The sequence below is a fragment of the Trachypithecus francoisi genome, unplaced genomic scaffold (assembly GCF_009764315.1).
Source record: "Trachypithecus francoisi isolate TF-2019V2 unplaced genomic scaffold, Tfra_2.0 Lachesis_group17, whole genome shotgun sequence".
Classification (NCBI taxonomy): Eukaryota; Metazoa; Chordata; class Mammalia; order Primates; family Cercopithecidae; genus Trachypithecus; species Trachypithecus francoisi.
The window spans coordinates 99,556,198-99,776,684 of record NW_022681462.1 but is presented as its reverse complement, the minus strand read 5'-3'; the positions used below and the strand labels follow the sequence as shown (position 1 = coordinate 99,776,684).

The following is a 220,487-nucleotide window of genomic DNA, read 5'->3' as shown; positions in this document are numbered from 1 at the left end:
TTGCATACATATTGATCAGATATGGGAAAGGGAGGAAGGGCTGGCGGCAGGGGAGTTAGGCAGACAGATGTGTGCTGGAGGGAGGATCAGCACAGAGGAGCTGTAACAGTAGGTGTGTATGCACTGAGAGAAGGAAGAGGAGTCTCAGGAGAATGAAAATGATTATCCGGAGAGGCAGGAAGAGAAGTAAGGAAGAATTGTTACACAGAGCCAAGAAAATAACTTCAAGAAGAGCATTTGACTCGTCAGTATAGTCAAATGCTACAGAGATAAAGTGACATAAAGATTGAAAACCTTGAATTCAGCAACAAAGAGGCTGAAAATGACCTTTGTGAAAATGGTTCAGGAGAGTGTTGTGGACAAAGGGAACAGAGATGGTGTTGCCTATTCCTCTGAGAAGCTCCGTTGCAAAGGCTGAGGGTCGCAGAATGGGTTGCCGTTCCTTTTTAATTGGTCCTCCCCTCCCATGAAAGAGGCTTGATCCTAGGGCAATGTGAATATAGCATTCTTCTTGAGGCGACTGACACATGCATTAAAAAAGGGTGGAGTGACAATCAGGATCTCAACTCTCCGGTCTCTGGTGCTGCGCAGCTGACTTTCCCAGTAATGGCTGAAAACAGCTGGCATCTAAGCTAAAATCTCAGGCCTGTCTTTTTAGGGCAGCTCTCATGTTCACCCCTCACAAAGGGATGGCACCCAGGGAATGGTCTCCCTGTCCCGGGCCACAGGGCATCCAGCTCCGCACTGCTGACCAGGACCAGGGTCAGCTCAGGTCAGCTCAGGGTCATCAGGACCAGGGCCCCTGCTCATGGTGAGGCTCAGCCTGTGCCAAAAGATGCCACTGGGGTCACTCAGGAGGATGTACCACAAAAGAAGACTCAAGCAGAAAACAAAGCAAACTTGAACAACAGATACACAGTCAGAAAACAGAGAAGCTTTTACCAGGAAAGAGACAATGCAGTATTTAAAGACTTAAAATCTGAGCTGACATCTGGGTCCAGCAACAAACTGACTGAGCCAACACAACCCATCATGCCACAAAACACCGAGAAAAGCTATCGGAAATGTAACACAAAGTTCTGTTTTAAAATCACACAGCTAAGCCCACAAGAAAGGCAGCCAAAGGCAAAGCCTCCCCAAAGAGGCCCATGCTGACACAGCCGGTACCCCTCGGGAGGGCGAGAAGGCCAGGACAGGTGCATGCTGACATTGCTGGTACCCCTCGGGAGGGAGAGAAGGCCAGGACAGGTGCATGCTGACATTGCTGGTACCCCTCGGGAGGGAGAGAAGGCCAGGACAGGTGCATGCTGACATTGCTGGTGCCCCTTAGGAGGGAGAGAAGGCCAGGACAGGTGGGTATGCTGTCCTTATGTGCAACATCCTTCTCATGCGGAAAAAAAAAAAAATTGAACCCAATGTGGCAAAGTGGTAACATCTGTTTAATCTGAGGGTGGGCACACAAGTGTCTATTATATTGTTCTGTACTGAACTACCTGCATGAAATATTTCATGGGCGTTTTTAAAAAATTGGCTGATTTCCTATTACTCCTTTTCCCAGTTGAGTAATAGGAAATTTTAATGTTATTAAACAGATAGACATATTGTTGGTACATAATAGATCTAAACTTGCTTAACTCATTTTTTATTATATTTGTGTGTAATAATTTATAAAATTCTTGGCGTAGCTTTTCTTTCTTCCTCTAACTCCCCACCCCCTCTTTCTCAGCCCAGGAAAAGCCTTCCCCAGGAGTCCAGGAGCCAGCTCCTCTGTGGAGCTCTCCCACACTCAGCTCTGGGTCCTCACTCCTCCTCCTATTGCCAGGGCCCCTGGTGAATGCCTCCAATAAAGCACTGATGGTGGCACATGGTCACTGTTCACTACCTCCTTGAGGACAAGGGTAATGACTTATTCTCCTTACCCAGCACGTGGGTAGGAATTCTGAGTCTGTACTGCTTTTGGTCATGGCCCAATTTCAACATGGCCTTGAATCTCAAAATGGGGTAACTTAAATCTGGCATGAAATTCTAAGGTCTTCCAGAGAGAAAGCACTATGACTGCAGGTTCAGCCTAGCATCTCTACACGAGAGTAAAACAGAAGACGTTTCCCTACAATTGTTCACAACGGCATAAAGGAAGAGCCCCCAGGAACGCTCCGAAGTTCTTCTAGGTCTGTGATGGCACAGAAATTGAGTGTCTCGCAGAGTCCCCGCACTCTGCTTCCCAGCAGCCACACCCACGTCCTCCCACAGGAGTGCTGGGAACTGGCTAACTGCAGGGCCTGGGAGGTGGGCGTTCCCTTTCAGCTGAGCAAAGTCAGTATCTTCTTCGCTTCACAAGTCTGTTTTAGGAGAGAATATAGATACTATACACTAATTTAAGGTTGTTTAAATTACCTTCCAAAGTGTTTATGACATGACAATAGTTTCTTTTAAATAATCTTTAAGCAGCTAAAGAGTCAATGACTCTTTAGAATATTACTACCATATTGCTGAAGAATCCTGCAATAAAAATGACCATTAAGTCTCGTAACAGAGCCAGTATTGTTCTGTAAGTGGAATTAAAAGCCTAAGATATTAGCAAACACACACACGCGTATTTTTAAACTACTGTTTAATCAGTTGTAAAGACACACAAATTTGAAAAAAAAAACACTTATATGTAAGTTAAAAACACCTTTAAAACCCAGCAATAAGCCACCAGTACAGCTCTGACAGACTAGAAATGAGTGGTTATGAAATTAGCATATCAGTTTGACTGACACAGTGGGAGTTTTAATTTCCCATACATCAGGAACTAATTTATGAATCTGTTGAAAAATAACACTTCTTTAAAAAAATATTTCGGAGTAATAAAAACAAAGTACAGAACACCACATTCTATTCTCAACTCGGGAAGGCAAATGTAAATACTAAATTCTGGCTGCTGGAGTTGGGTCTCTCCTCATGTTTGGGCGACTGAGGGCTTAACTACTACTAGGCAGAGATCAAGACACAACGTTTAAAGGAAGGCAGGAATGAAATCACACATTTTCACTCTGTATATGGTAGAATTTCTCACTTCCCCTGAATGATTTTTACTTTAATTCCTATTGCCTTCTATCATGCCCCTTCTGGTTCAGAGGAGCAGTCACATAAAAGTGACAAGATGGACAAGACTGGTTTGGAACACATTTGTGTTCAATGTTTGATTCCTTTTTCCTTGTGATAAAGTCAGAGGCAAATGTACTTCATTGATAAATCTGTGCACACAGAACCAAAAATACTTAAAATTGGGAAAGAGGCATATTTAAAAAGTCTGTCAAACTCTGAACATATATTTTTGTCCTATAATGCAAAAGGACAGGGAGGAATATTCAAATTGATTTCCCAAGAAAATTAACCTAAAATAGTGAACATGAAACAGCTAAGACTCTAGTGAAAGGCAGTCAGTCACCTTTTCCATTTCAAACATGTGACTAAGAAACTGGTTAGTCATTTTACTTATGTTGCTCTGTACCTTTTGGTTTTTCATTGCAGCATTTCCCTTTCTTTTGAGTGTGCAATTTGATACAACATGGCTGGAGAGATGGCTATGTATCACTGAGGAAGCTTCAGACAGTGGTTCTGCATGGGTCATTACACTGTAATTTATAGAATATATAGTCTTAGTGTTGTGTTTTTTCTTTATAAAAGTTGTACTTAAAGAGTTATCAGTTTTAAAGGCAAGACAAATTAGTTGGTGTAAAAACTGTGTATTTAGGCTGTGTTTCACAAAATTTCCCAGTCAATGGCCTGTGCAGCATGCCAGTTCTTTATTGGGGTTTGCATAATGTTAAAAAACCTATTAAAATAAATATTATTTTAAAACGTACAAAAACATTATTCAGCAGCCTACCAATTAAAATGTAATTGGCTGCAACCTCTGTACAAGAAAAGCCTCAAAAAGCAGCTTAAGCATTGATTATAAGAGCTTTCCTACAAAATACTTATGTGGAAAATTTCGTTTTAAAATTTCTGTTGTAATCAGAGTCTCTATAAATAGGTTTGACATCCTAGTGTGGCAGAAAAACCCTGTAGAGACCCTCTGCGTTCTAGTCTTTCACATTCACATTTCAGGATGTACTTCTTTTCTTAAACACAAATCTTTTCCTTCAGCATTGGGAGCACGCATTGATCAAGAAGCCCCCTTTTACAAGGGCTGCAGAACAGAAATTTCAGCATCTAAGATGAGTGTATCAACGACCAGCCACTCATTAAATGCACACTGGGTTAAGTGCAGCAGTTTTATAAGGTATTGAGGGCAGTTAAGATGACATCTCACAGTGTTATTTAGGATTCTGCACCTATATTAAATCTGATGTATTACATTTCAGCCAGGAAGAACTATTAATGCCTGGATAAAACGCCACAAAATACTAGCTTATATCTAAAACTCTGGACAAATTTTTAGCTGACACAGAAATAGTAGGCACTATTCTGAAACAATCAGTCTCTCAAGTCGTTTTTCTTTCAATTATAATGTAGAACTGTTAAAACCAATTAAGTAATAATTGTGAACAGTTGATAAGGAAACAAAAAAAGTATAAATGTCCAGATTTGTTCATGAATATATAAACTAAATATTTACAAGGCATTACTTTTAAATAGGAAAGATTTTTGTCCTAAAACTGTGATCTAGTCCTCGAGTAAAAGTATACATTTATAATTATTTTAATGTCAAAAATTTTAAAGCTATTGTTTTCTGGAGTTTAAAATAAGGTGTAACTAAAGTAAATATGCTTTAAATATCCTTGAATAACTTTGAGATGTTGTATAGTGGTAAACCCTGTCCAGTAGTCAGTAATCTGTATAAAATATTTCAGAGCATATATCTTCTCCAATTTTACACAGCACAAACAGAAACCAACAAAGCAGAGAAAGCAAAAGGAAAACATGTTTTCTTCAGCAGAGACTATTTCATTATGAAACACTCATTGTAAGAGCTATTGCCAGTAGAAAAAGTATGTTGCCATGCCTTCTGATTTAAGGGATTCAGAGGTTTCACTGTTATCATGACAACCTTTTGAAATGTCAGGGCTTTGAGCTCAAGGAGTACAAGTCAGTAACCATGACGATAGTGTGGACTGTGAATTTGCCCAACTCCTTGACTCCTACAGACCTTGCTAATGGCTCCATTCATGACACCCAACTGGTCCTGAACTCTTAGGATTAACCCATTTGCTTATGGCTGAGGAACTTGGGGTTTATAGGACAGGTGGCTCCTCCAAGTCTTAAGTCTCATGAAAGGCAGAACCAGAATGAAGATCCAGGTCCCCTCCCAGGTCAGGTAGTGCTTAAATGTGAGTTACCGTCACTTTCTAGAAACCTCCTTTCTACTGCACATTTTTCTTAAAAGTGGTATGTTTGGAAATCCTGTGTGTGTCACACATGGTGGAGACCAATAAATTTATTTTTGAATCAAATGGGCAGTAGTGGCTAATAAAAGAAGGGGTCACCAGACATTTTTGAAGCCAAATAAATCTTCTCTATCCTGCTGGATATTTCAGAAGCTAAATAAATTCCACCAATTACCCTGAGTTCCAATAAAAATACTTATTTTAAAAACAGAATGAGCCACTTATAAAATGGTGACAGCTGAGGCATACCAAATTAAACGAACTCTGTTTCAAGAAAATGAAATTGAAGGATGAATAATTATTTTTGTTCATTTTTTCCCTGAGTAGTATATAATTAACCAAAAGTATAAATACGATGTTGATTGATCATCTCTGGAGTGATTTCATGATACCTGAATAGTGGAAAATATGTAACATAAATATGCATTGAATCTGATTCTATTGATTTAAAAAAAAGCAAGCACATAATACAATGAATCCCGTTTCTATTTAACAGGAGTAGACGTACCAGTTTAAAATTCTTCTACTGTAAGTACTAGAAGCAAAATATTAATATTTGTGATTATTACTTCTCCAAACTAGAGGAGAGCTATCCAAAAACCATTTCATAAAAATAACTAGTTGATTCAGGGGTATGAAAATCAATCAAACTGGACATGGAATTATTATCTTCAAAGGAACCGGAAAAAAAATCAAATATCTTGCCTTTCTAGATGACGGTGCTAAGATTATATTCACTGAGCAAGAAACAGGTAACAGTGACTAAGGTTTACAGGCTGAGAAATAAAGTAAATTCAGGTAACAGAAATGTGATTATTTGTAAGTGGCTAGATAGGCTGAACCAAAAAAAACCCCAAAAAATCACACACACACACACACACACACACACACAAACAAAACCCAACAAGTTTGTATTAAGCCTTCTTGTTTTCACTTATGACATGCCTGAATCTGTCTTTTATATTCTTAATTTGTTCACTTTCTCTTAATAGCAGTTGGATTCTCTGCAACATTAATGAAAATGATCAAACATTTTACAGGGCAGGTACTTTCCATGAACATTCTTTCTATTCTCTCACATTAAACAGCTAGCATAATTTTTTTCTTTTTTTCTTTTTTCTTTTTTTTTTTTTTTGTGCGTGTGAGATGGAGTCTTCCTCTGTCGCCCAGGCTAGAGTGCAGTGGCGCAATTTCAGCCCACTGCAACCTCCGCCGCCCAGGTTCAAGCAATTCTCCTGCCTCAGCCTCCCAAGTAGTTGGGATTACAGGTGCACACCACCACACCCGTCTAATTTTTGTATTTTTAGTAGAGATGGGGTTTCACCATGTTAATCAGGCTGGTCTCGAACTCCTGACCTCAAGTGATCTACCTGCCTAGGCCTCCCAAACTGCTGGGATTACAGGTGTGAGCCACTGCGCCCAGCCAACATAATTTCAATGCATGGGAAAACAGAGGAAATTTATTTAGTTATCGATCCTTTCCTGAGAAGGAATGGTAAGGTTAGCCTTATCAGCTAGAAAACACTTACTTTTAGAGAAATAAAAATAGATCAGGATATTTCTGAATTTCAAAAAAGACACATTCCCATTTTTGCTGAGACCTCAAAAGCTGCAAGTGCATTTACTTTTCCTTTCTTCTTTAAATGAAGTATTATATAGCATAAGCCAGATGGTTGCCTTGTCCTTAACTTCATTTGCAAATTTGTTAGTGACCCCACCCCCCAAAAAAGAGAGAGAAACTCATCACAGAAAATTTGCATTTCATTAAAAATGTAAGGCAAAAAGTAAAAGTAAGCTCCATACATAGGTCAAATAAAGGTGAAGTCAGAAGGCTTTGCCCCCTTCCCTCCCACAGGGCAGGAGGTACCATCTGGGGCTGAGGCCGCTCCACTGCCTGGCGTCAAATCCCACTCTCCTGCTTTCAGCTCCTGTGGCCACTACAGTCCTCTGTGGGATTGCAGGAGACACCTAGCAATCCAAGGCAAGATTAATCACAGTAAAAATGGCCCACAAAATAAAAGCACATTTTTCCACTTACAGAACCTAAAACTCATTTTAGTAAGAGATCACAGCAAAATTTTAATATGAGAAGAGTTTGAAAATGAATTTATATTATTCTCAAAAAATGTTACCTAGACTCAATGACTTTCAGTTTTCATTTCCCTAAAAGTTTCCCAAATATGAATTAAATTGTCAAGGATAAGAAATTGATTAGCCAGATAGTAACCTACCTAGCGATTTCTCTTTCAAAACCTTTGAGCAACCTACCGATATTATTTTCAAAGCCTCTTTCTAATTCTACATAATTTATGCCTGATAAATTTAGTTTAGAAGTCCAAAGTATCACCAAGTCATTCCACTTTTTTTTTTAAGTCTCACATGATGGTGCAGAGCCCTGGCGTGGGGGAGAAGCGGCCTTGCAGAGCTGTGGCTCCACCCTGTGCATTCCACTGGAGGCCAGGCAGTGCTGCTTCATTCCTGCCTTCCTTAGTCACCTCTCTCTTTTAAGAAAAAGAATAAGCTTAAAGTATCACATTACCAAACCTTTCATTATGTTTTAAGAAATTCTTCCTGGAAATGCTCTTTGACTGCACAAGGTAATTAAACTCTCCAGCAAAATCAGCTACCTATAATTTGGCGTCCATTAAATGTTTACAGTTTCACTATGGATTGTAGTCATTTGACATACTTTAAGAAAACCCTTCAAATACTGAGATGTTTATTGCATTTTTAAAAATCCACATTCTTAAATATCCTGTTTCAAATTCCTCCTAAAATCCTTTACAGTACACAACATCAACTACTGCAATAGCGTTCTCACAATATTACACTTGAAAATACCATTTAGGAACAATATTTTAGGAAATAAGAGGGTTTAAGGCAAGACATTCATTTGGAAAAGTTAATTTCTCTCTATCATCCAGATTGACACGATTATTTTTCCACCTCTTCAGTGCCTTGGGATACGCAACGTACATTCAGCAACAGGGCACGCGTGTGACCCTAGGACAAGTGCTGAGGCTGGGAGTACCCACTGAAATATGGAAATATTCTTACATAAGGCGTGGCCCACGGGGATACGGCATGGGAGGGCTTGTTTCACTCCATTTCCCATCTGGTGTACAGGAAATTCCTTATCTATAACTGTCCACTTCCCCCCAGTTAATCGCTTTTCCAACAAACTCAAACCCCTTGAAAAGGTGCTAAGATTGGTTTCTGTTAACATCAAAAAAAACAGCCCTCGGAGCCTTCCCGATCACTGCTTTAGTGATGAATGTCTCGAGGCTATTTCTTGATTCTGATTGCAAACATTGTTTGTTGTAGAAAAACTGTTCTGTCCCAAAGAATTTTCTCCTTCATCAAACTTTTTGGATTGTGAGAGCTGAATGTTTTCATGTGTATTCTTTCTTCTTTGAGTTTTTTTCACTGGCAACAACAATAATACTAAGATACCAAGAATGTGCAGGCAGTAATACCAGGAGCTAAAAGAAAAAGGGAAAAAGTTTATTCAAATGTGATAATAATCCTTAATAACTGCCCGCTTGTCAAAATGTCCCGTAGCCCACCTTAGGACGTATTTGTTGACTACATTACTACATTATTCTTTTATTTTTCCCCCTCAGGAGGAGAAACCTGATAGTGTAGGCCAGTGGGTATTTACAGCACTGGATAAACCCAGGCTGATTAGAAGCCTGATTTTCTAGATAGCATATTACATTCCTTTGTAAGGGTCATAAGGCCATGGTTAAACAGAATAAAAACAAAAAGGTAGATATTAATACCGGTAGCCATCTGAAAATCTCCCCAATTCACAGAATCAAAAGTTGACTCAACAAAGAAAATGTGGAGATAGTTAAGACTTTTACCAGTCTGGCCTCACCTGCTATTTACTGTCTCTAAGTGACAAATATTCTAATGAGGGGAGTGACAGAGAAGCAATATTGCTTCTTGATGGTTACTTTCATGAAGCAAAGAAAGGCCACATGATTAAAAATATTGAAAACATCATTTCTCAAATTATATAAATCGAATGTAACCTAAACTGTATCTATAGCTATAGGTCCAAGTGATTCTGAACAAAGGACCTGGGATAGAAAATCTAACCAACAGTCCAATCACATTTTTAAACACGTACTAACATTGTTAAAATGGAAACTTTAGCAGGACTTACTTAATGTCTTCCTGTATAATTATTGTCATATTTGATTCAATAATTTTTTGACTATATACTCTGTGCTAAGTCATTCTAAATGCTAGAGTAATAAAGAACTTATAAAAGAATAAAGTTTTGATCTCTAAAATATCACCATCTAATATGGGGGAGTGGAATTTGGTGGGCAGGGAGAGGAGATAAGTAGATTATAAAAATATAGAATTCGAGACAAGACAATTTCTATAACATACAGATCACCACAGTATCAATCAAACAAAAGACACAGTGAAAAGGAACAAATAAAATATAATTTATTTTCCTTAGGCTGGGTGTGGTGGCTCATGCCTGTAATCCCAGCACTTTGGGAGGCCAAGGCGGGTGGATCACGAGGCCAAGAGCTCAAGACCAGCCTGGCCAAGATGGTGAAACCCCGTCTCTACTAAAAAAAACCACAAAAATTAGCCTGGAGTAGTGGCGGGCGCCTGTACTCCCAGCTACTTGGGAGGCTGAGGCAGAGAATTGCTTGAACCTGGGAGGCAGAGGTTGCAGTGAGCCGAGACTGTACCACTGCACTCCAGCCTGGGCGACAGAGCGAGATTCCATCCCAAAAAAAAAAAAAAAAAAAAAAGATAAATAATAAATATTTGGAAATAGCTAGTTTTTTCCCTAAAGAGGTTCAGGACAATTAAGCTAAGAAGTTTTCTGTTAAATTTAGGAGAGGTTTGAGGCAGTGGTTACCTGGCTGAATCACTCATCTGAGGGTTGAGTAGTATGAGTCATTCCACAGAGAAATGCTGAGACTGCTTGGTTCAGAATTAAAAAGTAACTGATAATGCATTTATCAGCAGGAAATGTGGCTGTGGTACTATTTTTCCATTCTATCCAATAGCAAGAAACTTTCTTTTGAAAATAAAGTTATTCCCACTGACAAAGTTTTCAGAGTAACACTTACCTGTAAAACATGAATGACGGTTTTATAGAAAGAAGTACGAATGGCACAACTGTGTAACTTATTGCTACTTGAGTTACTATCCATGTTATAACATCATAAAATAATTTCAGTTGGGAAGGTTCAATGAAATAATGTCTAAAGTTATTTCTCATCTGAAATAAAGAAACAAAAATATTTGCTGTATCTTTACATTAACATTACTTATGCAATTACACTGGTGATAGCAACTGTTGGAAGGATGTGGAATGGAGTAACTGAAACTCTCCTATGTTGCTAGTGGGAACGTACACTGCTACTATGGAAAAAGTTGGTTCTAAAAAGGCTAATACACATTGTACACACTGTGTATAAAAGAGAGGAAGTCACAGGGAAAACACAAATGACTGGTGAGTCTGGGTAAAGGGCATATAGAAGTTCTTTGCAACTTTTCTGTAGATTAGATTCTGTAAAAATTTCAAAAAAAAGTTTAAGACAACACTGCCTAGAGATCCTTAAATCATATTTGGTAAAATATAGTATATAAATAAAGTTTGGTTTGCCTTCATCCTTAACTCTTATTTAACCTCTGCATTTGTGAAAGACAAACTTGGCTTTGCTAATGTGCAAGTGCATGGTGTCTTTGGGGAATGACAAGTCAATCTAATGGAAGCAGAGAATTCATGTGTGCATAGACACTGGGTACTTCTAGAGAGGCAAATGGGGGAAGGGAGGAGGGCATTGGTAGAACTTGAACACCAAGTTGGGAAGAAGCCGATCCTATTCTGTCTGCAATGGGAGGGAGTTAGGTACAGTTTTTAAGCGCAAGAATGGAATGCTGAAAGCCCGTACCTCAGGACAAATGGATTTGTCATTGGTGAACAGGATGGAATCAAGAGCAGGTGACTGCCATGGCGGTGAGCTAGGCAAGAGATAGCAGAGCCTAGCCACTAAGAATTATGGGTTTTGCTAATGTCCTTCCCATGCTTAGAATGTCATTTTCTTCCCCATTGTACTTCACTCACTATTGAAATAACTTTCATCTCTCAAAGTCCAGATCCAAACACCTTCCTAATGGGGCCATCTCTAATTAACCCAACCCAAAGAGACTTCTTCCATCTCTAAACACCTATGTGACTTAGTATTTATAACACCCATGGAATCTGTCACACATGCCTTGTGATGCACGTGTGCACACACACGTATGCATAAGGTATGTACACACACATACACCTTATCCCAAATTAGACTACAAACTACCGGAAGGTACCCTTAGTCAATACTTCTTGAAATTTCCCTCATATATCCCCAAAGTACCTCAAAATGGAATATAGTAAATATCTGCTAGTTTGTTAAATGAAACCCTCTTACCTGTAAGTGCCATTAGCAGCTTGTTCAAACGTGGTTTTTGTCATGTCACTTTCCTCTAACTGCTTTTCAAGGGCTTACACTAAATTATCCTTCTCCTCACCTCTCTCACGTCACCAACCTAATTTCTCAATTGTTTCCCAAAATATTACTCTAGGTTCTATCTAGGCAAATACTTTAGAGAACTGTGCCCACTTCCAGTGTGGCTCATCCACTGTCTTGGCCTCGCACAGTCTACTCTTCCTCTCAGAGAGGACTCAAAGGTTACAGCTTTCAGGAAACATTTCTAAAATAAACCTACCCATTCTGATCATCTTTATTTAACTCAGTTTTTATCTCTCCTTCAGAAAATTCTGTAAAGACAAAGTAACATTTTGTGAGTGCCTCCTACCTGCCAGGCACATAGAAACATGTTTTCTCCTCACAGGAACTGGGCGTGGAGCCTAGCCCATGGTGAGCGCTCAGCAAACATGCACACAGTTACAGACTTTGCTTCTAGTGGAAAGGACAATACTGACTATGGCCAAGGAAAGAGGGTCTACCTTGTAAGAGAGATGTACTCAGCCTTTTTAACAGTTCAAGTGAACCATTGAATTGTAAAATAAAATTCTTGATACTTACAGCTCGTGCTGCTAATGTCATTAACACCCCTGTTAGAAACGTTAGATAATATCCTGGGTATACCCCGTGCCAAATGGCAGAGAGAATGAACGTCTGGATAGTTGGACTGAAGGAGGTTCGTTCATAACACACCCTAGAAACCATGAAAAACATGGAGAGCCAAGCGGAGTGAGTGAGCCGAGTTTACAAAGCCTGCAATGATCATTCTTTTATTACCTGACAGGATTTAGGGTAACTAGAAAAACAAATACAACTTATCTTAGGCAATCACTTCTCTATGATCTCAGGGAGGCTATAGCTATTAAGTGTCAAACTTAGGAACATAAAGTTAATTCCCATCTTACTGGTACATATAAGTAACTCAAATGATCATTTCTAGTATTTGGGAGTCTATACAATTCACAAAAAGAACAAGGTTACTTTTATCCTACATTATTTTATTTAAAAAAAAAAATCAATAACTTTCAAATGACCTAAATACACTACTCTTTCTGGCAGATAGACTGTGCTTAGTCTACAGTTTTCCTATAACAGAGACAGAGAACGCAGTGAAAATAAAGTTTCCCTAAGGTATCAAATTTAAATTATAACAATAACAAAAAATAACACAACAGATTAGCTCAGAGGATCTGCAGCCACTGGGGAGACTGCCAGGCACTGTGAAGAGATGCTAGCGTATGCTCGCCATCTCAAGGGACAAAGATGTTTCATTTGTCATTTTAAAAAGGACACTATAAAAGAGGGCTGCTTAGCACCCTATCATTATAGGGGCTGTTTTTAATGAAGTAAGTTCAAGACAGGGCAGTGTGCTCACAGGGATGATAAGAGAACCCCTGGGAGAGTGCGCTGTTCCCCAGCTCTGTCCTTCGCACCTGTTACTCCACCCAGCCTGTCTTGCCTCTACCTTGCCCTGTTGATGAGACACTCCTGACACAAACCTCTGCTCAAGCATCCACACTTCCAGGGATTTCTTCCTGCATCCCTCTGTGCCCTCACTGTTCCTGCTTTGTCTCTCCTAATCCTCACAACAGGGAACGGCACGTGTCTGATTACACCACCATGTCTTTAACAAAATTACAAACTCTTTCACCTTCAGGAGCTGAGTCTTTTTATCTTACTCGTCTTTTTATCCCTTGCCTAACAAATAAAGATTTGTTGAATTGAAATATTTAAAACCGGGACTGTTCTGGAATACCCAGGCGTAAGTATTGTGCTTGTGCAGGCACTTGTTAATTTAAACCACATCTCTACTGAACGGGATCAGGAGCTGCAAAGGAGGATACTGGTGACCTCTGGCATTGGTAGAGGCCTTTAAAGGAGGCTGAGAGGGCAGGATAGCTGCACCTGCAGAATAGCTACATTTGTGACTCAGGCCAAAATACTTCTCATTCGATACTGACTTGCTTAGGAGGAGGCTAACAGTGTTTCCCGGCTGACACTGAGGTTACAATGTCACTCAACACTGTTAATTTAATCAAGAACCTGAATTCAATGAAGCTCAACCTCAAGAACTAGACGCCAAAGCACATCTAAAGACTGTTTTTGAAGGGACGCACCTTTTGAGCCAAAGAGCTGTCTGAATATTCCAATTATCAAGAAACATCTTGAAACTTGTTGACATCTGAAAAAAAAAGGAAACTTTTTTCTTTGTGTCACAAAATAATGAAGCTTTAAATATAAGTAATAATATATTATTATGCTAAAAAATTAAAACAAAAATTACTTAACATCAATGGTAGTATACTGATTTCTCTTTCCTTAATCTTGTTTTTCTAATATGGTAACATCATTCTATGTAAGACAAGTTTATTTACTGTTGGGAACATCTATGAGGTAGATGGATTATCACCATTTTCTCCTGTATGTTAACATTTACAAGGGATGTCATGGAATTCTTCCAGAGAGATTCCTGAGAGTGTGCACAAATGCCTGTCGATGGCCTCCCTCTCACACTGAAGACTGGGGCGCCTACCTCATTACCTCCTTCCCGCCAAGCTCCGCCATGGTTCTGGGTGAAGCAGACGTCCACCGCAATATCCTGCCCTGCCATCGTCTCTCGAGGCCCTGGCTACTCTCAATTCTGGCGCTGCCTGGCTGTGCTGTCCCTGAAAGAGTGGATCTGTACACCCAGATCTCGCAGGGTGTCCCACCTTCCCAGTTTCCTCTCTCAAGTTACTCCCACTAAAGCTATTCTTTGATCTCAGAGGGGCCTTTCGTCTCCCACCCTACTTTTATCCTGTGTAACTCTCTCATCCTCTGGTCTTCACTTCTGACCATTTTAGATTTTGTGTTCCATTATTTACTATTCTTATGTCAGAATCTTCAATGCTTTTGTTTCTTTTTCCTTTCCATTCACCTCCCTATCAAAACCCTAATTCCAGATCAACCACACTGTCGTCCACTCTCCCACTGGTAACATTTGCACGCTGAGTGCAGAGTATCACCACAGTTCAGACCTTTGTCTGAAGTTCATGGTTCATGGTTCTCCACCACGACTGAGCCCTCAACCTACAATCCTGTTTTCCTAGACAGTTCATTCTCCTCTTCCTGAAAACAGCTACTGGACTGAACCATTTGAAATTTTCTTTTCTCTTTTTTTAAAAATAAAGTCAAGAAGAGGTAAGTGTCAGCAATTTCATATGATTCAACCTAATACCCCATCTATATCTCTGGTCCTATCACCTCCTTTCTCCCTCACAACAGGTAAGTTGGCCTCCTACTTTACAGAGACGATATAAAATCATCAGACTCCAATTCTCACCATCAAACTACACACTCAGCTGCATACGTACTTATCCTGCCCTCCTTCCTGTCTTTATAACAGGAGAAGTGGTCCTTCTCCTTCAGGGCCAATCTCTCCACTTCCATCTTCTCAGGGACTTCAATGATCAATAGGTCTCTCTCCTTCAACTGTAGGAGAAGCTTCACCCTCTCCCCTCCAAATAGTCTCCGACTCAGTAAACATGTTTTAATCTCTCCATTTTAAAACAAGATTAAACAAACAGCTCTCCTTAATTCCCTGTTCCCCTCAGCTACTGCCCTATTTCTACCCTCTTCCCTTTGTGGGGAATGAACTCCTAGAGTTGTATAATCTGGCCTTTATGACAATACCTCTCCTGAAACTGTTGTTCATAAAACGATAAACAAGGATGGGCACGGTGGCTCAGGCCGGTAATCCCAGCCCTTGGGGAGGCGGAGGTGGGTGGATGGCCTGAGGTCAGGAGTTTGAGACCAGCCTGGCCAACACGGTGAAACATCCTCTCTACTACAAATACAAACACTGGCCAGGCGTGGCGGCGGCGCCTCGAATCCCAGTGACTCAGGAGGCTGAAGCAGGAGGATCGCTTGAACCCGGGAGGCAGAGGTTGCAGTGAACCGGAATCACGCCACTGCACTCCAGCCTGGGCAACAGAGTGAGACTTTGTCTCAGAAAATAGATAAATAAATAAATAATAAAGGCATTTGTGTCCTTCTCTTACTTGGTATCTCAGTGGCACTTAGCACTGATGACCATTGTTTCCTTCAGAAAAATGAACTCCTTTCTTTACTTTTTCTTATGCCATGCACTCTCAGCAGGGGTGATATCGCCCCCAGGAGACGAAAATTGGTTCTTAAGGGGCAAAAATATCTTTTTTTATGTAAAAAGAACATATATACATACAGTAGTATATCCATAGGTATACAGATATACAGTGTATCTGTGGTATTAAAATTTCAGGGGGGGAAATTATTAGAAAACTCCCCTTAAGGTGTTAATAATTAAAGGTCAGAAACACTGCTATATTCACCATTCAACTTCAACAATGATCAATTTTTCCCACTCCTTCTCCATTTTTATTGCCAACACTGTTGTTAAGAATATTTCAAAGCAAATACCAGACTTCTTATTCCACCCACAATTAGTTCAGAATGTGTGTCCAATAAATAAAGACTTTTTAAAAGACCATGATCCGACAAAATTAATAATAATTCTTCAACATCATCTAATCCCCCTTTGTATTAAAATATTCCTGATGTTTACAAAAGTCCTTTCCAGTTGGTTTGGTCAATCAGGATCCCAAAAAAGGTTCATCCAGTGCATTTGGCCAAAGCCTTTTAATCTGTAATAGCTTGGGTCATGTGTCCCATAGCACTTCCCCTTTTGATCTGATCCGGTGTTTAACTTACTCTCTATACTCCACATCCCCTCTAAATTTAGAAGGATCTAGAAATCCGATTCAGATTTGGGTATCTAAGCACACTTCAGTGATGGCCTGCATTTCTTACGGCATCCCATCTCGGGCACTTACTGCCTGACTGCCCACTTTTAGCAACATTAGGGCTCATCAGAGGATCCAGCTTGACCTCTTCACCTCAAGTTTTGGTGTTGGATTTGGAATGTTGGAATGATCCTTTTCATAGGCTGGCAAAACAATGGTTTTTTTTTTTTTTTTTTGAGACAGGGTTTTACCGTATCACCCAGGCTACAGGGCAAGTGGCACAATCACGGCTCACTGCAGCCTGCTGGGCAGTTGGGACTACAGGTGCTCATCACCATGCCAGCTAGTTTTTGTATTTTTTCTAGAGATGGGGTTTTGCCATGTTGCCCAGGCTGGTCTCAAACTCCTGAGCTCAAGCGATCTGCCTGCCTCGGCTTCCCAAAGTGCTGGGATTACAGGTGTGAGCCACGGTGCCCAGCTGGTTTTCTCCTTTTTTCTTTCTGGCTGCTCCTGAATTCCTTTGCCCAGCCTCTCAGTACTGGTGCTCTTTTAGAGACTCTCACCTCTTCTCGTTCTCATTCCAGGGCCTGAACTGCCACGTGCTGACAGTTCCCAGATTTTACTCTCAAGCTCGGGTGCCCCTGCTGAGTGTCTGACCATGATCTGCCTGGTAGACAACTCACTAAGTCTGTGATTTGAAGATGTTACCTGTCCCTTCAAACTCATGTCTATTCCCTGTTCCTCATCTAAGTGGAAGGTATCACCATAAACCTAGTTGTTTAAATCAGATTTCTGGGCCTGATTCATAACTCATTCTCTCTTGCTGATCCCAATTTATCACCAAGTTCTGCTGAGTCTCTTACACAGTTCTCCAATATGTTTATATGTTTCTAGCCCTACTGGCAGTATGTGGTTTAGGGCACCATCATCTTGGATTAAGAAAACATCCTCCTAACAGAGCTCTCTGCCTCTTGAGGGAAATACATTGTACATGCCAGATCCTTCTAAAACACCTATATGATCACCTCACTTGGCTACACATATAATCCATCCACAGTGCCCCATTACTCTTATAAGAAAGACCAAAACTCTTAATATGGCCTGTAAGAGTGTGGCTGCCTGGCCTCCATTTCCCCAACCTCATCCTTCATGGCTTCCTCAACTATGAAGCAACATGAGCCACACAGCTTCTCTCAGCCCGCAGGCTGCTCCCTCTGCTTGGAGTGTCTGCCTGTCTTTTGGGACTCAGCTTAAGCATCATTGTCTTTGGGACCTTCTTCTCCCAAACACCTAAACTAACCTGGATTCCTATTTCATGGAAACCCACATGCCTTACCCCTCTCTGATCACCATCTATTTTACCTTATTCTGTAACCTCTAGGAAACTAAAGCTCCATGAGGGCCTGAATTGTACCTATCTTATTCATTGTCTTCAGTGCCCAGGGCACATAGTTGGCGACCAATATATATTGGTTAAATGAAAGAATGAATGTTAATATTAAAAAACCTTCAACACCACTCCTAGGACATCACACCATAACTTATGAAAGCAAACTTGGTACTTAAAGTATATACTAACTAACTTCTTAATGATTGACTCACCTCTATTTGTTGAATTCTCAAATTGGAAATTAAGTCCCAGCGAGCTGCTCCATTTTTGTCATACCCTCTGAAACCAAAGCCTGCAGCATTATTAATGGCATCAGCTATAGAAAACAAAATTCAAAAAAACTATTAAGAATCTCACAACAATCTACCATATTCTCCCAGAAGGTATGTGTTATTATACCTTTTATTCTTAAACAGTAAAAGTAGATTTATTGTAATTTTTAGGTCAGAAACAACATCACATACAATGAAAATAACACATCCAGGACAATTTGGTTAGTCAGTAATACATGACACATTATGCATGAGTTGGGGGCAGGTGGAGTTTAAAAGCTCATGAGGACCAGCAGGTAAAGGTGAAGACTTGAACAGGAAACGCTCCCCGACATTAGCTGTGCCAGTGGAACACAGCAGAGTATGCTCAACCAGCTGCCAAGAAGTTGCTAAGGGAATGTTTTTGCTCTGGGAGCACCATGTTCTTTTTAATCATATATTTGAAGTTTAGTATAAACAATAACACATAAGTAAGGCACAATATTTTCCTTCCGTTTTCTTTCTTTCTTGGTTCACCAGAACCTACTCTGTGTATATGTCTCTAGAATTTTTAAAAAATAGAGAAAGGGTCTCCCTCTGTCTCTGCCCAGGCTGGAGTGGCAGGATTATAGCTCACTGCAGCCTTGAACTCTTGGGCTCAAGCAATCCTCCTGCCTCAATCCTCCTGCCTCAGCCTCCTGCCTTAATCCTCCTGCCTCAATCCTCCTGCTTCAGCCTCCTGCCTCAATTCTCCTGGCTCAGTCTCCTGCCTCAGCCTCCTGCCTCAATCCTCCTGCCTCAGCCTCCTGTCTCAATTCTCCTGCCTCAGCCTCCTGTCTCAATTCTCCTGCCTCAGCCTCCTGCCTCAATCCTCCTGCCTCAATCCTCCTGCCTCAGCCTCCTGCCTGAATCCTCCTGCCTTAGCCTCCTGCCTCAACCTCCTGCCTCGGCCTCCCGCCTCAATCCTCCTGCCTCAGCCTCCCACCTCAATCCTCCCATCTCAGTCTCCCGCCTCAGCCTCCTGCCTCAGTCCTCCTGCCTTGGCCTCTTACCTCAATCCTCCTGCCTCAGCCTCTTGCCTCAATCCTCCTGCCTCGGCCTCCTGCCTCAATCCTCTTGCCTCGGCCTCCTGCCTCAGCCTCCTGCCTCAATCCTCCTCCCTTGGCCTCCTGAGTAGCTGAGACTGCAGGTGCATATCATCATACCTGACTCTTTTTTTTTTTTTTTTTTTTTTGTAGAGATGGGGGGTCTCACTATGTTGCCAAGGCTGGTCTCAAACTCCTGGCCTCAAGGGATCTTTCCACCTTGGCCTCCCAAAGTGCTGGCATTTCAGGCATGAGCTACCGCACCCGACCCAGAATTTGTTTTCTAATCCTTTTCACCACAATGCTTGATTAGTCATTTTTGCTTTATGTACATGCTTGATTAAGCTGCAAAGAAAATTTCTGCCTCAAATGAGCCCTTTTCCAATCAACTGGGAAACTGTTTATGCTATTTATATCATGACCAAAGAATAAACAAACAGAAATCCATCAAAGCCCAGCAAAATAATATGCCTATACAGACATGTATCCTTAAACTGTTTTATTGTTTATTAGTGCATTTTAGTACATCAAACAAGATCCTTTAAAAATTACACTTTGGGGAAAAGAATAAACAAGATTTACTCCTCTATCAGGTTTAATGAGGTCAGCCACCTTTGTTCAGTTCACATAAATATGAGCCTTAAAGGTAAGCCCATTACAGAATTAAAAATAAAAATCTATTACCCACATGGGCAGCATACCCATATACATGGCTGCTGAGGAACTCCTTCCCTTCCTCATGGGTGCCTCCACTTCTGATTTGTTCATGTATTCATCCTCTCCATCTTTCTTAGCCCTGCTGTGATCTAAGAGCAATGAAACTCCTAACCAACTTCACACTTGACAACAAGATTGGCCCAGGGTATGGTCAACAGCAACAAAACGAGAAGAGAACTGGGGATATCAAACTGCAGGAGTCCACCTTCCATGTTTCCCTGCCCCCCAGTCTCCCACCACAGACCCTGCCTAATCTTTACCTCAGGTAATGTAACCCCTGAGAGAGCTTCCAAGTTGTCATTATATAGAGATATTCCAAATAACTGACCATTAACATCAATTTAAACTTTAATCTGTCCCTACATGGGCTAAATGTTTTTCAAACTTGAGTTAAAGGGGAAAAAAACTGCTCAGATCCCAAGACATCATTTTTTTGAGGTGATAAGGAGAAAAGGGCAGGGCCACATGGCTGTGGAGATGAGAAGCCTGATTCCCATTTTGAGAACCCTGAATTAAGGAATTAAATATAGCCTGCCTAGCCACTAGTATCCATGAAATTATAATTTGAAAAATGTACATGTGGATACAAAAATTGGAAAGTAACTGTCCATATGATCCAGAATACATTCATACTATTTTATAAATCATTAACAAAATACAAAAAATTAAATAATTTTGGAACTCTTGGATTTCCCAAAACACAGATTTTTGGACCTCCAGAGATCATTAAACTCCAACTTTACAACCAAATGAACAATTTAAGAAAGGTAGTGGGGGTGGAGGTGAACGTGGGCACATGCATGCTGAGCCTCAGCTGGCGTCTCCACTGACAAAGTCGAAACCTGGACCTCAGGGCTGCACCGTTACCAGGGACTCAACCATTACTTGTGTTAAGACAGTACAGACATAGTATAAGTATTTATTGAATGGAATAACTTTACTGCCTTAGAGCTAAAAATTCTTTAAATTCTTTAAATATAGTTCAATTTCAAATTGTCATTCATATATATTCTAATATGATTATTTCTTTAGGAAAGAATCAGGGAAAAGGAATTAACTCACCTTTGCTTTGGTTTGTAAATACGTAAAAATGCACAAGATTCATTTTTCAAACCAAATATTGGGGTTGGAAGATCAGAAGTACCCAAATAATCATTTTAATTGTCATAATTGCAAATAAAAAATTAATGATAATTTTTTTTTTTTCCTGAGGCAGGGTCTCACTCTTACCCAGGCTGGAGTGTAATGGTGCGATCACAGCTCACTGCAGCCTCAACTTCCCTGGCTAAAGCAATATTCCCACCTCAGACTTCTGAGTAGCTGGGACCACAGGCATGTAACACCACACCTGACTGATTTTAAAACATTTTTTTGAAGAGATGGGGTCTCACCATGTTGCTCAGGCTGGTCTCCAACTCCTGCCTCAGCCTCCCAACATGCTGGGATTACAGGTGTGAGCCACTGTGCCCGGCCTAATGATAAATCTTGTATATTTTTATGTATTTACAGAGATCTTGTGATTTTCTCAAAAGCCTTATAAATTCAATGCCCTTGTTCTATTGATAAGATTTTCAACAATTAGATGTCCAACCAAATCCAAAAACATGCAGAACTCTTATATTCTATAAATCTAGTGATTCAACCAATAGGTCACAATTCTTATAAACCCCTAAAAGTACCAGGTTTGTTTGGGAAAGTTCTCAGTCTCAATTTAAAGTCAGAGTTTAAGTAGTACAGGAATTTAATTTGGTATTATTGATGTCTAAATTTGGCTACAATAAAAATGTTCAATCCTTAAATCTTAGATTAAAATCCATAAAGTAACATTATATTTTAATTGGCCATTAACTCACCAGGTTAAAGCAACTTTTAATGATGCTACTGTGCACAGCTATATGATGAAAGACTGAAAATAATGATTCCAGCCCCAAACTGTTATTTCATTGTAATCAAATAAAACCGACAGTAAAATGCTAATCCTCAGAGACCTAATTATTGGCTGATGTGTTTCTTCATGCATTCATTCAAATATTTGTTGAGTAACAAATATAAACAAGGCAAGCAGAACACAATCTTAAGAATAAAGGAGTTTATAATCTTGTGGGTGAGATAAAAAAGGCAACACGTATATAAAAGAGGTTTCAATTTATCCAATGAAGCATTCTCTCTACTTCAGTCCCACCTTCAAAACGTGGCCAGAATCGTCTTCTCCTGCCACAGGATCAGGCTGTCAGCCTACCTGAAGCCTCTTGTGGCTCATTCAGCAGAGCACGCAAGGTCCTGTCAAAGCCCATTTCACCTGACCAGGTCCTTCCTTCCTACATGCCCCTGCTAACATCTGCCATGCAAAGTGAGGTACCTTCATGTCTCTCTGCTCATGAGTGAAAAACTAGCCATTTTCCACTTTGTGAAATCACATTTAATCTTTTTGTTTTTGTGTTTGAGACTACCTAGGGGTTATTGCTCAACTCATACTAAAACCTCACTATGTTGCTCAGGCTGGAGTACAGGGGTGCAATCATGGCTCATTACAGCCTCAAACTCCTAGGCTCAAGCGGTCCTCCCACCCCAGCCTCTCAAGTAGCTGGGAATACAGGCACACGCCACCAGGCCTAGTTGATTTTTAAAAATCTTTCTGTAGAGAGAGGAATCTCACTATGTTGCCCAGGCTGGTCTTGAACTCCTGGCCTCAAGCAATCCTCCCACCTTCAACTCCCAAAGTGCTGGGATTATAGGCGTGAGCTACCATAACTGGCCCACATTCAATTAAAGGCACGATTGCATGATATCTTTTCTCTAAAATTTGCTCTACCTGTCAAGCATAACTGATGACCCCCTATCAGTGTGCCAATATCATTTTATTCACTTTGCTGATAAACTACTGATCATATTATACTAAATGGTCTATTTAACAGGTATCAAAATGGTAAGCTGAATACAATCATACTAAATTATAACCATCTGGAGGATGAGGACTATGTCTTATACATACTTGTATCTATCCTGGCTAGCACTGAATCTAGAATACAATAGGCATTTAACAAATATCTGTTGTCTTTTCATTGATCCATTATTTTTATTTTGTATTATAATAAAATGGATTCAGTTTTTAGAATATCCTTACATACGAGTTGTGAGGGCTGTTTTTTCTACACAGATGACTTAATTTTTCCAATTGGTCTTTATGTATCCTCAAGAGGGCGCGCTGATAGCAATCGACCAACAAGGTAAGAGACGCTTCAACACAGACACAGGGAAGTCTATTTACATGTTACTTACCTAGCGTCCATGCAAAATAGTATTTGGGTCTGGCAGCCAAAAGAGAGATATATAGATAGATAATCTTTGTTGGCCACGAAGCTGTAGCTTGAAAATGCTCATCGATGTTGTACTCCACGGGTAATGTTGTACAGATGGTCAAGTGAAATAACAAGGACAGCCCACAAATTAAGAGCTTCTGAATAACTGCAGTCTGCAAAGTGCAAGGCGAGACTTCATCAACTTTATCCATGCTCCTTTTAATTCATTCTATGTATTATCGACAGATTAACCTTCCTGAACGATCATCAGTCTTACAATTCTCCTGGTCAAAATTCAAGAGCTACATGGCACTTGGCATTTAAAGTCTTCCATAGTCTCATGGTATGAACTTTTCCAACTGTATCTATGAGTACTACCTAGGGGTTATTGCTCAACTCATACTAAAACCTCCATTTTGTATTCAGAACTTTCAGGAATTAGAAAAAAATCTAAAAGCAAGCGTAAGTGTATTGGTGTGAATGGAAGTGAATACAAAAAAATTAACATTAATTACTTCTGGCAGTAAATTTTACACGGATATATATTTTTTCCCATTGCATCTTTTCTATATTTTCCAAATTCTAGGCATCTCATGGATGTTATTTTTACAATAAACAATCCATGCATCTCTGTAAATCTGAAAGTTAACACAACTTTGTTCAAGAATAATAAAAACCAAAAGAGCTATACACCTGAGAAGAATAAGAATTTGCATAAAATTGGTGAAAAGAAGAAGCTTTTCTCAGCAATGCTGCGGTAAGGTCACATTACCAACTCATGGTGTTCTGTATTTTTACAACTCGTGCTGTTTTTATATTTGTAGAAGGTCAGAATATTTCAACTTCATTTGGTATGAAAGAGATTATATAGGCTATGAAGAAAAAGAAACAAGCAAAGAGAAGGCTAGATTCAGATGAAGTATGCAACAAAATACCTGGATTTAGAAATGCTCTATACAGTAACCAAACAGTACTCAAATTAACTGAAGTAATTTATCAATGAAGCTCCACATTTTAACACTTTATATAATGGTGCCAAAAGAAAAGCTCCAAGGCAAGAGCCAAAGCATACGCCGGATGCACTGCACTTCTGAGAACAGTATTTTATTATTGGTCACTCCTGCAAGGTGGAACTCAGTGTTCAAGGACCCCTTGCAGCAGTAGTTATTCTCATTTTCCATTGTCTTTTATCCCCTTCTTTAATAAAATAAGGCTACTCTTTCTTCAATGCCTCCCAAATATCTTACCTATACATTTGAATTATGAGATTTTAAAATGGAAGAGAAAAAAATTGTAATTATAAATGAAGCAAGATGAAATAAATGGCCCCATACTTTAATTTTAAAATGAGGCATATCATTTTAGTAATGTAATAAGTACTGTGGCCAAAAGACTATATGGTTCTGAAGCAGGGCAGGGATATGGTGCTGCAATGAAAATGTAGAGAATACCAAGACAGCCTGTATCCTGAGAGGTGATATCCTCAGCCCCCTTTCCCTGCCTAGACCCAGAGTCCCAGCAGTCAAGTTTGTATGCCCCAGGCAGAAGACTGGAGAATCCTTCATTCAAACAAACAAAGAGCCCCAGAGAAATGGCTACAGACATCATGACAGAGACTGCCAAGTGTTACCCAGGAGCCCTCCTCCCCTTCCTGCACAGAAAAGGAAGTTTCTCTTGGGTGCTTAGAAGTCTAGCTAAAGATGACACATCATAGCCTTTGTTGCACCTGAGTGTGGCTTATGATTAGGTTCTGGCCAATAGGATGCGAGCAAAAGTAGTATGCACAGGGAAGATGGAGCTTGGATCTCTAACACCTTGGGGCCCCCATATTATCAATGCACTGCTTACAGGTGAGCTGTCCCACATGTAACATAAAAACAAATTTCCACCTTGTTTAATTCCTGTTATTTTGGTCCTTGTTTCAGCAGCCAAACCCATATCCTAACTGATGCAGATAGAGGAGAGGACAGTGGAGAGGCCCCCGACAGAAGAGCCAGTGGGCTCCATGAGCATCCTCCTTAGGATCCTCAGCATCTATGCACTCCACTGATGCACAAGGAGCTTCCAAATGCCCCTTGAGGGACTTACGACTAACTACCACTATTTGACTTTCTAAAGTATATGCATGTGAAATTTAAATAAAATATATTATTTAAATGGTGGGAAAAAACATTAAGAATATTTGCCATTATCAACAACCTCTGATTTAGAATGTCTATAACCCAAAAGAGGAACTCTTTATAACCCAAAAGAGTTTACTCTCTTTTTAGAGAGTAAAACCCATAAAAACTCAGTGAAGTGACAGAATATATACATTTGTATTATTCTTTGTCAAGTTTGATTTACTACTATCACATGTTTATAACATTGGATATTTTCAAGTATTTTACAAAATCATTTGATCTTCATACAGTCTCTAAAATGGGGAATACATTAAGATTCTCCTTTTGCAGACAAGGACTCATACACATTAAGTGATGTGCCGAAATGATGAGCCAAACTGGCCACTGACTGACAGTCCAACATCTTGATTCCTAGGTTTTTCTTCTCCTTCTAGCATTCCCAAATAAACTTCGAAGAAACTGTCTACAATTGTCTTTACCTTCTCTTACAGCAGGGAGACCACTAAAAGATTGAGTGGTCATCCTGGAGATACAAAACAGTCAATGAAGAGACATCAATTTCAAGTCTGGAATCCCACTCAGTTTGATATGACATTTCTCAGCACTTAACCAGTAATAGAAAATATGAAGACAAAAACATCTTTTTGGTATAAAATACAATGAGCCACATGGTAGGAAAGAGATAATATACTATCTTTTGTGAGTGCATGTACATTTCTACATTCACTCTTTGTTGCCCACACGGTGGAGGGTGGTAGATTTGCAGGAGAAAGAAGGTGATCCCTTGCTCTAAACCCTACATTCAGAGAAAACACACTAGCCCCTTTCCTTCATCTCACAGACTTCCTGATTGGCCTATTCTTTTTCATGGAAACTATACATTTTACCAGATGAAATCTAACAGAAACTTAGCCTATACAGAGCCTCACTGCCTTTCTTTACGAAGCAGCATCCCAGCAATTTCAAGTGCCCCAATGCCTTAAAGAAAGTAAAAATTATGTTTGGTTGTAAGGCAACTTAGCATAGACTTGAAATCAGATTGCACTGGTGTGAATTCCAGTTCTACTGCCAACCTGGGAAATCTTGGTCAAATCACTTAGCCTATGAGTCTCAGTTTCCTCATCTGTTAGATGGTGAGAAAAACAGCACCTACCTTGTATGAATGCTGTGAGGGCTGAAAGAGTAACTACATGTGAGGTCCACACCACAGTGCCTGGCACATGGTGAGCACTGTCAAAGCGTTAGCTACTATTAATATCTTTATAATATTACTAATCTCTTCATTGTGGGAATCAGGAGCTGTTTTGTGGAAAAAGGTGATATTTGAAGTAGGCTTTTAAAGAGAAGAAAGATTTCAACTGGCAATAATTAAGAAGAGGAGAGGAAAAGCAAAAAAGAAATGGAGGATACAGAGTGTTTACAATCTGCTGGAACACAGGGCATAGGTAAGGAAGAAAGAAGAAAAGGAAGGGAAGCAGGAAGCAGGAAGGAGGAAGGGGGGAAGGGGGGAAGGTGAAAGGGGGAAGGGGGAAGGGGGCCTGGAAAATTATTTGGCTAGCCAATTCCATGATAAGAGCTTTCTTGTAAAATCCCCTGTAACTATAAAGCATTATTCTCATTGAGGAATTCAGCACATAGTTTCTGAAGTGATCTTAATCATAATCATGTACTGATCTTAATCTTAATCATGACTGTACTTCTACCAGGTACGGTGTGAAGAGTCATTTATCTTGAAAAGTATTTTTAAAGAAACAGATGGATAAGTTCCCAATGTGAAAGTATTTGTATTTTTAAATAAGACTAACCAATACATGCTATAAAGGCTCCAGATAGGCCAGGCGCAGTGGCTCAAGCCTGTAATCCCAGCACTTTGGGAGGCCAAGACAGGCTGATCATGAGGTCAGGAGATCGAGACCATCCTGGCTAACCCGGTGAAACCCCGTCTCTACTAAAAAATACAAAAAACTAGCCGGGCGAGGTGGCGGGCGCCTGTAGTCCCAGCTACTCGGGAGGCTGAGGCAGGAGAATGGTGTAAACCTGGGAGGTGGAGCTTGCAGTGAGCTGAGATCCGGCCACTGCACTCCAGCCTGGGCGACAGAGTGAGACTCTGTCTCAAAAAATAAATAAATAAATAAATAAATAAAGGCTCCAGATAAATCTCATGACCTTACATTTGGAGATGGCTCTGTTCTTTCATACTGTGTCTCTTCTTTTCCATTTTCACCAGATTGTGTCATATGGTAAGATCTGCCTTCAATGAAAGTAATGTAGTCTTTGTAAGAGCAAAGTGGGCCTGCCAGGATCCCCATGAAGTTACAGTTGTAACTCAGATACTCCAGTAGGCTTGGCATGCGCCTGCAATGAAAAGACACGCAACCAGTGAGATGCAGCATAAGTTTCAGAACATTTGATAGAGTAACAATCCACCTCTCTGCTCTCCATTTCCAAAATAAGACAAGCTTTCATTTTCATTTGTACCCATATAATAGGAATTCTAAGGATCAGGACATAGTCATGCTCAAAAGTATGTCTGAATAGGAGTTTCTATATAGATCCTTATGAGCAAATATGAAGGTTTCGACTTAGATTTCTCGTGATGAGACAAATCAAAGACAGATGCACTATCCACACTGCTGTCTCCTCCTAGGCAATCATTTGCTCTTCTAACAAACACGTGCTGCGCACTGTGTGCCCCATCTGCTGCAGGGCCTGGGTACAGCAGTAAACAAAGAGAGGACAATCCTGCATCCACGGAGCTTGCATACCGGGTGCAGAAAACAATAATAAAATACATAAAACATATTTTCAGAGGTGCTAAGTGCTACAAGAAGAAGGAACTCTTTTATTCTATTAAGAAGTCAGAAAAGGCCTCTCTGGTAAGGTGACAGTTGAGCAGAGACCAGGAAGAAGTGAGAGGAGCTGTGTGGATGTTGGTGACAGGGGTTCCAGGCAGAGGGAATGATGCGTGAAGACCCCTGAGCTGGGCATAGCTGGCAGCAAGGCAGCCAAGGGGCTGGAGCAGAGTGGACCCAGGGGAAGAGGTGGGAGCAGGCAAGACAGCTGAGGTGGGATCAGACAGGGCCCGCCTTACAAGCCATGGCAGGAACTTCAGATTTTACTCTGACTGGAATGAAAAAACACAGTAGGTGTTTAAAAGACCTATGTCTCCATGCATCACTCCAGCCCACGTGTGGGGCTCCTGCAGTCTCCAGGCAGAAAGTGACAATGGCTGGAGGAGGGGGCAGATGCTCTGCATGCATCCTGGCAGTGGAGCCTGAAGGCTGCAGAGGGATTGGCTGTGAGGTGGAGGAGAAAAGGGAGTCAAGGACATCTCAAAACATTTTTAATTCCGCTCCTTAGAGGTCTGTCCAAATGACACATGGTACCTATGGGTAACACGGTGAAAACGGGTAGTTAACACAGGAGACTATTTATGTTCTCATATAAATGAATAAGGAGTGCATTTTTTTTTAAACAGCTCCATTAAGAAAGTCTACCGTCCACTGTCAATTATCAACCATCATAAAGAAAGCACAACTGCACCTGAGGACAGCAGGCAGGCTTCTTGAACATGTTACAGTCCCTTCTCCTCTCTGAATATGATAAGCTGTCTCCTTAAAAAATACAAACACTCTTGTGGACAAGAGAGGTTGAGAAAATACCCTCATAAACAATTTTTTAAAGAGCTAAGTCTTGTTATGTTGCCCAGGCTGGACTCAAAAGTCCTGAGCTCAAGCAATCCTTCTGCCTTGGCCTCCTGAGTAGCTGGGATGACAGACACACACCACCTTGCCTAGCTTAGCATATATTATTTTTCTTTGAGAAATTAAATAGAACAAAATAGTGATTCCTGTTCATCTGATACTATCTGGGTTACCACTCAGCCCAAACCATTTTTCTAACTTTTCCAGAATTATTTTTCCACTTTTAAAAATGTCTTGAACCTTAAGTATTTTCTTTTTAGGGCTTGAAATTGATGACAGAAAATGTTTCTGGCAGATTTTCTCTTTTAGTTCTTTCTACTTAATGATGAAACAGCATGCTTTCTCACTGTATCAAAGACCAGGGTAAGTACCCTGCAGTCACAAGGTTATAAAAGAACTCCTTGTACTCCAGCAGCAGAGCTCCATTCTCAATACCAATTATTTTAACACCAAGTCAAACTATGTATCACCATTAGCAAGGACAGGAGACAGTTCTAAACTATGAAACTTACTTAAGTAATTTTTGGCTCAACTGTCATATCAAACAACAAGTCATTTTAGGTACTGAAGTAAATAACTATATTTATAAAATGAGAACTTAAGTCTAATTGTAGTGTATAATATCAAACAAAAGATTCATTCATTCATTCCACTGATATTTGGTATCAACTATGTGCTGCCTCAAGTTTGGGCTTCTCATCTGCAGAATTATTGACACTTTGGACCCATAATTCTCTGTTGTGGGGTCCTCGTGTGCAGTGCAGGGTGTTTAGCAGTACCCCCTAGGTGCTACCCACCAGATGCCAGTAGCACCACCTCCCTCAGCAGTAACAACCAAAAATGTCTAGACATTGTCAGCTGACTCTTGGAGGCGAAATCACTCCAAATAATGATCACGGTTTGGATGATGGGGACAATAAATGAGACAAAGTTCCTGTCCTCAATGACAGGGGCGGGGGAAGGACAAATAAAACAAATATCTTGTATAACATCAGACAGTAATACCTACTATGAAGAAAACAAAGCAGAGCAAAGGGATAGAAAGTGATGGCACGAAGGGTATTTGTGACAGAGTGGTCTGCACAGTTAAGAATGGACTGAGTGAGGAAGCGGGGTCGAGCTCTGGGCTCTTGCTGGGCCTTATATGCTGTGGTCAGGGGTTTGTAATTCTATTCTAAATTACAGTGGAAGCCACTGGAGGATTTTCATCAGGGGTCAGGAATAATATAATCCAATGCACATTAAAAGCTTCTCTGGCTGCTAGCTGAAAAGTAGGCTGCACAGGGCATGGGAGAAAATAGAGAAGCCAGGAAGGAAAGTTACCACAGCAGACCAAGTAGAAAATGAGGGTTTGTACTGGGATGTGACCAGTGGAAGCGGTGAAAATCTGTCAGATTAGAGATTAATTTTAAAGGAAGGGCTAACTTGACTTGCTGGTGAAGTGGATTTGCTGTAAGAAAATGGAAGTCCCCCCAGGCCACCAGTGATAATGGTACTGCTATTAACTAACTGGGTGATAATGGTGGAGGAGCAGATGTGGGAGGAGGAAGGAAGAGGGAGACAAATCAGAAGTTCTGTTTTGAACATGTTCTGTTTGAGCTGCCTGTCACTATCCACGGAAGACCTTAAAATGGCAGTTGGATAAATGAGGCTGGAGCTGAGGGGAGTGGATTGGGCGGGAATATAAATTTAGGAGACTTCAAACATGAAGATGGCCTTTAAAGCCAATGGATGTGACCACCTGGAGAAAACGGAGAAGTCCACGGCTGAGCCCAGGCTAGTGGTAAGGCAGAAGCAGGGGCAGAGGATTCAGCAGAAGATACAGAGACAAAGAGCCAGTGAAGGTGGAGAAAAAACTGAAAGAAGGGAATGTCCTGGAAGGAAGTGAAGAAGGTATTTCAGAAGAGTGGCCAACTGGCCAGTGCTGCTGAGGTTCAGCATCATGCAAACAAGCTGACAATGAAATCGGCCAAGATTAAGGGCAATCTTGAAAGAATGATTTCAGACCAAGAATGGGCACAAAAACTTGAATGCAGGGGGCTGAGGAGAGAATGGGGGGAGACACTGAATGTCCACAAAGCCTTCAAGAAGTGCTCCTCTAAAGGAGTGCGCAGTAACGGGGTGATGGCCAGAAGGGAATGAGAGGTGTCATGAGCTTATTCTGTTCAGGTGGTGGGGAGGGCCTAACAGAGAGGGAGAAATCGCTGAGTGAACAGGCAGGAGTAACTGATGCAGCAAAATCCTTGAGAAGGAAGTGAACTCTGCAGCAGTGAGAAGATGGCCTTCGATTAGATTATGCACAGCTAGTACCTGACACCAGGAAAGAAAGTAGAGCACTGTGTTATAGATTCAGGCAGCATGGTAGATTTGGTGGTTGCAGAATCAAAGTAGGATTGCTTTTTTTTCTCTCCAAAAAATAAAATTTTGCTACCAACACAAGTATGGGGGACGGCATGTTAGAAGTCTGGCAGGAAGGAGAATATATCATTTTAGAAGAGTGTGGGCAAGTGAGTGGACCGAGGAAACGCAGAACCACTGGCAATACTAAGGATCCTAATTTTAAATGTGGGGTAACAAATTTAAAATGAGTCCAGTCAGCAAGACAGTGTTTTTCCACTCAGCTTTCTTCCACTGTTCAGGTAGGTGAGAGGTGGGGTTACCTAGGTCTGGAGATTTGCTCTCGATGTGAGAGGCACAGGGGAAATGGCAGCTGAGTGTCTGTAAATGAGTAGCTACTGGGATGGCGCAAGGGCTCCTAAAGATCAAAGAACCAAGACCAAATTAACCTCTCGTCAGGAAAGCTACTCGAGTGTCTATTTATTGATACATAAAGATTGACTATAGGGGCTATCAGAATAGAACATTTTTAAAGATGGGAAAACACAAAAAGACCCCCAAGACATGCTACCTGGGATGAAAGATGAGTACTTAGTTTAGTTCTAAATCATATCACAAACAATCTCACTCTTCTAGCAGCTATGCACTTATTCATTCTAGTTTTGGAAACAAGGTAATCCATGGGAAATTTTTCTCTAAGTATAATGAGTATTCCATCTCAAATTTTATTAGTTGAGATAGACCCTGTGAAATTAAGCCATTCCTTAGATTAGTCATCAGAGTGCCTTCAGTAAATGAAGTAGAAGCCTATCCCAGAATGAATTCCTCAAATAATAATGAGAATTATCTGACTGGTTCTTTATGATTTCAAAATATGGCATCGATATGCTATATTAATGTATTATATCTTAGCCCAATACCTGCCATCAAGTTATTGGCCTGTAAATGGTAGCTGCTATTATTACCAGTAATTACTACATGGCAGACATGAAGACAATACTATCCTCCTGTCTTCAAGGAACTCAAAGTCTCACAGGAACGAAAACTTTAGCAGCTAACCTTGTGGCCCATAGGAGGCGCACATGTACAATCACAGAGGCAGGGTGCTACAGGAGCCAGAAGGAATGCCCAGCCCTGCCCAGCAGGCTTTGGCAGGACGGAGGTGCATGGAGGGAGTGAGGCTTGATTTTCAGAAGTAAGTACCTCTAGAAGGACTAATCAGCCTCAGTCACAGAAGGAAAGTGGGTCCTAGGCAGGAGTGCAGGAAGCATGGCAGAATAGGATGCAAAGGCACGTACCTTACAGCTAAATCCCTCTGTGAGGAAGTCAGTTCTTCATCCTTCCGAAACATCCCTGAGAAACAAAAATAGGTACTCTTCTTACCAATTAAGATTTCTCCCCAAAATGGCATTTTTGCCCATGGACACTTTCATTACTTTCCTCATTTGAAATTCATGCTATTATATTCCCAATTTTGATATAATGACCGTTCTTTTCCTTCTCATGGCAACACAGGCTCGATCATGTGAAAAGTCTCTATAAAATAACACATGGTTGGGTATCTAACTCCACTCTAAGGGGAGTTATAATTAAAGAATTCCCAAATGCTGGCACTTTTTAAATTATAATGTTATTATCCTTAATCGTAAATGCTGTGACTTTTCAAAAAGGGGCATTACAATTTTTCTATTATTGGATGACTTAAATGACTACACATGAGTACTATAAACTAGAAGCTCAACATAAAGCAAGGAGCAATTTCCTTACTCCTCCATGACTCCAATATATGAAAACCAAACTCAAATACATCATCTTCTTTCATCTATTTACCTTTCTCTTCAAAGAGGAGGATATTTATTTAAGATTACACATCAACTTACTAGATCCATATGCTTTAAAAATATATACCTCAAATCCAATTTAAAGATCAAAGGGGAATGAAATTAAAAAGCAAATAGCAACATTAATATTAATAAATTAATATAAGTAAAGTAGTAACATTCCCCCAAAGAACCAAAACTAAAGCAATTAAAAAACAGTGAAATAAATAGACAAACCTAAAAACATGAAAAGACAAGTCATAGAAGAAATACATGTAGCCAACTAACATGAAATGTTAATTCCACGATTAATAACGTTATCATTATAAATCATTAAATGTACATTAAAAGAGCAAGATGCCATTTTCACCTCTTATAAGTATGCAGAAATTTTAAGGGGCTCTTACTCATATAATATAATCTAAATTATGTAAAACACATATTTTATGTATTTTATATGTATATAAAACAAAGATGAGAAGAAAATAATTACTGCTTTAAAATGCCTCAGGAACTATTCCATGCACTGAGGAAAGAGCGGAGGAAAAACAAACTCCCTGGTTTTATAGCACTTATATTCTAGTACGGAGACAGAAGATAAACAAATAAATGAGGTACCAAGAGGAACTCACATCATCTTTCTGTAAACCAGTATAGCAAACATTTTAGAAATCTTTCTACCTTTTATTCCTAAAACTCTAGCCCTAAGGAAATAACTGAAGGTGCGATTCAAAATTTATGACAAGGATCATCACAACTTTATACATAATAGTAGAAAAAAAAGTAACAGCCTATATATGCAACAATTGGGGAATGGGAATATATTACATACTCCACTTTTGACAATTATGTAAAAAGAAAACTATGCCTCATAAGATGATAAAGGAAATATTAATAAAAAAGAAGGGGCCGGGCGCACAGTGGCTCATACCTGTAACACCAGTAATTTGGGAGGCCAAGGTGGGTGTATCACCTGAGGTCAGGAGTTTGAGACCAGCCTGGCCAACATGGTAAAACCTTGTCTTTACTAAAGAAAAAAAAAAAATTAGTTGGGTGTGGCAGCAGGCGCCTATAATCCCAACTACTCAGGAGGCTGAGGCAGGAGAATCACTTGAATCTGGGAAGTGGAGGTTTCAGTGAGCCAAGACTCTGCCTCAAGAAAGAAAGAAGGAAGGAAGGAAGGAAGGAAGAAAGGAAGGAAGGAAGGAAGGAAGGAGGAAGGAAGGAAGGAAGGAAGGAAGGAAGGAAGGAAGGAAGAAAGGAAGGAAGGAAGGAAGGAAGGAAAGAAGAAAGAAAGAAAAGAAAAGAAAGAAAGAAAGAAAGAAAGAAAGAAAGAAAGAAAGAAAGAAAGAAGAAAGAAAGAAAGAAAGAAAGAAAGAAAGAAAGAAAGAAAGGGAAAGAAAAAAAGTCTGGCTCTGAGAAATGTTGGGGGAGGGACATGGAAGATTATTTTTCTTCATATTTCCAATTTGTATTTTTCAAATTTTCCTCAATGATCACATACCTACTTTTTATAAGCGGGAGGAAAAAAAAAAACACTTAAAAAAAAGATGATAGAAGATGAGAAAACGGTAAAACATTATCAGGATTTAAACCCCCAAAAAGGATAATTCCTACTTGTGACAATTCTACTTTCTTCCCCCATATCAGATATATGCTGTCCACCCTTTCCTTAAAAAAAAAAAAGCCATCTTTAGAAATGAGGATAAGTATTCAATTTTTAAAAACTTCTTATCCTTTTTTCCTCATGCTTTTTACCAGGCAAGTGACATGTTAATAGCCTTCTTTGTGATTTTAAGCTTTGCCATACATAAACTATGTTGTTATATTTAGTCAGCATTTCCAAGTGTTTGGCATAGGGTGGGCCTCTACACCAGTTCAGTCTGCCATGTTACTCAAAGAAGCAATTACTGCTTTTGAAGTGTAAACTAGCCAAGAAAAGTGGACACAGAGCTTAAAGGACAGAGCTTCATAGAAAAAACTTGTGTCAAAAGTCTACATGCACAACAAGCCCAGCCTCCCTTCTCAGTTCACAACTTGGGAACTTGCCAAAAGAATCACCAAAAACCAATTAAAGACAAGATACCATTTTTTAAAGCTAGAAGTCTAACCAAGTACAAGTGAGGTGGTCCAGCAAACAATGGGATATGAGAAGACTTCTGAACCTCGATGGGACACCACGTTGCAGGCGGAGACGGAAAGCCTGCCACTGCTGCTGTGTCTAACAGCGGATACGGGTGGTCCAGTGATTCTACTGTGCTGCTTAGTTCCCCTGAACACACCATTTTTTCACTGAATTAATGGAATGGCATATCTTCCACTGTTTAGTACTTATGTATGAATAGGTATAAGAAAATGATTGCTTATCATTTTCATGTAAATTCGGAGTCAGGAATCATGGTGATGCCAAACAACTACTGATTATCTACATGCGTGGCTAAGATAGTGGTACCTTTGGTTTCTGATGGTTCAGTGTACACACATTTTTTTTCATGCACAAAATTATTAAAAATAATGTATAAATTACCTTCAGTCTATGAGTATAAGGTATATATAAAACATCAATTAATTGTGTTTAAACTTGGGTCCCAAGATATCTCACTATATGTATGCAAATATTCCAAAATCCAAATAAATCCAAAATCAGAAACACTTCTGTTCTCAAGCATTTCATATAAGAGATATTCAACCTGTACAAACATTCCATTAGGTTGAAGTATTTCTACCGTGAAGTGACATCAACGAAGCCGCCAGCAAGACAACCAGCTACACTATCCCGACAGGCCACAGTACAAGCCAGACTTCATGAGCAAACATGCCAGCAGGAAGCCGCCAGCAAGACAACCAGCTACACTATCCCGACAGGCCACAGTACAAGCCAGACTTCACGAGCAAACATGCCAGCAGGTTATTTCAGTCATTCATCCTAAGCCCTCAGCCATCTCATATACACAATTCAAAGCCAGAAGGGTAAGCAGGCTCTATTACATGAGGGTGATGAAACGTCTTAAAACCATGCCTAGAAATACCCAAGGATAAAATAACACCTGCTTCCTGAAGATACAAATATGAATGACGCCAGTGGATTGATAGTTGAGAAACAGACACAGTTGTAGGTAATTTAAAATGGTTTCATCTAGGAGTCGTCCAGAACCAGGCTGTGCAGAAACAAATTAACATAGTTCTGAGACTGCTATCCTTAGAAAGGCCTGCTTATAAGGTGTGCCCATGGCTGGTGTGCGAGAACTTGGCTGGTCCACAGTCCCCTACACCAGTAGGAAATGTCTCCTATGCCTAGCCTATTTGTGCTAGCAATGTGGTTTATTCTGAACACCTGCTTTCCTTCTGGGAGCCTGGAATTTTGGTGTACGCTAGGGGGCCTATGTGACCAGCCCCCAATAAAAACTTTGGGTGCTGAGTGTCTAAAGAGCTTGCCTGATAGACACTTCACAGGTGTTGTCACAATTTGTTGCTGGGGGAATTAAGTACGTTCTCTGTGACTCCCTTGGGAGAGGACTTCTGGAAACTTGTGCCTGGTTTCTTCCAGACTTCATTACCAGCACCTTTGTACTTTACTGACTTTGCTTGGAATCTTTTCGCTGTAATAAATGTTAGTCATGAATTCAACTACATGCTAAGTCCTGTGAATCACCAAACTGGGAGTGGTCTTGGGGTCCCCCGATACACAGATAATAAGGCCCTTCTCTGAAAGACTAGCTGATAAAACATGGGTTAGACAGGGTTCAATCTACCCCTGGGAATAAAGGGGTAGGTGGTACGGGGTGCAGAGGACCTGCAGCAGACTGTCTCGGAGGATGTACTGAAGCAAACTGCAAGAGGAACCCAGTTTGAAAAGCTAAAGTGTGAACTCCTCTAATGCTGCTAAGACTAATCAAAATCTAAACTGTTCTAAAGACATAATTACCATTAAATCCATTTAAAAGAACAGGTCACAAAATGAGGTTTGTTGTTCTTCTGAGTTGAATATATATTGTCATCAGATACTTCTAGACCTATAGACAAAATTATATCCCTGATCCACAACTTTCCTATATTCTCTTTCCAGTGTCACAGGAGTAATCTGTTACCAGCATACTACAGAAGTTTCAGCACCTGAAGGTAACTGTAGGCTTTTACCTATAGTGTTTCCTAGTATAAGTTTTATAACTACAGTCTAGTATCGGAGTCTGGTGAGTTTCACCCACTTCATTGATCAGGATGCAAGAACTACAAGACATTGTGCATAAATTATAATCCACAAAAAAACCCTCCAAGCTGAATCATACTGTTAACTGACAAAGAAGAAAACTGAAGCAGTAAGAAGCTGAACTGGAATCTGAGCGTATGTTTGCCCATCCACCAAAACCCACACTCTAGCCACATCCTCATGTTCCCTCTTGTATGCAGAATTTTCCCTCAGTGGTGTTTCTTTCTCTGAAGGGCAGAAAGAGAGTTGCTGTTTAACCTGCAGACTTGATTAAACAAGTAGCAGAGACTTTTTTAATCTACCTCCTTCCCTCCACCACCCCCCAAAAAAAACTAAGTGCTAATTTTGCTTGTTAGTAGCCAGAGGGGAGAAGAGGAAAAATTCTCTCTCTCGCTCGCTCTTCACAGTACTGTCAAGGCTAGTCCTCTGACAATAAGAGGGAAAACCTGCCCGGGGAGTGGGCACAGGATGGGTGGAGGAGACACAGTGGGGCTCAACTCATCTCAAAAGCTCCCCAGGCTACACACAAATGACGGTTCTAACAGGGATGCGTGGCTTTTTCGTCTTTGAAGGAATCAGAATCCAAATCTCATGACTCGGAGTCCTGCTAGACCAGGACTAGATGTCCACTCATCTTCAATGAAAGATGTCTTCAACAGAAAGTATTCATGATAAAAATACATGGAAACATGTAATTATGAATGTGTGTATATAAAGGAGAAGAGGTGGGGAAAACACATACATTATAATAAAAATTTAACGGAGAGTTGAAGCAGGAAATAATAAAACTTGATCTAGACCAAACGTCTCTTTCCTTTATATGTCAAACTCTCACTACTGTGGGCCACATGACTAAATCACACTATTCTACTTTCTGTCCCTGCACTGAATTCAAAATGAAGATAAAACACTGAAGGAAAGCAAGCATTTTTCATAACCCTAAGCATAGTGAAGTATATTTCCCTATCTTACCTCCCACCATTTCCTTACTCTAATAGCAGAAAGTTATGGTAATATCTCAAGCAAAATATTATTGGAATTAAATTTTTTCAGCAATAAAAATTAATTTCAGAATTCTTACCATCATGAATTTCGCAAGCCAAACTAGTGATCTTCTGAGTAATGATCATCATTGGGCTGTGACAAGATAAAAAAAATTAGTGTTTTAAAAGAAGAAAGTTAAAACAATACTTATGACATATGAGTTAAGAGTTTGTTCTGCTTTTATCACTACAAATCCTGAAATTTTTAACATAAAAAAGACCTCCAAGGGATTTCAGCAATAACTCAGGAGTTATGTATTTGAGGACAGCATAGGAGATGGGGATCTGGGATTTCTCCAAGGCTTCAAAAAACAAAAAACAAAAGAAAAAGTTTCCACCCCTAAAAGAAATCTCTGGTGACCCGGTGATCTAACCTGGCCTCCTCATCTCACACATTAGAAAACAAGGCCTGGAGATTTTGAGAAGTGCACAGGCATGAGATGTGGGCCCAGTCTCCTGCTTTCAGCTCAGTACTTTCTTCAACATATCATGGACAGACTCTCAACTCCCTATTCTAAAAACTAGGCACCCAGGGGTTACAGACTCTACACACAGCCATCTAAGGAACCAAAATCATGATGTATTTGAAAGGAAAAAGGACTTTAAAATCATTTTAAAAATGGCATTATTCTCCCATACTTTATAGTCATTATAATTGAATGAGTAACTTGGAAAGGAAAAAAATACATCCACATAAGAAAACCACCAGGATGCATCTTATCCTTTAAAGATTACATTAGCTTACAGACAGTGTTAAAAAACAGTTAAGGCTGGGCGCGGTGGCTCATGCCTATAATCCCAGCACTTTGGGAGGCTGAGGTGGGAGAATTGCTTGAACTCAGCAGTCTGAGACCACCCTGGTCAACAGAGCAAGATCCCATCTCTATAAAAATAAATGAATAAATAAATAAATAAATAAAACCACCAGGAAGGCTTTTATCCTTTAACTATTACATTAGCTTACAGATTGTATTGTAGAACAATTGACAAGAAGTTATTTAACTTTTTGAAACAATAATATAATAAAACCAGGAAATTGTGTTTTGACCCAAGGTAGACTGTGCTCTATACACATACAGAGGAGAACATGTTTCACAGAACCTGAGGACACTGTGGCGCACACAGCATCACCCCATGCACTGCCAACGAAAGGGGCCAGGATGAGAGGGGGCTCCAGGCTCCAGGCTTAGACCCCCATGGGTCTAGTTCTGACCTCCTCTCTTCCAGCAGCCCACACCGCTCAGTGCAGAAACTCAAACTGCTGCCTCTGGCAAACAGAGTATCTTTCTCACAACACCAGCAAATGGCAGCAAGGGTTTGCTTTAAACATTCCTCCACTGGAACTTTGATTCACAGACCTGGGCCCTTGAGAAGCTACAGCTCATTCTCCTCAACTAACAGGAAGGTCTCATCAATGACAAATGTTCTTAAACTGGAAGTACTTAAGGGAGGAGATTTCTCTTAGGTTCCCTTAAAAGTCAGTTCTTATATTTACATACTCACTTCTCAGGGAATCATGCTTCAACCAACCTAAATCCCCCAGGTGGCTTGGAACACCCGATTGCTATTTCTGCTTTGCAAGACACCCAGGAGGGGGCCTTGCCCAGCCTGGAGGCCGCAAGGATGAGAAGCAGTGTGTGCCCTGGAGGTCACGTGGGCACCACAGACAGAAGTGGAGCCGGGGGAGAGATGTCCTGGGATGCACCAGGCGCTCGTGCAAACCAAGTGGTGAGCAGAGAGCAGCCTGAAAGAGAAGGGGGGCTGCCTCGAGCGGCTTGGGTGGCCGGGCGTGTGGGAGACCTTGGGTTTGCTGTTAGGAGGGACAATGAACACAGGCCCCTCTGTCTCCACTTCACGTCCATCCTCACGGACGTCCTCACAGACATCCTCACAAGGGCTTTATCATTTTCAAGCCCTTGAAAATGATAAAAATGCCCTATAATTTCCATTTCCCTGGGGGAGAGAATAATTTTTCTCACTCTGCCTAATTATTTTCATAGTTTAGCTCACTGGTGAGTTACAACATTCTCTTCAGTTTGAAATTCTAATTTCCATGTCACCTTAAAACATAGTAACAACTGATAAAACAACTATTACATTTATTTTGTCAATTCAGTGACACAGTAAGCTGTCAGGTATACATAGACAAGATGTTAACAAAAATGCAAATAAGTGCTCTGAGTGTCCTTCTTGTGCCCACTTGGGCCCCTGAACCCACATACAAAGGACACAGAAGCATCAGGTGCAAAGGACACAGAAGCTCCTGTGAAAGTAAGCTGTGTTGGGAGGACAGGTGACGTGTGGCTGGGAGGACAGGTAAGGTGTGGCTGGGAGGATGGGTGACGTGTACCTGAGAGGATGGGTGACGTGTGGCTGGGAGGACAGGTGACGTGTAGCTGTACTGCTGATTCCAAGAATCATGCCCTAACAGAGCAGGAAGGCAGGCAGGAAACAGACCTGAATACTCCAGCCTCTCTCCAAATGCTACTCCCTTCACCCAGACTACTCTTCCTGGAACCGTTTCACAAGGATAAGTTATTCCTCCCTCTTCACGAATCAGCTGAAGAATCACTTCACACACGAAGCCCACCGGACAACTTGATCTCAAGTAGCTTCCCTCTGCCCACAAAAACACACACACACATGCATGCAAACACCCTTCATTTCATCTTAGTCCTTGTTTGTTTCCTTCAAGGTGTTTTAACATTCATAGTTGTTTGTTTTCTTTATTAAATCTCAGTGGTTGTTTTAAAATCTCTCCCTTTTTTAGAAAGTCCATGAGGCAAGGAACCTAACAGTCCTGTTCACCACTGAATCTCCAGCATGTAGCATAGTGTCTGGCACAAAATATGTGCTAAATAAATTTTTTAAAAAATTTCTTCAGGGTCTTCCTCTGTCACCCAGGCTGGAGTGCAGTGGTGCAATCTCGGCTGACTGAAGCCTCGATCTTCTGGGCTCAAGCGATCCTCCCAACTCAGCCTCCCAAGCAGCTGACACTACAGGCACATGCCACCACACATGGGTAATTTTTTAATTTTTTGTAGACATGGGGTTTTGCCATGTTTCCCAGGCTGGTCTCAAACTCCTGGGCTCAAGCGATCCACCTGTCTCAGCCTCTCAAAATACTGAAATTACAGGTGTGAGCCACCATGCCTGGCCAATAAATATATTTAAAATATAAAATAAACTGAATCTAAGTGTCCAGTCAAGATCTATTACTCCTTCTGTAGGTTAACTATACTGTCTCCCATTTGTTCTTTCTTATCTGTGCTTGAAAGCATTTATTATATATTGTAATGATTCGTTTACTTTTCTATTACCACAAAAAACCCATGAGCTACTCAACAGTTAGGAACACTGCTTTAATTATTTCTGTGCCTTCAGTACCTGGCACCTAATACACTGTCAGTGTGCTGACGGGTTTATAGAAATGCCTCATCAAGTTTTGGTTTCATTTCCTGATGGTCATTAGCTCCATACATTCCCTTTATTTTAAGTAGATGGCAGTCCCAATGCCTCTGGTCCAACCCGTCAGCCGGGGTGTAGCACATGGAGACACAGAAAGACAGAAGACAAAATTATCATAGGGAACTATGCAGGAGTATGTTGTGGATGAAAATAAGAAAGGATTATAGGAAAAGTTCAGTAAGGGATAAGCAGATTAAAGAGAGCTCAGAAATGCAAACTGGAGGCCAAAACAGACAGATGAGTCCAACGCAGCAGGTACATGGCTGGGAGACAAGAAAGACTGATGGGAAAGGGCACACCTCACCCTTCCGCAGCAGGAACGACTGTGCAGGAAGCATTTACAAATGAAAACAGTGCAATGGTGCACAGGGGGTAACTGCAGTGGGCTTTCTTAACAGCATATTTTGTTCATAAATATCTGTTTCAGGACAATTAGGGTGATTTACACAACTATTTCACTTACATCTTTACTGACACTTTATTAAATATCTGTTGACTTTGTATTAATGGAGCCTCAGTATCTAACCACTTCCCGGGCCCTAGGAAAGTCTGGGATACCTCGACATGAATTGGAAAGAACCTCCTGTTTCCCTAGTATGGAAGCTGGAACCTGGAGAAGGTAGGGGAAGCAGAAGGCTTTGGAACTTCTAGAGTGAGGTCAGGGCCTCAGGATGGAGCTTCCCTTTCCTTCTATAGGACAACATCGGTATATTTAAGTGGTATTACTGAAATTTCCTTCCAGTGATCCTCTGCTAAGAATGTGGGAAAATATGAAATGTAACTGTTCATAGTAATGCTTCAACTGATGTAACAGTTTCAGCTAATATTAAAAAATTCAGCTGAGGTAAAAACTCTAGACTTCCTGAAATAAAACAAAGGATGAAAAAGTTAAAAAATATATTCACACACTTCTTTTCTCTACAAAGAACAAGAAGAGTAGGATTTGGTTCTATTACACAGTAAAACTCAAATGTAGTTAAACATTACAAGAGAATGAATGCTAAAAATGAACAATTACTTTCATGATTGTTCCATTATCTCTGGGAGACCACTAAGCTTAAGGGAAGTCTGTATATTAATGCTACAAATCAACTAAAAGCATCTACTAGGTAACAGCTTGCCACCAGGACATGTGTTACCCAGCAACAGAGGCAAACTGTTAACTGTTCACCTCAGTTATCCTAAGTGTACAAGTACCCTGGCATCCAAACAAGATCCACTGATACCAAGTAACCCCACTTACCTAACACCAAATGAATACAAAGTGAGAGATAATGGAAAAGGCCATTGGTCTTAGTCATCCATTCATTTATTGTCTTACAGCTTCATTCAGAAAAAACAAGACTTAATTAATGAGAACCTACGATTCACCAAGTACTGTTCTATGTGCCAAAGATACAGTGTGAACAAAACAGGCCAAATCCTCGCTGTTACGAAATTTATACTACACTGGAGAGAGACAGATTATAAACAAATAAACAGGTAAAGATACAGTGTGTCAGATGCTGCAAGTCCTGGGCAGTGAAATGAAGCAGAGTAAGGGGCCTAAGGAATACAGAACAAAGGTGGGAACCAGCCTCAGCCAGAAGATGACAGTGAAATAGAGGACAAGCTCTGTGGAGGCCTGGGGTAAAAATGTTCCAGGAAGAGAGAAAAGTAAGTTCGATAGCCCCAGGAAGAAGTGTGATTGGCATGTTTGAGGATCAGTACAGAGGCCAATGTGACGAGCAAGGAGGACAGGAACAGAAGCTAAAGATGGCAAGCAGGATGTCAGATCCAGCAGGCTCTGCAGAGTGAGGACAGAGGCTTGAATCTGAGTGAGACAGGAAACTACTGGAGGATTTTAGGCAAAAGAGTGACTTGGTTTTAAAAGAATATATTCTGACTCTAGGTTGAAAAAAGACTGTGGGGGCACCAGAGGCAGAGGGAGGGGTCAGAGGGAGGAGGCAGGGGAGGTGGGCAGGGGAAGACGGTGGCTCAGACTAAGGTAATAGCACAGGAGGTCTGATGTCACCTCTAGATCTATTCTGAAGGGAAACTCAACAGGATTTGATAATGCATTCAATGCAGGGTTTTCACACCTGGCACCACCAAGGTTTTTGACCAGGGTAACTAACTAGGAGGAGAAAACTGACTGAGAAGGAAAATCAGGACTGCAGCTTTAGGCACACTTGGCAGAAGAGGCCCTAGACAGCAGAGTGCATAGGCAGCTGGACATACGGGTCAGAACACTTCATCCTGACCCCACTTCACATCAGTTGTGGAAGACAAGGAAGTTATTTAACTTTTCTCAAAATGGTTATCTATAAAACACAGGATAATAATGCCACTGTCTGGATTAAATTCAATAGTATCTGAGACACAGCAGATGTTTAATAGGAGCTGGGTCCCTTCTCCCATTCACACCTTTGCATAGTAACTGCCAGAACTGCCATGAAGCCCATGGTGCTGAAGGGACATAATGATCAAAAGGGAAGTGCTGTTTCTGGAGAAGCTTTCTTTTGAGAACAGGAAATGAAAAATGAAAGGTATGTGAATAACCACATAACAAAGTAGCCACTGCCCAGTGAGCTAGTTGAAGATCTGCACAGAGACAGCTGAGGGAACGCATTTCAAACAAGGGTCATTTAGTCTGGGCCTTTAAGACTACGGAGGTTCGGACGCGTAGATATGGCTGGAAGGGTGTCCCAAGGAGAGACATTGGGATGAGTGGCAGAACTAAAACAGAAAGAACAGGTGAGAGGGCACACAGCAAGGGGGCCCTGCAGGTCCGTCACCAGCTTCTCAGCCTCAGGAAAACACTGCATTTTTTTTTTTAATACTCTAAGTTCTGGGATCCATGTGCAGATCATGCAGGTTTGTGATATACGTATACATGTGCCATGGTGGTTTGCTGCACCCATCAACCCCTCATCTACATTAGGTATTTCTCCTAATGCTATCCCTCCCCTAACCCCCACCCCACAACAGGCCCCAATATGTGATGTTCCCCTCCCTGTGTCCAAATGTTTTCGTTGTTCAACTTCCACTTATGAGTGAGAACAACACTGCATGTTTCTGATGAATCTTGTGCCACACTGCTTTGTGAACACACATACATTCAGGGAGAAAGGCTTGGTTGGGTAGGGTGGGGAACAGACAAAGCAAACCATAAATGGATCCATCTCTGTTTACTCCTGGTAACTGGAATTACATTAGTGGCAGCCAAACGGAATGTTTCCTGTAATCAAACGTAGGTCAAGGGGCTGGGAGACACTCCCACAGAATGGGCCAGGATAAAGGCCCACTGCTTGCAGGCAGTCTAATGATTCACATCAACCCTATTTGCAACACAGCTGCTGGGCGCCATGTGCAGGGAAGATAATGAAGAGCCAAGGGACGCCTTCCATGACTCATTTCAGAACACAGAAACACATCTACGATTAGACTCTGAGCATGAATAATGCTTTCTAAAAAGAACTGATGGACATGACAAGCACACCTGTGGCTATCAGATCACATGCTCTATCACTTCTTCTTATACCTGAAAAAAATGCTGCCTACAAAAGTACCCGGCTCAGCCTTCAAGAACCCAGCAAAATGCACAACGCATGCTTAATAAACCTTAGTGAAGGAGCACACACGACTGAGCAGTAATAAACATTTACCAAGCCTCTGATACAGTTCAGTTAGCTCTAAGATATATTCTTGACGTGAACGAAAAATTATTTCACATACATATTTTTTTGGTGGGTGCACTAAAAGCAACTCTTTCAGTACCACAGAAAACAACATATTCTTTTGCCAAAAAATCTATTCTTGCTTCCATCTACAATCTATTATCTATACGTGGGGCAAGGATTCGCCTTTCTCTTCTCTTTCCAAACATCCCAATACCATTTACTGAAGAGTAGAGCCTGGCTTTCCCCACGGATTTCTGATCCCACCACTGCTGTTCTGTATTTTTATTTCTTAGATCCATGAGTCTCTTTCTCAGTCCTTCACTTTGGTTTCCTTGGTTTGTCTATTCCTGTCAGTCCAGAATATTTTAATGACTCCTGCTTTACAGACAGTAGTATGTCTTTATATCAACTTTACTATACTCAAGCATTTATTCTTCTAGAGAAAATTTTCAATTTATTTATCTAATTTCCTTCAAAACTCCAATTTTACCTGCATTACACCAACAGATTAACTTGGGGGAATCAGTATTTTTTTTCTTTTTACTTTATTTTTTACTTTTTTGAGACAGCTCTGTCGCCCAGGCTGGAGTACAGTGGTTTGATCTCAGCTCACTGCATCCTCCACCTCCTGGGTTCCGGTGATTCTCATGCCTCAGCCTCCCAAGAAGCTGTGATTACAGTTGTGCACCACCACGCCTGGCTAATTTTTCTATTTTTAGTAGAGACGAGTTTTGCCATATTGGTCAGGCTGCTCTCAAATTCCTGGCCTCAAGTGATCCACTTGCCTCAGTTTCCCAAAGTGCTAAAATTACAAGCATGAGCCACCACGCCCAGCCCCATTCATATCTTTGTAATACTGAGGGTTGTTTTCATTTTTTTTTTTTTTTTTTTTGAGACAGGGTCTTGCTCTGTTACCCAGGCTGGAGTACAGTTGTGCGAACATGGCTTACTGCAGCCTCAACGTCCCAAGCTCATGCGATCCTCCCACTTCAGCCTCCTGAGTAGCTGGGACTACAGGCACACAGCACCATGCCCAGCTAATTTTTAAATTTTTTGTAGAGATGGGTTTCGCCATGTTGCCCAGACTGGTCTTGAACTCCTGAGCTCAAGTAATCCTCCCACCTTGGCCTCCCAAAGTGTTGGTATTATAGGTGTGAGCCACTGTACCCAGTCACAATACTGAGTTTTATTATTCAAACAAACGGGTTGAACTTTTTTCCAATTACTCTGTGTTCTACAGTAAAAATTTATAGTTTTCTGCATAGAAGTTCTGTGCATTTATTTTTATACATATTACTAGATATTTCATGGTTTTTCTTGCTTTTAAAAAGGATCCTTTTTCTATCACATTTTCTAACTGATTACTGCTGGCATGAAGAAAGCTATTTAGTTGTTTTATACTTCTCTTGTATCTATTTTCTGAGGCTAACGTGAGATCAAACAACTTCAGTAGCTTTTCAATCATTCTGTAAATATAAACTTGTATTATGGTATAAGTTTATCTTTACCTAATCAACATTTTAAATGTATCTTAAGCCTAACAATTTACACATACACACACACACGCAGTTTCTCCATACTCTTGTGCAAGTAAAACTGTCCCATACAAGAGAGATTTCATGTTGATTCCTCAGCAAGAGTCTGGGCTTTGCTTCTTGCGCTTTCTAGCATCAGAGCAACGGGCCAGCTCGGCACGAAGGGTGAGTCACTATCCAATTCACCTTCTTAGCCATTTGACATTCTGAATAGCTATGATATTCACTCTAATTAGGATCAAGTCAGGATCTTTTCTGCTCATGTATTATAACACATTCAAGGGTTCCCTGTGCCCAAATACTTCATCAAGGGGAGAGTCTGTCTCTAGGTGGCTTTTTTCTCTCCTGTGTCCATTAAAAAACAAAAAACAAAAAACCAAGAGCCTTCAAGTTCACTCCGCCACAATGGTCTCCTTCAGCTAATTCGACGGTCTAATCTTTATCAGTTCACTGATAATGGTCAAAAGTTTTCTCCTGTACTATGCAGCCATAAAAAAGGATGAGTTCATGTCCTTTGCAGGGACATGGATGAAGCTGGAAACCACCATTCTCAGTAAACTATCAGAAGGACAGAAAACCACACACTTTTCACTTATAGGTGGGAACTGAACAATGAGAACACTTGGACACAGGGAGGGGAACATCACACACCGGGGCCTGTCAGGAGGTGGGGGCCTGGGGGAGGGATAGCATTAGGAGACATATCTAATATAAATGACAAGTTGATGGGTGCAGCAAACCAACATGGCACATGTATACCTATGTAACAAACCTGCACGTTGTGTACATGTACTCTAGAACTTAAAGTATAATAATAATAAAAAAAGTTTTCTCCTAATGGATAAAAGGTATTCTTTAAACCTGCAGTTTTATAAACAGGTTTTCTATCTTAAAAAGGCCAAGTTGTTTTTCTTCTACATATTTAAACATTTAAAACTGCATTTAAGTATTTAAATGGCCTTATTTTATTTTATTTCTGAGACAGGGTATCACTCTGTCACCTGGGCTGGAGTGCAGTGGTGCAATCTCAGCTCACTGCAACCTCTGCCCCCAGGGCTCAAGCAACTCTCCCACTTTAGCCTCCTGAGTATCTGGGGCTACAGGTATGTGCCACCATGCCTATCTAATTTTTTGTATTTTTAGTAGATACAGGGTTTCGCCATGTTGCCCAAACTCCTGAGCTCAGGTGATCCACCTGCCTTGGCCTCCCAAAGTGCTGGGATTACAGGGGTGAGCCACCACACCCAGCCTTCAATGGCATTTTAGAGGTCAGCAAAATACTTCTAAAGTCACGTCCTACACAGCTGTTTTTTAAACATGCACTATGCTCTTAATGTCAATTGTTCTCTGATCTGTGAGGCCATGTGACTCATGCTTGCCGACAGGATGCAGGCAGAATTGTTGCGTAGGCACACCCTCGCTTTGCTCACACTAAACACCCCGCCCTCAACTTAACCTAGAGGATTCCAGAGCCCAAAGGAGGTGGAACCACAAGAAGGAAGGAGTCTGGTTCCCTAAATGACTGTGTGGAGCAGAGACTCCCTCCTCAATGAACTGTAATGTGAATGAGAAATAAACTCTTACTATGCTGAGCCACTGAAATAAAGTTACTGTTTTAAATGCAGTAAGCCTATCCCTAGATAATACAGAAATGTTAGGTAAAGGCCTTGAGACTGACAATAATTTGGAATAGCTGATGAGGGAAATAAAAAGGGTAATGACCAAGATCAAACTGAGGAGGGGCTGTGAGAGCCCAGCAAAGACTGGGCCACACAAATCCATACTAACACCAATCCACATGGTTGTATAATAAATTCAATTTGGTTATGTTAAATCACTTTTTAATCGAATGGTTAAAAGAGCAACAAAATATTTTTAATGAAATATTACACGGGATCCCAAAATACAAACTAGAGAAATACAGAGCAGATGTGGCTGAAGCAAGACTGGAAGACCTAGAACCTCATCTGCTGAGCTCCTAAGACACCTGAAGAACCTGCCTGCAGAGTCCCACGACTCTAAACATCAGTGTGAAAACTCATGATTTTATGGTATCGCTAACCTTGAGTTGCTAATGTTAATATTTTTGTTATCAACATTAAACTAAAATAATTAAAAGTATGTTTTTTGTTTCTATTTTCTACTATGAATAAATGCTTATTTCTCACTTACTATAATTCAAGTATTCAAAGCTCTTAATTTCTCTTTCAGATGGCACAGCCTTTGCCCACATGGCTCTAGTTTCTCCATTTGTGTTCTCTGTTACTTTCCCCCATTTTTCTCACTGTATTTTCAACTTTCTTCTGTACTGAAGTATTATTCCTGACTCAATATATATTTAATGCCACCATGTGCTAAGCACTAGGATGCATGACGAACAAGACCAATATGGTTGCAAATTCTCAAGAGAATTAAATTTTCTAAGTGACTGCAATTCTTTTAAACTTATATAACTATTTCCTAATTTCATTACACTATGATGACAATGTGACCTGGGCTACTTCCTCAAGGTCATGAAGGTTTTCACAGTGGTCCAGCATCTACTGATCCTGCCCATGAGGTCATGTTCTCCAGGAATACCTACTATCCATAAACCGGATTGCCAACATCTGCTCTCCTTTTCTGCCCTTCCAGGTGTATTTCCCAATTCCACTCAATAGCTTTAACTAGTTTTTTAGTGCATTTAAACTGCTTTGTTTTGACCTGGGTTTTATTTGTTTTTGATGTAATTTCCTTTCATGTGAACTTATTTTTAAGGTCTGTGTAGTAAAATACATTTCAATCTCATTAGGGAGAAAAAGGTATTTCCTCTTTCTCTTCTAAAATTCTTTTGTTTCATAGAAGTGATTTTTTTCCCTGAGCTCATACAACTTTGGTCCATTTCTATTGCTGAACAATTTTTTTGTCAGAGGTACCATGATTTTTCCAATACACGTATCCTTAAATTGGATTTACTGCTCATTACTTATGCTGTCCAGATGACTCAAGACTAGTCCAAAGCAGGCCTACTGTATCTTGTTCACTGGAGAAAGCAGTCAAGCCTGACATAAAAATATATATATATAAAGGTTTATCTTCAACTTCCCCATCTGGTACCAAAGTGTTAGCAGATGTCACTTTATAAAGATGGAAAGCAAGTTACTTTATAAGAGCTTGTGCATTTATTTCACAACAGACATATCGTTGTGGGAAGTCAGGGACCCCAAACAGAGGGATGGGCTGGAGCCATGGCAGAGGAACGTAAATTGTGAAGATTTCATGGACATATATCAGTCCCCAAAATTGATACTTTTGTAATTTCTTATGCCTGTCTTTACTGCAATCTCTGAACATAAATTGTGAAGATTTCATTTTAATATGGATGTTTATCATTTCCCTAATAATACTCTTATAATTTCTTATGCCTGTCTTACTTTAATCTCTTAATCCTGTTATCTTCATAAGCTGAGGATGTATGTCACCTCAGGACCACTACTGTACAAATTGATTGTAAAATGTGTGTTTGAACAATATGAAATCAGGGCACCTTGAAAAATATCAGAATAACAGTGATTTTAGGGAACAAGGGGAGACAACCATAAGGTCTGACTGCCTGCAGGGTTGGACAGAATAGAGCCACATTTTTTCAGACGTGCAAGTAGGAGAGATATTGCTAAATTCTTCTCCTAGCAAGGAATATTAAATATTAAGACCCTTAGGAAAAGAACTACATTCCTGGGGAGGTCTATAAATGGCCACTGTGGAGTCTCTGTCTTATGTGGTTGAGATAACGACTGAAATATGCCCTGGTCTCCTGCAGTACCCTCAGGCTTATTAGGGTGAGAAAATCCCACCCTGGTGAATTTGAGGTCAGACCGGTTCTCTGCTCTCGAACCCTGTTTTCTGTTGTTTAAGATGTTTATCAAGACAATACGTGCATAGCCGAACATAGACCCTCATCAGTAATTCTAATTTTGCCCTTGCCTTGTGATCTTGCTTTGCCCTTTGCCTTGTGATCTTTACTGGCCTCAGAAGCATGTGAACTTTGTTCTCCTTTTTTGCCCTTTGAAGCATGTGATCTTTGTGATCTACTCCCTGTTCGTACACCCCCTCCCCTTTTGAAATCCCTAATAAAAACTTGCTGGTTTTACAGCTCAGGGGGCATCATGGACCTACCAATATGTGATGTCACCCCCAGCGGCCCAGCTGTAAAATTCCTCTCTTTGTACTCTTTCTCTTTATTTCTCAGACTGGTCGACACTTAGGGAAAATAAAAAGAACCTACATTGAAACATTGGGGGGCGGTTCCCCTGATAACATATAATCAGTTTTGTTACAGGACAAAAAGACTCATCTAGCACCAGGAAGAAAATAAATCCCCTTCGAAGGAACAAATACTAGAAGTTATTTCCACTGCTCAACTGAATACTGGTGTTGAATGGAGAACACTGCAAAGAGGTGAAATGCATAGAAGTAAAATGCATCCTTGAGCGTCTTCTCTAGGAAACTCAGACTGACCTAGCCCAAGGACCTAACAACCAAAGGAAGATCCGTTAGGTAGGAAAAAGCAGAACAAGGCTCTTATTGACTTAGACAGTACTATAAAAAACTACTTACAAGAGGGAAATTCTAAATTTAGAAAGAAATTTTCAACTAAAATATTTAATAATAGCTTTTCACTTGAACTACTAAATGCAAATATATTTTGTTCTTTAACCACCTTGTTAGAATGGATAAACAGGTCACTGAATCAGTTTTCATCTTACCCTGAAAAATCAGCAGAATATTGTCCATAGTCAAAGATATAGACTCGAGTAACTTGGCACACTGTGAGGTATCCCAGAGCAAACACAAAGCAGTAACTGCAAAACAAAAATAAGCTACATTAATGAAGATAAAAGACTCATTTTGTTAAAGAGTACATTTTAAAGCAATTTATTAGCTAAATGGCATGGTTCAGAAATTAAATATTACTAGATCTACTCTACAAACAGCCTTCTTAAATAAATTAGGAACACTCTTTTCTAGCATCTGCTTCAGTTTACTTGACTATCATCTTCAATGGTAAATTCATTTTATTTATTTCCTTCTGAGAGACATATACACACCAATTTATATATCTGAAAGTCATGATCATGAGCATAAATATGTGGTTAGTATGTGTTCCATTTATTCCTCCTTTCTAGGACACAAAAGTTAGCACAAAAATATTTGGCTAAGGTATACATTAAACAAATTCTTAATAGAATTTTGAAAAAAAACTTGTCCTCGATAGTCTAAAAGCATATCTTCTTAGTGTGAGTTGGGTGGCATTTACACACATTTCATAGCCCTGAACACTTAGTGATTTCTACAACTTAAGATGCTTTGAATATAGTTACAATTAAAAACACAGCATGGGAAAAAGAATTTATATATCAACAAGAGAGAAGAGAAACCCAGAAACAGACTCCAGAATACTTAACATTGAATAGGATGAAGGCTGCAATGCAAATTATCAGGGAATGGATGAGTTGTTATTTAATTGGTTCAAAATCTGGGTGGTGAAAAGAAAGATATGCCTTCATCTCACACCAAAACAATTCTATGTGGATTAATGAATTACATGTAAAATATACAAGTACAACAAATAGGAACTGTGACTAAATATTCAAATGTTCTGAAATTGGGGAAGGACTTTCTAAACGTATATGATATTGAAGAAATCAAGGGGGGAAAACCTTTAACTAAAAAAAAAAAAAAATTGACCAAATAAAAATCTTTGTCATGTAGGCAGTTCAGGTGGTTTTATGAAAGTTCTTTCAAACTTTTGACAAATAGTTAATTATAATCTTTTGAATTATTCCTGAGCAAAGAACAGGGAAGGAGAGCTTCCTAATCCAAATGTTTAACAAGGTTAATATATTCGTGATTGTTATATCTGACAAAAATAGCATATATGGATACCCATACACAAAGCATTGAAAAATCAAATTTAAAATAATTTCTAAAAATTATGTGGCAGACTGCACTTTCCAAAGATGCCCAAAACAGTATCTCCCATTTCATATGCTCTTCTGCAGCCTGTGCTGCTCTCTGTCAAGAGGAGGAGTCTACCTCTCTGCCCACTTTGAGTGTGGGTGGCCTTCTAACTGCACAGACCAGTGGATTAGAGAAGCAACATTTTGCTAGTTCCAGGTGCCAACCATAATTAACCTGGCAGTTTCTACTTTTTGCCTTTTAGAAGTTGGTTGTTGGGAAGAAGTGTGACTATCCTGAGACCACTACATGTAGAGATTCTGGAGGATGAGAGACCCTGCACAGAAAGAGAGAGAGAGAAAGAACAAAGGTGGGATAAAGGAAGGGCTGGGGATTGGGTTGGGTCTAGGCCCTAATCAAGGACCTGATCACACACATCTAGGGGAGGAAGCAAGGAAGGAAAGAGGGGTGAAGGAGAGAGGAGCGGGGTGGAAATGGAGAGTGAGGCACCAAGGAGCACCAAGTGGTTAGACATGTGAGTCAGGAAGCTAATTCCACATGAAAAAAAGATGATGCTATCCAGTGGAATCCTTCCTGAACTGCTTACCCACAGTCATAAGCAACCTAATACAGAGTATCACTTTGTTTTAAGCCACTATGTTTTGATATAATGACATAATCAAAACAGAAACTGATAAAATGGGGTGCTACTGTAACCAAACACCTTCATGGAATATGTCAGATAAGCCGTTTCTAGGAATCCTAAGGGCATGCCTCTTAGACATTCTCTGATAGATTAAAAAAAAGTTTTTAAGAAGCTCAAGGGTGTTGTCACACAGCACCCCGACTCTGAAAGTAGAAAGGAGGCTGTCTAAAAGAGATTTGTGGGTGTAGTTTCTGTCTAATGTAGAGGATTACAATTAGATACACAGGAAGCCCACATAGTTCTCTAATGGGCTTATAAAAGATCAGGCTGAAAAGGAGAGACAGTTCAAAATGAAAAGAGATGTTTAGGTCCCCAAATTTTACCCATAGGAAGCAGTCTAGCAAAGCTATTCAAATGCAAAACCTGGCCATTTCTTATGAAAAAGGACGACTAGTCCATGGTGTGGAGTCAAGAGCTCAGAGGATGAAGCCAAAAGCCACACAGATGCACTCAAGGGACTGGGTCTGGGCCCTAATCAAGGAACTGATCATACATATCTGTCTGGATTTCACAATCACCGTGGACTAGGGCTGAGAAGCATCTTACAGTACGATAGTTTTCATTAACAATAGTGTCTCCTACAGCCGTACTATTGCTGATCATCCCTGGACACTAGGTGTGTGAGGGGCAAAAAGCTTGCCTATTAGTTCACTGGCCTTCAGATCAAAAAGAACTGTACTTGGGGACCCACCCCAAGAAGCCTCATCCAGGCTTGACTTAGATGACAAGATCAGGAACTTGAGCTTGATGTCCTAATGAGATGAGACTTTGGGGATCCTGGGAGGAAAGTGAATAACCTTTCATGTAGGATTCATGTGAACTGTGGGGGCCAGAGGACTGGCTGTCTTTCAAGACTGCTGCCATCAATAACATCCCTCCCTGTTGTACATGTCTAACTCTTTACATCAAGAGCTGAAAGAAACTTCTTGCTATAGTTTGGATGATTGCCTCCTCTAAAACTTCATGTAGAAATCTAATCTCTAATGCTGGAGGTGGGGTCTAATGGCAGGTGTTTGGGTCATGGGGGCAGATCCCTCATGAATAGATGAATGCCTTCCCTGGGGGATGAGGAGGTGAGTTCTCTCTCTATTTATTCCCTTGACAGGTGGTTTTTAAAAAGAGCCTGGCACCTCCCTGCTTTCCTCCTCTCTGGCCACGTGGTCTCTGCATACACTGGCTCCCCTTCACCTTCTGCCACACGTAGAAGCAGCCTGAGGCCCTCACCAGAGACAGATGCTCAATGTTGAACTTTCTAACCATCAGAACCATAAGCCAAATAAACCTTTTCTCTTTATAAATTACCCAGTCTCAGGTATTTCTTTATAGAAACACTAAATTAAGACACTTTCCTGTCCCACCCCCCTTGAATCTATGCTAGACTTAGTAACTTGTTTTTACCAATAGAATACAGTGCAAATCATAGACAGAATTAAAAACAAAAATCACATGATATCTCAACAGACACAGAAAAAGGATTTGACAAATATCCTGCATGCCTCTATGATTAAAATCCACAGCAAAATTGGTATACAAGGGACATACCTTAATGTAATAAAAGTCATCTATGACAAACCCACAGCCAACATAACACCGAATGGGGAAAAGTTGAAAGCATTCTTGCCGAGAACAGGAACAAGACAAGGATGCCCACTCTCAGCACTCCTCTTCAACACAGTACTGGAAGTCCTAGCTAAAGCAATAAGAAAGAAAGACAGAAAGAAAGAGAGAAAGAGAGAGGAGAAAAGAAAAGGGCATCCACATCAGTAAAAAGGAAGTCAATTTACCTTGAAAACCCTAAGGACTCCTCCAGAAAGCTCCTAGAACTTATTGATAAAAGAATTCAGCAAAGTTTTCTGGATACAAGATTAATGTACACAAATCCATAGCTCCTCTATACACCAAACAGCAACAAAGTGGATAAACAAATCAGTAATTCAACCCCTTTTACAACAGCAGCAAAAAAATAAAATACTAAGGAATACACCTAACCAAGGAGTCAAAAGACTACTACAAGGAAAACTACAAAACACTGCTGAAGGAAATCATAGATGACACAAACAAATGGAAACACATCCTATGCTCATGGATGGGTAGAATCAGTATTATGGAAATGACCATACTGCCAAAAGCAATTTACAAATTCAATGCAATCCCCATCAAAATACCACCATCATTCTTCACAGAGTTAGAAAAAGCAGTTCTAAAATTCATATGGAACCAAAAAAGAGCCCGTATAGCCAAAGCAAGACTAAGCAAAAAGGACAAATCTGGAAGCATCACACTACCTGACTTCAAACTATACTATAAGGCCATAGTCACAAAAACAGCATGGTACTGGTATAAAAATAGGCACTCAGACCAGTGGAACAGAATACAGAACCCATAAATAAACCCAAATACTTAGAGCCAACTGATCTTCAACAAAGCAAACAAAAACGTAAAATGGAGAAAGAACACCCTTTTCAACAAATGGATTTAATTGGCTAGCCACATGTAGGAGAATGAAACTGGATCCTCATCTCTCACCTCATACAAAAATCAACTCAAGATGGGTTAAAGACTTAAATCTAAGAACTGAAACTATAAAAATTCTAGAAGAAAACATTGGAAAACCCCTTCTAGACTTTGGCTTACGCAAGGATTTCATGACCAAGAACCCAAAAGCAAATGCAATAAAAACGAAGATAAATAGTTGGGACCTAATTAAACTGGAGAGCTTTTGCATAGCAAAAGGACAGTCAGCAGAGTAAACAGACAATCCACAGAGTGGGAGAAAATCTTTACAACCTATACATCTAACAAAGGACTAATATCCAGAATCTACAACAAACTCAATCAGTAAGAAAAAAACAAACAATCCCATCAAAAAGTGGGCTAAGGACATGAATAGACAGTTCTCAAAAGAAGATATACAAATGGCCAACAAACATATGAAAAAATGCTCACATCACTAATGATCAGGGAAATGCAAATCAAAACCACAATGCGATACCACCTTACTCCTGTAAGAATGGTCATAATAAAAAAACCAGTAGATAACGGTGTGGATGTAGTGATCAGGGAACACTTCTACATTGCTGGTGGGAATGTAAACTAGTACAGTCACCATGGAAAGCAGTGTGGAGATTCCTTTAAGAATTAAAAGTAGAACTACCATTTGATCCAGTAATCCCACTACTGGGTATCTACCCAGAGGAAAAAAAAAAGTCATTATTTGAAAAAGATACTTGCACATGCATGTTTATAGCGCACAATTCACGACTGCAAAATTGTGGAACCAACTCAAATGCCCATCAATCAACAAGTGAATAAAGAAACTGTGGTGTGTATGTGTATATATATATATAAAATGGAATACTACTCAGCCATAAAAAAGAACAGCATTTGCAGTGACCTGGATGAGACTGGAGACTATTACTCTAAGCGAAGTAACTCATGAATGGAAAACCAAACATCGTATGTTCTGGTATGCGGGAACTAAGCTATGAGGATGCAAAGGCATAAGAATGATACAATGGACTTAGGGGACTTGGGAGGAAGAGTGGGAGGGGGGCAAGGGATAAAAGATTACAAATATGGTACAGTGTATACTGCTTGGGTGATGGGTGCACCTTGATACAGCGTATCATGACTGTAGCCAGTACAGCTTAAACAGAAAACAAACAAAAAACCAAAAATCTCATTAACATAAGCAAAAATATTAACCAACGTTCATATTGGAACTACATTCATTTGCCAATAATGTGAGCAATTACTTTACTAAATAGGATAGTAACCAAGCATTTATTCATAGTCATTTTGGTCAAATTACAGTTGAATTGCAGCCATAAGTTAGCTGTGAGAGTTCAGAAAAAAACAAACAAAAAAATCAATGAAAGTGTTTTGTGAGAATCAACGAGCTACACAGAACTGAAAATAAAGGATATTCTATTCTCATTATTATTTGTAAATTGTGCACTAAGTCTGTTAAATTTGTAAAATTTACAATAAACTCACGTATGCATATTTATGCATTTTTTTCTAGAAAGCCAGTTAGTTGGTACTCACCAATATACCCCACTAGCCACATGTAGTTACTGAGCTCTTGAAATGTGGCTAGTATAAACTGAGATAAGCTGCAATTGTAAAATACACCTCAGATTTTGAAGACTAAGTATAAAAACAAAAATTGTTTTCATTGATTATACTTTGAAATATTATTTTGGCTATATTGGGTAAAATGAAATGTTATTACTAAAATATATTACTTAATGTGCTTTTTTTTCAGTTTTTAAACTGTTTGACTACTGGAATTTTTTTTTTATTATTATTATACTTTAAGTTCTAGGGTACATGTGCATAACATGCAGGTTTGTTACATATGTATACTTGTGCCATGTTGGTGTGCTGCACCCATCAACTCGTCAGCACCCCTCAATTCATCATTTATATCAGGTATAACTCCCAATGCAATCCCTCCCCACTCCCCCCTCCCCATGATAGGCCCCGGTGTGTGATGTTCCCCTTCCCGAGTCCAAGTGACCTCACTGTTCAGTTCCCACCTATGAGTGAGAACATGCGGTGTTTGGTTTTCTGTTCTTGTGATAGTTTGCTAAGAATGATGGTTTCCAGCTGCATCCATGTCCCTACAAAGGACGCAAACTCATCCTTTTTTATGGCTGCATAATACTCCATGGTGTATATGTGCCACATTTTCTTAATCCAGTCTGTCACAGATGGACATTTGGGTTGATTCCAAGTCTTTGCTATTGTGAATAGTGCCGCAATAAACATACGTGTGCATGTGTCTTTATAGCAGCATGATTTATAATCCTTTGGGTATATACCCAGTAGTGGGATGGCTGGGTCATATGGTACATCTAGTTCTAGATCCTTGAGGAATCGCCATACTGTTTTCCATAATGGTTGAACTAGTTTACAATCCCACCAACAGTGTAAAAGTGCTCCTATTTCTCCACATCCTCTCCAGCATCTGTTGTTTCCTGACTTTTTAATGATCGCCATTCTAACTGGTGTGAGATGGTATCTCATTGTGGTTTTGATTTGCATTTCTCTGATGGCCAGTGATGATGAGCATTTTTTCATGTGTCTGTTGGCTGTATGAATGTCTTCTTTTGAGAAATGTCTGTTCATATCCTTTGCCCACTTTTTGATGGGGTTGTTTGTTTTTTTCTTGTAAATTTGTTTGAGTTCTTTGTAGATTCTGGATATAAGAGCCCGCATTGCCAAGACAATTCTAAGTCAAAAGAACAAAGCTGGAGGCATCACGCTACCTGACTTCAAACTATACTACAAGGCTACAGTAACCAAAACAGCATGGTACTGGTACCAAAACAGAGATATAGACCAATGGAACAGAACAGAGTCCTCAGAAATAATACCACACATCTACAGCCATCTGATCTTTGACAAACCTGAGAGAAACAAGAAATGGGGAAAGGACTCCCTATTTAATAAATGGTGCTGGGAAAATTGGCTAGCCATAAGTAGAAAGCTGAAACTGGATCCTTTCCTTACTCCTTATACGAAAATTAATTCAAGATGAATTAGAGACTTAAATGTTAGACCTAATACCATAAAAACCCTAGAAGAAAACCTAGGTAGTACCATTCAGGACATAGGCATGGGCAAGGACTTCATGTCTAAAACACCAAAAGCAACGGCAGCAAAAGCCAAAATTGACAAATGGGATATGATTAAACTAAAGAGCTTCTGCACAGCAGAAGAAACTACCGTCAGAGTGAACAGGCAACCTACAGAATGGGAGAAAATTTTTGCAATCTACTCATCTACTGGAATTTTTTTAATTTTTTTTTTTTTTTTTTTTTTGAGACAGAGTCTTGCTCTGTTGCCCAGGCTGGAGTGCAGTGGCACGATCTCAGCTCACTGCAACCTCCACCTCCCAGGTTCAAGCGATTCTCCTGCCTCGGCCTCTCGAGTAGCTGGGACTATAGGCACCCGCCATCACACCCAGGTAATTTTTGTAATTTTAGTAGAGATAAGGTTTCACCATATTGGCCAGGCTGGTCTTGAACTCCTGACCTCAAGTGATCCACCTGCCTCAGCCTCCCAAAGTGCTGGAATTACAAGCATGAGCCACCATGCCCAGCCAGAAATCTTTAAATTATATCTGTGGCTTGTATATTGTATTTCTATCACACAGTGCTAGACAGTTTTCCTGAAAAAAGGAAAACAGACACAGCCGGTGGGGCTTTTCACATTTTTGCCACTCTCTCTACCTAGAATATGGATCTGACGGCTGCTGTAGCAGCCATCTTGTACCCATGAGGTAATAAGCTAAGAGGCAGAACAAGAGGGGAAACCTGGTTCTTTAATGACATTGTTGAGCTGCTATACCAGCTCTGGACAATCTAACTTGAGAAACAATTCTAGGTGGTGGGGGTTTTTCCATGTTTTGTTTTGTTTACTGTCTGTACTACTCCAAAAGCACATCAAACTTTTGTTGCTATCTTGTCTTTCGAATTAGACTGCAGGGAAGGGTGTTGGGAAAAGCCTTTGATTTTTCAAGTTCACACATCAGCAGAGAAAGCAGACATATAAGCCACTATGTGCACAAATTATTTTAAGTGCAACAGTCCATTTATGAATTTCACTGAATGTCTTCAAATAGAAGAATATACATGCAAATAAAATCCAGACCGACCTGGGCTGGATTTAAATAACAGTCCCAATCACTTTTTATTATTCCTACCTGTGTGACCTTAGAAAGTGACTATCCTTCTGCATCCTGGTTCTCTCACTTCTAAAAGGTGGATGCACTATTCCAGGGATCCTGGCTACGGTAACCCCATCACTGTCATCTCACCCTCCTTGCAACTGACTGGTTTATGGGTGGCAGAAAACTTAGGTCTGGTTGATGAAGCCTGACACAGAGCTTTTGGAAAGGCCTTTCTTACTCTTAGTGACACTTGCTGTTGGCACGTTTATATGTGCAGTGTCCATCTTTAGCTTACAAGGAACTAGCCTGAGGACAAAGTCAATATGCTGAGATGGCAAAATAAAAAACAGAACTTGGTGTTTTGATGTCCTCATCAACACTGAGCTGCTGAAATAATGAAAACGAGGTGCCTTGTCTCATGACTTCTAGCTTCGAGAGGTAACCTTTCTCTGCTGTTTACACCATTCAGATACTACTATAAGTTGGGATTTCTGCTCTTCACAGCCAAAAGAATTCAGATATGATTATTACTAATATCAAAATAAAATCAACAGCTTCTGAAGAGTTCCAGAACAGAACATTTTCTTATTAATTGAACAAGAACTGTTGAATTGCTGCCTTATTTCAAAAGGTGAAACCACATCTAAAATATCTGTTCACTTAGGTGTTAGACATAGAGTGGAAATTGCTCAGGGAAATTGCTAATTCCCATGTAGCAGCAACTATGGGAATTAACGAACTAGAAAGGCTGAAGAGAACTAAAAACGAATTCTTCTCAAAAAAGGAAAACAGGTGATGTCACCAAAAGGTTCAAAATCCTGATGGGAATGAAAACAAAAACTAACAAATGAGTGTTTTAACACGACGAAATCAAATTAAACTGTTTACTTTCCAAGGTTCTCAGGCTTAGACGGCTTTGGCTGTAGCCCAACTGCACAAAAGGCTTGCACATTTGAATACTTTTTTCTCTCTATTCTGCCTTCCCCTCTGTTTATATTTTCCAAGACTGTTACTATGTACCTCTTGTTTTATAGTGTTTTATGCATTATTTTGAAAAGTTAGAGGAATTACATTACCTGATTTCAAGACTAAGTATGAAGCTTCAGTAACCAAGACAGTACGACATTGGCCTAAAGTTAGACACATAGATCAATGAACAGAATAAAGAGTAGAGAAATAAAGCCATACATAGATGGTAAACTGCAATTCAAAAGGAAAAAGTATTTGCAACAAACAGTGCTGGGACAAATGAACATACATATAGAAAAAATAAATTCCAACCCTTGTCTCTTAACATACACAAAAATTAACTCGATATGGATCACTGATCTAGGCACAAAAACAAGAACTGTAAAACTTCTAGGAGAAACTATTCATAAACCAAGGGCAGACACAGATTTCTTAGTAAAAGATAAAAAGCTCCAAACTAAAACATCAAATTCACTTCATCAAGATTTAAAAGTTCTGCTCTTCAAAACTCACCACTAAGGAAATGAAAAGGCAAACATAGGTTGAAAACATTTTTTCATAATTTATCTATCTGACAAAGGACTTACATCCAAAACATAGAAATAATGAATTATAACAAAAATTAAACCCAACAGTCAACAGATATGAACAAAATGTCCCAAAAGAAGATATACAATTCGTCAAACAGCACAGGAAAAAATGTTTGACATCATTAATCATCAGCGAAATCTAAATTAAAATCACAGTGAAATATCACTATATCCGTTAGACTGAGCACCATGGAAAAGGCTGAGAACACCGACTGCTGGCGGGAACGGAAAGGAACTGGCGCTTGTATACACTGCCAGTGGGAGTGCAGAATGGTACAATCACTTTGGGAAGTTTGGCAATTTCTTACTGGATTAAAATATTTTCATCTGATGCCCCAGCAATTCCTTTCCTAGGTGTTTACACAAGAGATATGAAAATACGTATCAACAAAAAGACTTGAAGAATGTTTCAGAAGTTTTACTCCTAGTAGCCCATTCTTGAATTTTTAAACGACTCAAATGTCCATTAATAGGTGAAAGGATACATAAATTGAGATATATTCATACAGTGGAAGAAAAAGGAACAAACTGTGAAACACAACAACAGGACTGAGTTTTTTAAACATTAAGCTGAGTAAAAAATGCCAGACACAAAAGATTACAGAACGTATGATTCCGTTGCTATGAAATTCTAGAGCAAGCTAAATTGATCTATGGTGACAGAAAGCAGATCATCGGTTGCAGAAGACAGGATGGACTGACTGCAAAAGATCACGAAGGAACTTTCTGGGACAAGTGAAATGTGCTATATCTAGATTTAGGGTGGTAGTCACACCGGTCTATACATTTGTCCAAGCTCATGGAACAGGCAGCTTTATTTTATTTTGGATAAGTTGTACTTAAATAAAACTGATTAAGAAATTATTTGGAAACAAACAATTTTTGCACAAGCCCTTTGCAGATTCGTTCTTATCCTGGGGTCCCAGGGTTCAGTTTGCATCTTTGCTCCATTTACATTCATTTTCAAGAGGAAATGGGCACAGTGTGCAGTGCCCCTAAACAATTACAATAGTAACATCAAAGATCACTGATCTCAGATCACCATAACAGAGACAATAATGTTTGAAGTGTTGTCAGAACTATCAAATGTAACACAGAGACACTAAGTGAACACATGTTGCTGGAAACCAACATTGATGGATTTGCTGGGTGCAGGGATGTCACAAACTTTGTTTGTTTAACAAAAAGAAAAAAGGCAGTATCTATGGTGCACAATAAAATGGAATGCAATAAAACAGGTGTGCCCATATTTGTTTAACCTGAATTATAGTTCCTACCGGAAAGGCAGAAGGAATATTGAATAAGGAGCTGTTATTGCTACAGGCCTAAAAGGCTTGCAAGCCTCACTGAAATAGGCTTTTTATTAAACAGCTTTATTGAGGTATAATTTACACACCATGAAATTTACTTTTTTTAAGTGTACAATTCAACAATTTTTAGTAAATGTGTAGAGTTGTGTGACCATCACTGCAAGACCACTGCCCCAAGAGTTCCCTTGTGGTTACTTGCAGTACCCCCTAATTGTACCCTCAACCCTAGGCAACCACCGATCATTTTCTGTCTCTAGATCTGTCTTTTCTGGGAATCTCATGTAAATAAAATAATACAATATGTAGTCTTTTGTATCGGGCTTCTTCCACGTAGCATGCTCTTGAGGTTCATCCGTGTTGCAGCATATCTCGGCAGTTTGTTCTTTGTAAACTGCTGAATAGTATTCCATTGCATGAACATGCCACATTTCATTTATCCTTTCACCAGCCAGTGAATATCTGGGCTGTTTGAAGCTTTTGGCTATTATGAATAATGCTACTTGATGTGGACATATGTTTTTACCCTGGGTAGAAACCTAACAACAGAATTTTCAGGGCATATGGTAAGTTAATGTTTAACTTTCAACCAAAATGTTTTCCAAAGTGACTGTAATTTTTATGCTCCTGTAAGCAAAGTATGAAGATTCCAGTTTCTTCATATCCTCACGAATGCTGGGTATTGTCAGTCTTTTAAACTACATCCATTCTAATGGATATATAGTGGTTATTATATATCGTAGTTTTAATTTCATTACAGTTTTTTTTTTTTTTTTTTTTTGAGACGGAGTCTCGCTCTGTCGCCCAGGCTGGAGTGCAGTGGCCGGATCTTAGCTCACTGCAAGCTCTGCCTCCCGGGTTTACGCCATTCTCCTGCCTCAGCCTCCCGAGTAGCTGGGACTACAGGCGCCCGCCACCATGCCCGGCTAGTTTTTTGTATTTTTTAGTAGAGACGGGGTTTCACTGTGTTAGCCAGGATGGTCTCGATCTCCTGACCTCGTGATCCGCCCGTCTCGGCCTCCCAAAGTGCTGGGATTACAGGCTTGAGCCACCGCGCCCGGCCTCATTACAGTTTTAATTTGCAATTCACTAATGACTAGTGATCTTGAGCATCTTTTAATTTGCATATTAGCCATGAAATGTCTAACCAGCAGTTTTGTCCATCTTTAAATTGGGTGGTCTTAGTATTGATTGTACGAGTTCTGTACACCTTCTAGACCCAAGTCCTGTGTCAGACACATGTTTTGCAAGTATTTTTCTTCTGTGGCTTATCTCTTCATTTTCTTAAAGGTGTCTTTTGAATAGCAAAAGTTTTAAATTCTGAAAAACGAGTATTCAATTTTTTTATTTTATTATGATTTATTTTTAATTTTTTTTGAGACAGGTTCTCACTGTTTCCCAGGCTGGAGCACAGTGGTACAATCATAGCTCAATGTACCTTGGACTCCTGGGTTCAAGTGATCTTCCTGCCTTAGCCTTCCAAGCAGCTAAGACTACAGGTGTGCACCACCACATTGGGGTACTTTTCTACTTAAAAACAATTGGGTCTCACTATGTTGCCCAGGCTGGTCTCAAACTCCTGGCCTCAAGCAATCCTCTTCCCTCGGCTTCCCAAAGTGCTGGGATTATAGGCATGTGCTACCACACCCAGCCAATTTTATTCTTTATGGACAATTCCTTGGTTGTCATACCTAAGAAGTCTTTGCCCAACCGAAAAGTCACAGAGTTTCTCCCATATTGTCTTCTGAAGTTTTAAAGGTTTAGCTTCTACATTTAGGACTACAATGCATTTTAGGTTGATTTTTATGTATGATGTGAGGTAAGGATCAGGTTCATTTCTGTGCATATAGAAACCTGATTGTCCCAGCACTGTGTATTGAAAAAACTATACTTTTCCAACTGCCTTGGCACTTTTGTCAAAACTCAACTGACCATAAAGGTTTATTTCGGAACTCTCCATTTTGTTGCAAAGATTTATATGTCTATCCTTATGCCAATAGCACAGTGTCTTGATCACAGTAGCATTAGTTGTGAAACTCAGGAGTATAAATCCTTAAACTCTGTTGTTCCTTTTCAAAATTATCTCGGTTATTTAAGGTCCTTAGTATTTCCATATAAATTTTAGGAAAAGCTTAAAACCTGCCAGTGTTTCTGTTAGGAATTGCATTAAATCTATAGATGAATTTGTGAAGAAATTCCATCTTAACAATGTAAAGTCTTCCAACTCATAAGTATAAAATACTTCTCCATTTAATCTTCCTTCTCTCAGGAATGTTTTATAGTTTTCAAGTGCAATTGCAATTATTTTATTAAATTTATTCCTAAGTATTTTATTCTTTTTGATGTTGCTGTGAATTGAATTGTTTTTATACCTGCATTTCTGGACTCTCAATTTGTAGTATATAGAAATATAACTGATTTTGTACACTGGTCTTATAAACTGCAACCTTGCCAGCCTCATTTATTAGTCCCAAGAGTATTTTTCTCTGGCTATTCTAACACTCCTCTGGTTTCTGTTTGCATGGCTTACATCTTTTCCACTCTTTTACCTTCAACCTATTCATGTCTTTATAGTGTTTTTCTTGTAGACAACAAACATACGGTTAGATTTTGTTTTTCATCCAGTCGGACAACTTCTGACTTCTGATTGATATTTACTGTAAGTATTTATATGGTTAGATTTAACTGCTATTTGTTTTAGCTATGTCTCAGGCCTTTTTTGTTCCTCCTTTAGTGCCTTCTTTTGTATTAAACAAATATTTGGTAGTGAACTATTTTAATTCCTCTGTTGATTCTTTCAATGTATACTTTTTAGTTATTTAGCAATTGCTCTAGGAATTACCACGTGTCTCATTTCATCACAATCTATTTCAGATTAATACTGACTTAATTCTGATAAAATATGGCCAGCTTGCTCCAATACAGCTTCATTTTCTGTCATCCTTTGAGCTACTACTGTCATATATATGGCATCTACAAATTTTACAATACCAATAATATAGCATTACAGTTATTGCTTTAAACACTGTTACGTCCTTTAAAAAATCAAGAAAAGAGAGATGCATACAGACTTCCACATTTACTCACCTGTCCACCATTTCTGGAGCTTCTCATTCCTTCCTATGCACTTCCTTTCGACCTTAAGGACTTCCTTTGGAATTTCTTATAAAGCAGGTTTTTGTTTATCGCAGAATGTCTTTACTAAACCTTCATTTCTGAAGGATAATTTTGCTGGATATACAACTTGTAGTTGAAAATTTTTCCTTCAGCATTTTGAATATGTCATTCTATTTCCTTCTGGCCTCCACTGTTCTGGTAAGAATTTTAACATTGCTGTCTCTAAAATGAGTTGTTTTTCTCTCTCTGCTCTCAAGATATTCTCCTCATCTTTGTCTTTCAGCAGTATGACTTAGTGAAGATCTATTTGTGTTTATCCTACTTGATGTCTGTTGAGCTTCTTGGATCCACAGATTAATGTTTTACATCAAATTTGGGATGTCAATGGCCATCATTTCCTCAAATGCTTTTTCTGTCCCTTTCTCTCTCCCCTCTCTTTTGTAACTCAGGTTAAACATTGTTGGTGCATGGGATATTATCCCATAGGCCTCTGAAGCTCTGTTTATTTTTCTTCAATATTTTTTATACCTTTTTTCTTCAGATTGGCTAATACCTTTGACATACCCTTAAGTTCACTGATTCTTCGGCCATTGCAAATCACTATGTTGCACTTATTGTGAATTTTTCATTTCGGTTCATTACTTTTCAGCTCTAGGACTTTCATTTGTTTCCTTTTCAAAGTTTCCATTTCTTTATTTATATTCCCTATTTGTTAAATTATGATCCTCCTTATCTTAGTTCTTTAAATGTATTTATAACAGTTGTTTTGTCTGGTAAACCCAACATCTGGGTCCGTTTAGAGGTGGTTTCAATTGACTGCTTTTTTCCTCGTGTCTCATAATTTTTTAAACTGGACATTTTAGATAATACATGACAGTAACTCCGGATTTTAATCAACTTTTTCTTGAGCACTGCTGTGCTGTTTTTGTTTCTTAGCCTAAAGTTAATCCACTGAATCTTTCTCACTCACGGTGAGAGCTGATGCAGCAGCTGATGTCTCTACTCAGTTTTTTAAAGCCTCAGTGTTATTTTTTTAGTCTCACTCTAGAGGTTGCCCCCGCGTCTGCATATCTGAGTGGTCAGTCAATGATTAGTCGGAGCTTATGCTTAAACACCCGAAGCAAGTAAGAGAGCTGCTCAAAGTTCCATCTTTTTCCAGTCAGCCCCAGCTCTTACTTTCCCCCAGGTCCTCTCAGGCCTCATCTGTTGTGAGATGCAGCCACCATCAGCCAGGGGTGTGTGGAGATCTCATCAAGTCCCTCGATGGCTCTCTCACTTCCAAGACATCCCTGTTAAATGATGGACCACCCTTAGGCTAGGAGAGCTGGAGGCATTCTGTTAGCTACTGCATGGGGTTCTCTGCCTTTCACTCCAAATCAAGTCAGCTGGTTTTCACAGCCAGCCTTGCCCTTGAAACCACCTTTGCAAACATTATAGTGGTAAGGGAGGTCTGACATAACTGACTCAAGCTTGCTTCTATCAGGCTAAACTGCTTTTGGAGGGGTTATAATAAACCTTTCTTGAACTGATCCTGCCCTTGTTCAAAAGTTGAAAGGGGACTGAGATTCCAAGATGGCCGAACAGGAACAGCTCCAGGCTACAGCTCCCAGCGTGAGCAACACAGAAGACGGGTGATTTCTGCATTTCCAACTGAGGTACCAGGTTCATCTCACTGGGGCATGTTGGACAGTGGGTGCAGGGCAGTGGGTGCAGCCCACCAAGTGAGAGCCAAAGCAGGCCAAGGCATCACCTCACCTGGGAAGCACGAGTAAGGGAATTCTCTTTCCTAGCCAAGAGAAACCATGACACACAGCACCTGGAAAATCAAGTCACTCCCACCCTAATACTGTGCTTTACCAAGGCTCTTAGCAAACGGCACACCAGGAGATTATATCCCGCGCCGGGCTTGGAGGATCCCATGCCCACAGGGCCTCCTCATTGCTAGCACAGCAATCTGAGATCTAACTGCAAGACAGCAGCGAGGCTGGGGGAGGGGCATCCGTCATTGCTGAGGCTTGAGTAGGTAAACAAAGTGGCCTGGAAGCTGGAACCAGGTGGAGCCCAACGCAGCTCAAGGAAGCCTGCCTGCCTCTGTAGACTCCACCTCTGGAGACAGGGCAAAGCCAAACAAAAGGCAGCAGAAACCTCTGCAGATTTAAATGTCCCTGTCTGATAGCTTTGAAGAGAGTAGTGGTTCTCCCAGCATGGAGTTTGAGATCTGAGAACAGACAGACTGCCTCCTCAAGTGGGTCTCTGACCCCCGAGTAGCCTAACTGGGAGGCACCCCCCAGTAAGGGCAGACTGACACCTCACATGGCCAAGTACCCCTCTGAGATAAAGCTTCCAGAGGAATGATCAGGCAGCAACATTTGCTGTTCAGCAATATTCACTCTAATGCAGCCTCCACTGCCGATATCCAGGCAAACAGGGTCTGGAGTGGACCTCTAGCAAAAACTCCAACAGATCTTCAGCTGAGGGTCCTGACTGTTAGAAGGAAAACTAACAAACAGAAAGGACTTCCACACCAAAACCCCATCTGTACGTCACCATCATCAAAGACCAACGGTAGATAAAACCACAAAGAGGGGAAAAAAACAGAGCAGAAAAGCTGAAAATTCTAAAAATCAGAGCACCTCTCCCCCTTCAAAGGAATGCAGCTCCTCACCAGCAGCAGCACAAAGCTGGACGGAGATGACTTTGACGAGTTGAGAGAAGGCTTCAGACGATCAAACTTCTCCGAGCTAAAAGAGGAAGTTCGAACACATCACAAACAAGCTAAAAACCTTGAACGAAGATTAGATGAATGGCTAACTAGAACAACCAATGTAGAGAAGTCCTTAAATGACCTGATAGAGCTGAAAACCATGGCACGAGAACTACGTAACAAATGCACAAGCTTCAATAAGCGAGTCAATCAACTGGAAGAAAGGGTATCAGTGATTGAAGATCAAACTGATGAAATGAAACCAGAAGTTTGGAGAAAAAAGAGTAAAAAGAAACAAACAAAGCTCCTGAGAAATATGGGACTATATGAAAAGACCAAATCTACATCTGATTGGTATACCCAAAAGTGATGGGGAGAATGGAACCAAGTTGGAAAACACTCTGCAGGATATTATCCAGCAGAACTTCCCCAACCTAGCAAGGCAGGCCAACTTTCAAATTCAGGAAATACACAGAAGGCCACAAAGATACTCCTCATGAAGAGCAACTCCAAGACACATAATTATCAGATTCACCAAAGTTGAAATGAAGGAAAAAATGTTAAGGGCAGCCAGAAAGAAAGGTTGGGTTACCCACAAAGGGAAGCCCATCAGACTAACAGTGGATCTCTCAGCAGAAACTCTACAAGCCAGAAGAGTGTGGGGGCCAATATTCAACATTCTTAAAGAAAAGAATTTTCAACTCAGAATTTCATATCCAGTCAAACTAAGTTTCATAAGCGAAGGAGAAATAAAATCCTTTACAGACAAGCAAATGCTGAAATAAAATCCTTTACAGACAAGCAAATGCTGAGAGATTTTGTCACCACCAGGCCAGCCCCACAAGAGCTCCTAAAAGAAGCACTAAACATGGAAAGGAACAACTGGTACCAGCCACTGCAAAAACATGCCGAAATCTAAAGACCATCGATGCTGGGAAGAAACTGCATCAACTAATGAGCAAAATAACCAGCTAACATCATAATGATAGGATCAAATGCACACATAACAATATTAACTTTAAATGTAAATGGGCTAAATGCTCCAATTAAAAGACACAGACTGGCAAACTGGATAACGAGTCAAGACCCATCAGTGTGCTGTATTCAGGAGACCCATCTCATGTGCCGGGACACACACATAGGCTCAAAATAAAGAGATGGAGGAAGATCTACCAAGCAAATAGAAAACCAAAAGAGGCAGGGGTTGCAATCCTAGTCTCTGATAAAACAGACTTTATTTATTTATTTATTTATTTTGAGATGGAGTCTCACTCTGTTGCCCAGGCTGGAGTGCAGTGGTATGATCTCGGCTCACTGCAAACTCCATCTCCTAGGTTCACGACATTCTCCTGCCTCAGTCTCCCCAATAGCTGGGACTACAGGTGCCCACCACCACGCCCAGCTAATTTTTTGTATTTTTAGTAGAGATGGAGTTTCACCATGTTAGCCAGGATGGTCTCGATCTCCTGACCTCGTGATCCTCCCACCTCGGCCTCCCAAAGTAGGATTACAGGCATGAGCCACTGTGCCCGACTGATAATACAGACTTTAAACCAACAAAGATTAAAAGAGACAAAGAAGGCCATTACATAATGGTAAAGGGATCAATTCAACAGGAAGAGCTAACTATCCTAAATATATATGCACCCAATACAGGAGCACCTAGACTCATAAAGCAAGTCCTTAGAGACTTACAAAGAGACTTAGACTGCCACACAATAATAATGGGAGATGTTAACACCCCACTGTCAACATTAGACAGATCAATGAGACAGAAAGTTAACAAGGATATCCAGGAATTGAACTCAGCTCTACACCAAGCAGACCTAATAGACATCTACAGAACTCTCCACCCCAAAGCAACAGAATATACATTCCTCTCAGCACCACATCGCACTTATTCCAAAATTGACCATATAGTTGGAAGTAAAGCACTCCTCAGCAAATGTAAAAGAACAGAAATTATAACAAACTGTCTCTCAGACCACAGTGCAATCAAACTAGAACTCAGGATTAAGAAACTCACTCAAAACCACTCAACTACATGGAAACTGAACAATCTGCTCCTGAATGACTACTGGGTACATAACAAAAGGAAGGCAGAAATGAAGATGTTCTTTGAAACCAAAGAGAACAAAGATACAACATACCAGAATCTCTGGGACACATTTAAAGCAGTATGTAGAGGAAAATTTATAGCATTAAATGCCCACAAGAGAAAGCAGGAAAGATCTAAAATTGACACCCTAACATCACAATTAAAAGAACTAGAGAAGCAAGAGCAAACACATTCAAATGCTAGCAGAAGGCAAGAAATAACTAAGATCAGAGCAGAACTGAAGGAGATAGAGACACAAAAAATCCTTCAAAAAAATCAATGAATCCAGGAGCTGGGTTTTTGAAAAGATCAACAAAACTGATAGACCACTAGCAAGACTAATAAAGAAGAAAAGAGAGAAGAATCAAATAGATGCAATAAAAAATGATAAAGGGGATATCACCACCGACCCACAGAAATACAAACAACCATCAGAGAATAAACACCTCTACGCAAATAAACTAGAAAACCTAGAAGAAATGGATAAATTCCTGGACACATACACTCTCCCAAGACTAAACCAGGAAGAAGTTGAATCCATGAATAGACCAATAACAGGCTCTGAAATTGAGGCAATAATCAATAGCCTACCAACCAAAAAAAGTCCAGGACCAGATGAATTCACAGCCGAATTCTGCCAGAGGTACAAGGAGGAGCTGGTACCATTCCTTCCGAAAATATTCCAATCAATAGAAAAAGAGGGAATCCTCCCTAACTCATTTTAGGAGGCCAACATCATCCTGATACCAAAGCCTGGTAGAGACACAACAAAAAAAAGAGAATTTTAGACCAATATCCCTGATGAACATCGATGCAAAAATCCTCAATAAAATACTGGCAAACCGGATTCAGCAGCACATCAAAAAGCTTATCCACCATGATCAAGTGGGCTTCATCCCTGGGATGCAAGGCTGGTTCAACATTCGCAGATCAATAACCGTAACCCAGCATATAAACAGAACCAAAGAGAACCCCATGATTATCTCAATAGATGCAGAAAAGGCCTTTGACAAAATTCCACAGCCCTTCATGCTAAAGATGCTCAATAAATTCGGTATTGATGGAAAGTACCTCAAAATAATAAGAGCTATTTATGAGAAACCCACAGCCAATATCATACTGAATGGGCAAAAACTGGAAAAATTCCCTTTGAAAACTGGCACAAGACAGGGATGCCCTCTCTCACCACTCCTATTCAACATAGTGTTGGAAGTTCTGGCTAGGGCAATCAGGCAAGAGAAAGAAATCAAGGGTATTCAGTAGGAAAAGAAGAAGTCAAATTGTCCCTGTCTGCAGATGACATGATTGTATATTTAGAAAATCCATTGTCTCAGCCCAAAATCTCCTTAAGCTGATAAGAAACTTCAGCAAAGTCTCAGGATACAAAATTAATGTGCAAAAATCACAAGCGATCTTATACACCAGTAACAGACAAGCAGAGAGCCAAATCAGGAATGAACTTCCATTCACAATTGCTTCAAAGAGAATAAAATACCTAGGAATCCAACTTACAAGGGATGTAAAGGACTTCTTCAAGGAGAACTACAAACCACTGCTCAGTGAAATAAGAGGACACTAACAAATGGAAGAACATACCATGCTCATGGATAGGAAGAATCAATATCGTGAAAATGGCCATACTGCCCAAGGTTACTTATAGATTCAATGCCATCCCCATCAAGCTGCCAATGAGTTTCTTCACAGAATTGGAAAAAACGGCTTTAAAGTTCATATGGAACCAAAAAAGAGCCCGCATTGCCAGACAATCCTAAGTCATAAGAACAAAGCTGCAGGCATCACGCTACCTGACTTCAAACTATACTACAAGGCTACAGTAACCAAAACAGCATGGTACTGGTACCACAACAGAGATATAGACCATGGAACAGAACAGAGTCCTCAGAAATAATACCACACATCTACAGCCATCTGATCTTTGACAAACCTGAGAGAAACAAGAAGTGGGGAAAGGATTCCCTATTTAATAAATGGTGCTGGGAAAATTGGCTAGCCATAAGTAGAAAGCTGAAACTGGATCCTTTCCTTACTCCTTATACGAAAATTAATTCAAGATGGATTAGAGACTTAAATGTTAGACCTAATACCATAAAAACCCTAGAAGAAAACCTAGGTAGTACCATTCAGGACATAGGCATGGGCAAGGACTTCATGTCTAAAACACCAAAAGCAACGGCAGCAAAAGCCAAAATTGACACATGGGATCTAATTAAACTAAAGAGCTTCTGCACAGCAAAAGAAACTACCATCAGAGTGAACAGGCAACCTACAGAATGGGAGAAAATTTTTGCAATCTACTCATCTGACAAAGGGCTAATATCCAGAACCTACAAAGAACTCAAACAATTTACAAGAAAAAAAACAAACAGTTTTGGTTACTGTGGCCTTGTAGTATAGTTTGAAGTCAGGTAGCGTGATGCCTCCAGCTTTGTTCTTTTGACTTAGAATTGTCTTGGCAATGCGGGCTCTTATATCCAGAATCTACAAAGAACTCAAACAAATGTACAAGAAAAAAACAACCCCATCAAAAAGTGGGCAAAGGATATGAACAGACATTTCTCAAAAGAAGACATTCATACAGCCAACAGACACATGAAAAATGCTCATCATCATGGCCATCAGAGAAATGCAAATCAAAACCACAATGAGATACCATCTCACACCAGTTAGAATGGCGATCATTAAAAAGTCAGGAAACAACAGGTGTTGGAGAGGATGTGGAGAAATAGGAACACTTTTACACTGTTGGTGGGATTGTAAACTAGTTCAACCATTATGGAAAACAGTATGGCGATTCCTCAAGGATCTAGAACTAGATGTACCATATGACCCAGCCATCCCACTACTGGGTATATACCCAAAGGATTATAAATCATGCTGCTATAAAGACATATGCACACGTATGTTTATTGCGGCACTATTCACATAGCAAAGACTTGGAATCAACCCAAATGTCCATCTGTGACAGACTGGATTAAGAAAATGTGGCACATATACACCATGGAGTATTATGCAGCCATAAAAAAGGATGAGTTTGCGTCCTTTGTAGGGACATGGATGCAGCTGGAAACCATCATTCTTAGCAAACTATCACAAGAACAGAAAACCAAACACCGCATGTTCTCACTCATAGGTGGGAACTGAACAATGAGATCACTTGGACTCGGGAAGGGGAACATCACACATCGGGGCCTATCATGGGGAGGGAGGAGGGGGAGGGATTGCATTGGGAGTTATACCTGATATAAATGACGAATTGATGGGTGCTGACGAGTTGATGGGTGCAGCACACCAACATGGCACAAGTATACATACGTAACAAACCTGCACGTTATGCGCATGTACCCTAGAACTTAAAGTATAATTAAAAAATTAAAAAAAAAAACTCTCAATAAATTCGGTATTGATGGAAAGTATCTCAAAATAATGAGAGCTATTTATGACAAACCCATAGTCAATATCATACTGAATGGGCAAAAACTGGAAGCATTCCCTTTGAAAACTGGCACAAGACAGGGATGCCCTCTCCTACCACTCCTATTTAACACAGTGTTGGAAGTTCTGGCCAGGGCAATCAGGCAGGAGAAAGAAATAAAGGGTATTTAATTAGGAAAAGAGGAAGTCAAATTGTCCCTGTTTGCAGACGACATGATTGTGTATTTGGAAAACCCCATCATCTCAGCCCAAAATCTCCTTAAGCTGATAAGAAACTTCAGCAAAGTCTCAGGATACAAAATCAATGTGCAAAAATCACAAGCATTCTTCACCAATAACAGAGAGCCAAATCACGAGTGAACTCCCATTCACAACTGCTTCAAAGAGAATAAAATACCTAGGAATCCAACTTACAAGGGATGTGAAGGACCTCTTCAAGGAGAACTACAAACCACTGCTCAATGAAATAAAAGAGGACACAAACAAACAGAAGAACATTCCATGCTCACGGATAGAAAGAATCAGTGTCGTAAAAATGGCCATACTGCCCAAGGTAATTTACAGATTCAATGCCATCCCCATTAAGCTACCAATGACTTTCTTCACAGAATTGGAAAAAATTATTTTAGAGTTCATATGGAACCAAAAAAGAGCCCCTATTGCCAAGACAATCCTAAGCCAAAAGAACAAAGCTGGAGGCATCATGCTACCTGACTTCAAACTATACTACAAGGCTACGGTAACCAAAACAGCATGGTACTGGTACCACAACAGAGATATAGACCAATGGAACAGAACAGAGCCCTCAGAAATAATATCACACATCTACAGCCATCTGATCTTTGACAAAACTGACAAAAACAAGAAGTGGGGAAAAGATTCCCTATTTAATAAATGGTGCTGGGAAAACTGGCTAGTCATATGTGGAAAGCTGAAACTGGATCCCTTCCTTACACCTTATACAAAAATTAATTCAAGATGGATTAGAGACTTAAATGTTAGACCTAAAACCATAAAAACCCTAGAAGAAAATCTAGGCAATACTATTCAGGTCATAGGCATAGGCAAGGACTTCATGTCTAAAACACCAAAAGCAATGGCAACAAAAGCCAAAATTGACAAATGGGATCTAATTAAACTAAAGAGCTTCTGCACAGCAAAAGAAACTACCATCAGAGTGAACAGGCAACCTACAGAATGGTAGAAAATTTTTGCAATCTACTCATCTGACGAAGGGTTAATATCCAGAACCTACAAAGAACACAAACAAATTTACGAGAAAAAAACAAACAACCCCATCAGAAAGCAGGCAAAGGGTATGAACAGACACTTCTCAAAAGAAGACATTTATGCAGCCATCAGACACATGAAAAAATGCTCATCATCACTGCCCATCAGAGACATGCAAATCAAAACCACAATGAGATACCATCTTATACCAGTTAGAATGGTGATCATTAAAAAGTCAGACAACAACAGGTGCTGGAGAGGATGTGGAGAAATAGGAACACTTTTACACTGTTGGTGGGACTGTAAACTAGTTCAACTATTGTGGAAAACACTGTGGCCATTCCTCAAGGATCTAGAACTAGAAATACCATTTGACCCAGCCATCCCATTACTGGGTATATACCAAAAGGATTATAAATCATGCTGCTATAAAGACACACACACACGTATGTTTACTGCGGCACTATTCACAATGGCAAAGACTTGGAACCAACCCGTCCATCAATGACAGACTGGATTAAGAAAATGTGGCACATATACACCATGGAATACTATGCAGCCATAAAAAAAATGAGTTCATGTCCTTTGTAGGACATCATTCTCAGCAAACTATTGCAAGAACAGAAAACCAAACACCGCATTTTCTCACTCATAGGCAGGAACTGAACAATGAGAACACTTGGACACAGGAAAGGGAACATCACGCACCGGGGCCTGTCGTGGGTTTGGGAGAGTGGGGAGGATAGCATTAGGAGATATACCTAATGTAAATGACGAGTTAATCGGTGCAGCACACCAACATGGCACATGGATACATATGTAACAAACCTGCACATTGTGCACATGTACCCTAGAACTTTAAGTATAATAATAATAATAATAAAAAGAACAATAGCCATGGGTAATTTACATGTGAAGGGAGACAGAGAGTTTGAGAAAAAATATTAAAATTAGAGATTTTGCAAATAATTATGCAACATTCTGCATTGTATAATTAAAATGTTGTCTGCAGGGATGGGAGGAGTCATTAAGCATTGCATTAACTATTATTAAATAAAAAACTAGCTTCCTATAAGTAATAACCTTCTTTGATTAAAAAAGTCTAAAGCCTAATCCTTTTTGAATACAAATAAAATCACATTCTTTTGTTAAAAAAAAAAAAGTTGAAACCATATTTGTAAAGACTAACAAAAGGTCACAAGGTTAGAATTATGGTAGGGACTACATCTTTGCTAAAGAATAGGCACACCTGACCATGACCTGCCATTGCTTAGCTTGCTTTTCTCTAAATTGCTTACTGTTTCAGAGTCATGTAACCAGGGGTTGCAAGATTTATAACTTCCTCAACTACTCCTACAGAAAACATCACTATTGTCAAACTTAAAGAACTGGTCTTTGAGATATTTTTCAGAGTAGCACTTTGGCAGATCAGGAGACACCACCTGAGACCTCCTCCCAGGAACCAACTCAGCTATGCAAAAACAGTTTTAGACACCCCTATGCTTTTATCCCCAGTCAATCATTACAGTTCTCCAGGCCCCTGCCAACCAAAGCACCCTTAATTTGAATTCTCAGAGAGGCAGATTTGTGAAATACCTCCTCTGTCCCTCTGCTTGGCTGACCCTGCAATTATTAAACTCTTTCTTTGCTGCAATACCTGCTGTTCTCAGTGCATTGGTTTTTCTGGGCAGTAGTCAAGAAGAACCCATCGGGCTGATACCCTGGTAGCATTACTTTGCCAAGGAATGGGAAACAGGCTAATTGCAAGCAAGAATACCATCACTTCCCACTGTTTTTATCTAAAAGTCAGCAGTTTTTCATGAATTAATGCTTCTCAAATTGTTGCTTGCTTTTGGTCAATTTCCAGAGCCCAAAAGTGTTTCTGAAAAGTTCATCCAGTTTTACAGCCATTTCAGGGGGAAGAACATTCATTGACCCCTTCACTATTCAATAGCTGGCAGGTGCATCTATTAAAAAATAGAAGAATTTTTTAAACCACCTGCTTTATCAGCACAAGATAGGCATGCCATCTTCACACAAGATTCAGAGAGGTCCCTCCTTTTCTTCCCACTCACTTTAGAACACTTGGGGTCCTCTGTAGGGGAAATTCGCCATTCCTCTAAAATCCCATTTCACTGATTAATAGCCTCACTAGGCTTTTCCTTGAATACAGACACACCAGATTCTGGTGTCTGGTGACCAGAACACCCACTTCCTTCCTTCCTAGAGACCTGCACATAATCCTCAATAAAAACTCTGCTGTACTACGAAGTGTGGGCTTGCTTAGTGATCTGCCCTGTCTCTCCTGGCCAGGTGTCCTCTTAGTTAAAACAAAGGGATCTCAATGAGTTACAGATGTAATAAAAGTCAAGAGAGATTTTGTTTGTTCCTTTACAAAGCCCTATTCATAACAAAGAGGAAAGGACCTTCGATGTATTCACTATGCCAGACACAAATAGTGACAATGAACATGAAGTCACTCGATTCTTTCCTGTTCTCACTTTGTTTACGGATGACAAAAATAAACCATCCCCCCTGTCCAGCTATTGTTCAGACGCTTTTTTTTTTAAAACAAAATCTAACTTTTGTTCCCACACCTGGTTCAGTAAGATAATGAAGTCACTTAATTGTTCTTCACTAAGAAAATTTCAAAGCTAGCTAAAATATACAAATAAATTGGTCTTTGGCTGTTGGTATTAAGCAAGATTATTTTATCTTTCAAAATACAAGGAATAATATTGTAGTTTACATGAAGATTTAAGACCTTCAACAAATCACCTGATTAACAGTCCCCAATTCAAGCTCTCCTAGTATCTCAATAAGTACACATAAAAAAAATTTGAAGCTTTTTAATAACATCAAAAACTACCAGTGTAATGGCAGAATCATGGAGCAACTGAGAAAGACAATTATCCATGAAAACACATCCAGATTTCAGCCTATTCTAGTCACTAATAAAACCAGGACTTTGAAAAAAAATGTTTGGAAAAGATTTCATATCACCCCTCTCACACCCCAATGCCAAGATCTTGGTTTTTACATCAAGATTAGAACCTATCACTGACTGTTCCTCAGGGGCCACATTTTAATAAAGGGTGCTACTGTCCAGATCTCCCCACCTGCCCGCACACAAGATCACTCATCATTCTTCTATCGACTTCAGGAGAAAAAACCTTTAGGCGGAAAGTAGGAAAAGAAAAAAAAAGAAATTCAAATAATTCTGAAAACCACTTAAAAGCAAGGCAAACAAGACTATGCGGGTTACAGTTCTTTACATCCCATATTTTGGTTTATAACACAACTGAACCAGTAAGTGGGAACAGGATGAAGACACCACCATGGCTGAGCAACAGATGAGCTGCCATACCCTCTTAGAAATGAGGCCCTGAAGAAAAGGTACACTCTCCAGTCTGCTCTTTGATTGCAGATAGGAGAAAATGGTTAGCTGTGAGCAGAGTCTGTTATCAGTTCTGCTACAACATACATGTTAATCATCTAAAATTGTCTGGCAGGATTCTGAGGACACAATATTGAATGAGACTCACAAGTCCCCATCCTGAGTTTGAAGTCCAGTACAGGAGGCAAAGGCAAATGTGTGCTGGCTCACAAATACGTGGCCACTCCACTGAATACGATGCATGTGCGTTTTCACATTTTAACATCTCCGAAATCAAGAATCCTCTTCATAATTGATGGCGTGTAAACCTTTTTAGTGGTACATAAAATAACGGTACATCTCACATTTAATGAAATGCAGCATTTCATTTAATCTTCACTACAATCTTATGAAGTAGGTATTATTGCTCCAATTTACAAATGAGGAAACTGAGCATGGAGAGGGTAAGTAACTTGGATAATGTGACAAAGATACTGGGCAGGAGAGCAAGGATGAGAAGCAGTGTGGCTCTGAAGTCTGGATCTTAGCAGCAGATTTGTTTTGTTTTTTGTTTGTTTGTTTGTTTGTTTTGTCTGATTTGAGACAGGGTCTCAGTCTGTCGCCCAGGCTGGAGTACAGTGGTATGATCATGGCTCACTGAAGCCTTGACCTCCTGGGCTCAAGCGATTCCCCTAACTTAGCCTGCTGCATAGCTGGGACTACAGGCACACAGCACCACACACTGACCACTTGCAGTGTTAAATCACCTGAACACAAGTATGAGTAATACAGTGCAATACGTGAAGTATACAAGAAGTACAAGGTAAAGTACAACTCTAGGTAGAAAACTCAAGATAGAGTACAAGGCCGACTTATTTTATTAAGAGGGAAAAGGCCTCACCACAGAGGTCACAGGTCAACAGGGCTCTGAAAAACCAGCCAGAACTCAGTTGGGGGCAGGGGGCTCCCTGCAAATACAAAGGAACCAAGTGTCAAACAGTAGAGCATGTGTGCACTACTACAAATGGTTCATTATGGCTGGGCCCGGCTCAGTCGAGGAGCGAGTGCTGTGAACTGAGAGTGGAAAGGAAGGCAGGGGCAGTCACCATGGGCGCTGCGAAGCTGCCAAGCTAACGGAGTCTGAAGCAGAAAAGAGGCATGGTCAGACAGATACTGTAAAAATCATCTGGGCAGCAAAGCACAGCACAGACCAGAGGCCAGAGGGACTGGTTGGCAGAGTAATGTGAGATGCAGGTACCAGATGGTAAACAGCAGAAATGGGTAGAGCTGAAGACCAACAGTGGATCTGACATGGGTTGGGGGGTAACAAGAGCTAAAGGTCACCACCACCCACTTAGTGCTTACTACATGCCCTGGGCTGCTTTAAACGCTTTACAAACGTCAAGTCCTCAAAACAAGTCAATAGGAAACCAAAGCACAGATAGTTCTTAGTGATGGCTAGATATGGAGGTGAGAAGAAAGAAGGGATGATTTAGTCCAGTACCTGGGCACCTCAGAGAGAGAATGATGCCACAGAAAGCATAAGCAAGGAAGAGATCTGAGGCCAAGATGAGTGTGGCGTTAGGTATGCTGGGGTGGACGCAGAAATGAGCAGGGCGAGACTGCAGCAGGAACATTTTCTGCCCAGGTACACCTGCGGACCATCAACCCCCATCTCCTTCTTCCAATGGCCATTTCTCTGCCTTTATTTTCTTCCTTTCTGTTACTTCTTAAACATGTTACCCTATATCTTTAAGGATTATCTCCCAAGAATTATCTTCATTTTAAAACTTTTCATTATAAATTCATATTGTCTGCTAAGTGTGGGGACAGAGATAAAGTGAATGGATTTAATAAGGTAACTAAGATTTAGATTAACCTTTGAAAAGAATGGAGGCCGGGCGCGGTGGCTCAAGCTTGTAATCCCAGCACTTTGGGAGGCCGAGACGGGCGGATCACGAGGTCAGGAGATCGAGACCATCCTGGCTAACACGGTGAAACCCCGTCTCTACTAAAAATACAAAAACTAGCCGGGCGAGGTGGCGGGCGCCTGTAGTCCCAGCTACTCGGGAGGCTGAGGCAGGAGAATGGCGTAAGCCCGGGAGGTGGAGCTTGCAGTGAGCTGAGATCCGGCCACTGCACTCCAGTCCGGGTGACAGAGCGAGACTCCGCCTCAAAAAAAAAAAAAAAAGAAAAGAAAAGAATGGAATGGAAACTGAAACCCATCGATTAAAACAATTTTCAAGAGAACTGAAGACTTAAGTGACGTAAGAAATCATAACTGCAGTAGCTCCGTCAAGTTGTGTTTCTCTCAAACAACAGGCAGCCCAAGTACAATAGACAGCTGTGTCCAACTGAGGCTGGGAAAGCAGCCGGTGGTGCATGGAGTGCCAGTGAGGCAAGGGAGACGAGGGCGCAGGCAGGAGAGGTAGAGCTGGTGTTCAAGGAAGGGCAGGGCAGGAAGGCACAGCCAGGAGAACTGGGGAAGGGGAAGGAGGAGGAGCATCACCTCTAGCACACTTCCTAGGTCCTCAACTCTTGAGTCCCTCTGTCACCCACCACAGTCAGGCAGACATCCAAATGTGGGTGGTCCTGTGGGAGTAAGACTGTGTGATCAGGCTGTTCTCATGCTGCTACAAAGAAATATCTCCAAGTAATTTACAAAGAAAATAGGGTTAATTGGCTCACAGTTCTGCAGACTGTACAGGAAGCATGGTACTGACATCCGTTTGGCTTCTGGGGAGGTCTCAGGAAGCTTATAATCATGGCAGAAGGCGAAGGGGGAGCAGGCACATCACATGGCCAGAGCAGGAGTAAGAAAGCAGGGGGAGATGTCACACACCTTTAATGACCAGATCTTACAAGAACTCATTCACTATTGTGAGAACAGTACCAAACAGATGGTGCTAAACCATTCATGAGAACCTGCCCCCTGATCCAATCACCTCCCACCAGGCCCCACTTCCAACACTGGGGATTACATTTCAACATGAGATCTGGGAGGGGACACAGATCCAAACCATATCAGTAAGCAAGCCTGACTCCAGAAAAGGGGTCTCAGCCAGTTCCAGAAGTTACAGATTTCAGATAGAGCAGCACTAGACAAGAGAGTGAATAGTGAGGGTGCAGAAACATGACGGACGCTAACGAGGGGCTAAGGTGACCCCTGGCACAGAGGCTGGTAGGACGTCTGCCATCCAGATGACTGGGGAAGACTACAGAGCCAGCTATCCAAGAGGCATGAATTAATTCTAGAGCAGCTGTTCTTAAATTTCTTGGTCTCAGGACCTTTTTTACCCTTAAAAATTATTGAGGAAACCAAAGAAACATAACCTACATAAATAATAGCCACTGATATACACCATATTAGGAATTAAAACTGAGCATTTTAAAAACTCTATTAACTCAAGAATAATTATAATAAAGTTTTTATGAAAAATATATTTCCAAAACAAAAAAATTAGTGAGAAGAGTGGTACTGTCCTATATTTTTACAACTCTATTGAATGTCTGACTTAACAGTAGACCAACAGATCCTCAAATGTTTCTACTACAATATCACACATCATACAGACTCTGGAAAGCCCCCATATGCTCTTGAGAGAATGAAAGTGAAAAGAGCAAATAATGTCTAAGTGTTATTATTATGAAAATAGTTTTGACTTTACCACCTCCCTCCTAAAAAGGTCTCAGGGACTTTCAGAGATCTCCAGATCAGACTTTGCAAATGACTGATCCAGAGGATGGTAAATGACAGCAATTTAGAGAGACACAAAGAACAGAACAGCCAGATAAGCCCCCAAACTGAAACAGTGGTAAATGGAAAAGGTAGTGGGGAGGGGGGAATTTTCTACTTGATATGTCAGCAGACACAAAAATAGATCTCAAAATTGGCTGGCACCTTTTTTGTAAGCCAGGTGGGGATAAAAGAGTATAATAACATATCAGAATCACTGTCCCAGTCCCACAAAATCTGGTATAACCCTTTACTTCAAAGAGGTAAAAATTACTGCTATAGAAAGTACTATCACTAATTAAACTATGTTCTGTTAGATACATTGGGGGTAAGAAAAACCACGGATTTACCCATGGCTCTAACATTTTATTTATTTGTTCATTCATTCGAGAAAGGGTCTCATTTGTCATCCAGGCTGAAGTGCAGTGGCACGATCTCAGCTCACTGCAGCTTCGACTTCCTAGGCTCAAGCAATTCTCCCGCCTCAGCCCCCCAAGTAGCTGGGACTGCCAGCCTACGCCACTATGCCCAGCTAATCTTTTGTATTTTTTTGTAAAGGCTGGGTTTTGCCACGTGGCCCAGGCTAGTCTTGAACTCTTGAGTTCAAGCGATCTGCCTGCGTCGGCCTCTCAAAGTGTTAGGATTACAGGCGTGAGCCACCACACCTGGCTAGCTCTAACATTTTATAGGAGGCATCAAACATAAGCATGCATGTATCTTTATAACAGAATGATTTATATTCCTTTGAGTATATACCCAGTAATGGGATTGCTGGGTCAAATGGTATTTGAGATGGGGTTCCAACTGGGCTTCCTGGGTCGAGTAGGGGCTCAGAAAGCTGTGAAACTCACTCATTTCCTGCATCAGGACTTGGTCCTGGAAGAATAATATTGAAGATATATGCTTAAAAGATTCCTAACGTCAGAATTTGTGCACGTGTTTTCTTCCCCAAAAAAGCTATAAACAGCGAAAATTTTGTTGTAAGCTTCCCTGTGTCCTCTCTCCCTCTCTCCCTTCCCCTCCCCTGAAACTAAAAGGAATGTTAAAAGTTCGTTTTTCTGTGACCAGCAGACCTTATCTATGTCCCAATTCCAATTCCTTGTAAACACAATTTGTAAAATCCTGTGAGATCCTGTCTCCTTTGCCATGTCGCTGCAAGGTTATAAAGTAGATAAAACTTAAGTTACAATTCCAGTTTTCCTCAAGATCTGAGACATGTTAATTGTCTTTGTTTCTCGCTCTGGTAACATCTTCCCGCTGCACGTATTTCCCGCCTTAAAGAGTTTAAAAGGTGATCAAAAAATCTAACACTGGCTACCCGCTCGGGACCCCTTCCATGCTGTGGAAGCTTTGTACTTTGTACTGTCACTCTGCTCAATAAAGCCTACAGTTTTTTTTTTCTCTCGGTCCGATCTGTGTCTCTCTCTCACCACGGGCTGCTGCCACACCAAATCTTTGGTGTGGCTAAGGCAACAACCTTTGGCGTTACAGGAATGCTGGGTCAAACAGTATTTCTGGTTCTAGATCTTTGAGGAATCGCCACACTGTCTTCCACAATGGTTGACTAATTTACGTTCCCACCAACAGTGTAAAAGCATTATTATTTCTCCACAGCCTCGCCAGCATGTCGTTTCTTGACTTTTTAATAATCGCCATTCTGACTGGTGTGAGATGATACCTCAAATTGGTTTTGACGTGCATTTCTCTAAACAACGATGTTGAGCTTTTCTTCATATGTTTCTTGGCCGCATAAATGCCATCTTTTGAGAAGTGTCAGTACAGGAAGCATGATGCTGACATCTGCTTCGCTTCTGGGGAGGTCTCAAGAACCTCAGGAGGTTCCTGTCCTTTGGCCACTTTTTGATGGTTTTTTTTTTTTCTTATAAATTTGTTAAAGTTCCTTGTAGATTCCAGATATTACACCTTTGTCAGATGGTTAGACTGCAAAAATTTTCTCCCACTCTGTAGGTGGCCTGATCACTCTGATGATAGTTTCTTTTGCTGTGCAGAAGCTCTTTAGTTTAACTAGATCCCATTTGTCAATTTTTGCTTTTGTTGCAATTGCTTTTGATGTTTTTGTCATGAAATCTTTGCCTGTGCCTATTTCCTGAATGGTATTGCCTAGATTTTCTTCTAGGTTTCCATCATTTGGGGTTTTATATTTAAGTCTTTAAATTCATCTTCAGTTAATTGTTGTATAAGGTGTAAAGAAGGGATCCAGTTTCAATTTTTTGCACATGGCTAGCCAGTTTTTCAAGCACCATTTACTAAACAGGGAATCCTTTCCCCACTGCTTGCTTTTGTCAGTCTGTTGAAGACTAGATGGTTGTAGATGTGTGGTCTTATTTCTGAGATCTCTATTCTGTTCCATTGGTCTATGTGTCTGTTTCTGTACCTGTACCATAAATGTTCAATTTTCACCATGAGAAATAAATGCCAGGCTCAATTGTTCTAATATCCTTTCACCAAAATGCCTGGCAGTTTTTCAGGTTCTTAGCTATTGCCTCTGTTACCTTTTATCTGTCTTTTCCATAACTACTCTAAATAAGGACTGTTTAATAAGCTAGCAACAAGTAGGAGGAAGCCATGTTTTCCCTATACAATTTATCTAAAAGATTCTAAAATTATATTTTTAGTCAGCTGACATTAAAATACTATTTTGAAGTCTATATTTATTAGTATTTTAATAAATACCAACTGCAAGCACTTACAGAAGGCTGAACAATTTTAAATAGAGAGATTCTAGAGAATAAAATCACTATTATGCTCAGACATTTATTTAAAGGTTAAAATATTTTTTTAAAGACTCCCAATACTACATCCTGATGAAGAAGACAGAGAACAAGCCAGTCACAATATCTCAATAGTGCCTGCTATTCTTTCAAAAAGTAAACCAAGATTTTTACGCTAGCAGGTAAGCAAGTAAAAATATCTTTGTTTCTCCAACTTAAATAAAACATTCTTTACAAGAATCTCAGTAAATAAGCAATCTAACAACCCTCAACAAGACTAATGAATTTTACAGACTTTTAGAGCCGCCAGTTACTGGTTTTGTGACCTTGTTGAAGTGATTTAATCTTCTGGAACCTCAGTGTCCCCATCTGTACAAGCAGACAGTAACACTTCCTATACAGGATTGTTTCAACGGTCAAATGGGATACAGTATTTAGGAGGGAAAAAAAAAAAAAACACTCAGCAAAGTAGCACATAGAAATCACTCCATCATTCAGATTCCAAAGTCAAAGGCCAAAAGCTCTTTTTTATTAAACCATACTCTTTCTAACACAGTGACTACAGAACGTGCACATTCCAAGTCTATATACTTATAACAACACACCACATCATAGGTAGAGTTCATCATTTAGCAAGTCTCAACTGTCTAAGACAATTTCCTCATTTACTAACCAAAAGCTGAAAAAATACCCCTTTCACTTATGCTTCTTTTCTCACAAAACTTCAACATGAACCACAATTTTTTATATAAATGGCATGGTATTATAACAACTGAATAATTTTGTTCGTCATTCTAATGGATGGTTGCATGGGCTCTTAATTTTTCTTTTAGTGTTCTGGCAAGGATTAGGATCTTGGTATAAAAGTAAGATTAGTTTCTAGAAGTTCCCAAAGGCAAAAGATGCATCCTTGTACTTTATCATAAAGAGTAATATTCTTATTTTAAGTTACTACAACTACCCAGTTATGTTTCAGTAATATATAATTATTTTCAAGATCAGATATATCATCAAATTGGATGATATCTTGAAAATGTTTTGGGTAGAAGAAAGGGAGGAAACAGGGTCTTGCTCTGTTCCCCAGGCTGGAGTGCAGTGGCACAATCACAGCTCACTGCTGGCTTGAACTCTTGGGTTCAGCAATCCTTCTGCCCTCCTCAAGTAGCTGGGACTACAGGTATATCACCAAACCTGGCTAAGTTATACAATTTGTGTAGAGGCAGGGTTTCACTATATTGCACAGGCTGGTTTTGAACTCCTGCCCTCAAGCAATCCTCCCACCTCAGTCTCCCAAAGCATTTGGGGTTACAGGCATGAGCCATCATGAATGACATCTTTTGATTTTTAATTGATTTGGGGCATTAACTATCAAACTGACCTTTTAGACAGTCCTGACCTGGCAGAGCCCCATTTTATGAGCAATCTATGTGAACTTCTTTTTACTCTAATAGGTTTAGAATGTCCAAAGTAATGCCTTTATTTACCAAACATGTGTGTTAGTCTTACCATCCCTCTAATTAACAGAATCCCCCTACTTCATATAAAAGCCCTCGATCCAAGAAAAAAAAGTGCTTCCCTTACTTGCTCAAGAATGACTGAAACCTCAACAGGGATTCAGTTTACAATTTGAAATAAAGTTAATTCAAACATAACACCTCCAAAAGAGACACGACATTGACTTACCAGTAAACAAAGGAATCTCAATCACAGCCTTTCCTAAGTGTAGGATTTGATGGCATAATGCCATGTTCTGAAAATCTTTCAGAAATCCAACAGGACCTGGACATCCTATTACCTATTACCAAGTAACTCCCTACGGGAACTGAGAATATTTTTAAAACCTTACATCCTAACCACAATATGCCAAAAGGCAACCACATTCTTTCGGATAGAGATATATGCATATTTGCTCTGATGAACAATCACGAACACCTACAACCCCCGCTTTTGTTCGGAGACCCTGTTGGCTCCATAAACTCTCCTCAATCTATTTAGAGTATTTCTTTTTAATGACACAATCTCATAATCATAATGGTTACTGCTTAGAAATAATAATAAAAAGCCCTGGGTGGAATGGGACACAACTAATTCAAATCCCAGATCACCATTTACTAACTTCTGTTTCTTGGTGAAAGAGGCATAACACACAAACTTGTAAGTGCTGTTGCTAGGATGCAATCGCATGTGCTTATCACAGTGACTGATACATGGTAATTACTGAAACATTAACTCTTAGGAGGATAAGATAATATCAAAAAATCAGTTTTAGAATTACTCATAGTTTCCCAAATGAAATTCAATTTTTATCTTGGGTTAGCACAGCAATACCAAGAGGGCCTGTACCTTTATTCCAAACCCCTGAAAGGCTGGTGAATATGGTCCACAGAGAACATACAAGAAAACAATCTAAAGTCCACTTTCCTTGCTGCCACATTTTATTCTCTCTTGTGGGATCATGGGATTGTCCTCAGTGAAGTTAGTATTTTCCCCACAGAGTTCCTGCCAAGCCACTAACCACTGCTAATCAACTCCATGAGGACACATTTTCAAATGACTTGAGCCTTCTGCCTGCCAGACGGCACTTACAAGATCATCATCATTCATTCCCAGTAGAGTTGAGGCAGTTCCTGATGACACTTCTATCTAGGAAGCCACTGTAGGAGTGCTGTGAGTACTGTAGGATGACGGGTAACACGGACCCCAGGACAGTCTGCTCTTCAGGGTCATGGTGGATTGAGATAAGAGACCACGGCAGCCCGAGCTGCCTCTTCCTGCCCCGACTCCACCCCACTTTGCCAGTTACCATGTCCACTGACCCTGTGGAGAGCCTAAGAGGGAGAAAAGCAAGAGGGAAGAGAAGCAGAGAACACCAGGAGACTATGGCAAGTCAACCCATCAAGTGTGGCATTCAAGGCCAAGAGCATAGTGAAAAGAATTTGGAAATCTCTTACACCAGGAACCAATAACCAGCCAAAAAAATGTTAAAAAGAGTCAAAGGTAAGAACTCACAAATACTCATCTGATAGAACAGAATGCAACAGGTAACTTCACTTACTGAGTTATCATCTGTATGCTCAACAGTGGGATTTTAAAAAGAGTAAAATATCCCTGCCAAGGAGTTCACACTCTGGGCAGAAGAAAATGAACTGCAGTACACGGTGGTAAATATGACAAGTATGAATGCTTTAAAATAAGCTTTAATATCACATAATCAGGAGAGAGAAAAAAAAACAGCAAAATACTTCAGAACTAAAAATGACCTCTGAAAGGATTTGATCTAGGAGTTTGAACATCTCTTCTTGGTAGCTGAACCCATTATTCCAAGAAAAGTTTACCTACGTGCCCACAATACGAAGCATGTAGGTACCCTGCTCCTCATCAAAGTTACTGATTTAATCCAATTTAAGCCTAGAAAGGCAAAGTGACTTAGCCAAGGTTCTGAAGGTAATGGAAACTTAGCAGAGCTTGAATTCAAACCCATATATATCTGATTCCAACCAGTGCTCATAAAAATCAATCACTAAGGCCACCCAGTGGGAATCAGAGTTTAAATTCAACCTTTTTTCATGTCATTGTCTGCTGTTCAATTTTATCATCAATAAAGTAGACTTCTGAAGAAAATATATTTCCCAATATTTTAAAATAAGTATATGTTGGCATCATTCTACTTAACACCAAGTATCTGTAAATCGTTTGTAACTTTTTTATTCTACTGAATACAGTCAGTGGCTAACACATAGTTTTACTACTTTCCACCACAGCTGTTCCCTCCAGGATGCCCCCCTGCTTTGGTACACCCTTCTTTTGTAACAGTAATTGCCTGTGGTGGGTAGTTAGACTGTAAGCTTCATGAGGGGACAGACTCTGTCTTTTTATTCATCACTAGATCCCAGCATCAGCATAATAAACATTTGTTGCAGGAATGACGTTGTAATATTCCCAACTTAACTGTTCATTTCAGAGGGTAAGGAGCCCATCTCCTTTATCTTTGAGTTCCTGGAAATACTGTGGCCGACAATAAGTGTTTGTTCAAATCGGTGGGCAGCTGAACCATATGATGGGAGCTTTAAAATCACTTTCCTACAGCTTTTACAATATAATTCCACACACAGCAAAGCAACCCATTAGATCTATGCAATAATTTATTGCATATACTTATATCTTTTACATTTTTCTTCAGGTCATGTATCTTGTTGAAAATTACTTGCTTGTAATCTCAGCACTTTGGGAGGCCAAGGCAGGCAGATCACAAGGTCAGAAGTTCAAGACCAGCCTGGACAATATGGTGAAATCCCGTCTCTATTAAAAATACAAAAATTAGCTGGGCGTAGAGGCACATGCCTGTAATCCCAGCTACTCGGGCAGCTGAGGCAGGAGAACTGCTTGAACCAGGACCCGGGAGACACAGGTTGCATTGAGCCAAGATTGCCCCACTGCACTCAGCCTGAGCTAGAGAAGGGGACTTCGTCAGGAAGGAAGGAAGGGAGGGAGGGAGGGAGGGAGGGAGAGAGAAAGAGAGGAGGGAGGGAGGGAGGGAGGAAATTACTTGCCAAGTTATAAAGAAAATTTTCAGCTTAACTTCTCAAGGTTAATAGGTTTCCACTCTTGAATATCACAGAACACGGCCACATTGTGCTGCCTTCGCCAGGGAAAATACCTTTCTAATTCCAATTAGGTACGCCTGAAACACATTTCTCCTCCCCTTCGTCCATAGCCTAAGTGGAGAGGCTCCCTATGTTTGGCCCTTCCCTAATTTCCACCCCTCTGCTTCTTCCCTGGGAACAGAGAGAGTACAGTCTGGCAAGAGCTGCTGCAGGTACAAGAATCAGGGATGAGACTTGCTTCAGGGGCACAGAGAAGGAGACAGGGAGTCTACAGTGGCTTTCATGAGACCCCCATGGGGCAGGCCCTGAGGAGGATCCCAGTGTTCCAAATGAGGCAGGGCTATAGCTGGGAAGCAGGAGCTTGAGGGGGCTCCTTGGACAAGGTGTGCTGTGATGCGGAAGTCATGTCATCATGCATCTATTCACCAGTGAACACTCACTGAGAGCATACAATCTCTTAGGTACTGACTATATTCAGAAAACAAAACAGGCACAGCACAATGGCCATCACAGAATTTGCAGTCAATGAGGGCAAAACACATTCCTCACATTAACTCTCTCAAACATTTATCATCAAGAACTGAGATAGATTCTCTGAAGGAAAGGAACGTAATTCCACGAGAGGGTGTGTAACGAACTAATCATTTGTCCTAGATTGAGACATCTCAGCAAGACTCGCTAGGGATGTAATACGCTAGGATGAAGAACACTACAAACAGAAGGAACATAGGGAACCACACCTGCTAGAAAAGAGACATTTCCCAGGAAGGAAGGAAGCGCAGTCATAGAGAACAAGGCAAAGTTGTCGGTAGAGGGTGGATAAAACCAGGCTGTACCCTAAACTCACCCTTTTAGTAAGTATTGACTGAGACCATACCATGTGCCAGGCACTCTGCGAGGCCCGGGGGATGAAGCGGTGTGTGAGACAGGCAGGATGTGCTCCTGCCCCTCCGTCACTCACACTCGCCAGGGAGAGACAGATCAAGATGTAAACAAGTAAGATCACGTCAAACAGTGCTATGTGCATGTGACTGCCACCATGGTGCTGAATTTCTATGAGAGGGAAGTCCAAGTACACAGATTGTACCTACGCCAGGGCCTGGTTTAAATGGTGCTGGTTGTGGCACACATCAAGACGCATAGAGGGATTATTTTCATAGCCAGATCATACAGTTTTTTTTTTTTTTTTTTTTTTTTTGAGACGGAGTCTCGCTCTGTCACCCAGGCTGGAGTGCAGTGGCCGGATCTCAGCTCACTGCAAGCTCCGCCTCCCGGTTTACGCCATTCTCCTGCCTCAGCCTCCCGAGTAGCTGGGACTACAGGCGCCCGCCACCTCGCCCGGCTAGTTTTTTGTATTTTTTAGTAGAGACGGGGTTTCACCGTGTTAGCCAGGATGGTCTCGATCTCCTGACCTCGTGATCCGCCCGTCTCGGCCTCCCAAAGTGCTGGGATTATAGGCTTGAGCCACCGCGCCCAGCCGATCATACAGTTTTTTATAGGCAAGGCACATGTGTGTCTATTTTTGAATTGTATATACTAAATAAATGCTAGATAAAAGAGAAATGTAGCCCTCTCTGTATCTCCGTTCCCTTAGTAGATGAAACACATTTGACGCATTTATTTCTCATTTGAGAGGACAAGGGGACTCTTACACAAACCATATACTTTGGCCAAAGGGAAACGGCTGGGAAAGCATGCCTTGAGATGTCACGCTGTCACCCCACCCCCACCAAGCTCATACGCTTGGGCATACGCTCTGACTCTCTACCATACACACACACTCACACCTCACCACCCCTGTGGTCAGGTTACTTATTAAGCCGCCAGAGCTTCCATGCGGTTTATGCCGCCGTGTTTAATCCGTCATGTTTCATGCCGCCGTGTTTAATCCGTCATGTTTCATGCTGCCGTGTTTAATCCGCCATGTTTCATGCTGCCGTGTTTAATCCGCCATGTTTCATGCTGCCGTGTTTAATCCGTCATGTTTCATGCTGCCGTGTTTAATCCGTCATGTTTCATGCTGCCGTGTTTAATCCGTCATGTTTCATGCTGCCGTGTTTTATGCCGTCATGTTTCATGCTGCCGTGTTTTATGCCGTCATGTTTCATGCTGCCGTGTTTTATGCCGTCATGTTTCATGCCGCCGTGTTTTATGCCGTCATGTTTCATGCCGCCGTGTTTAATCCGTCATGTTTCATGCCGCCGTGTTTAAACCGCCATGTTTCATGCCGCCGTGTTTAATCCGCCATGTTTCATGCCGCCGTGTTTAATCCGTCATGTTTTATGCCGCCGTGTTTAATCCGTCATGTTTCATGCTGCCGTGTTTTATGCCGTCATGTTTCATGCTGCCGTGTTTTATGCCGTCATGTTTCATGCTGCCGTGTTTCATCCGTCATGTTTCATGCTGCCGTGTTTCATCCGTCATGTTTATGCTGCCGTGTTTTGCCGTCATGTTTCATGCTGCCGTGTTTTATGCCGTCATGTTTCATGCTGCCGTGTTAATCCGCCATGTTTCATGCTGCCGTGTAATCCGTCATGTTTCATGCTGCGTGTTTAATCCGTCATGTTTCATGCTGCCGTGTTTAATCCGTCATGTTCATGCTGCCGTGTTTTATGCCGTCATGTTCATGCTGCCGTGTTAATCCGTCATGTTCATGCTGCCGTGTTTTATGCCGTCATGTTTCATGCTGCCGTGTTTTATGCCGTCATGTTTCATGCTGCCGTGTTTCATCCGTCATGTTCATGCTGCCGTGTTAATCCGCCATGTTTCATGCGCCGTGTTTTATGCCGTCATGTTTCATGCTGCCGTGTTTAATCCGTCATGTTTCATGCTGCCGTGTTTAATCCACCATGTTTCATGCTGCGTGTTTAATCCGTCATGTTTCATGCTGCCGTGTTTTATGCCGTCATGTTTCATGCTGCCGTGTTTATGCCGTCATGTTTCATGCTGCCGTGTTTCATCCGTCATGTTTCATGCTGCCGTGTTTAATCCGTCATGTTTCATGCTGCCGTGTTTAATCCGTCATGTTTCATGCTGCCGTGTTTAATCCGTCATGTTTCATGCTGCCGTGTTTTATGCCGTCATGTTTCATGCTGCCGTGTTTAATCCGTCATGTTTCATGCTGCCGTGTTTAATCCGTCATGTTTCATGCTGCCGTGTTTAATCCGTCATGTTTCATGCTGCCGTGTTTAATCCATCATGTTTCATGCTGCCGTGTTTAATCCGTCATGTTTCATGCTGCCGTGTTTTATGCCGTCACGTTTCATGCTGCCGTGTTTTATGCCGTCACGTTCATGCTGCCGTGTTTTATGCCGTCACGTTTCATGCTGCCGTGTTTCATCCGTCACGTTTCATGCTGCCGTGTTTTATGCCGTCACGTTTCATGCTGCCGTGTTTTATGCCGTCACGTTTCATGCTGCCGTGTTTTATGCCGTCATGTTTCATGCTGCCGTGTTTAATCCGTCATGTTTCATGCTGCCGTGTTTTATGCCGTCACGTTTCATGCTGCCGTGTTTCATCCGTCACGTTTCATGCTGCCGTGTTTTATGCCGTCATGTTTCATGCTGCCGTGTTTAATCCGCCATGTTTCATGCTGCCGTGTTTAATCCGTCATGTTTCATGCTGCCGTGTTTTATGCCGTCACGTTTCATGCTGCCGTGTTTAATCCGTCACGTTTCATGCTGCCGTGTTTCATCCGTCATGTTTCATGCCGCCGTGTTTCATCCGTCATGTTTCATGCTGCCGTGTTTTATGCCGTCATGTTTCATGCTGCCGTGTTTTATGCCGTCATGTTTCATGCTGCCGTGTTTAATCCGTCATGTTTCATGCTGCCGTGTTTTATGCCGTCATGTTTCATGCTGCCGTGTTTTATGCCGTCATGTTTCATGCTGCGTGTTTATGCCGTCATGTTTCATGTTTTTCTGCCGTGTTAATCCGTCATGTTCATGCTGCCGTGTAATCCGTCAGTTTCATGCTGCCGTGTTTATGCCGTCATGTTTCATGCTGCCGTGTTTATCCGTCATGTTTCATGCTGCCGTGTTTTATGCCGTCATGTTTCATGCTGCGTGTTTATGCCGTCATGTTTCATGCTGCCGTGTTTTATGCCGCAACGTTTCATGCTGCCGTGTTTCATCCGTCATGTTTCATGTTGCCGTGTTTAATCTGCCATGTTTCATGCTGCCGTGTTTCATCCGTCATGTTTCATGCTGCCGTGTTTAATCCGTCATGTTTCATGCCGCCGTGTTTAATCTGTCATGTTTCATGCCGCCGTGTTTCATCGTCATGTTTCATGCTGCCGTGTTTTATGCCGTCATGTCATGCTGCCGTGTTTTATGCCGTCATGTTTCATGCTGCCGTGTTTAATCCGTCATGTTTCATGCTGCCGTGTTTAATCCGTCATGTTTCATGCTGCCGTGTTTTATGCCGCAACGTTTCATGCTGCCGTGTTTCATCCGCCATGTTTCATGCTGCCGTGTTTATCCGTCATGTTCATGCCGCCGTGTTTTATGCCGTCATGTTTCATGCCGCCGTGTTTTATGCCGTCATGTTTCATGCCGCCGTGTTTTATGCCGTCATGTTTCATGCCGCCGTGTTTTATGCCGTCATGTTTCATGCCGCCGTGTTTCATCCGTCATGTTTCATGCTGCCGTGTTTTATGCCGTCATGTTTCATGCTGCCGTGTTTCATCTGTCATGTTTCATGCTGCCGTGTTTAATCCGTCATGTTTCATGCTGCCGTGTTTTATGCCGCAACGTTTCATGCTGCCGTGTTTCATCCGTCATGTTCATGCTGCCGTGTTTTATGCGTCATGTTTCATGCTGCCGTGTTTTATGCCGTCATGTTTCATGCTGCCGTGTTTTATGCCGTCATGTTCATGCTGCCGTGTTAATCCGCCATGTTTCATGCTGCCGTGTTTAATCATCATGTTTCATGCTGCCGTGTTTTATGCCGTCATGTTTCATGCTGCCGTGTTTTATGCCGTCATGTTTCATGCTGCCGTGTTTTATGCGTCATGTTCATGCTGCCGTGTTAATCCGTCATGTTTCATGCTGCCGTGTTTATCCGTCATGTTTCATGCTGCCGTGTTTAATCCATCATGTTCATGCCGCCGTGTTTTATGCCGTCATGTTTCATGCTGCCGTGTTTCATCCGTCATGTTTCATGCTGCCGTGTTTTATGCCGTCATGTTTCATGCTGCCGTGTTTCATCCGTCATGTTTCATGCCGCCGTGTTTAATCCGTCATGTTTCATGCCGCCGTGTTTAATCCGTCATGTTTCATGCCGCCGTGTTTAATCCGTCATGTTTCATGCTGCCGTGTTTTATGCCGTCATGTTTCATGCTGCCGTGTTTTATGCCGTCATGTTTCATGCTGCCGTGTTTAATCCGTCATGTTTCATGCTGCCGTGTTTCATCCGTCATGTTTCATGCCGCCGTGTTTCATCCGTCATGTTTCATGCTGCCGTGTTTAATCCGTCATGTTTCATGCTGCCGTGTTTTATGCCGTCATGTTTCATGCTGCCGTGTTTTATGCCGTCATGTTTCATGCTGCCGTGTTTTATGCCGTCATGTTTCATGCTGCTGTGTTTAATCCGCCATGTTTCATGCTGCCGTGTTTTATGCCATGTTTCATGCCACCATGTTTCATGCTGCCACATGTCATGCCTCCACGCCTCTGCCTGTGCTGTCCACCCTGCAGTAAAGTCTGCCCTTGCTACCTCTTCAGCTACTTAAGAGTCCTCATATCTAATTCACATACCATTCCCCCCAGGAAGCTCTGCCCTGAGTTGCTTGCTCCTAGCTAGGTTAGCTATTTTTGTAAACTCTCTCCCACCAGAGCTCTTAGCACACAATATTAAAATGTGCTCACATGCCTCCTGCCATACTGAACTCCTCAGAGGAGAAGCAGAGGACAGTCCTCTCCTAGGACACAGGAGAGGGGTGTGAAGTTAGTCTTATACATAAGACAAACGAATGAATGAACCAATAAAACAGCCTGATTTCATGATTCATCACCCTTACTGGAATTTTGTCTACCACAAAACAGTGAAGGAATCTTTCTACTAAGTGGAGACTGGTATTCATATCTCAGGAATTTAATCTCAATTCTGTCCCTTTGCACTCTGGCAGAGTCACTTGTCCCCCATATCCATGTCCTGTGCCTGGGGAACACTCCACAGCTGAACTCAATGGAAGCCCAAAGCCCCGACAAGGTGGCACTCGAGTAAATGCTGCTGCTCACTCCTCCTGGCCTAGAATCAGAGGACCTGGGACCACTGGGGCCAAAGAAAACGGCAGGACAGAGTCCGATGGCATCAACTGCAGCGGGAGCATGGGGGAAAGATGTCTTGTGACAGGGATGAAGGGAGGTTCTAGGACAAGGAGATCAAGGTTGGGGCACAGCTTCCCGACTTATGCTGAAGCAAGCAAGCTTATGCTAGGCTGCAGGGTCAGAGACACAGTCAGGCCAAAGATGCTCTCAGACCCTCCACACCACACAGGTCCTAGGAAACAGGCTTCCGCGGCTGCTTTCCGGAGCACACAGTCCCTGGGGAGCAGGGAGGTCATCTGAGGCCAGGAGAGACACACAGCCAATCCCTTCCCTGGAGCAATCTTCAAACACATACACACACAGAATAAACTTTGGAAATGGTTCTGAAACATCACATGATGTCAAAATTACTAGAAAGAAACTCACTTGAACTTTCTCATCCCATATCTCAAGAAAGATTCTCCTCTGTCTGCTGATATCTGTAATTCCTTTAACAGCAATAGTTTTTCGTTTCATAAAAAGAGATAAAGGGCAAATTACCTGTGACAGATCGTGCAAATAAATTTCGGTCAAATGAAATTAGATTATTTAAAACAGCATGCTCAAAACAGAACAGATACCGGTTCATACCCACTGTTTTCCAGCCACACGTCCTCAGTTACCCAATAACTCAGTCTCTGCTTGCTTACTTATACAATGAGGTACCACCACCTCTCAAGCAGTGAAACTGCCAATGGGGCACACAATCAGCCCCCTCTTCCCTTCTATGTCTTAATGGGGGATAGAAAACAAGGTACTGGGAATATAAAGAGAAGGAACGGATGTACTAATGTATAAAAGGCAGAGAACAGGGAGAAAGCCAATGCTGCAATGATAGAACTTTTCCATTTTCTTCTTTTCTCTCTTTTTTTTTTTTTTTGAGAGGGAGTCTCGCTCTGTTGCTCAGGCTGGAGTGCAGTGGTGCAATATTGCCTCACTGCCACCTCCGCCTCCCCAGTTCAAGCGATTTTCCTGCCTCCTGAGTAGCTGGGATTACAGGCGCCTGCCACCTCGCCCAGCTAATTTTTGTATTTCTAGTAGAGGCAGGGTTTTGCCATGTTGGTCAGGCTATTCTCAAACTCCTCACCTCATGATCTACCTGCCTCGGCCTCCCAAAGTGCTGGGATTACAGGTGTAAGCTACTGTACCCAGCTGACTCTTCCATTTTCTTAGTTCTTTATGGATTTAAGGGGAAGGCACTCGTGAACAGCTTATATCATTGCTCAGCAGCTCCTGCCATGGCTTGTCAGGAACGCCCACCGGAAGGGAATGTAGAAGGCACCTGACACAATCTCCTACAGCATCCAAACCAAAATGTCCCCTCAGCATCAATTTACAGATCTCCAATGACAAATGCAATATTCCACAAACCACACTGTTAAACATTCTCACTGTACCTGAGGCCATCCTTCCTTGGGCCATGTGTGCCTTTTCCCATTTCATTTGGCAGTATTCCATCTGAGCACGCCAAAGAATGAGCACATCTACTCCCTTCCAGTATCTGAAGACAGTTACCATGCCTCCCCTTCAACTCTAGACCTCCTTCCTTCAAGGGCACCTTCGAGGGTCAGTGCTCCTTCTGATGTTTCATTCTTTTCAGCTCAGAAAAATATAGATGTATATAAACATCTATACATTTGCTTCAATGAGAAAATATACAAAATTCTTAAACCAACATTCAAGCTGTGACTTTTTAATATTGACCTTCCTTGTTACATTTTCCTTTATAACGTTTATCTTTTTAAAATAGCTTTGAGGTAGACTTACATGACATAAAACTTACCTAATTTAAGTGTACAAGTCAATGTGTTTCAGTGAATTCACACTACAGTGCAGGTTTAGAATCCTTCCATCACTGTGAAAGTTCCTTCATTCCCATCTGCAGTGAATCCTCACTCCCATGCCCTGCCCCTGGGCAGCCATTGATGCTTTCTGTCATTCTGGTTTGGCCTTGCATAGAAATTTCATACAAATGGCATCCTAGAAGCTAGTCTCTTGTGGCTGGCTTCTTTCACTCAGCATGTGGACTTGGGGTTCACTCATGTTGTGGCACGTGCACATTCCTTGTCACTGCTCAGTAGTATTCCACTGCGTGGATGTACCATGGTTCACTCACTGCTGATCAACACTTGGGTTATGTCCAATTTGGGCTATGATGAATAATACGGCCATAAGCTTTCACAGACAGGTGGCCATGAGGGTATGTTTCCATTTCTTTTGGAGTAGAATTACTAGGTTTTATGGGAAGTATATGTTTAAGGTTTTAAGGAACCGCAAACTCTTTCCCTTAGTGGCTGCCCCATTTTATATTCCCAGCAGCGATGTGTGAAGTTTCCACCCTCCCCACGGCATCACCCACACTTGGTGCTGCTGCTCTTTGTGCGTGTGAACTGGTACCTCATTGCTGTTTGCATTTGCATTTTGCTAATCACTAATGATGCTGAGTATCTTTTCATATGCTCACTTTGCATTTATGTATCTTTTTTGATGAAATGTCTATTCAAATCTTTTGCCCCTTTTCTTAACTGGGTAGCTTGTTTTCTTAATATTGAGTTGTAAGAGTTCTTTAAATATTCTGGATACAATCCTTTATCAGATATATATTTTGCAAGTATTTTATTTTAGTCTGTGGCTTTTCATTAAGTCCAAACTACTACTTTTGTTTTTATTTTGTGCTTTTAATGTCATACCTTTGCCTAATCCAATGTCAAATATATTTACTTCTATTTTTTCCTAGAGGTTGTATAGTTTTTTCTCACATGTAGGTCTCTGGTCTATTTTGAGTTAATTTGTGTGTACACGCTGAGGTAGGGCTCAAGATTTATTATTTACTTGTTTCCATGCATATAACTTTTATTTTCTAGAGATGGGGTCTCACTATGTTGCCCAGGCTGTTCTTGAACTCCTGGGCTCAAGCAGTCCTCCCACCTCAATCGGCCAAAGTGCTGGGACTGCAGGCGAGAGCCACCATGCCTGGCCTGAGTGTGTATATCTAATTTATGGCACTATTTGTAGAAAAGATAATCCCTTCCCCAGTGCCTTGACTGCACACATTTGTCAACAATCATTTGATCATATTTTGTTCAACTGATTTACATGTCTATCTCTACAGTGTCTTGATTACTGTAGCTTTGTGGTAAGTTTTGTAATGAGATAGTGTAGGCCTTTGACTTTTTTCTTTTTGGGGGGTTATCTTAAATTCTTTTTATTTCCATTTAAATTTTAGGATCAGCTTGCCAATTTCTACAAAACAGCTCACTGGAATTCTGACAGGGATTGCACTGAACCTGTTGCTCAAATGTGGAAGTGAAAGCACTGCCATCTTAACAAGAACTGACTCTCCCAGTCCATAACATGGTGTCTCTCCCCATTTATTTAGGTCTTCTTTCATTTCTCTCAGCAATGCTTTTTCCTTCCAGTGTAGTGATCTTGCACTTCTTTTGCTAATTCCTAAGCATATTGTTCTTTTTGGTGCTACTGTGAATGAATTTTTACAATTTTACTTGGACTATTCATTTCTGACATACAGAAATAACACTGATTTTTGTATATTGATCTTACATCCTGTGATTTAACTATCCCTTTTATATTGTTTTGAATAATATTTCTCACTTCAACTGCTAAATATCAGGCCTTACATTATTTTACTTCCCTTTTACACAACAGCTATACCAAGGGAAAGGCAAACAGTTCAATCAGCATTTAAAAAATCACCTGCTTCAGAACAATAATCCATGATAAGTCATTTTTATTTTTATTTTTATTTTTTTGAGATGGAGTCTCGCTCTGTCACCCAGACTGGAGTGCAGTGGTGCCATCTTGGCTCACTACAAGCTCTGCCTCCTGGGTTCATGCCATTCTCCTGCCTCAGCCTCCCGAGTAGCTGGGACTACAGGCGCCCGCCACCACACCCGGCTAATTTTTTGTATTTTTTAGTAGAGACAGAGTTTCACCGTGTTAGCCAGGATGGTCTCAATCTCCTGACTTCATGATCCACCTGCCTCGGCCTCCCAAAGTGCTGGGATTACAGACGTGAGCCACCACCCCCGACCGTAAGTCATTAATTTTTAAAAGTTCACATTTTTTGTGAACCGTAAGTCATTAATTTTTAAAAGTTCACATTCATTATTTGTGCTCTAGCGAGTTTAAAATTACCACTTAGCAAACTTAAACTTCTAGTTTTGAAGCCAGTAGCAAAGGTGTCTCTCTGCCTCCTGCTCTTTTTAAAAATCCCTGTGACAGGAGTCTGCTTAGAATACAAGTTAGCCAAATCCAATCCACCACCTGCTTTTGTAAATAAAGTTTTCCTGAAGCACAGCCACACTCCTCACTTACATGTTGTCTATGGATACCTTTGCACGACACCAGCAGAGTGGAATAGCGACAGAGGCTGTACGTCCTGCAAGCTGAAAGTTCACTAAATGGATCTTTATAAAGATAGTTTGTCAAATCTGCTCTCAGAAGTGCTGGGTGAATATGGTGAAACTTAAAATTCCTGCTATGTCAAATAAGGGGAATTAATATCATAATATATAGGGCTATAGAGTATGTTGAAACCTAATCCCCAGTATGAGGATATTTGGAGGTAAGTCCTTTTGGAGTTGATTAGGTCATGAGGATAGAAGCCTCATGTGTGGGATTAGTGCCTTCTAGAAGACATCCAGATCTCTCCTGCCCCTCCACCATGTGAGGTTAGAGAGAAGATCGTTGACTACGAACCAGGAAGCAGGTCCTTGCCAGATGCCAAATCTATCAGCACCTTGATCTTAGACAGCCCAGACTCCAGAACTGGGAAAAATAAACTTCTGTTATCAGACATGTAGCTTAAGGTGTATCATTACCGCAGTCCAAAGTAAGACATATAGGATACTCCATCCCAAACACTCTTTTCTTTGTCTCTATTACCTAAACTGTTCAATGTTTTCCTCAAAAATTTCAAGGCTTATATGAAAATACAGACTAGGAAAAAGCACTGAATTTTAGAATATATTACATTTTTTTTTTTTTTGAGACAAGGTCTCACTCTGTCACCCAGGCTGGAATGCAGTGGCACAATCTTGGCTCACTGCAACCTCTGCCTGCGGGTTCAAGTGATTCTCCTGCCTCAACCTCCCGAGTAGTTGAGATTACAGGCATGCTACCACATCTGGCTAATTTTTTGTATTTTTAGTAGAGATGGGGTTTCCCCATATTGGCCAGGCTGGTCTCAAACTCCTGGCTTCAAGTGATCCACCTGCCTCAGCCTCCCTAAGAGCTGGGATTACAGGCGTGAGTCACTGTGCCCGGCCTAGATTACATTTTAAAGGTAAAATATCTAGATATGAATCAGAATAATAAAACATACCATAGAGGCATTAAAGGGAATTACAAAAATAAAGTATGTATGTGCATGTGTATATATACATATATAATATATATTATATATGTATTTGTATTTATACATGGGTCAATCAAAGCAAATACAATAACTACATTATGAATATCTCATAAAGAGCATAAAGCAAAAAAAATCATAAAGCAGAGAGAGGTAAGAATTTAAAAACTGTTCAGTACTCAGATAAGTTCAAATCTTTCATTTTAAAGACAAACTCTGGCTAGTCAAAGAAATATATTAAAATATAATATAACAAATATATACCATGTAAAACTAGAAATAAACAGATTGTATTGCACATAAACAATCACTTTGGACAACACATAAAAATGCTCTAAGTTCCATCTAGTGTATTTGGTCTGACCCATTAAACATTTCTAATTACTGTAAAGGCCTAAGCAGAAAAAAAAAGAAAAAAAAAAAGAGCGTATTCAGACAATAAGAAAAAAAGTCAAAAAGTAAAGTCATAGAAAAATATATATGGGTATAAGCTGAAAAGAAGGGAGCTAAAAAAGAAATCAAAATACGTACTTTTCACATTAATTATCCACCTACTATTTACTGCCAACCCTAGCAATTTACTCACATGGCAAACCTTACTTACCTGCCCTAATCTTCTATACTAATAGTGTCAAATTACAACACCAAGATTCTATTCTAAATATCAGCAGCATATAAGCAAGTAGCATTATCTCCCTGAATACTTACTGTAAAAGAGGAACGTTACTAATTTTATACAACTGTATGTCCCTAAAGCAGCAGTATCCAATAATATCATTTTCTGCAATGACAGAAATGTTCTCTATCTGCACTGTCCAATGTAGCCACTAGCCATATGTAGCTAGTGAGCACTTGAAATGTGGCTGGTGTAACTAAGGAACTGAATTTTAAATTTTAATTAATTTAAACTTACACAGTCACATGTGCACTAGTAGCTGTCATACTGAACAATGCAGGTCTAAAGTATCACAAAGTTTACTTCACAGACTGCAATTGCCTTTCAGAAAAAGAAACAATTTCCCATTGCTAAACATGAATTGACTAACCTTCCAGCTGAAAAGCATATTACTTTTGCTTTAGCCAAAATGTATATAAGTCCCTTATTTTCTGTAATCTAATCTAATCTAAACCTGATTAATATCTTCTGTATCAGATATTAATTGTAGCATCACTTTGAACCCGTCAGAGGTACAAGTTTTTTTAAAAATAGGGTCATAAGCCTATAAAAATTGCTTCATCTGAAACACTATCTAAATACCCTTTCTCCTCTTAGAAAAATTAAAATAAAAACATCAGGAACTTGTAAGGGTTAGTTTACAGAGGAAAAAGAAAAGTCAGTGCAGGTGATGTCAACGGAAATGGAGAAGACAGTACACATCACAACAGAGGTAGTGACTGACAATGCCAAACACGGAAAATGCAAAATAAAATGAGACTTAGAAAAAGGCTAATAAAAGCCATAGGTTTGATTCCTTATCCAAAGTTTTTGCAGACGTATGTGATTCAGAATTCAGAAATATGGTATCTATGTCACACATCATAGCTCAGACATTGCAGAACACCCAGCAGGATCTGCTGATAGACTCTGTCCCTGGGTTTTCAATCAAGTATATTTTATCCTTCTCTATTCCCAAATTTCCACCTCTAGCCCAGCTACTCAGCTCCTACTATATGTCTCCTTAGTTACCTATCCCCTATTACACGTCTCACAGATATCTTAAAGTCAGCATCCACTTACACAGCAAAAATTCATTGAGTGTTTACTATATACCAAGCACTGTTTAGGGGCAAAATGCTTGAAATGCTCTATGCCACTCTCAACATGCTCCCCACTTTCAGGGCTCCCCACCTCAGAAGACAGTGCTGCCATCTACCCTACTGTTTAAGCCAGAAACACAGAAGTCATCCTTGACACCTTGGTTCCTACCGGTCCTTCTAAGTCTCTCTCCAGTCTCCTCACTTCACTGCATCTCTCCACAGCTATCACCTACAGACTAAGCTGTTGTTAACAGTAGGCAATTTCGCTCCTCCAAGAGACATGTGAAAACATCTGGAAACATTTATGGTTGTCACAGCTCAAGGGGTGCCACTGGCATCTAGGGGGTGAAAGCCAGGAATGCTACCTAACATCCTACAAAGAAAGCACAGGTTAGTCCTAAACGTCAATGAATCATCCATCCCAAAATGTCAACGGCGCTTTAAGTAAAAAGAAGAATGATGCATACCAATGATTTTATTTTTGTATTTATGACAATTCTTCTTTAAAAAGTTATCACAATTCAGAATTACTTTTAATGTAATGAATAAAATCCTATTCTCATGCAATTCTATTCAAATGAAATATGTATTTGCATGTGAACAAAGTGAATACTTACTTGTGCATGTTCTCCACTCCTATGATGATCATGATACAGTAGGAAATTCCACTTTGTACAAGAAAGTGTAAGGCATACCTATAAAAAGTAAGAGCACTATTAGAAGAGGGATGCCAAGTCACAAACATCAAGCTGAAGTGAATTAAGCTAAAAAATACTTATGCACAACACAGAATATTCCCAGAAAAAAAATAAGGAATGAAATCTCAGAAGCCTAAAATCCTGTGGACACCCTAAAGAGGGAGTCCCATACCACAGGCTCCAGAAGAGCTGGGGGGAATAAAACAAGGCCTAAAGCCATGCCCAGTGCCCAGCACTCCATGTCTCCTGGCTGCATGGAAGCTATGTGGGATTACATGGCTCAGGATTATAGCTTTCTTCATAACTCAAGGCACAATTATTTTAAAAAGTAATTAATATGAATTTCAGGATCATCCTGACAGAACATCAGTTGCTTTCCCAAACTAGTTTCTCCAATACCAACTTTGTACTCTGCCTCTACCTTTTTAACAGTATGACTGACAAAACAACAAAAAAGTACTAAATGTTAGAATTTACAAAAGAAAAGGGTATACTCAAATCCACTTCTTCTCAATACATGATGGCTCAAGTCAAATAAACTTCCTTATATAAATCTAATTCACTAATTTTAATTTGCTGTAACATATCTACAAACATTCTGGCTAACACGACACGGTCTTTTCTTTTCTTTTTTTGAGACAGTCTCACACTGTCACCTGGGCTGGAGTGCAATGGCGCGATCTTGGCTCACTGCAACCTCGGCCTCCTGGGTTCAAGCGATTCTCCTATCTCAGCCTCCCAAGTAGCTGAGATTACAGGCGCCCACCACCACACCCAGCTAATTTTTTGTATTTTTAGTAGAGACAGGGATTCACTATGTTGGCCAGGCAGGTCTCAAACTCCTGACCTCGTGATCCACCCAGCTCGGTCTACCAAAGTACTGGGATTACAGGCATGAACCACCGCACCCAGCCCATGACACAATATTTTCTAATATTCCAATATTCTTGAAATCCACCATTAAATGAGATAATTTACTCATTTCACAAAATTCAGGCAAAATATGATCAGCATGTCTGTGACTAAAATCCATCAAAACCATCCCTAATTTTTGCATGTCCGTGCATGCGCACACACTCTTTCTAATTTCTTTCCCCTTTGGTGGCACAAACAATTTAAAATAAAATTTTCGAATCATCAGGCACAATTTAAAGTATTTTCTGTTTTCTCTTGAATCTCTAAATCTACTTTAATTTTAAACTACTACTGAGGGTGTTAACCTATGATCAAAATAACTTTTAAACTGAATCCATATGGAATAACAGGCACCTCCAACGTGGAAAAGTTATGCAAAATTTTGCACACATTTTTCCATAGAAATATTATAAATCAGGAATAGTCTCCAAGGCAGGCCCGTAGGAGAAACTTATTTGACCTGTTGTACAGAATAGGTCAGTCTATGTGTTTGACTGACACACACACACACACACACACACACACACACGCAATGAAAAAATGTTGGCCTTTTTTAAAAAAACTATTATAATCAGAGGAAGCAGAAAAACCTAAATGAGTATAAAAGGAAATAGAAGAAAGCTTTCTTAAAAAACAATTAAAACACACACATTTCAAATTAATGATCTACTTCTTATTTGTTGCCAACACTAGCAGTTCACTGGTTGACTTCTGACTTCGTGGGAAAAGGTGACAAGGGTTGCTAGAATACCTTCAAGGTCTTCTTAAATTGAGAGTAGAACTCAATAGAGGTACTTATCTTAAACACGGAAAACACATTTTTGAGGACTCTTGGGGGGAAAAAGTGCTCCTTTGCTATGTTAAATTTCTTGAAACATGAGGGATATATCACAACTTTAGAAGCTAAGAGTCTTCTCAAACAGTGCTATGATGTCTCATATCACCTTAAGGTGGCCCCTCCTCTCCTGAACATAGCCATTCAGGTGATATGTTTGGCCATCTTTGGAGTACAGTTTAACATTTGGGCAGCCTCCTGCTGTGTAAGCCTTCGTTGTTGCAACAATCCAAGTTTAGCAGTAGAAGGTGAATCTGCATTTACCTCTATCTCACTGACCTCCGCAACAAGCATTCAGTTGCTTTTCTACTCAGTGAATGCACTGCTGATATTCTTCATAATTTTCTGTACTGAGCTACTCTGCTTGTTCTCATTTGTAAAGTGACCATAATAAACACAGTAGCTACTGGAGATTTTTCAGAATTAAGAGATAATACACGAAAAGCATTGGCAGGGTTATCTAGCACATAGTAAGCACTCAACTATTAAGTATTATTAGTAAAGTAAAAATTAAAGACAGATATGTTAAAAGTCTATTACAATCCAACCCTCATAATTTTAGAATTGAGGAAACTAAGATCATATATCTAGTCAGTATATTCCAACTCACATCAAAACTCAAGTTGTTTCGGGGCAATTTATCCACTGGCTGATTCTCCAAGGAATGCAGCGGGGTAGAATGGAACCCCATGAGCTGTGTATCATAATCTTTTAAGCTACCTAATAAGCACTTGGAAAATAAAACAATACCAAAACATTAGTTTGTTTTCAGACACCACATTTTAAGTCTTCTGAATTTCAAGTCACACTAAAGGCAAGCATAAGGTTTATTTTTAGCAAAAAAAAAAAAAAAAAAGTTTTAAAAAAAGGTTGAAAACATCTCTTCAATTGTGCCACTAATCTTTACCGAATGTCTACCTTCTGAAAGGCACTGTACTGAACACTAGAAATACAAGAGTCAATGAGACATAGTTTATGTCCTCACAGAGTTCCCAGTCTAGACAGAAAGATAAGAATAGATTACCTCAGTACTGTACGATATATGCTAAAAAAGAGATAAACACAAAAATTTCCAATCTGCATCACTCTGGATGATGGTAATAACAGATTAATGACTCTGAGTAACTTTCCATGTTTATAATGACTAGCTATCACACCATGTTCTTTCTGTAGTTTTACAGATTTACTTCTCACTGTAATCATTGGTTCTATTTCACAGATGAGGAAAGTGAAGCTTAGAGTGGCTAATAACATGTCCAAAGTCATACAGCCACCAGACCAAGGCAGCCACACTGGAATACAGGTTTGCCTGACTTCAGAGTTTAAGCTCTATCCCATTACCATATAGTGTTAGTATCAAAGACATTTAAATAAATAATTAAAGTCTAAATTAATTCTCACTTAAAAGGAACTTGCAGATGATCTTTCTTTCTTTCTTTTTTTTTAAAAAAAAAAAAAACTAAGACCAAAGAGAAGGAGGTAAACGATAAGTTACAGGCATGACTTGTTTTACTGCACTTTGCCTTACTGTGCTTTGCAGATACTGAGATTTTTTCCAACTTGAAGGTCTGTGGCAACCCTGCATCGTGTCAGCCTCTTGGCATCATTTTTCCAATAGCACGTGCTGGGACTTCGTGTCTCTTTGTCACAGTTTGGTAATTCTCAACAATAGTTCAAACTTTTTCAATATTATTTTACCTGTTATAGTGATCTGTGATCAGCGATCTTTGATGTTACTACCGTAATCATTTGGGGCACCACATACTGTGCCCACATAAGAACTTAACTGATAAATGTTAGGTGTGTTCTGACTGCTCCACTGACCAGCAGTCTCTGTCTTCCTCTGTCTTTCTCCCTCTCCTGAGGCTTCCCCATTCCGGAGAGACAACAATTATTTAAATTAGGCCAATTAATTAACCTACAATGGCCTCTAAGTGTTCAAGTGAAAGGAAAAGTTGTATGTCTCTCACCGTTAAATCAAAAGCCAAAAATGATTAAGCTTAGTGACGATGGTATGTCAAAAGCCAAGACAGGCTGAAAGCTAAGCTTCTTGCACCAGTTGTAAATACAAAGAAAAAGTTATAGCAGGAAACTGAGAGTGCTACTCCACTGAACACACACAAATGATAAGAAAGCACAACAGCATTGCTGCTAATATAGAGAAGGTTTAATTGTCTGGACAGAAGCTCAAACCAGCCAAACATTCCTTAAGTCAAAGCCTAGTCCAGATCAAGACCCTAACTCTCTTCAATTCTAGTAAGGTGCAGAGAGGTGAAGCTGCAGAAGAAAATTTTGAAGGTAGCAGACACTGGCTTATGATGTTTAAGGAAAGAAGCCATCTCCAGAAATAAAAACCCAAGGTGAAGTAGCAAGTGCTGAGGTTATCTAGATGCTGTAGCAAGTTACCCAGAAGATCTAACTAAGATCACCAATGAAGGCGGCTACACTAAGCAAAAGATTTTCAGTGTAGATCAAATAGCCTCCTACTGAAAGAAGATGCCATAGAGAACTTTCATAGCTAGAGAGGAGAAGTCAATGCTTAATTTCAAAGCTTCAAAGGACAGGCTAATGCAGCTGGTGACGTTAAGATGAAGCCAATGTTCATTTACCATTCCAAAATGCTGAAGCCAGTAAGAATTACACTAAATCGATTCTGCCTGTGCTCTGTTAACGGAAAAACAAAGTCTGAACCACAGCAACTCTGCAGCATTGTTTACTGAATATTATAAGCCCCTTGTTGAGATCCACTGCTCAGAAAAAAAGATTTCTTTCAAAATATTCCTGTATATTGACAATGCACCTGATCATCCAAGAGCTCTGACAGAGGTGGACAAAGAGATTAATGTTGTTTCCATACCTGCTAACACAATACCCATTATGCAGCCTGCAGATCAGGGAGTAATTCTGACTTTCAAGTCTCGTTATTTAAGAAATGCATTTCGTAGGGCTATAGCTGCCATAGATAGTGATCCCTCTGATGGATCTAGGCAAACTAAATTGAAAACTTTCGGAAAGGATTCACCATTCTAGATGCCATTAAATACATTTGTGATTCACGGGAGGAGGTCAAGACATAAACATTAGCAACAGTTTGGAAGAGGTTGATTCCAACCCTCATGGATGTCATTGAGGGGTTCGAGACTTCAGTGGAGGAAGTAACTGCAGATGTGGTGGAAAATAGCAGGAAAACTAGAAGTGAAGCCTAAAGATGTGACCAATTACTGCAATCTCATGACAAAACTTCAACAGATGAGTAATTGCTTCTTATGGATGAGCAAAGAAAGTGATTTCTTCAGATGGAGTCTACTCCTGGTAAAGATACTGTGAACATTGTTGGAATAACAACAAAAACATTTTCTTTCCAACTTCTATTTTAGATTCAGGGGATACATGTGCAGTACCTGGGTATATTCCATAATGATGAGGTTTAGAGTATGAATGATCCCATCACCCAGGTACTGAGCATAGTACCCAACAGTCAGTTTTTCAACTATTGCTCCCCACCTTATCTCCCATCTCTAGTAGTCCCTAGTGACTATTGTTGCCATCTCTATGTCCATGAGTACCCAATGTTTAGCTCCCACTTATAAGTGAGACCATGCAATATTTGGTTTTGTGTTCCTATGTTAATTTGCATAGGATAATGGCCTCCAACTCCATCCATGTTGCCCCAAAGGGCATGATTTCATTCTTTTTTATAGCTGTGTGGTATTCCATGGAATATATGTACCACATTTTCTTTGTCCAGTCCAGCATTGATGAGTATCTAGGTTGATTCCATGTCTTTGCTATTGTGAATAGTGCTGTGATTAACAGGGAAATGCATGTGTCTTTTTGGCAGAATAATTTGTTTTCCTTGGGGTATATACCCAGTAATGGAATTGCTGGGTCAAACTGTAGTTGTTTTAAGTTCTTTAAAAAATCTGCAAACTGCTTTCCACAGTGGCCGAACTAACTTACTTTCCCAACACTGTATGAAGCATTCCCTTTTCTCCATAGCCTTGCCAATATCCGTTGTGTTTTGACTTTTTAATAATAACTATTCTGACTGGTATGAGATGGTATCTCGTTGTGGTTTTGATTTGCATTTCTCTGATGATTAATAATGCGGAGTAATTTTTTCATGTTTGTTGAACACTTGTATGTCTTCTTTGGAAAAGTGTCTTTTCATGCCTTTTGCCCATTTTTAATGGGATTATTTGCTTTTTGCCTGTTCAACTGTTTAAGTTCCTTATAGATTCTGGATATTAAACCTTTGTCAAATCTATAGTTAGCAAATATTTTCTCCCATTCTGTAGGTGGTCTGTTTAATCTGCTGATAGTTTCTTTTGCTGTGCAGAAGTTTTTTGGTTCCTAATAATTAGGTTCCACTTGTCAATTTTTGTTTTTCTTGCAATTGCTTTTGAGGACTTTAGTCATAAATCCTTTCCAAGGTCAATGCCCAGATAAAATGATGTTCCTTGCTTTTTTTTTTTTTTTTTTTCCCAGGATTCCTATAGTTTGAGGTCTTACATTTAAATCTTTAATCTATCTTGAGTTAATTTTTGTACATGGTGGAAGGTAGGGGTCCAGTTTCATTCCTCTGCATATGACTAGCCAATTATACCAGCATCATTTATTGACTAGGGAGTGCTTTCCCCACTCTTTATTTTTGTCAATTTTGTTGACGATTAGATGACTGTAGGTGTGTGGCTTTATTTTGCAGTCCTCTATTCTGTTCCATTGGTTTATATCTGTTTTGTACCAGTATCATGCTGTTTTGGTTACTGTATCCTTATAGTATAGTTTTAAGTCATGTAGTGTGATGCCTCCAGCTTTGTTCATTTTCCTTAAGACTGCTTTGGCTATTCGGGCTCTTTTTTTGGTTCCATATGAATTTTAGCATAGTTTTTTTCCAATTCTGTGAAAAATGACATTGGTAGTTTGATACGAATTGCTTTGGGCAGTATGACCATTTTAGTGGCATTGACTCTTCCAATCCATAAGCTGAGAGGTTTTTCCATTTGTTGTGTCATCTATGATTTCTTTTAGTGGTGTTTTGAAGCTCTCCTTGTAAAGATCTTTCACCTCCCTAGTTAGATGTATTCCTAGGTAATTTTTTTGTCTGTGTGGCTATTGTAAATGAGATTACATTCTTGATTTGGCTCTCAGCTTGAACATTATTGGTATATAGAAAAGCTGCTGATTTCTGTACATCGATCTTATAGCCTGAAATCTTGCTACAATCATTTACCAGTTCTAACAGCCTTCTGGAGGAGTCCTTAGGGTTTTCTAAGTATAGAATCATATCATCAGCAAAGACCAAGAGTTTGATTTCTTCTTTTCCTATCTGGATGCCTTCTATTTCTTTCTCTTGTCTAATTGCTGTGGCTAGCACTTCCAGAACTATGTTGAACAGGAGTGGTGAGAGTGGACATCCTTCTCTCATTCCTGTTCTCAATGAAATGATTCCAGTTTTTTTTGAGACTGAGTCTCACTCTGTTGCCCAGGCTGGAGTGCAGTGGCATGATCTTGGCTCACTGCAACCTCTGTCTCCCGAGCTCAAGCAATTCTCCTGCCTCAGCCTCCCAAGTAGCTGGGATTACAGACGTGTGCCACCACGCCTGGCTAATTTTTGTATTTTTAATAGAGATGGGGTTTTCTCATGTTGGCCAGGCTGTTCTCGAACTCGTGAGCTCAGGTAATACACCCACCTTGGCCTCCCAAAGTGCAGGGATTATAAGTGTGAGCCACCATGCCCGGCCGCCAGCTCTTCTTTATACATCTAATAGAAATCAGCTGTAAATCTATCTGGTCAAGGGCTTTTTTGTGGTTGGTAGGTTTTTCATTACAGGTTCAATTTTAGAACTCAATATTGGTCTGTTCAGTGTTTCAATTTCTTCCTGATTCAATCTTAGAAGACTGTGTATTTCCAGGAATTTATCCATTTCCCCTAGATTTTCTAGTTTGTGTGCACAGAGATGTTTATAATAGTCTCTGAGGATCTTTTTGTATTTCTGTGGGGTCAGTTGTAATGTCACCTTTGTCATTTCTGATTACGCTTATTTGGATTTTCTCTCTTTGTTAATCTAGCTTGCAATCTATTGGTCCTGTTTACCCTTTTAAAGAACAAACTTTTGGTTTTTTTGGGTCTTTGGTTGGATTTTTGGGTCTCAATTTCATTCAGTTCAGCTCTGATTTTAGTGATTTCTTTTCTTCTGCTAGCTTTGGGGTTAGTTCTCGTTTTTCTAGTTCCTCTAGGTGTGATGTTAGATCATTATTTTGAGATCTAACTTTTTGAAGTGGTGTTTATCACTGTGTACTTTCCTCTTAACATGCTTTTGCTGCATCCCAGAGATTTTGGTATATTATGTCTCCGTTTTCATTTGTTTCAAAGAATTTTTATGCTTCTGCCTTGGTTTCATTGTTTATCCAAAAGCAATTCAGGAGCAAATTGTTTAATTTCCATGTAATTGTGTGGTTTTGAGAGATCTTCTTGGTATTATTTCCATTTTTACTCAACTGTGGTCCAAGAGCATAGACGGTATGATTTCAGTTTTTCTGAAGGTATTGAGACTTGCTTTATGCCTGAGCATGTGGTTGATCTTGAAGTACATTCCATGTGCAGGTAAGAAGAACGTATATCCTGTGGCTGATGGGTGGAGTATTCCATAATGTTTATTAGGTCCACTTAGTCAAGTGATGACTATAAGTCCAGAATTAATTTATTAGTTTTCTGCCTCATTGATCTGTCTAATGCTGTCAGTGGGAGTTAAAGTTCCCCACTATTATTGTGTGGCTAAGTCTTTTCATAGGTCTAGAAGTACCTATCTTATCAATCTAAGTGCTCCAATGTTGCGCATGTACATACTTAGGATAGTTAAGTCTTCTTCTTGAGTTGAACCCTTGAGAGGTAGAATTTTATGTAATTTTATTCAGGTAGAATTGTATGTAATTTTATGATTTTATGCATGTAGGATTCATTATGTAATACCCTTATTTTTATTTATTTATTTTTTTACTGTTGCTGGTTTAAAGTCTGTTTTATCATATATAAGAATAGCAAGCAACTATTCTTTTTCCCCCCCATTTGCATAGTAGATCTTTCTCCAACCCTTTACTTTGAGCCTATGGGTGTCATTATGTGTGAGATGGGTCTCTTGAAGACCACACAAGAATAGGTCTTTTGTTTTTATTCCACCTGCCACTCTGTGCCTTTTAAGTGGAGCATGTAGGTCATTTATATTCAAAGCTAATATTGATACGTGAGGTTTTCATTCTATCATGACATTGTTAGCTGGTTGCTTTGCAGTTTCTATCGTGTGGCTGCTTTACAGGGTCTGTGGGCTATATATTTATGCTGTTATTATGGTAGCAGGTATTGTTCTTTTGTTTCTGTATTAGAACTCCCTTAAGGAGCTAAGGCTGGTCTGATAGTAATAAATTCCCTTAGTGCTTGCTTGTCTAGAAGAGAGTCTAGTTCTTCTTCACTTAAGAAGTTTAGGCCGGGCGCGGTGGCTCAAGTCTGTAATCCCAGCACTTTGGGAGGCCGAGACGGGCGGATCACGAGGTCAGGAGATCGAGACCATCCTGGCGAACACTGTGAAACCCCGTCTCTACTAAAAAATACAAAAAACTAGCCGGGCTAGGTGGCGGGCGTCTGTAGTCCCAGCTACTCGGGAGGCTGAGGCAGGAGAATGGCGTGAACCCGGGAGGCGGAGCTTGCAGTGAGCTGAGATCCGGCCACTGCACTCCAGCCCCGGCGACAGAGCAAGACTCCGTCTCAAAAAAAAAAAAGAAGTTTAGTTTGGTGGGTTGAGAAATTCTTAGTTGGAACGTCTTTAAGAATGCTGAAAATAGCTCTCCAATCTGTCCTGGCTTGTAAGGTTAGCCCTGATGGGGTTCCCTTTTATATGGCTTGCCCTTTTTCTCAAGCTACCTTTAAGATTTTTTCCTTAGCACTGACCTTGGACAGTCTGGTGACTATACGCCTTGGTGTTATTCATTTTATATACTATCTTGCAGATGTTTTCTGGATTTCTTATATATGGATGGCTACTTCTAGCAAGATTAGGGAAGTTTTCCTGAATTATTTCCTCAAATACATTTTCCAGGTTGTTTACTTTTTCTCCTTCTCTCTCAGGAATGCTAATAATTTGTACATTTGGTTGCTTCACATAATCCCATATTTCTTGAAGATTTTGTTCATTTATTAAAATTCTTTTTTATTTTTGTCTGATTGGGTTAGTTCCAAAGACTGGTCTTCAAGCTCTGAAATTCTTTTCTCTGCTTGCTCCAGTCTATTGATAGAGCTTTCAATTGTATTTTGAAATTCCTTGAGTGAGTTTTTCAATTCCAAAAGCCCTAACTGATTTCTTTTACAGATGTTTATCTCTTCCTTCATTTCCTGGATTGCCTTAGAAGTTTCTTTGTGTTGACTTTCAACTTTGTCTTGGATCTCACTAAGCTTCCTTGCAATCCATGGATTTGATTCTTTATCTGTCATTTCTGAGTTTCCATTTTGGTTAGGGTCCATTGCTGGAGATCTAGTGCAATCATTTAGTGGTGTCACTACATAATGCCAAAATTCTTACACTGGTTCTTTCTCATCTAGAGATGCTGTCACTTCTAATTTTTGTAATTATTTTCATGCAGGTAAGATTTTTTTCTTTTTCTTTCTTTCCCTATCATGTTATTTTTTCTTTCCTTTTTCCTTTTTCTCCCTCCTTAATGAGATTGGGCTGTGGAGTTCAACCTATAAGCCCACAGATGGTGCTTATAAGTGAAAGCTGGCTGCAGCCAACACAGCTGAGTATATACTTGATCCTTGTTTACTGGCAGAAGCTCTCTACTGCCTCAGGCAATAAGCTGGTTTGTGGAGTATATAGTGGTCTGAGCTCCCTATTCAGCCCCAGCGGGGCAGGGGCCACAAAGAGCAGGGCCAAACAGAGCAGGCTGGCCTACAGATTCCCCAGTGGCAGGCACAGACACTAGTGCCAAGGGAGAATCCAGAGGGCAGCCACCAAGAACGCAGGATTGTGCCTAAGCATGCAGCTTGGAAACCATCTGGGCTCCATGTTCTCTACATAGGAACAGGAGATGGCTTAAACTTCTAATCTAGAAGAGTTGCCATTCCAGATGCTTGGAAACCTGCCTGGGCATGGAACACAGAGGGTCCCCTTGAACCACAATCTACGTCCAGGAAGAGTGGGGCGGCTCAGGCTGCTGAACCAGACAGACAGAAGCTCTAAATGCCTGTAGATTTGCCTGGGTGTGGAGCAGAGAGAGCCTCACTGTACCACGATCTATGTCCAGGAAGGGTGGGGTGGCTCAGTCTGCTGGTCCAGGCAAACAGGTGCTCTCAAATGTCTGGATTTCTGCCTGCAGGTGGAGTAGAGAGGGCCCTGTCATACCACACTATCAGTAGAGCAGAGTGGGGCACCCAACAATGGCACACATGGATCAGTTTCAGGTCACCAAGCTGGCCTTGGCTACAAGTCTTGCTGCCCAGGAGAAACTGCAACTTAGCAGCTCTCCTCCTGACCCAGTCTTGCAATGGAGGAAAGCACAATTCTAGCCCTACAGCTGAGGCCCTTTCCACAGTTCTAGCTGTGGAGGCCCCTACCCTACTCCAGAGCAGGTTCTCTAATCTCTGGACCAAGACTGAAATGCCTGCACGGCCATGCTGCTGAGTCACCAAGGAATGGCTGGCTTCATACGTGCCTGGATTAAAAATGGTGTCCTGTTTTCCATCTCAGGTCTGGGAGAATGTCTGCAGCTTTTCATGATGTCTGTTTCTCACAGTGTCTCAAACCCTCTCCCCAAGTTGGCTCCAGGGCTTGGGAGAAACAAAGTGCTCTCCCTCAGAGTGGGTTGCTCAGATCCCCAGTGGAAAGGTGAGCAATAGAGAAGGGCTCCCTGCCTCTCTCACGTACTGGGCTTCACTCACTGTTGTCAACTGGATGCTGTCACAGGGGCTGTTGGCCAGCATTCCCTTCAGGATCTGAGGTGTCCTTCACAATTCTCGTGAATTCCTGTTTTCCTTCTTGAATTAAAGCTCAGAGAGTTGATCTTTATGTACTATCATGCTATGTCCAAGTGGCTGAGGCACACTGAAAGTCTCTAATCAGCCATCTTGGACTCTACTTTTAATTCAGAATTTAGAATATTACATAAACTTAGCTGACAAAGCAGCAGCAGGGTTTGACTCTGATTTTGAAAGTTCTACTGTGGGTAAAAGGCTATCAAACAGCATCACATGCTACAGAGAAATCTTTTGTGAAAAGAAGAGTCGATCACTATGGTAAAAGTTCATTGTTGCCTTATTTTTAGAATTTGCCACAGCAACCCAAACCTTCAGCAGATAACACTCTGATAAGCGAGCAGCCATCAACATCAAACAAGATCTTCTACCAACAAAGAGATTACAACCCACTGAAGGCCCAGATGATCCTCAGTATTATTTACCAACAAAAAATTTTTCAATTAAGGTATATACATTTTTTTAGACATAATTATATTGCATACTTAATAGACTAGAATATAGGGTAAATATAACTTTTAATTGCACTGGGAAACCAAAAAAAGCTTATGTGACTTGCTTTATTATGATATTCACTATATTGTGGTGGTCTGGAATCAAATCTGCAATATCTCTAAGGCATGCCTGTATATTTACAGAGTACTAACATGTTTTCCAAAAGAGAAGCTGTCAAAATCAATAGCAGATACAATTGTTTTTGAGCCTACAAAAGAAAATACTGAAATGCAAATCAAAAGAATATATCCCTATTAGTTAATTCCAATTAACGAAGAGTGATCTTACACATGGTACAGAGGCATAAATAATCCCTCTTTCCAAAGAAAGAATACAGAAAGCTTTCTCCTTTAAGAAAAAAATAGAGAACTCTTTTGAAAAATAAAAATAAAAATCCTGGCTGGGCACAGTGACTCATGCCTATAATCCCAACACTTTGTGAAGTCAAGGTGGGCAGACTGCTTGAGTCTGGGAGTTCAAGACCAGTTTGGACAACATGGCGAAACTCCACCTCTACAAAAAGTTAGCCGGGCGTGGTGGCACGTGCCTATAATCCCAGCTGCCCGGGAGGCTGAGGTGGGAGGATCGATCACCTGAGCCCAGGAGACTGAGGCTGCAGTGAGCTGTGATCACGTCACTACACTCCAGCATGGGCAACAAAGTGAGACCCTGTCTTAAAAAATTGAAAAAAGAAGAAATCCTGGTTAACACATATAATTTGAAGTACTTCAGACTACCTGACACTAACAGTGTCGGGTTACTTGTGACATTGTATTACAAGGCATCCAAGAAGGCTTCACAGCAAGACAACACTTCCTCAGTAAAAGATTTTTAAGAGATGCCTCCTCATCTTTGGCAGTACCTCCATGTTACACAACTGTAGGAGATACTATTTATATTTTTATCTTCTACTCTGTCTCCATAGACCACAGAGTGAATGGTGTCCCCTGGAGTTGGCCAATATGAACTATAAGCCTTTCCTAATGCATTATGGAAATATGCTACCCAAATATATACTGAATATCAAAGTTATTTGTGGATGAAATGCATAGACTGGGATATGCTTTAAAATATTCTACAAAAATAAGTTGGAAAGGATAAAACGAGAATGGTAGAATTTTAATAACTGTTGAAGCTGAGTGATGGGCATATGAGGGCTCACTATATTGTTCTTTTTACCTTTATGTTTGAAAAGCTCCATAATCAAAAGTTTGAAAAATATACACTACTCTATGGCACGATTTATGAAAAGTTTAAATAGTATCACCTGAGAAACCTTAAAAAACTGTGATGATATAAATGTGATATCAACGAAGCAAAAAAGACCAGACTTGGGTCTTATTTAAGAGGTCATATTTAAATCTCAATACTAAACACTGTCTACCAGGGCAGTGCCTATCAGAGGTAATATGGTAGAGACTGAATAAATTATCCCTAATTAATTTTTCATGAGTTTCTAGGAAACACTTGTAATTGCCAGCGGCAAAAATTAGATTAAGAAATATCAGTGTATTCCAATCCTCATAACCAGCATAAAACAACATCCTAGAACAAACACAAAAGCATCATTAAACTCCCAGATTCTACAACCCACAACAGAAACTACTAAGGCACAGACCGAGTGAGTGCATTTTCATCCTCTCAGGGAATTCTGATATCAAACAACAGTCTGCAGAAGAGCAAGCCTGGAAGTCCTTCACTGTGAATGGCGAGCACTACAGCAGATGAGCACGCAGCACTAGGGCTCACATAAGAAAGCAAGCTCAGGAAGAGACCACAAAGAGACTGCCACTGAGAGTTTCTGCTGTTTTGCCAAGACAGTGTGCCCTTCTGATTTCTTCTGCACGCACAGCTAACATTTGTTTGTTACTTCCTGTAACAAACAGGAAGTACAGTATTTCTGTATTTAAGACTCTCAGGGTAGCCTTGAGGACTGAGAAAGAGACCTAATGAAAGAAAATACCAACATCCATCTGAAAAGTCAGAAATAAAAGCTTTCCATCATAAATAATTCTTCCCCATGAAAAACAGACAAATGAACAAACAAAAAGCCTCTTTTTGCTAATGGCAGAATCTAAAAAATAGCAATAAAGTTCTATCAATAGGCTTTATCAGGCTCTTAAAAGCTACTTGCCCAGAGAAAAAACAGGCAAACAAAGAAAAACACATTTTAAATGGCTTTTCTGTCAGTATAAAAGATTTGCAAAATAGGTGTAAAGAACTACTCATGACAGGATAAAATGCCTTTATATACTTTTCATCTGTCTTTTCATAAATTATAAATAGTAAATTTTCCTCTAAGACTAAACTAAAGAGAGAGAGAGAGTCCATTTCCCATTCGTTATTTTTTGTTTTAAAAATAAAAATTTAAAAGTTGGCCTGGAAAAAAAAGTTTTAAGTAAATGTAAGAACAACACCCTACATACTGTATCTTTCCACACACTCAATTCTCAAATATATCCAAATAGTCTTCATTTTAAAAGGATCAAAATAGTTACTTACCATCCAAAGCAAAAAAGTGCAAGATAAAGGCCCAAAAGGGTCGCAACTACATGTCTTATAAAAGAGCTAGTTTTGCTTGAATGTAGATAAGTTCGAAACCAAATGGCTGCTAGCAAGGCAAAGAGTTGGCACACTACAAAGTTGACCTGTAAAGAAAAATTAAAATTTTGTATTAGCAACACAGACCTGAATTTTTCATATCATGTTACATTGAAATTCTCAGGACAAAAACATAAAGGTTACACAAAAATTAAGACCTTCCAAATTTACAAAACAAAAACAAAAATTAAGGGAAATCCCAAGGATGAGCCTCAAGTTCCAAGTGATGGGCCAATGCCCACCAATACTGTCTCTGCTAGATCTGGCAGGGAACAGGTGTGGCCACGTGGGGAGAGGTGTAGAAGGACATCTGGAAAAATCTGGTTGACACTGGTTTGCAGACACAGAAACAAAAAGCCCAGGGCACCTACGGGTTAAGGGGAAGAGAAACTTGTTTTAATGGCTGAAGGAACCCTATAACTGGTGAAAAAGAGGAGCACTAAATTTCTTCGCAAAAGCTCCGGGAGCGGTCAAAGTCCCCAAGCTCCCTGAGACTATAAGGGCACCAGGGGCTGGAGGATCTGGTGGGATGCAAGACAGTCTGTGGCAATGGGAGTAAACGGGAGTCCACTGCGGCCTAAACATCACCACTGTGAACAGTGGGAATCTGCAGCTAAGCTCTGAGGCATCTCAAGGATTGGCTCCCAAGGGGAAGGAATGAATTAGATAAGGGACAAAGCAGCCTTCGAAAAGTTCAAGTCCACCAACCTCAATTTTTAAATTTCCTCATAGTTCACTAGGAACTAAACTGTTCTTGACTTATAGAAGTGAAATACACTCTGGTAAGACTGCTGCTACTCTTTTCTCCCCAACCAAAAAGACAGAAAATAAGAATCTCTCATGGTATGTAAAGACAGACTGGACAAAAATCTCCATTTCCTTTTTCTTTTCTTTTCTTTTTTTTTTTTTTAAGACAGGGTCTTGCTCTGTGGCCAAGGCTGCACTGCAGTGGTGAAATCATAGTTCACTGCAGCCTCTACCTCCCGGGCTCGGGCAATTCCCCCATCTCAGCCTTTCGAGTAGCTGGGATTACAGGCACACACCACCATGCCAAGCTAATTTGTGCATTTTTTTGTAAAGACAAAGTTTCACTATGTTGCTCAAGATGGTCTTGAACTCCTGGGCTCAAACAATCTGCCTGCCTCTGCCTCCCAAAGGGCTGGGATTATACGCATGAACCATCACACCTGGCCAAAATCTCCATTTCTCTCTTACGAAACACATTCTCATAGAATCTGAGGAATAATAGGCTTTAAAGTCTATAAATAAAAGAAAAAACCCATTGATGTTAGGAACTTGCAAAAAAATACATAACAAAACAATCAGCGTTTCAGGCACCTAAATTGTGAACAAATCACACTATCTACATGTAGCTATTTCCACAGACCCATAGAGATATCTCTGCCTAAAGACACAGACAAGTATATTCTCTTTCTCACATTTCAAGGAGAAAAACAGTAGAATACTGTTGTACATTGTCTAAGAAACAATTGTTCTTTAAAACAGGCTCAATAAAAGCAAAATGTCTTTCCAAAAGTTCTAACACTTCTTGCCTTCTAAAGGGTTCTAACAGCATTTTTTAAATTAAGCAAAAAGTGAATAAAATGGAAAAATCAGTATTCTTCATATTAACTACTCACATCTACACGGTTTCTTACAGTTTAAAACTTTGTTTCAAGTATCTCTTATTTCTTTCTTTTTCAGATAGCTCCTAATTTAATTATAGCAAAAATTTACCGAGCATCTACTATGGGCAAACATGGGAAATCTAAAAATGCACGAGTCCCAGTCCTAGCTCAGGATGACTTTAGAACCTAATGGAAAACATAAACATATAAAGAAGGAACGTCAACTCAACATCAGAGTCTTCTCAATGGTTACATAGAACATCCTTCAAGACACCACAAAAGAGCGAGCCTGAAGGGGTGCGTGCCACAAAGCATGTGAGGGGCGAGCTGGGCGGGCAGTGCTTCCCAATCCCGCACAGCTCCACAACCATCGGAGGGGGCAGCTTCCCCTCCCCGTTCCATATCAGTCTATTCATACATTACAAGACAAAGTATGATTCTTTCCAAGAAAGAATATGTCAAGGACAACACACATACAGGATTGTACAGAATTTTTGAAATCTCTTTTCAACATTGTCATCATTCAGATAAAGAAAATGAGATCAGGCCTCACTCTGGACACTGAAATCAAAATCTTTGGGGGGATAGGCCCAAAAATATATATAAAAAATAAAATGAAAACACAGGTCCTTATGGTCCTCAAGGTGTGAGAAGCACTGTGTTGGAGAAAAAGGGAAACGGCATTTTAAGGAAGAAAACAACATGAAGGAAGCACTTGGACAGGAAAGTGCAAACGCACCGCATAGCCAGGGATCATGGGAGATCAGGTCGGAAGTAGGGTGGTTCAGAAGTGAGGGCTTTGTATGCCATGCCAAGGCGTTTGAACCCGTAGTGACGACAAAACCATGGAAGAGTTTTAAAACAAGAAAGTGATGAGATTGACCCTCCACCTCTACATTTCCAGAACTCTTAGATATCCATGAGAAACTATGAACCACTCAATAGAAAACTGGGCAAAAGGAAAGAACAATTTACAAATATCAATGTCCAATACAATCTGAAAAACATTCTCTCTCAACCATAATTAACGAAGTGTGAAAAAAAACCATCAGTGAGGCACTATCTTCCACCTCTCAGTGCTGCTGGGGACATGAGAAAGCTGGTGCTCTATACTGTTAATCTGACTGCACCTTGGGACAGCTCTTTAAAGAAAATTGGACAACGGCCACCAAAACTTAAAACATAATATCCTTTACCAAGAAATTCAACATTTACAACTATACCTCAGATAAAGTGGCACAAAAGCACAAGAGCTTAGGCACACACGAAGATCCACTACACACTGTCAGAGCACACATGCACAGGGCCATCCACAGGAGACTGTTACACAAATAGAGCATTTCACATCTACAGAAAAGCAACATTTCCATTTCCCATCAGTAGGAAAAAAAAAAAAAAGCTAGATTATCCAATTACTGTAACTGGGGTAACTGGTTTTCCTTTTGGAAAAAACCAAGTTACACTCCCGTTTCATAAGCCACATTGCTAATATTAATCGTGTGCTTATGTGGCAGGTATGAGTACACGCCCCTCAGATCTCCACCCGCAGGGGGCATAACTGACGGACAGCATCATCTGCAGCACACTTGATACGCATCACCAGGCTCATGCCAAGGCCATGGTGGGACCTCCTTAGAACTTCGCTGCCCCACAGCCAGGCTCTCTGCCCAGACTCATGCCAAGGCCATACTCCTGACAGCCTGCGCCTCCACCTGCCCAGCCTTCCTTCCTTCCCCTCTCCTCCAGAGGTGCCGGTCCTGCAGTCCGCAGCTCTCCCTCCTTCTGCCAGCTCCCCAGAGCATTGTCTCACAGACAACTTCCCCAGCTCATCACTTGCTCTCTAATTGCTCCTTGGCACCTGCTCCTCAGAGGACCCAAGCTGACACAACATTCTAAGCACCTTACATTTATAATCTATTTAATCTTCACAATAACCCTATGAGGAGAACTCTACTATTATCTCCACTTACCAAGTCTGAAACAGTTTAACTAGTGTAACTGGTTACTCATCAGGTAGTCTGGATCTAGAACTTGAATTTCTGACCACTACATTATACTGCCTACCACATTTAAAAACAAACCCCAAACAGAATAACGGTCCATACACAACTGTAATGGTCTTTAGTACCAGTCACCTATATCTGGTTCTCCTCCCCTTCTGGGTAGACAGAGGATGTATTTCCTACTCCCTTGTGGGGACAAGTTTTGGTTGGTGAATTGTTAGCAGAAGTGATGTGTGTTGCTTCTCAGCCAGGACACTTAACTGCCAGAACAAGAATCTTCAGAGTTGTGCTATCTGCAATGTTCCAGAAGTGATGCGGAGCAAATTACCCTGCCAGTCCATGAGTGGACAAGTAGCAAGAGGGACCTTTGGTGTTTTGAGTCTGTGAGATTTGGGGATAGTTTATTACTGCAGCATAACCTAACTATGAAAACTAAAACTATATATATATACACATATATATATATCCTATACAAGAATGTAAGAGATTATAATCTTATGTGATATAACAATAATTTAATATAAATTTTATATATTGAGTGGATTTACTACTTAAAAATAAAAAACTTCTACAAACAACAAAAAAATACTAAAAACATCCTAAGTAACAATGTGGAAGGAAAAAGAACCTATATACACACATGGGATACGTAACAAAGAGTTAGTATTCAAAAGGTAGAAAGAACTCCTAAAAGTCAGTAAGAGAAAGATAAACATCAGTTCAAAAATCAGGGCCAAGCGAGGTGGCTTATACCTATAGTCCCAACACTTTGGGAGGCCAAGGCAGGAGGATCACTTGAATCCAGGAGTTCGTGCCTGGGCAACATGGTGAAACCCCATCTCTACAAAAAAATAAAAAAATTAGCTGGGCATGGTGGTGCACACCAGTAGTCCCAGCTACTGGGGAGGCTAAGGTGGAAGGACTGCTTGAGCCTTGGAGATCAAGGTTGCAGTGAGCCGTGATCACGCCACTGCATTCCAGTCAAGGTGACAGAGCAAGAGCCTTTCTCAAAAAAAAAAAAAAAAAGGTAGGGGGAGGAAGAAACATTAAACAAGTCACAAAAAGAAACTACATTTCTTTTTTTTTTTTTGAGACGGAGTTTTGCTCTTGTTGCCCAGGCTGGAGTGCAGGGGCACAATCTCAGCTCACTGCAACCTCCGCCTCCCAGGTTCAAGCGATTCTCCTGCCTCAGCCTCCCAAGCAGCTGGGATTATAGGCATGCACTACCACGCCTGGCTAATTTTTGTATTTTTAGTAGAGACGGGGTTTCTCCATGTTGGTCAGGCTGGTCTTGAACTCCTGACCTCAGGGGATCCACCCACCTCAGCCTCCCAAAGTGCTGGGATTACAGGCATGAGTCACCATGCCCAACCTGAAACTAAAAATTAAAATCAGATTTTTTAAAATGTGGTGAAAATAATTATATAAATCTGTATATTTTGATATGGAAGATTACCAAGAAATACTAGTAAGTGAAAGGTACGATTTGTAGAAGAAAAATCCAAACTATGTGTATACATTCATTTATTAAACATGCATTTATTCTGTACTTATTATGAGCCTACTACGTGCTAGACATTAACATAGTCTCCATATAGTCCATTTATATATCATATTTCACTAATTGTAGGTGCTCAGTAGATACCAGACGTGTGCCAGGCAGTGCAGCACACTGTGCTTTACAAGGAGGGGTTCATGTAATAATCATAGCCACCTTGCACAACGAGGAACCCTTACCCCAGAGCCCATGCTATTCTACTTCCATATGCACAGGCCCAGAAACACTAGACACTAAACCATTAGATGCTGTCACCTCTAGGAAGGAGGTAATAGAGAATGACAGGGACTTGAAATATTCCAGTATTTCTAATACTACACATACAATGAAGCCTCCTGTGCAAACCCCTCCTCTGGCCCTACTCCTTCCATCCCTCCCACAAAGATTACTAGCCTTAAGTTTGTTGTAGTATTCTCGTGCATATTTTTATATTTTTGCTACTTGTGTATTTTACATATGGTATTGCTTTGAATATTTTAAACTAAAAATGGTGTAAAACTGAATGTAAGCTTCTGCAAATTTTTTCACTTAATATTACATTGCTGACATTTATCTATGTTGATACACACGGCTCTACCTTATTTACTCACCTTGTGTATTGTATTTCATTATGTTAATATCCAGAGTAGAACCTCTAAGTCAAGCAACATCCACTTGGCTAAGTATTGCTAAATTGCTCTCCTAATTAAGTATTTATCAGCAATGTGAGTTCCACTGCTCCACATTCTTGACAACAGTTGGTACTGTCAAGACTACTAATTTCTGCCAAGCTAATAAATGTAAAACATTATTTCTCTATTTTTTAAATGTATATTTCTCCCGATTACTAGCCCGGATGAATATTTTTCTTATGTCTATTGGACATTTAGTTTTCCCTTTATATCCTTTGCCCATTATTCTATCAGCTTGTCTTTTTCTCATTGATTTCTTTAAAAAGAATTCTTTTTTTTTTTTTTTTTTTGAGACGGAGTCTCGCTCTGTGGCCCGGGCTGGAGTGCAGTGGCCGGATCTCAGCTCACTGCAAGCTCCGCCTCCCGGGTTCACGCCATTCTCCTGCCTCAGCCTCCCGAGTAGCTGGGACTACAGGCGCCCACCACCTTGCCTGGCTAGTTTTTTGTATTTTTTAGTAGAGACGGGGTTTCACCATGTTAGCCAGGATGGTCTCGATCTCCTGACCTCATGATCTGCCCGCCTCGGCCTCCCAAAGTGCTGGGATTACAGGCTTGAGCCACCGTGCCCGGCCTAAAAAGAATTCTTTATATATCTGAAACTGACCTTTTGCAAATAGCATCTCTCTCAGTCTATAGCTTAGTCTTGTATCTTTTTTTATGGTGTCTTTTCCAGTAGTGATTTCCATTACGGTCTGCGAGCTCTTTAGCTTTTTATTTTTGCAGTATACATACAACTGTATTACATGAATACATGGACATGCATCAATGTACTTCTTGGGTTACTTTTTTTAAAAAACAGAATAGTTCAAGTGTAATTATATCATTGAGTTAAGAGAAACCAGGAATTCTGAATTTTCCACTTACAGCATTAAAACATTTATCTATACCTATTTCCTACTTAAACCAAATACCTTAGTGCTCCCAGTGCTAACATTTTCCATTTCTGTATAATAAATGTTATTACATTTCATGAAACCTAAGCTATCCTCAATGCTCATGTGAGACCAGTGTTATCTCTACTTTAAAAGGAAACAGCAAGTATGGCAGATGTGGGACCTCAACCTCTGCGATCTCCATCTTACACTTTTTTCCTTTTAGTTCCAAAGTTGAACCTGATCTTATCATCTTTAAATTTTTACTAAGGGTGCTTACACTTTAATTAATGTGTGGTTAAAAAATATAAAAATGTTATTCACAAATTTACATTCTGTCTCCACAATAGATTGTATATTTTCTCCAGCTTTATATGCTTTAAATTTCCTCCCTCTTACTAGAACACGAGAAAGGAGTTTCTGGGTTATTTAAAATGCATATCGAACCATACACTTACATGTAACTGAGCAATTTTCTGAAAAGATCTGCACTGTTCAATATGATAGCCACTAGCCACATGCCCATCAACTGTCACACGTGCCCAACAAAAGTTTGTTAATTACCTCCACATCAGAATTAAGCATTCTACACTAAGCCAAAAATTAACCTATAATAATTTTGGAGTAAAAAAACCTTAAATTTTAAGATAGTGCAAAGTGATTACAATCTTCAACGAATCAATAAATACAGCCCCCAAAAATCAATTGTTACATACACATCTCTACTGATGGAATACAAAATATGTTCTAATTTTTAAAAATAATATAAATGGATTTTTGATAACATATTCTTAACCAGTCCCTCCCAAGGTGAAGAGCCAGTCTTTGTGAGACCCTGCATTGATGGAAAGGGGTGTGGGGAGGCGTGAAGTATACAACCTGATGCGAAAGATCAAAGTGTATATCAAAGTTCAAAATGTGTATCAAACTATACACTTATTGCTGAGCAGTTTTCTGAATAGATCCGCATTGTTCAATATAACAGTCACCGGCCCCATGTGGCTATGAGCACTTATATGTGGCTATTCCAAATTGAGGTGTGTTTTAAATGCCAGACACTCCCCAGACTAGGAAGACACAACACAGATAGACAGAACAACCTTCAGTTTTAAGGACCCTGTGCTGGGATCTTATCTGTGGAAGTTTAGCTGTGTAGTAATCATCTGACAGCTAGTTAGAAACAGATTCTTGGATTCTAGCTCCATAACTTTTTATTCCCCAGTTTGAAATGGGACCTTGAATTTTTTTTTTTTTTTTTTAATTTCCCAGGCAAAACTTATGTGCAGCTATGTTTGGAAAGTAAGTGTCCTCATCAACCAACCTCACAGCCACAAACCAACTTCAAAGTTAAGTAGAGATGACAGGGCCCAAAGGCAAAGGAAAGAACCATTTTTTTACATCTTTATGAGATAAAACAAAGCCAAATAAGACACCGTTATACACCTACCAGATTGCCAAAAGTTTAGTCTCACAATACCAAATACAATGTAGAGCAATGGGATTTCTCATACATGGTCAACAAGTGCTTTAGAAAAAAAATTCAGTATTTTCTTACAGGATTGAAAATAGTCCTCTCCGTGACAGAGCACTCAATACCCATGTGTCTAACATGGGGACTAGGAGAGGCATGTACAAGAATGTTCAATACAATGTTGCTCATAATAGCCAAATGCTAAGGAAAAATAAAACCTTTAACAGCAAAATGGCTATGTATATTCTGATTTATCTGTACAATATGAAATTACACAAAACAATGAAGATGAAGAAACTAAGTTCTAGAAGAAACCATACATCTCAAGTCAATTCAGAGGAATATATACAACATACAAATGTATTTCACAAAAAGTTCCAAACAGCAAGCAATAAACCATATTGTCTGGGAATGCCTACATAATTGATAAAACTATAAAGAAGAACATGAAAATGACTATCGCTGAAGTCACTAAAGTGTTTACCTATGAAGGGAGAGAACGGGTTATAATAGTGACAGACAACAAGGGGCTTCTGTGGGCTGAATATTTCTACTTTTTGCCCAGGGTGGTTACACAGATACTGACTTTTAGTTTTTTGTTAAACCTTATTATTAATAGTAACACTACGTACTGTAATAAATAGATACAAAAAATATGTAATGGCTCTAATGAAACAGAGGTTCACATAACTGTCCAAAGCAGACACCCTGCTCAAAGAGCTTCACTCGAATAAATGGAAATGCAAAATTGGATGGAAGACTCAGAATCATAAAGATGTTACTTTCTCTCTATGTTAAGCATTAAGTCCATACAATAAAAATATCAATAGGATTTTAAAAAAAGAAAACTTGATTTTAAAACTAATATAGAAATATAATCATGTGAGATAGCCAGAAAATTTATGACTTTCCTTTCAGAGACTAGAACACATTTTTTAAAACCTAGAAGGATGAACAGATGAACAGACAGATCAGTGAAACATAACTAGAATTCCAGTGATAGATCCAAACGCATACTGGGTATTCAGAACATGATAAAGGTAATATCTGAAATATTTTGAGTATAACACAAACTATGGAAGCAATAAGAAATTAGATACAATTTCATCACATAAATATAAAAAATTCCTTCATGGTAAAACACCATAAGCAAAGTCAAAGGACAAACAACAAACTTAAAAGCCATAACATAAGTCATATCACCAAGAGCTGATTTCTTTAATCTATCTAAAGCTCCTACATATCAATAATAAAAACAGTAACCACCTAATAGAAAAGTAGGCAGAGCATAGGCACAGTCAGGTCTCAGAAAAAGATTCACCAATGATTCATTCATAAGAAAAGATGCCCAAACCCTATAATAAGAGAAACGGAAATTAAAATAAGAGTAAAATAACATTTTCACCTAACAGATGGACTTCAGCAGTACTCTGCAGTGCCAAGTGTATAAGAAAACAGGCACACTGAACACTGTTGGTGGAAGTATTTAATATATGCTGATATAATGTTAATAGGGAACAATTTGGAAATAGGGAAGATGATGTATTTACATTTATAAACATGTACTGCAGCATGGTGATAACAGAAAAACTGGAAAAGACAGAGATTACTAAAGCATGTGCATGAAGTGAACGGAATGAATGTTCTCTAGCCATTACAAAGAATGAGGTAGCCCTGTACCAAGTACTAAGCACTAAGATGTAACGATCTTTTAGATAACCCATAGCAGTAATCCTTTTCCCTGCTAAGAGAAACCAGATTTTGTTCAGTAACCAGACCAGGCAGCCATGTGTTTTAAGAAAAGCTAGACTCTTCCCTAGTCTCATGGGATGAATAGTCACTGGTCTCAACCAATCATCACCAACAACTAATTCTGGGACTGTAACTGTGCTGCAATTCTGTTCAATGAGAAATATGGCTAGGGATTATTGGGAAAGTCTTCCTCACTCTTAAAAAGGGATACAACAAAGATACTTGCTTTTCGCCTGTGGACTTTGCCATGTACATGAGACACACTGAAGGGGAAAGGCACCTGGGAATCCAGAGGATGGGGTAAAAGGGAGACTTATTTTTCATTACGTACCCATCTCCCTTGATATTTTGCAACATGGGCATTTATTATCTACTCCCAAATAGATGATTTTTTAAAATAATACATGCTTGTTTTCAAATTTCCCAACAAGAAACTGAGTACCAGAATTTAAGATAGTAATTACCTCATCTCCCTATACTGAATCTGCTAGTTTCATCCCAGTACATTTTATGCAATGGCAACCACGCCCTAAAGGATGCAAGCATTTTCAAACATTTCTAGGTCACTGCCATAGAAAAAACAATTTTCCCAAGCATAACGTAAGCAGACAGTTGGTTCAACTACTTAGAGCCAACTTTGGTAAGGTAACGGGGAATATCTAATCCAAAAAGTATAGCCTCCTCATAAATAACGAAGACAAATTCAAAGCTACCAACTGGGGAAAGCGTTTTTTATAAACCAACACAAAAATCTACAGATTACCTAAAAAGAACAACACTGCACAAAATTCAAACTGAAAACATCCCAAAACTGAATTATTTACTATACTTGTACCTGACCAATGTCACCATCTTACCAAATCTGCCTCGTTTCCTGCTGGATCTCCTGTTTTACTTAATGGGGTCACTTCTACCCACCTCTTCAACCTAGAAAGTAGAACCTTTATTCATATTTTTGGGGATCCCAAAATACTTTTAATTTCTGTACGTGCTTATATTAAACTGTAACTTACTGGCCTGTGAGTCTGACTTTCCTTTTTGATTGTGGGCTTCTGATGGTTTGGGAACAAATTGTATTCATCTATGCATTCCTACCAATCCCTGAGTGGAAGGCCTGGCTCCATCTGTGCCTTTCATTCACTGAAAGGAAAATGGGGGTGAGGAGGTGGGGGCCAGAATCATGCCTCGAGAGTTTGCTTAAAACCAAGGAGAGCAGACTAATAAAACAGCTCATATTTATCTTCCATCATTCCTAAAGGGCTTAAAACTCTTAACATTAATTGCTACAACTAGAAACTTTATAACCACAAATGTAAAATAAATACAAGAAGCATAAGGATACATTCTAATAACATTCTGTAAACACTTCTTGTATAGGTACAATGGATGGACAGACAACACAGCCATGGTTTTCCCTGTACTCACAAAACTTACAGGCCAGTAAAAGAAGACAATTAAATGAATAATACAAAAAAAAATGATGGCCACTAAGTCTTATGTTAGGCAGAGAAACAGCATCATGAGAACACAAAGTAGAGAGATTTATTTGGCATGCCTCTCTTAAGACTATTTCTTATTTCCTGAATTATATGGCCACTGCCCATTCTAATCCCACCTACACCAAACACACACCAAACACACTGGGTTCAGCCAGCAAGAAGCCCTGTTCTGCCAGGACAAGCCTGTACATCAGACACAACATCCTCTCCTCTTCCTCCCCAGACAACAGCACAGAGAACTGCCAATCTACAGCCCAGACATCCATAAACTCCACGCTAAAGCTGATGTTGTTAAAAACAGCCAGACTCCCAAAGGTTGAGTAACTCACAAATCCCTAAATATATTCTCGGATCATCCATACAAACCAAAAAGCAGTGAGTTTTTCCGAATGCACCAAAACAGAAGCAGAAAGCGAGTAATTTAATCAAAGCACCACAGAGATTAAAGGTAGGCACCTACCTACCAGGCTAATGAGTGCTTGTCTCATTTTGATCTCTGTCTTAACCAACTATAAAAAATTCCAATGAACTGAGAAGGAATTTATTTACACTTCCTACGAAATTAAAAGGTACTAGATTAACTGCATTCACAAGTGGAATGAAGCCTAAGGAAGGGTTAAACTATGAAGCTTCAGTAGGCGACCTACTGAAATAAATACAAGCCAGATAAAAAATAAGTAAGGCTCAACAACATACACACATCCCAAACATCACGCAGAACACAGATGCACAGAAAGGATGGGCCTGCTTCCTCTCCAAACACTGTCAAGCTTGCTCTGGCAAATGAAAAGCCAAGCAGCCCATCCCTGAACAGGAAGAAGGGGGATGAATACAAGAACAAGGAAGCCCTTCCATAAAGCAAGTTCGGAGCGTGTCTGTGTGTGTGTGCACATTTACACGTTTAATCTCTTAGGTGGTTACAAATAATACCAGCAAATCAGAAGACCTGCTGAAGGGAAAAAGAAAGCAGTCTAACTTCACAACGACTGCACAAGTGAATCTGGTATAGCCATGCAATAGGATATGACTGACTTAGCAACAAAAAGGAAAGAACTATTGACACACACAACAGCATGGATGAATCTCAAAATAATTATGTGGAGTCAAAGAAGCCAGAAGAAGAGAAGAGTGCCTACTGCATGATTCTATTTATATGGATTTCTAGAAAACCCAAACTAATCTATAGTGACAAAAAGCTTATCAGTGGTTGCCTGGGGATAGAGGCCAGGGAGAGGCAGGAGGGAGACAGTACTGAAGGGCACAAGACAGTAGGGAAGGGCACAAGGAAACTGTTGGGTGTCAGATATGTCTATCATCTTTATTGTGGTGACAGCCTTATGGGTGGATACCTATGTCAGAACACCAAATTTTACACTTGTAGTATGCACAGCTTGGGTGTCACTTATACCTCAATGAAGCAGTTTAAATTTTTTCTAACAACAATAAGTTCACATTGACCACCACTGGGTCCAACTGGAAACCTTGCAATGTGATTGATATTACTTTCCCTCTCAGAAGCGCATTTCATTGAAGTCACATATCACACTTTGTGGACAAGCAATTGTGGAATGAATACAGATGTGGAATACTGAAATGTCTCTATTTCTTCCCCATTCATCCTTTCCATGGCTTAAAAGAAGCTAGAACATTTTAGAGAAAATTCTCATCACTTCAGGTTTCTCACAAAGGCTCCTAGAACTCAATGAATATCTAATTTTGGGGGGGAAAAAAGGGACCTTAAAGACCATCGCATCCAACTTTCTCAATTTAAGGAAGTAAACTGCAGAGCCCACTCCCTAATGGGGAGTTCGTCTAGTCCTATGGCTCTGAAGTGAGCTCTACGTTGCTGACACCTTTCTCTGTCATTTTAGTCTTGACCTCTCCGCTGAACTTCAGATATTTATTCAACTGCCCATTAAACCACCTCACTTGAATATCTAATAAGTATCTAAAATTTATTGTGGCCAAAATGGAGCTGCTGATTTCCCTCACCACCAACCTCTCCTCCAAGTTGACATCTCAGTAACTGCACCATCACACTTCGACCAACACCTAGCAATCAACCCCTGACTCCTCATCACCTGCCTTTCACAAGGAATCCACGCTTACGTGTCTTAGCTCTGTCTTCAAAGCACATCACAAAGCTGGGCCGGGCTCTGTCTCCACGGCTGCGATGGCTTCTTGTCTGGACAACAGCTCTTTAAGGTCCCCATTTTCTCTCCTGACTCTACCAGTCAGTCCCTACACAGAAGCCACAGACATGAGGCCACCAATCCCCAGACCTAAAACACTCTACAGACTGCCATGATTAAAATAAAATCTCCACTCCTTATTCTGCCCTAAAAGACCAAGGCCCCTTCCACCTCTCCAGCCTCATCTCACACTGTTTCACTGGCTATATTCCAACATATTGACCATCTTCAACACACTCAACTCACTTCCAACCCAAAGCTGACACTTCCCCACCACCACACCTGGAGTGCACACAGATGTTTCACCATTCACAACTCACATAACATCTCCCAAAGCTTCACAGACCTTATAATCTAAAGAAGCATCCCCAATCACTTGTCATGGACCGCATGTTACTGACTTTACAGTATTTTTCATCATCTAAAATTATCTTGTAAACAATTACTTATTTATAATAATAAGTAGATTTACTAATTTATCTAAAAAAATTAGACAAAATTTATTCACTCATTCATTTATTTATGCTAATAAAATTTATCTATTCACTCATTCATTCCTGCTATGACTATCAGAAACATTAGCCCAAATAAGAATTGTGATCCTTTCCTAATTGAACTTGAAAGCATTCCTCTCCAAGTGCCTAGGTACTACGGGGTAAAAGGCATCCATCCACCTGAGTTGAGCAATGAGAACACACAGACACAGGGAGGGGAACAACACACACTGGGGCCAGTCAGGGGGTGGGGAGTGAGGGGAGAGAGCGCATTAGGACAAATAGCTAATGCATTGGGGCCTAAAACCTAAATGATGGGTTGACAGGTGCAGCAAACTACCATGGCACACATATACCTATGTAACAAACCTGCACATTCTACACTTGCATCCCAGAACTTAAAGTAAAATAAAAATTAAAAAAGCACTCATCTTAAAAAAAAAGGGGGGCGGGGGAGCGGACATCTATTTTGACCCTTTTTTAATTCCTAAGTGTGATGACTGGGTTTCCACACTCATGTGTGAGATGTGCTTTCCTCAAACCTTTTTTACAACATCAGCACACTACCTATCTAATATTTAAAAATAAAGATCAATTTCCAGAGTGCTAATTTTACACGTCTTCAAATTATGCTTCTATAAAACAAAAAAAACTCCTCTACTGGCCTGCCTCATTATCATCAGATTTCCATTAGATACAATATCAACTTATCAACTTATGGATATGATGATGTGATTTTGAAAGTATACTGCTTCCCACTAAAATAGTACACTCTTCAAGAAGGATCAGGTCAATACAAAAAGTACTAACTTTTAATGGATAGATTGGGATCTGCGGTATCTTGCCTTTGGGATATTTAACCAATAATCACTTACATAATACACTATCTAAATGAATCAATTTAGGCATTTTTAATTTCTTATTTTTCTTTTTTAGAATTTTAAAGTTTCCAGAAACTGCTACCAAAAAAAAAATCGCAATAGATTATTTTGCCTGAATGTCACATATGATGAATTGATCTTCTAGGAAATCATTAAATTAATCACTGGGATGTCCATTTTACAAGGACAGGGATTTTTATCTGTTTTGTTTATTGTATCCCCCAGCACTAGTCCCAGCACATTATCAGCTTAACAAGTATGCGTTAAGATACTTGCAAGCTCATGTTTCCTTTTATCTTATGCAGATCACTGTATTATTCCAAATTTAGGGGGTGCAGCCAATATGTGTAATCTCTTCTTGCTACTGCTTGATGCCATTATAATATTAAGCATGAGCTGAACAGCATTCTAAATCACAAGTTTTTGACTTCCAAACTACACAGTGGCATGTGGCAAATCGATGGCAAGAGATCAACATAGATTCTTGCGTAAGGTGTGATCAACATAGATTCTTTCATGTTGTGCTGACAATGCAAGACTCAATATGGAGTCCTGAAACGCAGACTCCACTACTAATACGCCTAACAATAGAGCCTCTTTAGGGCCAGGGAGAAAGCCGCAGATGGAAAACCATCTGTGCATCCCAGACTATGGACTGCCAGAATATCACATTTTGCACCAACCCCAAGGTGAATGGTAAACAGCCCTACACAGCTGATAAAGGTCATCATAATTAAGTAGTCAAAGGCACCAACTGTGAATCATAGAAAAGTAGTTCAGTTCTGGTGTGCTGCAAGTAATTTATACTAATGAAAATTAAAGTAGTCAAGTTTGTGAACAATTTAATAAAGATTATTCCTAAAACATTACTCTTGCCCTCATATTTCTAAGAAAAAAAGCAGTAGAGATGCAACTAGGGTGTGGGAACTACATATAACACAGTGAACACAGTGAGAATATGTGCCACAAGAATGCACCTATCACATCACAGCAGGCAGACAACAGCAGATCTGAGGCAAGCAACTCAACACCACCCAATCAATCCTAACAACAAACCCTTGTTTCAGCCCTGACCAAATAACCTCTGGCATTTACAACCTCTTTACGTCATAGTTTCTTAATATGAAAATAAGAATAATCCCTATCTGTACTTGTAGATTATGAAGTTTATAAAGAAAAAGAAAAACAAGCAAATATGCACTTCTGATCCTTTGAGTGACATGGTCTGCCTACCTGGCCACCTGGACTGAGGTGGAAAAGGTTCAGGGAGACAACTGGGAGAGCTCCAATACAAGGCAAACAAACAAAAAAAAAACAAAAACAAGTAAACAGGCAAGTGTTTAAAACGCAAAACAACCTTTTCATAAAATATTATAAATTATACCACTTCACATGCACCAACACGCCAAAATCAAAAAGATCGTAAGCGTTGACAAGAATGTAGAGAAACTGAACTCTCACACACCACTGATGGGAATATAAAATAGTACAGCCACTTTGGAAAACAGTTCCTCAAAATGTGAGACACGGTTATCATATGATCCAGCAGTTCCACTCCTAGGTATATACATGAGAGAACTGAAAACTTAAATCTACACAAAAACTTCTACAAAAATATTCACAACAGCATTATTCATAATAGCCAAAATGTGAAAACATCCTAAATGTCCATCAACAGATGGATAAAATGTGGTATATCCACATAATGAAGTATTATTTGGCAATACGAAATGCACACTGATATGCAAAGATAAACCTTGAAAACATCATGATAATGAAGGAAGCCAGACACAAAAGACCACATATTGTATGATTCCACTTGCATGAAACTGGGAAACCTACAGAGACTGAAAGTAGATGAGTGGTTGCTTAGGGCTGAGGGGTTTGGGGAAATGGGAAGTGACTGCTAATGCTATAAGGTTTATTTTAGTGATGAAAATGTTCCAGGTTAGACAGCAGTGATAGTTGCACAACTGAGTACATTAAAACCATTGAATTGTACACTTTAAATGGGTGAGTTGTATGGTACATGAATTATATCTTGATAAACCTATTAAAATATACTGTGCATTATCTTTACGTAATAATTATAGCTTTCAGCCATCGAATATGTCTTATCAAGATGAAATAAGGATATTCTGTCACCCCCAACAGCCCCATTCCATGTAATTTCACAAAGTCCTGTCACAGCCCCAGGCCCCAGGAACAAGAGTCTTCCCTAGGGCATTTCTGCCAGAGCCTCAGAGAAGAGGATGCTCTCCCTTCCCAGGATCACAAGTGGAGCTGGTTTCAAATGAGCTGCTTCTATGACAGGAGGGAATGGGCCAACACTCAAAGAAAAGCAGGATGAGAGAGGGAGTGGGGCAGTATGCTAAGGAGGGAGGGGGAAACAGGAAAGAAAAAAGGAGGGAAGACAGAGACGAAGAACACAGTGTTTATTGCTGGACTATCTGCATCCAGCCAGCCACGTTGGCTAGCTGAAGTGGGTTTCTGTAATTTGCTTTAGGGGTGTCCTAATATGTTACTTCATTACAAACTATTTCTCTATTTAACTGATGAACTTTCTAAAGATCTGTACCCAAAACTAAATCCCAGGTCTTTTTTATTTAAATAAAAAGACATATGAAACCTTGGAAAGAGCACACAAAACTCAATAGTTAATGAAGACAGACAGACTTAGATCCAAACACGAGTAGTGGGCTTACCTAAGAGACGCTGGGTACACACCACTCAACTTCCCCACACCTTAGTTACTTCTGTAAAGTGGGAGCGAACCCAGGTTTGGTTTCCTCTTGGATAGGCTGTTGTCCGGATTAAATGAGGTAACCCACGGCAGGGTCTCAATACAGTATCTGGCACATGAAAATGCTCATGTATGACCCACCAGTATGAGCAGTCAACTCATGATTTATCACAGACATATTTACAGCATAGGAAAGGTTTGTTTTTGAGCAAAGATAGTCTGAGTAAGATGAGTAGGTAAGACCTGAAGAAAGCTGTACCACACTTCACAAAAAAATATTTCTCATTCATTTGGGAAGCGTTATTCTTAAGGCATATTAGAAACTAAATTTAACAATGGTAAACAACAGCCAGAACCAAAAATGCTAATCCATAAAAATCAATTCCAGTTCTTTGTTAACCTTGTCCAATATATACTTTGGTCAGAGTAACTTCTTAGTCTTCCGTCTGTAATCACTTTTGGAAACCACTCCTCACTTGCAAATAGTCACCTCTAGACAACTGTTTAGATCGCTAAGCTTTCTTTGCTTCTATGACACTGCGTACTATTGCACCCACCTGGGAGAATTCCCTCTATCCATCTACCTCCAGTGGATATCACTAACTTAGCTCAGACGTAAGATCTCCCCAAAAGTGACCATGCAATCAACCCACCTCTGAGTTTATTCATTCAGTCAACAAAGATTTAGTAAGAACCTACTGTGTGCCAGGTACTGTACCCGGTGCTAGAGATGCAGAGGAGAATAAAACATGTACCTCTTCTCTGTGTTCTCATAAGGACCTGTCCCTTCCTCATCAGAACACAAACCACTCTGATTCCCAATTTCCTAATTACTTCTCCATAACCCCTCAGAGACACTAAGCAACCTGGGGGCAGGGACCATAGCAAATCTGATTTTCACTGTATCACACTGTTTTGAAGGAAAAAAATTGAAATAGAATGAGGTGTGTGAACAGAATAGCCACAGGACAACTATCTGCACGGTCAGAGAGACTCATGCGTAGCAAATTCTGAAGTGTGTAAAGGCACAGACTTTACAGGTCACTGAGACTCCCATCTGTGCAGAATACAGCCTGCCACTGAGGTCCTGACTGCATCTAGAGCTTGATCCAAATTATATGATACAGATATAAAAGTATATGATACAGATGTAAAATACATATTTATTTTCATAAATACATATTGTGTTTTCATTACAAATATATCTATATAAAGTAAGGAAGAATAAAACTGCACACAGATTAGCTAAAATGGAAATTTCTTAGGTGAAATGCACCAGTTCCATACTCAAACTACTATAACTCACCCGATATGAAATAGATAATTTAAATAGCCCTGTAACTGTTAACGAAACACTTTGGAATTTAAAATCTCCTAGAAAAAAACATCTCTAGGCCCAGATGGTTTTACTGGAGAACTCTATCAAATGTTTAAAAAAGAATTAATACCAGCTTTACACAATCCCTTCCAGAAAACAGAAGAAGGAATACTTCTCAATTCAATAAAGGGAGTGTTCCAGACTTAAGGAGACTAAAGAGACACGCGAACTAAATGCAACCTGTGATTCTAAACTGGATGCTGTTGCTAAAAAGGACTTTATGTGATAACTGGTAAAACTTAAAATCTGAAGACTTGATTATAGAAATGTATTAATTTCCAGGCCGGGCGTGGTGGCTCAAGCCTGTAATCCCAGCACTTTGGGAGGCCGAGACGGGTGGATCACGAGGTCAGGAGATCGAGACCATCCTGGCTAACACGGTGAAACCCCGTCTCTACTAAAAAATACAAAAAACTAGCCGGGCGAGATGGCGGGCGCCTGTAGTCCCAGCTACTCGGGAGGCTGAGGCAGGAGAATGGCGTAAACCCGGGAGGCGGAGCTTGCAGTGAGCCGAGATTGCGCCACTGCACTCCAGACTGGGCGACAGAGCGAGACTCCGTCTCAAAAAAAAAAAAAAAAAAAAAAAGAAATGTATTAATTTCCTAATTTTGATGGTCATTTTGAGATTACACAGAAGAATGTCCTTTTTTGTAGGAAATCTCACAAATGTATTCAGAAGTGATGGGGCAACGAGTCAGTAACTTACTCTCAAATGTTCAGGAAAACGTTCTCTAAACTGTACTTGGAACTTTTCTGTGAGTTTAATATTGTTTTAAAATAAAAATTATTTCTTAAAAAGATAATATAGGAAGATATCTTTATGATCTCAGCATATAGAAGACTTTCCTAAACTAAGTACAAAATATCACAAATCATGAATAAAATGTTATAATTTCAATCACATGGAAATTAAGAACTATGAATAGAATGTTATTAAGCTTTTAAAAGGAAAGAAATTCTGGCTTTTACGAAGTCCCATAACATACCTCCTATGTGAAAATACAAATGAACCTTGAAAACACATGCTACATGAAATTAAACCAGTCACAAAAAGACAAACACTATAGGTTTCCACTTACACTAAGTATCTAGAACAGTCAACTTCATAAAAACAAAAGGCCAGGTGCTGGGACATGGGGAAAACAGGGAGTTGCTTAATGAACATGCAACTTCAATTCTGCAAGATGAAAAAGTTCTGGGGATCTACTGCTCAACACTGTGAATATACTTATCACTACTGAGCTGTGCACTTAAAGATGGTTAAGATGGTAAATTTCATGTTTATTACCACATACATATAAACATTTGTGGTTAACATTACGAAGAAGGCAAGGAAATGATTAACACAATATTCCAGAAGTCATCCCTCTCTGGGATGGGGTCTAGAAAGAGCATGCAGGGAGCTGAAAGGGGTTTTCCTTAAGTTGCAGTGCAAGTGGCTGTCATCATCCTCTAAAAGCATACATTCTCTTGCAAATCTAATTTTTCAAATCAACTCCCCAGAAAAGGGAGGATGTACTAGTACAAAAAGCTCTAAAAATAAATAAAGAACTAGGGGGGAGGGAAGGGAAGAGAAAAAAACCCATAAATTCTTCCAGTATTATTAACTTAAAATTATCTTTTCTGAATAATAATGAATCAATTTCTACAACAACTTAAAGTTATAAGTGGTATCGGCCAAATTTTATTTAATTTTACATAACTACCTTCTAAATAGGGAGCCAAATAATATCAATCCTTCAGCCTCCCTATCTTCATTACCAGAACAGGAGGAGTCAGACAGGAAAGCCAGTCACCCCCACTGGTCTGAACGAGGGGAAGCAGAAAGAGGCGCTGAAGGCCAGCGTTCTCCTGGATAAAGAGAAAGAAAAGCTGGCGGCTACACAGAATGCAGCTTGTGCAGAGGCCTCCCACTCCTGACTAGTTTCCCTCTAAGAAAAAAAATGTAAGGCTCAAAATATATGCATATAGTTCCTTAGGGAAAAAAAAAAAAAACTAAAATGTCTAGTTCCTTTTCTCAACGGCTTTAAGACATGCAAATCAAATTCTTAATCTTCCACTGCTCAACTGGATATATTAGCTGAGACTTAGGTCAGACACAGACAGGTCACACTGATGCTGACTGAAAATCATCTACATTTTACCCTTTTTTCACAATGCTTTTAGGGGAAAAAAAAAGTTTGATTTAAATTTTTTTCATAATTCGAATCGAATTACCACAGGCTCTTTATTCTACCAAACTAAATTTTTATTCTGAAAATACATGGAATTCTTTAAAGATAAAATGTGTGACCCCCAAATAGAATATTGAGACCTGATCTATACCTGAACTCCAGATTCACATCTTCAATGGTCTACATGTTTATACCTCAAAGTCTAACAAGCATCTGAAACTTTACACAGCCCAAAGGAAAACCTTTCATATCCACCCCTTCCCATGCTCCAAAGCCACTTCTCTTCCAGTCCTCCCCACCCTCTCCCCTAGCTCCCCACAATTATCTGTCCGAGCTGCTTCGGCCAAAAACTTAGGAAGTGTCATCCTTGAGTCTTCTCTTTTTTTCATAACCACATTCAATCCACCAGTAAGTCATATCAGTTCTACCTTCAAGTAGATCCCAAATGAGGCCACTCTTCACCACACCCACCATAACCACCATCACCAAGCCTAGACTACTGTGATCACAAGGCAACTTCCCTCCCTGATTCAACTCTTGCCCTCCACACAGTAATGAGAGCTTCTTCAGAGGTAAACCAGAGTAGCTAATTCCTCTATTCAAAGCATCCACAGTTTATCCCTATGCATAGGCTGCTCAGAATGGCTTCTTCCAAAGAGGGCAATACAGAAAGTGGGAGTAAAAAGAGAAACTTTACAGTGGAGAAATCTGACAGACACTGCCTCAGCCAGGTAATCAAATTAACATCAAGAGTGATCAGTCACACTGAAAGTACACAGCCTTGGAATGATGTGATGAAAACAACACTTCATCTTTGTAGTCTTCCTCTCAAACACCAATAAGCACAGACTCATGAGAAAAACATTCGATAAATCCCACTGGAGAGATTCTACAAAATCCATGACCAGTAATCCTCAAAGCTGACAAGGTCACCAAAAAAAAAAGTAAAGTCTGAGAAACTGCCACAGTCTGGAGGAAGCTAAGGAGACACAACGACTAAATGTAATATGGGCCAGGCATGGTGGCTCACATATGTAATCCCAGCACTTTGGGAGGCTGAGGCAGGCTGATCACTTGCAAGACCAGCCTGGGCGACATAGTGAAATCCCCTCTCTACAAAAAATACAACATTATTCGTGCCTCGTGATGCACGCAGTCTGTAGTCCCAGCTACTCAGGAGGCTGAAGTGGGAGAATCACTTAAGCCCAAGAGGTCAAGGCTGTGGTGAGCCATGATCACATGACTGTACTCTAGGCTGGGGGCGACAGGGCGAGATTCTGTCTTTAAAAAAAAAAAAAAAAGAAAAAGAAAAAAAGGTAATACAGTAACCTGCATAAGATCCAGGAACACAAAAGGACTCTATAGACTGAATGTCTGTTTCCCCCCAAAATTCATATGTTGAAGTCCTCACCCCCAATGTGATGCATTTGGAGATAGGGCCTTTGGAAGTTAATTTGGATTAGATGAGGTTGTGAGGATAGGTAGGGCCCTGGCCTGACTGGATTAGTGCCGTTATAAAAAGAGACACAGAGGGCTTGCTCTCTCTTTCACCAAGAACACATCTAGAAAAGAGCATGTGAGCACACCCCCCAGGGGTGGCCATCTGCAAGGCAGGAAGAGAGCCCTCACCAGAACCCAACCATGCTGGCACCTGGATCTCAGACTTCCAGCCTCTGGATCTGTGAGAAAATAAATTTCTGTTGTTTAATCCACGCAGTCTATGGTTTTTGTTATGAAAGCTAACTAATACAGACCTTAACCTTAAGTAAAAACTAAAGAAATCTATCAAATAACATATAGAGTTTAGTCAACAATAATGTATCAATATTGTTTCACCAGCTATGACAAATGACCATCCTAATGAAACATGTTAACGAGAGGAAAAACTGGACATGGGGTATGTGGAAACTCTCTGTACTATCTTCACAACTTTCTGCAAATTTAAAACTATTTTAAAATTAAAAGTATATTTTCAAAAATCTCATGGCTTCCTATCATATTTATATTATGACCAAAGTCCTCCCAGTCTTTTCCACTCATCATCGAATACTTACACCTTGCTCACTCTGGCCTACCATGTTCACCTTTACTAGGGTTACACAGGATATGAGTTACGCAAGTGTACACATTTGTCAAAATTGGTCAAACTGCACAATTAACATCTACACATTTCACCATATTTAAGTTAGATTCAATTAAAATTTTTTAAATATATATGATTGCCAAATGAAAACGCTGATGACCTAAAAAGTACCCTTCAATTTGGCAGCTGAAAACACTCACATTTCTTTTGCTCTAGAATCTGGAGTTTGGACAAGGTTCAGCATGGATACCTCACTGTTTCTCTATTTGGCATAAGAGACTGGAATTATCTAAAGGCTTGCTCACTCACGTGTCAGACAGTGGATGCTGGCTGTCATCTGGACTTCAGCTGGGCCTGTAAGATCAAACACCTACACAAGGCATCTTTATATAACCTGGGATTCCTCACAACGCGGTGGCTGGGTTACAAAAATTTTATGTTCAGTATAAGCCCAATTTTGTTTCAACACACACACATACTCTAATATAAATATATTAACAAAAGTTGTCTCTGGACTAAAGGGTAATGGGTGGTTTTTTAATTTTCTATTTATACTTTTTTATTTTATAAGTTTCATATGGTAAAGATGTATTACTTTCTAAATCAGATGAGAAATATACAAACTAAATTCAGTTCCCTACTAGGGTATGTAACGTATTACTGAAAACACAAATGAAATTAGAAATGCAAAAATGTTAAATATATTTGCATGTTATAAGAGAAGAATTAGCTTTCAAACAGCAAAAACCTTATTAAGTACTTCATTTCACCTCCCTTTTTAAGGTATAGATGAAGTGAACTTTGGCTTTGTCCGTGGTTAAGCCCAAATCCCTGCTATTTTGCTTTGGTTTGGGTCTTGGCTTAATGTCTGCTTGCTGGTCATTTGTGGCATCCTTAAATTGGTGGAGGTCAGTGACCATCTGACAGCCTAAACTACCATCATTTCTGATCAGCAAAGTAACATCAAAAATACAAACAATGCATGTCATTCATATTTATTGTTACTATATGAACATCAACTTTCAAATACGTATAAACACTGTACAGCTACCTTGGAGTGTAAAGAATAAATGACTTTATATGATTTATATATTACTATTGTATCAGTTTAAATATTTATTACAAAAATAAAATACTATAACTGAGACTAGGGAAACAAATAAGTTAATGTGAGTATTGAGAAAGGGCTCATTATATGACAACTTTTAGAACATTAGATCCTTTGAGTCAAATTTTTAAAGAAGTCATTAAGAGATTCAATTATTTCACAATATATTATTTGCAAGCTTGTTTAGTGTGCCAACATTAAACAAAATAACCCTTACGAGCTGTATTTGATTTTGAGTTATTTAGTTCCATTCAAGTAATGAAAAACAGCCTTTTTCATGAAAAACCACTATCTGTGAATTCAGGAGAACAATTAGCTCTGACATCTCAACACTGCAAGGAGAAAAAAATCCTAAACTCATACATAATAATATCCATAATGAACCATACACAATAAAATATATAAAGGATATGAAGAAAAAAGGAAAGTGTTAAAGAAAATTGGAGTATCTAAAACATGTATTGTTCTCACTAATCAAACCTGAAATTAAGTCTTAGAATGTTTTAATAAGATAGTTCCTATTGTTTTGAATCTACGGAGGGAAACAAATGTTTGCAGAAATGATTACATGACATTGTTGATCATTTTCAGGAGTCGAAGACAAAGAAATCTTTGAGATTTGAGTGGATGATATTCAGCTTTAACTCAACGTTGATTTTAACACTATCATTGAGACATTTGACCAAAAATGTGTTTGATGAGCCCGTATCTCAGTGCAATTTTAGGTAACACATTTCCAGCATGCCACCTGCATCCTTCAGTTATGCTCCTTTCTCACTCCTGACACACCATCAGCCAGCTAACATCAAATAAGTCTACTGCGTCAAAAGAAATGGTATTATGGGCATGCCTCCTGGTTTCTATCACTGGCTCAACGGGATAATTTATGAGAACATGCTTATTATAAATTAGCCATTTTATTTTCAGTACATTTTAGTAAATAATGGAGGAAAAAAAAAAATATCTTCAAATAAGTACACCAACACTGCAAAACTCTAGAGAGGACAACACTTAGAAAGTGAACTTTCAAGATACGGGGCTGTATCATCCCAGGAGAGCTAGAAATGTTCAATCACAAGCCCATGGATTTCACAGAAGACTGAGGGTTACTGACGCCTAATGTACAAATACGCAGTTGTTCATAAGCCAGTCATGTGAAAAAAGAATAGGAAGCGTCCAATTCTCTGAAAGGTAACCACGAAGAAATGGGCTTACCACTTCTGGGTTACTCCAGAAAGTTTGCACGCACGTAAACGACAAACTCTCTAGCAACTACAACTACCCAGAAATGAAACTGGCTGCCCTAACGAAGGGAGCAAGCTCTGTACCAGCAGAAGTGTTCAAGTACAAACCAGATAACCACCACCTGATAAAATTTTATTTCACACAAGCAGTTTGCACAAAAGGTACAATGGCAGACATGGCTACCATTTATAGAGTACTCATTACACACTACACTCCTGTGCACACAGATAAACTCACACAGCTTGTAAGGGATGCTACATTGCAGAACCAAAACTGGAATAGAGGTTGACTCCTGAATCCATGATCTTAGTCACTATAATCTAAATATATGAAACACGTTTGTTTTTTCATTTGCTATATCATCCAACCCTGCCAACTCGACCCTCTGCTCTCTGAAATTTGAGGCTTAGAAAAAAGCCTGGCAATCAATACATACTGAATGAGCTAAGCTGTCCCTTCTTTACACTGCAGTTTCCTTAACTAGAAGTTGCACCTTTGCTACAGGATTCCAAGAAAATTTATACTTTCTCCTTCATTTCACAAGGGCTAAACTCCAATATCACACATTTATCAAATCTGGAGATAGAGACAAAATAGGGAAAGTAGTTAAATATTTTTATATTATTTTCTAGTGGTTCCTGCTTTCAATAAATTACAAAAAGGAAAGCAATCCAAGCCCAGCCTCTGGCACTATTCCAGTCTTTTCTGTCTTTGCTGACATGGTACCAACATCCTTTTATCTTTAATATACTATTTTAATATTAATTTCTAAGAATTTTTTAATCTACTGAAGCATTTTCTACCCAATGCAATATTCATTCAAAAATTATTTAACAGATCACTTTATAATCCTATAAAGTAAAACTCTGAGTCTATGCCAAAAACCTTCTTGGAATATTTCTCCATTAATTTATATTTCTTATACCTTAAAAAGAAACTTGAGTCCTTAGAAATGAATTCCCTCAATTCATATAAAAATTGCAACAATACTTAGAATTAATTTTGATTAGTATATCAGAATTTCCATTCAAGTCTAATAGACAGCTGAGGCTCAATGTTTGATGCCAAGTTTACCAAAATTTTCCTTTACTATGTGGCTTTAAAAGTATTTTCCAAGAACAAAAGGTGAAGACATAACTAGTCTCATTGTACAGGAAATATACAAGGGCTATAATTACAGCACCCAACATTATAAGCTTATACTAAGAACCCCTTAACTATCTCCAAAGATACTAAGTACTAGTTCAACAAACCTCTGCCTTGTCCTCTACCTTCATCTTCTTGGCTCTACTTGCAAACCAAAAATCTCCGTCACTGCTATTCTTGGGATATAGCTAATAAGAACAGCTGTGTCAGTCCTAGTATTAGAAAAGGCATGCTGACACTCACAGTGAAGCACACTGCAGATTAAACCTAAACTCCAAAGCTGATAACTCCAGAGTTATCACAAAATAACACATTTTGGCCAAAAATCAATACACATTCTAGAAAAACAAAAAACTGACAGGGACTTATCAAGACCTTTCCAAGTATTACTTTATTCCCCTCCAGCTAGACATTTATTTTAATGTCACATACCATAAAATAGCCTTGACAACGTAAACCAATTAATAATAGCAATACTGGATCTGCAAAAAGAATAAAATGCTAGTAGTGTGAAATTCCAACCTTCCACTGTAATGGGGTATTAACTTTCAAGATTATTTCCAAGATGTGATCTTCTCCAAATGAAAAGAACTAGTCAGATAAAATTTGAAACTCTTTCAGTCAATTTAAGGATGAAATTACTAAACGGTGAAATATAAGAACTGTATCTTCAACTACTGTTTGACATGGTTTCCAAGCATTCTGTAGTCCTCAGTGCCCTGCTCTGGTTATAATTCCATTTGTGAATGCTCCTTTTAAGTCGCAGAACACAAGTGTACTTCAGATGGACTGAATACCATAAACTGTAACAGAAACTGTTACCTAACTCCTGGTGGCCAATCAACTAAATCTAGCCTTAGATGTGTTATCAGGGCTCAAAAAGGAGAAAACTTAAAATTTTACCCAAAATTTAAAAAATCCTATTTTCACAAAAAATCAAAATTTCCATCTTCCCTTGACAAATCAGCTTTGGTCGCATCAAGCCAACATTCCTTTACGGTCGCCATTAGCAAAAGTGAGTAGGTGCTTTCCCTTTGAACTGGGCATGGGCTTTCGGACGGTCATGCTGTCCACACCTCAGAAAACCCATGCATCTGCCTTTCCATTTATGTTCCTTCCCTGGTACCCTCCAGACATCTGAACTTGGAATTTATGTTGGGATTAGCTATTTCACCTAACCTCACGATCCGGTCAGCTAAGCAACACCATACAATCAACAAAAACTCCCAGGGCTTGTTGATAAAATGTACTTCTGGTCTCAAGTCACTTTCTGTCTACAATTAATTTCTAGACCTTTATTGCAGGTCTTTACATCTATCATGAAATTTAATATTGTTAAATTAGATAAATCCAATTTTACTTACTATTAATTGAGCACCCAATAGATAAATAGTTTTGTAACTACTTGTTATGTAACAGGCAGCACCTCTCTCCATTCGTTCTTTTTGTTTGTTTTAAAATAGAGACGAAGGTCTCGCTACATTGCCTGGGCTGGTCTCAAACTCCTGGACTCAAGGGATCCTCCTGCCTTGGCCTCCCAAAGTGCTGGGATTACAGGCATGAGCCACCATGCCCAGCCTCTGCATTGAGTTTTAACAAGGAAAGCATCACTTAGATGTTTTTCATGTATACATTGTAGTTTCAGCTATAATTTAGTTTCAAAAAGAAAGTTAAAAGAACCAGAATGTTTTGTTTGTATAAGCAGGGAGCTATTTTATTTTAACATACACTATACATGAAATTGAACAATTTAAATATATCTAAAATTATACATTATGTATCACTCTGACCTTCCACTAACACACCTAAGTCTGGGCACAGAAAATCTCCAAAACCTAAAAAAGTTTCTAAGAGATGATGGATTAAAATGGGATGCTACATCTTTGTCCAATGCCTAGACAGAAGCAAGGCACGCTGGTCAGAGCCCGGGACTTCCCAGAAGAATGTGGTCCACAGGGTTGGCAGCTGGCTGGTCGCCTGGCTCAGCAGAGCTTTCCCCACTCCACAGGGACACGAGTTTACCTGTTCCTTTGAGCTGCTCTGGGAGGATCTATCGATGACTCATCCGCTGCTGCCCAAAAGTCAGGCTTCCCTGGACTGGATGGATGGTTGGAAGACATGGAGGGTGGGTGAGATATCCCAAAGGAGTCTTTCTAGAGGGCCCTACTAGAGGGACACTAAAAGTGGCAGTCCTTTGTTCCCCATCGATAAAGACAATTGTGCAACTGCAGGCTTCTTTTATCTGAATCTCTTGATTAAAATGCTCATAAAGCTTTTTCCAACCACACCTGACACTGTAATCATCCAGCTGAAAGTACTGGTACCTCTCAGAGTTATATTCAATTGTTTTTGAATAATCCAGCCAAAATCCCCCAAAATTCTTCAATGCTTTGCATGTCTCCAGCCTCCTTTTAAGTAACCCATTTGAAAAAGGTTTCTATCGCTCACTTCTTACCTAAGAGAGACCAGCTGTGCAGTCCTTCAGTGAGCTTAACCACCAAAGGCATCAGAATGCTCAAGACTCCACAGCGGTAAGAGGCACAGACCAGCTGCAAGAGAAAGCAGCTACAGAATGACCAGAAGCTCAGTCTGTGTAGAAGCTTGTCGGCCAGTGAAGTGAGTATCCGCAGATTCCCCAGCCCCTAACCTGCCTTCTACCTAGCCCAGGAGGCGTGAGTGCCAGTGAAAGACAGGAAAAGTGCACAGTTACCAGGAAATGTCCCCTGGGAACACCCAGCACCACCCCACCAGACAGCACCTCTCAGAACCTGGCCTTTCTAACTTCCTCGGCAGAACCTGGCCCTCTCTACCAGGCTAAGTGCTCCAAGGCGCTGTGGTGTTATAAGTCTGAAAATCACTGCATTCAACTGCAGTAACTCCGCTGTACCCTGTGTCTTGTTCACCACCTGGCATATATGAGACATTCCACTTCTTGTAAAATGGATGACACAGTACACTCTCCTAGGCTCTGAAAAATGTGAAGACTTAAACAGCATGGTGACCTCCTCAGCCCCTGGAAAAGCACTTAAAGTCAGTAACACCCAAAGCACCAGGTTCTGACTCTGTGTGCATCGTCTTCTCAGTGCTAACCACAACTCCGTGGGGAGGGACCCACTATGTGCCCTATTTGATAGACAAGGAAACTGAAGCGAATAAAAGATCAGCACCTTGCCAAGAGCACCCAGCTAACAAGCGACAGTCAGAAGCTGAGCCAGTCTATGTTTCATCACACCAGCCCTGCGGACTCCAAACATGCTCCATGCCAAGAATGGTCCTAGGCAGACGGGACACAAAGATGAGTAAGTGGAGATCCTTATTTTTAAGGAATTTAGTTTGGGAGGGAGACTTGTAAAGCAAGCCAAAAAAAATTCAATGCTCCAGGTATTATCAGAGTAGAATACAGTGAAAGTGGGGCATGAGGGGACTCTTCAGAGGACCCTAATCAACAGGGCGGCCCAGTCACCTGGAAACATCAGGCACTCTTGCAGCACTGCCTCCTGGAGTTGGAGGGGTACTCACACATGACAAGGAGTCAGTGGAGAGGGGTGAGTACCCCGCATGGGATCTTGCCATTAACTCTTTCCTAAGAAAGACAGAAAGACTGGATGATACTGGGCTTCTGCGGTACGGAAATGGGACACGCTGGTTAGTCCAGAGCAAAGGCAAGAGGCGGATCAGGACTACCGGGGGCCTCTCTTCTCTCAGTCCTTCTCCAGAATACTGGCCTCATGACATAAATGCTGCATGGGATACGAGACAGCTGTGTGAAGGCGTCCCAAGTCATGGGTCCACCTGGGATGCCTGCAGCCTGAGGCTGAAGTATTACAAATACTTAGGGCATGTAGGTGTAGTATGCATGAACACATGATGCACACAAGATACCCAAAAAGGGAGGAAAGGATGAGCAAATCTTAAAACGCTTCATTAAGGAGGCACAGGCTTTAGCTGACTATTGAAAACTATGGATCTGCCAAGCCAGAAAGTGTGGCAGGGATTTCAAGAGGAAACAGCTTAATCAAAGGCAAGGAGTAAAAAGACAGAAAATGTATCGAGGAGCATTTTAAGTAATTGAGTATGGAAGTACTTTAAGAAGCAGAAAGCCAGGATTGAAATTCCAGCTCGCCACTTCTGCATACATCGCTCTAAGCAATTTACTTGGCATGTGTGGAAAGAGTGTGAGAGTCTGCCAGGGGTCGGGGGTTGAATAAGCCATCCTTCGGAGGGTCTAAGCCTACCCCCATCAGACAGAGGCTCTCAAAGGTAAGCTCACAGTAAGAAAAGAACTGCCACATAGTCCAGCAATTTCACTACTGGCTGCAGTGAGCTGAGATTGAGCCACTGCACTCCAGCCTATCTCAATCAATCAATCAATAAAATTTTTAAAGGAGGGAAAAAAGAATCACATGGAGCAGGCTCTCTCATAGAGCAGGCCAAAAGGGATACTTGGCCCAGGCCTCCCATTCGGGGAGGACCCCAAATGTAGACTGTCAACATTTCTACACATGGGATTATACATACAGTCACCAGAGATGCAGTGACAGGATTGAAGGGAGATGTGTACATCATCCAACTTCAGTCTTGTCTTGTTTCAGGGCCAAATTGCCTAGAGTAGAGTCCACTATGAATTTTATTTTTCCCTTGTGACTATATTGTCAATAGCACAATTATACCGCCTTATATTTTGGCGAGTACACGTTAATGTGTTAAATATAAACATTTTTTAAAAATACATTCCATTTTAATAAACTTTTAATAATACGAAGAGCTTAAAAACTTTGGTCCAAGTCTCTTATCTGTGATGGTGGCGGGAGGTGGGGGGAAGGAACCCTGTCAAAAAGGCAGACTCCCTGGCCCTCACTGGGTGTAGCCTGAGTAGAGCCTGGGAATGTACTTTAGTAACAATTCCCAGTGATTTTTGACACAAGTGGTCTCAGAGCCACACTTTAAAAAAGCACCACAATGGCTCGGCAACACGGAAGCTGTGAAGAGTTTTAAGCAAGGAAGTAACTGATGCATGCTGCGTGTCTCAACATTTGCCACTGGATTCAGCTCCGAGTATCAGAGACAGAAGCCTGATTATAATGGTTTTAAGAGTGAACTGGAGGCCGGGCGCGGTGGCTCAAGCCTGTAATCCCAGCACTTTGGGAGGCCGAGACAGGTGGATCACGAGGTCAGGAGATCGAGACCATCCTGGCTAACGTGGTGAAACCCCGTCTCTACTAAAAAATACAAAAAACTAGCCGGGCGAGGTGGTGGGCGCCTGTAGTCCCAGCTACTCGGGAGGCTGAGGCAGGAGAATGGCATAAACCCGGGAGGCGGAGCTTGCAGTGAGCTGAGATCCGGCCACTGCACTCCAGCCCAGGCAACAGAGTGAGACTCCGTCTCAAAAAAAAAAAAAAAAAAAGAGTGAACTGGAATTAGGAAATCAACTATTCTTTCAAAATGTATGACTAAGAAGAAAGAGACAAAATAAGAATGTGCATAAAGGAGTCTGACAACGGGTTTTTTATTTGTATTCATCGGGTAGAGAAATAAGTAATACTGAAGCAACCCTAACGTTCTGGATTGTATTTAAACACCCCTTCAGATCCACTCTCCTCTGTATTCTGTGCCCCCAAAGCACCAACCTGTCCTCTGAAGTAGACTCCAGCAGGAGACGAGAGGATGGGAGAAGCAAAAGGCAGGGGCATGCTCTCCCCGCTGCAGCCCTCACTCAGCTTCGCTGGAGGCTGACTGAGTCCTTCAACTGGAGGCCATCGCTCTTCCTCCCCTGCTGCGAAGAAGTCCCTGCTCCACAGCCACTATCTTGGGGTTCTGCTCCTTCCTTCCCCCTTGACCCTCCATGTCTAGTACAGCTGGCTTGGGAACTTCGCTATTCCTTGCTATTTCTCAAGACCTGCCCACATCTTTGTAAATAGCTCTTTAAGTTACCTGGTTGCCTTAGTTACCTACTTCAATCTGTCTCTCTTACCAGAACCCTGAATGATACATACAACATTAAGCAGAATGCAAATGCCAGAACAATGCCAAATCCAAAATACTCTCGTGGCTCAAATAAGGAAGTGGTCACATCAGATGGGATTCAGAAAAAGATTCGTATGGAAGGTGCAGTGGATACAGGAAGGATGGTTAGGATTGGGAAGCCATGGTAGAAGGGGCATGTCACCAGTGCCTGTTCCCATCTCCTGAATCCTGAGCCTACCTTTCCACCCATCAGCTGCCCCATTTGCCACACACTACATACTGACAAAAGCCTGCTTCAATCACTCATAGCATGCATAAAAATCATTAAAAGAGACCACTCTGCTGAGGGTAATATTTATGGCTGGTTTTATTTTAAAGGAATCTTACCAAGTGCTATCCTTGTAGAGTCCCACCTGTTAAACCAACTGGAGCCAAAAGCTGAGTATGAGTTGTTTTATTTCCCTGGAAAGTTGGTCCTGATGGACCCAATAAACAGACATGAGGGCTATTTGCACCTACAGAGGCAGTAACAACATAGGAAGCATTTTTAAAGCAGGGAGACAAAGAGGTCTTGAGCAGTGAGGAAGCAGAAAAACCACTTTTGACTCCAAATTCAAAACTAGATTTTAATCCTAGTTTAATCACTGTGTGGGCATATGACCCAACCCAAGCCTTGTATTTCCGTCCCTAAAAAGGAAGTCCTAAAGATTAAAAATGAAATACATATGAACAGATGTTAACTTCTCAAAAGAAAAACATAAATTCCAGAAATTTGATAATTTGTAAAGAGGAAGAAACTGTGCATCGAACATCTACTAGAGGCCTGCCATTTTACAAAGATTACGGTTTCAATCTTCATGATAACCTACAAGTAAGTACTACTACTACTTATTATCCTTATTTTACAGATAAGGAAATCAGGGCTTAAAGAAAAACATAGTGTTTTACCAAAGAGCACAAGGCTGGCAGAGTCTGGCTGCCAACCTAATCATGCCATTTCCACTATACCACTGCCCTACTACTTCCTCTTAGTGAAGGACAATGAAATACAGGGAGACCTATATTAGCTGCAGTTGTTGTCAGGGCTTGTGGTATTTTGCTTAGCTGCTCTGAATTAAACAGAGGGGCAGTTTCAACTCTCTTTACTATTGAAAACATCTTCAAAATTTAGTAGTTCACTTTCTTCCTTTAAATTTGTATTTATTTTCTCTCCAACTTGGTCCAAAAAGAATTTGGGCAGCTTCATCAGTTAATAAGACAAACAGAGAATCATGGAACTTTAAAACTAAGACCAACACACACAGAGGAGGAAACTCATTCATGTACAGTAACATATCTAAAACTGTTAACTGACAGGGGCAAAAATACAGATTCGAGATTCTCAGTCCCATATGCCTTCCTGATGAGAAGGAATCATCCACAGCAGACTGTCAGGATTTTCATGCTCTCATGATGAAGACTAATGCTCATTATGAGTGTAAAAGTAGACAGACAAGAGATAAGAATTAAATATTTATGTTCTAAACCTAGAGCATTCAAATGGCAAGTTGAAAATAAATCTTTGATCTGCTTGTTTTGTTGCCATTCATTCACCTTCCCTTCCTAAAAATCACACTCTTAAGAAGGCTCAATACTGAGAACTTCACCTGTTTCTTCACCTATGAAATGGAATTCATCATAGTACAGACCTGCAGGAAGATTAAAGAAGTGAATATTTTAAACTACTCTTTTCCCTAACATCAACTTCACTTCACTGGTTATCTATACAGTGCGGCAGGGGGAATATACAGAAAAGATCAGTCAACGAACTATCCAAAAAGGAAACAAAGATCTCGTAAGCCCACAATGCTTTCTCTCCCTTACACACATCATTATTTTCCCTGTGTCAACCACAACCCCTAGCCCTTCAGTGTTGACTTCAGGCACCTTCAGTTGCTCTCCACCTTTCCCTCCAAAAATATGATCTAAAATAACGATCTACCAAAAATATTTGCCGCACATTATTAAGACTATAAACTAAAATTGACCTTTTTTATTCAAATAGTAAATACCATACATGCATGCACACACACCCGGGAAGCTAAATACTTCAGGCCTTGAACTTTATCTGACTTCACAAGTGCTGTGAGGATTTGATTAAATAATATAATCGGTGTGAAACAGCTTTGAAAACTGTATTGTTAGACATTATAATTATTATCTGACTTTGCAGGATTAGTAACATATAACGGTTCCTCCTTCCCTTTCCCCCTCCAAACCTTTCAAAAGATCCTGAGTCTCCATCTTGCCCCTCTCCCTGCCCAGAATTCAGCACATTATCTCTAAAACAATGACCCCTGTCCCTAAACACGGCTGCTCAATGACTTTATACAGGCCAGTTTCATCCCTAACTGGCCTTCTGCCAAGTATGCCATCCTGGATATCACATCACTAGAGAAATTTACTCTAGTTTCATAGCAGTAATTACAGCATCATGAGAAATAAGGACAGAAAATGGTTAAAAAGGCAAGAAAGAGGTGGGAGGGAGGGAGGAAGAGGGAAAAGGCTGGATAGCAACCTCAGTCTGGTAACCGGGAGTTAGGCAAATCAAATGTAATAGAGTATAGGGTATGTTAAGATTGAAAAATAAAAACACTCTAAAAAATAGGTTGATCTGGGATATTTAATTATTTTCTTGTTTCATTTTGGTACTCGCTTTCGAGTCTTAAAAATCCAGCACATCAGCAACTATTAATAATAAAGAACACAGATACCTTCAGTGATTCCTGATGTCGTCTAAATAGCACATTTGAGCCTTTTCTTGGCACAGCTCTTTCTCAGTACAATTCCCTCCTCAAAACCCACTCTTCATACATTCCTTTAATCATAACCACCTACCAAACATTACCCTAGAAATAAAGTCATCTGGAAAACAAGGCCTAGAAAGGCAAACATCAGATGCCGGATACTTCCTATCTTAAAGCATCATGTAACCTCACTTAATAGATTCTATATTTTTATTAAAATTTAAGGCCTACTGAACAAATACTATGGCTACCTAAATTCCAATACTTCTGGAATTCTCAGTAAAGATCAAACAGCCCAGGAGTCTACGGCAAAGTCTTTTGCTTCTTTTCCTTCCCTGGCCTCAGCCTAACCACAAAACACTCCTCCTTTCTGCTACCTTGCCCTGCAAGGTGCATTCTTACATTCCATGCAGACCCATAATTTCTATCATCTCATAAATTCCACACTTACCTAGTAAAAAGTCAATTGTTTTTCTTACACTAAAATCCTTTTCTTCCTCAGACATCAAACAACTGCTTTTATAATTTCCTAATTTTTCAAAACATTGTTAATTAGCACATACCAAATTAACATACTAACAAGTTGTATTTTTACACTTTTCATTTCCTGATTTGTCTTTTTCCTGTTGAACCACACTATCCGATTATAACAAATTCATAAGCCTTCTCTCAACTTGGAATAAATTATTTACATTATAAAAATTTTCTATTTTGCTCAATTTAAAAATAATGGATAAATGACTTCAGTCATCCAATTTTACAAAATTGAGATTTAGTTATTCCAACGGCTTCATCAACAAGAAAGTCAACTTTTAAGTGCTTCAAAGAAACAATTTATTATCACTATGAAAAATTAATCCAGTATTTTAAAGCCTTGCTCAAAGAGAAAACAACTCAAAGTACAGTCACGTGTCACTAAATGATGGGGCTATATTCTGAAAAATCATTAGGTAATTTTGTTGCTGTGCGGACACCATAGTGTACTTACACAAACCTAGATGGCATAGCCTGCTACACACCTAGACCAGAGGGTACAGCCTATTGCTCCTGGGCTACAAACCTATACAGCAGCATACTGTACTGAATACCATAGTAACACAATAGTAAGTATGTATCTAAACATAGAAAAGGTACAGTAAAAATACAGCATAAAAGATTTAAAATGGTCCAGCTGTATGGGGCACTCACCATGAAGGGAGCCTACAGGACTAGAAGTCGCTCTGGGTGAGGGAGTAGTGTGTGAATGCGAAGGTCCAGGACTTTACCGTACACCACTGTAGACTTCATAAATACTCTACATTTAGGCTACACTGAATTTATAAAATACATTTTCCTTTCTTCAATAATAAATTAACCTTGGCTTACTGTAACTTTTTTACTTTATTAACTTTTTAATTCTTTTATAATAACAGCATAAAACATACACTGCACAATTGGACAAAAATATTCTTTTTGTATATCCTTATTCTATCAGCTTTTTCTACTAATTTTTTTTTAATTTAAAAAATGATTAAAAACTAAGACACAAACACACACACCAGCCTAGGCCCACACAGGATCATTAACATCATTGTCTTCCACCTCCACAGCCTGTGCCACTGGAAGGTCTTCAGGGGCAATAACACGCATGGAGCTGCCATGTCCTATAATAACAATGCCTTCTGGAATATTTCCTGAAGGCCCTGCCTCGGACTGTTCTACAGTTAACTTTTTTTTTTTTTAATAAATAGGAGTATACTCTAAAACAACAATAAAAAGTATAGTAAATACACAAAGCAGTGATGCACTTAGCATTATCAAATATTATGTACTGTACCTAACTGTGTAGTTTTATACACAATGTGCTAGATTTCTATAGGACTGGCAGCACAGTAGGTTTGTTTACACTGGCATCATCACAAACACCTAAGTAATGCGTGGTGCTACGACATGACAATGACTGCAGCTTCACTAGGCAATGGAAATTGTTCGGCTCCATCATAATCTTATGGGACCACCATCAGACATATGGTCTGATGACCAAAATGTCACTATGCAGTGCATGACTGTGCTACACAAAGTCAGGGTTACATATGGCTATACAAATTTAGAGTAGTCCCAACAACTTAAGACCTTTAGCTAATAAAGAAGGATGTCAAAAATTTTAAGTCCTGTCACTTTCCCTTGATTCTCCTGATTATTTCAGTACTGAAAAGAACTTTCTCTGGATGCTTAAACGAGTTCATTAATATAAAATCACTTTAAAAAGTTATAAGCATTATATAAATGAATAGGTATCATTAGCATATTTAAGAAAATATTTCAGCAGAGCAGGGACAGGTAGGGCTACAGCAGACATGGAGTGAAAGGGAAAGAAAGGGGGGAGAGAAAAAGAGAACGTGAATATGTGCCCATCTCTCTGAAAGAAATGTAAGTGTATACACCTATCTCCCTTGTTCCTCATCAGCAAGGAACTTTTCAACAGACACCCACCCTGCATTTGCTGATACACCGGAAGCAGCCTATTTCAGGCAGGAGTGTGACACGCTAAAAGGTCATACACTGCACACCAGTGTGGAAACGTCAGCCAGAATCCTCCGCAGGGCAGAGAGGATGAAAAACCCTAAATTCTGGTCAATTTATTAATAAAGAGAGAAGAATATTTTCTTCAATTACACGATCAATTTCACTACCATACTTTATTAGCAAGACACACATTAGAACTGTTGTTCAAGAAAGGTGGGGGATAGGTACTTTACTATCAACCAGAAGTTATGACTGCGATGTGGAATTTCAACACAAGCCACAATTGTTTAACACTCCTTCGACATACTTAAGGCGACTTTATTTAAAACAGTAAAGCACAAAGCAGCTAGTATCCTAATGTCAGGTTTCCAGCTTGCTGCTATGGAAAGCCGTCTGGACAAGAAGGAATCCCAGATCGAAATGAAATCCCTGAAGACTAAATGACAGCAGCACCTTCAAGTTCAAGACAGTGAACCTGTATCCAGTGTGAAGTGCAAACACTTCCAGGTTAAGTACACTTGAAATAATTGTAAGCAAAATTTCCAAAGTTAACTACTTTTAGCCTGGGGCTACAGCAATCACCTAACTATACCCCCGCCCGCCCCCCAGCCCCATTAACAACTTCCCTAAATCTCACTCTCACAACAAAACACTTCCAAACTTTCTTTTCTCAGTAAAAATGGCGCTGCTTTTCCCATCACAATGCTGTTTATTTCTCTGTAATCCTTAGGCCCTTTAAACCATCAAACTCGATCGGCCTCATTTAAATGCCACCCTTCCCTAGACACTGTCAAAAGCTTTTTTGACGGTTGAGCAAGGAGGTAAGGCGGTTGCATCAATCTACAGGGTTGCCACTTTCTCAGCTAGAATCCTGGGATTAACTCCCTCTGACTTTTCTTCAAAACCTGTCTGCCTTCCCCCAAACTGTTGCCTCTGTCTCTCTTAAGCCACAATCCAACGCAAACTGTCCCCAAAGTGCAGTAGCGCTTAAGCCTCTCCGGGCCCCTAGCACCCATCGACGCCGTCTCTAAGGCACCCAGCACACCCAGACCCATTCATCAGCCTCTCCGGGGTCGCTCAGAGGCGCGCGCGGGGCAGGCAGCACCACGCCGGGCTCACCAAAGCGCAGCCTTCCGCACCCTTTCTACACCCCAGTCCATGCGCACCGGGGTCTGCTCCGGGACCCGACCCCTGAATCCGAGCGCCGCTGCCGCGGAGGGCAGGGACCGCATGCACACCCGCATGCCCATACGACCACCTTCCCCGGGGGCTGTCGCCGGCAACAATGACCGGCCCACCCCCGCCAGGCCCGGGGCTGGGGGCGCACCGACGAGGGAGGGGGCTCTGGGACAATAACCGGCTTGTTGCCCCCTCCCTTCCAGGGAGCGGCGGGCAGGGGGGCAATGGGCGCCCGGCCCCCCAGCCCCCACCCTCCTCCCGGGCCCCCGGTCGGGTGGCACCGCGGCAGGGAGGAGGGGCGGCGAGGGCGCGACGCCCGGCGCCAGGGCGCCTCGGGGTACCTGGTCGATGGGCAGCTGCACGGCGTTGCTGAGGGGCTGCAGCAGGGTGGAGCCCGTGGTGCTGGTGGTGGCCATGACCGGGCCTCGGCGCTCCGGCCGCCCGCGCCGCTCGCCCGCTCGCGCTGTGCCGGGCGACGACGAGGAGATGGGGATGCAGCGGCGCGCCCGCCCCTGGGCCGCCCGCGGTCTGAGCGCTGAGCGGGGAGGGCTGGGGAGGGGCCGGGGGCGGCGCCCGGCTCGCACCTCCCCCTCCGCCGCCACCGCCTCCCGCGCCTGTCGCCCCCGACCGCCCTGCACAGGCGCGGCCCCTCCTGCCGTGGCCCCAGTCGTCCCCGCCCCGGCGCCCCCGCCGCATCCCCCGCCCCCGACTTCCAGCAGCTTCCAGCGGCCCCCTCCCCACCTCGCGCGCTCTCGCTCCAGACAGCTGCGCGACCCAATCGCGGCGCGGCGCCCTGACGCCCGCAGCCAATCAGAGAGCGTCGCCCGCGCCACGCCCCTCCTCTGTGCCGAGGACCCGGGCTAGGGCGCTGAGGCGCGGCCGGGGCTGCCGACGGAGGGCGGCTGGCGAGCGTCGTGGGGCGCGCTCCTCGGGTGGGAGCATGTAAGAGCGTCTTTGCCCTGACTTCTCGGTTTCTCCTCCCTGGAATGTCGCGGCCCCCCACCCCTCTCTAGGAGAGACTGCAGACAACAAAGGGGGGCCCAGGGTGGCGGCCAAAGGGGCGCTGTGAGGGACGCCGCCGAGTCAGCGCCGGGGGAAGTCGGGGACCAAGGTGGGGGCTGGGAGGACGACAGACCAAAACAGCGACCTGGCTGAGAAGCCCCTTTGTGAGACTGCCGGGTGAAAGCCCAAAGCTGAGAGCGGCCCCGGGGTCTGACGTTTTCGTCACCCTCCAGTCGCACCTGGGCCTTTGGGTGGTGAGAGCAGGGCCTGGGTTCGACGCCCGCGGGCGCAGGGAGACCGGCTTCGCTTTGCTGTGTGAAAGTTTAGTTCTTTGGTAGCCAGCCGCCCTCGTTGAAGGCCTCATCTTCTTCCTGAGAAAGACGGTTTCTAAGCATCCCTTCACCCCTTGGGTGTAGTCACCCCTAGACTGTTGAAGTCCGCCAGGTTTACATGCCCTGGCGGGTCTCGTGTATATATGATCCATTTGCCCCAAACTTTGTAAAAGTAAGCCATTTCAGCTCCTTTAAAATGCAGACGTCAACTTCTGTTCAGAAGACTTTCTAAAAGAGGAGGAATGCCACAGCAGTTATGAGGACAAATCAAGACTCAATGATTTGGCAGTTTAACTTTGGTAGAAATAACTAATGTTTAATGAGAGTTTAACCACAGCTTTAATACTTTTGGTAGACTAGCTCATTTAATCCTCACAATAACTGTGTGAAATAGATACTATTACACACCCTCCTTAAAGGAAATTGAGTCACAGAAAAGTTACATAACTTGCCCAGGGGCACACAGCTGATCAGTAGATTGGAATCCAAGTAAATCTACATTTAGAGCTGACCTTACCGCTTCATGTCTCTCACACTTAATACCCATTCCAGAAACTCCCGTCAGCTATCAGTTATACCATTGGCTTGATGACTAGCTTAGAGTCTCGAATAAGAAGACAGCACAGATAAAAATACACCTGCTTTAGTAATCAGTCTGTGGGCTTACATTTGTCTCTCGGAAAAGGAGGCAGTGGAACTCGTCAGTGCAATCCCTTCTTGCCTAGAATTCTTTCACTGGTTGACTCAATCCTAGTTTGGTGGATTCTCAGCTGAAACGGAATAGAAGATAAAAGGAAGAGTAAAAAAACCAGGACCTTCATTCCCCCGGGGGAGTGTTCCAGTGGGATTTGTAATCAATTAGAGAGCTGCTTCTTACAGTATATTAATCCAAAAATCCAGATCTCTCTACTAACATTATATTGGAAAGAAACTATTTTTTTTCCTTTTCTTCACTTTAGAGAAGTAGAGGAAGCGCACAGGTGGCTGAGCATACAAACTGAAGAAAAAATTGAAATGCCATTTTAAAAACTTGAAAGGTGGGTGTTGGGAACATATTGCAACCTAAAGTAAGCAGCATGGAGATACAATCTCAGAGCTAGAACAAATAATGTCTGCAGAAAGGAGTTTCCTAAAGCTAAATTTTTATTTTAGTCAGACATGACAGAACATAGTCTGTATTTGGAGTAACTACACGAAATTATTTAATATCTGGAATGATAAGGTGCAGTGGTTCATGCCTGTAATCCCAGCACTTTGGGAGGCTGAGGCAGGGGGATCACTTGAGCCCAGGAGCTCCAGACCAGCCTGGCAACATGGCGAAATCCCACTTCTACAGAAAGTACAAAAATTAGATGGGTGTGGTGGCACATACCTATAGGCCCAGCTACTCAGAAAGCTGAGGTGGGAGGATGGCCTGAGCCCAGGGAGGTTGAGGCTGCAGTGATCTGTGATCGCACCACTGCACCCCACCTGGGTGACAGAGTGAAACCCTGTCTCAAAAAAATAAATAGGTCGGGCATGGTGGCTCACGCCTGTAATCCCAGCACTTTGGGAGGTCAAGGCCAGTAGATCACTTGAGATCAGGAGTTTGAGACCAGCCAACATGGTGAAACCCCGTCTCTACTAAAAATACAAAAAAATTAGATGGGCATGGTGGCAGGCACCTGTAGTCCCAGCTACTCAGGAGGCTGAGGCAGGAGAATTGCTTGAACCCAGAAGGAGGAGGTTGCAGTGAGCCATGATCACACCACTGCACTCCAGACTGGGCGAAAGAGCAAGACTCTGTCTCAAAAAAATATGAATAAATAAATAAATTATATATAGAGAGAGAGAGAATAGGGAGTATTTTAGCCATCTGGGAAAATTTTGCTGTGTCAGAGTTACAAAACTATAGGTAAAATATAGTATAGTAGTAATAATAGCTTAGATTTTGGAATCAAACAGACCTAGTCTCTTCCATTTATTAGCAGCAAGATCTTGGGCAAGTTATTTAACCTTTTCTAAGTCTCCATTTCCTCGTGTAAAAATGAGCGTAGTAACAGCACCAACTCCATAGTTTATGAGGTTATAAAGGTGTACTTACATGAAGAGCTCAGAACGTTGCTTGGTGCATGATAAAACTTAAGAAAGATTATATTAGAGTTCTCCAGAGAAACAAAAACAATAGGAGATAGATATGGTTTTGTTTCTCTGGAGAACTCTAGATATAATAGATAGATATAGATAGAGATAAATAGATGAGATAGATAGATAGATAGATAGACAGACAGACAGATACACAGACAGAAGTTTATTACGAGAGATTGGGTTGAGATTATGAAGGCTGAGAAGTCCCACAATCTGCCATCTGTAAACTAAAGGCCCAGGAAAGCCAGTAGTGTAGGTCCAGTCCAAGCCCAAAGGCCTGAGAATCACAGGAGCCAACAGTGTAATTCAGTTTATGCCTGAAAGCCTGAGAACCAGGAGCAGTGATATCCGAGGGCAGGAGATGATAGATGTCCCAGTTCGAACAGAATGAATTCACCCTTCCTCCATCTTTTTGTTCTATTTGGGCCCTCAACAGATGTAATGATGCCAGGGTACGTGGGTGAGAGAATCTTCTTTACTCAGTTTACCAGTTCTAATGCTGATCTCTCCAGGAAACATGCTCAAATACATATTGAGAAATAATGTTTCAACAGCTCGATCTAGGCACCTTTTAGCCCAGTCGACTTGACACATAATATTAATCCAAGAAATTTAGTATAATTCTGAAAATGGAAACCATTTGTTTCATATTAAAAATACTACCTCTTCATGTTTTTAATGAAAAATTGAAGCTGGCATTTTAAGCTGATAACTCAGTGATGGTTGCATAAACTGTATGCAGGCCATACAATTAGCCTGACCAGTATCTGCTAATTATACCAGAAGCTCTTCAGTGGAGACAAAAGAGAAAGAATTAAACTAATTGTATATAATGCCTCACCGCCCTACCTTGGATAACATCCATCCTATAAAGAGCAATTCTTGTGTTAAAACATTTATTGACCACTTACTATGTTCAAGGAACTATGTGAGGTGATGTAAAGGATAAATGATGCCTATAATCAAAAGAAGAAACAGTCGTATTCACAAATTCACATGTTACAAGAAAAGTACCAAGGAAGATTCTTTTTTTAATGTTAAAGGAACATGTCTATAAGAAAGAAGCTTAGCTTGAAGTTGAAAGACCTGAATTTTAACCCTAACTTTTCCATCAGATAGCTGTGACCTTTAGAAATTGGCTTAACTTCTGTGTGCCTTAAGTTTCCCATTGTTACATGTGAATAATGGTAACTGTTCGTCCTACCTCATAGGAGTGTTGTGGCTATGAGCATGAACTTAATCATAGACTCAATTATTTTTAAAGTTACTAGTACTATTAGTCTGAGGAATAATAACCAATAGTAAGGGATTTCAGTATAGCAACCACGTTGTTAACAAGAGTTACTTAGACAAAGGCGTAGGAGCACCAGGCAGCGTCCATGTGTGGTAAGATGGCAGTGCGGCAGTGTGCTTGTCCTGGGTTCATTGCCCTCGCCTCCCAAAATCGCTGTGATCATTAAAGATTGCTAAAATGACATTTTTCCTTCCCAACTTATTTTTAGCTTTGAAGAAACCACTGAGAAGAAATGAATAATCTGCCAAGCTGCTCTTGTTTTGTAAAAAATAGTATGTGCTATGAAATTCGAGCTCTCAGGCAATTATTTTGCCTATTCTATGCTCCTATACCCTGGAATAATTTTGATTGATGAAGAACATTGAACCATACACATAATAACACCCAAGTTAACCAGAAGGGCATCTTTTTTGTTTTGTTTTTTTTTTTTTTTTTTTTTTGAGACGGAGTCTCGCTCTGTCCCCGGGGCTGGAGTGCAGTGGCCGGATCTCAGCTCACTGCAAGCTCCGCCTCCCGGGTTTACGCCATTCTCCTGCCTCAGCCTCCGCAGTAGCTGGGACTACAGGCGCCCGCCACCTCGCCCGGCTAGATTTTTGTATTTTTTTAGTAGAGACGGGGTTTCACCGTGTTAGCCAGGATGGTCTCGATCTCCTGACCTCGTGATCCGCCCGTCTCGGCCTCCCAAAGTGCTAGGATTACAGGCTTGAGCCACCACGCCCGGCCCAGAAGGGCATCTTTAAGCACTTACAAGCTAACCCTAGCCTGAGACTGGAAAATGGAACGAGACTGTCACCCTTTTAAGACCTAACATGGTTTAATTAGGAAATCACAAAGTAGGCTAAACAAGAGGTAGCAAACACAGTAGGAGAAGTCCTGGCTCCAGTGTGTTCTGGCTTCACCACTGACATGGACTGTACCAGCAAACAAATCACTTATCTTCAATTTCATTGGGAATATGTTAAGAGATTTTTAAAATAAATGATTTCAATGGTCCCCTCTTCCTCTAAAATTATATGATTCCCAAGAATTTTTGGTACTTTCTCTGTCTCTGTGAGACCACAGTCTAGGTTTAAATTAGGCTAAAAGATGCAAATGAAACTAATGATTACTCATCAGTTTGGGAATAGCATTGCTTTCTAATTACTTCACAGGTTCCAGAACTACCTCGAATTTATTATGTCTCTAATCAATCATTCTTCTTAAAAATGCCTATTATTTCTCAGTGGCCTGCAAAGATTTCTGTTTTAAATCTCTGCATCTTGGGGAAGCATTCTATTTTCCTCATAGCTTTATTTGGCGTTTTTATCTTTATGTGAATGAGTCAAATCTCAACACAAAGAACACCCCTTTCATGCTTATTTATTAAAACATGAGCATGCAACCTGCAACCCCTGATCCCTAGGTACAGAAAAATAAAGTTCAATCTCTTTCATGTCTGCATAATAGTTTTCGTGTCCAAATTATGAAACATCTTAAATATAAATTGCTCTAGCCTCCCCAGGTTTCATCATAAGCACTGTCACCACTAGCAGCATTTATTGCATCTGCTTGGGGTACTGCACTGGGGAAGAAAGTCTCATTTTCCCAGTTTACCTACTATTCCAGGTTCTTTCTGTTTATCTATAATTGTAAGAAGAGTTGCCTTTCTGATACATGTTGACATATCACTGTTCTTCTCAACAGTGTAGTCTGGCTACTAGGGGAGGAGTTACACCCACCCTTTTCTGCTGCCAGCTCTGTGACAAAGAGAAAGCTGTAAGTTATTCTCCAGCCTGCTGAAGAGTTTTGTATAGTCCCCAGAAGCCTCTCACTTTCAGCAGAATTCCCTCTTTGTAAGTAAATGTGTCAAACTGCATGTTTTGTTGTGCGTTATTTTATGTCTAAACCCTTTCTCCCTTATTGTCATTTATAGATGCTGGGTTTTGGTCCACAGATTACAATACCAGTGTCCTAACTAATGTCAGGGTTCCAGCCAGTGAAAAATTAGAAATGAGAGTCATCTCTTTCCATAATGTCTGGAGTTACCACATCTAACCTGGTTCTCTTGCCAAAGAACTTGCTCTCCAGGATGGGTGACTCTGGATAAACATGAGGTACCTGCTAAGGAATGGCCTTATAATCAGATAATAGTCTGGTTTCGATCTCATCAAATTATATTTTAATTTATTTCCCATTTGAAATCAGATACTTACTCCCTCTTACTTAGATTTTTTTGTGTGTACATTCTGATCTAGGCCTAAAATACTGTATATTGCAAGACAGTTGTTATTAAAATCACAAAACATTAAGTTTAAAGGAAAACCTATCATCAAAGAGATATTGTTCCCAAGGAAGCTTAAACCAATTTATTATTAAATTTACAAATAATGGGTTGCCACTTCCAAAGTGAAGGTGTAGGTCAGGTGGAAATAAACACGAAAGGAGGGTCCTTTATTAGATACTTCATCTGAAGTTTTGTCCTTAACTTTGTTGAGGCGTTGGGTGGTGAGGGTTATGTTAATATAAAACAACGGATAAAGAAGTTGAGCACGGGAATGAGACTGCCTTAAGTCTGAGGCCTACTTATTTGATTTGGGGAAAGTTACTTAACCTCCTTGGGCCTCAATCTTGTCATCTATAAAATGGAAGTAATAATGATTTGTTGTTCAGATAACTTAATACACTTAATGCTTGTCACATTGTAAGTGCCCAATAAATATTAGCCATCATCACCTTCAGCAGCAGCAGCAGCACCTTCATCATCATCATCACCGTTATGTCTTACAGCATATGGTTACATTTATCATCATAGGTACCATATGCTAGATAGAAGGGTAGATTAAAAACAAGTTGTTACATGGACACAGGGAGGGGAACAGCACACACTAGAGCCTGTCGGGGGTTGGGGGTGGGAGGGGGGAGCATCAGGATAAATAGCTAACGCCTGCGGGCCTTAATACCTAGGTGATGGGTTGATAGGTGCAGCGAACCACCATGGCACACATTTACCTATGTAACGAACCTGCATGTCCTGCACATGTATCCCATAACTTAAAACAAAATCTAACAAACAAACAAACAAACAAAAAACACAAGTTGTTGCTTTAGTCAGCTTATCCCTCCAGATTGAGGGATAAAAACCACTGAGGGCTAAAATTTAGGGTATAAAGAGTACATTAAGTAATTAATAAATTCCTGGCCTACTCACCTGAAAGCGTTAACAGAGTTTTGCACTTATGGAAATAAATTGGGCGACAACTAGTTTTGAACTTTTTCTTCTTAAATGCTGGAATATACTGTGGTTAGATATTTTGCTTTTAACTGTTAGTATCTCTTTTGAGTCTTTACAACTTACATAGTAGGAAAGGGATTTTAAAAGTACAAACAGTAATTCATATAAAAATTTCATGGATAAGAACTAAGCAAATGAATGCATAATTTGTAATTTGGAGTACCATATTACTTTGTGGCACATTTAAAATTATTACTCTGATTGATTATTTTGAAAATGCCAGGCACCATGAGATTTCATCCTTCTGCACAATATTTCTCTAAATACCATCTCTGAATCCACAAATATTTATCTCTTTTTGGTTGGCGTCCAGCTGGTAACCAGTAAAATGATTCTACATTATTATAGGATGAGAGCCAGGAACTTGTTTTTATTGCATAAAGCCACTCTATTCCTCTTTGTGTGAAATATATTCCACTACTGGTTCCTAGATAGTTATTTAAGAGAGCACTTAAAATTGCTCCCTTTGGAGTTGCCTGAGTGTCATTGAGAAATAATCAAAAGACAAAATCAACTCAAGTATGTCTGATACAACTCAACAAGACAGTGTGTCTCAGTGGGGTCCCAGGATCATCTTTATTAGAATCACTCAGTATGCTTATTTAAAATCCAGATTCCTGAGCAATAGTCAACACATAAAGAATCAGCGTTTTCTACATCAGAGCCCTAGAATCTGCATTTTATTAGTGTTCATGGGTAATTCCTAAGTACCCGCTGAAGTTTAAGAACTATTGCCCTGGGCCCTTAATATATCATATTCTATTAAGAACTTCATTATAATTAAGCAAATACAAAAATAATTCATATATGCTGATTCATATGCCATAATAAATTAACTAGGTTTTATTGTGTCTTTCCAATTTACAAATAATCCACAATCCTTTCTGTATGTTAAAATGTTAATTAAATTCACTAACATTACATCAGTACTAATAACTATGACAACTAACATTACTATATCCATTTTATTATGTAAATAAAATAAAAATCAAATGTCCAGGGTTCTTATTGATTATGTGTAATAAAGATGTAAATAGTCTTGTATCTTTCTGAGTAGCTATGGTTTCTTACAAATTTCAGAAACCTGCTAGCTTTGAGATCCTGCGTTTGAGAGCCAGCATTGGCTAGATACACCATGCAAGTGATAGAGCATTTGGACCAGGAAGAGAATTTGGAAGTAAAGGGAATTCGTGTAGCACAGTGTTCAGTTTTAAGAGCTTCATCTAGGTGAAGACTCATAAGTAATATACATATGGTATAGCCAAGGTCTTTTATGAAGAAAAAGTAATCACAGACAAAAACTGTCAAAGAAGGAAATGAAAAAAGAAGCAATTAAGAAGTTTTAGAACAGGGCAGGCATTTTTCTCTTGTTTTTATTTTTTGGATTTCACTTTATTTGTATTAAACAATTTTAAAAGGCAAATAATACTATAAGATTTTAACAAAAAAAGAGAAGTCCCTGTTCTATGTTTTCTCCTAAATTTTGCTTCCTATAGTTAACACTTTGAACTCTTTTTTTTTTTCTTCTTCTTTTTTGAGACAGAGTCTCACTCTGTCACCCAGGCTGGAGTGCACTGGCACGATCTCGGCTCACTGCAACCTCAGCCTCCCAGGTTCAAGCTATTCTCCTGCCTCAGCCTCCCAAGTAGCTGGGATAACAGGCACCCGCCACCACATCCAGCTAATTTTTTTTTTTTTTTTTTTTTTTTTAGTAGAGACGGAGTTTCACCGTGTTGGCCAGGCTGGTCTTGAACTCCTGACCTCAAGTGATCTGCCTCTGTCTCCCAAAATGCTGGGATTACAGGCATAAGCCACTGTACCTGGCCAACATTTTCATCTCTTTTAACTATTTCTATATGAATTGGCCTTCACATTTTCTGGGGTTGTGGGGGAAGATGTTTATAGTGCTACTTCAGGACTTTTCCATTTTAAACATTGTACATTGACAGCCTAACTGTGGATGATGAGAATAGAATTATTTTCCCATTCTCCCTTCAACCTGATTCTCCCAATATAATTATATTACTACTTTGGGCTAAACAAATATTTGGTGTTTCCATTTTTATGAACTCATAAATATTTTTCAGAGAGGAGCCACATAGTATATTATGATTGTGTTTTCATTCCTCTACAACTTTGTGTTTTTCCTAGAGCTAACAGTTGCCTTTCCTTTATCACTCAGTTTTCTACATAACTATCATTAATTTGAATTCATTTCCAAATCCTACCACAGAACTCTAGAACTCCTATCAACATGGCCATGTGCACGGAGTGACCTATTCGTTCTGTGTTTTTCTGGGTATCCTGGCCCCTTGTGTTCTGCTTCATTCTGTCCTGGCTACTCTTAAGCCCCAAAGCAAGCCTGCAGCCTAGGATTTTCCTTTGGTGTGATGGAGGGATTCCTTTCACTCCTCTGCCATAATGGGACACCTGGATGTTACACAACCAGGAACAACACCCAGTTCCACCATAGGACTGCTCTAATAGTAATCCCACAGCCCCCGCCACCTGCTGTTTGGTGCTTAACTCTAGGGACCAGATAGTACATGCATTCTCAATGGCAGTGAAAGTTGGTTTTAGGAGATTGGGGGCAATAGATATTTATATAGTACATAAATAGGTAAACAATGTATCTATGGTATTCAGATTTCATGGATGGGGTAAAGGAAAATATGTCTAAAAAGGCTCCACAGAGGAGCAATAATAAAAAGAAAAAAGGATGAGAAACACAGATAGCAGAGCCTTTGCCACAATGCCCCAGAATGTGTGCTACTTCTGTGTAGTTACCATTTCTTGTCTCCAATGCCCAAATCTCTCCTGGGTGAGTTTGCCTGATGGACCTCAGTGACATGCAAAGCTGCTGCTGCAAGGGAGCCTGGGAAATATAGTTTTTTTCTTTCTAGTGTCTAAAGCAGAGGAAAGCTGTTAGGAAGGGGATGGAAGAGTGGGTGCTGACTGCCCCAGTCTGTGGTATCTGCCCAAGATGGGTCTAGAATTTTCAGACCGAAACCTTTATCACTTAGAATTTTGAAGGCATTGCTCCATTTTCTTATAAGTTCCAATGATGCTATTAAGAAATGCCGTTTTAATTCCTGTTTCTTTAGATGTGACCTGGTTTTTAATTTTTCTTCCCTCTCTAGAGATATTCTTTTTTATCACTGATGTTCTGAAATTGTAGTGATCTGTCTTAGGGTGGGTCTTTGCTATTCATTGGGCTGGGTATTTTGTGGACTCTTTGGATGTAGAAACACAAGACCTTCAGTTCAGGAAGTTTTTCGTGTTTCTTTGATAATTGTCTTCTCTTCATTTTTACTGTTCTCTCTTTGTGGAATTCTTATTTGTAGGATATTGGACTTTCTGGATTAATCCTCTAAGTTAATTTTTGTCTCTATTTTCCAGCTTTGTCTTCTATAAACTTTCTCAACTTTATCTTCCAACCTTCTCCTGATTTACTATTATTTTCTCTGATATTTTTCATTAAATTGTTCACAAAAATATATACATTCTCCTCATTCTCCTCAATGAATAAGAGTAACAAAATGAAATAACAATGAAATATGTTTCATACACTTAAAAAGTTTAAGTTATGAGAAAGGGGTTTGTACAATAAAAGAAACAATAAACAAATGTGAACAAGCACCCAGAACACACCCAAATGTCTGTGCAAAGACTGTTCCCATCAACTAGCCCACTGCACGTTACAGTTTATGTAACTCCTGAATCAATCACTTATGAAACGTAAGTGAGAACATTAAGAAATACTAGATCTGGCCGGGTGCGGTGGCTCAAGCCTGTAATCCCAGCACTTTGGGAGGCCGAGACGGCGGATCACGAGGTCAGGAGATCGAGACATCCTGGCTAACACGGTGAAACCCCGTCTCTACTAAAAATACAAAAAACTAGCCGGGCGAGGTGGCGGGCGCCTGTAGTCCCAGCTACTCCGGAGGCTGAGGCAGGAGAATGGCGTAAACCCGGGAGGCGGAGCTTGCAGTGAGCTGAGATCCGGCACTGCGCTCCAGCCCAGGCGAAAGAGCAAGACTCTGTCTCAAAAAAAAAAAAAAAAAAAAAAAAAAAAAAAAAAAAAAGAAATACTAGATCTACCTCATGTTTCTGATTTTCACAATATCAGTGCCAAACTCATACCATCTTCACTAACTCTAAATGGTGAATATTTTCAAAGTAAAAAGCAAGCAATTCTTATAACCTGGTGAGCAGGTTTTGCTGAAATAGTGAATTTCACTATACTGAAGAAGAATTTGTCAGCCGGGCGTGGTGGCTCATGCCTGTAATCCCAGCACTTTGGGAGGCCAAGGTGGGTGAATTACTTGAGGTCAGGAGTTCAAGACCAGCCTAGCCAACATGGTGAAACCCCGTCTACTAAAAATTAGCCAGATGTGATGGCACATGCCTGTAATCCCAGCTACTCAGGAGGCTGAGGCAGGAGAATGGCTTGAACCCAGGAGTTGGAGGTTGCAGTGAGCTGAGACCACACCACTGCACTCTAGCCTGGGCAATAGAATGAAACTCCATCTAAGAAAAAAAAAAAAAAAAAAGAGGAATTTGTCATAACTTATATTAAAATAGCATGAATAACAAAGAACACCAAATAAATATCAGTAAGAGTAATGTCTATACATATTAAAGTATCCATTTAAACCATGTTCTAATTAAATAGAATGTCCACTAAGTCAATTTTATATATCATTACATATAACATGATATCAAAGAATATGACTTCATCTATCAGACGTTTCCAAATACCTATTCCTAAATTAATATTTATGCACTTGTTAAGACTTAGTTTACTTAGAAAAGAAAAACAAACAAACACACATGCATTTTTATAATTTAAAATATTTCATGTTACATATGAGCAATGTTCAGATTTAAGTTTTAAACCAAGTTTACTTTTTCCTAAGTTGTATTTATGCCAAGGCTTTCTTACAAAAATTTATCTTAAGTGTATAAATTGGACAAACTTACAGTAGTATTTCTAATGTTCGATTTGAAATGTGAAAACATAAGCCTATTCTGAATAAAGATATTGTCAAGGTTTGGGGTGTAAACATTTTGTCAGGCAAAAAATTTAGTAAAAAAAAAAAAAAATTGACCTTCATTTAAAAATATACACAATATCATAATAAGCCCCTAGGCTTCCAAGTTGAAATACAGCTTGCATTTCTAGTGAAGACATATGCTTTATTTAAAGGGAGGGTTGAGTTATAAATTCACCAACATGTTGAAAATGCATTCTTTTTTTAAAAAAAGCCAATACTGCTTCTGAAAATGTAGGCAGTGGGTTATAATGTGGACACAAATTTCAGAAAATATTGCTTCTCCCCTTCAATGGTATTCCTGTAGTAAGTAAAATACATCTTTGACCCTGGTCAGTGGTCTCATTTGATGGCCGGGGTAATATATTTGATTTTATATATACAAACCAAGCATTTCCTCCCCAGATGTCCTATTCACAAGAGTCAAAAAGTATAGTTCTATTTAGAAGTAATAGTGATAGAGCCAGATGAACCATCACTCCTTGTTGCTAACAAAGTAGAAATTCTGAACAATGTTTTCCCCCATGGCTATTTTGATATCTATAAGAGCTTCGGCACAAGCTAAAATTCTCATCAACCTTTAAAAAATGGCAATGAAGGCCGGGCGCAGTGGCTCACGCCTGTAATCCCAGCACTTTGGGAGGCTGAGGCAGGTGGATCACGAGGTCAGGAGATCGAGACCATCCTAGCTGTTGCAGTGAAACCCCGTCTCTACTAAAAAAAAAAAAAAACAAAAAACAAAAAGATTAGCCAGGCGTGGTGGCGGGTGCCTGTAGTCCCAGCTACTTGGGAGTCTGAGGTAGGAGAATGGCGTGAACCCGGGAGGCAGAGCTTGCAGTGGGTGGAGATCACACCACTGCACTACAGCCTGGGTGACAGAGCAAGACTCTGTCTCAAAATAAATAAATAAATAAATAAATAAAATAAAAATTAAAAATGACAATGAAAACAACAACAAGATCAATCATGGAAAGTTCTCCACTATTCCCGATATACGTTCAATCAACCAATACAAAGCAAAGCTCAGTGATGCAGTAGAGAGAGACCAGGGCTCAAGAGTGGTGCAAAATTATGCAGAAGAAGAAGATTCGTTCTGTGGTCATGACTATTCCAATTTACTATGTGTGTCCCCATCTGGAGAACAAAACAAACCTGATTCAACCAGAATGGATAAAAAGAGTTAGCTTTCATGGTCCTAATATTAGAAATTTTAGGTGACACAGCTTTGGTCTTTAAAATTTGCACAGATGACAAAATAAAAATAAAATAAACTCATCAGTATAACCAGATGGCTCATGCAGTTGTTGGAGAATAGTTTTAAATGCATGTAAAATTTATTAAGATTTCTTCAAGTATCGGTTATTAGTCACTGATTCATTTGTTCACAAAATATTTATTGAGTTCCTAAAATATCAGATACTGTATTAATCACTGGGACTATCAGAGTGAACAAGAATGTCAGGCCTCCAAAGAGTGGAATATCTTTATGTTTACTGAGGAGATTATAGAAACATATCGAACAGCGTTTCTGTGAACTGCAAACCTCATTTATCACATGTTTAACCGCCACACACATGCCACTTTCACTTCATTCTAATACACACTCTGAAAGATTTGACAATTGGGAAGCATGGTGCTCCAACACAATTTTTATTATCTAAAATGTTTCTAAAGATCATAAATAGAACATAAGGTACATTTTATTCCTACGTCAGTGGGTCAAATCTTTTCAAAAACAGCTGAAATCTTTTAAAATTTTCATGTGATAGTACAATAAATAGGTACTATTTTAATAATGGTCAAATTAAAAGAGAACAATTTGATAATTTAATCAATTAAAGAGAAGGACTCCTTTTATGTCCATTGTTTTGTTTATTTTTATTTTTTATTTTTTATTTTTTGCCCTTCCTCTGTTGCCCAGGCTGAAATGCAGTAGTAAAATCATAGCTCACTGTAACCTCAAACTCCTGGGCTCAAGTGATCCTCCCGCCTCAGCCTCCTGAGTAGCTGGGACTACAGGTAGGCACCACAGTGCCTGACTAAGCTTTTAATTTTTTTTTTCTTTTTTTATAGAAACGGGGTCTCTTGTTGCCCAGGCTGGTCTGAACTTCTGGCCTCAAGTTACCTTCCTGTCTGGGCCTCCCAAAGCACTGGGATTATAGGTGTGAACCACCAAACCAATCCCCCATTATTTTCATATTTCAGTAACAAAATGTGTATTTGAACCAGACTTCTTCTTATAGCTTCAATCTGAAAACACAATTTTGACTACTCTCTCACTTCAACAATTTTTAGCCCTGAAGGGGAGGGAGAAAGAAGATTGAAACTCTATGGGCCTTTGTTCAAAATCATTAGTGGCAAAAATAAGGTAAGACATAAGAAGTGAAGAATTATTAAATGAACTTTAAACTACTAGGAACCCTGGGCACACTTAATTACCTTCACCAAGTATCTTGCAAATGTATTTCACGAGCCACAAGGGAAACTGGTGGAGTGTGGATAGACTGATATAAAACCAACTTAACTGCTGAAAAAGACAACCCAAGCGTCTGGGGTCCCGGGTGTCAGCTTTCTCTGTGCCTCCATCCCAAGTCATTATCATGACATCTATGGTACAGAAAAATGTCATCAAATGATACAAGGAAAGGATCTATGAATGGCTCAACAAATGTGTGCAAAATGTCACTTCTAAGACTCTTGGACCCCCTGCCCCCAAATTATTGTTTTTTTAAATTTAAAAAAAAAAAAAAACTTGTATTTACTTAGAAGCATTTGGAATGTCAACCAAATAGTTACAACTTTTTTTTTTTGCAGTTATGGAGTGGTATTCAGAACAACAATGCTAACAGAATAACAATTATTTCCTATAAGCTGCATCAAGGACAACTGAAAATGAAAAAGCTACCACCCCTGTATATAACTAATTTGTGCTGTACACCAACAAGAACCTCCTTTACATTTCCATGTCAATTTACAGTCCCCATACTGTACCAGGCAAGGTTAGTGGCTATTGAAAATAGCACCAGGACAGGGTTATTTAAAGACATATTTGGGGCCGGGCGCGGTGGCTCAAGCCTGTAATCCCAGCACTTTGGGAGGCCGAGACGGGCGGATCACGAGGTCAGGAGATCGAGACCATCCTGGCTAATACGGTGAAACCCCGTCTCTACTTAAAAACTAGCCGGCGACGAGGCGGGCGCCTGTAGTCCCAGCTACTCGGGAGGCTGAGGCAGGAGAATGGCGTAAACCCGGGAGGCGGAGCTTGCAGTGAGCTGAGATCTGGCCACTGCACTCCAGCCTGGGTGGCAGAGCAAGACTCCGTCTCAAACAAAAACAAAAAACAAAAAAAACAAACAAATAAAGACATATTTGGTAATGTAACTGTACAAAAAAAGACACTGTAGAGTTTAAAAACAAATCTTACACAGCCTTATATTTCAGAGTTTTTTTCTTTAAAAGGAGTGAATTATGTGCGGAGTGGTTGAATGCTTTATAGACAAGGAAAAACTGCCCTAAAACCAACTTAGTCATCCTCATCTTCTTCATCTTCCTCCTCATCGTCATCCTTTTCATCTTCCTCCTCTTCCTTCTTTGCTTTTTTCGGTTGTGATGACTCTTTTTTTTTTTTTCTGCTGCATCCGGTTTTCCTCTAGCTAGGTATGCAGCAATAAGCAATGTCCTTTTTGTATTTTTCCTTCAGCTTTGCAGTCTTCTTTTTACAAGGCTGCATGTCACCAGCAGCACTGTTATTCCACACCTCTCTGTTTCTTTGCAGCATCACCAATGTACATACCAGGATGTTCTCCTTTAATGTTGGGGTGCAGAACAAGAAAAAGGCGGAAGGAGGCCTCTTGAATGCATTGGGATCCTTGAGCTTCTTTTTCATTTCTTCTTTGGGAGAGATGCAGGTTTCATTTCTCTTTCATTTCACAGCCTGGTCTACCTGTGCCATGTCCTCAAATTTTGCTTTCTCTTTAGCTGACATGGTCTTCCACTTCCCTGAGCACTTCTTAGAAGGCTCTGAGAAGCTGATGGAACCATCTGGGTGCTGTTTCTTGTGCTCCTCCTGGCCAGTTTGCACAAAGGATGCCTATGATGACATTTTGCCTCTCAGCTTTTTAAGATCACCTTTGCCCATGGTTAGTTATGTTTCCTTGGCGAGACACAGCCTTGCCCCTTGCTTGTCCAGCTCTCATGGGCTCCTGGCGCAGTCTCTATGGAACTCAATGTACTGCAATGGCTATTGAATCGCTTTGAATAGCTGCAACCTGTTATCATATCAATTGACATATATACACACATTAAAAATCTCAAAATTGGCTGGGCGCAGTGGCTCAAGCCTGTAATCCTAGCATGTTGGGAGGCCGAGGCGGACAGATCACCTGAGATCAGGAGTTTGAGACCAGCCTGGCCAACATGATGAAACCCTATTTCTGCTAAAAATACAAAAATTAGCCAGGTGTGGTGGTGCACGCCTGTAATCCCAGCTACTCAGGAGGCCGAGGCAGGAGAATCACTTGAACCAGGAAGGTGGAGGTTGCAGCAAGCCGGGATGGTGCCATTGCATTCCAGCCTGGGCAACAGAGCTAGACTCTGTCTTAAAAAAAAAAAAAATCTCAAAATTGTTTACATTTTCATCTATAACATTAAACTGCTGAAACGTAACCACACAAATACTGAACCACTGATTTTAGAACAGGAAAAGACACCTACTGTTTAACAAACAGGAAAACTCCAGTTTAACAAACAGGAAAACTGAGGCACAGAGACTTATGTTAATTTGCCACGTTCACGGAGCAATTGAGCGGCAGAGCAAAGACTTCAAGCCAAATCTTGGTATCCAGAGCTTTCCACACCCCATGCAGAGCACCTACCCTGTGCCAGCATTCTACAAGGGACGCGAGGGAGCTACAAAGAGCATGCGGGGGACTTCCTATGAAACCAAGAAGCCAAAATCCAGACTTCTACACCCCAAACAACCTGCGACAGCTAACAACACAAAGCTGTATGTGATAATTAAACGAAAACAAACAAAACAGTAAAGTGCCATGGGATTTAGAGAGGGGAGATGATTTAGGTCTGAGAATTAAACAGTTTCATGGGCTATATCTTAGAATGGTAGAACTTCTTAACTTTTGTTCGAAAATAATTTCAGCCTTAAAATCATTACGAAAATAGAAATAGTATAAGGAACATTTGTATACCTTTTATCCAGATTTGGATTCACCTGTTGTTGACATTTTACCTCATTTGCTTTATCACTGGTGCTTGCTCTTTATTTATTTATTTATTTTACACACACTTTAAAAAAATTATTTAAGGGTAAGTTACATGCATTATAGCCCGTTACCACTAAATACTTCAGTGTATATTTTTTAAGATAAGGATTTTTTTCTTAAGTAACCACAGTACAGTTATCAACTTCATAAATTATATTGATACATAATACATTTCTCTAATCTATCAATCTACAATCCATTTTCCAATTTTTTCCCTTGATCTGGTAGCATTTTTTAAGACATTTTTCCCAGTACAGGATCCAGGTCAAATATTGCATTTATTATTGAGACTCTTTAGCCTCCTTGAAACTGCAGCCTTTCTTTGCCCTTTATGGCATTGATGCTTTTGGAGAGTATGGTTTTAGTTCCCACTATTTTTTTCTTTTTACCTTGATAACAGTATTTATTTGTGCTTATCTGCTGTTCCTTTGTGGTTACACTGGGGTTATGTGTTCTTGACCAGAAGACGGCACAGGCAGGGTTGTGTTCTTTTCAGGGTATCACATCTGGTAGCACGTGATATCCACCTGTCCTTCATAAGCGATGCTCATTTTGATTATCTGGTTAAGGTGGTGTCTGATCTTTCCAGTCTATAATTATGATTTATTTTTCTCCCTTGTAACTAATAATGAGTTTTATTAGAGACTGGCATGTTAAGAACTTATGAATATCCTGCTTCTCATCAATATTTCCCTTACACTTAGCAGCTGTTAATTGCTGGAGCCAACATTTAACATGATGGTTACAAAATTAGGATTTTCCAACTCCAACACTCCCACCATATTTTCCATTTGGCTTTGGCATTTTGGTATAAGCAAGAGCCCTCCCTTCTTCTCCTCTATGTCTGTCTGTCTATCTATCTATCTATCTATCTATCTATCTATCTATGTGTCTATCTACCTGTCTATCATCTATCAACATATCCTTCTCTCTTTTTTCCTTCTTCCTCCTTTTGTTTCATATATATTTATTTTTGGTCTGAACTCATGAATTCCTGTATTATTTATAATTCATTACTGTACTTTTTAATTTTGGTGGCAAATTGCAACAGATTTGACCAGTGAGATCCCCTTGAATGTCCCTGTAATTTGTGTGTGTGTGTGTGTGTGTGTGTGTGTGTGTGTGTGCATGCTTTCTTACTTCCTAGCGCATTGGCCACTTCTGGAACAATAAGTTCCAGGCCCATCTTGAAGATACTGTGCCTCAGTCCTGGGGGAGGAAATAATCTGGAAAAAAAACAATCTCCTATGCTTGGATCTTTGTGTAGTTTCTAAAGACGGGTAGAATTTTGATAGGTAGGGAGAATAGAAACTAGCATTATAGCATATGCAGACAAGGAATATAGATGCTAAGCACAGGGAAAGGGTTTCCCTTTTCCCTCTAGATTAGTCAGGGTTCTCCAGAGTAACAGAACCAATGGAATACATAGAGATATACTAGAGGAGATTTATTATGGGAATTGGTTCATGTGACTATGAAGGCCAAGAAGTCCCATGATCTGCCCTCAAGCTGGAGACCCAGGGAGGCCAGTGTGTCTGAGTCCATAGGCCTCCGAACCAGGAGTGCCAATGTCTGAGGGCAGGAGAAAATGGATGTCCTGGCTTAGGAAGGAGAGAGATTTCACCCTTCCTCTGCCTTTTTCTTCTATTTGGGCCCTTAATGGAGTGGATGATGCCAGCCCAATTGGTGAGAGAGGAGATTTTTTACTGGGTCTACTGATCTCTTCTGGAACTACTGATCTCTTCTGGAAATACCCTCACAGACTCACCCAGAAACAATGTTTTGCCTGCCATCTGAGCATCCTTTAACCCAGTCACATTGACACATATGATTTAACCACCACACCTCCTTTGCATCAGTTTTCCAAAGCTGTGTAACAAACTATCCCCAAACATATTGACTTAACCATTCTGTGGATCTTCAGTTGGGGGAAGTCTCAGTGGAATGTTTTCTCTCTGATCCACATGGTGGCAGCTGGGCTGAATTAAGACTAGAGGATGCCAGATGACCTGACTCATATATCTGGGACCATGGCATTGCCTGTTGGCTGGGGCACCTCAGTGTTCCTCCATGCCGCCTCTCTCTCCAACAGGGTAGCCTGGCTTCCTCGCATTGTGGTTCAGGGATCCAAGAGAAAGAAAGTAGAAGGCTGCCAGGCTTTTTATACCCTTGGCTTAGAACTAGTACAGTGTCACTTCATTGATCAAAATGTCACAGGTTAGTCCAACTTCAAGGGAGGGGAAACGCACTGCACCTCTTGGTAGAAGGAGAAGCATGCATGCATAGGGATGGGCAGGATTCTTGTTGGCCATCTTTGCAGTCAGCCACACCCTCCTTTTACCCTTTCCATTTCTGCAAGTAAGTTAGTAGTTTCTGAGTTCCAACATACTAAGGAAAACATGGGGATTTTCACATAGCTGAATGAGAAAGACTTATGTAAATTTTATTTGACCTCTAATAGAACAGTGCCCTCAGTGATCAATAAATTCTTCTTCACTACATTGAATGAAAGTTTTCAACATGAAAGATGAAGATAAATATTCAGAAGTTATTGGAATAATTTGTATAGGTATCTTAAAAAACAAAAATTTAAAACTCCAAACTAAATAAAATTGAGGATCTGGACAAGTTCTGAGGTAGATACACAGTAATGATTTTTTAAGAAGAAATTATCCATAAGGAAAGCTTGAAAAATCAGAGATTTGAGGCAGAAAGGTAGGTAGCTAGGGAAAGGAATTTGATTATTCTGTTTTTGATTCTTTGTAACATTGTTTCCCATTTTTATTAAGGGCAGAATAACAACAGCAATAAAACAACCAGTACTGAATTTCAACATAAATAGAGTATTGATTAAAGTGGCAAATGAGGAAAATAATCTTCCTGAAAATCCATTTTTTGTTTAGTGGGCAAAAAATACTGTGCTATGGACCACTAATGGGAAAATGAAATAAGACATAGCCCTTCCCTTAAGGAGCTCAAAGTTAGATGCTAACAGATCATTATCATACGAAGTGCATAACGGAGGCATGACAGCACTTTAAGAATGCCAGAGATACCAACCCATCTGGCAATATTTGAATGCTATTCAGCAAAGATGTCAGAATATAACTTTATGTAGAAACATCATAAACTTGATGGTCCTTTTAATCCTATAAAAATCTTTTTGGGCTGGGTGTGGTGGCTTATGGCTCTAATCCCAGCACTTTGGGAGGCCGAGGTGGGTGAATCACCTGAAGTCATGAGTTCGAGACCAGCCTGGTCAACATGGTGAAATCCCGTGCCTACTAAAAATACAAAAATTAGCTGGGAGTGGTGGTGGACACCACTTAGAAGTGGGAGCTAAGCTATGAGAATGCAAAAGCATAAGAATGATATGATGGAATTTGGGGACTCGGGGAGAAGGGTGGGAGGGGGTGAGGGGTAAAAGTGTACCCTGCTCGGGTGAGGGGTGCACCAAAATCTCAGAAATCACCACTATAGAACTTATTCATGTAACCAAACACCCTGTTCCCCAAAAGCCTATTGAAATAAAAAAAATTAAATTTAAAAAATTAAAAAAGAAATCTTGGGCTTAAAACAACACATGAAAAAATGCTCAATGTCACTAATCACCAGAGAAATGCAAATTAAAACCACAGTGAAATGTCATCTTACTCCAGTCAAAATGGCCATTATTGAACAGTCAAGAAACAACAGATGTTGGTGTGGATGTAGAGAAGAGGGAACATTTATACACTGTTGGTGGTAATGTAAATTAGTTCAATCTCTATGGAAAACAGTATGGATATTTTTCAAAGAACTAAAAATAAAACTACCATTTGATCCAGCAATCCTATTAATCCTATTACTGGGTACCTACCCAAAGGAAAAGAAATCATTATATAAAAACAACATCTGCACTTGTATATTCGTCACAGCACCATTCACAATAGCAAAGCCATGGAACCAACCTATGTGTCCATCAATGGTTGACTGGATAAAGAAAATGTGGTATATATACACCATGGGATACTGTGCAGCCATAAAAAGGAATGACATCATGTCCTTTGCAGCAACATGGATAGAGCTGGAGGCCATTATCTTAAGTGAACTAACTCAGAAACAGAAAATCGAATACCTTGTGTTCTCACTTAAAAGTGAGAGTGAACCACTGGGTACACAGGAACAAAAAGATGGAAATAAGAGACACGAGACACTGGGGACTCCAAAAGGTGGGGGGGTTGTGGGGATGAGGGTTGAAAAATTACCTATTGGGTATAATGTTCACTGCTTGGGTGATGAGTATACTAGAGTCCCAATCCCACCATGACACAATATACCCATGTAACAAACATGCACATGGGCTCCTGAATCTAAAATAAAACAGTTTTTTCAAAAAGTAGAAAATTTGAAAATTTGAACATTGAAATCCTAGGTCATTCTTTTGTGAGGAAATGTTATTGTATCTATGTGCTTTGGGAATTTGACATTAGTCATTTGGTTGACCCTAGGAAAGGACATAAACTGAATCTTCTTAAATGAGATCATTTTTATGATTACATTTTTTGGTATTCTCTGTGTAAAACTGATTTAAAAGATTCTATCTACTCTGATTATTTTTTCCCTCTCTAAGGAAGTACATATATTTCAAAGTTATCAATTCCTGTAACTATTTGATAACATTTCCTTAAATGTGTTTTCTCCAGATGTTGGAGTGAAAAAAAAAAAAGGGCCTTGTTAAAAAAAAGAAAAAAGAAGAAGAAAAAAGAAATCTTGGACTGAGAAAATCTGCAAATAAGCACATAAGTGGCTCTGAGTTGCTTGGGGATGAAGACAAAGAGGGAAACACACTGGTTACATATTTTTCATTGTCTTAGAAAATGAAACACTCCGGTCCATCATGAAACAATCGTTTTCTGGCTCTCATGTCTGTGAGCAACTTCTCAAGAGGGTGGATTTAGTGAGTAGCACGCCGGACAATGTCCCCTCCCAGTCTCACAAGAAAGGCCCAAAAGTTCTACTCATGACTGTTTCTTATGAGGCTGAACCATGCTGTGAAGTTTTTCTTCTGCGATGAAGGTGCCAAGGGAATACAAGTTGGGTCCAAGTTTTCTAGAGACTCATCTTGACACAGTGCTGAAACTCAGGGAACCTTAAGGAACAGGGTCCTTGGAAAATGACATTTGTCTCAGCTGGAGTTTTCAAATGAGCTATGTTCAGACAGTTCATAAGTTGAGTCTCTAACATGTAGCTGAAAGTCAGATAACCAATATTGTAACTGAAGGGAGAGCCGCATGCTCCCTTTACCAGATATGTAAGCAGCAGAGCACCCTTTCGTGAACACTGAGGCGTCTGCATTGCACTCTCACTGTAGGGAGGCCACCCCCTCCACTCTGGAGGTGGCCATAGACACACAATGATACTTTAGTCGTATAGATTTCTTATTTTTCAGATTTGGCTTTTTCCACTGGAACATTTGAAAGTCAATTTTACATCAGAGTGGATCCACATTGAATATTCCTGGTGGTTATTTCCAACCTTTCCATCATTATTTAAAGTGTATCTTTCCAAAAATTCTCTTTAGTCTAATAATATTAGCTTTGCCAATAAGTGGTTTCATTTATTATACTCCAATAGTGCTTTTTCTCTATATTATTCGCTATATTATACAAAAAATTATCTATATTTTTGTTATTTAAAATTATGCAAATGGCACATCAAGAGAATACTCAACATTATGTATTTTGAAGAGATGATTGGTGATCAGCAATGATGTGCCTTGTAGGGGTTATTGTGGCTTTATCTGATTCACGTGACTTCTAACTATTATTTTATTTCTCTCCTGGATGCAGATACATACGTATACAGGATCTAGTAAGACTGCTGTTGTGAAAATGTATTCTGGGTATGTGGCCACAGTGTGAGTTGTAGGATAGAGCAACCGGTGGAACAAGATAACTGCTTGCCCCTGAAACAGCCCTATTTAGGAATGTTGACCAGGTTGTAGGGAACTCAACCAGTCCCTTTAAGTAGAAAGTAAATAGATTAGGAAAACAGCCATGAGGTTTGACACACCACCAGTGACTTTTTCCCCCTTTCCCTTTTATTTTCATGGTGTAAGAGAATAGACAGCATGCATTGCAAGATCTGCCTTGTCTTGCTGCCACCCTGGACTGCCTCACATGTAAGTTCCCCCTGAATAAATCTTTGATGACCTCCCAGACTGGAGTGCTCCACCTCTTTCTTTGGTCTGAGCTTGCTCTCTGCTTAAAGAGGGCAGTTTTCTGTTCTGGCGGGGAGTTTTCCCAACAATTGTATTTTCCGATATGACAGTGATTACCCACATGTGGCTATCTAAATTTAAATTGATTAAAATAAAAAATTCCATTCTACTAAGATTCAGTTGCACTAGCCACATAAAGTGCTCAATAGTACCCTGTGGCTAGTGCTAGAGTATTGGACACAGTAGAGAGAGAGAGGGGAGAAATTTCCATTTTCGTCATCACGGGAAATTCTATTGGACAGCACTGCTCTAAGAAATAAAATCAATAAGCTATTGGCATAAGAAATAATATCTATATAGTCATAGCTATGCAGATTAATGGAACTGATGACAATTGGAATATACCTGAGACTCAAAGAGAAAGGATTTTGGTCTAACAAGAAAATGAAAAATGGTTAAAATGGTAGTTCATTTGGAGGTAGAGGTAGAAGTAATGTGTGTTAATTACAAGGACTGTAACCATCAAGATCAAGGTCCAGGAGAAGGACAATAATCTGATCAAATTGCAGTGGGACAGGAAGTACCTGGAAGCAGGTATTTGGTGCGGGTTTTCTGCTTATTGCTCCAAAATGTGTTCTGTGGTCTGTATACTCAGAAGAGTATGGATTTAACAGAGCCAGAAGGCTTTCTTTACTTTCAGATCTCCTCCAAGTCTTTAGTATCTTGAGAGCCCTACGATTTATCGAGGGTCTCCCAGTCCTTTTTGAATTCGGGGTCTTTTTCTAATGTGGATCATGTCCTGGGGAAACCCTTTGGTTTAGGATGTGGCTGAGGTCAGGCTCCTCTTTCAGTCCCCCCTCATACCACACTGACTCGCCCTACCCCTGTTCATCCCCAAACATCTGTGTAACTTACAACACGACAGGTGCTCCATGGCACCTGCCCATCAAGGAGATTTCCTTGTTTTGAAATGTGCTCACCTATCTGCTCATGACATGGCTGTGATCTCGCCTTCCACCAATATTTCATGTTCTGGTGAACACATTTGCCCACAAATGGGGTCAGTGCTGCACCTGTTTCCAAAGTGTCATGGAAGCGTTTCAAGCTGGATGTCAAAAATCAAGTTTTAGGCCAGCACTGTGTCTCATACCTGTAATCCCAGCACTTTGGGAAGCCAAGGCGGGTGGATCACCTGAGCTCAGGAGCTCGAGACCAGCCTGGCCAACGTGGTGAAACCCCATCTCTAGTAAAAATACAAAAATTAGCTGGGTATGGTGGAGGGTGCCTGTAATCCCAGCTACTCGGGAGGCTGAGGCAGGAGAATCACTTGGACCTGGAAGGTGGAGGTTGCAGTGAGCCGAGATCACACCAGTGCACTCCAGCCTGGGCAACAGGAGCAAAACTCTATTTCAAAAAACAAAAATCAAGTTTTATATTGAGGAGGAAAAATATAGTGGAGAGGAAAGAGTTTAATGATAAGCAGGTAATTAATGATCATTGGAAATCCTGTAAAATCTTCAAGGCTCTCGTAAAGTAGCCTGGGAGGAATGATCAAGCACATGAATAGTGGCTGGAGGTGCCCATGGCCTGAGCACACAGTGACTTCTAAAGGTTTCAAGAGAACAAAACAACGGTTGCCGATGTATAATTCCAGAACTCATCTTCACAGGGAATATGCAATACCGCCCACAATCCCTAACAGTGCTGTTTTACTTACAGTTCCCACTTCCAGGAATGCATCTCCTGGCCTAAGTGTGGGACAAGTAGAACTCGTGGGATATACTTGCTCCCATTTACTGGATGTTTACCATGTGCCGGGACCTAGGCTGTGCACTTTTCATGAACTATCTCATTTAATCACTGTGGAGAATTTTCGTTACACACATTTTACAGAGAAGAAAACTGAGGTTCAGCCAGACTAACTTGACCATGGCCATACCTTTGGTAGACTGTAGAGCCAGGAGTCAAGCAACATTCACCTTTGGAATCTGAGCTCTCAACACTATACCACAGCATCCAGTATATTGTTCAACCTTTATTTTTTATTTTATTTTATTTTCTGTATGTATGTATGTATGTATTTATTTATTTATTTAGAGATGGAGTCTCACTCTATCATGCCGAGACCAGCTTGGTTGAGGAGATCCTAACCTAGCAGCGCTAGAGGAATTAAGGCACACACACAGAAATATAGAGATGTGAAGTGGGAAATCAGGGGTCTCACAGCCTTCAGAGCTGAGAGCCCCAAACAGAGATTTACCCATGTATTTATTAACAACAAGCCAGTCGTTAGCATTGTTTCTATAGATATTAGATTAACTAAAAGTATCCCTTATGGGAAACAAAGGGATGGGCCGAATTAAAGGAATAGGTTGGGCTAGTTAACAGCAGCAGGAGCATGTCCTTAAGACACAGATTGCTCATGCTATTGTTTGTGGCTTAAGAATATCTTTAAGCGGTTTTCCATCATGGGCGGGCCAGGTGTTCCTTGCCCTCATTCCCATAAACCCACAACCTTCCAGCGTGGGCGTTATGGCTGTCACGAACATGTCACAGTGCTGCAGAGATTTTGTTTATGGCCAGTTTTGGGGCCAATTTATGGCCAGATTTTGGGGGGCTTGTTCCCAACACTATCGCCCAGACTGGAGTGCAGTGGAGCAATCTCAGGTCATTGCAACCTCCGCCTCCTGGATTCAAGCAATTCTCCTGCCTCAGCCCCCCAAGTAGTTGGGACTAAAGGACTGTGCCACCACGCCCTGCTAATTTTTTTTTATTTTTAATGGAGACAGGGTTTCACCATGTTGGCCAAGCTGGTCTTGAACTCCTGGCCTCAGATGATTCACCTGCCTCGGCCTCCCAGAGTGCTGGAATTACAGGTGTGAGCCACTGTGCCCAGCCTCATTCAACTTTTACAGTGATACCGTCTAACTTCCTTTATAGCATAGAGGTGCATTTTAACAAACTATTTGAACTGGATTGCGGTGGGTATAGTGAGAAGAAGGTCTGCCTAAGAAGGGGTAGCTGGGAAAAGCAAAGACGTTGGGTCTTTGAAGTATTTATCTTTTTTCTAAGCATGTGGGATGGTTGATGGCAGCAGAATGACCCTGAGGAGACAGAGATAGGGAAATGCTCGGTACCTATTTTATCACATCTCAACTCTCTTCTGGAATATCTGCATTTGAATGTCTCTCTGATGCCTGAAACTTCACACTTAGAAAACCAGGCTCATTGTACTAGAAACGCTCGATTCTCCACTGTTCCACACTTTCAGAAAATTTCTATGCTAACTTGACCTTTTGACAACACCTTCCAAATTCTCCAACTCATCTATCATTTTGTCAATTTCCTTATCATTAATAAAATGAAAAATGTTTCTTCTTTACCACTTCCATGTTATCAACTTAGCCCAGGTCTGATCAGAGGTATATCAGTCTGTTTTTGAACATAAGATAAAAAGACAAAGCACCGGAATAGGAACAGCTCCAGTCTCCAACTCCCGGCGCGAGTGACACACAAGACCGGTGATTTCTGCATTTTCAACTGAGGTACTGGGGTCATCTCACTGGGAATTGCCGGACAATTGGTGCTGGTCAGCTGCTGCAGCCCGACCAGCGAGAGCTGAAGCAGGGCAAGGCATTGCCTCACCTGGGAAGCGCAAGGGGGAAGGGAATCCCTTTTCCTAGCCAGGGGAACTGAGACACACAACACCTGGAAAATCGGGTAATTCCCACCCCAATACTGCGCTTTAAGCAAACGGGCACACCAGAAGATTATACCCACACCTGGCCGGGAGGGTCCCACAGCCACGGAGCCTCCCTCATTGCTAGCACAGCAGTCTGCGATCTAACAGAAACAGCAGCAGCGAGGCTGGGGGAGGGGTGCCCGCCATTGCTGAGGCTTAAGTAGGTAAACAAAGCCACTGGGAAGCTCGAACTGGGTGGAGCTCACAGCAGCTCAAGGAAACCTGCCTGTCTCTGTAGACTCCACCTCTGGGGACAGGGCACAGCTAAATAACAACAGGGGAAGCAGCAGAGACCTGTGCAGATGCGAACGACTCTGACAGCTTTGAAGAGAGCAGTGGATCTCCCAACACGGAGGTTGAGATCTGAGAACGGACAGACTGCCTGCTCAAGTGGGTCCCTGACCCCTGAGTAGCCTAACTGGGAAACATCCCCCACTAGGGGCAGTCTGACACCCCACACCTCACAGGGTGGAGTACACCCCTGAGAGGAAGCTTCCAAAGTAAGAATCAGACAGCTACACTCACTGTTCAGCAATATTCTATCTTCTGCAACCTCTGCTGCTGATACCCAGGCAAACAGGGTCGGGAGTGGACCTCAAGCAATCTCCAACAGACCTACAGCTGAGGGTCCTGACTATTAGAAGGAAAACTATCAAACAGGAAGAACACCTATACCAAAACCCCATCAGTACGTCACCATCATCAAAGACCAGAGGCAGATAAAACCACAAAGATGGGGAAGAAGCAGGGCAGAAAAGCTGGAAATTCAAAAAATAAGAGCGCATCTCCCCCTGCAAAGGAGCGCAGCCCATCACCAGCAACGGATCAAAGCTGGTCAGAGAATGACTTTGTCGAGATGAGAGAAGAAGGCTTCAGTCCATCAAACTTCTCAGAGCTAAAGGAGGAATTACGTACCCAGCACAAAGAAACTAAAAATCTTGAAAAAAGAGTGGAAGAATTGATAGCTAGAATAATTAATGCAGAGAAGGTCATAAACGAAATGACAGAGATGAAAACATGACACGAGAAATACGTGACACATCCACAAGCTTCAGTAACCGACTCGATCAACTGGAAGAAAGAGTATCAGCGATTGAGGATCAAATGAATGAAATGAAGCGAGAAGAGAAACCAAAAGAAAAAAGAAGAAAAAGAACTGAACAAAGCCTGCAAGAAGTATGGGATTATGTAAAAAGACCAAATCTACGTCTGATTGGGGTGCCTGAAAGTGAGGGAGAAAATGGAACCAAGTTGGAAAACACTCTTCAGGATATCATCCAGGAGAATTTCCCCAACCTAGTAGGGCAGGCCAACATTCAAATTCAGGAAATACAGAGAACGCCACAAAGATACTCCTCCAGAAGAGCAACTCCAAGACACATAATTGCCAGATTCACCAAAGTTGAAATGAAGGAAAAAATCTTAAGGGCAGCCAGAGAGAAAGGTCGGGTTACCCACAAAGGGAAGCCCATCAGACTAACAGCAGATCTCTCGGCAGAAACTCTACAAGCCAGAAGAGAGTGGGGGCCAATATTCAACATTCTTAAAGAAAAGAATTTTAAACGCAGAATTTCATATCCAGCCAAACTAAGTTTCATAAGTGAAGGAGAAATAAAATCCTTTACAGATAAGCAAATGCTTAGAGATTTTGTCACCACCAGGCCGGCCCCACGAGAGGTCCTAAAAGAAGCACTAAACATGGAAAGGAACAACTGGTACCAGCCACTGCAAAAACATGCCAAAATGTAAAGACCATCGATGCTGGGAAGAAACTGCATCAACTAATGAGCAAAATAACCAGCTACCATCATAATGATAGGATCAAACGCACACATCATTCTGCTAGTTCATTTTTTTTAGTTCCAAAAAAAAAAAAAAAGACAAAGCACCATTTTACATGCTGATGGCAGGAACTTACTGTATCGCAGAACTGGCTTCTAGAAGCTGCTTATACTCTTGGTTCCCTCCTAGAAGAACAGTGTGCTATCAGTTACCTCAAAGTCAAAAACTATCTATTTAGCATTCAGATAGTGAAGGCCAACAATTCTACTTCACAAAGTGAAATGATCTACTTCAGTTATTCAAATGATTGGGAGGTTGGTTTGTGAATAACTTATTGTGCTAAACCCTCCCAAATGAAGTCTGGCTCAAAGTTACATGTTTTACAAATGTAAGGCCGAGGCGGGTGGATCACTTGAGGTCAGGAGTTCGAGACCAGCCAGGCCAATATGGTGAAACTCTGTCTCTACTAAAAATACAAAAAAAGTTAACTGAATGTAGTAGCACGCACCTGTAATCCCAGCTACTCAGGAGGCTGAGGCAGGAGGATGTCTTGAGCCCAGGAGTTAGAGGTTACCGTGAGCCAGGATCATGCCACTGTGAGCAAGACCCTGTCGGGGGGGGGGGGGGGGGGGGAGGGGGGAACACAACCTTTTTTTTATGTTAAATGACTTTGGCTTATGAACAGCTTCAAAAAAAAATCTAATTTTCAAAAATGGTTGATTTAATTCCTCAATTCCCTGGGGATTTAGGGCTTACAACTCCCCCTCCAAAGTAGGTGGTAATTTTAAAGCAATGAAGTCAGGTCCCCTGGTATACGTGTATCCTTTAGCTGCCCCTAGGAACACCATGACAACAACAAATCACGCCTCACTAGCCCTGCAGGTGGGACCGTTGGTGGTTATTAATTTTATGAGAGCTCCTAGGTTGTTTACTACTATAGTTGGTGGGCACCCGGCTGTGCAGGGTCAACTCCGGGCAGTAAAACAAAAATACCTCTCCCTGATCCTGTGTTTTGGTAGCTCAGGACAATTTCACTCGCAGCCCCTCATACAATATGTGGCACAAAGACTGAATCACTCTAGTGAACCCTGAAAGGCAATTGATACTTTAGGCAATTATAAAATAATAGAATTTTATAACTGGATAAGAATGTAGAGGTTATCTAGTTCAACCCCTCATTAGAGACAAAGAAATCATGGCTCAGCAACTTCCTAAAGGTTACATAAGGGGTTGGCAAACCAAATTCAGGTGCAACTTGAGGTCTCCTGATCCAAGTCAGGCATTCTTCCCACCATGCCATGTGGCGCTCCCTGATGATGTAACCAACATGGGACAAGTCCCCAAGGACCACACCTTTTACAGAGTTTATTACCTTGGTTTTAGCAGGCAGAGCAGTAGGAAACGTTCTCTGGATTCTCAAGCCTTGGCAATACAACTAGTAAAGGGCACAATAATAGTATTTGTATAAGATTTTTGACACAATTGAAAATTATTCTACATGCATTATGTTTACTAATAATTCCTTATGTGTTTATAACATGTTATAATTTGTGAAATGCTTTTAAATGTATCATCTCATGATTATTAAACTTATTAAGTAGCCAGGAATCATTATTCCCATTTTATAGATGAGGAAACTAAGTTAGAACCCACTGCTACACAGTACGTGACAAAGACAGGACCAGAGCCTGAAGGTCTGACTCCTGAAGCAGTGTTCTTTTCTGACAATATCTAAGAGGATTCGGAGTAGCAGAGTTTGATAGGTTCATGTCAAAAGCACAGAGCTCTAATTTTATTTAGGGATTTTATCCAAAATTATATATACAATCTACAGCAATTGGTCCAAGACCTAAATATTTCACAAGATATTCTTTCATCGGCAACACAGGACTTCCCCAGCCTTTGTCAATCCTGTAAACAATACAGTATTCACATATACTAAAAACATACTGGTCTCTCCAAGTTTGGCAGCTCTCACTCTGCTAGGCAGTGCAACTGGAAAATCTAATATCTCAAAGGCGTTTTGTGCTCCTGCCAGATTCAAATCCCGTGCGTCTGTGGATTTTTCCATCCTTTGTGTAATGGGATTGAATCTTGAAGGTGCCTCTCCAAGGCAGGGGTAATAGACATTCCTTCTCTTGTGAGCCTTATGATGAAATAATTACTTGGTGGTTAACAAACAAAATCTTTTCTGCCAATTTGGAATCTCACCAAGAAGACTCAGGGGAAATTCCAAGATATACAGTTCAGAATCTGACCCTCAAAATATGATCTAAAAGATGAAAGACTCTGGTTAAAGGAGGACATTTGATTTTCTTATGAAGGTGAGGCAGTGCATGTTCTATAGAGTATGTGATTTTTCTCTTTCGTGTCTGGAGAGAAGATGAGATTTCTAATATTTACCTTTAGGAAATCATCACATAATTGAGGGTAGAATGGCTAAGTTAAATATCAGAAGAACGTCTTGTTATTTTTAACTAGATGATGATTATTTGTTTTACTCTCTGTGAGTGTACTGGAAATATTTACTGTTGTAAATTCCCAAAAATTCATTGATATCTTTTGAATTATAAAGGATTCAAAGCAGAATCCATTATTCCTAATGTAATTATGAAGGAAATACATGGACATTATATAATATGTGGAAATATAGAAAGACAAAAAAGAAAAATATCACCCAAAGACATCTGATGTATTTTAAGGATACAATTAAAAACAGTTGGATGAACACTCTTCCCTTTTGGTTAGATACTTTTTAGAGGTAGAATTTTTCTCTGGGCCAGCTATGTTATAGAAGTATAATCATTCTAACCTTCTTCTAAATCCAAATTGTGTAGCATCTGCCATCCAGTATCTCAACATAGCTCAGCACCCTGGCTGCATAATATATGAAGTGTTTACCTCATAGGACAAGTTATGTTTATGGCATTCCCACAGAAAATTTAGTTTTTAGACTATGACAGTCACACAACCAGTATAATAAGTAAATACAGGATCTTATCCTCCTGGGAGAGCAGTCTAGCACATTTCACAAATCTTTCTTGAATCAGAAATCACTCTGAACTGCAGGTGAAAATGCCACTGAGTTTTCAGTATCTTGGGCAGAATTCCATATTGCAGCAAAAAGAGACAGATCTTTCTGGATCACACACACACATATTATATCTAAATACACACTCACATATATGTGTGTGTATGTATGTGTATATATATATATATATATATAAAATTCTGCCTTTGGACAATTTCCTCATAAAGCACATAGAATCCCCAGAAACGCCTTGACTAACTTAGGAAGTGACATCACGGATCTGTTCCGACGGGGACAAATCTGCAAAAGTCACTTTTACTGGCATGAGTCTGAAGCTCACACACATTTCTTAGTACAAAAACTCTGTAAATAGGCAAGGGAACTGCAAGGTTTACTAAGTAGATGAGATTATCTTGATGAAGCCTGCAAATATTACCTCTGAAATGAATGTACGAGGCTAACCAATAACCTAATTAAATAATAACTATAAGCCATGGTTTTAAGTGGACGATATTTGGAGACACACTATGCTACCATCTGGACTACTTTGGAAACTCAAACTATTATACCAAGAGAAATAATTCTCAAACCTGTAGAGAAAGTTGGCATTTGAATGGACTCTGCATGCCAGAAAGCCAGAAAGCAGCCCTGCTTGTCTCAATGCTTTGTTGAGTTACACAGCCTCTTTCTCCTTGCCAGTTTGTTTGCCAAGTTTTATTGATTACTTGGGACAGTCATTTTAAACTCTAGCTTTTGAGGTTTTCCTGTCTATAATACTATCTGACCTTCCAAGTACTTCATTCCACGTTTCAGATGTCATCAGTTGTCAGGAGTTTGTTTGTAACTCAAAAGACTCAGAAAGATCTGTCTCTTTTTGCTGCAATGTGGAACTCTGCCCGAGATAACTGAAAACCCAGTGGCATTTTCACCTGCAGTTCAGAGTGATTTCTGATTCAAGAAAGATTTGTGAAATGTGCTAGACTGCTCTCCCAGGAGGATAAAAATCATGTATTTACTCATTATACTAGTTGTGTGACTGTCATTTATGCTAACATAGTCTTGAAAATAGACACCAGAAAATTCACAGCTTTTTGTATACTGATTTTCTTCCATTGGGCCTCTATTCTCTTTTGCCAGTCTCCTCACTTTAGGAAACACTAGAAAACAAATTGGCAGGGAATTTCCTGTTTTAAGATGGTAAACTAAAAGACATTCCTACCTCCTTCTCTTGAAAATTAACCAGAAACAAACAAAGGAAAATAAAAATTGGAAACACAAATTCCATCTTTCATAAAGTCAGGAGACTTCTGAAACCCCAAACCTTAGTATATGAAGCCTGATAGTGCAGAGAGGAGTGTTGGTTCCTTAGCAGTGTGGAGGAAGGTGAGACTTGGAAGGGGATAGTGGTGCGAAATAGCCCTGCTTCCCTGCAGAGCATTGGGAAGGACCCAGGAACCAAATGCCAGAGGTCGGGGGGAGTCAGGGAGCTGTGAGCCATCTGGCTGCTGCTGTTCTGAAAACCGCTCAGGAAATGGGGGTGGGGCTTGTAATCATGCAGTGTATAGATTTTAATCAATTATTCCACCTTCCCCTGTGTGTGGTCTCCTAGAGTCCGGAGCTGCTGTCAACCGGGTGGATAGGGGCAAGGGGGGACCTGAGGATCTATTTGTGTTTTTTCAAACTTCTCAATGAGCACTGTTTTAGCAGAACTCTTCAGGTACTCCCTGCTGTTCCTCACAGGAGATTAGATGGTTCTTTACGGGGAAATTCAGCCACTCTAGCAAAAAGTATAGATATCAGTATTTTGTTCTTCCCTGTCCCCCCACATCCCCCCGCAAAAATAGCTTGCCCCCTGATCACACTATTGTGAGGTCCAACCATCCACAACTCCTACTCCCAGGCCTACCCCACCCTAGCGTGCATGCACGCACGTGCACACGCACACACACACACACACACCCTGCTTCCATTCAGTTTTTCTGTGTCTCAGTCTTAAATATGAGATCTGAGGGTTGCTGGACATTTGAGGAAATATTTCTACATGAAAACATGAGGCTAAAAGCTAACCAAGAAAAAAAAAAGAAAACATCATCCAAATACATCTGATCTGTTAGTTAGGGTGCAATTAAAACAGTTGGATAACAATCTTTCTTTTTGATTATCTGCTTTTTGGAGGTAGCGTTTTTCTCTGGGCCAGCTATGTTATAGAAGTAACTCCAACCTTACAGGTTAGAGGAAACGAGGAAATAAGTCAATTTTAACATGAAGATGTAACATTATGTTAACATCCTCAGAGAGAAGAGAAAAGATTTTGTATCCACAAAACAAGAACAGAAATTTAATCTTTTAAAACAGGCATAGGCAGAGAACAAGAAAGACTTCAACTCTTGGGAATTAAAAATAGTTTAAAAATGTGTTTAATAGGCCAGGCGTGGTGGCTTACACCTGTAATCCCAGCATTTTGGGAGGCCGAGGCAGGTGGATCACCTGAGGTCAGCAGTTCGCAACCAACCTGACCAACATGGAGAAACCCTGTCTCTACTAAAAGTAACAAAAAAATAGCCAGGCATGGTGGTGGATGCCTGTAATCCCAGCTACTTGGGAGGCTGAGACAGGAGAATCGCTTGAACCTGGGAGGCAGAGGTTACGGTGAGCCGAGAGCGTGCCATTGCACTCCAGCCTGAGCAACAAGAACGAAACTCCGTTTTAAAAAAAAAAAAAAAATGTGTTTCATATCAGTGGAAGGACTGAAAGATAAAGTTGAAGAAATCCCTCCGAAAGGAAAATGAAGAGATAAAGATGGACAAGAAGAGAAGAAGAGTAAGAAATGTAAGAGATCATCTGGGAAGTCCAACAGCTGGATAACAGAAATTCTACAAAGAGAAAAGAGTGAGGAAGACATTATTAGATAAGTAACATAAAGAAATTTCCTCAAACTAAAACACATTGGTCAGCTGGGCGTGGTGTCTTGCATCTGTAATCCCAGCACTTTGGGAGGCCGAGGTAGGCGGATCACCTGAGGTCAGGAGTTCGAGACCAGCCTGACTAACATGGTGAAACCCTGTCTCTACTAAAAATACGAAAAAAAATTAGCCTGGCGTGGTGGTGTGGGCCTGTAATCCCAGCTACTCAGGAGGCTGAGGCAGGATAATTGCTTGAACCTGGGAGGTGGAGGTTGCAGTGAGGTGACATCGTGCCATTGCACTCCAGCCTGGGCAACAGAGCAAGACTCTGTCTCAAAATAAATAAATAAACTAATTAATTAATAATAAAACACATTGGTCCCTGAATGAAAGGAGTCATTAAGTATTCAGCACAATATACACCAAATTCAGAGCATTACATTTTATAATGAAAGTTCAGAACATCAGGTCTGATGGTGGCTCACGCCTGTAATCTTAGCACTTTGGGAGGCCAAGGCAGACAGATCACGAGGTCAGGAGATCGAGACCATCCTGGCTAACATGGTGAAACCCCGTCTCTACAAAAAATACAAAAAAATTAACCAGGCATGGTGGCGGGCGCCTGTAGTCCCAGCTACTCGGGAGGCTGAGGCAGGAGAATGGCGTGAACCCGGGAGGCGGAGCTTGCAGTAAGCCACTGCACTCCAGCCTGGGCGACAGAGTGAGACTCTGTCTCAAAAAAACAAAAAACAAAAAACAACTTTCAGAGAGATGAAATGGAGCAGATACCAAGGACTCAGACCACGTATCAGAATGACACAGATTTCTCAAACGCAGCACTGAAAGCCAGAAGGCAGTGGAAGAATGCCTTTAAAGTGCTGAGTGAGGAGGATATCTAAACTTGAATTCTAATCCCAGCCAAACTATTTATGTGAGGGCAGAAACAAAGAATCACATAAAGTAAAAAATAACAATTTCCTATGCATTTTCTCAGAAAGCTCCCGGAGTCTGTAGTCCACCAAAATGAGGGAGTAAATTAAAACGAAGGAGAAACTAGATCCAGGAACCAACAGACAAGAGAGAGGCAATGGTAATTCTGAGGACTCATTGAAGAGAGGTCCTAGCCAACATAGACAGGAGCAAGAGGACTGAGGGCTCAAGGAGCATCTGCAACAAAAAACAAGCAGACGAACAAACAAACACAAGGAGATTATATGTTTAAGCAACCACAGTTCTGCAGAGAGTTTGAGTAGGAATTATTCTTAAGAGCAAGAAGTGTAGATTGGTGCAGGGAAACAGACACCCCAAAGGAAAGTCTCCAGAAGAAACTGGGAAGTGATAGATCAACTGATAGGTTTGCCCTTGTGAAAAGAGAGATTATTGGAGAATGTGGAAAGATATAGGCACAAGTTCAAAGAAATTAAAGAAACAGCAACAATTAAAATGAGGCAATGAGGCTACTGTTAACTCTTGGAAAAGCAAGATTTGTGGGTTTTTGGGGTTTTTTTTGTTTTGTTTTTTTTTTACAAGAAAGGAAACAATAACTATACTGTTTGGTTCAGCACAGAATACATTTACACATACATAAGAGTGTGAATACTGAATAGGGATGTAATAACAATTTGTTGTAAAACTATATGGAAGGTTTACAACAAATTGTTCTGGGACAACTGGATATACACATGTAAGAGAATAAAGTTGGACCTCCTACCTAATACCATATACAAAAATAAATTAAGTGGAAATTGTTCATAGTCCTAAATGTAAGGGCTAAAATTATAAAGCTCTGACGATCTTGGATTAAGCCAAGCTTTCTAAGATATAACACCAAAAGCACAAACAACAGAAGAAAAAATAGATAAATTGGATTACATCAAAATTTTAAAACCTGTGTGCCTCAAGAAACAACAAAATAACAATATTATCAGATAAATTACTTACAAATATTTTCTCCCATTCTACAAATTGTTATTTACAGAATAAGACAATTTATAGTAAGACAATTTACAGAATGGGAGAAAATATTTACAAATAATTTATCTGATAATGGACTTGTAACCAAAATATATAAAGAACTCTTACCACTCGTACAACTCATAACAAAAGACAAGTAACCCAATTTAAAAATGAGTAAGGGAGATGAATAGACATTTCTCCAAAGAAATATATGAGTGGCCAGTAAGAACATGAAAAGATGCTCACCATCATTGTCATTAAGGAAATGCAAATCAAAGCCATGGTGAGATACAACTGCATACCCAATGAGAAGATTAAAATTTTTAAAAAAAGATGAATGCTGGCAAAGACATGGAGAAACTGGAACCTTCATTCATTGCAAGTTGAAATATAAAATGGTGCAGCTGCTGTGGAAAACAGTTTGGCAGTTCCACAAAAAGCTAAACATAGTTAATGTATGACCCAGCAATTTCCCTCCTAGGTATATATCCAAGAGAATTGAAAACATATGCTCACACAAAAACCTATACACAAATGTTCATAGCAGTAATATTCAAAATAGCCAAAAACTGGAAATAAGCCTGTATTAGTTCGTTCCCACACTGCTAATAAAGATATACCTGACAGTGGATAATTTATAAAAGAAAAAAGTTTAATGGACTCATAGCTCCACATGGCTGGGGAGGCCTCACAATCATGGTGGAAGATGAAGGAAGAACAAAGCGACGCCTTACGTGGCAGCAGGCAAGAGAGAGCTGTGCCCGGCAACTGCCCTTTATAAAACCATCAGATCTCATGAGACTTATTCACTACCACGACAACAGCATGAAAAAGACCCGCCCTCATAATTCAATTACCTCGCACTGTGTTCCTCCTATGACACGTGGGAATTACGGGAGCTATAATTCAAGATGAGATTTGGGTGGGGACACAGCCAAACCATATCAGAGCCAAATGCTCATCAACTGATGAATGGATAAACAAAAATGTAGTTTATCTGTGCAATGGAATATTACTGAGTTGTAGAAAGGAATAAAATTCTGATACATGAATGAACCTTGAAAACATTATGGTCAGCGAAAGAAGCCATACAGAGGGTGTCACACACTGTTTGATTCTATTTATATGAAAAGTCCAGAATAGGCAAATCTATGGAGACTGAAAGTAGATGAGTGGTTGCCTAGGGCTGAAAGGAGGGAAGAATGGGGAGTGACTGCTAAGGGGTACAATGTTTCTTGTTGGATGATGAAAATGATCTAACACTGGAAGTGGTGATAGTTGCATATCTCTGTGAATATACTGAAAACCATTGAATTGTAGACTTCAAAAGGGTGAGTTGCTTAGTATGTGAATTATTTCTCAACAAAACTGATACATAAAAAATTGGCCGGGTGCGTTGGCTCATGCCTGTAATCCCAGCACTTTAGGAGGCCAACATGGGTGGATCACGAGGTCAGGAGTTCAAGACCAGCCTGGCCAACATGGTGAAACCCCGTCTCTACTAAAAATACAAAAATTAGCGGAGCATGGTGGTGGATGCCTATAATCCCAGCTACTCAGGAGACTGAGGCAGATAATTGCTTGAACTCAGGAGGCAGAGGTTGCAGGTGAGCCAAGACCGTGCCGCTGCATTCCAGCCTGGGCAACAGAGTGAGACTCCATCTCAAAAAGAAAGAAAAAAAGTATATTAGGAAGATGAAAAGAGGGGAGGGATGATAACAGAGCTGAATCCTTATCTACCACTGTTGAACCTCAATGCAGTCTGTCTAAAATTTATGGATCAAAAGAATGCAGGTTTGCAAATTATTTTTAAACATGGAACTATATTGCAGAAGGCACAGCCAGAAGGATACAGCAGTTCCTTCTGGGAACAGGACTGTGGAGAGAAGATAGGCAAGGGACTGTTCTCTTTGATTATGAACATTTTAAGCCTTTTGGAAACATTTAACTGTGTACTTGTATTACTTCAATAAAAGTAAAAATGTTGAATTCGTGCTTGAAATGACTACCATTACAATAGTAATAATATGAATAATTCCACTATTGCTTAAGCCTGGCTTCTAAAGCAGCAGGCAATGGTTCATCAGGAAGGGGCAATGCCAGCAAAATATGTGGGCAGCGTGCAAAACGCTTGTTGGAAGCCTTCAGTGAGCAGCAGGCAATGTGGTTTCTCCTCACAAAGGAGAGCTTTGCAGCGCCTAAGAATTTGCAAGTATTTCAAAGTCAGCTTAAGGTCTTATCCTAAGAATGGTTGGTTAATGATTGTCCAAAAGCATAACATGAAAAAGCCAGATGGGCCCGAGTTGGAAATAGCACACGCACCCCTTGCTGGGTCACTCTGGGTAAGTCTCTTCTGACTTCTGAGTCTTCATTGCTTCATCTGTAAAATGGGGGTGACAAAAAAAAACCCTCAAACAATTGCTGTGATAAATGGATGAGGTCATGTATAAGAAGGCATCTAGCACAGCACAGAAAAGTGCTCCACAAATGTCCTTTTCATCCATTCTCTAGTTCAAAATTAAATGAAACATGGTTCAAAGAAAAAAACAAGATCAAGATTCCCCCAAAAGGCAGATGTGATCAGTGTAATTATTTTATTCTGCTAAACAAAAACGGAGTTATATTCCACACATTGCAACCAATGTTCTAATCGAGGGGAAACTGCTTGACTGTGATGAAACTTCATGTTTCATAAAGTTTCTCATGTACAGTCAGCATCATTTATGAGAATTAATTTGTGGTGGCTCTAGAATTCTTTGAACCCCTCAGTTACTGTAAATACAAAGTATCATTAAAGAGAAATGCTGTGTCTTCCAATCTCTTCTCTTTGTGTTCCCCACTCCTTGGGAGGCACACATAGAATCGAATAGTGCAAATCTCTCTTGAGTCAAGAAGACCTGGACTCAAAGTTGGCTTCCTGTGTGTACTTACCCTGGGCCGCCCCTCTGAGCTCTGATTTGCTCATCTGTAAATTTGAGATAATGTATTATGATCCCAAAAGCTATGTATTACACCTTGCTGGGTTCTGTATAGGTTCAGTAAAATATTGTATGAGATAGTGTCAACCACGTAAGAACCATCCAATAAATATTCATTTCCTTCTTCTGACTTTTTAATAAGTACCTCAACCACCTTCTGGTTCTAAGCAATTCCTTCCGGAAGGAATTGCTTCTCAAAGAACCTAGAATCTTCCATGGCATGATTTCATATTATTGTGTACTCTTTCTTCTTGCTTCAAGGGATCTTTGATAATCTGTTCAGATAATTATTCCATCTCTAATAATTACCTAATTAACCTTCATTCTCTCCTTCCTTCCTCTTCTGTACTTCAAATACATAGAAAAGAATAGTAACCATTACCTTTATACCCCCACAAAATCTTAGTATTTTCACATATTTATCTCAGATATATCTTTTTTAAAAATCCATATAATAGAGTTGAAACCTTCTATCTTGAAGTTGGAATACATCATTCCCAGGAATGTTTTTAAGCTTTCATTACCCATACATGGATGGGTATGCATGTTACATGTTACATGAAATTGTTTTGCAACTCTGTGATCCAGGCTGGTGTGCAGTGATGTGGTCTCAGCTCACTGCAACCTCCACCTGCCAGGTTCAAGTGATCCTCCCACCTCAGCCTCCCAAGTCTGGGACCACAGATGTGCATCATCACGCCTGGCTAAGATTTTGTAATTTTGATAGAGATGGGGTTTCACCATGTTGCCCAGACTGGTCTCGAACTTGTGAGCTCAAGCAATTCACCCGCCTCAACCTCACAAAGTGCTGAGATTACAGGCATGAGGCATTGTGCCTTTGAAAATTTTTGAAGTTAAAGAAAATGTGTCATACTCCATGCAACATTCTGTGACTTGTTTTGTTCATGCAGCATGGTTTTTGAGATTTATCCAAGTTGATTCATTTTAGTTTCTATGTAACATTCCATTGTATGAATATGCAGCACTCCATTTGTCTGTGCTCTTGTGGTGGACATTTGTGTTCACATTTTCACTATTATCAACAATCTGACAATATTTTTAAACAATTCTCCTTGTGTGCATATTTCAGCATTCCTCTAGGACAGCAGTTTGAAAACATTTTTGTCTCAGTACCTCTTCATGCTCCTGACGTTTATTTAGGACCACAGTGAAATTTGTATATGTGTGTTATAGCTATCAACACTTACCATATTATAAATTAAAACTGAGAAAAATTTAAAATATATGTTAACTTATTTATTTTAAAAAGTACTAATAAACCCACTAAATATTAATTACGTTAAAGCTATGTATAGCCTTAAATTTCTAGAATATTGCCAAATTGTTCTCCAAAGTGATTGACTGAATCCATCCTCCCCTCAACAGTATGTAAGCATTTCTATTTCTTTATGTCCTCCTCAACACTGGGTATAGTCAGACTTTTTAATTGTGGCCAATCTGATGGTTAGGAAAGAGTGTCTCATTATTGTTCTAATTTCTACTTGCCTACAACAACAAGGTCCTTTACTAACTCCTCTCAAATTACCAAGCTGGAACACACTCAGGACCCTGATGTAGGATACTTTACTAAATTTTGTTTTAGTGATTGTTTAGAACTCAGAACACGTTATTATTAGCATTAAACCTAGAGACATGTTATAAATAGTGGTCACCATTCCAGACTAGCCCACAAACACTGAATTACCTTAAGACATAGACCGGGATCCCCAACCCCCAACCCCCCAGCCACAGACCGATACTGATCTGTGGAGTGTTAGGAACCAGGCCACACAGCAGGAGGTGAGCCCGGGCCAGTGAGCATTACGCCTGAGCTCCGCCTCCTGTCAGATCAGTGGCAGCATTAGATTCTCATAAGAGTACATACCCTACTGTGAACTGTGCACGTGAGGGACCTGGGTTTCCTGTTCCTTATAAGAATCTAACTAATGCCCTGATGTGAGGCAGAACAGTTTCATCCCAAAACCATCCCCTAGCCCCTGGAAAGATGATCTTCCATGAAATTGGTCCCTGGTGTCAAAAAGGTTGGGGACTGCTGCCATAGAGGGTTGAGAGATCTCAAGACTAATAGCACAGCAGTCAGAGGAGGGCTGGCCTCAAACTCAAGACTGAGTCTCAGCTCCCACCCTATCAATACTCATCAGTTACCTCTTTGAATCTATTTTCTCAACTATGAAATGGGGATAATAACATACACTCTCCCGCACAGGGTATTGCAAGGATAAAGTGAGATGTGAAAATCCATTAAAACTCTGTATGGCATATCCACACAATGGAGCACTATGCAGCTATAAAAAATAGGGAAGATATCTAAATTGATATGGAGTCATTTCTAGGACATGTTGTTAAGCAAAATAATAATAAAAGAACAAAGGAGTATATATTTTTGTATCTTTTGTGTAGGAAAGACAGATATAGATGTTAGACGTAGATGATATCTATGTATCTCTATTAGTTTATTTTTGTAAAAAGAATATCTCTTTGTATAGTATGGACTTCCAGAACCACATTAATGTTTACATACTCCAGAATTAAATAAAAGTAAATTAAACTAAGTCAATAAGATGGAGGAGGGGAAGTCCTAAGATGTAACACAAACAGAAACAAATGAACTTAATGTTATTTAAAATGGAGAGCGTGACCACAGGAAAAGGGAGGGGAACTAACACAAATAACTTCGTTTTAAAAAAATAAATTCACCCTGAGGAACTTTTTGAACAGAGTATTTCCACTATAAGGAAAAAGCCTATTGCAAGCAAATCTTGAACTCTGTTTAGTAGGGCTTGTTTTAGCAGTGTTGTGGGCTAGCAATTCTAAACAACTTGCTACGTGTTGTAGGAGCGAGCAAATGAGTACGTGTATTGATGATGTTGAGAGGGAAAATATTAATAGATAATGGCAAAAGGCTAAGAGGAGCCTTGCGGTGTTGAATTGGAATTGGCCATATTAGCACGAATTCATGGTTTTTAAATACATGAATAATAATTATATCTATTCAAGTATACATATAATTACATTTGTGAATATTTGTGTGTATTCTCTAGTTTCTTCTGCTGAAAGAATGACACCCAAAAGCAATAAACATGTCTAGTGCCCAGATGTTGGATTCTATATACTGTTTCCCAGTAAAAAGAAGCAGGGCTTCTCAAAAAAGAAGCCAATTATAAGACTGGGGCAGGGAAAATGGACTATGAACCTGGAACGCTTTGTTATGCCATAACAAATAAAGAAGTGCTCAAAATAAAGGATACGTTCAAAGGACATGGGGAACAGAAGCTCTCACTGATCCAAGTCTGGGGAAAGTTGAGCATCAAGATCAATAATGATAATAATGGATTATAACCCGTTGGGTAAAACAAGAATCTGTTAATCCGCACTGATTAAAAAAAGAAATAAGTACATAAGAGAATGGAAGAATGGAAAGATCTTCTAGTGTAATTAATAAGTTTAGAGAGAATGCTGAACTTGGAAAATTACCATTTTGCAACTATCATACAAATAATTGATTTAGGCAAGAATCATCAGTGAGTGCTCAAACTAGTTGTGGGTGTCTCACCACACACCACCACCTTTGAGAAAACACATACTAGGAGCTACACAATCTAGGGTTCATCGCCTCAGCTCAGTTAAGGGGCTACAATTGTGGTTATCCCCATTTTACAGTTTAGGAAACTGAAATGTAGAAATGAAGCAATGAAGGCCACATGTCCTGGAGACAGGATTCAAATCCAGTTGACCACAGCCAGAGTTGTCTCTCTTCCCGCATAGACTAGGGATCCTAGTGACTCCAGCTGCCGGGCAGCCTGGCTCTCTGGTGTCCCAAGCTCTAGGGAAAAGAGATGTGTGGGTGAGAGTCCACCTATGGGATGGGGACATAGTGTGGCTTTGGGGGCCTGCATCACAAAAGCAGCTAGGCAGAGGCATGAGGTGTGATATGGTTGGGGCCACAGCTGTTCATGTGGGCCGGTGCACAGTTGTCTTATTCTTCATCCATCTCTCCTCATTCCAGCTCAAGCCTCTCGCTTTTCCTTTAAAAGTAATGTTCGGGGAGGAGGATGTTACCTGAATTTGCCAGATATTCATCTCATCTCTTCATTTCTTTTGGCCCATGTAAACACAGACGCAAAGTACTCAAGTCAGCGGAAATCTTGTAGATCTCGCTTGCAAAAGTGGCCGCTAAGACCAGGGCTGAGCTCTTGCATTATCTGTGCATATCAGGGCCTATTTACAAAGGACCTCCGAGTCAGCTGTTGGATGTTATCTCTGACTAGGTTATATAAATAGCTACGAGATGCACTGACAGGATTAAAAGAAGTTTTCCATCATGCCACTTCAGTTGTTAAGTGCAAACATTTAAAGTCTACTACCATTTTTATAATCGTGTTTCCTAAATATAACTATTTTATTTATTTATTTATGTATTTATTTATTTATTTATTTGTGGTACATCAGGAACCTCAAAAAATGGAAGTGATTCAGGGACTCTGTCTCTCTGTAAAGTCCCTATTTCTATGTGTGTTTCCTGCTTTAGAGTGTGATTTCTTTGAGGTCACATGAGGTCACATGATGGTCAATAGATTTTGTTGAATAAAATAAAGATGCTGTTAATTTCTCAATCAACAGAGCACCAGTTTTATTTTATTTTATTAACTTTTACTTTAGATTCAGGGAGTTCATGTGCAGGTTTGTTACATGGGTATATTGTGTGATGCTGACGTTTGGAGTACAATTGAATTTGTCACCCAGGTAGTGAACATAGTACCCAACAGGTAGTTTTTAAACCCTTGCCTCCTCTCCCCTCTTCCCACCCTTATATTCCTCAGTGCCTATGGTGCCCATCTTTATGTCCATGTGCAGCCAATGTTTAGCTCCCACTTCTAAGTGAGAACATGTGGTATTTGGTTTTCTGTTTCTGCATTAGTTTGCTTAGGATAATGGCCTCCAGCTTGCATCCATGATGCTGCAAAGGACGTGACTTTGATCTTTTTTATGACTGCATAGTATATCATGGTGTATATGTACCACTGTTTCTTTATCCGGTCCATCACTGATGGCCACCTGGGTTGATTCCATGCCTTTGCTATTGCAAATCACCAATTTCCTTTTTTTCTGGTTTTGAAATTATCTTACTGCTTTATGTGCTACCTTATTTACCTGAATTTAAACTGGTAGTTTTATTCAGAGACTGCTTATTTAAATGGTATTATAAGTATCTAGTTAAATATCAAAAAACAATTATTAAATATTCTGTTAACAGAATGCTCCTTGTTCTTACTGAGTAGTTTCATGTTTTTTTGTTGGAAAAAAAATTAAAGGAATGTTATCTCAGAGAGTGAAACAATCCATCATAGTAATTAACACAGGAGGGTAGGCACACATGGAATAATCATACCTTGGAGTTCAATGTAGGAGAAGGACAGTGTGGCATTCCAGGTGATGATTACACACCATAAAAACTACCCATCCCTCTGATGCCACATCAAGTTGACACGTCTGAGATTTCTAAAATACTCAGTATTACAGGATGAAATTTGGACAAATCCATAAGATCTGTGCACTTCTGTATTTGTGTGTGTCTGTGTGTGTGTGTGTGATGGAGTCTTGCTCTGTCACCCAGGCTGAAGTGTAGTGGTGTGATCTCGGCTCACTGCAGCCTCTGCCTCCTGGGTTCAAGCAATTCTCTGCCTCAGCCTCCTGAGTAGCTGGGATTACAGGTGCCTGCCACCACGCCTGGCTAATTTTTGTATTTTTAGTAGAGAATGGGGTTTCACCATCTTGGCCAGGCTAGTCTTGAACTCCTGACCTCATGATCCACCTGCCTCAGCCTCCCAAAGTGCTGGGATTACAGGGAGCCACTGCACCCAGCCACACTTCTGTAATTTTAATTGTATTTGCTATCAACTGTCCTCATCCCAGCAACTCCCAAATGCTTACATTTTATCAGGTGCTGAGGAGAAATTAAACCAAATTAGATGTTTTCACTGTTTCCCCTATGCTTGAATATACAGACATAGTATCAACTAATCTATACAATATCCCTTTTGTAGCAAATTATTGCTTTTATCTTTTTATTACTAGGCAACAAATTATTTACTTAATTAGGAGGTAAGTTAGAAACCCAAAAAGCATCCTTTTTTGAGACAGGACCTTGCTCTGTGTCACCATTACAGCTCACTGGAGCTTCAAGTGCCCAGGCTCAGGCAATCCTCCCACCTCAGCCTCCCAAGCAGCTGCAACCACAGGCGTGCACCACCACACTCAGCTAATTTTTGTGTTTTTTGTAGAGACAGGGTTTCACCTTGTTCCCCAGGTTGGTCTCAAACTCCCCGGCTCAAGCAATCCACCCATCTCAGCCTCCCAAAGTGCTGGAATTACAGACGTAAGCCACCACACCTGGCTCCAAAAGGCACCTTTAAAATAAAAATTTTAGAAACATTTTTGAGGTCTATAATAAACCGGATACATTTTTAATGAAAACCTTATGAAGTAAAATTCCCATTTTACAGAAGAGGAAAATGACCTTCACTGAAATTATTTACAGTTTTATAGTGAATAAATGAAAGAACTGGCATTTAAACCCAAGTCATTTTGCATTTCCTATGACATTGCCCTTCAGCACTCCCCGCCCCTCCAGATGCCTCCTCAGACAGCAGCATGTTGACAGACATTGCCTCTGTGACTCCCCAGAGTCCCAGAGAGGAACACGGAGATGACATTATGCATCAGGGCGTTCCAGAAGCAGAGTGTGGTAACTATGAAGTATCTTCTCTGTTTCTCTCAAAGTTCTCACCTGGATTGGAGGCTGATTTTCCTTAGATCCTGATTTGCCTCCTGGTATGCGGTGAGCTTCGTTGGGCTGGTGTTGTCTGTAGGTGAGGCCTCCCACTGGTGGGGTAAGTTTATTTCAGAGGAATGATAGCATTTCCTCTTGCCATAAACCTAGGTCACACCCTCATTCTGTTGTGTTTTTTGTTGTTGTTGTTGTTGTTGTTGTTGTAGCGTTCAAGCTGGTATCTCCATCAGGCTGGGTTCTGTGTCTATATCTCAGCTGAACTCAAATTCTAGAAGGAAGGATATTCTGGAGCAAGCTGTGTATCCCCTCTAAAGTATCAACAGGTGTGGAGCTTTGTTGGTTTCACAGAACACCTGCAACTGAACACGGGACTCTTGAATGCTTTCCCTCTCTGTCAGCTCAGTGCTTTCTCACCTTCGGTCACCTGAAGACCAGGTTCCAAACACGCTGGGCTCTGCGCAGGGCTCCATGTGACCTATTTGTGCTACAGTCAGCTATGAGACCTGCAACGGCAGATTCCTTTGTGTATCTGTGTTGCCAGTACCTGGCACTTGCAATGGGCTCAAGAAACATGGATTTAGTGAATGAGTGTAAGAGTTAGGCTTCATTTCCCAGAGCAAAAGAGTAATCTCCTATTTGGGTGTAATTTTTCAAGTGACCCGGCTGCAACAGTGAATGAGAAAGTGTTTCTGCTTCTCCTTTAGAACACAAGCAAAAGATGTGGTTTCTGAGCCCATGGATCTTAGAGTTTTATTCATACACAGAAAAAAAAGCAATAATGATTCATGAATGTGTAGGACAAATGCCAAATAAATTGAACAAACAGGAAAGGCCACAGATAATCCAAAGGAGGAATCTCCACTGTGAAGGAGAGTTTTGAAATAAGTGGGTTTTGAAAGACACCTGGGGTTTAAAGAGAGAACAGGCAGTTAAAAGACTGAAATGCGGCCGGGCGTGGTGGCTCAAGCCTGTAATCCCAGCACTTTGGGAGGCCGAGACGGGCGGATCACGAGGTCAGGAGATCGAGACCATCCTGGCTAACACGGTGAAACCCTGTCTCTACTAAAAATACAAAAACTAGCCGGGCGAAGTGGCGGGCGCCTGTAGTCCCAGCTACTCGGGAGGCTGAGGCAGGAGAATGGCTTAAACCCGGGAGGCGGAGCTTGCAGTGAGCTGAGATCTGGCCACTGCACTCCAGTCCGGGCGACAGAGCGAGACTCCGCCTCAAAAAAAAAAAAAAAAAAAAAAAAGACTGAAATGCACAAAGGTACGCTTGGTAGGGGAATGAGCCGGGTGGGTTTACAAATACAGAGGCCAGCAGGCTGGTCAGAGAAAGGTTTTAATTAAGAAGCAACAAGGAATAAGGTTCAGAAAGTAAATAAAGGCCAGGCTAGATAAAGCTCTGAACACAGTTCTTAGGAGTCTGAACTTGGTTTTACAAGAAATGCTCATGTATGTTAGGATTACTTTGGCTACATATAATAAGCTCAAGCTAGCTTAAAAGGGAAAAGAAATTTTTTGGAGAATTTGGAATATCTTTCACATGATAATTACCTTATAAATAGTTGTTATATTTAAACTCTTAGAATAACCCTCCTTTAAAATGTATGGAAAAATAAAGAGAAGAACAAAAGAAATGATGTGGAAAAAGAGGATAGTTGCAACAATATTTATTAAATGGCCTTGAGTGCAGTAAAAGAAAAATTGAGATCATCCTAATTCAATAGTCTTTTGTCTCAGTTCTCATTCCTTGGGGTACATTGATCAGTGCCAAAGGCATGTTTGTGACTGGTAGAAGAACTGGGTCTTCATGTCTGTGTTCTCTCTGTGCCACTGCAACCAAGGACAAAGAGTTTCCTACTGAAGGAAAACACTTTCCCAGGAGCAGCTTTTTCATTTTCCTCTCCACTATGTTTTATTGTCAGCACACAAAATACCTTCATTGTGTCCCATTCTGCACAAAGCAGGACAAAGTCAGGCTATGTTATTACTTTTAAAAACCAAGGGAACCAACGATACACTATATGACGGATAACCATCATTTTTATAGTGAATTTTCTTCAATTGTACATCTCAATCTTATTTTGAGAATTAATTCACAGGGTGAACTCCACTCAGTCTGTGAATATTAGAATAAGCAGCTGTAAAAGCATAAAATGTTTAAAAAGCTGGGGGTATAGGTCAGACAAAACCAACATTACTTATTTGTTCAAAGAAAATACCAAAAAAAAACATTAAAAGGGACATGGAGATTAGAGAGAGAAGCAGTTTGGGAAACATGAATGAGCAAATTTTCTCACATTTTTTCTTCTAAAAAACAATTATGAACTTACATAATTTTATGGGAAGAAAAAAATAGAACATTGAGCTGCAATGACTTATTTCAATTTAATTTACATTATTCCAATTTTACTTCCAATTCTTTCTTGTACATCTATAAAATTCACATTGTCATATATAAGGTACACCTAAGATGTTGTCTTCTGGGTTTTTTTTTTCTTTTTTAAATTTTATATAACCATGTCCATCTGTGATATTAGTGTGCACATTTGTCATTTTAATGTCCCTATAGCATCCCTTAGGATGCTGACATGACCCCTATGTACTTGGGAGTTGGAAGGTGAGTTAGGAGGATTCAATAATTACAAGGCTTTTCCCCAACTGTAAATTTACTTGGTGTGTGTACAAGTTTAGCAAGGTAAAGTACTGTAAAGGAATAGCCAGTAAAGTCCTTAGGTGAAAGATTGTTATGGGTATTTTTTGTTATGGGTATTTTCAGTAAAGTTGTAGTAACTTCTGCTTGTAAGTTGTTTTTCACCATTAAAAAAAAAAAAAAACCCATAGGGACAAGATAATAATTCATTAAATAGTGCTGGAAGAACAGAGTGAAGAAACATGTGTGCCAATTGGGTTATTATCCATTAGCTTGAAATTCAGCCTTTTACATTCTGCTTTGTGATTGATACTGGGGCTCAAACTCTGCAAATGACATTTCTGCTTTGCCAACAGCTCCATGTTTGGCTCGGCCAATAGGGGTACTAGGGGAAATTTATAAATCTGGAAGGAAAGAAAGGATTTATTTCTTCCAACTTGCTTCCTGTGACTTCCTGTCTACTTCCTGTGTTACTGTCTACTTCCTGTATGACTTCCTGTTTACTGCCTTTGTGACTTCCTGTCTACTTCCATGTGACTTCCTGTTTACTTCCTCTATGACTTCCTTTCTACTTCCTGTGTGACTTCCTGCAGCTTTCTGTTCCTGTGAATGTTATCCCAACAATACTTCCTCACCCTAACAGCAGTAGTTCCTTCCTGAAGTATCTGGATCCAGTTTGCAATTTTCCAGTGCCTACAGAAACAGCTCTATTATCTCTTCTCATCTCCTAGCCAAAGCTCAAAGATCCCAGCACCAGCTGAGCACTGCTCCTTCCTCAGAGGTCTGGATTTCCATTTGTCAATTTTCTTGGCTTCATTATTTTTTCTTCTTACCTGCCTTCTGTTAAAATAACTTTTTAAAAATTCCGTTATTGGCTGGGCGTGGTGGCTCATGCCTGTAATCCCAGCACTTTGGGAAGTCAACGCGGGCAGATCACCTGAGGTTTAGAGTTCAAGACCAGCCTGACCAACATGGAGAGACCCCATCTCTACTAAAAATAATTAGCCAGGCATGTTGGCACATGCCTGTAATCCCAGCTACTCAGGAGGCTGAGGCAGGAGAATCGCTTGAACCCAGGAGTCGGAGGTTGAGATGAGCCGAGATCACGCCATTGCACTCCAGCCTGGGCAACAAGAGTGAAGTTCTGTCACACACAAAAAAAAAAAAAAAAAAAAAAAAAAAAAAAAAAAAAAATTCCATTATCTTTTTTTCTACTGATATTGATGTCAATTGCATTTCTATTCTGTTAGTGATTGTGCTTAATTTTTGACATAAATATTTAGCTATGAATTTCTCTAATACAGTGTACAGTTATTTCAACATTTTCTTTCTCAAGAATATGTAAAGACCGTAGCATGCTTTAATTGCCCAATGAAACCCTGCATTCACTTTGTCATTGTTTTTCTACTTTTTTAAGGAAAAATAATTATCACTATCTTTCCAAGTTATTTAAATTTATTAAAAATTTATCACTTTCACTGAGGTGGGAAGATCACTTGAGCTCAGGAGTTCAAGACCAGCCTAGGTAACATGGTGAAACTCTGTCTCTACCAACCCCATCTCTACCAAGAATATAAAAAAAAAGTTAGCCAGGCATGGTGGTGCATGCCTATAGTCCCGGTTACTCAACAGGCAGAAGTAGGAGGATGGTCTGAGCCCAGGAGGTGGAGATTGCAGTGAGTGGAGATCACACCATTGCACTCCAGCCTGGGCAACCCTGTCTCAAAAAAAAAAAAAAAAATTCACTTTCTTTGTTCATCTTTGCTTCTTATAGCCCATCTCATCTCTCAGAAGTTGTGTTTCTACTATGGGTGTTATATTCTCATATTACTTGTTGTATAGTTGTATAGTCTGAAAAATGTCCTAATTGTAAGCCCACTTAAGAATGGTTATATAACTAGGTATAAAATTGAAAGTGAACACTTTTTGATACCTTAGTAATTCTCAGTTAATATCTTGAAGATATTACCTTGTTTCCTGGTTTCTATTAACCATATGAAAAAAATTACTGTTACTAATTATTGTCCTCTAGCAGAAATCTGCCCTTTTATCCTCTGGTAACTTCTAATATTTTTCTCTTTATCTTGAATATCCTAAACTTTTGCTCTTGTGTGTTTAGAAATGAATTTGTTTTTAATTAGCCTGCAAATTATTCAGAGTATACTTTTAATCCAAGGTTATGCTTACTTCATTTTAGAAAATTTTCAGCCACTATTGTTTTATTAATTTCTTCTCTGCCGGTTCTTCAAAATTCTTCTTTGGGAACTCATATGAGATGTGTATTTTAGCTTGTCAATTTATCTTCCATGGTTATTGTTATTTCATATTTTTATATCTTTGCCTCTCTGTGCTTTTTTCCAGGCGAACTCCTCTGTAATAACTGTCAATTCATGGAATTTCTTTTGGCAGTATCCCTCTAGAGTTTACTCTGTACATTTAACCAAAAAGTTCTCATTCTCAGTTTTCCAATTAGCACTTTTAAAATAAGAACCTATTTCTTTATCATTTCTGCTAGCTTTTATTTAATAATTTTTAAGTATTTAAATATTAATGTTATTCCTTCAGTTATCTCTTTGCAGATGCTAAACATTTTAAAAGACTTCTTCTATTTCATAAAATTAACTTCATATGATATGAAATTATGAGAGATATTTTCATTATTGGTTTTGCTGGATAACTTTCTTGGCATTTCTATCCGTGTTTTGGAATTTTGTTTTGCAGGCTCAGTTTGAATAGGAGTTTGTTGTCGTTGCTGCTGTAGTGGTTTTTATTAATGTGGTGAGTTTTTTTTAATCTCTTTCTCCCTTTACATTCTCTGTGCTGCTGTGATTTGGACTTTTTATATTGTATTTTCTAATTGCATATCAAATATATAAGAACAAAAATATTTTTTAGACTTTTCATATCCTGCAGCTTTTATAGACTTTTTAAAATTTTTTATTACTTTCTGGTATATTTTCTTCAAATGAGTTGTGTTTAAAATGATAGTTTCTGACTGGGTGCAGTGACACTTTGGGAGACCAAGGCAGGCAGATCACTTGAGGTCAGGAGTTCAAGACCAACCTGGCCAACATGGTGAAACTCCGTCTCTACTAAAAACACAAAAATTAGCTGGGCATGGTGGCGGGTGTAATCCCAGCTACTGGGAAGGCTGAGGCATGAGAATCGCTTGAACCCAGGAGGCAGAGGTTGCAGTGTTATGAGATCGCACCACTGCACTCCAGCCTGGGTGACAGAGTGAGACTCAGTTTCAAAAAAAAATTAAAAATAGATAAATAAATAAAGATAAAATGATAGCTTCTTTCCTTTCTTATGTTTATAGCTCTTGTTTATTTTTACTCTTAAGTAGCTCTGTCTGGCATTTATAATACCATATCAGCCGTGGTCTAGTCAGAAAAACAGAAACCACAGAAAGAATTTAACACAAAGATTGCCTTTGGTTAAATTTTCATTGAAGGATGGAGAATGCAAAAAGATAACACTGAGGTAATATAGAGATTATAACTGCAGGAAGAAGCTAGGGGAATAAAGTGAAGAGATTGGAGTAATTGGAACCTAGAAACTTGGAGAAGGATCTACATAGTTGGGCTCCAGGCCTCTAAGTAGGGAGCATCATCATCAGCTGCTGCTGTCTCAGGAGCTTGGGGAGGAGTCTTGCCGAGTGGGACCCAGAATTCTGAGGAGAGACATAGGCTCTCTCCAGATGATTGTGCTGAGGTTGGCTCTGCATGTATCAGGAAGAAAGCTGGAGATTGGACCAACCAATACTGCTGGAGTGAAAAGTCATTGCTAGGGCAAACCAACAGGAAGAGCAAAACCGGAAGGACCAACTCCCTTCTCTCTGTTCCCACCTCCTAATGCCATATAGTGCCTCTATTGATAGAACCTAACATGGAGCCATCTGGCAAAACAGGGATGCTTTCTGCAGTCTCAGCCCCACCATCACAGAGCAGGACAAGGAAAAGCAGGCTTAGAGCTGAGAGACAGTGGCTTCATAACTGGCACAAACACTTACTAAAGAGGGTGATGATAGGCCATATCTCGCCTTTGTGCCTATATTTAAAGAGGAGTGGTGCTGGCATTTTCCATTAAGTATAATGCTGAGTTGGTTTTAAAGATGTATTCGTTATCATGTAAAGAAATGAATACTTCATTCCTATTATTTTTATATACTTGTTTTTAGTCAAGAAGAGATTGATTCTTGATATCTATGAAAAGAATTATATAGGCCAGGTGAGTTGGCTCATGCCTGTAATCCCAGCCCTTTGGGAGGCTGAGGTGAGAAGATCACTTGAGCCCAAGAATTCAAGACCAGCCTGGGCAACATGATGAGACCTTGTCTCTAGGGAAAAACAAAACCAAAAAAAAGCCTTTTTTTTTCTTTTATTTTAATTATAAAATTAGCCAGACCTGGTGGTGCATACCTGTAGTCCCAGCGACTTGGGAGGCTGAGACAAGAGGATTGCTTGAGCCTGGGAGTTTGAGGTTAGAGTGAGCTATGATCATGCCGTGCACTGCATCCTGGGCAACAGAGCAAGACCTCTACTCTGAAATAAACTAAATCCAAATATTCAAACTCAAATCTGGAACGATTTAAGCAACAAAATAAATAATGATAGCAATGAGTTATAACTCATATAATAAATATCCATGAACCCATACTGATAAAAATAACTGAATAAATAAACTTTTGACCAGCACTCTTCAAAAGTTTAGTAAATAAATAAAATGATATGTTTTATGTTAACATTATGAATTATATAGTTGATTTTATAAGTATTATCTTAGTCATATATTCGAAGTAAGTGCCTTGGGTTATCCTTTAGCAATAGGATGGAACTCTCCTTTGCAAAATTCGGTTTGGATGTTGAGACTGATGACACCACACACACTCCAAGAGGATATTAAGAGTTATCACTCACATAATGAGGCTTTCTGGGAAGAGCAGGGCAGGCTCCCAAGCAGGTACAGCAATGGCTTGAGAAAACATGGAAAGGAGATTGGCTTGGTTTTTCATTGTGGTTCGGGGCTGAGCCAGAGGTGAGAATGCCCATGTATGGGCTGGGGCTTATGTCATTTGAACTTGCTGCGGGTGCCAAACGAGGGAGCATGTGAGCTGTCTGATCAAGTTGCCCAGATGTGAGGCAGAATGGCGTGGGACATGAGATGTACCAGCAATCAGGCTGGGCATGGTGGCTCACGCCTGTAATCCCAGCACTTTGGGAGGCCAAGGCGGATGGATCATGAGGTCAGGAGATCGAGACCATCCTGGCTAACACGGTGAAACCCCATCTCTACTAAAAACACAAAAAAATTAGCCGGGCGTGGTGGCAGGCGCCTGTAGTCCCAGCTACTCGGGAGGCTGAGGCAGGAGAATGGCGTGAACCTGGGAGGCGGAGCTTGCAGTGAGCCGAGATTGTGCCACTGCACTCCAGCCTGGGCAACAAAGTGAGACTCCGTCTCAAAAAAAAAAAAGAAAGAAAGAAAGAAAAGAAATGTACCAGCAGTCACACATCGGAAATGGAGTCAGACTATCATAGAAATCTTACTCTGTGTTACGGGCTGAATTGTGTTCCCCCAAATTCATATGTTGGAGTATTAATCCCTAGTCCCTCAGCATATGACCTTATTTGGAAATAGTTCTTTAAAGAAATAATTAAGTTAAAATAAGGTATTTAGTGTAGGCCCTCATGTTAATGAGCTTCTTTATAAGAAGAGGAGATTAGGATGCAGACATGACAGAGGGAAGGCCATGTGAGCACACTGGGAGAAGATGACCCTCTACAAGTTAAGGATAGAGGCCTCCAAGAAACCAGCCCTGCCACCACCTTGAGCTCGGACATCTAGCCTCCAGAACTGGGAGAAAATAAATTTCTGTTATCTAAGCCCCCTAGCCTGTGATACTTTGTTATGGCAACCCTAGCAAATGGATACTCTTGCTAATAATAAATATGTGTTTTGATAGATGATTAAATTTGATCAAACTAGATGACCTTGAGCATCTTAAAATTAGATTATGTTCTGAAAATGTAGTATATATAACTTCTGACTTTTCTCAGGAAGAAAAACAAAGTAACACAAAAAATTCTCCCATTTAGAAAAGGGAGGGCAGCCGTGGAGGAAGAGATCTTTAGCAGCACCATGCATTGGCCCTTGGTTTGAGCCAGAAAATCCCGTAAGCATCAGTTTGTTGAGCTTCTCTTCCCCAGCATGTTCTGGCCGCTGGGAAGATTTACTTTTCCTGGTTTGCTTAAATACCACAGCAGAAAGGAGAATTATAAAGTAAAGAACTGCTCTTTGGCTTGGGAGCTGTGTGTGCATGTCTGTTTGTGTGCCTGTGTCTGGACGTATTCCTGGCAGATCTCGTCCGCTGATTGCCCTCATTCTTTGCAGCTGGGTAGGGGATGGCTAAAGAGGCTGATATTTTCTGTTGAAACCGGCAAGGATCTCTTTTCACCAGGACTGGGTTGTTTTCTTTCTGGGGAAGCAAATCCTAAGGAACCAGAGTGGGATGTCTGTCAGTTTCCTCTGGGGAGACTCTTATTATAAGCAATGTCAGTGATTTAATCACCTGGATTTGAGACTCTCCATGTTCAAAAGCCTGAGCGGGCCATGTAATGTAATGGTTAAGAGTATAGGCGAGGTGGCTCACACCTGTAATCGCAACACTTTGGGAGGCCAAGGTGGGCAGATCACCTAAGGACGGGAGTTTGAGACCAGCCTGGCCAACATGGTGAAACCTTGTCTCTACTAAAAATACAAAAATTAGCCGTGCGTGGTGGTACATGCCTGTAATCCCAGATACTCAGGAGGCTGAGGCAGGAGAATTGCTTGAGCCCTGGAGGTGGAGGCTGCAGTGAGCCAAGCTCAAGCCTTGCACTCCAGTCTAGGTGACAAGAGCAAGACTCCATCTCAAAAAAAAAAAAAAGAGAAAAGGAAAAAGGAAGAGTATAGGCTCTGAAGTCAGATTGACCTGTTTTGGAAGCTTGGCACTTCTTAGTTATGCAATCTTGTACAAGTTTTAACTCTCTCACCCTCTTTCCACATCTATAAAATGGTAATAAAAGTGCTTGCATAAAGTCATTTGTAAATAGAACATGCAAAAGACGTAAGACATTTTTTTTTGCGTGACAAATGCAAAAAACAAACAAACAAAAAACACTTTTTGACTATGTTGTTATTGTGATGATTTTAGGCTTCTGAGAAACAGAAGCAAGGTGACCATGTTTTCTTGGCTCCTCTGACTCAGCAATCTTGGTCTTGGATCAGTTACCAGCATTCTCCTTCTCTCTCTCTTTGTCTCTCTCTCTTTTTTTTTTTTTTTTTTTTGTGAGATGGAGTCTTGCTCTGTCTCCCAGGCTGGAGTGCATGGCGAGATCTTGGCTCACTGTAACCTCCGCCTCCCAGGTTCTAGCGATTCTTCTGCCTCAGCCTCCTGAGTAGCTGGGATTACAGGCACGTGCCACCACACCTGGCTAATTTTTGTGTTTTTAGTAGAGACAGGATTTTGCCATGTTGGCCAGGCTGGTCTCAAACTCCTGACCTCAGGTGATCCACCCACCTTGGCCTCCCAAAGTGCTGGGATTATAGGTGTGACCCACCGTGTTGGCCTCTCCTTCTCTTGGCAGTGTTAGCCTAAGAACATTGCTGGGGAATAACAAGTTATGTGGGATTAGGACTTCGCCTTTGTGATAATCTCACATTGCATCCCAGCTCCAAATGGATGAAGCTTTGAAGAGTTTAGGGGATCTGGGTTCCACATTTCCCCATATCACATGGGTAGCTCTAGGCCATTTGCCAGAATGTCCATTTTTTTCTAAGCATGGCATTAGCTTTAGACACAGGAAATTAGCTGATAAAATCCTGAGAGATATGAAATTAATTTCTCAATCTGGCCCTCCATCATCTCAGAACAATAATCCTGCTTCCCTCTGTTCCATTTAAAAAGACCCCTCTCAGCCAGGCACAGTGGTTCATGCCTGTAATCTCAGCACTTTGGGAGGCTGAGATGGGAGGATCACTTGAGCCCAGGAGTGAGTGAGACCAGCCTGGGAAGCATGGTGAGACCCCATCTCTACAAAAATAATTTTTTTTTTTAATTAGCCAGACATGGTGGTGCAGGCCTATTGTCCCAACTACTTGGGACTCAGATGGGAGAATCGCTGAAGTCTAGGAATTGGAGGCTGCAGTGGGCTATGATTGCACCACTACACTCCAGGCTGAGCAACAAAGTAAGACCCTGTTTCGAGAAAGAAAGAAAAGAAGGAAAGAAAGAAGGAAGGAAGGAAGGAGAGAGAAGAGGAGAGGAGAGGAAAGGAGAGGGAGAGAAAGAAGAAGAAGAGAAAGAAAGAAAAAAGGAAGAGAAAGAAAAAGAAAGAAAGAAAGAAAAGAGAGAGAGAAAGAGAAAGAAAGGAAAGAAAGAAAAAGAAAGAAAGAAAGAGAAAGAAAGGAAGGAAGGAAGGAAGGAAAGAAAAGAAAGAAGAAAGAGAGAGAAAAAAGGAAGGGGAGGGGAAGGGAGGGGAAGGGAGGGGAGGGGAGAGGAGAGGAGAAAAGAAAAAAGAAAAGAAAAATATCAAGAAATAAACTGTCTTACATGCCTGGAATGTCTTATTTAATAGTTTTCTTAATTGCAGTTTCTGATTTCTTTGGTACCGATATCATCACTAGACTGGATCTGATTCAGCTGTCTAGAGTGGTCCATTTTACAGGCCTCCTTATCATTTGCTTGTCTAACTTAGCTGTAATTTGGGTTTTCTCAGCTGGTATATTGTCAGCCTCACTGCATCTCTGCTGCAACAGTTCTAACCCTTGACAACTCCCACTGATGTCTTAGGTTTCTCTAAGAACATTTATAGTGCAGCACAGTCTCAGAATTAGAGAGCATTTCTCTTTAAGAGTCTTTTTCTTTTTTCTCTTTTATGAAAGTAGCTGATATCAATTCATTCAAGTCTCCTTTAAGCAATTCTACTGCTGATGCACTGTAGGTGTCTTGTCAGGGTTCTTTTTCATTGTTTGAATATTTTTACTCATGTTTTCTTTAATATGTTCATCTCAGAGTGATGTTATTTTATTTTTGTGGCAAACATTCAACCCCTCGTTATAGTTAATGGCATATATTTATATAACATATCTGTCTTATTGTGCTGCACTACAGCCGATCTTGATTTTCTATAGTTTGGTCTATTTAAATAAGACATATCTGATTTCCTTATCCATGCATCAAAACACTAATTTTATTATAAATTTATTTTGTCTAATTTAATGTTTACTTGGCATGATACCCTAAATATTTTACTTGTTCAATTTTCTAGTGACATTAGAAAATAATTTAAACACTAACATTTGATGGAGACCATTGCCATTACCATTACTTCGAATTCTTTGTCACCAAAGAACTCTGGAAGCAAAAAGCCGATGATAGAAGTGATGGGATATTGAAAAGGGAATCCATCTTTCAGAGTGATGCCGTGCCTGGATGGTGCTTGTGGTGTCCTCCAGCACTGAGATTCTATGTTCTCTGAGGCACACAGAAACTCTAAAACCCTATACAATGCTGTTGTATATTAACTCCTGCTCTTTTGCGTCTCCATCACCATCTTGGTGTCATTTCTAAGTAAATACGTGAGAGGCAGCATTACCAAATAAGGAAACATCAGTTGTTAAATTGCGGCATCCTAGGTCAAAGAAAAACCTACTCTGAGATTTTTATTACTTCAAAAGCAAACAAACAAGCCTACATGTGCCAGGCACCCCTCGTTCTCTACTTCAAATCATCTTCCTCAAGCCACTGCAGCAGAGACCAGCTTTGCCCTGGTTTTGACTAGCTTCACACAGGTACCATCTGACAAAGTCTTGCCTAAAGCACCCACATGTCTCACCTCCTGCTTCCTGCTTGTCACTTGCTGGTGGGCGAGAACTGTGAGAATCTCTTCATTCAGGCATGCACAGCCCACAAGTGTTGGGGTTTAACACTCCACTAGACCAGTGGGGTATGGGAGCCTTCTCCCTTTGAACCTTGTGCAAAGTTCTGAGATGCATTTCCTCAAAGATCTCATGATCCTCACATGTCATGATCCCATGAGACTGGGAGCTGGTTGCCTCCAGTGGTAGCTGTTGGGGAAATATAATTAAAATAGAAATCTCCCAAACCAGAAATCTTCTCTACAGTGGTAATATAGGAAGAAAACACTGACTAATGAATAAGAAACAAACTAGAATATCATGCACATCACTGGCAATCCATAAGGATTGCAAAGACAGAAATAAAGCTCATCTCTTTATGTACCCAAGTATATACGACCCATGACATACATATTCTCAAAATAAACAATAAGTCATCCTCAAGTAAGAGGACTTGACAGCACCATTTGCCACATGTAGTTCATCCTCTTAGATTTGTCTGGTAATTGTGGTAACCATCTAGGTTAGCTTATTAGCTTTATCCAGTGGAAAAATTAATTTCTCATATCTTTATAACAGGAGACAGTTTTGCAAATTAGAGCAAGGAGCCCACCAAAATTAGGCTCCTGTCCTCCCAAAAGAGATAGAGGAGCTATCTCATTTGATATTTGCATTTCAAAAAGATGGCTCTCAAGCTTCCTGGATCATAAAGCTGAAAAAAAAATGGCCAGCTGACTAAAGCCCAATCTAGTCTAATAAGGGATACATTTTGAGGAGATGAGAATATAAATTTACAATTATAAATTTTCTAAGGAAAGGTGTCTAAGAAAAGGGGGTAGGGAAGAAAAATCATTTTCCTCATTTTCAACAGACAGAACTAAGCCTCTTATTTTAAATTTGTATTTGTTCTTACACAGTCAGTGCAACAACACATCCTTGTGCTGGCTTTCCCTCCTTCCCTGTCCACCATTGTTCTCTCAACTCTGCTCCCTGGGAATCATTTAACAAAAACCCACCAACCATGAAAGCCTGCTTGGTGGGAAGTTCTAGGAAAGACATTCTATAATGCAACACCATAATCAAAACTAAAAGGCAAAAAAAATTGGATAAAATATTTCTCATGAACAAGGGGTAAAGAATTAATATTCCTAATATGTTAAAGAGTATACAAATAAGAAAAATACTAACCCCCAAAAGAAAACTATAAATTTAAATTATAAATCTTTTTTCCATCAGTTTTTAAACATTTTTAAAAGGTAATATTATATTTAATCAAATCTAAGATTCATTAATGGTAAGATGTACCATAT

The 220,487-nt window shown here is 40.3% G+C and overlaps 1 protein-coding gene, 1 long non-coding RNA gene and 1 other non-coding gene across 9 annotated transcripts; 2 read left to right on the top strand and 1 right to left on the bottom strand.

The window, feature by feature from the left end:
* Positions 1-2,594: 2,594 nt before the first annotated feature.
* On the bottom strand, positions 2,595-159,493 carry MBOAT2 (membrane bound O-acyltransferase domain containing 2). Of its 7 annotated transcripts, none has more exons than XR_004428546.1 (14): positions 159,202-159,469; positions 119,430-119,575; positions 104,581-104,658; positions 52,031-52,126; positions 38,659-38,714; positions 32,849-32,903; positions 27,681-27,864; positions 23,367-23,559; positions 18,247-18,350; positions 14,002-14,066; positions 12,446-12,578; positions 12,126-12,177; positions 10,481-10,632; positions 6,964-8,857 (listed from the first exon to the last, which is right to left on the bottom strand). XR_004428546.1 is itself a non-coding variant. In XM_033176611.1 (14 exons), the coding sequence occupies exons 4-14, from the start codon at positions 104,610-104,612 to the stop codon at positions 8,632-8,634; spliced, it is 1,296 nt and encodes a 431-aa protein (XP_033032502.1). In that variant the 5' UTR covers positions 104,613-104,658; positions 119,430-119,575; positions 120,716-120,787; positions 159,202-159,300; the 3' UTR covers positions 8,382-8,631. The 7 variants fall into 7 exon arrangements, 5 of the variants coding, with proteins under 5 accessions (XP_033032501.1, XP_033032503.1, XP_033032504.1 ...); XM_033176611.1 differs by lacking the exon at positions 12,126-12,177 and adding an exon at positions 120,716-120,787 and having other exon boundaries at positions 8,382-8,857; positions 159,202-159,300; XM_033176610.1 differs by lacking the exon at positions 12,126-12,177 and having other exon boundaries at positions 2,595-8,857.
* On the top strand, positions 134,141-134,245 carry LOC117063172. Its single transcript, XR_004428785.1, has one exon. It is a non-coding gene; the product is annotated as a small nucleolar RNA U13 (small nucleolar RNA).
* Positions 159,494-159,712: 219 nt separating the features above from the next.
* LOC117063041 lies at positions 159,713-174,979 on the top strand. The gene is made up of 4 exons (XR_004428688.1): positions 159,713-159,802; positions 161,154-161,231; positions 165,299-165,447; positions 174,755-174,979. It is a non-coding gene; the product is annotated as an uncharacterized LOC117063041 (long non-coding RNA).
* The last annotated feature ends 45,508 nt before the right edge of the window (positions 174,980-220,487 follow it).

Coding starts and splice junctions, on each gene's coding strand:
- MBOAT2 (XM_033176610.1), bottom strand. CDS start 159,276: ATGGCCACCACCAGCACCACGGGCTCCACCCTGCTGCAGCCCCTCAGC. Junction 119,576..159,201: donor TGCAGCTGCCCATCGACCAG/GTACCCCGAGGC, acceptor TTTTCTTTACAG/GTCAACTTTGTAGTGTGCCA. Junction 10,633..12,445: donor TGACATTAGCAGCACGAGCT/GTAAGTATCAAG, acceptor TCTTTATTTCAG/ATGAGAAATAACTTTAGACA.